This window comes from Kogia breviceps, chromosome 2, assembly GCF_026419965.1.
Source record: "Kogia breviceps isolate mKogBre1 chromosome 2, mKogBre1 haplotype 1, whole genome shotgun sequence".
NCBI classification, from domain to species: Eukaryota; Metazoa; Chordata; class Mammalia; order Artiodactyla; family Physeteridae; genus Kogia; species Kogia breviceps.
This window is the reverse complement of record NC_081311.1, coordinates 84427782-84701035: the sequence shown is the minus strand read 5'-3', so window position 1 is coordinate 84701035 and position 273254 is coordinate 84427782. Positions and strand designations below refer to the sequence as shown.

The 273254-nt window shown below is 46.4% G+C and overlaps 5 protein-coding genes and 3 long non-coding RNA genes across 22 annotated transcripts; 3 read left to right on the top strand and 5 right to left on the bottom strand.

The window, feature by feature from the left end:
- Positions 1-12611: 12611 nt before the first annotated feature.
- On the bottom strand, positions 12612-42556 carry LOC131750871 (uncharacterized). Its single transcript, XR_010839039.1, has 4 exons — positions 41243-42556; positions 24495-24683; positions 23192-23297; positions 12612-13955 (listed from the first exon to the last, which is right to left on the bottom strand). It is a non-coding gene; the product is annotated as an uncharacterized lncRNA (long non-coding RNA).
- On the top strand, positions 40639-48974 carry LOC131750870 (uncharacterized). The gene is made up of 3 exons (XR_010839038.1): positions 40639-42564; positions 42883-43102; positions 48610-48974. It is a non-coding gene; the product is annotated as an uncharacterized lncRNA (long non-coding RNA).
- An 8290-nt stretch (positions 48975-57264) lies between these two features.
- On the bottom strand, positions 57265-60243 carry ACTA1 (actin alpha 1, skeletal muscle). 2 transcript variants are annotated; one of them, XM_059053896.2, is made up of 7 exons: positions 59895-60243; positions 58972-59112; positions 58542-58866; positions 58300-58461; positions 58019-58210; positions 57757-57938; positions 57265-57660 (listed from the first exon to the last, which is right to left on the bottom strand). In XM_059053896.2, exons 2-7 carry the CDS (start codon positions 59098-59100, stop codon positions 57517-57519), a joined length of 1134 nt encoding a protein of 377 aa, XP_058909879.1. In that variant the 5' UTR covers positions 59101-59112; positions 59895-60243; the 3' UTR covers positions 57265-57516. The 2 variants fall into 2 exon arrangements, with proteins under 2 accessions (XP_058909879.1, XP_066881851.1); XM_067025750.1 differs by having other exon boundaries at positions 59401-59944.
- A 6399-nt stretch (positions 60244-66642) lies between these two features.
- On the bottom strand, positions 66643-123129 carry NUP133 (nucleoporin 133). 2 transcript variants are annotated; one of them, XM_067025749.1, is made up of 27 exons: positions 122792-122975; positions 122422-122519; positions 121007-121125; positions 118573-118676; positions 117332-117439; positions 115263-115397; positions 114471-114641; positions 112726-112881; positions 112343-112413; positions 108743-108890; positions 104429-104576; positions 103181-103338; positions 101690-101781; positions 96930-97093; positions 95699-95793; positions 92836-93060; positions 89554-89676; positions 88687-88786; positions 87868-88119; positions 87093-87226; positions 84569-84727; positions 76977-77112; positions 75277-75395; positions 73646-73726; positions 72830-72894; positions 71449-71537; positions 66643-67385 (listed from the first exon to the last, which is right to left on the bottom strand). In XM_067025749.1, the coding sequence occupies exons 3-27, from the start codon at positions 121029-121031 to the stop codon at positions 67249-67251; spliced, it is 3195 nt and encodes a 1064-aa protein (XP_066881850.1). In that variant the 5' UTR covers positions 121032-121125; positions 122422-122519; positions 122792-122975; the 3' UTR covers positions 66643-67248. The 2 variants fall into 2 exon arrangements, with proteins under 2 accessions (XP_066881850.1, XP_058909870.1); XM_059053887.2 differs by lacking the exon at positions 122422-122519 and having other exon boundaries at positions 122792-123129.
- A 5322-nt stretch (positions 123130-128451) lies between these two features.
- On the bottom strand, positions 128452-164331 carry ABCB10 (ATP binding cassette subfamily B member 10). The gene is made up of 13 exons (XM_059053890.2): positions 163744-164331; positions 155863-156063; positions 154889-155091; positions 151042-151176; positions 150143-150289; positions 148774-148909; positions 141320-141415; positions 139902-140111; positions 137709-137788; positions 136379-136559; positions 133819-133862; positions 132011-132045; positions 128452-131543 (listed from the first exon to the last, which is right to left on the bottom strand). Exons 1-13 carry the CDS (start codon positions 164237-164239, stop codon positions 131312-131314), a joined length of 2196 nt encoding a protein of 731 aa, XP_058909873.1. The 5' UTR covers positions 164240-164331; the 3' UTR covers positions 128452-131311.
- Positions 164332-164498: 167 nt separating this feature from the next.
- Positions 164499-203676, top strand: LOC131750872 (uncharacterized). 8 transcript variants are annotated; one of them, XR_010839035.1, is made up of 7 exons: positions 164499-164695; positions 165781-166059; positions 166833-166973; positions 193976-194169; positions 201940-202171; positions 202272-202513; positions 203335-203676. It is a non-coding gene; the product is annotated as an uncharacterized lncRNA (long non-coding RNA). The 8 variants fall into 8 exon arrangements; XR_010839037.1 differs by having other exon boundaries at positions 203332-203676; XR_010839032.1 differs by lacking the exons at positions 201940-202171; positions 202272-202513; positions 203335-203676 and adding exons at positions 166313-166363; positions 182620-182708 and having other exon boundaries at positions 193976-194712.
- Positions 203677-203742: 66 nt separating this feature from the next.
- On the bottom strand, positions 203743-231923 carry TAF5L (TATA-box binding protein associated factor 5 like). Of its 4 annotated transcripts, XM_067025748.1 has the most exons (6): positions 231801-231923; positions 221759-221903; positions 218728-218832; positions 211287-212011; positions 207992-208073; positions 207039-207055 (listed from the first exon to the last, which is right to left on the bottom strand). In XM_067025748.1, exons 2-5 carry the CDS (start codon positions 221898-221900, stop codon positions 208008-208010), a joined length of 1038 nt encoding a protein of 345 aa, XP_066881849.1. In that variant the 5' UTR covers positions 221901-221903; positions 231801-231923; the 3' UTR covers positions 207039-207055; positions 207992-208007. The 4 variants fall into 4 exon arrangements, with proteins under 4 accessions (XP_058909876.1, XP_058909875.1, XP_066881848.1 ...); XM_059053893.2 differs by lacking the exons at positions 207992-208073; positions 231801-231923 and adding an exon at positions 217358-217436 and having other exon boundaries at positions 203743-207055; positions 221759-221849; XM_059053892.2 differs by lacking the exon at positions 207992-208073 and having other exon boundaries at positions 203745-207055.
- Positions 231924-232093: 170 nt separating this feature from the next.
- URB2 (URB2 ribosome biogenesis homolog) lies at positions 232094-256243 on the top strand. 3 transcript variants are annotated; one of them, XM_067025746.1, is made up of 10 exons: positions 232094-232406; positions 233873-234011; positions 235404-235580; positions 237305-240623; positions 243547-243707; positions 245288-245398; positions 247147-247389; positions 249979-250066; positions 251575-251714; positions 255788-256243. In XM_067025746.1, the coding sequence occupies exons 2-10, from the start codon at positions 233886-233888 to the stop codon at positions 255983-255985; spliced, it is 4563 nt and encodes a 1520-aa protein (XP_066881847.1). In that variant the 5' UTR covers positions 232094-232406; positions 233873-233885; the 3' UTR covers positions 255986-256243. The 3 variants fall into 3 exon arrangements, with proteins under 3 accessions (XP_066881847.1, XP_058909866.1, XP_066881846.1); XM_059053883.2 differs by having other exon boundaries at positions 232104-232339; XM_067025745.1 differs by lacking the exon at positions 232094-232406 and adding an exon at positions 232798-232879.
- Positions 256244-273254: the final 17011 nt, after the last annotated feature.

The following is a 273254-nucleotide window of genomic DNA, read 5'->3' as shown; positions in this document are numbered from 1 at the left end:
CCATGACCTGCTGATAGAGAAGACATGGCTGAGATATGGCAAGGTAAAATATGTCAGCCATTAACACAGGATTCTCCAAGCACAATAGCAGGTGTTCAAAGTGCATTTACTGTGGATGAAGCCGTTGACTGTTTTGTCTGAAATAGAAAAGAAGATTTAAAAAAAAAAAAAAAGACTGGTGTTTGCAAGCTTATCTAAATGAAAACATTTCTGCATATGTAGTTAAGAATTTTAACATTGACCAATAGGAGGGCTGACCTTTGTCCTCACCCCCTGGTGGGTAATTTCTAAGTCTTTGGAATGCCCTACCAACGAGTGGGGCATTTGTTGACCTGGGGTTTTGGACTGCACCGAGTGTCTAGCAATGTGTGGTTGGTGGGGGGCTTCTGAGTCATGCATTAACAGCTCAGCCTCCAGAAGGTTTAGAGACTGAGGTCAGCCACGTGGACAGTTGACCCTGGAGCTCCAGTAAAGGCTCTGGACACCAAGGCTTGGGTGAACTTCCCTGCCTGGCAATATTCCCCACGTACTGTCACACATAATTGCTGGGAGGAGTTAGCACTGCTCATGGCTCCATGGGGGAGAGGAGACTGGAAGGCCCGAGTCAGGAGCCCTCCCTCCTGGACTCTGCCCATGTGCTTCTCCACTTATCTGATTTGAATCTACATCCTTTTGCTGTTATAACCATGAGTATATCAGCTTTCAATGAGTTCTGTGAATCCTTCTAGAGAATTAGCAAACTCCAGTGTCCAAAGGGAAGGTGGTCTTGTGAACTGTGCTCCCTAACTTCTCACTACTAGAGATTAAACACACGGACGGACGCAGGTCATCAGGAAATCTTGATTAAAAACCATAGATAGTAGAGGGAAAGTATCCGAGCCTTCTGATCAAGACTGCAAAGTTAAATTAGAATCCCTGTTGGTGGGGTTTAGGAGCGGTGGAGATGGGATTAAATATAAAAAAATATTCCCTCGTGGGTCCTCTGAAATTCAGCGGCTGCTCAGATCTTCCTTACTCCACATCCCATTAGTCTTGAAAGCTGAGAGCACATTTACAAGGCCCTAGCGAAGCTAAGTGAGTGTCCCAAGATCACACCTTTACTGACAGAGCTGCAGAATCCACTGCTTCATCTGACTCATTCGCGTGGAAGAAGATAGATTACATTCTGTGAGAGCCACCTGCTCTAAACCCCAAAGAAGATCCCGAAGAATACTATTGTCTATGGTTCATGATAAAGATGTTTCGAAAAATAATTTCGATGTACAGGATGTTCAAATAGCAACAAAAGCACAGCACAAGATCCTGAGACCAATGGCGAACATCACCCTTCGTCCCTCACCATGACTTTGAAATGCACTACATAATACTCATCAGTTCTGTTGTGTGAAGCCTCTCTCTGCAATGGATGGCTGGTTGGAAACTCTCCTCTAGCTGTTTCCTTTTCCTGTGCAGATTCTTGGTCTTCTTAAAATGGAAAGGTGCATACAGAATATAGTGTAGAAGGACAACGATGACTCATGAATGCTTCATGATTCACTTATTGGAGGTCTGGGACTCAGATTGCACCTCAGGATAAAGAACTTTGTGGCAAATTAAAATGGACCAGAAGTGTGTTTGAGGGCTCTACCAGAGAGACTACAGAAGACGCCTGTTGGGGACTCAAGCATTAGTGGAGGATAAATGAGATCAGCGGAGTCAGCCGTTAGGAGAGAGGGCTCTGCAGGCAGATGGACTCGGGCTGAGAACCTGGCTCCCCACCTACCTCCACTGTGCCCAGGGGAGCCACCTGCCTCTGTCACCTCAGCTTCTGAACCTGAAAAATGGGGTTGGTAACAGCACCTGTGTCATAGGTTTGCTGGGAGGATGAAGCAAGATGCACACTGGGGGCCTCACAAGCCCTCCGTAAATGCTAGAACATTTCATTTATTTTATGCCTTTTGAAAAAGACAGCAGAAGCCTTTTATTAAAGACAACCTGACCAAAGGAGCTTGAATAAGTAAAGCAGACAGACAAAACCAAGGTGACAATCCTCACCCTCTAGAGAAGTAGGGAAATCTGAGCAGGCTGCCTTTCATCACATCTGGATAAGATAATAGCCCCTGTAAACACTTCCTACTTGGTCAGTGTATTAGACAGAACAAGGAACCACCAGCTTCTGTAGTAGACAAATTCAAACGTCTCAGTATTTATTACTCAGCCATAAAAAAGAATGAAATCATGCCACCTGCAGCAACATGGATGGACCTAGAGATGATCATACTAAGTGAAGTAAGTCAAACAGAGAAAGACAAATACCATATGCTATCACTTACATGTGGAATCTAAAGAAATGATACGCATGAACTTATTTACAAAACAGAAACAGACTCACAGACATAGAGAACAGATTTGTGGTTGCCAAGGGGGGAGGGGGCTGGGGGAGGGACGGAGTGGGAGGTTGGGGTCAGCAGATGCAAACTATTACATACAGGATGGATAAACAACAAGGTCCTACTGTACAGCACAGGGAATCATATTCAATATTCTATGATAAACCATAATGGAAAAGAATATGAAAAAAGAATGTATATATATGTATAACGGAGTCACTTTGCTGTACAAGAGAAATTAACACAACATTGTAAATCAACTCTACTTCAATTTTAAAAGTCTCAGTATTAAAAACAATAGAAGTCTATTTCTCACTCAGACAAAGAAGGACTGTCCTCCCAGCATGAGTCAGAGATACCAGATCCCTTCATCTTGTGACCATGGCCATCGTGACACATAGCTTCCAGCACACAAGGAGAAGGGAAGGGAGGGTTTCCTTGGAGAAAATCATTCCCTGCGTGTTTCACCTTCACTCTCAAGGTACCACGCACTCACAACACCCCCGACCCCGGAAATGTAGGTTTTCCACACATCAAGAAAACCTGGGACTCCAGCTGGGGGACCAGCAATTCAGTTCTCACCCTGTCTACCTGAAGTTGAGCATCAGACCCCACAGGTTAAGGGCTCAGTCCCACAAGACTGCCTCCACTTCAGATGCCAATAACCCGTAGTTGGTGCCCAGGTGACCCACACCTTCTGTCCGACTTGGCTGCAAGTCAGAGGTTCCCATGAGTCCCTCCTTGGATTTGATCATTTGCTAGAATGGCTCACAGAACTCAGGGAAACAGTTACATTTGCTGGCCTGTTAAAAAGGAGATAGTAGGAGATATGAATGAACGGCTAGATGGAGAGACACAGAAGGCAAGGTCCAGAGGACCCCAAGCACAGGAGTTGCTGTCCCTGTGGAGTCGGGGGCACCATCTTCTTGCACGTAGATGTGTTCATCAGCCCGGAAGCTCTTAGAACCCCACACTCTGGGAGTCTTTATACAGGCTTTATCATATAGGCAAGATCAATCATTAACTCCACCTCCAGCTCTCTGTCCTTCCCGGAGGACGTAGGGGCAGGGCTGAACGTTCTAAGCATGATTAGAATGGCTTGACCTTCCTCGTGACCAGCCCGCATCTGGAAGCCACCCAGGAACCCACCAAAAGTCGCCTCGTTAGAACAGCAGACATGCCTATCGCCCAAGAAATTCCACAGGATTTAAGAGATCTGCGTCAGGAACCGATGTCAGAGACCAAATATTAGAAGAAAGGATGCGCCAAGTGTTCTTACCACGTGGGAAGTTACCTGGATTTTAGGTGTTCTGTGACTGGAACCAGGAACAGAGACTATATATGTGTGTGTGTGTATATATATATATTCTATAATTTCATAGGGATGGAGGAGACACACCAGCTCGTCACATCCGTGGCCGTGAGGTGACACATCCTTTTTAGATCTGGTCACATGAACTCAACCGACCACAGAGGAAAATGTAGAGAAGCCCGTGGATGCTCGCTGAGCACTGTGTCTGCCAAGGCCAGCCACCTGGACCTGCACACGGGCCCCTCTGCACGGCTGCACCTGGAGCGCCTCTGACGGCTGTCACCTGCGCGAGCACTGACTTGTCCCTAAACTCAGTGCAGGACTTCAGTCCTCCAGCTGCTGCACTGTCTCTCACAGGGGACACCGAGTGTCTCTCCTCCCAGCTTTGGGGACCCACCTTGGGGTCAGGTCTGTCCCTCTCCGTCCAGCCCACGAGGGCTGAGGCAGGAGCCGCCAGAAACGGCTGAGCCCCCAGCGTGTGACTGGCGCTGGTGTAGGAACAGATGTGACAGTGTGAACAGAACCCACTCTCAAGGAGGACATAGCTGCTCAGGCAGGCAGGGCAGGTGTAGGTGTGCTTTTTTTTTTTTTTTTTTTTTTTTTTTTTTTTTTGCGGTACGCGGGCCTCTCACTGCCGTGGCCTCTCCCGTTGCGGAGCACAGGCTCCGGACGCGCAGGCGCAATGGTCATGGCTCACGGGCCCAGCCGCTCCGCGGCATGTGGGATCCTCCCGAACCGGGGCACGAACCCGCGTCCCCTGCATCGGCAGGCAGATTCTCAACCACTGCGCCACCAGGGAAGCCCCTATGTGTGCTTTTTAATCACACCACACTGTGGTTTATTTAACAACTCCCCAATTATTTTTCCCATGAATTGCCAATATGTTTCTCCCATATTTAAAATTTTTGTTTTGTTTTGTTTTTAATTTTTATAGGAATATAGTTGATTTACAATCTTGTGTTAGTTTCAGGTGTACAGCAAAGCGAATCAGTTATACATATATCCACTCTTTTTTTCATATTTAAAATTTGAAAACCAAACTTGACATTCATCTTGGTTGGTATTTTATTCATTGATCTGATCTACTTCATACTTTATATTTCATATTTTATGAAATAAGAAAAATAATCTCTATGTGCTCCAGCTGAGGTATTAACTGGGCAGCGGGACCTGAACGAGGAGGGGTTCCAGGCTGGCAGGACCTGCACTTTCTGAGCTAGCGCAGACCCCCGGCCATCTCTGTGTCCTTTTCATGATAGTCACAAACCATATGTTCAACAATCAATCCCAGGAGTTTTCTGGGAAGCAATGCCAAGCAGACATACAGTTTCTTAGGATCTATTATATTTTCCTTAAAAAAAATGCTTGTCTGATTCTAATCTTTTTGTCATTTCTATTATTCTCAATGATGCCTTAAAAATCGCCGAAAAAAAAACGGTTCCAAATTACATCCAGGAGCATCTTCAGAAGGCCCAGCTGTAGATTATCTGGGTCTGGGGTCTGGGTGGTTAAAGCGTCTTGCTCTGCCCTGGGTTGTGCTGTTGCCTAAAAGGACAAGGCAGAGGATGGTGCGGCAGAGGGAAACTGATTTCCGTTAAAACGCGTGAGAACTTATCTGGGGGCATAAATTGACAAAATAGAGTGCTGGAGCCTTCCCACCCCAGCACCTGTTACAGGTCCAGACGTTTCCCAACCTACCAGCGGGGGTCCTCAGGGACCAAAATTTCCCACAGGGCCCTGGTTCCCTCAAGGGCTCAGATGGCTTCCCCGGGCAGCAGGCCACCTGGAATTAGAAGGCAAATGACATCATGGCCAGATTCAGACTGGGGTATCTGTTCCGACCTCCCCAAACTTCAAGTTCTGTATGACCCTCTTGCCAAGGCTGGCATCACTGTGTGTCACATTTATAAATAGCTCCAAACGTCTCTGGAGGGGCCAGGGGCCCCTGGCACAAAGGAAATGGCTATCCTTCAGCGGTTGCTTTGCATGAAATAAAAGCATTGAGCCAAGCCCATACAGAACCGAGGTGTTCAGATCAACTCCCTTTTGAAGTTAGATTTGGAGGGTTTGCAACGGTGGCCAGCGCCGGACCAGAAGTTTTCCCAGAGGTTAGGGAACTAAATCTGGGGGTGTGTGTGATAACTGAGATGTTGAAAAGGAGACTTAGCTCCCGAAGAGGCTGACAGCCTGATTTTTTTGAGAAGCTGGAACCCGGTTCTCTGCTTTCTGATCTGACGCTATGTTCAGCCTGGTCCTCTCCGGCATCTCGGCCAGGAGGGCAGACTCAGCACCTTCTCCCTGACGGGGGCTCAAGATCCAGATCCGGTTTCTCTGGAGGAACAAAGGTGGATCTGACTGGGGAATTTATCTGAAGAGTGGCCAGCAGAATCGATGGATCCTAACTGCCAAAATCCTTGCCCGGGAGTGTTCTACGCAAACCTAGGCAGCTCGTAGAGGACCCAGGACCGCGGTCTGAAACAGAAACACATCACCCGTGGAGGAGGTCTAAGGCCTCAGAGATGCTGACTGACTGTCCACTGAGCAACTGCATGGCCGGCTTGTTTGCTTGGCAGGAGGCTGCTTTCAGCGTGGACCCCAACCCGGAGAACCTCCACCCTGGGTCAGCATCACTGTTTATCGCTGACCACAGCCCCACAGGTGTGGACCAGAGTGTGGGATGCACCAAGGCCCAACTGCAGTGGGCAGCAGAGCAGGTTCTAGCCTGTCCCTTGGTCCTGCGAGAAGCAAGGCACACCTGAGCTGGAGCAGGGTGGGGAGGGGCCGGGACTGTCCCCTGTAGGCCCCCAGGGAGGGCACGGCCACCCTGCCGAGGGGTGATGCAGGAGCCGGGCTGGGGGAGTGCAAGGTCTGCAGTCCCCAGAGAACGGTACCCATCCGGTGGGGACTTTCAGGCCCACCTCCCTCATGGGGGTCAGAGGAAGAGTGTTGATTTCTAAATGAGTGCCTGAGATTGCTTTCCTGCCAGCAGGCCAGAGACAACTGGGCACACTGGGCCGGCGGATACCAGCCAAACTGCATGGGTGAAAGCAAACTGCATGGCTTTCCTCTCTTGGAGCCCCCCGACCCCTGGCCCCTCTGCTCCCACTACACTTAAATCATGATGGTCACCGGCTTAACGACCTTTGTTCCCAAACCCACCGCAGAGGTCCATGAAAATACCTTCCCCGGGTCTGTCCATCATAACCTGAGGGCCCCACAGGGCTCTGGTTTCCACTCAGAGTTCAGAAACCTGAGCCTTCAGACTTCAGCAGGTCCTTTGAGCAAACATGCACTGACGTTCTCCCTAACTAAGGCCCTGACACTACTACCAGCTCAGGCCCTGACACTGTCCCTAACTAAGGCCCTGACACCACTCCTAACTCAGGCCCTGACACCGTCCCTAACTAAGGCCCTGACACTACTCCTAACTCAGGCCCTGACACTGTCCCTAACTCAGGCCCTGACACCACTCCTAACTCAGGCCCTGACACTCTCCCTAACTAAGGCCCTGATACTGTCCCTAACTCAGGCCCTGACACCACTCCTAACTCAGGCCCTGACACTGTCCCTAACTAAGGCCCTGACACCACTCCTAACTCAGGCCCTGACACTGTCCCTAACTAAGGCACGGACACTCTCCCTAACTAAGGTCCCCGCATTCCCCCTCCTGACCACCACACGGGTTGGAGAAGCAGGAAGAGCATCCCCCAGCCTCAAAGGCTGAGTTCCCAGATGTAAGTGTGAGGACCTGCCCTGGAGCAAGACTCAAGGCAACGAGGGACCCCAAGTACCTCTGTGAACAGCGTTCCACGTCCGAGTGCCCCAGGCCTGTGATGGCTTTGAGGTCAGCTCCAGGGTCCCTGCTGCCCAGGTGATACCCAGGAAGACTCAGGAGTCCAACATGGACCAGATGTTCTGGGTCTCAGCGCTGGAACCAGAGCTCCTCCAAGGCCAGGTGCAGGTCTGACGATTCTAGTACCGAGTCCAGCGTGCGGGGAGCTTTTCCTTACGCTGCCAACAAGCAGCGGTCTGACGGCAGCTGGGGGTCCTACAATTCAACGCGGTTCTGCTACTCTCCACCCGGAGACGGCATCAGGTCCCGCAGGCTGAGGACTCAGCCCCACAAGACTGCCGCCACTTCCGACGCCAGCTGCAAGTCCGCCTGTGCTTCTGACCAGCTGCCTATAATTTGGAGGTTCCAAGGATACCCTCCTGGGTTTGATTAATTTGCTAGAGCAGCTTACAGAAGTGAGAGAAACCCTTTACTTACTAGATCACTGGTTTTTTATAAAAGGATATAACCCAGGAATAGCCAGGTGGAGGAGATGCAGAGGGTGAGGCATGGGGAAAAGGTGTGGAGCTTTCCAACACCTCCATGCGTTCCCCAGCCCAGAAGCTCTTTGAACCAGCCTTTTGGGTTTTTACGGAGGCTTCACTCCATAGGCATGATTGATTAAGTCATAGGCCATTGGTGATTGACTCAACCTCCAGCCTCTCTCCTCCAGGAAATCAGGGGGCGGGACTGAAATTTGCACCCCTCTGTTTACGGTTGGTTCCCCTGGCAACCAGCTCCCATACACAGGTGCTTCCAAAAACCTCATTGACATAAACCCAGTAGCGGTGGAAAGGGGCTTATGAATAACAAGACACCTGTGTCACCTTTATGGCTCAGAGGACAAGAGACCAAGTAGAACAAAAGAGCCTCTTGTGGCTCTTACAGTTCAGGAAATTCCAAGGGTTTTGGGAGCTGCGAGCCAGAACCAGGGACAAAGACCAAATGAGTATTCTTATTATAAATCACAGTATCACAGTGTCCTTTACTCAAGGCAACACGTATTTACTAAGCACAGAAGTGGTCTTTCGCTTCGGGGAACCCCCCGCTTGAACTGGTCCCTATTGGGACCAGCTCTGGGAGGGACTCTAGTGGCACTTTTAGAAAGTCATAGATCTTGATGAAATTTGCAAAAGTGAGACATTTAACCACAACTTTCCCTCCAGTGCATTTCGCTTCATATGGGATGGGGATGGCTGCTGGTAATTTGGGACCTGGCTGGTGGGATGTTGAGATGGGGAGGCTTGAGTTTGAGTTGGAGGGGGTGCTTATGTACGTGGTCACCTCCATCATTGCTAGACATCTCGGGGTGGCTCTGGGACCCTGCCCCCTACTGACCCACCGGGGCCCTGAGGCTACCACACAGCACGGGGACAAAGTGGGCCTTACTGAGCCCAGCCCTGGAAGACGTGGAGCCACAGCCTCAAAACTAGGTGACAAGCTGGTCTGTGTGAACATATTAGAGATGAGTCAGTCAGCTAGTTAATACGCTTCTACTATTTTCCTGTATCTTGTGGCCTTTGTAGGCTTTTAAAATCTTAGAATGTGCTATGTTTTCTCATGCTAAATAAATTATTTATTTTGAACCATTTCTTTAAAAAATTTTTGAATTCTTTGTTTTAAAGAGGCCCTCCCAAATCATGCAAGCTTCAGGCCCAGGGACCCCGGCCCTGGCGCTGACCATGGGCTTGCTCTGGCAGATATTCTTCCAGGCACTGGGGGTACAGCTGTGAGCAAAACAGACAAGCCCCCTGCCCCATGGGTTTGCCAGGACTCAGCAAACACCTAATAAACATTACCTAGACCCAACTGCACCCTAGAAGGAGTCAGCTCCTTAGGGGGCCCAGGGCTGACCCCAACTGCACCCAGGGTCACCGGGGCAGGTTTTCATTACCAGCCCTAACTGTTCAGGGTCATGTATCCAGGATGGCCTCAGGAAACACAGGCTGGGGAATGCCTCCCCGCAGGCATGAGCTGGTGGACCGTGGCCTGCACTCCCCTTTGGCCTGTCCCATGGCCTGAGACACTTCCTCATAGATGACTTTTTATGTTTCTTGGTTTTGTTTTGTTTGTCAAACATTCAACTTCTATGTTCCAAGGTTCACCACTTAACACTGCAATGTCCTAGAGAATACATCTGCTGCCTCATTTATTATTCTCTTAAGAGAAATTCCTGAAAGTAAACTCACAGAACAAGAAATTGTCATGGCTTTTGGGTTTAATTTCCCCAATTGCTTTCAGAAAAGTTTCCAATTTCCATGCCCCAAGTGTTGGGGAGGGCATACCTCAGCACCCTTCTCAGTACTGAATTGGGTATTTGCTTCTTAAATATGCCCAAATTGATATACAAAAAGTGGCAACTCTCTGATTAAATGGTCATGACTTTGGTCACTAATGGTATTAAATATTTTTCATGTGTATTGTTTATTTTATGTATTTATTTATGTTCTTTGTGCTTCTATATATGATCTTAAATTATTTGTTTACACATGTCCTTTGTTTGTTTTTCTGTTGGATTTTTTTAAAGTCAATTTTCCATTTTAAGTAGGACTATATTAACCATTTCTCTAATTGTGCCAAGTATTTTCCTCACCAATTGTTTGAAAATGAACCTGATGGCTGTGTTCCCTCACTCCTGCCGCCACCATCGCAGACATATGGCGAACTCTAGATCCATTCAGGGCACCAACCGGGGCGTGAAGGGTAGTGGGGGAACTGACCTATGAAGAGCCAAGCACCAAAGTCTGCAAGGATCTCTCCGCCCGCGCAAGCGCAGAGCTGATGCAGGCCAAGACCATCCTCTCCAGGCGGGCAGCCACGCGCTGCTGGCTCCTGTCTCCACCAGGACGCACTGCTAAAGGTTCCTCTGCGTGAGGCCTTACAGGGGCTCCTGCGCGGCGGGGGGGTGGGGGGGGCGGGCGGCAAAACCTTAGGCAGGACATAGGAAGCTTTTCCCGCTCTGGCCCCTGCCTGCCTTTCTCTCCTCACCTCCCCCAGCCCGTGCTCATCTTCAGCGCCAGCAGTGCTGGCTGCTTCCGGTTCCCTGAATGGGAGAGACCTTCCAGCCTGGGTGTGTTTCCCTATAAAACTCCTGCTTGGTCTCCAGGACTCAGCCCAGGCGTGGAGGCTTCTAGAAGCTGCCCTCCTGCTGCGCCCTCCTCATCGCACTCATCACAGGGGGTCTAACTGGCTGTCTGTCTCTGCACTTCTCCTCGCCTGCACCTGGCAGGCACCCGGCGTATTCGGAGGAAGGGGGTAGGAAGGCAGCTCGGTGTCTCCGGGGATCTGGCGCTGGGGATCTTGCTTTCAAAGTGCAAGTCCTTTCACACACGAGGGACACCATCATTGATTGCTATGGGAGGTGGTGGTAACATTAGGGTCGTTATTACGTCTACGTTAAAATGAAAGTGGAATGGGCTTTCCTGGTGGCACAGTGGTTGAGAGTCCGCCTGCCGATGCAGGGGACGCGGGTTCGTGCCCCGGTCCGGGAGGATCCCACGTGCCGCGGAGCGGCTGGGCCCGTGAGCCGTGGCCGCTGCGCCTGCGCGTCCGGAGCCTGTGCTCCGCAACGGGAGAGGCCACGACAGTGAGAGGCCCGCGTACCGCAAAAAAAAAAAAAAAAGAAAGTGGAAATCATCCGTAGGTCCTCGCCGGGCCGGCAGACAGCCTTCAGGGAAGATAAAACCATTGGTTAAGGGTGAGACTTCTCACTTGACAAGGGAAATGAATGTATGAAGCAAGCATGGTGTAATTACGCTCTAATTACACTCTCTTTCTAGGGTTTCAGCAGCCACCAGGTATGAGTGCCAAGGGGACCACACCATCTACTCATGTGATCAGATTTGTACATGGTTTGCCACCTGCGTTTTTCAGGCGTGGGGTCCAGTGCAGGCTCTGCTGGGGGCTGGGGCAGGGCAGGGTCTACTGGGCTAAATGCCTGTCTCTGCCCCGCGGGAAGGCGCATCTCCTGGGAGGTTCTGCGTCCACCATGGAGGGTGCCGGTGCTGCCCAGAGGCGGCATCCTGGCTTGGCAGCCAGGGTCCTGCTGAGCAGCTCTGCCTGGCTCAGCACCCTCAGGGCCTCAGCGCTGGCTCAGGGGGGTCCCCCGTGCTGAGGGCTGCTCCACACAACAAAGTCGGGGGAGGGTCCTTCCCCACCCTGCCCCGCTCTAGTGCTTTCCTGGGTGCGTTTTCTTTTATGTGGTAGTCCCCTCGAGGAGGGCTCCTTCATGCCAAGATCTGAAGTGCTACTTATTGGAGCCATCCCACGAAGACCACCTCCTATTTCCAGGACTTGGGAGGCCAAAACCTGGGGTCCCAGGTGGAGGAGGCTGTGCACGTCGCAGCAGCACAAGCCCATGGGTCATTGTGACCGCGGCTCTGCCTGGGGAGGGGCCAGGCTGTGAGTCTTTCTTCTCCTAGAGCAGCTGCTCACCAACGTCTGTCTGCACAAGTGTCATCTGGGACTTTATTAGACTGTGGGTGACAGGTGTCCTCCCTAGATTCTGTTTGGAGCCCAGTCCCTCCTGCCCACCCGACCGCCCCGGGACTCTGATGCCGACGGCTTGAGGACCACACTGGGCTGAGAAATTCAACTGGGATCTAGAGGGTCAGCACTGAAACTGTGGTCCACAAACCAGCATCCTGCCTCACCTGGAGTGTGTTAAAAATACAGTCTCAGACCACCCAGATCGACTGAATTCGAACCTGCATTTTAATAGGACCCCTGGGCAATAGTCTGCACCAAAAACTTGAGACACACTGACCCAACTGTGGGAGAGGGAGAATTGAGACAAAGGTGGAAAGGGGTCCTGCAAGATTCAAAAGGAAACCCAAGTCACCACGGGAAAAGCTGGAGGCATTTGGAGGCACAGAGTCGCTCCCTGGGTGTGAATTCTCACTCAAGGAGGCAGGTTGAGAATCATACCCTGCCTGCCATGGACAGGGATGCATGTGTCACGTGATCCACATGGGTGAGCCGGGATGTGGGACACTCATTGATTGTCAAGCACAAACACACTCAAAGACCAAAGCCTGCCCCTTGGAAATGGGTGACATTCTCAAGTAGCATAAAAAGGAAAGTGCAGCTTGATTTTGCTTTTCATTCCAAACTCACTTGTTTATTTGTGATGGAACACACATGTCCACTGGCATCCCCTTACACCCTAAGGTCGAAGTTTGTTTGGCTGAGACCCATCTCCAACCCAACTATCAATCTTGGGGTCCATCAGAATAGAAGCCCCCAGTGTCTGTGACCCCATTACCCTCCCCCGCCCAGCCTCTGAGCACTTGGTGAGCTCATCAGTAAAGTGTATTTTCTGAAGATTGGGGATAATGCAGAGGGCTCATTTTTTTCACTGGCCCCTTTCCCTCTATCTCTCCCTAGCCATCTGAATTCCGCCACCAAGCAAAGCAAGTACCTCTGGTCTTGTATCAGTTTGGGAATCACCTTCTGTGGTTTCATTACACCCTTGGGATTTCATTCTGTGGACACATGCCTCCAAATGAATATCTAAGAGAACTTTCCCTAAGATAACTTTCCATGAATTACATCTCCTCCACCTGTAGCATTGGATCACCTGTCCTGTTAAGTCTAAAGCTAGAATAAGATGACCCAAAATAGATCTTCACTTATTTCTCAGACTAAAAAGAAGGTTCACTGACCAAGTCTAATTCCTCCTCACCAGCTCTGTCCTCCCACCTTAAACACTAGGTTTCTGATAGGGAATCAGGACTAGAGGAAGAAAAAGTGCAAGTACAGGCTCCAGTGGGACCCCAGCTGAGGCTGTTCTGTGGCCTTAAGGACAGATCCCAAGGTAGCCAAATGACGTCTGGCCCTAGGGCCTTCCCGGACTCTGGCTACTGCTACCTGGGGCCATTTTTGTGGACATAGGTGTCTCTCGAAGTCACATCCAAAATGCACTAGACCGGGACCTTTGTGTTGAGGAGGAGGGCCTAGGAACACACTTCACCCCTCCTTCATCTGTGCCCTAAAAGAGTGGTAGAGCCTGGAAACGGAGGCCGCCCTCCCCCACCCCAGCCTGCCAGCAACATTGAGCATCAAGTAGATGCAAGCCTGCTCAGGGACACACGAGGGTGTGGAAGCCAAGGCTAGGGGGCCAGGAATTCTCGGGCGGTGTTTGGCCTTCTCTAAAATAATATGGTGTATTCTTCCCCTGCAGGGAAACTCTGGAAGCAATTTTTTGCAAATGGATTCGAGGAAAAGAGCTTGACGGAGCACAGTGAGGCCTTCCACTTAGGATGACTTGCAAGGAAATAGGCCACCCACAATCTGTATCCATTAATAGCCCTCCGTTTTCTTGGCCACAGAAGGAAGGCATTCCCACGCCATGCGATGCCATCATAAGTTCCGGGAAGCATCTTTCTTTTTCAGCCCGGATTATTTGTTTTTTCCATTCTGGTTCGATTCTCTGCGGGGAATTCTGAAATGCACAAGACACACACAGAGAGAACAACAAAGCATGTGGAAGAAAGGAGTTTCTGCGTCTCAGGCAACACTTTCTCAACCTCCTTGTGGAGAATAGACACAACCCTTCCCCCAACACTTATCAACGTTTATGCCCCATCGCACACCCCCGCCCCAGTGCTTTAAAGGACGGCTCCGAAGCAGAGTGTTGATAGCCCCGAGCGACCCCTGCCCTGTGGCAAGCAGTTGGGACCGTGAGTCAGATGAATCCGCATCAGGGAGACATCTGACGACCAGTCCGCCGAGGGTGGCACTGGAAGGGGACTCATCTTGCATCCGTTGGAGTGAGATGCTCCCACCGTCTTTTTCTATCCCGACCTGTCGCGCTGCCCTGACTGCACCTCTGGGTTACTCACGCACAGGAGGGGCAGGAGGGGAGGACGCTGACCACCCTGGCTCTCGCGCGCGCCGGAAAGCTCGAGGGAAGCCTAGATGGTGCCCGCTAGGGGCCAAGGAGAGGAGGGGCTCCGCTCCGAGGACGGAAACCGCGGGGAAGGGGCGGCACGGAGCGCCGGCCGGCCGGGGGGGCGGGGACACGATCGAAGGCGGGAGGCTGTGTGACCAGGGCGGGGCTGGGGGAGATGCCAGGAGCATCTCTGATTCAGCCTCCAGGTGTGCCAGGACCAGGCTAATCCCCAGCCCTCCTGGCTGTAACTTCAGCCCAAGTAAGAATGACCTTGGTAACTTTAACTCTTTATACACCCACTCCATCACTTACCACCAGATTTTTTTTTTTACTATTAGGACAACAGATGACACGCAACCCGCCTACTCAGGACATGCTGCCCGGGCCGGGTGCGGGGAAGTTCTGCCCCCTCCCCCTGCACCCAGGGTTGGGTAGAAAGGCAGGTGGACAAGTGCTGAGGAGGGTGGACGGTGGCGTGGGTGGTTGGAAGGCTCAGATGAGGAGAGGGGAGGAGGATGGAGAAGGGTGCCAAGGAGCAAGCTCTGCCTCCAGCAGGGCTCAGAAATGTGTATCTGCAGAATTGGGGCAAGCCACCTGAGGATGAAAGGGCAGGATGAAGCATCAGTTACAGCCTCCCTTTGCACTGCCTGCCGACATGTGACGGAGGCCGGGGACTGTACTGCGCACTGGCCTCCAGCAGGACGCTGCTGCTCCCACTGCGGAGGGCTAGGCAGAGGGCCTGGAGAGGACCAGCAAGCCCGGGCACCCGCTGGCGCTGGCCAGCCTCTGCATCTCTTCCCGGGTATAGGAAGATAGGGGTGGGCTCAGTGTTCTCTGAGACCCTTCTAGCTTTAAAATTCTGTGATTCTGGGTCTAAGAGATTTAGTATCAATTGATGATTTACACGCAAAGCCTAGAGGTAATTGCAGGCTAGGTGATTCCTCATAAAGAATCAAAGTGGCAGGTGAGTACAACAATTCTTTCCCCTCAAAGTTCAGCATGAGGCAACACTGCTAGCGGAAAATATTTTTTAAAGAAATCTGTCTCTGCAAAGCCAACTCAGATCAGAAGGAAATGAGAAGACAGTTGCCTCATCAGAGGGAGAGCAGCAGGATGGGCTGAAGGCCAGCCGAGGAGGACCCCGCCAGCACCCGTCTTGCCGGTTTCTGGCTTGTGATAAATGCTCCATCAGTGTTTGTTGAATTAAACTGACATAAATGAAACGTGCCAGGAGATTTTGTTAGTGCTTGTTAGAGATTGTTAGCTACCCCCTTAAATCATTCCCCTTTCTTATATCTTTATAGAACTGCCACTTTTTTGAGTACATGGCCTCTCCAGAATAAAAATTACTTTGCTGTGTCACTCTTAAAGCAATGCGTTTTGACCAAGAATCGGCCAAGGAAATGTAAATCGCAGCATCACATGGCAGCCTCCAGGAGCTTTCCATAGAAGACAGCTAGGCACATCCTTTGTTTTCCCCCTTCCCACTAGCCAGAATATGGGTGTGGTGACTGGACCTGGGCAGCCATGTTAGACCAGGAAGTGACTATGTGAAATGAGACCGTACACGGCAAGAGAAGAGTCCTGAGCGCATGAGGACCTTGTGGAGTCGTGGAGCCACAACTCCAGTCCCGGACTGTCTATTCCTGGAGTTTTATAAGAAAGAGAAATACTTTTCTCTCTCATTCAAGTCACCGATATTTTGTCTCTCATGCCAGACTGATGCATGATGCCCTTGGCGCCTAGAAGTCCCCAGTAGTGTTTACTGAATGAATAAATGCCACAGCAATAATGCTCACTAGAGAAAATTAATTAAAATGAGGAAATAGAGGCAAACTATTTTCTTATAAGGATAAAAGAGAAAATTTAAGACTCATTTGAGTCCTGCCTACAGCTAATAACCAATAATTAGGTATTAGCTGGACTGAAACAACTATTTTACTAAACACCAAAATACCTTACACCGAGCTTCCCTAGGATCTGTGAGCTCAACCATGAGAAAACGAAACAGTATTTTTCCATGATCATGTTTACTTTTGTCTTGAGCCCCTATTTTCTCCCAAGAGCAAAAATAATCTTGGTATTTCCAGACAAACTCTATTAATGACTATGGAGCCATTTCAGGATTTAAGTTCAGATGTTTCTCCCCTGCTCTGCCCTAGGGATGGGTCAAGGCTCTGGGGGACCCAGGTAAGTGCTGCAGTTGTGAGGAGGACAAGGTGCTGGCCTCAGTCCGTCTCTGCCCACCTAGCCCCTCTGGGTCTCCATCCCCTGCAGCCTTGCTATGGTCCTGGATGCCAGATCCCCAGTTCTGTAAGTAGCTACACCCCCTCACCAGAACCACGAGGCTCCCCCAGCTCTCTCAGCACCTCTGAGACCTCCTGGAGTCTCAGGACCTTTCCCTGATCTACCCTGAGAACCATAGCCTTGGTCACGCACAGACCCTGCTTAGATGATGCTCTGAGCCCTGGTCCACGCTGGCCATTTCTTAGGGCACAGATCCCAGTACTCGGGGGTCCTACCAACTTATCATGGGGTCATTATCATGGCTCAGTCAGCCTGGGCGTGCCTGACACAGAGTTCCTTCTCGGAGACTCTCAGCATCAGTAGCCTTTCCTACTATCCTACCCTCTGAAATTTGGAGAAGCTCTCCTCCCTGTAGCCCAGAAAGGGCCTCCCTCCCCTGGCTCTGTGGTGGAGAGAATGGGCTGGTAGGTGTTCTTCCAGTTGTCATTTCCAGGTAAACATCATGCACTCAGCTCTTCACTGTAATCTTTTTGATCCTCCCCCAAAGGCCAGGTTCTTGTCAGTCAAAATCCTGAGTTTTCAAGACATTACCTCTGCTATGGTTTTCACAAGCCTATTTTATTTAGAGTCAAGGCTAAGATTTTAACTCCATTTTTTTTTTTTGTCTCTGGACTTAGCCTCTAATGTTAAAAAGAAAGGCCACAGGGTAGACAGGAATACCAAAAGTAAACATGATCAGTTAATATGTCAAAATATTTTCTTACTACATTAAGATAAACAGATCTACTGTGTCTCAGAAAGTGTTCAGTGGGGAAGCAAAAAAAAAAAAAAAAAAAAACAACCAAAAAAACCCCCAAAGAATCACAAAGAAACCAAGCTCTCCTGGAGCTGTAAATTATGTGGAACCGCCCTACCTCTGAACTTTTCTTTGAGTCAGTTCTCTATCACTTGCTGCTGAAAGTGTCCTAACTGATACCAAGGCATTCTGTTGCGATTTGCCTTTGAGGCCTTCTTTACACCATGGCACATGGTAATTATCTTTAAGATAATTACCTCGGGTCTCACTTTTATGAATAATTGTGCTTCTGAGCAACTGGCTTGTTTTTCTCCTTGGATGTCATGAAGCACTATTGGAGAATGTGCCAGGGATTTGTTTTACTCAGGTATGGTAGGACACACAGACATGGAACTATCTGTCATGAAGGAAGAATTTTTGTATATACCCACAAGTCCCTAGAAAGAAGAGGCACCAAGGTCAGCCAGAAAACAGAGGGAGTGGGGAAAATTCAGCCAGGAGCCTTTATTGTGGTTTCTGCAAGCAAGGCAAGAAGAGGCAGGGGAAGCAGGTGTAATATTGGCTAATTTGATTTTGAGTAATTGAGTGTGAATAATCTCAGTGGGCTTTGGGGCATAGGCGCTGTCCCTAGGTGTCTGCTACCTGGCCCTGGGTGATTAGGGTAGGGGGATGTGGCCCAGAGGAGGTAGTTGGGGTGTAGCATTGGTTGCTTTGCATTCGGAAGGTGCTTGAAGGCCAGTTGTTTACTAACTCCAGGAATTAGCCAGCCCTTGTGTGTGTGGGGGGGTGTCTTCACAAGGTCATGAAGACCCCAAGATGTCAAAGCATCTGAATAAAAAGGTATGATTACATCGTAAAGCAATTATACTCCAATACAGATGTTAAAAAAGGCATGATTAACACAAACATATACCCGCTTGTATTTCCCTCTCTGTGAAACTGCTACTAAGATCAGAATTAAATTTATAGTTTATTTATACCTGCCTATAAATCTTACTCCTAGATTTATCTTGGCTTTCCACCCTCTGTGGTCCAATTTCTTCGCTTATTTGTTTTTATTTTATCTTTTATAATCTTGTATAAATTATCATAAACCTTTTCTAGAACAAGAAAGTGTACAAAAACAAACAAAAAAAAACAATAAAAAAGCAAACAAACAGCATTTCAGCCTCCCGCAAGGATTTGCATACAAATCACTATGTGAATGAAAGCCTACAGCAATTTCACAAAAAGCAATCAGAACTCTACAAAACCATGCCCTGCAGCTCTTAAAAAAGGCTCTGCAGCTAGGTGAGGAACATGACCTACTTACTGTCCTGGCCACCATAGGTATTTATCACACACTTAATTAAAACACCTCTGCCTTGGAATTTAGCAGAAAGTTTGGGGTAAAGCAGGATTACCTTTCTTGAAGAGCTCTCTGGAGAAATGGGAATGTGTTCCTTTCCTCTGGATACATTTCCCTATAATAAGCAAGTAGAGGTCTTTGGGTTAATCCAGTTACACTTAAAACTGCCTCAAAAATAAGAACATTCTTTCCCAAGGAAAGCTCTTCTTTGGAGCACCTAACAGTTGGAGGCCTTGAAAGGACCCAGTCATAATGACTGGCAGGTGTTGGAAGCTTTCTTACCCGTTATCACCTGGGCGTCACCAACAGGCTCTTTAACAGCGACAGGGGCCACCTCGCACCTGAGGAAACAGGCTGGGGCGTCAGAGTCCTGCACTTGGAGAGGTGGAGCCAGGATCAGAACCCGGGCATCTGTGCCTTTAACCACTAGGTAGCTGCCTGGGTACAAGGGACAGCTAGGAGGACTGTTTTCGTTGAAAATGACAGAAACCCAAATCAAACTAGCTGAAGCCAAACAAAGGTGGGAAGGAAGTAAGTTCCCATTACTCAAGCAATGGGAATGGAGGCGGGCACGACTGGGTCCTCAGACCTGATCCGAGCGCCTCCACCTGTCTCTCTGTCTCCCAGCTCCCTCCCCGGGCGGGGTCCTCGCCGCACAGCACCACCACCCCTATGTGGCACGCCCCGGCCCCGCAGGAGCAGCCCCCATGTCTGCACCCCACAGACCAATCTGGGAGACGACCGGACCATTTGGATCACGGGCTCATCCAGGACCAAATGCTGCTTCCAGCTGATCCCGGGTCAGGTGCCCGGTTCCGATTTGGCGCGCGGGGGGGGGGGGTGCACCACAATGTGATTGACAGTGCAGGGCAGCATCGAGGGCCAGTCCCCAGGAGCACCAGAAAGCACCCGCCAGTCTCAGCAGCCGTCCTGCGCCTGCGCGGCGCGCGCAGCACTTCCGCCAGGTCTGCGCGCAGCAGTTCTCCTTCTCCCCACAGAAGGGTCCATGCGGGGGATGTCAGCGCTCAGGTCCTCTCACTGAGGCCGAACATCAGGGACGGGACAGGTGCTCTGCTAGCGACCCCCTGCTGTGGCAAGAAGGCTTCAGTTACCGTGTAACGCAGGTGTGATACAGGCAGCTGCCCCAGGACCATGGGGACGCTTAGAACCCCGGAGCTTTGACGTTGAACTAGAGACACACTGATGGGATGGCCCTCCCTCCGTCAGAGCTGAGATGCCGCCTGCAGAGCTTCCTCTAGTGAGGGTAACCTCCTGGGTCCAGGAGCCCCGATGGAGAGCAGACACACAGTTGGGGCGAGCACAGCCCTGGATTTGCAGGGCAGAGGTGGTTTCAGACACGTTGTGGCTGGTCCAGGGGTCAGGCCATGCATCTCCATGTTTCTTTCCAAACACATGGATGCCTACAAATGGCCCTAGGTGATGGGGACTTGGTTCAAAGGTCACCAAACTCCTCCAGCAACATCTTGCCCACCTGCAGTCCCAGGGCTAACACTCTTGCAAGGAGATGAAGCTCAGCGCTGTCAAGGCAGCCCCGTGGCGTTTCCAGGCTTCCAATGAGGCTGTTGCTGTCCCTTGAGCCTTGATGCCAGTCTCACCGTGAAGGAAGGTGCCAGCCCTGGGATGGAGCCATGGGAAAGCGGGCCCTGGGGCTCTGGGGCCCCTTAGATGTTCCACATGGCTCTACAAAGAGCGACATGTATGGCTTTTCAAAACTGTGAGATCAAATTCATTGAGTCTGTCAAGGCAAGGTTCAGAGGCAAAAAGTATTTCAGGATGAAAAAGATTTTTTTATTTGCAAAAAGGGCAAGGGAACCAGACTTCAGTAAGACCAGCTCATCCAATAAAAAATCATCCAATAAAAAAATTAGATAACAAGTATCTAATGTAACAAAACCCCACAAGATTGCACGTTTACATACGTCTGTTCATGGTGGGAAAGGATCAGCTCCTCACGCCCTGATGTAGTGTTACTGTCTCAGGCGTTAACCCCAAAGCCAGGATGACATGGTCCCTACTGAGAGTCCAGGCTTACAGGAAATGCTCTAGATTTTGTTCTTTGGTGAGACCAAAACTAGACAGAGTGGCTGTATTATTTTTATTTTGTATGAAGGTACAAAGTGTTTTTTCTCCCTGACTGTGGGAAACGCGCTGCACACACAGTGGTAACAGGGCTGGATCAATTGCTGGTTTCCACACAATGAATCATTTGTTTACATCTTGATGCGTCTTTCTCCTTATTACGGTATCATCAGATGTAATCAAAATTACAAAGATGTAATCAAAGGTGTAATCTTCAAAGATGTAATCAAAATCAGTATCACTCTTAAGAGTGATCAAGAAGTTCCTAGCGCCGTGAGGAAAAGCGTCCTAAACAAACATGACAAGTGTCATGTCACATTGAAGAAGTTAGGAGACAAAGTAGGGCCAAGCTTGCTTAATTCTATTTCTTTCCTCTTTTTGCTTATTCCCTGAACATGCTCTGAGATACATGAATCATTACATCTGTTGATCTTGATGAAGCAGAATATCTTGAAATGTCATTATTCTCTGTACTTCCTCTGTATCCTGTGACTCTTTATCATTAAAGAGGCTGCCGTTTGTTGCATCAGGAGAGGCCGAGTATCCTTGGCTTTGACTTCTAAGCTCAGATTTTTGGTTTTCTGTTTTTGTTTTTTTTGCATATATTTTTTTTTAAATTAATTTTTACTGGAGTATGGTTGATCTACAATGTTGTGTTAGTTTCTGCTGTATAGCAAAGGGAATCAGTTATACATACACATATATGCACTCTTTTTTAGGTTCTTTTCCCATATAGTCATTACAGAATATTGAGTAGAGTTCCCTGTGCTGTACGGTAGGTCCTTATTAGTTATCAATTTTATATATAGTAGTGTGTATGTGTCAATCCCAATCTCCCAATTTATCCCTTCCCCCCTTTCCCTCTTGCTAATCACAAGATTGTTTTATACATCTGTAACTCTATTTCTGTTTTGTAAATAAGTTCATTTGTACCACTTTTTTTTAGATTCCACATATAAGTGATATCCTACACAATATTTGTCCCTCTCTGTCTGACTTACTTCACTCAATATGACAATCTCTAGGTCCATCCATGTTGCTGCAAATGGCATTATTTCATTCTTTTTTATGGCTGAGTAATATTCCATTGTATATATGTACCACATCTTCTGTATCCATTCATCCGTCGATGTACATCTAGGTTGCTTCCATGCCCTGGCTATTGTAAATAGTGCTGCAATGTACATTGGGATGCATGTATCTTTTTGAGTCATAGTTTTCTCCGGATATATGCCCATGAGTGGGATTGCTGGATCATATGGTAACACTATTTTTAGTTTTTTAAGGAACCTCCATGCTGTTTTTCACAGTGGCTGCACAAATTTACATTCCTGCCAACAGTGTAGGAGGGTTTCCTTTTCTCCACACCCTCTCCAGCAGAAATTCCAGCTCTTGCCAAGATCTCACTGCAAGTCAGGAGGCTTCTGTCCCACCGTCTAAAGTCCGCGTCATCATTCTCCCTGTCACGCCTTGATTGTCTGCCATTCCTCTCCCCTCACCCAAGAGTAAGGGTGTCACAGACCTCTCCGGGCCCACAGAGCACTCACTCTCAGCCCCGCTCTACCAGACTCTAGAGGGAAGGAAATTTATCATCCCCAGTGACATGAGTTTTTCTCGTGCATGAAATTCAAAACCAGACTCCAGCCATAGACGTGTGACACACGCTGAGAATGTGTAAATACCTGCAAATCCACCACAGCTTCTCAAATTGAGGAGCCGCAAAATATGCTCACAACTTGTAAACCTGCCCAGAAGCTGGAGTGTAGAGTCCTCACAAACTAATCAGAAAATCGGATGTGCTTTTCAACAGAGGACGCAACAGGCCCATCACAAAAGGCCAAGTTTGCCCAGCGAGCATATGCCACACACGCTTCACAAAAAAACAAACTTCAGGGCTTCCCTGGTGGCGCAGTGGTTGGGAGTCCGCCTGCCAATGCAGGGGACACGGGTTCGTGCCCCGGTCCGGGAAGATCCCACGTGCCGCGAAGCTGCTGGGCCCGTGAGCCACGGCCGCTGAGCCTGCGCGTCCAGAGCCTGCGTTCCGCAGCGGGAGAGGCCACAGCAGTGAGAGGCCCGCGAAAAAAAAAAAAAAAAACTTCAATTCACTAGTGAAGAAAGAAAAGCAAATGAAGTGTCAACAACCAAGGTCTTTTCTTTCCCATCAAATTTCTAAAGGAAAAATTGATGATCCTTAGGGTCTGCTGTCCCCACACATCTCCCCTCCCCTTCCCTTCACTTTTTTATTCATTTCTTCTCCCCCCTGCCCCCCCCCCGCAGCTTGCACTTGGTACCTACCTATTTTGAGTCCTCATTTTCTTCCAGTCACAGAAATCACTTACTGGACTCCACAGCCAAGGGGAATCCGTCCATGTTTGGGAAACGCCAGCTACACATTAGGCCACTGGGGAGGGTTATGTGGTCAGGAGTTAATTCTGCAGGAATTAGCACAAGCATCACTTCCCAGCAGAGACCTGGTCTAGAAAACAAGTCAGCTGGAGACAACATATCCTTTTAGCCAAAGTGCAACCTTCCCACTCTCTTGATACTTTCAAAGCAAAAAAATGCAAAAAAAAAGGGGGGGGGAGTTGGTAAGAAAATAGGACATGGGCTCCAGGTGTGCCCACCTGCCTCCTTCATCTCCCAGTTTCCTCTCCAGGCGACACTTTATCACTAAGTTGTGGGTGGGAACATTTGTCAGAACATTTGGGAGATGTGACAGCAGGGTAAGAACCGTCTCTGTTTCAGGACTGTCAGCTACTGAGACCAGTATGTCCCACTTAAAAAAAAAAATTACACGCGCGCACAATTAGGGCCTTAGTTAAGTAGAACTTAAAATTTCAGAGTTTGCCAAAGCAAACATGATTTCATCCACTTATTCATTGATTCACTAACTAATGGGCATCTGCAATTTGCTAGATACTAGGAATACAGGGGTGAAAATGACAGACACGGCCCCTTCCCAGAGCTGGCATCTGGAGGAGGAAACCGGTAGAAAATACAATAGACACTGTGTGACTGAATCTCTTCGCTGTACACCTGAAACTAACACAACGTCATAAATCAACTATACTCCAATAAAATTAAAAGAAGGAAAGAACGCACAATAGGCGTTGTTGCCCTGGGAAGGCTTCTGTGGTAACCACGGGTCCTATTTTCTGTATTCTGAGGCTCTAGCATCTGGAGGGACTGCCTATTCCCAGAGAGAGGAACAACTGGCCCCAGGAGTGAACTTTTCAAATGCAAACTAGCCAACCCAGAGCCTGCCCCACGGACCAGCTCCTCTACCACACGCAGGATCCCCATCACCTGCTCTAATTGTTCCTGACCACACAGCTAGGGACAGCCCCACACCCAGAGTCCCCTGAAGGATCCAGCCCAGCACTCGGGGAGCCTGCAGACCCAGGCTTGCCCTCTGCTTCCCACGGAAACCATGATGAAGGCCCTTGCCCACGGTCCCCCCCGTTCCCCCCACCTCCTGATCAAACTGGTGCTTCCCCGTGTGGCCCTGCAGAGCTCGTCCTGCCTCTTGTTTCTAGGGAACTTCGGTATAAAAAACATCCTTCTTCGTGACACTCATTTCCGTGTCTGAGTGTCTTACCTGATTAAAGCAGATCCGGGGCCCTCTGCAGTGTGGAGCTTCAGCTGCTCTCCGAAGAATGGAAGAACCAACAGGTCAGAGGTCAGGGGCTGGGCCACAGACCGTGGGGCCAGCACGAGCAAAGGCCTTAAGGCAGGAGAGAGAGACTGGCGTATTTGAGGGCCTGGAGCAGACCTCAGGGGCCAGAACCTGGTGAGCAAGGGCAGGGGCCCCGTCAGCAGGGTGCATCCTCTGTGTGTGCCCTCTGTACTGAGACCTAGGGGACTCAAGGCTCCTTCCTGGGGCCCTTGATGTGAGGGGCTGTGGTGCGAACACGAACAGAATGTCCTCCTAGGGCTCTACGGGACCACGGTGATGGGAGGGCTCCCGAGTCTCCCCCCTGGACAGGACGTTTGCGGTCACAAACAACCAACAGGAGAAAGCACGTTTAGAACTGCCATACAAAGGATTTAAGAGGATATTGGACGGGTTAGCATAGCATTTAATGAACAAGGCAGAAAGAATCTTTCAAAAGGCTCAAGCCCATTTTCCATGGGTTTTCTCATAAAATCCCCCCTCACTGCATCACCTGGTTCATCTTTATGAGGCCTCAGCCACTGAGTCGTCTTTAAGGACTGAGCTGTGGGCTGTGAGGTCTCCAGGGTGGGCAATGGAAGCCTCTTAAGATCAGATCAGCTACTGGTGCGAAGATGGGGCTACACCCGCCTCCCTCCCCAAACTGTGCCTCTGAGAGCAGCAAGGCAGGTAGGCAGGCCCGGGAGGTCGGTGTCGGGGTGTTGACCTCTTTGATGCCCCAGGCATTGTCTGGGGCTTTTTTTTTTTTTCATTTTGGCTTTTTATATTTAAAAAAAATAAATAAATAAATTTATTTATTTATTTTTGGCTGTGTTGGGTCTTCGTTTCTGTGCGAGGGCTTCCTCTAGTTGCAGCGAGCGGGGGGCCACTCTTCATCGCGGTGCGCGGGCCTCTCACTGTCGCGGCCTCTCTTGTTGCGGAGCACAGGCTCCAGACGCACAGGCTCAGTAGTTGTGTCTCACGGGCCCAGTTGCTCCGCGGCACGTGGGATCTTCCCGGACCAGGGCTCGAACCCATGTCCCCTGCATCGGCAGGCAGATTCTCGACCACTGCGCCACCAGGGAAGCCACATTTTGGCTTTTTATAGATGTATAATATATATCCAGCAAAGTGTCAGATTTTAAGTATACAGCTCAACGAATTTTCACATTCTGAATTCACTTGTGTGTTCCACACCCTGACTAAGGAACAGCATTACCAGCAACTCAGAAGCCCCTCAGAGGCCCACTTCAGTCACTATGCCCCCCATGGGTAATCACTATCCTAAGTTTTCCTACTGAGATGAAATGGACATGACATCAAATTAACCATCTGAAAGCGAACAGTTCAGTGGCGTTTAGTACATGCACAATGGTGTGCAACCACCGTCTCTGTTTCGCTCCAAAACCTTGTCATCACCCCAAAATAAAACCCCTCACCCAGGAAGCAGCTCCTCCTCCATTACCCACTCCCAGCTCAGCTCCTGGAAACCACCTATCTGCTTTCTGTTTCTACAGATTTATCTATTCTGGATGTTTCATATAAATGGAATCATACAATATGTGACCTTTGTGTTTGGATTCTTTCACTTAATGTAAGGTTTTCAAGATTCATCTACATTATAGCATGTGTCAGTGCTTCATTCTTTTCTATGGATGAATAGTATTTCACCGTATGGATAGACTACATTTTCTTTATGCATTCATGTGTTGATGGGTTATTGTCACTTTGGGGCTATTATGAAAGGTGTTGCTATGAACATTTATGTACAAGTATTTGTCTGAGTACCTGTTTTCAGATCTTTTGAGTATTTACCAGGGAGTGGAATTTCTGAGCCATATTTATAATTCTATATTTTTTTTGAGGAGATGCGCAGGCTCAGTAGCTGTGGCTCACGGGTTTGGTTGCTCCGCCACATGTGGGATCTTCCCGGACTGGGGCACGAACCCGCGTCCCCTGCATTGGCAGGCAGATTCTCAACCACTGTGCCACCAGGGAAGCCCTGTTTTTTATTATTGAATTTTAGGAATTACTTCTCTATTCTGGATACAAGTTTCCTATCAAATATATGATTTGCAAATATTTTCTCCCATTCTGTGGGTTGTCTTTTCACTTTTCTTGTTTTTATTTTTTTTTTTTTGGTACGCGGGCCTCTCACTGTTGTGGCTTCTCCCGTTGCGGAGCACAGGCTCCGGACGCGCAGGCTCAGTGGCCATGGCTCACGGGCCCAGCCGCTCTGCAGCACGTGGGATCCTCCCGGACCGGGGCACGAACCTGCGTCCCCTGCATCAGCAGGTGGATTCTCAACCACTGCACCATCAGGGAAGCCCTCTTTTCACTTTCTTAATGGTGTCTTTTGAAGAACAAAAGTTTTTAATTTTGAAGTTACAGTTCAAGATGGCCACATAGGAGGACCCTGAACTCACCTCCTCGGGTGAACACATGAAATTGCCAGCTGCATATGGTTTCCTCTGGGAAAACCCCATAACTAGCTAAATAACTGCTATACATTGGGTGAGTGAGAAAAAACCCACATCAAAGCGGGTAGGAGAGGCTGAGACACAGTCTCACCATACACCCCACACCCAGCACGCTGACCCACAATCAGGAGGGAACTCCCATCCCCAAGCTGCTCCCTGAAGAGCAAACGGTCTGAACCCCACACCTGGCACCCCTACTTTCAAGACTTGCACCTGGGAGATGAGCCCCCAGAATATCTAGTTTTGAAAATCGATGGGGCTGGCCTCTATAAGACCCATGAGGCTACAGTGACCTGAGAAACCATTCCTGAAGGGGCAGCATGAACTTACCCTCTCCAGGGCCTGACACAGACACAGTGACTTAAAATGGCCCAGACTTTCTGTGAAAGAGGTTTGTTTATTTTAAAGCATCGGCCTGAGGGGCAGGCTTCTAATTTAATCCACATCTGGGGGCTTGGAGGCTGGCGGGGCCATCTTTGCTCTCTCTCTGCCTCACTCCAGGCTGCCAGTATCTGCCAGAGGGGAGCTTGTACCCTCATCTGACACCCCAATTTTTGCAGCTGCCACCCAGGGGACATCTCTTGATTGCTTGTCTCTGCTGACCAGTGGGGCTGACACTCGTGGGTCCCACAGGACTGTAACAAATGGAGAAGGGGTTTTAAACGGCCACCACCCCAGGCACAGCAGAGGCAGCAGACTGAGGGCCCAGTCTCTCCAGGAAGGAGACCTATCAGTTCATCTTCATAGCTGCAGCCTGAGGGGCAGGCTCCTAATAACACACATCTGAGGAGACTGTAATCCTTTCCAGAGACCTGAAGAGCAGGCACTGTCCGCACACTGCCCTCTGCCATGCTCCAGAGTGCATGTACCTCCCAGAGAGGAGCTGTAACATCTGGTGCCCCAGTTTTCACATCTGGTTTCCTGGTTTTTACATCTGGTGCCCTGGGTTTTGTGGCTGCTGCCCCGGGATGCCCCTCGACCCCCTGGCTCCATAGGCCAGGGGGGTTTGTGTTCATAGGTCCCATGGGATGGAACAGAGAGACAGTTCTTAGCCAGCTGCCTCCAGGGCACAGAGCAGATTGAAACTCACCCCCAGTCTTTCTGTGAAAGGGGCCTTTTAGCTGATCTCCACAGCTCTAGCCTGAAGGGCAGACTTCTAATTAAACTTGTGTCTAGGGGCTGATTGCAATCCTCTCCAGAGACCAGGGAGGCTGGTCAGTGCCACCTTCAAGCTTGCCCTCTGCCCTGCCCTAGGTCATCGGTGTCTCCAAGAAAGGAGACTGTGTACATGCCTGGGCCCAGCTTTTGTGTACGCTGTCCAGAGGACATATTCCTTGACAGCCTGGCTCTGGTAGCCAGTAGGGCTTGTGCTCACAGCTTCAACAGGATTGTAGCAAACAAAGAAACACTTCTTCACTGGCTGCTACCCAAGGCTCAGTGCAGAGGGAGCAGAGAAAGATGCCCATCTCCCAGCCTTCCCTTGAAGAGATATATTTACATACTTTAAAACCTGCTGCCTGGGGGTCCAGCTTCCAATCAGCCTGTTGACATAGGTCCTCTCATTTGGGACACTGACAGGGCTCAACTGCTGGGAGCCACTAAGAATAAAGTAGATAGTCTGGACAATCACAAAGGTTTGAGACACAACCAAGAGCTAGGGCAGGGTTCAGCAACAAAGTTCATCTCCTACATGAGGCCACTCCTTCAAGACTGGGAGAGGTGGGCGTTTTATCTAATACATAGAAACCAACACAGAGAGTCAAGGAAAATGAAGAAACAGAGGACTATGTCCCAGAAGAAAAACAAGATAAAACCTCAGAAAAAGACCTTAAGGACATGAAGATAAGTGATTTACCTGATAAGACTTCAAAATTATGGTCATAAAGATGCTCACTGTGCTTAGGAGAAGAATGAATGAACAAAGTGAGAATTTCAACAGGGATGGAAAATATAAGAAAGTACCAAAAGAAATCATAGAACTGAAGAATACAATAACTGTACTGAAAATACACTTGAGGGGTTCAACAGCAGGCTACATGAAGCAGAAGAAAGGATCAGTGAACTCCAATACAGGGCAGTTGGAACTCACCCAATCAGAGTAGCAAAAAGAAAACAAGAATGAAGAAGGTTGAAGATGACAAAAGGGACTGATGGGACAATATCAAGCGGACCAACAGTCAGATTTTAGGGCTCCCAGAGGAGAAGTGAGAAAGAAAAGGGCAGAAGACTTCACTGAAGAAATAATGGCTGAAACCTTCCCTAACGTGGGGAAGGAAACAGACATCCAGATCAAGGAAGCCAAGAGAGTCCCAAAGATAAGCCCCAAAAGACCCACACCAGGATACATAATAATTAAATTGTCAAGAGTTTAAGACAAGGAGAGAATCTTAAAAGCAGCAAGAGAAAAAAACAGCTTGTTATGTCCACAGTAACCCACATAAGACTATCAGTAGATTTTTCAGCAGAAACTTTGCAGGCCAGAAGGGAGTGGCACCATATATTCAAAGGACTGAAAGAAAAAAAAACTGCAACCAAGAATACTCTCCATAACAAAGTTGTCCTTCAGAATTAAAGGAGAGATAAAGAGTTTTCTAGACAAGGAAAAGCTCAAGGAGATCATCACCACTAAACCTGTCTTACAAGAAATGTTAACAGGACTTCTTTAAGCTGAAATAAAATGGCACTAATTAGTAGCAGGAAAACATATGAAAGTATAAATCTCACTGGTAAAAATCAATATATAGTAAAATTCAGAATAATCTAACACTATAAATGCTGTGGGTCAATCACTTATAGAGCTAGTATGAAGGTTAAAAGATAAAAGTAGTACAAATAACTATAATTACAATGATTTGTTAATGGATACACAAGATGAAAAGATGTAAACTTTGATATCAAAAATATAAACTGTGGTGAGAAAGTAAAAATGTAGATCTTTAGAATGCATTCAAACTTAAATTATTATCAACTTAAACTGTTATGAATATAAATTGTTTTATGTAAGCGTCATGGTAACCACAAAGCAAAAACCTATAGTAGATATAGCCAAAAGGTAAAGGAATCTAAGCACACTGCTTCAGAAAATCCTCAAATCACAAATGAAGAGAGCAAGAGAAGGAACAAAGGAAATACAAAATAGCCAGAAAACAATTAACAAAATGGCAACAACTACATACATATCATAACTACTTTAAATGTTAATTGACCAAATTCTCCAATCAAAAGACATAGATTGGCTGAATATAAGAAAAAAAATTTATATGCTACCTGCAAGAGACTCACTTCAGATGTAAGGACACATGCAAACTGAATGTGAAAAGATGGAAAAAGATAACCCATGGAAAAGGAAATCAAAAGAAAGCTGGGATAGCTATACTTTTATCAGACAAAATAGAGTTTAAAACAAAAACTGTAATAAGAAACAAAGAAGGGGATTATATAAAGGGTTCAATCCAACAGGAGGATATAACATTTGTAAATATTTATGTACCCAACATAGGAGCACCAAAATACATAAAGCAAATGCTAAAAGACCTAAGGGAGAAATAGATTGCTATACAATAATGCAATACAATATTGCAATACAATAATGGGGGACTTTAATATTCCACTTTCATCAATGGCTAGATCATCCAGACATAAAATCAATAAGGAAACTTTAGCCTTAAATTAGACCAGATGGACTTAGCAGACATTTACAAAACATTCCATCCAAAAGTAACAGAAGTAACAGAATACAGATTATTCTCAACAGCACATGGAACATTCTCCATGATAGATCATATATTAGGGCATAAAACAAGTCTTAATAAGATTAAGGATTGAAAGAAATAATTATTTAAAAATAAATGTAGGGCTTCCCTGGTGGCGCAGTGGTTGAGAATCCACCTGCCGATGCAGGGGACACGGGTTCGTGCCCCAGTCCAGGAAGATCCCACATGCCGCAGAGCGGCTGGGCCCGTGAGCCATGGCCGCTGAGCCTGCACGTCCGGAGCCTGTGCTCCGCAATGGGAGAGGCCACAACAGTGAGAGGCCCGCCTAGCACACAAAAAAATAAAAAATAAAAATAAAAAAATAAATGTAGACCCACCAAAAAAAAAAAAAGTTTAAGGAGATTGAAATCATATCAAGCATCTTTTTAGACCACAATGATATAAAACTACAATGATGGTATAAAACTGTGTGTAACTATAATTACAATTTAAAAAACTGAAAAATTCACAAATATGTGGAGATTAAATGGATGCTACTGAACAATCAATGGGTGAAAGAAGAACTCAAAAAAGAAATTTAAAAATTATTCAAGACAAATGAAAATACAACATACTAAAATTTATAGGATGCAACAAAAGCAGTTATAAGAGGGAAGTTCATAGCAAGAAATGACTACATCAAGCAACAAGAAAAATCTCAAACACTGACCTAATTTTACAACTTGAGGAACTAGAAAAAGAAGAAAAAATGAAGCCCAAAGTTAATAGAAGGAAGGAAATAACAAAGGTCAGAGTGGAAATAAGTAAAATAAATACTAAAAAGACAATAGAAAAGATCAATGAAACTAAGAGCTGTTTTTTTTAAAGATAACCAAATTTGAAAAACCTTTAACTTGACTCACAAAGAAAAAAGAGAGAAGATTAAAATAAAATCAGAAAGGAAAGAGAGACATTACAACTGATACCACAAAGGATCATTGTAGATCATAAGAGACTACTTATGAACAATTATACGCCAACAAACTAGACAACTTAGAAGAAATGGATAAATTCCTAGAAACATACAACCTGCCAAGACTGAATCATGAAGTAGTAGAAATCTAAACAGACAGATCAATTGTAAGAAGAGATTGAATCAGTAATCAAAAACCTCCCCCAAAACAAAAGTCCAGAACCAGATGGCTTCACTGGTGAATTCTACCAAATATTCAAAGAAGAATTAATATCAATCCTTCTCAAACTCTTCCAAAAATTAGAAGAGGAGGGAATTCTTCCAAACTCATTTTGTAAGACCAGTATTACCCTGCTACCAAAACCAGACAAGGGTCCTACAAGAAAAGAAAACTACAGGCCAATATCCCTGATGAATATAAATGCAAAAATCCTCAACAAAATATTAGCAAACCAAAGTCAACAATACATTAAAAGGACCATAAACTGTTAATAAGTAGAAGTTATTCCAGGGATGCAAGGATGGTTCAACATCCACAAATCAATCAGTGTGGTACACCACACTAGCAAAATGAAGGATTAAAACCATATGACCATCGCAATACATGCAGAAAAAGCACTTGACAAAATTCAACATCTATTTATGATTAAAAAAAACTTCCAACAAAGTGGATATAGAAGGAATGTACCTCAACATAATAAAGGCCATATATGACATACCCACAGCTAACGTCATACTTGTTCCTCTAAGATCAGGAACAAGACAAGGATGCCCACTCTCACCACTTTTATTCAACACAGTATTGGAAGTCCTAGCACAGTAATCAGACAAGGAAAAGAAATAAAAAGCATTTAAATCACAAAGAAGTAAAACTCTCACTATATATAGATGACATGACATTATTTATAGAAAACCCTAAAGACTCCACCAAAAATAAAACTGTTAGATCTATAAATGAATTCAGTAAAATTCCAGGATGTAAAATGAATATACAAAAATCTGTTGCATTTCTATACATATGAAATAACAAGAAATATATATATTGGTCTCTGTCCCAAGTTTCCAGCACAGAGCTCCTAAAACCCTTATAAATTCCTAAGTGATAATGGTGCTAGGATCATCTCTTGTTCCAATATTTCTCTTTGACTTCATCCCTGACACTGGGCTCCAAAACCCCTATAAATTCCTAAGTGGTAAGAGCCCCAGAAGCATCTTTTGTTCTATTGAGATAACTCAGGAGCCTGCATGGCTCCTGGATGGGGGCTCTTCACCACAGAAGAACCAAACAATGATTAGAAGCTTGCAACTTCCAGCACTACCCTCATTTTCCAGAGAAGGGAGAAGGTATGGAAACCAAGCTGATAATTGATCATGCCTATGTGAGGAAGCTTCCATCAAATCCCAACAGTATGGGGTTTGGAAAGCTTCCAGGTTGGCAACACATTCACAACAGGAGAATTATGCACCCCAACTTCATACGGACAGAAGTTCCTGCACTTGAGACTTTGAAGGGGTAATATTCAAAATATGTAAAGAACTCATAAAACTCAATCGTTAAAAAACAAACAATCCAATTTGAAAAATGGGCAGAGGATCTGAACAGACATTTTTCCAAAGAAGACATGTAGGTACATGAAAAGGTGTTCAACATCACTAATCATCGGGGAAATGAAAATCAAAACCACAATGAGATATCGCCTCACACCTGTTAGAACGGTTATTATCAAAAAGAAAAGAAATAACAAGTGTTGGTGAGGATTTGGAGAAAAGGGAACACTTGTGCACTGTTGGTGGGAGTGTAAATCAGTGCAGCCACCCTGGAACACAGTATGGAAGTTCCTCAGAAAATTACAAATAGAATTGCCATATGATCCGTTCCTATTCCTATTCTGGGTATTTATCCACAACGAAATGAAAACAATAACTCAAAAAGATATATGAACCCCCACATTCATTGCAGCAGTATTTACAGTAGGCAAGACATGAAATCAACCTGAGTCCATCAATGAATAAATGGATAAAGAAAATGTGAGATATATAAACAAAATGGAATATTATTCAGCCATAAGAAAGAAGACAATCTTGCCATTTATAACAACATAGATGGGGGCTTCCCTGGTGGCGCAGTGGTTGAGAGTCCGCCTGCCGATGCAGAGGGCGCGGGTTCATGCCCCGGTCCGGGAGGATCCCACATTCCATGGAGCGGCTGGGCCCGTGAGTCATGGCCGCTGAGCCTGCGTGTCCGGAGCCTGTGCTCCACAATGGGAGAGGCCACAATAGTGAGAGGCCCGTGTACTGCAATAAATAAATAAATAAATAAATAAATAAATATAACAACATAGATGAACTTTTGAGGGCATTGTGCTAAATAAAATAAGTCAGACAGAGAAAGACACATACCAAATGATCTCACTTATATGTGGAATCTAAAAAAGAGAAACAAAATCATAGACACAGAGAACAGATGAGTGGTTGCCAGAGGTGGAGGGTGAGGGGTGGGCGTGAAATGGGTAAGGGGATTAAAAGGTACCAACTTCCATTTGTAAAATAAGTAAGTCCTGGGGTTGTAATGTATAGCATGGTGACTATAGTTAATAAGACTCTATTGCATGATTGCTAAGAGAGTAGATCTTAGAAGGTCTCATTACAAGAAAAAAATTATAAATGTGTGTGGTGATGGATGTTAACTAGACTTTTGTGGTGATCATTCTGTAATATATTCAAAACAGTACGTTGTACACCTGAAACGAATATAATGTTATATGTGAACGATATCTCAATTTTTTAAAAAAAGAAGACACAGAACTTGGAAAAAAGTTTTTAATTTTGATGAAGTCTAATTTACCTATTTCTTTTATGACTTGTGCCTTTGGTATCATATCTAAGAAACTATCACCTATTCCAAGGACACAAAGATCGATTGCCGTGTTTCTTCTAAGATTTTTATAATTTTGACTTTTGCATTTAGATTTATGATTGATTTGGGGTTAATTTTGTGTTGGTATAAGGTAGGGGTCCAACTTCATTCTCTTGCCTGTGGATATCCAGGAGTCTTGGCACTTCTGTTGAAAATCCCTTGAGCATCCATCAATCAAGAAGTATACACGACGCAAGCTAATCCAGGTTGAGTCATAGGCTCCAGGGAGAGGCAAGTGATGCGTCGACAAACACCCGCCTCACCACCACACTAGGCAAGGAGCCCAGCACCTACACAGCCCAGACTTGCCATATTTCAAGTCTCAGAGACAAAGAAGCAGCTCTCAATTGTGAAATGAGAACAGGTTTAAGATGCTCTACAACGTGCAGGTGCTGCTTTCTGAGCGCCGTCGTGAATGGCAGGGCGTGGGACGCGAGCCCTGCTGGTTTCCGTGTGGCGCGTCTGTGACATGACCGGGGACCTCCATTTATGGAGGGTTCTGCCGGCAGGGAGCCCTGCCCAAAGGGACATATTTCTGGTTCAGCCTTAAACCAGCTACAATGCACAGAGACTAGAGTGGGGTTGTTGCTTTAAGGCTTCCTCAGTCTCATGGAAGCTTTAGTTCGTCTATTTCTGGAGACGTTTAGAGAACATGGCACCCACATCCTCACAGACACATGTGCACAGAAATGTCACCCACCGTTCTGTGCACCCGGCTCCGCGAAGCTGCCTTTCCCTTGAGACACTTTGTCACGTAGAAGGGAAAAGCAACGTGTGGAAATAAATCCTCGGGTGGCAGAGGGTCTGTCTGCGGGGTATTGTTGTTATATCCTGATATCCAGAAAATGCAGAGGCTCTAAACAGCAAAGGCACATAATTACTGCCTTCCAAAGAGAAGTCAGCAAGAACTTCAGAGAACGGAAAGCAAGTTTGCTGCCATCCGAGTAAGGTGGATGCATATAATAAATGTGCTTTTGATGTGGAGGTGGTGGGAACCCAACATAAACGTCAATGTCAAGTACCTAATACAGACCCCAAAGAAATCATCCCCCTTTACAACATGGCCTCCATCGCTTCTGTACAACCTGTGGTCCAGGCCAAGAGGGAAGTTAGCCCTAGAAAGGGCCATTTTTCATAAGACGGTTAGCTGTACGAGTTTCCTACCACTGCTGTAACAAATAACCCAAACCTAGTCGTTTAAACAGCACAAACTTACTGTTTCACACTTCTGGAGGCCAGAAGTCTGAAATGGGTGTCAGCAGGGCTGCATTCCTTCTGGAGGCCCTGGGGAGAGGGCGTTTCCTTGGAGGCTGCCTGTATTCCTTGGCTCCTGGTCCCCTTCTGCAACTGCATCACTGCCCCCAGCACTTCTCCTTCCCTAACTCTGAATCCTTGCCTCCCTCCTATAAGGACTCCTGTGATTCCACTGGGCCCAGCCACATAATCCAGGATAAGCTTCCCGTCTCTAGGTCCTTATCTTAGTCACATCTGTGATCTCTTTGGACAGATGAGGTACCAGGGTCACAGGCTCTGGAGATTAGCACATGGGCATCTCTGGGGGCTACTTATCCTCTGTACCACACCACTGTAGCCTTTTCTGCTTCCAAGGGACCTGGTAAGAGGGCCAGTTTGCCTGGCCTGCTCCTTTATGAGGCAGGAGCAGCAGGGCACAGGGTCACGCTCAGGTTCTTACTGGAGGGAACGCCTGTCTGACATGGGCAGGGCAGTGCTTTGGGGCATGCGCCCTCCCCTCCGTGCCTGGCCACGCCTCTTTGCAGATGCCCTGAGAGCTTGCAGAGAGAGCAGCCTTGGACTTGGTCTGCGGGAAGCCTGGCCGTAACTGGCAGCATCACAGAGGTGTCGCCGGCCAGCATCCCTATTAACAGGGCGGTTTCCTGTGCATCTTACTTTTTCTTGAGGAGACAGGAGAGATGCTCTTCGGGCAGAGAGATGTCTCCTCTTCCCTGCTGTCTCTCCCAGTGGCCAGCACAGTGCTCGGTACACGGTGGGTGCCCAGTAAATGCCTGTTACCTTGCCTTACGTGCCTCAGACTTAAATCCTGCTTCTCTCCCCAGAGAGCACACAGTTCCCTGTGCGAGCAGCACTGATGAGACCCCAGGCCTGGCGAGCCCTCCGCAGGGCGGCCCCCGCACGAGGTCTGAAGCAGAAGGCAGAGTTACGATACTTCTCTGTTTTACTACACTCACGTCTCTTAAGATGCTTGGTGCTTCCAGCCAAGATTCCTTTCCCTTTAATTTGGAAGCTTCCGAGATCTCCGAGCTCCACGTGTCCCTCAGATGTGCCCTCTGCCCCGGACTTAAAGAGCGAGACCTCAGGCCCAAGCTGCGCGAACATTTTGTGCCCACACAGAGGAGGGGGCTGGGGACAAACCGGTCGTGTGGCCGGTCACTGCCGACGTCCCCAAAGGTGAAGGCAGAGCTCAGCCGTGATGGCAAAGCCAGCCACCTTCAGACAGGCAGGATTGTGTTGGGCAGGGGCCTGGCTGGGCTTCTCCTGCAGGAGTGAAGGCCATGTTTCTCAGGATGCTGTGGCCAAGGCAGCACCTTGTGGGCCCCTCCTCTTGGGCTCTAAAGACCCAGCCTATTGGGATGCATGGAGGTTCACGTGATCCATCATTAACTCCGCTTTCAGTCCTTCTCCTTCCCCAAACAATGGGAGGTGGAGCTGAAAATTCCAAGCTTCTCATCCTGCTGGGTCTTGCTGGTGACCAGCCCTCACTCAGGAGCCACGCAGGGTCACCTCATTAGAACAGAAGACCCTCCTATCACCCAGGAAATCACAAGGGTTTGGGGAGCTCTGTGTCAGGAACCAGGGGCAGAGACCAATATATATATTTTCTACTATCTTACACAACCCGTAAGAGCTTCTAGGGCCAAAGTCTGAAGGATATGAGCAACAAAATAAATAATATAGCACTGGATTATAAGCCCAAGTATAAAATAACTGTATTTATAAACCCATACTGATGAAAATTATGATTGAATAAGTAAATAAATGGGTGAGAGGTGGCAGCTCCTCCTTACAAAGGATTCCAGACAATATACGAGATACTCCCTACTCCAGGGGGCAAGGCTTAATCCCCCTCCTTTAAGCTCTAAGCCTGGGCTCCAAAGAATATTGTAGGGAAAGTTAAATAGTCACTCAGATTGGAGAAACCTGGCAGACACCCCCTCAGCCACGTGCCCTCACATCAGCAGGGGTGTCATGCGGGTCCTCTCATGTGATATGAGGAGACGGGCACTTTGCCTCTTAGTATTCTTTCCAAAAACCCAGAATCCCAGTCTGATCATGAGGAAAACAGCAGGAAAACCCAAATTGAGAGACCTTCTACCAAATACCGGACCGGAACTCCTCAAAACTGTCAAAGTCACGAAAAACAAGATAAGACTGAGAAACTCTCACAGACCAGAGAGGCGAACATGATAACCTAGTGCAACGTGGTGTCCCTGGGGTCCTGGAGCAGAAAGAGGGCAGCAACGGGAGAACAGGAGAAACCCAAAGAAAGCCCGGAGCGTAGCTGATAGCATTGCTCCAAGGCTGGTTCCCAAGAGTAACAGCTCTCCCGGTTAACAGAAGGTGTAACAGTGGGGCAACTGGGGGTGTGATGCATGGGGTTCTACGTTCTCCCATGGCAACTTTTCTGCAAATCTAAACATTTTCCAAAATAAAAGTTTATTTCTGAAAAAAATCTCTGATTGAGGTTTTAAATAATATATCCTTAATGCATTCAACAAACACATATATTGCACTTACCCCATTCAGGACACTGTTCTCAGGGCAGCAGAAATATCAACTCCTCCCCCCTCTGACAGAGTGGTGACCATGGTGGCCCCAGCCGGCAGGCAGAGGGCAGAGGACACAAGAAGGTCCGCGGCCTGGGTGCTGCAAGCCGGGGGACCAGAGCTCCTCCCCGAGGGTGCAAGTTCCACCAGCACTGCCACAGCCAAGAGGGCCTTCAGGAGCCCATGTCCTGATCTTGGAATGGAAGGGCAGGCAGGACACCAGGGCTGGGGCAGAGAGAGCCCCTTGTTTACAGAGAGAGCCCCTTGTTTACAGAGAGAGCCCCTTGTTTACAGATGCAGAAGATAAGGCCCCAGAGGCACTGAGTCATGAAGGACTGTCCCCAGGGAGCGAGTGGGGAGAGCTCAGATGCCCTGGGGGCTATGTCCACCTCTGCAGAGGAGGGTACCCAGTGCGAGGTAGGACCTCTGTCCCCAGGAAGTGGGGCACCCAGCGCTGTGAGAGCACAGGTGAGATGGGCCTGCCAGGCTGCCCGCCTGGGAGGAGCTCCCTGTGAGGAAAGGCTGCAGCCCTTACGCCGAGTCGCCCACTGGGAAGGGGGTCTGGACGAGCGGTCAGGCAAGGGGTCAGGGTGTGGCGCCCTCCGCTTGGCCTGGCTTCTCCTGCAGCCCCTGCCTCAGGCCCGGCCTCTTGCATCAGCCCCTCACCTGTGCACTCAGACCAGGGTCAGGAGTGACGGTGAGGCCCCAGAGCCCACGGAGAATTCTGATAAGGCTTCTACGAGCCAGGCAAACGGAACTGAGTCAACGTCTGAAGACGTTACTAGGAGCTGCCAGTCTATGTTATGGCTGCTTTTAAACATTTTGTTCGTGGATGTGATAAAATCAGATCTCTGAGAGTTTTAAGCCCAAGCCCCCCGCACGCTGCATCTCTCTTCAGCCTTTGCTTAAACAATTCATTCTCTGCAGTTCAGTAAGCTGAAGAAGCCTGGGAGTAACGTTTGAAACAAAGGTTAATGAAGTTCTTTACCTGGAAAAAATTAATTAATAATAATACTAGTCCAATCAAACCAGACCTGCTCACTAGTCCCGGCCTTGGCTCTGAGCCTCCGAGGTGGAGGGCAGGCGCCGAAGGCAGAGAGCGAGGGGCCTGTCACTCCCGTCCCCTCGGTGACAAAGCTGCACAGCTTCTCCCCTTTCAGTCATTGTCAAATAGTGTCTGGGCATTCCTCCTCCCTGGGGGGTCGGGGGGCTCTGTGCCCTGGACCGGGACCCCCCCCCACCTCCAGGGCAGTGTGGACCCAATTCCCAAAATTAACCCTCCCTGTAGAATCGTGGCGTTAATCGCGAAGCTCCCTAGTTCAGCCATGAACTAGGTTATAGAACAGAAAGGAGCCCCAGGGCTCGGGGGTGAGGGAAGGTGCAGGAGGGGACTTGCAGGCATCGTGGGCCCAAGGGCAGCTGGAAGGGCGGCAAGGAAAGGCAGTGAGGCGGCACCTTTCCACTTTGCCCGCGGGAGCTGGTGGGCCTGCCATCTCCAGCAGGCCAGAGGACCCCCAAACATAGTTCAAGTTCAGGAGCAAGTTCCCTTCACAGACTGGCTTGGGGCCCACCCTCTGAGGCTCACCCAGGGCCGCAGGACTCCTGGGACCTAATAATACAAACAAATCAGAATGCAGGCTGTGGGCCCTGACCATGCAAGGACAGGGGGAAAGCTGACGTCCCAGCCCGGCCCGCTGGCCTTGCCCTAAAGCAGCAGCGTGTCCAGCCCCGGAGCCAGGGCCCTGGCTGTGCCAGCAGCCCCTATATCCAGAGAATGAGCGTGCTGGGGGGAATGGCAGGCATGCGGCCCAGCTGTCACTGTGAGCCCGGCCCAGGAAGGCTGCTCTCCCCCCACACTCCCTTCTTTCTGTCCCCAGGCTGCAGTCCAGACCCAGCGCTGGGAGCTCAGTCTGGATGATAATGAACCCGTGAGACGGCAAACCAGGTGCATAGCGCCAGGGGAGGCCACTTAGAAGAGAGAAAAATAAAACACCTGCGAAGGGAGGTGGCGGGCTTTGTCCTCAATGCAGATTCTGACCGAGGGGACAGGGGAGGGTCGTATCCCCTTGGTCTTTCCCCAGGAAGGTGCCTGACTCCGTGTTTCCAGGGCTGCCAAGGGCTCGCCCACCATCCCCACCCCCCTGCCATGTCATTGCCCCGGGCATGCCGGGATGCGGGGGCGGGGAGGGGGGGGAAATAACCAGCTTCCTGACGCAACAGCAGCCTGGGACTTTGTAATCACATCTCAGCCTTATCTTTCCAATCTGCAAAACGGGAAAACTTCTAGCTTCCTCTGGGGCCAGCTGCTCCTTAGCACGGGGCACGGGGGCGGGGAGACCCCCGACCCCAGGTCACAACAGGCAGAGAGTCGCTGCTGGACCAGCGGCCCCACGAAGCCCCCGTGGGAGGAACGACGTGGCTTTGGTGGCCACTTTATTGGGGAGCTTGGCCACCGCCCTCAAGGAGCACCTGAGATTAACGAGACCCAGGCCTGACACCTGAAGCCCTGGGAGAGGGTCCCAGCAGCTCAAGGCCCGGCTGCCTTTCCCCTGGGGCCACGCCTTGCCCACTGCCCAGGTCCACAGACAGGCCAAGCATTCCAGATACCCGCCAGGAAGACGGGACACACAGTGTGAGGGGCGCTGGGCGCCTGGTGCTCAGAGACGTGGGGAAAGGGGGGTGCGGGGCAGGGCGGAGAGGACGCCTGTGCATCAGACTGGGCCGCCCCGTGTGCGTCCCTCACGGGGTCTGGACGCCCTTGTCTCCCCCTCGGGGCCCACCACGCGGCTCTTGACTTTGAAGTTTGAGTGTAAAGCTGAGCTTACTCACCCAGGGAGAAAGGGGAAAAAACCCACTGGCCACTTGTCGCTGTCCCTCTGCTTCCTTCTAGGGTCAGATGGAGTGAGTGAAGGGGAAGACAGCTGCCTGCTCCGGAGTCCCCAAAAGGAGAGGCTGTGCCAGTGGTGGGGTGCCTGCTCCGTGGGGCTCTGAGCCGCATGGGGTCAGGCTCAGCCTGCCCGCCCCAGCCTGCGAGCACAGGCAGGTCAGGGCCCTGGGCCACCAGGCTCTCGCTCGGAATGTCAGAGGACAGACCGGAGAGACCCATGGCTTTCCTCCACCAGGCCCGGGAGCCGGGGGTCCGCGGTGGGGGAGGGGAGGGCAGCACCCAGCCCTCAGCGCACGCTGCTCCCAGCCCATCCCCTTGCTCCCAGCAAGGAAGGTCAGGGTCAACCCCGACTCCCTCCTCTGCGAATCTAAATCCCCCGGATGGACACAGTTAACATTCACCCTGCGAGGCAAACAAGGTGAATTCGGGAGCGGGGACCCAACATCGGCCTCTGATTCCATGCGCCAAACAACCAAGTGGTCGAAGGTACAGCAGCAGCTCAGAGCAGCAAGGTTCTCTTGGAGATGATCTTGTTCTACATGCGGGCTGAGACCCAGAGGAGCCAAAGGCACGTGGCAGAGCACCTCTGGCCCTTGACCCCTGCCGGTGACCTCAGGGAGGCTCCGGCACCCTTCACAGACCAAGGGAGGGGGTGTATGCCGAGCTCTGTTCAAGACACAGCGAGAGGAAGAAGCAGCCCCGCTCTCGGCACTGCGGACACGAGTACCGAGCGCCTGAGCTCCTCCAGCCCCGCAGGGCTGGGCTCGCTACCCGCTCGCACAGGCGGGAGTTCGGCGCAGGGACGCCGAGGGTCTGCAGGACGCGGCACCGCGGGAAGCAGGCGGCTCCTCCGGCACCTGACTGCCCCGCCCAGGCTCCGGCCCCGGGCTCTGAACCTCTGCTACCCGCCCGGTCGCGCGTCGCCGGGCCCATCGCGCCGCGGGGTGGCGCGTTTCACTGCCTATTGGCACAGCTTCCAGCCCCCCCGCAGCCACCCACGCCTTGCGCTCGCTGCCGAAGCCAGGATGTTGTCCTGGTGACTCCCGGCTCCGTCCCCAGAGCCCTGACAGCCTGGCAGCTGTCACGCCCCGGGCACAGCAGCCCAGGGGAAAGGCGAAGATCTCCTCGCAAGAGAGACGGTGCGCTTCATAATTCCTGCTGAGACGACACGCTTCCCCCGCCCTCGCCTGCCGTCCGAGTCCCTCCGCCACTGGGAGGCCGATTCAAGCAGCCAGCTGACAGCCGCGCTGATGTAAAAATAGAGGTAGGCGGTGGGGGCTGGCACCCGGCTCCCCGTGTGACCGGAAGGCCGGCAGACAGCTGCGCCTCCTCCCCTCCCCCTCCCTTCCCCTCTCCCTCCCCCTCCTCCTCTTCCCAGCCCTTTCCCTCCTCCCCTCCCCCTCCCCCTCCTCCTCTCCCCAGCCCTCCCCTCCCCCTCCTCCCCTCTCCATCCCATCCCTTCCCCTACCCCTACCCCTCTTCCCCTCCCCTCCCCTCCTCCTCCTCCCCAGCCCTTCCCCTCAGATGGGAGGGAAATAGCACAAACATTCATTCTCCTGTGGTTTTTCTGGATTTTCTATAGAGAACATTCCAGTACCCAGCCAGGTCCAAGGTGGGAATGGAATGAGAGAAAGTGAGAAGCTGCAGCCCATGTCACACTCCCGCCTCAGAGCCCAGGCTGCACCCCATCAGGGCCAGGACTGCCCTGCCCCCCTCCTGCCTGGGACCACCAATCTGCCTGGTTGCCACACCAGCCGCAGCAGCTCCCAAGCTCCGGTGCCCATTTCACTGAGCATCTGCAGGTGAGTCAGAGACCCGAGAGGCGTCCTGGAACCCCCTCCTGCCCCAGCAAGGCAGCTTCACTCTCTGTCTCTCTGCTTAGAACAGTTCCATGGCTTTACGCCGCTCTTAAAATAAAAAATGTATATACACTCAGCGGTGGAGGGTCTTCAGGCTGGGTCTGCCTCGCCCTGCATCCTCTCTGCCCACCACCCTCCCCCACCCCCACCACACCACACCCACCTTTCTGCAGGCCATGAACCTCTAGCCTCCCCACTTCACCTGCTGCTGCCTACTCACCTTCAAAGTACCTCGACCACCCTGGCTCAGGAGGCCAACCCCCTTAGCTTCTTCTGTACTGTCACACCCCACGCCTCTCTTGCAGCCCATGCTAAATGGACAGGCTTGCATTGTTGTTTGATGAATTCTGTTTCCCATTCTGCACTGAGGGCTCCCTGAGGCTGAGACCTGGACTCTTCAGCTGGCCTCTTTGTCTCCCAGCACGGTGCCTGCACATAGTAGGTGCCCAGTAAAAGTTTGAGTAGATCAGCAAACTTATAGCTGCAGGTGTGCCAACGAGCAGGGTAAGAGTGGAGTGACAGAGTTCTGGGTGCTTTTGGAAAATGAGCTAAAGGATAATCAAGACTAGGGACTTCCCTGGTGGTGCAGTGCTTAAGAAGCCACCTGCCAGTGCAGGAGACACGGCCTCGATCCCTGGTCCAAGAAGATCCCACATGCCGCAGAGCAACTAAGCCTGTGTGCCACAACTACTGAGCCAGTGCTCTGGAGTCCACGAGCCACAACTACTGAAGCCCGCGCCCTAGAGCCCGTGCTCCGCAACAAGAGAAGCCACAGCAACGAGAAGCCGGCGCACCGCAACGAAGAGTAGCCCCGCTCGCCACAACTGGAGAAAGCCGGTGTGCAGCAACGAAGACTCAATGCGGCCAAAAAAACCCTACACACTCCCAACACAAGGGGTCCAGGTTCGATCCCTGGTCAGGGAATTAGATCCCACATGCATGCCGCAACTGACTTCGCATGCCGTGACTAAGGAGGTCCGCGAGCCTCAACTAAGACCCGGTGCAACCAGGTAAATAAATAAATATTTTTTTAAAAATAATAATAATCAAGACTAGATGTTGGATGTCTTGGCTTCTCCAGCTGAGGGAAGGTCGGCCCCACACCTGCGTCCTTGGATAACCAGGAAGACGCTGGAGAAGAAGGACACCTCCCTGGCTGTGAACCACAGCCCTGTGTTCTCCTGCGGCTGAGAACAAGTCCGTTTGCTTCAAATAGCCCGGATTGCCCTTTGGGAAAAATATGACCACCCAGTGCACGGCTGGGACTGGGGTGCAGCAAGGGAAGTGCCCAGGGGCGCAGAGACTTGAGCAAGGGCTGTTTGTGAGGGCTCCACCCTGTCCAGGCCGGACCACTGCGCTAGCTCTCATGTTAGTAAGAGGCGCCGTGTCATTTCAGAGGTGCTGAGATCCCCAGCTTTCAGATTCCTGGCCTCCACCGCCGGGGCAGCGTAGGAAGAAATCACTACACAGCCTCTCCCAGGGGAGGCTCTGGGCGTCCCTGGTGAGCCCAGCGCGCGGGCCTCCAGGAGCCTGGTTCTCCACCGGCCTGCCCTGCACCGGCACCAGAGGCCGGAGACGAAACTCAGAGGAAAACCTAGATTCCAGAGACCGTTCCAAAGACAGAGGGTTAGCAGAGTAGGCTTCCTTTGTAAGCATTTGCTGGAGAAGTTCCGGTGCGGTCTAGTTATTCCGGCGTAGCTGGGTAAATGTGCGCTGATGAATGGGCCGGCGGGAGGGGGAGGGGAGGCGGAACTGGGCACTCTGGCTTAGGAAGCGCAAAGTGTAAACAGAGCCTCTCAGAGCTCCCAAGGGAACCTGCGTGTGGAGAAACTCTTTATAGCCCTGGAGTCTCCCCTTCTCTTTGCTCATCCCCTTGTCCTGCATCTGAGGGGCTTTCCAACAGCCTCCCCTTCCTCTCCCAGGGGTCCTGAGCGGGAGGAGGGGGGGATCACAGACTGTCAGAGGAACGGGCACCCCCTAGAGCAGGGCTTCCCCCTCCTGTTAGCGATGGAAACCAACGTCCTCCGCTGAGCCACGGCGGGAACCCAGAGATGCTCTGCCCGGTGCCAGCTGCCGAGCCCACTCAGGATGCCTGTGGGACTCAGACGGGAGGAATGAAAGGAGCAGTTGAGTCCTTTCAGCGGGGGCCACCTCGGGATCGTGCTTGACACAGCCTTTCTCCGACCCCTGTCTCCACGTCTCCACCTCCCACCCCCCACGTGGCTGCAAATGGATCTGCCCAAACGGCTGCTGGAAATACCATTCAGGGCTGAGGGCCTAGAGGGGCCTTTTCTTCTCTGTTTATTTATTTTTTTCATTTTTCACTTAAGTATTTTTAATATTAGCAGAACACTTATATCTTGAAAATAATAAAGTTGAAAAGAATAGTGAAGTATAAAAAAGGCAGAAAACATCACCTATCATCCCCCCATAAAGAAACCATCGTGGTGATTTATCACTTTGACTGAGTTGCTTTGTTCTTTTGCCCTTCATTTTTTCCCTGGTCCAATGGGTGCCTGCTGACAACAGGGCACATTAACATTGGGCTGAAGGGCTCCAGGCAGCTCTGTCTCCCAGCTGGTGCCCTGTTATCCTGGGGAATTTTCAGACCCAGTGTATTTTTAGGCCCAGGGAAAATATAACAGCTTTAAAATAAGGCAACAGAATTTGGGGCAAAATTCCTTAAGCCCATGTGTGAGACTTGAGCTATGTTTCAAGGGTGGCTAAAGCCAGGCCTGCCCCGTGAAAGATGTTGAGTTCTATTTTTAGGGAATATGACAGGCTGAGTTCTTGGAACAATATTCCTGTGGAAAACAACTAAAAAGCCAGATCAAGTATTTTGAACATCTTACAAGCACCGAAGAGTTGACAAGATAGTAAAGAATTACCAGGCCAAAATCTGAGGGGAACCAGCAGGACAGTGATTCTAGAAACAGCTCTTGCCCTGAGAATGTTTGTTTATCTCTCTTACCTTGCACTTGGGGTTTAACAGCTTTGCAAAGCTTGATGCCTCCCTCGTGAAGCTGGAACACTGAGGGTTACACCACGGGAAAGCATGAAGGAGTGAGCCAGGGGTAAGCCCTGCCCCACACCGACACTCGAGGATCAGACAGGCCAGTGGCCCTGGTACCAAGTGCATGGTAGTGGCGTGGGGTGCAGATTCCTGGGAAATTGTAAACTCAGGCTGAGTTCTCACAAGTATTTGCAGCCCACCTCATCTGGGAGGACCAAGAGACCTCAGGCTGTGGATTTAGTTTACCATCATCTCAGATTAGTGGTATCCGAGGAGATCCCTGGCAGAAGCAAATACAAGTCATTTCCTGAGAGAGTCACCTTTATTCTGGGTTTCCAAGTGTCCCAGAAATAATTCTTCAAAGACAGTGAACGTGACACTGTCAATACACATGGAAAAAGGTAGTGTGAGTATGAACCAGAACAATAGGTAATAGAAAGAAACTCCAAGACTTCAGCCACTAGGATTATTAGATTCATATTATTAAAAAAACTGTGCTTGCTCTATTAAAGAAGAGACAAGCTAACGAATATCCACAGGAAGCAGAAAACTATAAAAATATGATCTAGTTTGGGCTTCCCTGGTGGCGCAGTGGTTGAGGGTCCGCCTGCCGATGCGGGGGACGCGGGTTCGTGCCCCGGTCCGGGAGGATCCCACGTGCCGCGGAGCGGCTGGGCCCGTGAGCCATGGCTGCTGGGCCTGCGCGTCCGGAGCCCGTGCTCCGCAATGGGAGAGGCCGCAGCGGTGAGAGGCCCGCGTACCGCAAAAAAAAAAAAAAAAAAAATATGATCTAGTTAATCTGAAAATAAAATAATTTCTAAAATTTTCTAAAAGTTAAAAATTCAATACCAGAAATTTAAAACTGAGCAGAAGGATTAAGTAAGTTGAAGGGAGAATTAGTAAATTGGAAGATCAATTGGAGGAAATTACCCACAATGCAATTCAGATAAAGCCCCTAAAATGAAAAATACAAAAAAAAATTTTTTTAATTTAAAAATTAAAAAAAAACTTTTTAAATGTAGAGGGTATCAGAAGTTCTGACATCTTATTTTTTGCCTGCAATTTTTTCTTTTGATTAAAATGTATACAAAATGAAATGCACAACTCTTTTTTTTTTTTTTACGGTTATGGTGAAGGTTTAATGAAGTGACATTACAAGAGTCACCAATGAATAGTGGCTAATATGACTAATCCTTGCCAAATATCATCCCTTCTAGATCTGAAACTCTCTCCACTCTTAGTCACTGTCCTGTGTCAGGTCTTATGGGCACAGAGCCCCGAACTATTGACAGTCCCTTCCCTGCCATGTTACCACCATCTGCCCACTGGGATGGCATTTTTCAGTAGCACTTCTGCCCACATCCCTCCCCTGCTTTCTGACACTCTCTGCTGGCTCCCTACTGCCCTCAGAAGCTACTTATATTGGCATTCAGGGCCCTTCACGGAATCGATCCTAACTTTGCCTCCTCATCATGTCCCTCGACTCACTCTGTTCCAACCAGATGAACTGATCCCGGGCCTTCAATGGTTTGCACTGTCCCACCTCCCTGTCTCTGCCTGTTCAGAGGCCCTTTCCTCCCTGAAGGCCAACTTCTGAACACCTGATTGGGAAGCCCAGGACACGGAGCCCGCCTCTCCTCTGGGCTCCCCAGCCAGTGTGGGTACTGTGTGTTCATTTCGCTCACTGGCTGTGTATCTTTGGTCAAGAGAATTAACCTCTCTGTGTTCCGATTCACGGAGACAACACATATCCAACTATAAAAAGTCCTTAAAAACAGTGCCTGGCCCTCCCTAAATTGTAGAAAATGTTAGACATTATTTTTATAAAAGAAAATAAAATCCTTGTCGGAGCCTCCCACCCTGCCTAAATTCAACTCCTTCGGCCGGTGGTTGATGCCCTGACCCGAGCTGGGCCTCGCCACTTCACCTTCCCTCCTTTTCGGTGCTTTCCTGCCTGAACTCTGCTGTTCGCTGACTGGGCCAGGCCCCGTCACCATTCTACCCTTTGCACCTGCTGGGCCCTCTGTCTGGAATTGCCTCCTACCACACTTCTCCATGTGGGAAATCTCACATCCCCAGCTCTGGCCCTGCAGAGCTCCCTAAGGCTACCTCCTGCCCCTGCTTCTCAGGATGGTGCTCCAGGACTGCTGGGCCACCTCTGGGTCCCCATGTGCTCCACCACGGCTCTGATCCTACTCTCCTACACTTGGGAGTTGGTGTCCGGAGAGAAGGGACTGGTCTTACTGGATATGAAGCTTCCAAACTAGCCTGGAGCCCATGAAGGAGGCCCAGCTCCTCCCAAGGCCTCTCTCTGGAGCACCAGCACGCAGAAGGCAGGGGCGCACTGCCCTCCACTCCTCCCCCACCAAGGTGCCAACAGGCCTTGGTATTATGAGCATAAACGCAAGTCTCGTCTTTTCTCTCCTCTTCTGTCTAGAACGTCAAAAAAGAAAGACCTCCAGGGATCTTCTAGCCCAAATGCTTCATTTTACAGATGGGGAAACTGAAGCCAAGGACTTGCTGGAAGTCACAACCAGAGATGGCACCAGGAGGGATCGCCACGTCTCTGGCAGGCCTCTCTTAGGGCACCCGAGCTCAGGTCAGCCTTCCCTACCTGAAGCAGTCTGCGTGCCAGTCAGCATTCAGGGCCTGGAGGTACTGGCCATCATAGATCCTCTGGCCACAGCTTGCACACACGGGCAACTCGCTTCCTTCCTCTCCCTTACGTTCTTCCCTCCAGGTGCAACAAAGTAGCGTCAACCTCATGCACTCGGCGGGGGGCGGGGCCCGGCGGGGCTGGGGCTGGGGCTGGGGGCGGCCGGGGCCCCGCATGCTCGCCCGCAGTCGCCGCCGCCGCCGCCGCCGGCGGCCCGGGAGGCGGGGGCGGAGAGCGCGGGCCGGGCCGGGATGGGCTCGGGGCTCGCGGCGCCGCCGCCGCCTCTCAAACACCGGCTCCGGCTCCGGCACCGGCTCCGCGCTGCGGCAGGCCTGGGGAGCAAGCGGAGGGGCGGGCCCTGCACAACTCTTAATTGTACAGTCACTGAATCTGACCTTTGTAACCCAATCCTTTATCAAGATACAGAACATTTCCATAATTCCAAAAAGTTCCCTCATGCCACTTCTCAACATCCATCCCACTCCCAGAGACAACCATTGTTCTGATTTTTTTCTATACCATAGACTAGTTTTGCCTGTTCTAGAATATCATATAAATAGAATCTTACTGTATACACGTGTAAATTTTCTTTCACTCTGGGTATTCTTGAGATCCATTATGCTGTATGTGCATTTGCAGACGTTCCTCTTTATTGCTGAATTGTATTCCATTATACAGCTGTACACAGTTTGTTTATCCATTTTTCTGTTGATGGACATCTGACCTGTTTCCAGTTTTTACTATTGTCAACAAAGCTGCTATCAGAATTCTTGTATAAGTCCTTTTGTGACTATGTCTTTAATCTTAGTGGGTGAATTCCTAGGAATAAAATTAGCAGGTATGAGGGCTTCCCTGGTGGCGCAGTGGTTGAGAGTCCGCCTGCCGATGCAGGGGACACGGGTTCGTGCCCTGGTCCGGGAGGATCCCACGTGCCGCGGAGCAGCTGGGCCCGTGAGCCATGGCCGCTGTGCCTGCGCATCCGGAGCCTGTGCTCCGCAACGGGAGAGGCCACAGCAGTGAGAGGCCCGCGTACCGCTAAAAAAAAAAAAAATTATCAGGTATTAGAGCAGGTGTATGTTTAGTTTCATAGGAAACTGCCAAATGTTTTCCAAAGTGGTTGTACCATTTTACATTCCCACTCAGAGTATGAAAGTTCCAGTTGTTCCACATACTTGCCAATATTTGGTGTCAATCTTTTTAATTTTAGCCATAATAGTGGGTATATAATAGTATAAGATTGTTCTTTTATTTTGCATCTATCTGATGACTAAAAACATTGAGCACTTTTTCATGTGCTTATCGTTTTTTTCGATTGTGGTTAAAAAATACATAACATTAAATTTAGCATTTTAAACATCTGTAAGTTCTATTGCATTATGTATATTTACATTGTTGTGCAACCATCACCACCATCCATCCACAGAAACTTTTCATCTCCCCAAACTGAAATTCAGTTCCCATTAAAAGCTAATTCCCCATTCCCACCTCCCCCCAAGCCCCTGACAATCACCCTTCTACTTTTTCACTATGAATTTGACTCCTCTGAGTACTTCATATATGTGGAATCATACAGTATTTGTCCTTTTGTGACTGGCTTATTTCACTTAATATAATGTCTTCAGACTCATCCATGTTGTAGCATGGGTCAGAATCTCCTTCCTTTTTAAGAGTGAATAATATTCCATTGTACATATACACCATATTTTATCTATTCCTCCATTAATGGACACTTGGGCTGCTTCCACCTTTTCCCTATTGGGATAATCCTGCTATGAACATGGGTGTGCAAATACCTCTCTGAGTCCCTGCTTTTATTTCTTTGGGTATATACTCAGAAGTAGAATTGCCACATCATATGATAATTCTATTTTTTAGGAATTGCTATAACATTTTTCCATAGCGGCTATACCACTTTACATTCTCACCAGCAATGCACAAGCGTTCCAGTTTCTCCATACTCTTGCCAATACTTGTTATCTTGTTCTGTTTTTTTGTTTGTTTGTTCTTGACAACAGCCATTGATTACATTGAGTATGATTGTATGCTTATTTTATTGGCCATTTATATATTCTTTTGTGAAGTGTCTGTTCAAAATATTTTGCCCATTTTATTGCATTTTTGTCTGTTATTGAATTGTATAGGTTATTTTCATACAGTCTGGATACCAACCCTTTGTCAGATACATGTTTTGCAAATATTTTCTCTCAGTATGTGGCCTGATTATTCATTTTATTAGTGCTGTTCTTTGATGAGCAACTATTTTAAACTTGGTGAAGCCCAATTTGTCAATTCCTCAGAATGAGAGGAGAGAAAAAATAGGATTGAAGGCAACGTTTGAAGAAACAAGGGCTGATAATTTCCCAAACCTGTTGAAAGACAGTAATCCACATATTCAAAAGCTTGTAAATCCCAAATGAGATAAGTAAAAAGAAACCTACAATTCGGTATGACATAGAGAAACTGCAGAATATCAAAGACAAAGAGAAAAAAAAATTTTAAGCTGAAATGTGGGGAAATGGAAATGCAGATTTCCTCAAAGGAGGACTAGACTGACTGCTGACTTTTCAACAGCAACAATAGCACTTAGAGGGCAGAGAAATGCCATCTTCAATATGCCAAAAGAGGGGCTTCCCTGGTGGTGCAGTGGTTGAGAGTCTGCCTGCCGATGCAGGGGACACGGGTTTGTGCCCCAGTCTGGGAAGATCCCACATGCTGTGGAGTGGCTGGTCCCGTGAGCCATGGCCACTGAGCCTGCATGCCCGGAGCCTGTGCTCCGCAACGGGAGAGACCACAGTGGTGAGAAGCCCGCGTACCGCAAAAAAAAAAAAAAAAGAAAAAAAGAAAATGCCAAAAGAAATAACTGTTATCCAGGAATTCTTTATGAGAAAAAAGTGTCTTTCAAGAATGAGGGAGAAATAAGTACATAAGCAAACAAAAATGAAAAGATTTTGCAATCAACACACTATCACGAAAGGAAATTCTAAAGACTGTGCTTCAGGCATAAGGGAATAATCTCCCTTGGAAGGGACCCATAGGGAAGAAGAAATGAACAGAAAAAATTATTAATATACAAGAAAATCTAAGCTCTATAAGACAATTACAGTATTTTGAGGAGGTTAAAACCATGACTGATGTATGATAAATAATAATATGTAAAGGTTTATAAAGATAGAATGAAAATATGTGATGAGTCAGAGGAAAATAAATGGATGAATTAGCAGTCCTCAAGGGTCTTGTGTTGTCCAAGGAAAGTAGAAATATTGATTAATTTTAGACTTTGAATAGGCTGGACTAATAGTACAAAATGAAATGATAGATTTAAACCCAAATATGCGAGTAATCACATTGAATATAAACGGACAAAGTGTCTCAATTAAAAGACAAAATTGTCAGGCTGGGAAAACTATTCAGTCTTGTGCTGTTTACAAGAAATGTATATAAAATATAAGGGTACATCAAAATTGAAAATAAAAGAATAGAGTCAAGAGTTACAAGTTAAAGTCTTTTCTCTGCCATTTCTACTAATTTATAAACTAAGTTTATAAACTTAGGCAAGTCACTCAGTCTTGAGGCCTCACTGTTATCATTTATGAAAGTAGAGTAATAATCCCTATCCTAGCTACCTTATAAGATAAAATGAGCTAATGTATGTGAAAGTTCTTCATATAACATAAGACACAATATTAAGATAAGAGATGCATGGACTATTAAAATGAATTTTACTAGTGGCCTCTTAGTTACTATAGTGGGTTAAATTGTTGTCCCTATTGTGGGCTGAATTGTGTCACCACCAACCCAAATTCATAGGTTGAAATCCTAACCACCAGGACCTCAGAATGTGACTGTATTTGGAGACAGGAGTAATTAGAACAAAATCTTTAGGGTGGGCCTTAATTCAACATGACTGTTGTCCGGTAAGGAGGAATGTGGGCACAGACATGAAGAGAGGGAAGAGGACGTGCAGACACAAGGACAAGATGGCATCTGCAAGCCAAGGAGAGAGGCCTCAAGTGACAACATCCCTGCCTTGATTTTGGAGTTCTAGCCCCCAGAATTGTGAAAAAAAATAATTCCTATTGTTTTAAGCCACCCAGTCTGTGGTAATTTGTTACAGGAATTTAATACAGGTCCCATGAAGGAAAATAGGAAAGTTGGGGTGAACAAGGATCTAGGGGTGCTACGGCCACCCTTGGCCCATGATGTAGAGAGACTTCTACTCCCGAGTCCATCTCCAGTGACCAGAACTCTCCACGTGGTGATAAGGTTTAGGAAACCCCAGTGATTGTCACAGGAAAGGCAATCCTGATTCTACAGACAGCTCTGAGAACCACCAACATCACCTTTGCACATTTCAGTCTTTCACTCAATCACCACCCCCAGAAACTGTTCAGCATCAGTGCTACTGAACTCAGGTCTGGCAGCTCATCACTCAAAAGCTAATATCTGAGACGCATGTGTTGGTAGAAAGGAAAGTTTGCTTTATTCTGGAGGCTGGCTACCTGGGGAGAAGGTGGACTCATGTCCAAAGGCCAATTCTCCCTGCCGATCAGAGGGCAAGAGCTTTTAAAGGGGAGTTTCAGGGGTGAATAGGCAGTAGGAGGGGGCTACATGTAACAACAGCACAGGCAGCTCTGACCATCATCTTGAAATTGGTCATGCAGTGGTTTGATCAGTGTCAGCTTGATTGTTTTCAGTACAGTGAGCCTTCAGTTCCAGGGGCGGTTTGTTCCCCTTTCTTTGAGGCCAGTTCTGGGAATTGTGGCAGCTTATGTCATGGCTACACTCTGGTCATCATGTAGTTAACTTCTTCCACCTGGTGGGAGTTTCAATATCTACAAGGTAGCTCACAGGATATGGCCCAGAATATTATCTATAACCCTTGAGGAGGAACTAAAATCCTTGACTTTGTTTAATGACTAAATTATTATTATTATTGTTTGACTGCTTTTCTTTCTTCTGCATTTTCTCACTTCTCTGAATAAATTTATTCTTTGGCTAAAGTTTTTCTACAGACAAGAGGCAAGCAGAGGACACAGAGGGGGGTGTTTCTGTTCTATGAAGACCCCTTAGGGTCCTGCTCCGTTCCATCAGGATAAGCCATGAAGAAAATGACAAGCAGGGGCAGGGTCAGTCAGAAGGCTCAGGGCTCCTGCACCCAGTGAAAGGGCCACCCTTAATGAGGGGCCCCCATTCCTCATTCATGTCAGCTAACCTCCAGCTGCCTTTGCTGTCTGTGCCCCTTCCGGAAGGTGCAGCCCATGGCCTGCCGCGGGGAGTGGCTATGGCTGTGGGTGACAAGGACGCAGGTGGACCCGGAGCCCTGGGACCTGCCATGCTGCCCACCTCACCGGCGTGCCATCACACCAGGTCTTCTCGGCTTCTCTCTGAGCTGAGGTCAGACATGGCACATCAGCTTGTGGGAACTCCCCCAAAGGACTGTGACATAGCGACAGTGCAAAAGGGGGTGACTTCCAAGGACAGTGTAGGGCAGAGAGGAAATGTAAGAGACAGAAACGAGGCAAGAAGGAAAGGGAGGAAGGCAGGCAGGTGGGCTGGCCACGTGAGTGCCCTCAGGGGCAGGGCTGGTCTGTGGCCTGCGCCCATTCTGACTCCTGTTCTCAGGGCAGAGGCACTGCCAGGTGAGAGGCAGCAGTAGTCTGTGTCCCCAAGGCCAGGGGCGGGCAGGCGTTCTCCAGCACAATGATGGATGTTTCCCTGTAAGAATCTATTTCTGGAACCATCCAGCCTCGTCAGAAAACAATGCTGTGTGGGAGGGAAGCCGGCCTGGTGGTGGCGAGTGCAAAGCAGCCAGATACCCACAGCATCCGATATCCCAGCCAGCTCCTCCAACAGGCTTTGCGGTGATCGGTGATCGGAGTCGAGGCATAGTGCCTGGTGATGGCGGGGGTCATGACAGTGAACTCCCAGGATGGGACCACATCCTAGCCTTCTCCGCACCCCTGGCACATAATAGATGGGCAATAAAATATTTCATTAACCCCTTAGGGTTCTGCCACATCTGGGGTGACAGTTCAGGGGACTAAACAGCTGGGAGGTACTCTGATATTCCGTGGTCTAATTCTAACTCCCAAAGGTTTAAATTATAAAGCCTAGGCTGTACCCCAATCCCAGATCCTTTTATTTTTCCCACTCAGCCTAATCCTTCTTTTTAATCCTGACACACCCTCTCTTCCCATTTTCTTCTTTGTCCCTTCTTCCTTCAACTGGGCACTAGAAATATACATTTGGTGCGAAAAAAAATTACGGCTATTTAATGAGCTTTTGAGAGAATGAAATAACTGCAGTTAGATCCCTGATAAGACCTACCAGGTCTAAGGAAACACACCATAAGTGATTGGTGGGGAAATTTTTTTTGTTGCTTTCAATTCTCTCACAGCTCCAAAAATTGATTCTCTGAGATGGTTTTTCAGTGGGAAATTAGCCATAACATTATTCCCTCTAGTGTCAAGTACACTGCTGTCACACAGGAGCTTCTCGCTTCTTCATACTGCAAACACACTTAGAGCTGCTGGGTGCGCTCCTCATCCAGCACAAGCATGTGTATATCTCTATACACACTATATACACTCTATATACAGTGTGTGTGTGTTTATATATATTTTATATATACATGTAAAATTATATATAATTATATAAAAATGTATATAATTATATATACATATAATTATACATTAATTATATATGCATATAATTATACATACATAATATATTTTATATATATATAAAATTCTTTACTACAGCACACCAAAAATCTTCTTTCAGGCCTAATATAGGTAACACAATTTACCAAATACCTATAATCACAACGTACTAGGAGAGCAGGAAAGATACGGAACACCAATGAAGTGTGTGATGCTTGTTTCTTTTTAGAGAAGAACCAGAAAAGAAAAAGTCATCTGGCACACTTCCAGTGAAACCACACAATTCCTAATTTTTGCACATGTTTTCAGTAGAAGAACAACGTCAAAGGTGGGGCAATGCTACAGATTATATTGAAAACTTCTCTCAGGCATTTGATGATTATGATCACAGGAGAAATGGGTCATGACCTTCTTAAATATCTTACTTAAATCCTATTTAAGAGATCTGGGGTTTTGGTTAAAAAAGATTTAACATGCTGGTTAGCTGACTCGTGTAATTCTGACGTTTTTTTACCAGCTGTTGGCTACACGGATTATTCAGGCTGTGTGTGTGTTGTTTGCTCAGATATGCCTGTGTAAATGTACTATTATCCATAAAAGCCGGGTACCTCTGAAAGGCTAGAATTTAGCCCATTTTTAACCTTTACCCATCCTGGGTGGATAAGTGCATGGTTTTCAGTGGATTTGGTATCGTATACTTGTTTTATTAACATCTTAAGTTATACTGAGTGATGATTCTCTTGATATCTGAATTTGGCAGTATTCCTACCTTGGAGGCTTCAGTGATTTCAGAAGCTTCTCAATAGGCCATAACAGGAGGGAATAAACATATGGCAAAGTGGCAATGTAACACAGCTATGTTGTTAATTCTACTTCTAAACTTATTTCTGAATGAGTGTATTACCTTCTTTGAGTCAGAATCTATTTCATTTAGGGACCACTTTTCCCGTAAGTCTTGACTGGGAAACACTAGGCTACTTTAAAATATGTAGATGCAGTGTTCGCTTATAGAAATGCAAACTGTTACTAAGCTTTGTGCCTTTCAGACACCGCGGGAGTGGGGCTGGGTTGCTCCTTCTCTCTTGCTTACCTCCTCTTCTTCAGCACCACCTGGGCGCCCTTCCCTGCAGGCATTTCCTTGCTGGCCGGCCCCCAGCGCCCTTCCCCGCCTAGGAGGCGCTGTCCTTCTTTTGGAGCGTTCACTTGCTCCTTGCTCGCCCTTCTCCCACCTCTGAGCGCCGCTCCTGCCCCGCCCCACCCTGGAAAGGACGCTTCTTTATGCCACCGTCACCTGGTACGAAGCAAAGGACTTCCCAATCGGGAAGATAAGTGGTGATCTCCCCTTACAAATGAACACAGCCCTGTCAGTTAGATCGTACATTCCGGAGGGAACCCGGATTCTGTAAGGCCACGCCCACCGAGGGCGGAGCGGAAGTGCGCGCCGCGGGGCGGCCCCTGGGCCCAGCACCACGGTCAGCGCCCTGCCCGCGGCGTCCCCTGGCCACCCGCGCGCGGCCCCGGCGCCGCCGCCGACCCGAGCGCGGGGCAGAGCCGGACACGCCCGAAGGTTAAGTCGGGCCCCGGCGCGCCTGCCAGTCTGGGCAACGGATCTGAGCCAGAGGGGAGAGCCGTGAGCAGGGTAAGACTTAAGTTACGGTCTTGAAAGGCGTGCACTCATTCGGAGTATTGTGCAAAGTGATGGAGGAAGATGGGGCCCCTCCTCCTCCCCGACCCCGGCCGCTCCCCGCCCCCGCAAATAAACACAACAGACAACTTTACGCAGCATAACAGAACGGCTGAGTTTAATGCTTCAAGTTTTCCATTTCCTTCCACAGGTCTTCGTTTTACAAATAACAAAATGAGGTAAATAAGTTAATGTATGTACACGTTATAAACAGTGTCGGTTTGCGGCGGCAGCAGCGCAGGTGGTTGGAGAGCAGTTGCCGCGCGGTGGCTCGAGGTCAGCCGCCTGCGCCGCGAGCGGATTCGTCGTCCTGGGGAGAAGTCGCGGCTGTCGGAGAGGCGTCTAGAAGCATTTGCGGTGGACGATGGAGGGCCCGGCCTCGTCGTACTCCTGCTTGGTGATCCACATCTGCTGGAAGGTGGACAGCGAGGCCAGGATGGAGCCGCCGATCCACACGGAGTACTTGCGCTCGGGCGGGGCGATGATCTGCAAGACAGTGACAGTGACAGTCCGTCAGGGCCGCGGCCGCGGCCCGGAGCCCCGCGCGGGCCGGGGAAGCGGGGCGGGGGGCGGGGCGCCCACCTTGATCTTCATGGTGCTGGGGGCCAGCGCGGTGATCTCCTTCTGCATGCGGTCGGCGATGCCCGGGTACATGGTGGTGCCGCCCGACATGACGTTGTTGGCGTACAGGTCCTTCCTGATGTCGATGTCGCACTTCATGATGCTGTTGTAGGTGGTCTCGTGGATGCCCGCCGACTCCATGCCTGGGGGCCACGGGGAGGCGCGTGAGCGGGCGGACGGGAGGGCGGGCGGGGGGTCCGAGGGGCGGGCGCTCGGGGCTCACCAATGAACGAGGGCTGGAAGAGCGTCTCCGGGCAGCGGAAGCGCTCGTTGCCGATGGTGATGACCTGGCCGTCGGGCAGCTCGTAGCTCTTCTCCAGGGAGGAGGAGGAGGCGGCCGTGGCCATCTCGTTCTCGAAGTCCAGGGCCACGTAGCACAACTTCTCCTTGATGTCGCGCACGATCTCGCGCTCGGCTGCGGGGGGCGGGGCGGGAGAGGAGCCCTCAGCGCGGGGCCCGGGGACCCGCCCGGCCGCCCGCCCGGGAGCCCGGGGCGCAGCGCACCTGTGGTCACGAAGGAGTAGCCGCGCTCGGTGAGGATCTTCATCAGGTAGTCGGTGAGGTCGCGGCCGGCCAGGTCCAGGCGCATGATGGCGTGCGGCAGCGCATAGCCCTCATAGATGGGCACGTTGTGGGTGACGCCGTCTCCCGAGTCCAGCACGATGCCTGCGCGGGGGCGGGGCCGGGGGTGAGCGGCGGCTCAGGGCCCGGCGCTCGGGAGGGCGGGGCGGCTCCCGGGCACTCACCGGTGGTACGGCCGGAGGCGTAGAGGGACAGCACGGCCTGGATGGCCACGTACATGGCCGGCACGTTGAAGGTCTCAAACATGATCTGGGTCATCTTCTCGCGGTTGGCCTTGGGGTTGAGGGGGGCCTCGGTGAGCAGGGTGGGGTGCTCCTCGGGGGCCACGCGGAGCTCGTTGTAGAAGGTGTGGTGCCAGATCTTCTCCATGTCGTCCCAGTTGGTGATGATGCCGTGCTCGATGGGGTACTTGAGGGTCAGGATGCCCCTCTTGCTCTGCGCTTCGTCGCCCACGTAGGAGTCTTTCTGCCCCATGCCCACCATGACGCCCTGCGGAGCGCAGACACCACGCGCTCGTTACCGCGGCTCCGAGCGGCGCGGGGCTGAGCTGCGCGGGGACCCGGCCCGGCTCCCTCCGCGGACTGGCGGCCTGACCTGGTGGCGAGGGCGGCCCACGATGGACGGGAACACGGCCCTAGGGGCGTCGTCGCCGGCGAAGCCGGCTTTCACCAGGCCGGAGCCATTGTCGCACACGAGGGCGGTGGTCTCGTCTTCGTCACACATGGTGTCTGGTTTCTGCAAGGTCGGGAAGGCCGTGGAGACGCTCGCCGTGTCAGGCGGAAGGCCCCGCCATCCCGAGCGCCCTCCCTCCCCGGGGGCCTATGGACACCCCCCAGCCCCCAGCCCGGCGCCGTCCGAAGGGGAAGCAATCAGTGCCACCCGGGCCGAGCTCCCCTGCCGGGCCCTGCGCTGGGGGGAGACCACACCGAGCGTTTCTCCATCCGGGAACCCAGGGCACACTGTCCCCGAGGGTTCTCTTCCTTGGCTGCAGGCACTGCCCTCTCCGCACCCCCGGGGTCTCACCTAGGGGGTCAAGGTCCGCGAACCCTGCCCGCTGGGCGACTGTGGGGGTGAAAGGAGACGCCGTGGGAAGGGCTTGGGCGCTCCACCGGGGGACGAAGGGCCTCTTCCGGACCCCCACGACACACCAGACTCACGACCGAGGCGCCCTTGGGCCTGATGGCGAAGCCGGGGAGTAGTGGCCCCTGCTGTCCTTTGGCTTGGTTGGGAGGGAACTGCCCTGGGGACGACTAGAGCAAAACCTTTCATCTACTTGGGCACAAACTAAGTGTCAGGGAGAGCAGCCCGAAGGGGCTGGGCATAAATTTGGAGAAGTTTCCAAAGGACGAAGGTTTCCTGTCTCTTCTTCGGAGCGCACGTGGCTCTGGGGCCGGAGGCGCAGCACTGAGGACGCAGGGCCGGGCCTGATACAGTGAGTCGGCCGGGCCCTACCCGGAGTTCTCTGGACTCCCTTCGGCGGTGCCCCGTCCCCCTGTCCCCACCCCGACCCCGCCTACCTCGGCGGGTGGCTACACCTGCTGCTCTCCGGCTCGGGCGCTGCGGTGGCCGCTCGTCCCCCAGCTCAGGTTTTATATAGCCCTCGGGCGCTCCCCCTGCGCCACCCCGCAGGAATGTCGCTTCCCTTCTCGAGCCATATTTGGGTGTCGGGCACTAGAGCCCCATCCCCCGCCGGTTCGCGGCCTGGGTCCCCGCCCGGGTCCCCCGCGCTGACCAAAGAAGGAGCGGCCTGGCCCGAGCCCAGGTAACGCGGGCCGGGCCGTATATGGAGCGTCTCCCTGCCGGTCGGGCCCTCCCGACCCCGCCCAGCTGCCCGGCGGAGGGCCTGGGGGGCGGCGAGGGTCACCTAGTGCGCGGCGTGCGCCAGTGCGCCTGCGCCCCGCACTGCACCTGTCCGCCGCCGCCGCCCTGCCCCACCCCCGGCCGCCGGGCGCGCCCTGGGCCTCGGGGAGGTGCGCCCCGCATTTCACCCCTCCTTAGGGTGCTGTGCTCAGACTCCCGAGCCTCCAGTGCGGCTCCAGGGAGGAGGGAGCCGTGTTCAAGTGGTGGGCCCGAGAGGACCGGGGAGCGGTCACACCCGCGTCCCGGGCAGGGGAGGCAGGCGACCCCTCCGCCAGCTCCCCAGCGAACCTGGTCTCTCCCCCCACCCCGAGCTCCCCGAATCCAGAGGGCTGACCCGTCGGCCCCCACCCCCACCGCAGAGGGTCACCAGCGGCGGGCGGGCGCGCAGCTGTCGTGGGGCAGACAGGGGCGTAGCGCCGGGAAGGAGGCGCGGGCCTCCCGGGGACAGGCCCGGGCGGCGGCGGTGGCAGCGCCGGGCGCGAAGCCAGGGCCCCTGGACCTGCCCGCCTCGGGGACGCGCGGCGCGCTCAGGGGCTTGTGAAGGCAGTGAATTTCAGGGCGTGACCGGCGCGCTCCGGGGTGCGGCGGGCCGAGCGGAGCGCCCTCCCCTCCGCATCCTTGGCGGAGCTCCCTGAGGGCCCCGCTCCTGGGCCCGAAAGGCAAAGGTCACAGCCCACGACCTGGAGGTGGGAACGGTGAGGTGTTCCTACTAGGTGAAGCCGCGCCCGCCCCTCGTCCCGGTAAAGAGGACAAGGACGTCGCGCTCTAGGATGGGCAAAACGTTTTCCTTCTGCAAAGGCTGAACAAACTCATCGTTATATTTAGAGGGTGATGCCCAGCCAAGGCCGGCCGCTTCCCAATCCACCTTGTAGAGTCACCGGTCCACCAGAGCCCGCTGAAGCGGTGCTATTTATACCGCTGATATATGGGGATATGCCTTTCTACTTTTCTAGAAGGATCTGGATCTATCTACTTATGGTAAGGTGGAGTGGGGGTCAGAGGAGGTTACCCAGTTGGCGCTTCTCACTGCCCCCACCCCCTGCTCCCGGATGAGAACAGTTCTAACCTTGCTGTGGAAGGCACAAGGAGAAACAATTTTCTGTGATGAACTCAGTGACAAGCCTTAAGGGGTACATCAGTGATGCGGTGTGAGCCAGAATGGAACCACTCATCTTTCTGATGTGCTGAAGTGTTCCCGAAATAGCTACCATTCACATTTGGTGGTGGGACTCAGCAACTGGGGCAGGTGTGGGTCCTCTTGAGGAGGGATATAGAAGTATATGAAACCCTTCTCCGCAGCCCACGTCATGGCAGCCCTTCCCCAAAATGGCCAAAGTCAATTACAAAATAAGGAGTTTGGTTGGTACGGGGCCTCGGTAGTGAGTTTAATGCCACTGTGGCTTCATATTCAGTTTCTGAAATTAGAGAATGAATGACAGACAGAGCTACATTTCATTTTCAATACCTTGTGTCCTGCTGGGGCAGTGTGAAGTGGCACCACTAGAAAAAGAAAACAAAAACCTGGCAAATGCACTCTATGTACAGTGTAAGGGGAATAGCTTAAATTTTGGTCTTGAAGGCAAGAAGTAGTATGCTGTCATATACTGAATACCTAAGAATTTGGTTGACATCTTAAAGGGGAAGGAGGTTGTATTTGCCAGAACTGCTGCTCAGTGCAACTCCTCTCCTATAGCGAGCTTTCCTAAGCTCAGGGTCTATTAGATTCGGACACACGAGAAGCTATGAATCAAGCACTCTCACAAGCTAGCGGAGATCTGCTGGTACAGCAAACCTTGGGGAGGGGGGCTTGAGAACGCCAGCTGGGACGCCTGGGCAGGTTGAAATAGTACCCGAGGGTTACCACGGGGCGGCTGCAGGCCCACGCTGGTCCTGCTGAATTCTCATTGGCTCATAAATGGCCTTCAGGAGCAGGTGGAAGGCCGTCTCCATACATGTACACTCTGGGGATCACCCCAGCACCCCACGCCTGAGTAAGTGGGTCACTGCCTGCACAGCCTTTTGAGAGACACCCTGAGGAAAGGTCAGCCATGCAGGGTATGCTCAACATAGAGCTCCTGCGTCTAAGTTTTCGGGGGCAGCCGTAGCTCCATCCTCTGACGGGCCCTTCTGCTAGGGCCCAGCCTCTGTGCTCACACCCCATCCAGCCGCACCCCCTCAGCTCCTCATGTACCTGTGGTCCCCAATCTCAAGCAGCCTAAGCCTTCTACTGTGTTTCCTACCTATTTAGACATGAATCTGTAAAGTGCTTCACATGTTTTTGTGTTGTTCTATTAATCCTGTCACTATCCGAAAGTACAAGAGACAGGTGCTATTTGCACTAGCTTTAAAAATAAACAAACCGGGCTTCCCTGGTGGCGCAGTGGTTGAGAGTCCGCCTGCCGATGTGGGGGACACGGGTTCGTGCCCCGGTCCGGGAAGATCCCGGAGTGGCTGGGCCCGTGAGCCATGACCGCTGAGCCTGCGCGTCCAGAGCCTGTGCTCCGCGACGGGAGAGGCCACAGCGGTGAGAGGCCCGGGTACGGCAAAAAAAAAAAAAAAAAAAAAAAAAAAAAAAAAAAGCAAACCAAGGCTGCATGAGCCAGACAGCACGTCCTGGGACACACAGGGAGCTTGGGAGACCCACCTTTCCCTAGGAGTGCTCGAGGTTGCTTTTTATCTCCCTTTAACCTTCTCCAACACTTGGTATGTTCTGGGACATAACAGATCCTCGAGGGATCTCTTCCAGTGAAGGGCCAAAGACATCTTAAATGAAGCCATGGCTCCATGTGCAGCCATCCTCTGTCATCTCAAGAACAGGGAGGGGGGCTGCCTGGCAAGGCACAGAGTCAGAAGCGTTCCAGTGAGCAGGCGGGTAAAGGAAAAAACCAACTCACTGCCCTCCCAAGCCACATATCCAAAAATGTCCAGCTGACCGTGGCAGGCAGGAAGAGAGGACTTCGATCTTCTACTGGTTTTCTCAGACTGGGACTCGCTCTGCTTTGGCATGTCTAAGGGGCTAATGATTCCACCCGAGGCTTCCTTTGGCCTCCTCCCCCTCTCCTCCCCCTCCGCTCCCCTCCTCCCCACCCCAGCCCACCAGGCCAGCTATAATGAACTAGTTAAAAAAGCCTGCACTTCGGTAAAGCACATGTGGGTGTACCCGCCCCTCTGACGGGCTATGTGGCCTGGGGCCGGTGGCTTCCAGAGACACTCAGCTGAGGATACCACCTACTCCTTAAGGCTGATTTGAAGGTTGAAACTAGGTAAGTGCCTGGAACACAAGAAATGATAAATGGTACAGTATCTTTCTTCTAAGTGTTTGGAGGAGGTCAGAGGGGGGAGGTGAGCAAAAGACACTAAAAATCATTAGAATGGTTCACTGACCACTTATCAACGTCATCACTAACTGAACAAGAAGAGTCAGTGTCATTTGAAATGTATCTGGAATGAACAAAGATTTTTGTACAAAGATTTATTCCAGTATTACGGTAAGAAAAAAAACAAAGACAAAACCCCAACCCAACCCAACCCCTAACCATTAACCCAAGTGTTTTTAAGACCGTTAAGAAGAGAGAGACCTGTTAAATTATGATACAGCCATACGGTAAAGTGTCAGGCAGTCAATAAAAAAAAGTGTACCTTGAAGAATACTGAAGACATGCATTCTTGAAGGGGGAAAAGTTGGTTCTTAGGGGGTTAAAAAAAAATCTTAGTTATTATAATGATGCGTGGCTCCAAAGGCTGTGGTACATAAAAAGATATACAATATATTTGTGGTATTAAACTTTCAGAGTGATTAAAGAAGACTGTCTTAAGAAGTCTCCTTAGGAGGAGTGATAATGAAAAGGAAGGTTGACAGATGAATGGATAAAGAAGATGTGGCACATATATACAATGGAATATTACTCAGCCATAAAAAGAAACAAAACTGAGTTATTTGTAGTGAGGTGGATAGACCTAGAGTCTGTCATACAGAGTGAAGTAAGTCAAAGAGAAAAACAAATACCATATGCTAACACATATATATGGAATCTAAAAAAAAAGAAAAAAGGTTATAAAGAACCCAGGGGCAGGATGGGAATAAAGATGCAGACCTACTAGAGAATGGACTTGAGGATATGGGGAGGGGAAAAGGTAAGCTGGGACGAAGTGAGAGAGTGGCATGGACATATATACACTACCAAACGTAAAACAGATAGCTAGTGGGAAGCAGCTGCATAGCACAGGGAGATCAGCTCAGTGCCTTGCGACCACCTGGAGGGGTGGGATAGGGAGGGTGGGAGGGAGATGCAGGAGGGAGGGGATATGGGGATATATGTCTACATACAGCTGATTCACTTTGTTATAAAGCTGAAACTAACACACCACTGTAAAGCAATTATACTCCAATAAAGATGTTAAAATAAAAAGGAAGGTTGAGAAATACCAGATTAAAGATACATAGAAATGCTCACAATACCTCCCATCAAAATAAGCAGGTTACAAAATGTAACACATGCACAGTCCAAATACTGACACATGCACAATCTAGGATATATTTCAAAATGGTAACTGAAGTTATTTCCGGCTGGTAGGATTACAGGGGTTTATTTTCCTCCACCCACTTTTTTTTTCCTTAATAGGTTTCACATTTTCTACAGTACTTTTTAAATTTTAGAATTATACAAGATTATATCTAAAACATATACCTTGGTATTTAATGAGTGAGTGAATTTTACGTAGGAATACAGCAAGCTGTTTTCTTTAGAAGCGTTCCTTGAATAAAGTCTCCAGGAACAGGTAGGCGGGCTACACTAATACTTTCGTAGTGATTAGCCTCAAAACGCACACGTGCGTGGGGAGCGAGGCTGCGGTCACCTCGGCATGGCCCTCCTTCAGGCCCAGTCACCTCGAGGAGTGTGCTTCACGGCGATTCCCGACAGCCCCCTAGAGCTGGAGGGTGAAGCTGTGAGAGAAACATGATTCAGAGCCCAAAGTAAAGGAAGCAGCACAACCCGATTTCTAGAAAGTTTTCTTCAGAAACGAAATCCCTAAAACAGAGGGCATCAGTCTCGCCTCCCACCTCACTGAGAATTCCAGCACTGTCTCTTGCTGTGACTCTCGAACTCTGTCTTAATCCTCGACCCGTTCACCAGTTCCTAAAACACAGCCACACACAAAGCCTGTTCCTCCCGATCAAGCCCCCATCTTCCTGTTTGATTTAATGGGGGCCACAGGCTGTGACTTTTCAAGCAGCGTTCGAAGACAGGAGTGAAGAAAACCTTTTCCAAGTCAGTACACTTCCCCTTTCCTAGTAAACACGCTCACCTTTACACTGTCATCGTCAGCTACTCAGTTTACATAAAAATCAGCGATTCTTTAATGAAAGCTATGTTGTGCGACAAATGTTTAAAAGAAAAAATCACTCAGAGAGAGAGAGAGAGAGAGAGAGAGAGAGAGAGAGAGAGAGAGAGAGAGAGAGAGAGAGAGAGAGAGAGAGAGAGAGAGAGAGAGAGAGAGAGAGAGAGGAGAGAGAGAGAGAGAGAGAGAGAGAGAGAGAGAGGAGAGAGAGAGAGAGAGAGAGAGAGCCGTTTTCTCCCTCAAAATGAGACAACTGCCAATCCTGCTGTGAGAGCGGCAGCTTTACGTCCTCGTGGTGCGAGGACCGGGGTCGTCGTCCCACTGGCTTTCGTCACCCGCGGATAACTGGGCTTGTGGCAGCGCACGAAGGTGGCAGGGTCCTGGGTCCCAGTCGCAGTATCACCTGACAGGCTCTCACAGGTGAGAACCGTAAGACCCCATAAAACCAAAGTCTTCTAACACAAGAATTCAACCACTTCTTATGCCGCCTGTCAAGTTCCTCTCCCTAACTTCCCCCGGTGCCCCTCAGGATGTCCCAACACCCCCAACACCCACGCTGCAGACAGAGGCGGGGCTGCCCAGAGCAGCCCCTCCACGAACCCATCCTTCCACGCGGGCTCAGAGGCGGCACCTGAAGCCTGCCGGGGAGAGGGTGCGAGGGCCGCGCTTCGGGAAGCCGGGAACCGGACGCCCTTCACCATATTTAACTCCCGACCTTTTCAGCTGTTGGAGCAAGTTGTTTAGCGAGGATTCAACCGGGCCAAAGCCCGAATATGCCAGCAACTCCGTCTTTATTTAAAGCCTGATAAAAACTGAGTGAGAACATTGTTCAGGACAAACCTTTGAGAACAACTACTTTTCAGTTAAATCAGTCGCCATACGAAGAAAACCTATAAAGGTTTCTAGCGTAACACACCCCTTAGATTAGCTAGACAGACTGTGGTAAAAATGCAATTCATTGTAAATCATCCTGAAAATGCATAAACCTGACTGAATCCCCAAACTGACAGGTTATAACCTATTATACGGTAACTTACAGATAGTTTAGAAAACCACATAAATATGTTTTATTCACCAAAATACTTTTATTAATACTCTTATTTATGTAGAAACGTCTGACATTTTTCCCAATGAAGTAATCAGTTATCAAGCTCACAATGAATTCGGCCCACTTTGTCTTTCAGTTTCAGAATAGGTTAGCAAATTTTGACATTTATCCCACTAGATATTTTCCCCCAGACCTAACCAAAATAGATACCAAATATTCCAGACACACTGCCCGGTACATAACATCCAGAGTCACAGCAATTTCAGAGACAACTTAGTGCACTCTTGCCATTTTTAGAGTTACAGACACTGAAGCCTAGAAGTGATCTGTGCATACACGTAGCCAGAACCAGGACCCTGGATGGAGTGAGATAGAAAGGAAGGGTAGCAAGTATGAAAGCCACAGATAAACTTCAGATGGAAAAGAGGAAGAAAAAATTATCATGTAACCGAAAACTAAAACCACAGTCATAAAACTGTTTTGTAGTAGCTTCCAGATAAAGTATAAAAAATTCAGAAATACATGTTATAAAACTGTACAAACTTCTAGATGTTTAAGGTCTAAAATTTTGATAAGGACACACTCATACAAATTTTCAGGACCAATGACCATGTTTAGCAAAATCACATTTGTCCCTGGACATAGTATTCGTAATTAGCTTTCAAAACAAACTCAAAGTAAGGGTTGGACTTCAAACTTCCCAGCTGGTCTGCTTGCAGCAGGTCCTTCACCTCTGGCAGGTACTCACGGAGCTGAATGCCTATGAACACAAACACAGAACGGTTTTGTTTTGTTTTTCTCCACATAACTCTCAAATGAATTGCGATGACTGATGATAAAAACACCTGTGCTTCTATTTAAACTGTAGCGCCCCGCTGCTCTCTGGGAGATACTCTGTTCTACATTCCTCTCCATCTGCCAAGCACACCCGCAGGCCTGAGAACATGACATTCTTCGCTCAGCAGGGGCTGCGTGACTGTCCTTCCCCCTAGTGGTCAAAACAGCCACCCTATTTACAGTCTTTAATACAACCCAAAATACTCTCATTTTTCTCCACAGCTTAAGCCATTCCTTCCTTGAGTGTGGAAGTTTTAAACTAACAATCACTTGAAAATAAGTATTTCAAGCCCAAGCAAACAGCTTTCTAAGCAGCTATATAGTGAGAGGTAGAAGGTATCAGTGAAGGATTGCTTATAATCCAGCTGTAAAATTTGAAAGACAGGAATCTGAATTATCAAGGAGAACAAGTTATACCATATCTACTTAAAAGTCTTTCAGACATTTATCTGTCCCCCAGATCAAAGATCCACTGTTTTGCTTGGATGGGTGGTCTTCCCACACTCTAGAAATGCTTCACTGCAGAGGTGCTTATTTGAGAACCGGTTTTTAATGTTTTTTTCCTAGGGTGATTGGTCTGCTTAATTTTTTTTTTTTTTTTTTTGTGGTACGTGGGCCTCTCACTGTTGTGGCCTCTCCCATTGCGGAGCGCAGCCTCCGGACGCGCAGGCTCAGTGGCCATGGCTCACGGGCCCAGCCGCTCCGCGGCATGTGGGATCTTCCCGGACCGGGGCACGAACCCGTGTCCCCTGCATCGGCAGGCGGATTCTCAACCACTGCGCCACCAGGGAAGCCCGAGTCTGCTTAATTTTAAAAAAATTATTTTCTAGAGCCAACTTTGGTATATGTATTTTCCTTGAAGTTGATCAACTTCATTTTGTATTTCAAGTTTATTTAATTGTTTAAAAAATTTTTTAAAAGAGAAGAAAACAAGTATTTCAAACAATATTCTCCTGTTCAGGAAAATAATTTAGTAGAAACACTGCTGTGAAAGCTATCTACAGTGTCGCCAAACATATTACAGTTTCTCTCTATGACTGGTGAGGGGAAGAATCATGTCTTCATCAGTCAGTCCTCCATTGAGCTGGAAAGCCAACGAGCATCTGTGTAGTCACAAAACAGTATGGACGATTTTTCTCATTTGATAAAGAGAACTGGATGAAAAATTTTAGATTAATAAGGCAATATTTTATAGTTTGTTACGTTATCGTAAGTGCCTAGCACCATTTTTGATAATTATTATACAATAAAAAATCTCATAGTAAGTGTTATGAGACTAAATCTGCAATATTTATATATCATTTATTACAATTAACACTTTCAATAGAGACTTTTTCTCTGTAAAACAGCATTACACTTGTGAAAATATCACATTAATTTCCTAAAGATTAATTCTCTTAAAAAAACCCATCTTATCTAACTTCTCTTTTTATAATGCCTGCCTTCTGTTAGACATAGTATTTGATGGTTTATTTTTCTTTAGAGCAGGAGTCAAAAAACCTCAAAGGCCTGCAAAGCCCTGGCAGGTACCATGAGGATGACGGCCTAGGGGTTTTGGTAAACTTAGGACCAGCGCCCCATTCAAAGTGGGCAGTGCTCATCAGCTCCAGCTGCCAGCTGCCAGGTAAATATTTCAGTCTGGTGTAGACAAATCTTTTGATTTTTAAGACAAGTCAGAAAACAAGACTTCTGTAAGAACTCTTCTCAACTATTAAATGCCAGCGACTAATTAGGAAAAATGTTAAACTCCATGCAATGACAAGCATTTTTTTTTCTGTTATGTATAATGTACTTTAATAACATGTAAAAACTGAAAAGCTCCAGGTGGGTAATTTAAATATATCTGCAGGCTGAATTCATTCCACAGGCTGAAGTAATTGTTGGGCTGCCCAAGTCTATGAAATAGAATGTGAAGCTATCTATAACTACTTTCAGAATCTGCCCTTTAAAAATATTTACTCTTGTACATGGAAGCCATATTATTAAAAAGGTTCCAAAAATAAATGTCTTTGGCTTGGTTTTATAATATATATATAATACTATAAATGTATGTTATTAATATATATTATATGTATTATATATATCATTACATATTATAATTTATATATAATAGTTTCCACTTGTTTTTGTCCTTTGGTCAAAATTTAGTAATTCTTTTTGTAAAATTATAGGTTTCTATTTCTGTTTTCCATCTATGATTTATAATCTAAAAATAGCAAACACTGAAAAGTGAACTTTAAATAGCACCAAATACTTAATTAGCCACAATTCGGTTCAGTGGCACCTTTACAAGAGCTATAACTTCATGGAAAGCATCAGATTTGGGTCTGAATGAATCTCTCCAACAGCACAGAGAAATCAACCATATCCAGTTATTTCTTCAATTCCAAATCTACAAAAGAGAAAGCCTAGTATATATATTTTAACTGTCTGAATTTCAAGTATTTTAAAGCAAAAGATATTTTCTTCTGCTATACCCCTTCATTATTTAATTTTTTATTTTTATTTTTTAGACAATGAAAAGGCTTAATTGCCTTTGTGTTATTTATTCATCTTTGAAAATAAAAGCATTCAGTAAATCTGTCAATGTGGGGTAGTCAAGTATTCATTTTTCATAAGTCAACATCCAGGTCAGTGCTGAGGTCGACAGCTCTATCCAGAGTGAATTCCGGCATGTAAACGCCGAGAGTTCGCTGCTCTTTCACCTCAGCATATCAGTTGGTATGGTGAGCTCCACAGTGCTTCTCTGAGGCCCCCGTCATTTTGGTTAAGCCAGTGATTCTCAAGCAGAGGACTGCAGAGTGGAATCTATTACAGAAGAACTGGGGCTATGAATCTGTAAAATAATTCTAGGCATTCAAAGAACAAATGTTTGTTGGGTGACTACTATGTACCAGGCACTGGGCCGGGCATGTATTATGTAGATTAAATAATGTGTCTTGCAGATATATGTACAGAAATTTCCAAATGTGTGTAAATGTCAGCATCATGAAAAAAATCCACATCCATTTAGAAGGGCTGCTGAATTTACTGTAGTTTTTTGTCACTGTGTACTTTCTTCCAGCTGGTATTAAAGAGAGTGTCCTTACATCTGAAAAGACTGGTAAACACTAGGTTAGCCTATTTTGCACACTGCCTGGATTATCATCATATATTTTGATTTAATAATTCTACAACAAATGAGTCGCACTTGTCTTTATGTATAAAATGTGGAAAATCTCTCACCTCTAGTCTTTCTCCATATATTAAGCTCCAGTTATACGAAAGTAAAAGTTAAGTACCCTCTAATTCATCTTCTCCCTTCATAATAAACATTTAACCATTAATGCTTCTTTACTTACTTGCACCTCGATCAGCAAATGGAATTTTGCTCACTGTCTTAGGTACAAAACATATACAAAACATACTCCCTTCCTGTCTCCTTTTATTTTGTTCTTTTTTTTTTTGACATGGACCATTTTTAAAGTCTTTATTGAATTTGTTACAAAATTGCTTCATTTTATGTTTTGGTTTCTTGGCCCTGAAGCATGTGGGATATTAGCTCCCCAACCAGGGATCGAACCCGCACCCCCTGCTTGGGAAGGCGAAGTCTTAACCACTGGACCACCAGGGAAGCCCCTTATTTTGTTCTTAAAACTAATTTTATAGTATTAATGTCCAAAATGGATTGATAAAACATTTTGTAGTTTGCTCTTAGGCATGGTATGGCCAGTTCAGTACAGGATATACCAAAAAGCCACATTTTAGGTTTTCAACCTTCACAAGAGTTAAGTGGCCAAGCAGACAGCAACTCCACCATGACACAGCTCCCCAACGTGCAGGGGAGGAAACAGCCCTCCCTTTATTTTAAACAAATTTCTCTAATTCTAAGTATGATACCGTTTAATTTTAACCCCCTGGCATTTGACACCTAGGCAAATCCCCATTATTCTAAGATTCTAAAACTGAGGAGTGACACTAATTTCCAACATGAACAAACCACTTACCATCTTTTAAAAGTTTCTGTAAGATTTTCACAAATATACTGTCCTTAGATACTTCAATTGGATCATCTTTACCATCTGAACTGGACCAGCTAGAAAACAAAATCACTGTGAGGAGAAAATGAAACTGTGGCCATAATCTGAAACAAATGACTTGTTTGCTATTGTGGATTTGTTTTAGTGTTTGTAGGGGGTGAAGAATCTTGAGTTTTGTGATACTGTTGAAAACTATTTAAATAAAGGCGCTTTAAATGTTGGATATACCCAGAGTCTCTCTATTAGATATGAGATGCTATACTCAGGTAGCTATTTGCCCAATATAACCAGCATGTATTTGATGTCAAAAGCAAGTAGTGAGGTATCTTTCCCAAGAAAATTCTGTATGTAACAACCTAGTAACGACCCCAAAGTATGACCCTTTAGAGCACAGGCGATAGATTAAAAATGTTATATTCTGTTTCTCATAAAAGTAAAATGGCAACCAGTGCCTGGTGTAACCTATAAAGTTTTCTTTATCTATTTTAGATTATCTACTACTGAAATACAAATCCACAGAAGCACTGCTTTGTAGTAATCAATGGCTATATCCCTCATGATTCCTTGAAGTGTTTAATCAGGAAGCCAAGACAAGGAATTCCAGTCAAATGACATAATACATTTTTTATGATGGGGAAGGAGAATCCAACAGGCAGAGCTAGATGCTTCGGAGGATGACCTCCAAGACCAAATTTGACAACAATTTGAACTATCTGGGAGTGATTACAGGAAGAAATGCTTTAGTAAAAATAGTTCCACTGCAATTTCTCAAAGCCACAGGAAAAAGGAAAACTGAGTAGAGAAGGCTTTTATCACTCAAGTCATGCTCTCTTTAAAATTCCTTCCCTGGGAATAATCCATCTCTACAGCTGATTATTCTGTCTCTCTTTGCCACTGAATCTTAATACCACCATTCCAGTGGACAGAAATCCTCCTATGCAGGGAGATTACAGTGCAAAAGACGTCGCAATAACTTAGAAGAGGGTACTGATTCTCAAACTGTACTAACTTCTTATTTAAAAAAAAAAAAATGTAGTTCCAAGTCTTTCTTGGCAGAACTGGCCCAACTTCTGTGAAAATAAGGAACATACACATTTCTGTGCAAACTGACAGTGTAAAATTTTAAATCAAAAGTAGAGAATTATTATACCAGTGGTCCCAAGTCCTTAAGCTATTCCTTAATTATTGAATAAAAAAAATTAGGATTGCTAATGAAACCATTAACATTTTTATAATATACGTTACAATACAATTAGGTTACAAAACGATTTGATGTGTATGGTATCATAATCTTCCTAAATAGTCCTCTTCCAAAACCATGTCTTACATTCACACTATGGGAACTTACTTATCTCTCTGAAGAGCTTTGCAAAGGATTTCCAGTTTTAGATCATTTATATTTATATCTTCCTCCTTCACAGCAAAACAAAAAAATCCTCATTAAGTCCTGATTTTAAAAAATACATGCTTAAATTTGAGTTATGTTAACTCCTAATTCTGCATAAATATTATTATGCTTTAATTTATAATTTAAAAAAATTTCCCTTTCTTTGAGACATTAATACTACTCAGAAGAGTAAAACTATTAAAAACTTTGTGTGAATTTGTTTCCGATTATTCTGAGACAATCTGATTTTATCAAGAAGCTTGAGAGAGTCAAGATTTTAAACAGAGTAACATAAAAGCCAACATATTATTGTCTTTATAATCTACCAAACTACTTTCAATTGTAGGGCCAACTACTTACCCTACAGAATTAGCATTATAACCGTTTTTTTCAAAGAAGGCTGAGAAACAGCTTCTCTTAAGGTGACTACTATGGAGAATAAATTGACAAGCAGCGTATCAGTTTGAGAAACTAACAACGACTCAATAAATGAAAGAGAAAAAATACGTCAGGACCTGGAAAAGCAACATTTTTTATGTGTGCAGGGAAAAAGACACCTGGAAATGCGTGAGAATTATCAAGAGGTGAGATCTCTTGACAGCTCTTCTAAAGAACTATATGTATTCCAAGAGTTACGGGTAGCTGAACCAGAAAGCTTTTATTTTATTTTTTTGAGAGTCTTTTAAAATTAAGACATTTTCAAGATGTACTCAGTTCTACAGAAAACCATACACAAATTGTGATCTTTGCCTGAGATCATCAAGTGATTTTACTCACCTCATCAATATATTCAAGCAAGTCCAAAGCTTTCTTGAAATCATACTCATTAGCTCTTCTGTTTTCTTCACAGATATACAGCTATGGCAAGTTAAAATAAGGTAGAGAATTATTTTAACTCATCATATAACCAAGACTGGAGAGATTTATGGAGAAGTCATCACGTCTATAGGTATATCTCTATAGCAAAGAACAGCAACACGTTTGGAAATTATACTCCCATCTACCTCACAGCAAACTGTCTTTTAAAACACACCTATGTTCATTCACAGTAACTAACTTGTATAACTTGGTATATATACTTTTAAAATGCCAGTAAATTTATATTCATAAGTTCAAGATAGTCTACATTTCAGTACTCTTTCGAGCATACTCTGTAATAAACAGCTGCCCTTGCATTTCTAAAGCTGGCTATAATGCTTTTAAAATGTTGCCCTTTCAATAGTTTTAAAAATTGAGGCCTATGAGAAAGCATGCAGTTGGTCTACAGTTTACTTAAGAGATAACAAAACACACCAATATGTTACCTACGGTTATCCCTGGTTGGTTAGAGCACAGCTGACTATATGATCATAAATGTCCCGTAATTTTATAATCAGAAAAATGCTTGCCTTATTAACAATATCAATTTGAATTTTTCCTATCTTTTTTCCAAAAACTATTTATAACATAACAAATTTCATTTTAAAATACTGCACATAATCCTTTAACAGCAAAGACAAGACTCAAACCATTTCAGAAGAAAAGCTATCTACTTGTTGTCAGTGTCTTACAACACTTGAAAACAGTATTTTACTTCACTGTTTCTGAACCTTTTGTCCCCACGATGTTAACATCCCTGAAACTGGAATGTATGTAGCATTAAAATTGATTCAGTATCAAGGTAAAGTTGGACAACTTTTTCCTTCTTACCAATACATAAAATAATGGTGAGTCTTAGAGGCAACAGCCGCTTAGATTTTTAAATTAAATGTGCTCTATCAGGAGAGGCTGCTGCGAGCTCAATGACAGGAAATCTGTTCCTAATGATGACTAAAATACTGAAGTTTTTGAATTGTCTGCTTTCTTAGTAACATAATTAGGGCAATTCAAGGTGATCCTATGACACCGCTTTTGCATTTGAAATGCTTTCTTGAAAGGAAAAGAGAGAAGCAGAATTAAGGTTATTAAGTGTGCACAGCAACAAAATTACCTTATCTGGGTTGCAGGCCCTAATCTAGCTATGTCCTCAGGAATGTGCTATGTTGCAGAGGAAAATGGTGACGATGGCACTTAGAGGCTATGCAAATCCAGTTCCTAAAACCATTTTTTTTGAAGAGCCTGACCTATGTCTCATGGTACATATCTGCCCTGCACTAGAAAAGCACAATGGAAGTAATTTCTTCTGGTTGCCTGGATAAGCGTCTTGCGGAACAGGCAGAGAGTTACGGGGGGCAGAGGCTGACCCACTGCTTTCTGCTAACTGGCACCCGGCTCCTAAGCAGCTTCTGACACCACCGTACTCCAGGGGCAAGTGACCAGGAAGATAAGCAATGGAAAGGTGACTACTCCGAGGGACCGGACTGCATGGCCCAGGAAACAGAGGTTGCCCTGAGACTAAGCAGCGGTGCAGGGATTTGAAGAGCACATACGCCAATGAGCTGCGGTGCAGTCAGCGCCGGCATCGCGCTGAGACTCAGCTGCCTCTCGCTCAGCAGCCGCTCCGGCAGGGTCTCCTGGTGCAGCAGGAAGCGCTCCTGCTCAGCCATTTCTAGGAGGCAACACACGAGGAGGGGTGAGCACTCACGCTTGCTCTGTCATAAACAACTCTGAAGTTAAAAAGAAAAGGAACAGCTCTAAAGGTAATCCCATCACTATTCAGTGATCCTAGAATGTTATCAATTCTGCTTATTCTTGATTCTCAATTATGTTACAAATATTCAGGGTTTGATCCAAGTCATATGGATTATCACAGCAACCAGAAACATTAGGAGGGGAGAGAAGAGCTAAGAAAACAAACCTACTGATTGAAGCAACTGTAGAGCAGATGGATTTCAGAAGCACGAGTCCCCCAAATCTGAGGTCTCTCAGTCCATTTTAAGGTTACTCTGTAAAGTACTACGTTTTACTTTACCAGAGTTTCTAGTATAATTTCATTCACTAAGGGAAATGATCTACTTAAAAGCCACCATGAGTACATGCCAGGAAAAACACAAGCCAGAGGACTGTGCACCAGACCTATTACCCAGCAATGGTTATTTATTGCCATATGATAGGGTGACAGGGGCTTTTGATTTACATAAACTATCATTACCTGGCTTCACCCACGAGAATGAGCTGGGCTGCAGGAAAAAAGGACAGAGAACTGTTTGCTAACAGCAGTTACAGCAAAATGGAGTGACTAAATCACAGATATGCTCATTCAAATACTGGCATCATTCCACATGATCCCAAGCTTGTAAAATTAAACAAAACTGTTTTGTATAATTTCCATACCTAGGAAAACAGACTGGGAGGGTTACAAAGTAACAGTAATTCTCTCTAGGGCACTGGGATTATAGGCAATTTATTTTTTTGTTGTTTTTTTTCTATACTTTACTAATTCCCATAATTAAATTTGTATAACCAATAGAAAGTTATCTCTTAAAAATCTACTTCCTTCAATTAGATACACTGTGATAATAGTCTGCAGGAAATTACTGAGACCTGAAAATATTCTCATTGTGCTAAGAAAGCAAAAGCTAAGAAGAAGTGATCAAAATGCAAAATGATGACCAGAAGTTTGGGGGGGGAACCAGAAATAATAGAGCCTTGTGTTAAGATACTTTGATTAACATGATCTAACTCTGGTGGCCAGGTTAAAATACAGCTCCCCTTTCAGACTACCAGCCAGCCTTCCAGAACACATACACACTTCTCTAGAACAAAAGGCACTATTAGCGTTTAAAAATAAAAGAATGAGGAAGAATCTCCCAAACCACCACCTACAGCAGACCACCACTACAGAATTACCACCACCTACAGCAAACCCAGTGAGTAAACATCAAGTTTCTTTGCAGTTTGTTCTTAGCATATGAGTCACTAGAGGTGTAATCAGAGTACTCTATTCAAATCATTTGAATTTACTCTTTAGGAATTCTTACTTAAGGCACAAATTATTTTTCCATAAAAAGAGAATCTTAATTATGTAACTGAGTAATTGCCTAAGGACACTGAACAGAAAGCACTCCTCTCAAAGGAGAGGGCTCCTGTTTCTAATGGACCCCATTAAATGATAACAAGAGCACATTCTAAGAATACATTGACAGTATGACTGATTTGTATGTCTTCTTGTTCAAATACTGTATTTTACCTTCAATTTTTCCTTGCAGTGTATCTTCTGAAAAGCCTGAAGCTAATGCAGCCAATTTACTCAAGCCAAGAAGGGTTTTTTTCTTTGCAAAGTAACGAGTTTCCATATTTGCCAAACCTAGAAGTGTTGCATGAGCCTACAATAAACAAAATATGAAAACTATGATAAAATCCTGGATACTAATTCAAGTTGCAATAAAGATTAAGTAAAACCCAAACTTGGTTTTCCTCCCAAGCTATATCAATGAAAGATCAAGTCACTGTTAGCAAGCCTAAAAACAGATCAGTACCATACTTTGACAGTAATTACACACAAAATATCAGCCACCCACACTAATTACTGGGAAAAGAGACACCTATAAAACATGTGCTCTCAGAAGCAAGAAGAACTACAATTCTGCAGCTCGCAGAATGAAAACCACATTCACAGAAAGAGAGACAAAATGAAAAGGCAGAGGACTATGTCCCAGATGAAGCAACAAGATAAAACCCCAGAAAAACAACTAAATGAAGTGGAGATAGCCAACCTTCCAGAAAAAGAATTCAGAATGATGATAGTGAAGATGATCCAGGAGCTTGGAAAAAGAATGGAGGCAAGGATCGAGAAGATGCAAGAAATGTTTAACAAAGATCTAGAAGAGTTAAAGAACAAAATACAGAGATAACTACTTCAATAACTGAAATGAAACATACACTAGAGGGAATCAATAGCAGAGTAACTGAGGCAGAAGAGCGGATAAGTGACCTGGAAGACAGAACAGTGGGAACCATCGCCATGGAACAGAATAAAGAAAAAAGAATGAAAAGAAATGAACACAGCCTAACAGACCTCTGGGACATTAAACACACAAACATTCGCATTATAGGGGTCCCAGAAGGAGAAGAGAGAAAGGACCAGAGAAAATATTTGAAGAGATTACAGTTGAAAACTTCCCTAACAGGGGAAAGGAAATAGCCACCCAAGTCCAAGAAGTGCAGAGAGTCCCAGGCAGGATAAATCCAAGGAGAAACACACCAAGACACAGTAATCAAACTGACAAAAACTAAAGACAAAGTAAAATTATTAAAAGCAACAATGGAAAAATGACAAATAACATACAAGGGAACTCTCATAAGGCTAACAGCTGACTACTCAGCAGAAACTCTGCAAGCCAGAAAGGAGTGGTATGATATATTTAAAGTGATGAAAAGGAAGAACCTACAACCAAGATTACTCTACCCAGCAAGGACCTCATTCAGATTTGATGGAGAGAAATCACAAGCTTTACAGACAAGCAGAAGGTAAGAGAATTCAGCACCACCAGACCAGCACTACAACAAATGCTAAAGGAACTTCTCTAAGCAGAAAACACAAGAGAAGAAAAGGACCTACAAAAACAAACCCAAAACAATTCAGAAAATGGTAATAGGAACATATATATCGATAATTACCTTAAACGTGAATGGACTAAATGCTCCAACCAAAAGACACAGGCTTGCTGAATGGATACAAAAGCAAGACCCATATATATGCTGTCTACAAAAGACCCACTTCAGACCCAGGGACACATACAGACTGAAAGTGAGGGGATGGAAAGATATTCCATGCAAATGGAAATCAAAAGAAAGCTGGAATAGCAATACTCATATCAGATAAAATAGACTTTAAAATAAAGAATGTTACAAGAGACAAGAAAGGACAGACAGACACTACATAATGATCAAGGGATCAATCCAAGAAGATATAACAATTATAAATATATATGCACCCAACATAGGAGCAACTCAATACATAAGGCAACTGCTAACAGCTATAAAAGAGGAAATCGACAGTAACACAATAATAGTGGGGGACTTTAACACCTCACTTACACCAATGGACAGATCATCCAAAATGAAAATAAATAAGGAAACAGAAGCTTTAAATGACACAATAGATCAGACAGATTTAATTGATATTTACAGGACATTCCATCCAAACACAGCAGATTACACTTTCTTCTCAAGTGCACACGGAACATTCTCCAAGATAGATCACATCTTGGGTCACAAATCAAGCCTTGGTAAATTTACAGAAATTGAAATCATCAAACATCTTTCCCAACCACAATGCTAAGAGATTAGAAATCGATTACAGGGAAAAAAAAGTAAAACACACAAACACATGGAGGCTACATTACTAAATAACCAAGAGATTACTGAAGAAATCAAAGAGGAAATCAAAAAATACGTAGAGACAAATGACAATGAAAACACAACGACCCAAAACCTATAGGACACAGTGAAAACAGTTCTAAGAGGGAAGTTTATAGCAATACAATCCTACCTCAAGAAGCAAGAAAAATCTCAAATGAACAATCTAATCTTACACCTAAAGAAACTAGAGAAAGAAGAAAAAAAAAGTTAGTAGAAGGAAAGAAATCATAAAGATCAGAGCAGAAATAAATGAAATAGAAACAAAGAAAAGAATATCAAAGATCAATAAAACTAAAAGCTGGTTCTTTGAGAAGATAAACAAAATTGATAAACAATTAGCCAGACTCATCAAGAAAAAGAGAGGACTCAAATCAATAAAATTAGAAATGAAAAAGGAGAAGTTACAACAGACACTGCAGAAATACAAAGCATCCTAAGAGACTACTACAAGCAATGCTATGCCAATAAAAACGACAACCTGGAAGAAAGAGAAAAATGTTTAGAAAGGTATAAGCTTCCAAGACTGAACCAGGAAGAAACAGAAAATATGAACAGACCAATCACAAGTAATGAAATTGAAAGTATGATTTAAAATCTTCCAACAAACAAAAGTCCAGGACCAGATGGCTTCACAGGTGAATTCTATCAAAAATTTAGAGATGAGCTAACGCCCATCCTTCTCAAACTCTTCCCAAAAATTGCAGAGGAAGGAACACTCCCAAACTCATTCTACAAAGCCACTATCACTTTGATACCGAAACCAGACAAAGATATTACAAAAAAAGACAATTACAAAGCAATATAACTGGTGAATATAGATGAAAAAATCCTCAGAAAATAGTAGCAAACAGTCCAATGACACATTAACAGGATCATACACCACGGTCAAGTGGGATTTATCCCAGGGAGGCAAGGATCCTTCAATATACTCAGATCAATTGATGTGATACCATATTAACAAATCAAAGAATAAAAACCATATGATCATCTCAGTAGATGTAGAAAAAGCTTTTGACAAAATTCAACATCCATTTATGATTAAAAACTCTCCAGAAAGTGGGCATAGAGGGAATCTACCTAAACATAATAAAGGCCATATATTAAACCCACACACATATGGTCACCTTATCTTTGACAAAGGAGGGAAGGATATACAGTGGAGAAAAGACAGCCTCTTCAATAAGTGGTGCTGGGAAAACTGGACAGCTACATGTAAAAGTATGAAATTAGAACAATCCCTAACACCACACACAAAAATAAACTCAAAATGGGTTAAAGACCTAAATGTAAGGCCAGACACTATCAAACTCTTAGAGGAAAACATAGGCAGAACACTATACGACATAAATCACAGCAAGATCCTTTTTGACCCATCTCCTAGAGAAATGGAAATAAAAACACAAATAAACAAATGGGACCTAATGAAACTTAAAAGCTTTTGCACAGCAAAGGATACCATAAACAAGACCAAAAGACAACCCTCAGAATGGGAGAAAATATTTGCAAATGAAGCAACTGACAAAGGATTAATTTCCAAAATTTATAAGCAACTCATGCAGCTCAATAACAAAAAAACAAACAACCCAATCCAAAAATGGGCAGAAGAACTAAATAGACATTTCTCCAAAGAAGATATACAGATTGCTAACAAACACATGAAAGAATGCTCAACCTCATTAATCATTAGAGAAATGCAAATCAAAACTACAATGAGATATCATCTCACACCGGTCAGATTGGCCATCATCAAAAACTCTAGAAACAATAAATGCTGGAGAGGGTGTGGAGAAAAGGGAACCCTCTTGCACTGCTGGTGGGAATGTAAATTGATACAGCCGCTACGGAGAACAGTATGGAGGTTCCTTAAAAAACTACAAATAGAACTACCATATGACCCAGCAATCCCACTACTGGGAATATACCCTGAGAAAACTATAATTCAGAAAGACTCATGTACCAAAATGTTCATTGCAGCTCTATTTACAACAGCCAGGACATGGAAGCAACCTAAGTGTCCATCAACAGATGAATGGATAAAGAAGATGTGGCACATATACACAATGGAATATTACTCAGCCATAAAAAGAAATGAAACTGAGTTATTTATAATGAGGTGGATGGACCTGGAGTCTGTCATACAGAGTGAAGTAAGTCAGAAGGAGAAAAACAAATACCGTATGCTAACACATATATATGGACTCTAAGGGAAAAAATGTCATGAAGAGGTTAGTGGTAGGACGGGAATAAAACACAGACTTACTCGAGCATGGACTTGAGGATATGGGGAGGGGGAGGGGTGGGCTGTGACGAAGTGGGGGAGTGGCAGGGACATATATACACTATCAAATGTAAATTAGATAGCTGGTGGGAAGCTGCTGCATAGCACAGGGAGATCACTTCTGTGCTTTGTGACCGCCTGGGGGGGTGGGATAGGGAGGGTGGGAGAGAGGGTGATGCAAGAGGGAGGAGATGTGGGAGCATGTGTGTATGTATAACTGATTTAGTTTGTTGTAGAGGGAAAACTAACACACTATTGTAAAACAATTATACTCCAATAAAGATGTTAAAAAAAATAAATAAATAAATAAAAAATAAAGGCCATATATGACAAACCCACAGCAAACATCATTCTCAATGTGAAAAACTGAAAGCATTTCCTCTAAGATCAGGAACAAGACAAGGATGTCCACTCTCGCCACTACTACTCAACATAGTTTTGAAAGTCCTAGCCACGGCAGTCAGAGAAAAAAATAAATAAAAGAAATACAAATTGGAAGAGAAGAAGTAAAGCTGTCACTGTTTGCAGATGTCATGATACTATAAATAGAAAATCTTAAAGATGCCACCAGAAAACCTACTAGAGCTCATCAATGAATTTGGTAAAGTTGCAGAATACAAAATTAATGCACAGAAATCTCTTGCATTCCTATACGCTAAGTATGAAAGATCAGAAAGAGAAATTAAGGAAACAATCCCACTGCAGCAAAAAGAATAAAACACCTAGGAATAAACCTACCTAGGGGGTAAAAGATCTATACTAAGAAAACTATAAGACACTGATGAAAGAAATCGAAGATGACACAAACAGATGGAGAGATATACATGTTCTTGGATTGGAAGAATCAACATTGTGAAAATGACTATACTACCCAAAGCAATCTACAGATTCAGTGCAATCCCTATCAAATTACTAATGGCATTTTCGACAGAATTAGAACTAAAAATCATAAAATCTGTATGGAGACACAGAAGAGCCCGAATAGCTAAAGCATTCTTGAGGGAAAAAAATGGATCTGGAGGAATCAGACTCCCTGACTTCAGACTATACTACAGAGCTACAGTGATCAAGACAGTATGGTACTGGCACAAAAACAGTAATATAGATCCATGGAACAGGAAGAAAGCCCAGAGATAAACCCTTGCTCCTGTGGTCAACTAATCTATGACAAAGGAGGCAAGGATATACAATGGAGAAAACACAGTCTCTTCAATAAGTGGTGCTGGGAAAACTGGATAGCTACATGCAAAGGAATGAAATTAGAACACTCCCTAACACCATACACAAAAATAAACTCAAAATGGGTTGAAGGGGCTCCCCTGGTGGCACAGTGGTTGAGAGTCTGCCTGCTGATGCAGGGGACACGGGTTCGTGTCCCGGTCCGGGAAGATCCCACATGCTGCAGAGCGGCTAGGCCCATGAGCCATGGCTGCTGAGCCTGCGTGTCCAGAAGCTGCACTCCGCAACGGGAGAGGCCACAACAGTGAGGGTCCGCATACCGCAAGAAAAAAAAAAATGGACTGAAGACCTAAATGTAAGACCAGACACTATAAAACTCTTAGAGGAAAACATAGGAAGCACACTCTTTGACATAAATCACAGTAAGATCTTTTTTGACCCACCTCCTAGAGTCATGGAAATAAAAACAAAAATAAACAAATGGGACCTAATGAAACTTAAAAGCTTTTGCACAGCAAAGGAAACCATAAACAAGACAAAAAGACAAGTGTCAGAATGGGAGAAAATATTTGCAAACAAATCAACAGACAAAGGATTAACCTCCAAAATATATAAACAGCCCGTGCAGCTCAATATCAAAAAAACAAACAACCTAATCAAAAAATGGGCAGAAGACCTAAATAGACATTTCTCCGAAGGAGACATACAGATGGCCAAGAGGCACATGAAAAGCTGCTCAACATCGTTAACTAGAGAAATGCAAATCAAAACTACAATGAGGTATCACCTCACACCGGTTAGAATGGGCATCATCAGAAAATTTACATATAATAAATGCTGGAGAGGGTGTGGAGAAAAGGCAACCCTCTTGCACTGTTGATGGGAATGTAAATTGATACAGCCACTATGGAGAACAGTATGGAGGTTCCTTAAAAACCTAAAAATAGAACTACCATATGACCCAGCAATCCCACTACTGGGCATATACCCAGAGAAAACCATAATTCAAAAAGACATATGCACCTATTGTTCACTGCAGCACTATTTACAATAGCCAGGTCATGGAAGCAACCTAAATGCCCATCGACAGACGAATGGAAAAAAAAGATATGGTACATATACGCAATGGAATATTACTCAGCCATAAAAAGGAACGAAATTAGGTCTTTTGTAGAGACGTGGATGGACCTAGATATGGTCACACAGAGTGAAGTCAGAAAGAGAAAAACAAATATCGTATATTAACGCATATATGTGGAATCTAGAAAAATGGTACACGTGAACCGGTGTGCAAGGCAGAGACAGAGAAACAGATGTACAGAACAGACACATATGGACAACAAGGGGGGAAAGCGGGGGGTAGGGAGTGGGGGGTGGGATGAACTGGGAGATTGGGGTTGACATGGATACTCTAACATGTAGAACATAGAGAACTAGTTAAGAACCCGCTGTGTAGCACAGGAAACTCCACGTCGCTGTACGGTAGAAACTAACAGAATGCTGTAAAACAGCTCTGCCCCAGTGAAAGAAAGAAAGGGCTGTAACAGGAGCCTAGCCAAAGAAAAGCAAAACAAACCAACATCTGCCTCACTCCAACACCCTGTCAGGGACAAACTTTAACTCATGTACTCTTTTCACTGATAATTTGAACATTTTTATTACAAGAAAATACTCATTACAAAAAAAGGCCAATAACTGCTGATTATGTGTTGAAGTATTTGTGCTTTATTTTACTGTAATAACAGTCAAATCACAATAGTCTTCATTTTTTTTTACTGAGATATAACAAGTAATGGCAATACCATCATAAATGAAAAATACTTTTATCAAGTTATGTGACAGAATAGGAGATACACATTTTTAAAAAATCCATAAGTAGTATTTAACTACAAAAAACTAAACTAGATAAAACTAAACAAAAAATTGCCTAAATCTGCTCCATATAACTGAATCCTTCTTACCTTTTCTAATTCTTGGCTGTTAATTTCATGTAACCAGCTGAGATGTTCATGAGCTTGCAAAAAATTGGCCAACTGTCCGTGCTGAGAAATAGGCTGAGATAATAATTTGCCTCTCTTTCCTTTCTCCAGATACCAACGGAAGAGAAAGTCTGAAAAATTCTATAAAGGACAAAGCCAAGAATTCAATAATATATAGTAATACAATTTAAAAAAATACATTTCTGATAATAAAGTATTAAATTTTTCCCAAAGGTCTTAGACTCCAGAATACAAATCCAGTTGTAAACACTCATTTCCTTCATTGTAGGGTCCTCAAATCACCTCATTTAACAAATGAGGACATTCAGATTCAGAAAGGGCATCTTGCTCAGGGTCACACAGATGTGCGCTGTCCAATAATATGGCAGTCACTGGTCACATGTAGCTGTTTTAACTTAATCTAAAATGTAAAATTCAGTTCCTCAGAGACACCAGTCACATTTCAAGTACTTGAAGGCCATCTGTGGTCAGACTCCATTTGGGACAGCATATATGAGCAAGATCTCCATTACCACAGAAAGTTCTACTGGACAGTACTGAGACACTATCCTTCCAGAATGAAAGATTCACAGGGGCAGAACTGGGTGCCACGTGTCCATGTGGGCTGGCACAATAAATCAGAATCTAGAGAGGTACATCCAGTTTCCCCACAGGACGGATGCTGGATGCTGGATGCTGGGGTGGTGGGAGAGGCTGGGCTAGAAAGGAAGACAGAAGTGTCCTGCAGTCTCACAGTACTTAAGAGATATTTCCACTAAAGGGGGAATTCTGGAAGGAACACACCAGCCCCATAAGACATCTGAAACCAGAAATGAATGAATTTAACGGAAGCTGCAGTCAAGCCCTGACCCACCTCTATTCTTGATGAATTGAGTGATCTGCCTCTCACCTTACCTGTCTCCCAGGGGAAAGAACAGCATTGATTTCCGCCTTTATGGTTCTTTTATACACAATGTCCAAAATACAATTTAAAAAATTGCAAGGGACCTCCCTGGTGGTCCAGTGGGTAAGACTCCATGCTCCCAACGCAGGGGGCCCAGGTTCAATCCCTGGTTGGGGAACTAGTTCCCACATGCATGCCACAACTAAGAGTCTGCATGCCGCAACTAAAAATAAAAGATCCTGCATACTGCACCAAAGATCCCATGTGCCTCAACTAAGACCTGGCACAGCCAAAATAAAAATAAATAAATACTTTTTAAAAAAATTGTAAGACAGGGGCTTTCCTGGTGGCGCAGTGGTTGGGAGTCCGCCTGCTGATGCAGGGGACGCAGGTTCGTGCCCCGGTTCGGGAAGAGCCCATGTGCCGTGGACCGGCTGGGCCCGTGAGCCATGGCTGCTGAGCCTGCGCTCCGCAACGGGAGAGGCCACAACAGTGAGAGGCCCGCGACCACAAAAAAAATAATAAATTTTTAAAAAATGATTTAAAAAAATTGTAAGACATAAGCAGCAGAATAATATGAATATGCAGGCAGCAGAAGCAGACCTAAGAATGATCATTTTGGAATTAGCACAAAAGGACTTAAAATAACTAGTAAACATATTAAAGAAAATAAAAGGAACAAAGCACAAAAGGATGGAAAATGTCAACAGAGAATAAGAATCCTTAAAAAGAATGAAAATTATGATGGGCACAAAGTACTTACTTCAGCACTATTGTGAAATACGAGATAAGCCATGTCCAGCAATCAGGTACTGATTGAATAAGTTACATCCAGTCCATGAAATACCATAACAACATTAAAAATGTGGTTGTGTAATATTTAATGATATGGACAAATGTCTGTTATGTATTAAGTGAAATAAGCAGTTAACAAAACATGTTTGGTAGAGTAAAAAGACTAGAACAATACAAACCAAATGTTAAAAAGGGTTCTCTCTGGGTGGTAGAATTATGAATGATTTTTTATCTTCTTTTTTGTTTACAGTGGTTTCCTGAATTTTATACAATGTTACCTTTACAGTAAGAAAAAAAATCAGTTTGTACATAAAGATCAACTGACTGAACAGACTGGCTTTAAGGAACAACTTAAATGTACCTGAATAGTGTCACAATGCGAACCTAAAAAAAAAATAGTAAGTGTAAAAAATCAAAAACAAAAACAGGAAGCATGTCAAAGAAGGAAAACAAGAATCTTAGGTGTACGGAAATCTGAACTCTCTAAAAGTAGCATCCCATGCTCCCGAGATCTTCTACTCTAACTTTAGAACTCTAGCAATATCCGTATCCCTAAGTACTTTTAATTATAACTGAAAATATAAGAATAGAAATAAAAGTCTTAACATATTTTTCAAAGGTCAAAGAATCCATCAGTAATATTTATATATAAAGAATTGTCTACCTATTTACAAAGAAACATAATGTACAAATTAGTATCTGGTAATCTGCAAAAAGACTGTATCATCTTCCAAAAACCCCAAGTAAGATTTGAAATGGTAAAGGCTTCTTAGAGGATCCCCTGCCTGCACCCCCAGGGTTCGTCACCTGATCAGCAAACTGTGTCATGTAGCGCTGCAGTCTGGTCTGGTTGTCAGTCTGCTCACACATTTGTACTAAGATATCAAAGTCACAGTATTTTTCTGCTAATGAAGCAGCCCATGGGTACTGGCCTAGTGTGACTATGGAAATGAGAACAGATGGAAAAAAATCCTGTTAGCGAAAACTTAATATGTAATAAAAAATATATTCCTTGAAATTTTACCTTTATTCACATTATATACTAAAAATAATTAACAGAAACCTTTCCAGTTACTGGCATTTCGTTTCATAATCCATATAAACTCATTAAAGATGTAAAATCGGTCCCTTGCTTCATCACTTTCCACCTAAGATGCTATTCCCTTCCTTCATGTAGCAAGACAAGCTACTTCTCTGAATCCTGGCTGTGACCGTCTCGTGTCCTCCGCTGAAGAGCCATACCACCTCTCCCCACCCTGGAACGACCTTTGTCTGCTCTACCCTGTGGTCTAAGCTGTTCCTGTGAAGGTCTGAGATAGTAAGCAGTCTCCAACATGCTGTTAATTTATTCATTTTAAAATCATCTTTAACACCATCTAGGACACTTGTTACCTGGTAAGTAATGACAACGAGGCTGAATAAATGAACACAGAGAGCTGTACACAGGAAAGCTCTGCTCTAAGCTCTGAGCTACAGCTGGGTTAATGACATTACGCTGCCTAACATACCGTGAATGATTTGGCTCCTACATCCGTTCTGCAGACTCAAGGCCCACAGCCCTCACTAAATATCAGGCACTTACGAAGCGGAGATAAGAGATCTGATCTTTTCTGCAGATATTCCATTTCCAGACTGTTATATCTTTCTTGATCACTGGATCTGTCCACAGACTTGAGCTGAGAAACATAACCATCCAGGAAGCAATCAATCAGTGCTACCAGCTGCTCTGTCAGAATGTTTCGGAGGTTGCTGTCTGCCTGAGGATAAACCATTTTCAGGATAATCCCATGCTGGCGCACTATCACTGCCCGGATGCCAGCAGGACCGCTCGTTGCTGTAAAATCACACAAAATAATATGACAAGTAAGGATTCTATAATGGCTACAGGAAAGACCAACTGACTAAAAATTATATCCCGTCAGCCTTGATGGATGCCAAAAGAAATCAAACAGGAGGTCAGCTGATACTTCTCTATGTCCTGTTCAAACCCATCTTCTCTATGAGGATGGCCTCAGCAAAGCCAGGTAAACATGTTTCTTCTTCCTTCTAAATTCCTTTAATGCTACTCCCCTTACTTCCTTGTAGTAAATCAACAAAAAATACAGTCAGTACATCCAGGGCCTGCTGCTATGAATAACTATACGTACGAAAACCTAGTAGATGCATGAGTACCTGTTTAAAAAACTGAGTTACAGAGAGATCTACAAATTATTCCAAGACAAGAAAGTGATTTTCATAAGAACTACTCATTTTGGAGACGGCACTTATGTTATTTTTCATTTCACTTACAAACTTGCACTAGGAGAACAATATGGCTTCCGAAAATAGCAGACCATTAGAAATATATTTTGAACAACTGCTAATGAATCAGTATATTTGGGCTCAGTGCTTGCAGTCTCACCTGTCCATGGAATATACTCAGGTTCTTTTTCTGCTGGCTCTTCTCTTCTATACAAGGAGTTTCTGTTTTGTCGGTAATGACTAGCAGCTTGCAGCATGTCCTGGAAAATGAAATGTGTTACCACATGCAGGAAGCACGGGACCCCAGGATCTCTAAGACAATCCAAAACATCAAGTTTATTATTACAAAAACTTACTCGGCACAGACCTGTACGACTACTTTCTGATTCTTTCTGCATTTGAAATTTGTTTTACTCTAGAGTTTACCTTCAGTTTTAGAAAACTATGGTAACCGAACTAGGAAAACCATTACTATAAAGTCCATGAGCTAAAATCAAATGAAACATTTTAATCAATAATATAAGTAGTGTGTTTTGTGTAATTAAAAAGCAGACAGGGGCTTCCCTGGGGGCGCAGTGGTTGAGAGTCCACCTGCTGATGCAGGGGACGTGGGTTCGTGCCCCGGTCTGGGAAGATCCCACATGCCGCGGAGCGGCTGGGCCCGTGAGCCATGGCCGCTGGGCCTGCGCGTCCAGAGCCTGTGCTCCGCAACGGGAGAGGCCACGGCAGTGAGAGGCCCTCATACCAAAAAAAAAAAAAAAAGCAGACATTTGCAATGATATACATGTCCTTCTCCAAATAAAAGGTTTATTCTACCAAATAGAAACTTTTAACATGCACAAGGCAAACACTCAAATGTATATTAACTGACTGATAAAATGACTGAGGTTTTCCTAACTTTTTGGAATTAACAAATGGCTAAACCATTATGGATTACTGGTGATGCAAAGTAGGAATATGGAGACCACTTCTCCTCTATCCACAGTCTGGGCTTTGATTTGCTGGTATCTTCACCATACGTTTGTACCTTGAGAATACTGTTCACACTGATCACCACCTCCGCCCATTCAACTGATTCCAAGGACGTGTCCTTCAAGACTTGCTCCTCGTGCTCCAGTAAACACTCACAGATGGTATCTACCTGGGACACCTGAGGGAGGACAGAGATGGCACCTACTAGTAACAGAAACCATGCTGATGGGTGACAATTATAACTGCCTGGAATTGACTCAGCAGGCTTTCCTAAGTCACACCCTCTACTCAGTAGTCAAAGGGACAGTGATGAAAACAAATTTAAAAACCAAGAAAAGTTAGAATCTCCTAACTTTTAAAAGGTAGGGAGCCCAAATAACTGAGTCTGATAAATAAGCAAATTCTGGATTGGTAGCCGGTAGATATTTTAATTTAAATATCAAGTAACTGAAATATTTGTTTATTATAGCTATGAGGGCTCAATGCCACCTTTAAATAGTAGTAGGCTACAAATGATGTCACATAACAATGCGAGACCCCAAAGTAATGAATTAAACGAATGAACTAATGGATTAAAATAGTTATCCAACCAATGAACTTGCTAATTTCTTTCTTTGAAGAACTGCTTTTCTTTAGACATAATAGAAATGTTTGTAGAACAGCAGTAGCTAAACAGAAACTAACTACATACATAACTTGTAACTGTTCTATTTTTTGTCATTAATTAACACATGAAGGTAACTGTGCAAAAATGTTAAGCACTGAAACACTTGTTTCCAGTTTCAGCCCACAGTTAAGCTTTTCCCCCTTTATTTATCAAGTGGATATTTACTTGGCATTTAGAGTTTGCATAGCATTGGACGCTCAGAGATAAGAAGAAATGGAAATTAGATTCGCTGCCCTCAAGGAGCTTACAAACTAGTTGAAGGAACAATTCATAAGCACATGCACGATGGAGCCCAAACAAAATCACTCTTCTTCCTTTAGTATTTCTGATGTCAGTCAAAGGCATCCTAACAGCCCTAGCAAGAAACCTCTGGCACGTTGAATTTTAAAGAATTTTTTTACATTGTTAATGTGAAAAAGATAATGAAAGCATATGTGATATAAAGGGCAGGAAATAATATAAAAGCAAATAAAATGCCAAGACACTTGCTAGACAGCCTTACCACGTGAGTTACGTGTTCAGTGGTTTCAAACATTGCTCATAAGCTGTACCAACACTGTTGAGGGCTTGTTCTGAAGCAGTTAACTCGCTTTATGGAGCCCCAGGAGGTGCGGGGGCTCCTTCCACACTGGCGACAGGTGGAGGGTGAACCCTCAAGCAGAGTCTATCCAGGGCTGTGAGATCACATCTCCCCTACACAGCCCACCAATCAGAGCCTGACTTGGGTTAACCAGCTCTTCTCGTAAAATGTACACCTGTTTGTAATGTAATTTACCACTCCCAAGTGGATGGACAGGTAAAAAGAAAAAAAAAATTGATACATATTTTTTCGCTAAACACATGCATACCCTCTTCAGCTCTCTTTTTACTATGGTTATGCCATGTGGGAGGACCTTTAGAACTTCACCCAAAGGAAGATTAAGACCAGTAAATGTAAAGAGAAATTAAGATAAATGGTGATGTAAACAGTCTTAAACATGACTATATTCCATATGGAGCATTCTTTTGAGGAACCAGTCACATTTTTAGTTGTTTTTTTTTTTTCTATCATATTCCTACAGTGCTACTCATGAATTATGTATTCATCCAGTCGATAACTTCCAGACTCTTTTTTTTCCAGTTAACTGGAAAAATGTACTTATACTTAATTAACTAGTATGCTTTGCGCTTTGATCCAAAAGCAGAAAAAGCAACCAGGCTCTTGCTCAATTCGTCATTAATAATTTAAAAAGGAAAACAAAACTTTATCAAGTAAAATTATGTATGAATAAAAACAAAAAAGGACACAAAAATGACAACAGTTTGGTTAGATCATGAAATTTGAGGTGAATTTTCTTTTTTTTTCATTCAGATTTCAGGTGTACTTGATTAAAAAAATAAAACAGAAAAGTGCTTTGACTTACATTCCCTAGAAAAAAAGCCCAAATGTATACAAATGAGGCCTTCTTCAAACTAAATACATTTATGGAGTCAACAGAACTGAACATAGGTCAGGGTCTTATTTTTGGTTGCACTACGTCAAATATTCAGAGTAGAAGAGACACTTGGCACAGGCTGTTAGACGCTAGATGACAGCCAGACTGCACGAGGAAGAAGATAAAATTAGAGGCACCAAACAGAAAAGCTTTCCAAATGCAAAAAAACAATTCCAAATTCCACAGAGCTGGGGGAAGAGCTAGCACTGTTGCTAAACTCAGATAACGCCACAAAAGGGAGAAGCAGCAGCCCTCGTGAAGGACTCTGAACTCCTGAAGCAACTGACTAGCACACCCAAAACAGCCTGCTGAACGGCGGCTCAGAGCCAGGGCCTGTGGGCTCAGCTGAGTCAACGGGTCCCTGGGTCTTGGCGTCCACACCTGTAAAGGGAGACGGGAAAGTCAGCCCTGCCTTTCACGGGGCTGTGAGGTGTCACTCAGGGGCCAGAGCTGTGTGCTCTGGCCAGTGTCCAGCTGCCGCCAGCTGGCCAGCACCTTCATCTTTCCTCCCTCCCGAGTTTACAGCAGGTTCTCCTTTTCCTCTGAAGATAAACCTGAGTTTAAAAGTGAGGTGTAGAGCAGGATCCCAGCAGGCAGCTGAGGAGAGTTTAGTGAAGGGACTGTTTACAGAGATGTGGGCGGGAGTCAGGGGGCCAAGGCGGGATGGTGCAGCCATGGGCTAGCAAGACGGGGAGCCACGATTAGGTCCAGGCCTCAAGGAGCACTGGAACAGGGCAGTGGCTGGAGGGGCGGCGAGGGCGGCCTGAGAGGAGCCTGGTCTGACAGCAGGCACAGCAAACAGGTGCAGCAGCAAGGAAGGAAGCTGGGGACGACAGCTCCAAGCTCTGACCTGATGGTGCTGCACCTTCATCAAAACAACAGAAGCCGGGGGATGGGGGAGCCCACCATGGAGATGCCCTCCGGGGCAGAGTCAAGACGTGGTGTGGAGAAACACAGGAAAACATAGAGACGTGACAGGGAAGGCTCTGCAGTCATCTTTACGAGCCCTAACTTACAGGGAAAGCGATAAACGAGTGATCCTTCTGAGGGATAATTTACCCAGAAAACATGGAGTCCAATTTAAAACTTCCAGGAGATCTTCGGTCCTCAATCCTTTCCTCGCCGGGGGCCCATCCTGTAAATGGCAGAGCGCTCCTCCAGAGCGGCACTAAGGGGAGGACGGGTCTCATCTCACCTCTCTGAAGAAGACGTCTGCGGGGGTCAGGTTGCACGGGATGTCGCAGTCCCTCTTGTTCAAAGCCATCAGTATCGCTGTGTTCACAAGGTCGGAAAGCCTCGAGTGGTGGTTCTTGAGGACGATGGCGGCGGCCAGCTTCTCGGCGTGCTCACAGAGCAGCAGCCGTGTGGCCATCGGCAGCCCTCTCACTGGAAAAGTGCCAAGACGTCCAAACAAGCCGACCTTGTGACGAGACGAACACGTATTCTTAGAAAGCATTTACAGTAACATACAGGAGAACGCAGTCACATTTCCACCAGCAGCTCACTGGGTACAGAGATGCTGGCCCCATCCTCCCCGAGAAAGACCTCCGTCTATTGGTCTTTGGGGCTGTTCCTAACACAAACACACACACACACACACACACACACACACACACACACACACACACACACACACACACACACACACACACTCTGTCTCTCTCTGTCTCTCTCTGTCTCTCTCTCTCTTCAGCCAGGGCCATTTACACCTGTAAGAAAGTACAGACACTCCTTTTCTAAGATTAGGGTCAACTACTGTTGTCTCTACCTATCTTATTCCTCAAATTATTGTTTATGGTTATCAAAATCATAAAATTGTTCTTTTCTAGCTACATTGATCAACTCTCCTAGACTCCGGACCTTCAGAGCTAGAAACCCAGCAGCGTCCATCTTCCAGAACCCTACAGCCATGTGGAGGGGAGGGCGGGGGGGGGTCTCTGACCCTTTGCATCAGCTGCCTCTGACTTGCTTAATGCCCATTTCTGGCTTGAGGAGGAGAGTTTTATATTCAGAATTATTTCCTCAGATACAAGTATCCAGTTGTACATTTTTCCTGATTATTAACATAAATCTTTCAATGAAATAAGCTCTAAATATTAAAGGAAATATAAAGGCACAGGCAGACTGGGATTTTTAGATCTGGCTAGACATTCCCTTGCCATGGACACTGCTTCCAACAGCTGTGTGACTCCACGAGGGTCTGAGGCCCAGGGAGGCTGTACCAAGAGATGCCACAACGGCTCCAGCTCCATGGCTTCCCCCCTTCGCCCCCCTCACCCATAACTTAGCTTCCCCGCAGTGTGGCACGTGAGGGCCGCAGACTCCCCCTACCACAGCACACACACCCTTCTGCCACGTGACCTTGCCATTCCTCCCATCAAGAGGCACAATCAATTTCCCAATCCCTTTTGTCTGGCCTGGGCTTGTGACTTGCTTCAACCAACATCGCTTTGGTGGAAGTGATAATATGTGACGTCTGAAGCCTACAGCTTTTAAGTTCATCCCCTTGAAGCGCCGCCCGGAGACCACAGGAGGCCGGTCCAGCCCAGAGGAGGATATGAGACTAAGTGCGGGGAGAACCAAGAGGCCCCAGCAGACGGCGGCACCGACTGCCAGTCAGACGAGAGACGCCTGAGGACCTGCCGGCTCAGCCCTGAACCGCCCTGCTAACCCCAAACGCAGAGAACCGCCCTGCTAACCCCAAACGCAGAACCGCCCTGCTAACCCCAAACGCAGAGAACTGCCCTGCTAACCCCAAATGCAGAGAACCGCCCTGCTGACCCCAAATGCAGAGAACCGCCCTGCTAACCCCAAATGCAGTTCCAGGAGAGGGCCCGGGGGGGGCATCAGCAGAGAACCGCCCTGCTAACCCCAAACGCAGTTCCAGGAGAGGGCCCGGAGGGAATCAGCAGAGAACCGCCCTGCTAACCCACCACATCCTGGGGTATTTGTTATGTATTAAGAGTTAAGTGATAACACTTGACAATAACATCAGGAGAAAACATGTTTTTTCCCCATTGATCTGCAGCCCACCTAAAACACTAAGAAAAGACTCAATGAACAAATAAAGTTCTCTTGCCCTGACAGTAAGAGAAGACTGGAGCCAGACTGTGCATTAAAACTGAAGCAGAATGAGGTATTAGAAACAACCAAGGTATTTCTGGAATCCTCTAGAACCACACTGTCCCATAAGGTAGCCACCATCCAGCAAAGTGGTGACTTTAAGTTAATTAAATTTAAATTTAGAAAACTTCAGCTCCTCAGCTGTAGCAGCAATTTCAAGTGTTCAGCAGCCACACAGGACTGAGGCTGCCATGCTGGGTGCCACAGCCACAGGCCAGTCCCATCACCACAGAAGGTTCTATTACGAGGCCCTGACTTCAGTCTCTTTAACAGGGAGGCATACTGATTCTGGGAAAAAATATGCAAAAATGGATTTAAATGAATTCTTTTGGATTATACCTGGGAGCCACAATTGATCAACAAGGTAAGGATGGGTGATTTTGTGTAACAACTCCGTCTAGCAGCAAAAACATTTTCTATTATTAGGCTCAATATAAATGGGAATTCCCTTACCCCTTAAAAGACAAAGAATACTTTAAATGAGTATTTGATGCTAATGGCACCTCGAAATTAAATATCCACATAGAAAAACCTGTCACCGCCTTCAGATTCTTCACTGTCTTTCTAATGATACAAAATCAACTTGGAAAACCTAGGTTTTATATAAAAGCACACAGGGAATCCGAATGAAAAGCAGGGTATCATAGGATGTAACAAGAAAAGCTGAAATAACATTTCTGCTGAAATACACTACTTTTTTTCTTTTTATCCTATTTTCATTGCAGCTTTGATTCTTGTAGTAACAGGCCTCCACACAGCCCTGGAATTATTTACTTAAGTCAGCAAAGAAAATAGACAACACTAGTCATGCCCCACCCAATGAAACACCTCAGAATTAGTGAGAAAGGGTCTCCCACTGCCCTGGAGAGAGCCACAAAAGGCACACTAAAGCCAGGTGTCCGGCCATCCCTGTGCACAGGGACTGGGATACTTACTTGGTGAATGAAGTCCATAAGGAAAGAATGGGCCTTCATCTTGTCTTCGAGCTGGTGGAGAATAATCAACGATGTATTGCTGAACCCAGGTGCTTCTGGTGAAACACAATAACAAGACAAAAACATAATACACTGGCTTGACAGAAAGTACTGCTATTACAAGTTAAGAAAAATCTATACAAAAGTAAAGTACTAACCTTTCAATGCAATTATTAATTACATTACCCAAGAGGTTAAAAGTTTAGACGAAACTTTTGGGGGTTTGATACAATTCATACCGTATTTATTCAAAACACAAATATGTTATTATTAGTTTAATCACTCGTATCATTCTAAGCTTGACAGCTCAAAACAAAGAAAGAAGGTGAGCACTGATGTTTTCTTCCTAAGACTCTAATGAGAATTACTTGCTAGGCAGGAAATTAGGGAGAGAAAGGATGTTTGTGACAGTTCCATGGTCCCTGGGAACCCCCGAGTGCCCCGATGCTGCATGGAGGGTAAGAGGGACAGTCACCCAGGGCGAACAGGAGGACACATGCCCACTTCTACAGGCTGAGATCTGACCACTGCTGCTCTTAGAGAGGCACATAATTTCCATTAGTCAAATTCAGTAGTTATGCTAAAATTATCATTTAATTTGGGGCAAGTGTCAAATGCCTACCTATGCCACCAATTTCCTTTTAGAAATAAAATGCTGAGAAAGCTAAGTAGGGCTGATTAATCTGTTCAGACAGAACATGTAGGATTTGTTCCAATGTTTCCTCAGTTTCTATTTTACTATGTAGACCTGTTCTGAGCCCTTTATGTATGTATCCATGTATGTATGTAAAATAGATGAGGTGGTTTTTATTTCTTATTTTGGCCATGATGCACGGCTTGCGGGATCTCAGTTCCCCGACCAGGGACTAAACCCAGGCCATGGCAGTGAAAGCTCCGAATCCTAACCACTAAGACTGTCCAGGAGCTCCCTGTTCTGAGCCCTTTTAAAAATCTACTATAAGGAAAGTTACAACTTTTATAAAATACTGAATTAATATTAAATTGTTTCAGAAAATAAAAAATATGCACTGAGAAGCGCTTGAACAAAAGAATCAGAATATTCTTCTCCATAACATTAACATTAGGGCGCTCTTACCCTCCGGGACAGATTCCGCCCACCTTTGGTCAGAAGCGCTTGAACAAAAGAACCAGAATGGTCTTCTCCATACCATTAACATTAGGGCGCTCTTACCCTCAGGGACAGACTCCGCCCACCGTGGGTCGGAAGCGGGGAAGTCGTCCACCAGGTCCACACTGATCTGGGCAACAGCTCTGTCTAGTTCACAATTGGAATCCACATCAGAGTGAGAGGAAAACAGCTCATCAACTATCATTTGAGCATGGCCTACATCTTTTCTGAAATAAAATCAACAAACAAAAGTATCAAAAGTAAAAGTATTAGGAGATATGGGGACATATGTATAAGCACAGCTGATACACTTTGTTACAAAGCAGAAACTAACACACCATTGTAAAGCAATTATACCCCAATAAAAATTTTTTTAAAAAGTAAAAGTATTAAACTCATCATGAAAAAGTTAATTGTGAAATTAAAAGTCCCATATGTTAGCCCAAAGTTTATTACTTCTAATAACATTTATTTAAAAGGGAGACAATTATGCATTCATTAATTCAACAAATATATGTTGAACACTGATAATATGCAGGTTCCAGAGACAGAACAATAAACAAAACATCAGAACACAGTCCTAAGACTTCACAAAGCATACAGTGACATGAGGAGTCAGATGATTAAAGCAGCAGTTACACACACACACTAGACAGGTAAAGAACAGAGGCCCCATAGCCCACAGAGGGAAAACCAAAACCCCCGAGGGGCAGGGAACACTTCCTGGAGGAAGGGGTGCAGGGAGGTTGGGGTGAGTGTGGGAGGGGCACACAGCGGCGGCAAAGGCACACCTTTAAGAAGTACGCTTGCATCCCAGCAGAGAACGGAAGCCCTGGGGGAGAGAAGATCACCCAGTGAGGAGAGAGGGAAGAAGGGTCCAAGGAAGACCTCTTAGAAACAAAGGGCAGAGCACAGAAGGTCGTAAAGCATGTGACGGAGTTTGAGCTTAGAAGGAAATGTCGCAATCTGTTCTATTTTTAAAAGATCATTCTAACTACGCTATGGAGATGAAGGATCAGACAGGAGGGAGAAAAATCCAGTGAGGAAGTTACTGCAGAAATCTATCCAGGCAAGAGAGGACGGGAGTTTCCACCAGCAGCAGCTGCAGCAGCGAAGGAGGCAGGCAGACAGCTTTGAGAAAGAGACACAGGAGGGAAATTCTGGCCATCGGTTGGGTCTGATGTGTAAAGATGACTGAACAACTGACCGTGGCTGCTGGGACCTGCCACTGGAACAGGGCTAGGAGAGAAAGGCTAAGCTCTGGAGAAGACAGCACAGTTTCACGTGTGTTACATCTAGGTTCCTGTGGAACACACAACTGCTCCTGAACATTCTTCATTTGTATGTAATGGCCCAGAGCAAGGTGGGGCTGTGCTTCTTCAGCAATTGAAGCCAAGGAAGGAGGAAAGATGGCGCAGGGAGCAGAAAGAGAAAAATATGGAAGACAATAACAACTGGAGACAACGTTTCCGGCAGTTTAGCTATAAACAGGAACAAACAGAGAGGTGCTAGCTCAAAGGGGGACAACAAATCAAAGACTGGTCTTTTTTAAAAATGGCAGATTAAATATGATTAACAGCTGATGAGAAGAAGCCAGCTCAAGGCCGAAGATGTAGAAGGGGAGTCACAGAGAGAGTATAGTCTCAAGGGAAACAGGACACGGTGGCACTCAGAACAGAGAGACTGGCCTTAGGAAGAAGAACACCTCTTCCTACTCCCCAGGGAGGGAAAACGGAAGAGGAGTCGGAATGCCGTTAAGTCTGTGGGCGCTAAGCACAGGGAGTTGTCCTCTGATGGCTTCTACTATCTCTGTGCAACGGGAGCCCGGGTCAGCTGCTTGGGGGGGAAAGGGGCAGAGAAATGGGAAGGTAGCGAGGCGAGGAAAGGGTTGAAATGGTCTCTGCAGAACAGGAGACAGAGCTGACCAGAGAAACACAGAAAAGCTGCCACAAAGTGTTAAAGGCAAGGTTGAAGCCGGAAACCTAGTTATGCTGGAGGTCATGGGAATACAAAGTGGACTATAGCACGATCACTCAATAATGAACTATTTTAATCAAAAGACTAAGTTTCTTAAAACTCTCATGAACAAAAGATTTTATATTTATATTAAGTAAAATGAAAATCAAAATAACATAATAATTAATTTCAAAGAAACCATGCTATAAAAATAGTAATATTACCTTAGCAAAAAACTGAATGGATAACAGTTTAGAGTTCTATCCACCAGCTTTGACCCCCTGAAAATAATTCTGCTTGTTATGGGTTGGGGGGAAGGATGCCACTGGCATCAAATGGGAAGAGGCCAGAGATGCGGCTAAACACCCTACAGTGCACAGGACAGCCCCACAACAAAGACCATCTGGCCTCAAATGTCAGTAGTGACAAGGCTGAGAAATGCTGCTTTAAAGGTTCCATGATCCCATTTGTGAAGAGGCTAATTTTTTTAGACTATTGGCTGACACCCCCCCAGAAATGACTGCTTGTTAACCTCATGGTACTTTATGCTAAACAGGATAAGTGGAAGGCACAGTTGTGTTAGAAGCCCAGTAACACCGGTCCTAAGGTTACTATGCTCTGAGCACTTGAGGTCAGGGACCCCTTTTCGTACTTAATCATCTTCCCCAGTAAAACATTTAGAAATGACTATACTGGGTTGAACAGTATTCCCCCAAATCCAAGTCCACCCAGAACCTCAGCACGTGACCTTATTTGGACATAAGGTTTTTGAAGATACGATCAGCTAAGTTTATGATGAGGTCATACTGGATTACGGGGCCCTAAACCCAATGACTGATGTCATCATCAGGACACGTGGAGACAGACGCACAGGGAAGAAGGCCACATGCCAGTAGAGACAGCTGGAGGGATGCGTACGTGGCCGAGGAAAGCCAACAACTGCCCGCAGTCACCAGGAGCTAAGGGAGAGGCTAGTGAAGACCCTTCCCCAGAGCCCTCAAAGAGTACACAGCCCTGCCACCACCGTTCTTTTGGATGTCTGGCCTCCAGAACTGTGACAGAATAACTTTCTATTGTTTTAAGCCACCCAGTTTGTGGCAATTCACTACAGCAGGCACAGGAAACTAGTTCAGTGACTCCATTACCATTTAAAAGTTGAGATGCCACAAGTCTGACAGAACTGTTCATTAAAGGATAAATTTATACAAGATAAAATCAGAGTATTAATCCAAATCTTGGCAGTCAGACTGAACACCATGCAACAGAACAAGATTAAAAGAATACTATTTAGGGCTTCCCTGGTGGCACAGTGGTTGAGAATCTGCCTGCTGATGCAGGGGACACGGGTTCGAGCCCTGGTCTGGGAAGATCCCACATGCCGCGGAGCGGCTGGGCCCGTGAGCCATGGCCGCTGAGCCTGCGCGTCCGGAGCCTGTGCTCCGCAACGGGAGAGGCCGCGATAGTGAGAGGCCCGCGCACAGCGATGAAGAGTGGCCCCCGCCTGCCAACTAGAGAAAGCCCTCGCCCAGAAACGAAGACCCAACACAGCCAAAAATAAATAACTAAACAAATGTGGGGTTAAAAACAAAAAAAAGAAACAGCTTTAAAAAAAAAAAGACATTAAAAAAAAAAGAATACTATTTAAAAACAGAAACAAAAAACTGGTGCCCTCTTCTGGACAGGAAATTAAACTCAGTAGACCATCACTGACGGCACAGAATTTTCAAACCGTAAATGCACTGCAAAGTCTCAACTGTGTCCCTTCTGTGAGAGGGAGCCTCCACGCACCAGACACCACTAGGAGTGGAATTACGGGACCATGAGCTGAGAGCGGGGAAAATGGAGGCAGTAAAGTCTGAATATTTCTTCAAAACAAAGATCTGCTAAACTCCAATTCCAGAAACATTAAGCAATCTGTCCAAAGTCTCACACAGCTAATCAGGGACAGAGCAAGGGCTGGATCACAATTTTCCTGAGTATTCATTCCAATATAAATGGAAGGTGCCAGATACAGAACATGCAGAATGTGTGGGTAGGACAAACTGAAATGACTGTATAAGGTCACAGAGCAAGTGCAGTTGTTTCCTCCACCCCGTGCACACCCTCCTGCGAGCATCCTTCCACGGGGCCTCACCCCAGGACTCACTGGGGCCAACGGGATATTAGCAAATGGGACCAAGCAGAAACTCGAAGAGCACTTGTGCAGCGAGGCTTCCTCTCTTCTACTTCCAGAACCCTGAGGTTTGAGAGCAGGCCAGGGTAGCCTGCTAGAGGAAGAGATGCCACATGAGGCAGACAGAGCTGACCAGCCAGGGTCCCCAGATGGGAGCAAGTGTAACCAGATAGCTGGCTGCTGACCACAGACAATGCGTGAGCCCAGGCAGGACCAGGAAAACTGCCACCCCAGTACAGACCCAAACAGCCGGACCGAGGGCCAGAAGCTGTATTAAATAAGCCACTGAGTTCTATGGTGATTTCTACACAGCAGAACTCAACCAACAGGCCAAGACTAATTCCTTTACAACAGCGATGATAAATAACCCTTTGCATGCAACTTCACTGCCTTGACATTTTACATAAAGCATGCTTGAAAGCTGTCTTCATGACCACCATTTCTAGTGGGACACTGCTTCCATCAAGAGGAGAGGCTGTGTTCCACCAGGTTTTTCCCAGCCTAGCTGGAACCCTCCCGTGGCTACGAAGTTCAGAACAAGAGTTTGTTAAAGTGCTAAAGCTCAGAAAAGCATCTTCTCCTGGATGGTGTTTCTCCTCCAACTCACTCTCGCTAGCCCACAAATAAGCAGCATATGTCAGTAACATGTATCCTTGGACATCAAAAGAGCAGTAATTTAAAAAACTTGTTATACCTGCAGTATTGCAGAAAAGCAGCTTTTAGTGATTTGGTTTTATCTTCCCGGGCAATAGTTTCATTCTTGGTAGAGGTGTCAAAAACCACACTCTGTAAAATAATAAACTATAGTTTAGAGGTGAAGGTATAAGAATATTCTTAGTTATTGGACTAAACATTGGACCCACTTATGTGAGCAACAGTACAGACACACAGCTGTTTGCCATACTCTCTATACCAATGGTTTATATATTGATACTTAAAGACATTTATTGAAACAAGATAAAACACACCAAATGATCAACTGAAGTCCTATAGAAAATGTATATATAATTCAGGAATTATATTGTGAGTAAAATCATTTGCAGATTTCATCACAACACAACCTTCTTATAGGCTTACCCTTATACAACTCATCACAAAGTATATTTCTAAGCATAATGGTTGATTTCAATCTTAACATACAGCAGTATTATGAAAACCACATGATTACAAAAGAATAAAAGTAAAAAAAAAAAGTTACTTTCTGTTGAACCTGTATCAAATCATTTTCATTTTGAATTACACAGTCTATATATTTTCATACTATTCAAATGGAAATTACCCCAAACAGTGTTACTTTTTAGCCTCCTGTAAAAGAATGATAAAAATCTTTTTTACAGATCAGGGTATTTCAGAATTCAAGATGACAGGGGAAAAAAAAAATGATGGTTTTTTTCCCCACTCTCCCCTCAAAAATCATCCCAGAATAAAAAGAAGAAAAAGAAACACAACCACCACACGTCTGCACCACACAAAGATGGAAACCAGAAGGAGGGGCTGCAAGTGACAGAGCAGGGAGGAGGCCAGGCAAAGCTGTGCAGCGCAGGGACAGGTCCTGAGGACAAGAAATAGGGCAGTTCCAGGCAGACAGCAGGCAACGGGCTCCTCTAGAGACAGGACCCTGGACATAGCTTTATGGAAAGGTGCCTGTGGAGCTGCTGGAGGGTGTGGGAAGATTAAGCCAGATATCAAAGAAAAATAAGCAAATATGAAATTAGTCCACTCCAAGAATCCCACAAAGTTGTACACTAAAGGAAATGTAATCAGCACACTGCTTCACTCTGGACTGTAAACAACATTCACATTGCCATTGAATACTGGGTTGCTAAACGCAGAGAGAGAAATGCAGGTTACCCCGAGTCCTCATCTTGCATAACAGGAGATCTACAGACGACGAGAATTAGTGAATGAGAGACAGCAAGACACGCATATTACTTAGAAATGTGGAGGAAAACACCAAAAGAAACAGCTAAAGGACTTACAAGTAGTCGCTTCTGAATAAGAGGACAAAAGAAGAGGTGAGAGAGATAAAAGAACTAATGTCTTCATCACAACTCTTTTAAAAGTGTCTGACTTTTAAACATTTGTGGGAAACACCCTGATAAAAATCGTTAAATCCTTTGCAAATCAGCTACACTTTAAATCAACTATACTTAAAAAAAAAAAAAATCTTATGGAACCACGTTACCTCATTGCCTGGTCCAGCAGCTGAAGATGCCAGGGAATCTTCAAGGTCTTCTGCCAATACAGATACATTTTCCCTTGAAGTAATCGACACCAATCCACTGTTTCTAGAAAAAAGGATAGGAACATCCCCACAGGAACCAGCTCCTAAAATACTATCTCCTAAGAGAAAGAAAAATACACGATCAGATAGACATAACCAAAAAGTACTTTCCTAAATCCACCTCCCAGCAGAAAATCTTGGTGATATACTTTGCCGTGTTACTCCTACTCTGTAATCTTGCGTCAAAAGTCAAGGCTCCCCGCTACCTGGAGTGGTAGGCTGTGTCCTTCACTGTGCCTTGCAAGAGTAGTGGGTACAGAGCACCAAACAAGAAAATCATCCCTTCTGCGAGACTCAGAGTACAGCTTGCCAACCTCACCTTGACTTACTGAGTAAGCCACTGCGGAAGGAAAAGGTTTAAGCTCTCTTGGAGTCTTAACAGCATCCCACTCACCCAGTCAAGGCTCTTGTGCTGCGACTAGAGAACTGAGGTTCCATCCTGCTGCCTCACATGGATTTTGCCCTTTGCCCCTTAAGATAAACACCCTGATGAGACTGTCTGCTGGGTGTTTTTCACTCCTGGCTGGCTCCCCCCCATCACCCACACCTCCCCCCCAATTCCAGCCCCCTTGCATGAGTCTAGCACCTGGGATTCTTCTTACCCAGGGGTCTGGACAAACATTTAAAGAACATCAACTCAGAATAAGTCACTCTTACTGACCAGGAACAAGCAATTACTTCTGTTAGCATCAGTTCTTTTCTTCTTGGCCTCTTCTGGGAAAAACGTTACTATTTTTTGCCCATAAAATATATCAGTTTGGGCTTCCCTGGTGGCGCAGTGGTTGAGAGTCTGCTTGCCGAGGCAGGAGACACGGGTTCGTGCCCCGGTCCGGGAAGATCCCATGTGCCGCGGAGCGGCTGGGCCCGTGAGCCATGGCCGCTGAGCCTGCGCGTCCGGAGCCTGTGCTCCGCAACGGGAGAGGCCACAACAGTGAGAGGCCCGCGTACCGAAAAAAAAAAAAAAAAAAAAAAAAAAAAAAATATATCAGTTTGGGAACTATACCACCCTTCCAGTTTTTCAGCTACTGTAGGTGTGGTATCGAATGTCACGGGCATCATGCTTGAAGCAAAGTTTATGGAAAGAGAACAAAAACTGCGCAGAATGACTAATGAATTCCCTAATCCTGGTTTCTAAAACCACTACCATACCTTGTGTATTGAAGACGATTTTCTCCCGAGGAAGAGAAAACTTCCCAGTTCCTGTGGAGCACACGTAGACAGCACTTTCAGTATACAGATAGGCAGTCTGGTTTGAAAAGTTTGGGACCATCAACTGACATATAATCAAGTCTTCAGACTGAAAATTAAATTTAAGATTACATTTAATCAGAATTGAAACAAAAATACTTGCTTGTATGATTTTATAATTCACACTTTTGTACATTCATAAAAATGATAAAATAATCTGCTGATTATCCATGTGAAAACCTAAACACTACCCCCATCAGATGATTTACAAAACATGACAGAATAAGTTTATAAACATCAATTAGAGAGACCATTTGCTGAGTTGCAAATAATTAGCAGAGTTTGAAAACGTTTCCATGGTGATAAGATTTTAACTAAATGCCTGAAACAAATGTGAGGAAGAAAATAAAAGGATTAGTTCATTATTTATTTTAGAACTGACAAATTTATTTTATAAACGACCCCTGATAAATATTGTCTTTTTCTTCACTGTCCAGATATCAAGCACAAGAAAACTAAGTTAATCTGTTCATATATGAAATTAAAAATAGAAATAAGACCTAATTAAGTCATAAAATTAGCAAAAGCTAAAAAGTATATTCCGTTTATTAAAAGAATTTTACAAACATAACACAAAAATGGAATTTTTAAATTCTCAAATTGTCTTCTTTATACCCTTTCCCACTGTCTGAAAAATTTCAACACTGAGCATATTTTCCTAGTATAATCAGAACACATAAGGTTTATTTCTGTTTGAAATAAAAGACCAAATTAAAAGATTTCCTTACAGCACTCAGCTACACAAATCATAGTAAGAGTAAGAGTTCAACAGAATTAGATACTATACAAGATTAAATGAAATGAATTTACAGCAGTTAAGGCATTTCCTCAAAAACATCATACTTATTCAACAATGTTCAATTGCTATTAAGAAGCTTAAAATTAGAGAGCTTGCCTTTTAATCATTCACATGAACCTTGACAAGTTTATAATGTGGCTACCTACAAATATAATCCTACTTTGAGCAAAAACGGGATTTTTCTGTAGTAAATAGGGCTCAAAATGAAGCCCATCTATGGCCTTTATTATGTTGAGGAAAGTTCCCTGTATGCCTACTTTCTGGAGGGTTTTTATCATAAATGGGTGTTGAATTTTGTCAAAAGCTTTCTCTGCATCTATTGAGATGATCATATGGTTTTTCTCCTTCAGTTTGTTAATATGGTGTATCACGTTGATTGATTTGCATATATTGAAGAATCCTTGCATTCCTGGAATAAACCCCACTTAATCATGGTGTATGATCCTTTTAATGTGCTGTTGGATTCTGTTTGCTAGTATTTTGTTGATGATTTTTGCATCTATGTTCATCAGTGATATTGGCCTGTAGTTCTTTCTTTGTGACATTTTTGTCTGGTTTTGGTATCAGAGTGATGGTGGCCTCGTAGAATGAGTTTGGGAGTGTTCCTCATTCAATGGTGAAAAACTGAAACCATTTCCACTAACATCAGGAACAAGACAAGGCTGCCCACTCTCACCACTCTTATTCAACATAGTTTTGGAAGTTTTAGCCACAGCAATCAGAGAAGAAAAAGAAAAAAGGAATCCAAATCAGAAAAGAAGTAAAGCTGTCACTGTTTGCAGATGACATGATACTATACATAGAGAATCCAAAAAATGCTACCAGAAAACTACTAGAGCTAATCAATGAATTTGGTAAAGTAACAGGATACAAAATTAATGCACAGAAATCTCTGGCATTCCTATACACTAATGATGAAAAATCTGAAAATGAAATTAAGAAAACACTCCCATTTACCACTGCAACAAAAGAATTAAATATCTAGGAATAAACCTACCTAAGGAACAAAAGACCTGTATGCAGAAAATTATAAGAAACTGATGAAAGAAATGAAAGATGATACAAATAGATGGAGAGATATACCATGTTCTTGGATTGGAAGAATCAACATTGTGAAAATGACTCTACTACCCAAAGCAATCTACAGATTCAATGCAATCCCTATCAAACTACCACTGGCATTTTTCACAGAACTAGAACAAAAAATTTCACAATTTGTGTGGAAACACAAAAGACTCCGAATAGCCAAAGAAATCTTGAGAACGAAAAATGGAGCTGGAGGAATCAGGCTCCCTGACTTCAGACTATATACTACAAAGCTACAGTAATCAAGACAGTATGGTACTGGCACAAAAACAGAAATATAGATCAATGGAACAGGATAGAAAGCCCAGAGATAAACCCACGCACATATGGTCACCTTATCTTTGATAAAGGAGGCAAGAATATACAGTGGAGAAAAGACAGCCTCTTCAATAAGTGGTGCTGGGAAAACTGGACAGCTGTATGTAAAAGAATGAGATTAGAACACTCCCTAACACCATACACAAAAATAAGCTCAAAATGGATTAAAGATCTAAATGTAAGGCTAGAAACTATCAAACTCTTAGAGGAAAACATAGGCAGAACACTCTATGACATACATCACAGCAAGATCCTTTTTGACCCACCTCCTAGAGAAATGGAAATAAAAACAAAAAGAAACAAATGGGACCTAATGAAACTTAAAAGCTTTTGCACAGCAAAGGAAACCATAAACAAGACCAAAAGACAACCCTCAGAATGGGAGAAAATAGTTGCAAATGAAGCAACTGACAAAGGATTAATCTCCAAAATTTATAAGCAGCTCATGCAGCTCAATAACAAAAAAACAAACAACTCAATCCAAAAATGGGCAGAAGAACTAAACAGACATTTCTCCAAAGAAGATATACAGATTGCCAACAAACACATGAAAGAATGCTCAACATCATTAATCATTAGAGAAATGCAAATCAAAACTACAATGAGATATCATCTCACACCGGTCAGATTGGCCATCATCAAAAACTCTACAAACAATAAATGCTGGAGAGGGTGTGGAGAAAAGGGAACACTCTTGCACTGCTGGTGGGAATGTAAATTGATACAGCTACTATGGATAACAGTATGGAGGTTCCTTAAAAAAGTACAAATAGAACTACCATATGACCCAGCAATCCCACTACTGGGCATATACCCTGAGAAAACCATAATTCAAAAAGAGTCATGTACCAAAATGTTCATTGCAGCTCTATTTACGATAGCCAGGACATGGAAGCAACCTAAGTGTCCATCAACAGATAAATGGATAAAGAAGATGTGCCACATATATACAATGGAATATTACTCAGCCATTAAAAGAAATGAAACTGAGTTATTTGTAGTGAGGTGGATGGACCTAGAGTCTGTCATACAGAGTGAACTAAGTCAGAAAGAGAAAAACAAATACCATATGCTAACACATATATATGGAATCTAAGGAAAAAAAAAAAGGTCATGAAGAACCTAGGAGTAAGACGGGAATAAAGACACAGACCTACTAGAGCATGGACTTGAGGACACGGGGAGGGGGAAGGGTAAGCTGGGACAAAGTGAGAGAGAGGCATGGACATATACGCACTACCAAACGTAAAACAGAGAGCTAGTGGGAAGCAGCCGCATAGCACAGGGAGATCAGCTTGGTGCTTTGCGACCACCTAGAGGGGTGGGATAGGGAGGGTGGGAGGGAGGGAGATGCAAGAGGGAAGAGATATGGGAACATATGTATACGTATAACCGATTCACTTTGTTGTAAAGCAGGAACTAACACACCGTTGTAAAACAGTTACACTCCAATAAAGATGTTAAAAAAACAAACAAACAAAACCAACAACAACAAAAACGGAGCCCAAATTCACATAAGGTTTCTTCCTTATTTTTCACTCTGCAGCTCATCATCAGTGTTTTCTTTCTTCTCAGTGATGCCGAGATGAAGACCCCTTCACAGAGCTACAGTAGGAGAGACATGCTGCTCACCGTCAGGGGCTCCCACTCTCGCTTCTCTTTAGCTAAGGCTGAACAAAGGACTGAGTACGAGATGGCAAACAGAATGCAATGCCTGAACACTAGCTATTTGAAATGTATTTCCAGGAACTCCCTGGCAGTCCAGTGGTTAGGACTCTGCACTTTCTCTGCTGAGGGCCCAAGTTCAATCTCTGGCAGGGAACTAAAATCCCACAAGCTGCCAAAACTAATGATAACAATAAATCAATAAAGAGATTTTAAAAAAATAAAATAAAATGTACTTCCAAGCTATGCAGATGAATTTCTCAAAGAATCTGAACCTGCAATGGTTAGGAAAAAAACTCAGCATGTTACTGTCACTTTGTACTTTAACTTACAGATGGAAACCTTACCTGAAAAGGTGGGTTATACTGAGTGACTTCCACAGTCACTGCATCTGACATTTGGTAGGCGTTATCTTCTACTGTTACCAGCGAGTAATAGACGAGACAGGGCTTGTCCGCCAGGTGCCACGCCGCTGACAAAATCAGGAGCCCATCGCTAATCAGTGAGAAAGAAAGATCTATTGCCTCTTGGGAAAACAGTCCAGCAATGTCTTGAAGAGTTAAACACACATTTCCCGTATGACCTAGCAAGCCCAGTCCTAGATATTTACCCAAGAGAAATAAAAACCTATCTTCACACAAAAACCTGTGTCTAAGTGTTTATAGTGGCTTTACTCATGATTGCCTAAAGCTGGAAACAACCCACCATCCTTCAACTGCTGGATAGATAAACAAATCCCGGTAAATCTATACAATGAACTACTACTCAGCAGTAAAAAGGAAGAAACCACTGCATGACTATCAAATGCATTATGCTAAGTGAAAGAAGCCAGACTCAAAAGGCTTTATATCCTATGATTCCATTTATACTAGAGGGACAGAAAATACATCAATGGTTGCCAGGAGCTGCAAGGGGAGAGAGGGGTTGACAAAAGAGTACCAAGGAATTTTTGGAGTGATAGAACTGTTCTGTATCTTGATTGTGGTTCTAGTTAAATGACTACGTGTCTGTCAAAACTCACCAAATGATACGTTAAAAAGGGTGCAAGGTATTTTCTATATGTAAAATATAACTCAATAAATCTGACTTAAAAAGACCAACAAATCATCAATTACAGGGATTGGCAAAGTGCAGCTCTCAGACTAAACTAAGCCCAGGCGGAGGTTTTGTAAATGAAGCTTTCTTGCCATGCAGCTACGCCACTTGTTATGTGCTGTCTATGGATGCTTTAATGCTACCACTGATAGAGTAAAAGAGCTGCAGTGAAGACCACATGGTCCCCAAAGCCCGAAAATATAAGTTTTGGACCCTTCACAGGAAAGGTTGCCAAGCCCTGATCTAATCTGTTCTTTAAAGCTTACATTTGTACAGAGGAAAAACATTTTGTTTTTAATTCTAATAACCAATCACAGAACTGCTGCTGTATATGTGAAAAACAAACCTTTTTCCATCTTAAAGTGATTATGGTCCTCTCAAGTCTATCAAAGCTGTTGCCCCCAACCAATTAACTGGCCTCTAATCTCAACCCTTCTAAAACATTTAGTAGCATTTTTAGCAACTCTCCTTCAAGTCTCAGAAATATTAACAGGGTGGCAAGCACCCTCTACTGACAACTAAAAATAATAAACCGAGCTAGTGGCTGGACAACATGCACTTCAAACCAAGCAGTCCTAACGCGGCTCTCATTTCCCTTCTCCACTGTTCACTTCCTCCAGCTGCCCAGCCCTTATCACTTCTACCTGAATTCCTGGGAAGAATTCAAGGACACTGGCTCACATCCGAACATACTGGCAGAGACCTAAAGAGCTCCTGATGACATGTAAGAAGGAAGCGAGTGAGGCTGCAGAGAATGCAGTCCTGAAAGCCGCCCTCCGCACCAGGTAGGGAGGGAGAGACAGCCACGCCCAGATGAGGCTCGACACTGAAGTCACTCCAAAGACTGGACCGCCATGGGGTAAGGGGTGCCCCCTGAGGCCCAGAGACACAGCTAACAGAGGATTCCTCAGGGAGTGGTGCTTGCACCAGTTTCATTTGACATCTTTATAAAACAAACTTCCTGATTAAAAAAACATGAAGCTGTTTTAGGTAATAAAGATGATAGGAAGATAACCAGTTCTGCAAATCAGTAAAAATTTGACAGGGACTTCACTGGTGGCCCAGTGGTAAAAGAATCACCTTCCAATGCAGGGGACATGGTTCGATCCCTGGTCGGGGAACTAAGATCCCACGCGCCACAACTACTGAGCTCACGCAACTCAGCTAGAGAGCCTGCATGCCACAAACTACAGAGCCCACACACCCTGGAGCCTGCACGCCACAACTAGAGAAGAGAAAACCCCCGTGCTACAACTAGAGAGAAGCACATGTGCCGCAACAGAAGATCCGCATGCCTCAATGAAGAGCCCACGTGCCACAACCAAGACCCGGTGCAGCCAAAATAAACAATTTTTTTTAATTGACAAATTTTTATGCAAGTATACACAGGGCAATACATTTGTGATTTCAAAAAATCCAGAATGAAGCTACCTGAGCTTTGCGTCAGTAATAATCTGGTAAAAGAACTCATAAGGCTGTTCACTGCAAATAGGAGCCAAGGTTGCAGCTCTGGCCCAAAGGAGCAATCGATCAAGGAGGAGCAATAAGCATCAGGGAGACACACACGCTTCTTAAACAGAAGAGACCCACCCAGACGTGGAACAGTCTGCACGGATCACTGGAACAAGAGTATTCAAAAGAGCGATAACCGCATCATTTGGAGCTATGGTGGGGAGGGGGGCCCAGAAGGAGGGTGAGAGCTGCATCTTACAGGCCCCACAAGAATCGAGTTGTGTTAGCATGACAGCACCGGGGGTAGGCGCCCAGGGTCTGCCTCGGCACAGCCAGTCCTAAGCATGTTTCTCTGCTCTCAACCCATGTCTCCATTCTGAAAACTACACATGAAAAAATGTCCGCATCCCCGCATCCTACACCCACAGTGGGCTGTGTCCTGGCAGCAGTTCTAAATTTATGAAGGTCTGGTAAAGCTAAATGAAAACAAGATACACTGTATTTAATGAAACTGTTTTGGGAAATTAAATATATACTATTATTTTTACTTCTTTGATAGTTTACATATGAGGTTTTCAGAAACTATAAAGAAGGGTCCTGATAGTCTCAATAGCCCAAGAGAGAAAAATTAAACAGAACAACTTCAAGCCAAGAAACAAGAAGAATTTGTTCTACTAAACTAAATTACTCTAGAACGCATAAAAATAGTCCTTAACTTCTAGTAAGTTGTGTTTTGAAAAATTACAAGTCATGTATTTGCACTCATTATGAGCTCTGCCACAGAAGCCATATTACAAATGGTTTTTAAGTTCCATATGGCCTCTGGTATTAAAGCTAAACAATAACATGGGATTAAGTAGCTTTATCAGACTAACCTGGGATCTTAAGCACCATTTAGAGCACCATTTCTAAGAGGAAATTCACTCTGAGTATAAACCATGACTGAGTTCTAACTTGTATCGCCACGACAAAACCTCACCCCATCCTTCCTTTAATCAATACCGCCACAAACACAGGCTAAAGCTCCTTCAGCAACAGAAAAAGGGCTGGAGAAGAGCGCCTGGCATCTCCAGAGTCGGGAGAAATAACAGCATGGAGCACCCCCAGCAGCGGGGCAGGCAGCTCTTAGAGGTTCCGGCTGTGACAGCAGAACAGACAGATTGCTACCGAGGGCAGACCGCTAATGGAACACACAGTGGAAGGCTGACAACTGCCTATATTTCTCAAATGAATTAGCATCGCTAGACAACACAAAACGATTTAGTTAAGACATAATAGTATAAGATTAGCATTAGAGGCATTCAAAAAACAGATAGCAAGACAGCTCACCATTTTATAACAAACATCAGTTTGAGTTCCCAAACAACTCCTATGTTCTTCATGACAAATTAACTGCTTACCAGTTTTGCTTCAAATCCAAATACCGAATGTTGACCCCTTCTTTAATAGCTTCATAGTTACTTTCAGATCCCTACATGAAAATATCAATAATGTAAGCTCCTTGAATTTAGGAATCATTTCTTTTCACCTTTACATCCCCAGCACCTACTAAAGTGCCTCAGCCACGGTAAGTCAAACAGTTACTGAATGAATGTATGCATTTAAAAAGTTAAGTAAATCAGTGAGTTCCAATACTTCTAAAGATTGACTACTCCATTTCAGCTTATATGATGGCTAAAACTTTGTGTATTACACTGAATGTGTTCTAATAAATACAACAACTAAAGGAACTCGCAATCTCACAAAAATGAAAATTATAGAGATGAATGTTACTGTTCCTTACCCAGATAGCATCAATAATGTTTTCCTTCAGGACTCTATTTATATCCCAACTATGTGCTTGTTTTTCTGAAGAATCATCTAATTCCCATTTACTGATGTTTGAACTTGTCAAGCTATAAAAACTTGATCGCTCTCTATCCCAAAGGACACTGGAAAGCTATATGGAGAGGAGATAAAAGTTTATAGATTATTAAGTTCTAATGTTAATGAACTATTTTTCTGAAATTCAAAATTAGTACATTTTATAACTATTTGATTAGTAATCCTAGCAGAATTCTTCATTTAGGATTCAAAGGAAGGAGTGATCCTGAAACAGACCTTGAGTAAGGAGGATTTCCACAGGCAGAAATATAAAGGCAGAAGGCTCCAGAAGAGCAGAGTTGGGAGGTGGGAAAGTCACAAGATCTTCAGAGAACAAGACACAGTCCTGCTAAATTGGAATGTGGATTATAACCAGGAAAGAAGTAAAACTAAGGTTCACACACAGCACAGTCTTAAATGTGAGTGTGTAAACCTAATAAGCAACGGAGATAGTCTCAATGGCTTGTGAACACAAGAGCTGTGTTACAGGAGAAGGAATCTGGTAGGGCTGTGTGTAGTTCCACGTGGGTATGTTACCTCGTCTTTCTTGCTTCTGAAGAACAGATGTGTTTTTTAAGTCGAGTATACAGGACTGTCGAGTGAAAACCCTAATTGTCTCCACTCCTCCTGTCACCATGACTCTAGCCACTAATGGGACCGGAGGGGCCAACAGTGAGTAAAGCGGACTGGCACCAAGAATTAGGGGAAATTTACTAAGAGTGCATATTAGGGCCTTACAATGGAAGCAGGAAGATGGGGATGGCAGCGAGACATGAAAGAAGCCAAACCTACAGAACCTGGTAAGTAGACACACACACACACACACACACACACACACACACACACACACACACATCAGGGTTTTATACCTGGGTCTCTGAAAAAAGTGACAGTGACATTAGAAATAGGTCAAAAGAGAAATGAGTTTTGTAAGTCAACAGGAGAGAAGAGAATATGAGCAATTTGTTTCCAGACATGTAAAGTTTTAGGTTCAAAGACCAGTTAAGGAAGCAGATAATAATAGCAACCTGAAATTGGAGGGAACATCATAGTTTTAAAAAAAGGTGTGCTCTCAATTCAAACAGACGTGGGCATGAATCTGCTGCTGAGTGGTTCTGTAACCTTGGGCAATTTAGCCTCACTGAGGCCCGTTCCTCATCTACACATTGGAGATGAAGCTCTGTACGTTATACGTCATCTAATAATTACAGGAGGTAACAAACATGGAGCACCTAGCAGAGAGCAGATGCCCCCCACACGTTAGTTCCCAGCAGCCTCCCTTCACTATTCCAGACTGAGGCAGAAGCCCAGCAGACATAGACTTCAGTCATCTGCACAGACAGCTGGAGTCATGGTGGTGGAGAACACACTTTCGGTTATGTCTAGAAAGCAAAATTAATCCTTAAACATATTTATAATTTTATATCATAGTTTTAGTTCAAAGAATGTACTTATAAGATAATCTGTGTGACTTAAGAATATTAACGTTACAGGGTATGAACTCATTTGACCATCATAATAAAAATGCTTCAATGAAAGATCAAAGCTTTCATCTCATGTACACCACCGTTCACAGAGAGGCAATACCAACTTCATAGGAAACTGACAACTTATTGATTTCACTAAGAAAGAAGCTTGTAAAACAAAGTTATTTTATCAACTTACTATGAGATCACTACTAGGAGATAAAATTCCCAAAAGAGAAGAAACCTTCCGACCAATTCCTGAAAGCACACCTTGCCCTTGAGGCAGGATATGCTGATGAATTTTTCCTACACTTTCGGGTATCAGGCGAATCAGCTGGCCTCCCGATGAGGATAAAATAAAACTTCCTCCCTGTGAACAAACATAGCAAAATTAGTTAAGCATTTTTAAGACTAAGAAAAGAAAATTAACACAAATCACTTTGATACAGAAGGAAATAATCTGTACCTTAAAACAAATCTAAAAGAATAAAAAAGAACAGTGCTATTTTATTAAAATCACTTATGAATCCATTCACTTAATATTAATTCTACACAGAATAACTTTGTCGCAAATTTTTTAACTGCATGTACTTTTAAATTCTGATTTTTAAGTTATAGGTTTACCATCATGCAGGTTCAACAAATCAAGTATCAGATTTTATTTCTTCAGTAAACCTGCAGAGTATATATTAGCAAACCATTCCTCCTCCTGTCTAAGAGTTTCTAAGTCATTTTATGAAGATCTTTCTGACAGAGATGAATAACGTCAGCTACTATGCACTACTGATATTTCAGAGTTCTATGAGAAGGGCTTCCCTCTGTCTAAGTGTTCAAATCCTAGATCTTGACATTCTTTTCTTGCCTCTTTTTGATTCCTCCCACCCCCTGCCTGTACGATCTGCTCAAAACCCCGAATTTTTAGTCATTTAAATCCCACTTCCAAGCCACATCACAGCTTTCCAATGTACATAAAAGAATATCTATCATATACCTGCACTGTTGTTAGGAAACTGTAAGTCTTATCACCGCCCACATCTACGGACGTCTCTGTGTAGGTGTCTTCACTTGCAAGGCTTGGCCAATAGCGGATGGATCCTTCTCTGGTGGCAACCATGACAGCAACAGCCTCAAAACAAGACCACAACACTCAGCAACCACAATAAAAGAAGGAGCCCAAATTGGGAGTTTGCTGACACTGATATAAAGAAACTGGGGCAATGTACTTTTTTTTTTTTTTTTTGGGGGGGGGCAATGTACTATTAACATAAATCAGAAATAAAAATTCCATTTTTCATATTTAAAAAATTATCATACAGTAAAATTGACATTTTCCTCCTTATGTTTTACAGTTCTATGAATTTTTATACTCTGGTTTCTCTTCAGACCACATAAAATCTTTTGCTTTTTACAGTTCTGTGAATTTTAAAACACGGTGGACTCATGTAACTACCACCACGATAAGGATACAGGACAGTTCCATCTGCACCCAAAACTCCCTAACACTCTCCCTTTACTGTCACACCCTTCCTTATCCTAACCCCTGGCAATCACCATTTCCATCATTATAGTTCTGTCTTTCCGAGAATGCCAAACGAATGAAATCATATAGAATATAACCTTTTGAGACTGGCATATTTGACACTGAGTATAACCTTTATCTCACTTAGAATAATGTCTTCGAGATTCATCCAGGTTGCTGCCGCATGTATCAGTAGCCCATACCTTTCTACCGCTGAGCAGTATTCCATCCTATGGATGACTCCGTTTCTTTATCCATCCACTTGTTAAAGAACATTCGGATCGTTTCTGCCGTTGGCTATCACAAATAAAGCTGCTATGACATTAGCGTACTGTTTTTTGTGTGAACATAAGCGTTTCTTTCTCTAAAGTAAACAGCCCGGAATGAAATGGTTGGGTCATATGGAAAGGGTACTTGAACTTTGTAAGAAGTGAAAATCAAGTGGCTGTTCCACCAGCAACGTATGAGGTTCCGGTTGCTCCACGTCCTCGTCAGCACTTGGTAGTGTCAGTGCTTTTCATTTCAGCCACTGTAATAGGGGCGTAGTGGTATCTCACTTGTTTTATTTGCATTTTCCTAATGGCTAATGATGTGAACACCTCTTCATGTGCTTATCTGACATCCTTATATCCTCTTTGGTAAAGTGTTCAAGTCCTATTTTTAAATTGGGTTGTGTTTTCTTACTAAGCTTTGAGGGTTCATTTTATGTTCTACATACAAGTCCTTTGTTGGATATATGATTTATAATATTTCCTACCAGTCTGTAGTTCTCTCTTCATTTTCTTTTCAGTGCCTCTGGCAGAGCCAAGTTTTAAATTTTGATTAAGTCCAATCTATCTTTTTTTTTTTTTTTTATGAATCATGTTTTTGGTAATTTCTAAGAACTCTTCACCTAATCCCAGGTCATGATAATTTTTTTTCCTGTTTTCTCCCAAAAGTTTTTAGTTTTACATTTTACATTTAGATCTATGATCCATTTTGGGTTCATCCTTACATAAAGAATGAGGTTTAGGAGGAATGCTTCTTTTTTCCATAAAGACAGCCAATGATTCCAACACCAGTTACTGAAAAGACCATCCTTGATCCACTGAACTTCTTTTGTGCCTCTGTCAAAGATCAAAGGGCCATCCTCAAGTGAGTCTATATCTCTACTCTCTATTCTGTTCCACTGCCCTGTGTGTCCATCTCTTTGCCGTTACCTCTCTGTCTTGATTCCTGTAGCTTTATAGCTACGTTTCAGAACTGGGCTGGATGATTCCTCCAACTTTAGAACTCCCTTATTTATTTATTTTTTTTGCGCTACGCGGGCCTCTCACTGTTGTGGCCTCTCCCGTTGCGGAGCACAGGCTCTGGACGCGCAGGCTCAGCGGCCATGGCTCATGGGCTCAGCCGCTCTGCAGCATGTGGGAGCTTCCCGGACCGGGGCACGAACCCGTGTCCCCTGCATCGGCAGGCGGACTCTCAACCACTGCGCCACCAGGGAAGCCCTAGAATTCCCTTATTTTAAAAAATGTACTTCAATAAGCATTTAAGTCACCTACCTGAGTAGAATATGCTTCACCTGAGGTAGCAGAGTAAGAGAGAGCCACCAAGTTGGCACTCCAGTGGAAATCAGTAGGTGGTAGCTGAAGTTCTTTGCAAACAGATAACTACAGAACAAATCCAAACAAAAAAATCTTTCATGTCAAATCCAATTTTTTGAATATACATCTGGCTTCACTATTTCCTTTCTCTGCATATTTTAGATTCTAATTCATTGCTGCAAATACCATTCTACAAATACTCTTTCTTCTCAAATCTTTTTGATCAGGCTTTCATCATCATTTTCAGTAATTTTAAAACAAAATATTTTAAGAGATATAGAATCAGAAAAACTTAGCAGCTAGACCAGACCCCTAATATAAACTACTCCAATCTCTTCCCAGACCAAAAAGTCTATTGATTGAAAGAAATGTGTAGGCTTCCCATGGAATTTTCCCAGTCTAATCTTGATTTGTTTAGTTGACATTTAAAATCAGCATGACCACAGAATTAGTATTCCAAGTCACCTAGAAAACATTTCTTAGACTCAGCCAAGTATCAGGGTTCCTCTGCTAACTCAGGATGCCCACCCCAGGCCCTCTCCCTCACCTATGCTCCTAAAACTACAAACACGGTTTTCTAGGCAGCAGCAGTACAGAGGCCAGCAGATATGACCAGTTTAGGTAAGTGGGAGCCCAAGTCCCAGTGGAACAATGGCCCAGTGAACACAAGTGGTACAGGAGAGTATGCCTGATCTGGAGCAGAAAGAAAAAGAGGCTGCTGAGGGTATGATAGTGGATGTACAAAATGAAAACCCCCTTGTGAGAAGTTGACAACTGAAAGTTAAATTACGTTATAAAAACTGGTATCATTTTTTCCTATTTTATTATGCATCATTCATTAGGTTCAGTGAAATACATTCCTATCTTCTAAGAAACTCAGTTCATCAGCTTATGTGGATGGCTTTCAGTCTTAGACTTCATTAGACAGAGTGACTAGCACGACATTCATTAAAAATTTCCATGTGTCTAATTTTATTAAATGTAAATAAGATGGATCTTGCTTAAAATCATGATAAGGGGAGACACATTTTTGAAATGATATGCTCAGTATTTCATATTGCTATGAAAATGCAAATCTATAATGCTTGAGTAGATTCAAATGATGGTCCTCCAGCAACTCTAAAAATTTAGGGTAAAAATTCAGAGCCAGTTAGGAATCCTCTCCTCTCTCTCCTTCCAGCTCTCTAAAGAACCATTACCTTGGTGATAGGTGACAGAGCAATCTTCCAAATAATGAGTTTCTCTTTGCAGACCAGACAAGCCCATCCACCTTCATCTATGTGAACAGTCAGCTGATCGTCAACTGAAGAAAAAAAATGAGGTATGTAATTAATCTTAAAGTATGAATAAGAAAAACTTAAAATTTCCTCACACCAAAATCTTCTTCATTGCCACCATCTTCACCTAAAAAAGTAATCACCACACACACACGAGGTTAACTCACAACAAAAAATACTCTCGAATAATTCAAGAGTTATTAATATCCAAAACAAGAGATCCATTTAACTTTGACAACTACTTTTAGAAATATAACTAAAGGCAAAAAGTATATTTTGGGCCTAGGTTTAATATTTCTTAATTTTTGTCATAGATAGATATCTTACTTTTTATAATATTATATTTAGTAACATAATTTTGATAAAGTAAACACAAATAATAAACCTTCTCATTAAATATATAAAATATTTCAAGGAAAAATCACGTTCCTTCAAAAGAACAAGATTTTCAAATAAGAGCTCTTTGAAAGTATGATAAACTAGTTCATTATATGGTGATCTAAAGGGTTACATTCCGTATTAAGTGACAAAACTAAATTAGTATACAGTAGTCACTCCTTATCCTCGGTTTCCGTGATATCAGTTACCCGTGGTCAACTGCAGTCCAAAATATTAAATGGAAAATTCCAGAAACAACACTTCTTAAGTGTGTGATGAAATCTTACACTGTCCCGATGTCCTGATGGGGAGGTGAATCATTCCTTTGCCACCCGCCCAGTAGCCACTTAGTAGTAGTGCAGGTTATGAGATTCACTGTTGCGGTATCGATGGTCCCTGTGTTGAAGTAACCCTATTTTACTTAAACATGACCAAAAGCACAGAGAAGTGACGCTGGCAACTTGGACATTCTCTTACTGTGCCTAGTTTATAAATTACGCTTTATCACACGTATGTACTTCCAGGAAAAAACACAGTACACACAGGGTCTGGTGCATCCCCTGGGGGTCTTGGAACATGCGCCTGTGGATAAGGGGGACTGCTCTGTTGCTGTTGTACATGTCGGTGGTAAACCTAAGTAAGTGTATTAGCGGCCCTAGAAATTTAATTAATGTGAGCTTTGCTCTTCGTTTAAAGTCAGGGTAGAGGGCAAAATAAAAGGCATCAATAACGTACAAGCTAAAATATCATATCATACCTAGGTTAAGGGTGGGCTTTTTGCTGAACTGGAGTATCTGCTCCGTATTTTCTTTTCCTGAAAGCACTAGAGCAGCTCCAAATCCTCCACTGCTGAACCCTTGAGGACGCTAACACAGCACACCAACTGACTAGCACTTGGAAGTTTCCACGTGAGGACGAGTTTCTCTCAAGTTTACACACTCTTCAATTTACACATCCTGATTTCTAGAGACTCTCTCCTCTGAGGCTGTGTACTATTTGTTATTAACATGATCTGGTGGCAGGAACCAGGAGTGTGTCAAAAGGTTTAAATGGCTGAAATTTTTAGACGGGAAAAGAAAATACATATTTAAAACAGGAACAATGCATGACAGAGGTTCATGGAAGTTTAGCTGCCTGAAAATAATTGTACCTGAAGCTCCCATGGACTTACTGGCAAGATGTGCTGGTTCAAGTTGATGAGAAATATTCCTTCTTGTGGAACAGAGTACTTTAAACTTTTGTGACTGTCATTCACAGTATGAAATACATTTTACATCATGATGCATTCATACACAATTTTAATAAAACAAAATGAGAAGCACTCTGATACTTTGCAATCTATTTTACTTCACTTTTTAAAAAAATGCTGGTCATGAACCACTAAACTGATTTCAGTCACTACGTGCAGTTTCAAAAACACTGTTCCAGGAAATCACAGGATGCTCTGAACTTTGTTCTTCTAGTCACCCCAACTCCTCATCCTTAACGGTGTCTTTCTAAAGCTTGTGTTGACTGCACCGTCCACACTTCCACTCTAATTGTCTGCCAGGAGAATCTTCTAATGGTGCACCAAATTGATAACATAAATTTGTGCATACAGCCTCCAGAGTACTACATAGGATCCAGAAATGGAGGTAAGACTTGATTCTACTGCATTATTAAACCCAATAATGTGAGGCAATAGTTTTTTGGATTTTCTTTAAAAAGCTAAACTTCATATACTCAATCAACTTTTGAAATTGGACTAAGTTTTGCATATACAGTACGTACAGCCATAAACACTTATTTTGATTGTGCTAAAATGAACTCATTCTGCTTCCCAAATTTATCATATTTCTCAATTACAGTGAAAAACCAAATAAGCCACCTATTTCTCTCCACTGAAGTGAAGGTATACCAGAGAAAGCACAAATTTCAATCTCCATGCCAGACCTAGGCTTCATTTTGCTAACAGAGACAAATGGAAAATGATACCCACCCTCAGCCAATGTTAAGGCTTCCATCACTTTAACAGGGAGAGAAGATCCAAATGTTTTCACATCATAGTTCACAGACTCAGTTATGGAGTGGTGCGGGAATATTCGTGTAGGTGTTCCTCTAAAGAAACGAGACCATATTATTTCACTCACAACTTAAAATTTTCCATTATTCAATATAATTTTTATGTATATATTTTCACAATAAAGAGAAAATCTCTCATAAGCAAGAAGAAAGATGAAGTATAACAGTGAAAAAACTCTGGCTCATATATACTGTGTTATTAAATTTATTTTTCATTAAAAAAACAAGACTGACAGGATTTAGGAAAACTTGGCTTCAGACTTTCATGCTCTAGTAATTAGATGATCTATTCACTTAAACTCTTTATAACTCTGCTTCCTTAGCTGTGAAATAAGAAGGCTGGACTAGATCAGTGTTTTTCAAATTATGGGTCATTTTGAGGGTCTCAATCAACATTTTTAAAAAGTGAAATAGAATACAGAGTAGAGTTTATCATACTCTGTGGTCAAAAAAGTTTTACAAACGTTGGGTTAGATTATCTTTAAGCTCTCATCAGATACAGAATTATAAGAATCTACCAGATTTATACAATCAAAATCAAGAAATTAAATAGGGTCGTGAATATCTGCTGCTACCTGGTCTTCGATAACAGATACGGCAGTAAAATTATATTTCCTTCTCCTCTTCTTCTTAACATTCAGAAAACCAGCGTAAATTTATTAGTATAAAAGTTATTCTACCTCTTATCACAGGATTAAATGAGGAGATGCACAGAGTGATTGAGAGCATTGTTTCTGACAAAGTATTATAACAAAGGTTTTTTCTTTCAATGATTACCGAAAGGTAAGAAGAAATTTTTAAAAAAAACAACGTATGACTTTTATTCACTGACTTTTCTCAAAAGGAGTAGAAAACAATCACAAGATCACCATTTGAAGAGCACTTGACAAAACGCAAAAGGATACAAGGTATTCTTTTAAAATCATTTCTCCTTTAAAGTACTGCAAACTTCTATAGATAAATTTTAACTGTAAGTTCAAGATCCAGCATTACCGTCTTCTTGCAGGGGAAAATTCATTTTTGATAGACGAATTCAAAAGAAACCACTCAAGACACATGTTAGCTTCTTCTAAAATTCTAGTTTAATTATGAAAGGGGAGATGCAGACCACGGTTTCACGAGTGACGTGAACTGGTGTGCCACGCTTTTATTTGGTAACAAAACTACTCGTCTTATCTCATTGCTTATGGAAAGCCTTTTCCCTATTAATTTAGCTACAAAGCTAACTTCTGTAGCTAACATCCCTTTAATTATCCACCAGCGGATATTAAGGGCAGTTAGTACGTTAAGCACATATAATGATTTTCCAGGGTTTGAGGTCCTCACTCTCACCATCACTTTACATCTGCATCGTGGCATTTCATATTGATTCCTCGCAGGCTCAGGTCAGGTATCATCGCCATTTCGCAGATGAAGAGATCATGAATGACCTACACCAGATCACAGGGGTACTAAGAGTGAGGCGGGTAACCACTGATTCTAATCCAATGTGTTCTTCACCTCTACACAAAGGTAATTCCATGCAAAGTGCATGATGCGAAGACTCAACTGATGAATTAATCAAAGCGAGGATGAAAATAACAACACACAAGGATGCCTATTCTCCCAATACTCTGGCGTCCCGCGCCGTCCCCGGTTCCGGTGGCTTCTAGAGGCCCGTGAGCCTGTGAGTCGCCAAACCCAACCCGGGACGATCACTCACCGCGAGCTTAGCGAGCTACGACGGCCGGCCGGCGAGAAGAGCCCTGGGGAGCTGACCGAAGACCCCAGGGCCTGACTCTTCCTGCTGGTCGCCCGGGGCGTGGAGCCCGGCCCGACTCCGCCCAACGGGCCCCTTCGGGCCCCGGGCCCCGGGGTCCGCGGAGAGGAGACGGCCGGGAACATGACGCAAGGGAGAGGCTACAGAAAGCGCACGTTCCAACCGTGCGGCTGAAGCTCGGCCAGCGCGCGAAGCTTGAACACCTGAGAGGAGGGAGGGAGCGCGGTGAAGACGTCAAAGAGCAGCGACAGACCGCGGGCGCGGTGTGATGACGTCAAAGCGCCGCGCAGAGGCGCGGGGCGTGGTCGGGAAGGAAGGAGAAACCGGGAAGGAGGGGGCAAGGTGATGACGTACAGGGTAGCGTCGAGCCACGGGGCGTGGTCAAGGCGGCGGCCGTTAGATGGGGAGAGCGGCTGTGTGTGCGCGTGGACCCGTCCTGGAGCGGCGAGAATCCGGAGTTTCCAGGGAAGTGAAGCAGGAAAAGCCGGTGCCCTTCTCCAGTCCAGCGGGTGGGGGTAGCCCTCCAGCAACTGGAACGCAAAGCTTCTGCACGCTGGTCCTTCCTGAGCCTCTTGGGAAATGAGTTCTTCCCTGGTCCAAGCTGAGAAGGGAGGAAAAGTCTTAAATCTGACGCTGGTTTCACACTCAGTGTTTTAGATGTTATTCTTTAGGTTTGTCATTTCCCATTCACGTTGGTGACGTCACAAATCCGTATCGCTAACCAGATCCTGCTTAAAAACCACAGGCTTCTGACAGGCGCCTAGTGGACGCTTTCACCTGGAAGTCCTACAGACCCTTCACAATCCAATCATTAAAAGCTGGTTTCACGCTTTCATTAGGACCCCTATCTTACTACCACCTCTGCCCCATTTGGTAAAACTGGGCAGTTGGCCAAGGCAAAAGGAAGAGCTCTGTCCTAGGGTCATTCTTCCCACTCTCCTCCACTGTGACACCTGGGACATTGTACTGTGAGCATCTCTAGTAGAAACTACATCTTCACTGCCTCTGCCCTGGTTCACGTGTTCACCTTTTCCCTCTTGTAGACTCTCGCCTCTTTTTTGAGTCTCCGTGCCTCTGTGTAGTCTTACGACACTGTCCTCCCACGCTGCCCGCTGATAAATGGAATACTGCTTGCCGTATCAGTAAACAGATGATGTCAGTCATCAGCGATTGCAGCCGCAGCTGATAGTGAGCTGGTGAGCCTTGAGAAAACTCAGGATATTAAAACACAGGACGCTGGCCCCACATAGCTTAGGTGCATATCAAAGGAATGATTTTGGTGAGCCCAGACTCTTGCATCTTCCCATACATAGAAAAGTACTAAATTCCATAACTTGACATACCTGGTTTTCTTTAACAGTAATATTTTGACATTCAGACTACCTGCTCTTTGTTGCAAAACCTCTATATATCCTGGCTCCCTCCCTCACCTCCTTGGAGCAGTTCTCTCAGGGTTAGTTGAGATGCTGCCTCCTGGGCTTGAAGTCCTAAAAATTCCCGCCAAATAAAACACAACTCTCAACTTTTAGGTTGTGAATATATTTTTTTAATCGACACCGCTTAACAAACTAAGGAAAACCAGAAGCTGCTCTTGGGCTTCTAAATGCTCTGGTTGATAGTTGCCCAAAGGTAATTTGCTAAGCTCCCTTGCAAGGTCCTTTGTGATTTAACTCTGGCTGGCTTTTCTCTCCCTAACCCACACCCCCCTCCATTGCAATTGCACATGTTTCTTTTGCCTGGAATGCCTTCTCTCCTCCTTTGCCCACAAGCGTCTGCCTCTTACATCAAGTCTTACTTCAGTGCTGCCTTCTCGGTGCAGCCTTCCACAGGATTAGGCATCCCTTTATCCTTTGCCCCCTGTGCTCCTACATAGAGGCTATTTATAATATTTTTACCCTGCATGATAGTTGTTTACATAACCGTCTCTCACTTAGCTCCTTTTGAATGCCTTAACAGCTGTTCCCTTTGTGCACACCATAACAGGTACATAGACTTTCATTAAATATTTGTTGAAATAAGGGAATGGTTAAGTAAACACTGGCATATGCACATGTGGGAGACCAGAATGTGGATGTCAGGTGTTGGCATTTTTCCTGGGAAGCCATTCTTTTGTGCACGTTATAGCATCAGGACAGTCATCTCAAAGGTTATATAGGCAAACTGCTTTGCTCTTTCTTCCCCTTAGGTTTATAACCCAACTTTGCACCTCATCTTTGAGTCTTATAGCTTTTATAGCCCCGTGCATTCCCTCATTGTTTCATTCTTACCAGGGGGATAAGAGAAGTCGTGGCTGAGTGGGTATTTGTGGGATAAATCTGTTCTTGGGCTTTGTGGGTCTGGTTAGTGGTCTGTCCACCAGCCAGTTATAAAAGTTGCTATTTGTTGGGGCTAGAACGACTCACCAGCACCTTTGTGCTCAAAGGAACTTCCCTGGAGTCCAGATGTATGACTAAGGAAGGATGGCGAATAGACAGTCACTCATTCATTCTGGATTTATTGAGTACCCACCGCGTGCCGGACTATGTGCTAAGTGCGGAGGTTTATAACTGTAAACAAAGCAGCCGTGGGCCCTGCCCTCATGGAGTCACAGGCCAGTGAGAAGGACGGATACTGAACAAATGGACACAAATTTATTTATGCAACTACAAGTTGATATGTGTACTATGAAAGAAAAGAGCAGGGTGTCTGACAGAGAATGACTTGGGTACCTGATTTTGGAAGAAGATCTACAAGGCCTCTGAGAGAAATGGCCGTCTATGCTGAGACATGCAATCAGCCAGGCAAAGAAGAAGAGGAAGAGTGTTTGAAGCAGTGGATCCTCGGGCAAAGGTCCTGAAGCAGCAAAGAGCTTGGTGCATTCCAGGGACTTTAGACAAACCAACTGACGAGTGAGTAAAAGTAGAGGAGACTGGAGAAATGAGGGCCCAGGAAGGGCCTTGTAAACTCTATCAAACAAGATCCCAGAGGAAACAGATAGCACCCTCAAGCTGGGTAGAGAGTTTAATAAAGGACTATTAGGGGGACTTCCCTGGTGGCGCAGTGGTTAAGAATACGCCTGCCAATTCATGCGATGTGGGTTTGAGCCCTGGTCTGGGAAGATCCCACATGCTGCGGAGAAGCTAAGCCCGTGCGCCACAGCTACCGAGCCCTCATGCCACAACTACTGAAGCCTGAGTGCCTAGAGCCCATACTCCACAAAAAGAGAAGCCACCACAGTGAGAAGCCCATGCACTGCAATGAGAAGTAGCCCCCACTTGCCACAACTAGAGAAAGCCCGTGCACAGCAACAAAGACCCAACGCAGCCAAAAATAAAATAAATTAATAAATTTTTTTAAAAGGACTGTTAGGGATTGTGTAAAGCCCTGAGGCTCCTAACAGCAGATGGGCCAAGAAAGGAAGTGGTCACCAGAACCTGAGAAATATGGCCACCTGCCAGAGCCGTGGCCTTGGGTCAGGAGATGCAGCCAACTCATGGCAACCCAGAAGGAAGGGGACTGGGAGTGTTCGTATTGTGACCTCAGTGCAGGGAGGCCAGGGTGTGGGGGAGGAGGACATTAGAACAGTCTGTGGAGGCCGGCCTCCTGGAGGATAGAGTGGAGAAGGCATGTGAAATGGAAGATAGCATGTACGCCTTGGGGCAGCCGAGGGCTTCTTTATCCCTCCCCAGTGCTGCCATTTCCTGTTTATCTTTCTACCTCATTTAATCTAGTGCAGCCACTTACTCTAGAAATCCAGAAGGAAAGGTAGTGTAGTGCAGTGGCTCTCCAGCTTAAGTGGGCACCAGCACCGCCTGGGGGGCTGGCTAAGCGACAGGGCTGAGCCCTCCCTCGGTATCTGAGGTGTCTGACTTGTCGGGCTGAGGCTTGAGAATCTGCATTTCTAACATTTGCATTCCCAACTGTTACTGAGACAGCTGTCTTGGGACACTTGGGTAACTACTGTGTAGTAACTGCCAAGAGTGTATAGACTCTGGAATTAAATGGGACTTGTTTCAAATCCCACCTCTGCTATCTACTATCTGTGTCACCTTTTTGAGCCTCTGATAAACTGCTAATAGTGCCCACTTGTGAGAATTAGAGAATAGAGACACCATTACATTTGTGGATGTCAAAAACCACAAAAAATCTGAAGAAAAAATATTTATAATAAAATAGTAAACGTTAAAGAAAATCAGTAAGTATGCTACCCCAATAGAAAACAATGGAAATGTATGAAGGGCATGAAGTAGCACTAAATCAAAGACTAAAAATGACAAAAAACACATGAAAAGGTCTTAAACTTCACTAGTAATTGAAGAAATGAAAGTTAAACCACCCATCAGCATTGTTTGCCTGTGGAACTAGCAGGAATGTTTTAAAAAATGAAAATAGCTCATGTTGAAAAGGCTGTGGAGAAAGAGGCCCTACTGTATAGCCTCCTGGTGGGATTGTGAATTAGTAGTCTTTTATGAGGACAATCTATCAAAAAGCCTTATAATTTGTATATGCTCTTTAAACTTGGCCATTTCACTTTTAGAAATTTGTCTGAAAAATATCAAAGAAATCAAAACAAAGATACATAGGTCATGTTGTTTATGACAGCAAAGAATACAGCAAGTAAGATAAATGTCCAACAATAGATTTCTAGTATATTCACATTATAGAATGCTATATGGTTAAAAAAGAATACATGTGGATGTGTGTAATGAATACTTGCAGATGTAGGAAGATATTATCAAATAAAAAAAGCAGGTTGGTTAAAAATTAGTGTGTCCAATATAAGCCCATTTTTGTTTCATTAAGATAAAAAGAAAAATATCCCACAAGTGCAGCATGTGTGTGTGTGTGTGTGTGTGTGTGTGTGTGTAAGATTCTCAGCCTAGGTGTGCCTCCCTCTGGCCAGCCTTCCTAAAACTCAGCCCATTCTCTTAAGACCAAACCGACTGATGTGGGACTCATGCATGCAGTCAACAACAGGAAAGCAGCCAGGATTATTTCCTACAGATGTGGTAGAACTATCAGAATTCCATTCTCAGCAACACAGTAATTATGATCCTCTTCAAATGGCAAGGCAGGGGTACAATGAAGAACTCATCATGGAAATTATCCAGGCCCAGTCATTTCCAAGGCCCCCATCTACTGGCAATGGAACTTCTTGAGATAACTCTAAATTTCAGCATAGTTTAAATGTCCTTCAAGCAGTGAAGAATGTGTGTTGTTTTCCCCAGTGCTGGAGGCTGCAAACTTTTTCTGTCAAGGGCCAGAGAGGAAGAATCTCCAGCTTGCTGTCTGTTGCCCTGAGTATGGCTGTGTTCCAATAAAATTCTACTTATGGACACTGAAATTTGAATTTCATATACCCTTCATGTATTATGAATTTTTTTAAAACCATTTAAAACTGTAAAAACCATCCTTAGCTTGGCAGGCCATACAAAACAGGTAGCAGGTCACAGCTTGTGGACCCCTGTGCCAGCTTCATGAGGGAGACGCAGCCAGCACAGGACCTAACAAAAGAGAAGATGCTCCATAAATGTTTATTGAATGAGTTGAATGGAGATTACCAGCTAAGCTCCATGATGCCTCAGATGTAAAAATGTAGAAAAACCAACACCCTCAAACGAACATTTACAATGCAGTTTCCATATACTTCTTTAATTAATATATTTAATGTTTCACAACATTTACATTTGTTTTCATTTATTTTCTAACAGCTTTGGCACTTTTATGGAATAAAATGGATTTCCCTAAGTGGAACCCTACTTTATAAAAGTACACATACAGGGTACGGCCTATAATGGTTTAATTTGTGATTATTTCCTGGGAGAGCAAACAACAAAACACTAAGCTCACTGATGTGACATTTTATCTTCACGTGGAGGCTTTCACGTGATTTAAATTTCTTTTCGCTTATCTTCTAGATCAGGGGTCCCCAACCCCGGGCCATGGACCACTACCAGTCTGTGGCCTGTTAGGAACCAGGTCGCACAGCAGGAGGTGAGTGGTGGGTGAGCGAGCAAAGCTTCATCTGTATTCACAGCCGCTCCCCATCGCTCGCATTACCGCCTGAGCTCCACCTCCTGTCAGATCAGCGGCAGCATTAGATTCTCACAGGAGTGCGAACCCGACTGTGAACTGCGCATGTGCGGGATCTAGGTGGCGCACTCCTTATGAGAATCTAATGCCTGATGATCTGAGGTGGAGCTGAGGCGGGCATGCCAGCGCTGGGGAGCAGCTGCAGATACAGATTATCGTTAGCAGAGAGGTTTGACTGCATAAAAAATCAACTGCTTGCAGACTCATATCAAAACCCTATCCGTGGGCTTCCCTGGTGGCGCAGTGGTTGAGAGTCCGCCTGCCGATGCAGGGGACACGGGTTCGTGCCCCGGTCCGGGAAGATCCCACATGCCGCGGAGCGACTGGGCCTGTGAGCCACGGCCGCTGAGCCTGCGCGGCCAGAGCCTGTGCTCCACAACGGGACAGGCCACTGCAGTGAGAGGCCCGCATACCATAAAAACAAAAAAAACAAACAAAAAAACAAAAACCTATCAGTGAGTGGCAAATGACAATTAAGCTGCATCTGTAATAATAATAGAAATAAAGTGCACAATAAATGTAATGTGCCTGAATTTTAATCCATGATACCAAATGTTACCCAAGACACAATTAAACACCTTGTATAAGAAAATAAAATAGAATGATCAAATTCAATTTTGTAAATATTTCTATGGCACAAAGAGAATTCCCTCAGATCCAACCTTGTGATTGTATTTGTTTGCTTTCTGAGAACTGTACCATCGTAGTAAACCCTGAAGAAAACATGTAAAGCTTGTTAGGATGACTGTCACAGATGTACTGTTTACTAATTCAAAGAACACTGAGTTCATTCATTCACTGAATTCATTTTATTCATTAATAAATTCCCTTACGTAGAATGAAATGTAATACTCCATGCTTATGAAATAGTGGTTTCTTCCAGTATAATCAGGAAACTAATCAATACTTAGGACACGAGGAAACTTCCATTTTAATCACATCAACATTGTTACTTCTTAAGTTCTGGCATTATCAATGTAGAAAAGTACTTTTTCTTGAGGCAACACCAAATTAATGGTGCTGATATGAAATACGACAAATCTAATGGCGTCAGCATTGCTTGAGGAATTTTCAGAAATTTAGGTGAATAAAATTATAACCACAAATAAAAGAAAGATGGTTAGTTATGTCCTCTTTTCAGAAGAGTGACAAGCTCTTAAGGTTTCTCGATCTCCTGCAGAATAGCAAGAACATATAAGCTTCCTTCAAATGTTTTAAGGTTGGGCTTCCCTGGTGGCGCAGTGGTTGGGAGTCCGCCTGCTGATGCGGGGGACGCGGGTTCGTGTCCTGGTCTGGGGGGATCCCGCATGCCGCGGAGCGGCTGGGCCCGTGGGCCCCTGTGCAAAATGTTTTAAGGTTGAACATTACAGTTATATTAATAATTTTGGAATTTAGCCTCATTGAATGAAATTTCAAAACTAAGTAACTGATGAAAAGCTGTAAAATTTGGCTAGGAATTATAAACTCTTAAAAGATAATTTTCAAGATACATGCCTCAGACAACATAAGTGTAAAATTCATTTTTACATCCTTCTTGATAATACCTGGCTTCCCAAATTCACAGAAACAAATATGTAAATAATGAAATCAGAAGTTCTCACAGTCAAAGGATGGGGCCTTTTCCCTTCTCACAACTCATCAGGTTCTCATGTGCCCAAAATGTTGAAAATGCACACATCCAAACACAGTCTCAGCCCAGAGGAAAACATGTCCCTGAACTTTCACACCTCTGGAGACAGAGGAGATGGGAAATATACATGATCCCTCCTCGCCATGTGACGTTAACTATTTCTGTGTGTGTGTATATACAGATACATATATAGATACATATATATATATAGACGCACACACACACACATATATATATATGTCAGGTTTGCTTTATGAGATTATCAGGATAAAATAAAGGGTTAGATTTTCACCTTCTATTATGCTACCTGGTAAAATGATACCCAAAGTAGGTAGAGTACTCCCAAGAGATTACACAGTGATTGGTAAAGTGGCCTAAAATAATTAGGCTCTTTATTTATAATTCCCTTTTAAAAGTTGTCATTTGACAATAGCTTCAATTTATAACAGCAGATAAAAGAAAGTGAGGTGCCAGGCTATATTAATCAAAATATTCCAAGATAAAAGTACAAAACCTGAAAATAACTTCAGTGAGCTAGACATTTAGAAAGTTACAATTATTAAAACTCTGAATAAAAAGGTCTTGAGAACAGGTCGGTCTCAAAACAATATTTTACAATCTTTGGAAAAAATAGGCAGATTTCAAATAACTTGAAGTATGATTTACAGATTTCATACAGCCTGGGATTTTAAAAATTTTCTTTCCTGCAGTGCTGCTTTGCTTTAAAGTGTCTCATATTAAGTTTACCAATAATTGCTTCTTTACGCTGAAATAAAACTCTGTTTATTCATTAATTTCCTGTATATCCCATCTGGTTTCGAAAGCAGTTCTTCGTGTTTCCCACACTCGGTGACCTTCCCCCGGTCAAGGACAGCTACCATATTGGCATTCTTAATGGTGGACAGACGATGGGCGATGATGAACACTGTCCTTCCTTCCATCAGTCGATCCAGAGCTTGCTGAACGAGGTACTCATTTTCAGCATCCAGTGCGCTAAATAGGAGAGCCCACAGGAAAGCAAAGACATCAAGGGCCACGCACACTGTTCACGCGTGTATTTCCTGGTACATGTACACTGGCCCCTTATTAGCAGCCAATTTTCACTATGATCAAAATTGCAACTTCTTGGATCAACTATCTATATTTTATATTATAAAGTTACTATAAAAAAGAGAAGCTTTGGACCCTTGATCTCCAGAGAACTACCACCATGTAAGTTAAAAGCATTTTGCACAGTTGCTGACTGGTGATCAGGGATTCATCACAAATGTCTGACTTGGAACTAGAACCCTCAACTCATGACTTGGCCTGCTTACTGCCTCCCAACTGTCGTGATTAATTCAGACCCCGTGACTTTAAAGTGTAAGGCATTCTCAGCCGTATCACTTGAAGTACAGAATAAAAGTTTGTGATAGAGGAAGAATTTGGTTTAATCCAATTACACATTCAGATAGCCTCACCTGGTTGCTTCATCTAGGAGAAGAATTCTGGGATTCTGAAGAAGGAAAAACATTAAAAGGAAAAGAAAACATAATTTTATTAGAAAATTACCGACTCTCAGTAATAAAACGAAATAAAGCACTGATACATGATACAGCATGGATGACCCTTGAAAACACTCTGCTGGACGAGAGAAGCCAGACACAGAAGTCCACCTCGTGTGCGATTCCACTTAGAGGGAGTGTCCACAGCAGGCAGCTCTGCAGGGGCAGAGCTGTTATCCGGGACTGGGGTCAATGGGGAAATAGGCAGGGTGGTGTGTGGATGCTACTGTGGGGGTGATGAAAATGTTCTAAAATTGATTATGGTGATGGATGCACAATTCTGAATATGCTAACACTGAACTGTACGCTTTCCATGGGTGAACTGTAGAGTGTGTGAATTCTATCAATAAAGCTGCTACAAAAGAAGAAAAACAAGCTCATAAGTATCTGAGATAAGCTCATAAATGGAAGATTTAGAGATGATTTTAAACCATGGTCACAGTGATCAATGCACCAGATATTCTTCATAGTGCACTTTTAACCTGCTGGTGAATCAACTAACAGTATGAAGTGGGGCTCTAAAGTGAGTCGGATGGAGTCTAGACTCTCAAGGTCCTGCTTGTAGTTTAGCTAGGCGTAGTACACACAGAACTCAGAAACACATAAATTCTAGCTTTGTCTAGGAATCTATCCGTAAGAAATGAAAACATGCCCACACAAAAGCTTGTACGCTATCTATTCGGAGCAGTGCTATTCACAACAGCCCTAAACCGGAAACAACCTAAAAGTTCATTAACATGTGTGTGATAAACAAATTGTGGTCTGTCCATACAAAGGAATGGAAAGGAATAAAGTACTGATACAGGCTACAACATGAAGGAAACTCAAAAACTATACTAGTGAAAGAGACTAGAAGCAGAAGGCCGTATCTTGTCTGATTCCGTTTATCTGAAACGTCCAGAAAGGCAAATCTAGACAAACAGAAAGTAGATTAGTGGCAGGCTGGGGCTGGCAGAAAGGTTGCAAAAGGGTATCAGGGTGATAGAAATGTTCTAAAATTGGATTGTGTGATGGGTGCACAACTCTGTAAATTTACTAAAAGTCACTGAAAAGTACATTTAAAACTGGCCAACCTTATGATATGTAAATCATGCTTCAATAGAGCTGTTTTTTTAAAAAAATCACTATAAATCTGAGAATAGTTATATAACAAAGGAGAAGGCCATCATTTCCTAAAAAATACAATGTCTATGACTTTCAGCTTTTCCCTCTCCTCTCAAGAGTCTTGTATAAGTATTTCAGGTCTTTACTATTCAGTTTAGCAGGTGATTACAGATTATACAAGTAAGCATACTTGTATCATTTTGGTATTTTGATATAATCACTACTCCACCAGTTAGACTGTATGCTTCTTTAATTTTATTATTTTTTTGTACTGAAGTGTAGTTGATATACCATGCTGTGCCAATCTCTGCTGCACAGCAAAGTGACTCAGTTACAAACATAGAGACGTTCTTTTTAAAAAATATTCTGTATGCTTCTTGATGGAAGATCTGTGTGTTAAACTGTTCTCCCTCTGGCTCCTAATACTCAGGAAACACTTGCTAAATTTGGACCACAGGTACTCAGTGGAATTCCCAACTCATCTTTCACCAGAACTGTCAACCATATACCCACCTGCCCCTTCCCAAGAAAAAGGAAGACGAAGAAAAGTTGCACACTACAAATTACAAGGTCCCTGATTAAGAACAATGTCAACCCCCGCCGAGAGGCTTCGGGCTTACCTTAAGCAGAGCACGGGCAATCGCAATTCGCTGTTTCTGCCCACCTGACAATGACAATATATACATTTTTAAATTGAAGGCCTTAACAAAAATTCTTGGTAATAGGCTTTTCTGATGAGCCAGTGGCAATTTGAAGGTAGTTTCTCCCAGTCATAGCTGAGATAGATGTGAGAACAGAAACCTATGTTTTAAATATTATAATGTTTCCTCATCTATCTCAAGATTAATAGTAACAACAATTATCATAGCTAACATTGAGGAATTCCTACATCCCAGGCATTTCCTAAATGCATTACATGTATTATTTCATTTCATCTCAAAAACAAGCCTTTGAAGTAGATCCTATAATGATTGTCTTTTTACAGGTGAAAAGCTGAGGCACAAATATCCTGTGCAAGGCCTCACAGCTGGACAGTGGCAGAGCCGAGGTCTGAACAGTGGGGTGCGCTTTGAACCACACACGTGCCGCGCCCCCCAAGAGAGCACATCTTGTAGCAGGAAACAAACGGGAAACTCGAGAAAGTTAGAGGTTTCAGAGCAGTGCATGAGATGGACAGGAGCAAAAGGAGCAGGGGCTGGTAACTCCGCTGTCTGCCCAAAACACTACTCCATACTTCCACTCTCACGCTGTTTTCTTTTTCCTGCCCCAGGGAACAACCGACACACGCGGTACTTTGTGCGTGTATGAAACTGGGGGCAACAGATAGACTATGCCATTCTAGCCAGCCCCCTGTGTAAAACTCAAATTCTACTAAACACAAGGGGGCGGTGTGGGGGGAAGGGACAGACAAATGATACTTCCCCTCCTCACCCCTGTTCCACCCTACCCTCTCCTTCCCCCCAGGGACGCTCTCCTAAGTTATAACTGGTGAAGTCTCAGAGCAGGACTCAACTCACTCCTCCCAACTTAGTTCATGTCAGGAAACTCAATTCCACTTTTGGTGACAAAAACATTCCTTTTTGGTTTGATGTTACTGGCTGAACCTACTTATTATTTCATCTAAGACAAGTTAATCATTTAAATTGAAATGGGTGGTGGTGCTAAAAGCTGTCCTCAACCAGGCAACCCCACCCTCCCGATGAGTGAAGGAGGAAAAACCCTTCCTTTCCCAATTCTCTGGTTGGTGGGGGTCTGAGTGCTCGGTGTGGGTCAGCAGAGCAGCCAGCAAGGACTTTGGTCAGCTCTGAAAACCCCAGTGCCAATGAGCACATGGGGGGCCTACTGCTAGATGACCACCCTTCCTCCAGGGTAGACTGAAACCTTTGGTTATTTCACTGGGAGATGGAGCTTGAGAATCCTGGTCAAAGGGAAGGACATGCAGCACCTGTTCCAAGGGAGCAGGTGCTGTGTTCATGGGACAGAGCACAGGGAGCTCCCAACCTGACTCCTCCATCTCGGTAATTTCACCACCAGCAGCTTACACTGGCATCCTGCCCAAGGACACGTCTGTTCCAGGGACGCAGTAGCGGTTCTACTCCCGGAACTTCCCCAATCTATCAGAAACCCCGGAACTTCCCCAATCTATCAAAAATCATTTTTTCATCTACTGCCTATCGTTTAAACAAATCATACACAACAAACTTAAAACGTTTTTGTGTTAAATTATCTGTAGTCTAAGTTCAAGCAAAAAGTTTAGCACTGGAAAGGACTCCTGCTCCAGTCCAACCTGGCAGCCTTCACTCTGACATGGACGCCTCCATCCCCTGCTCAGATGCATCCAGTGACAGAGCTCGTCGTGAAGAGAAGTACAGTTGAGTATTTGTAATAAAAAAAAAAAAATCTGTGTTTAACAGAAGATTTACTCGTCTATTCATTGGTCCCACTTTTGCACTCGAAAGCAACAGAACTGTTTTCTCTTTCCCTCCTGGAAACACCGCCCCCGAAGGCGATCTGACCTGCAGGGCGAGCCGATACCATGGGCCAGAGGGTGCCACAGCCCTGCGAGCCCCCATTCGTCCAGGACGGGGCAGAGCGGACGCCACCTGGGCCACATCTGGACCAGGGCCTGTCTGTGCACAGCCTCAAGCTGAGAATGGTTTTTATGTGTTAAAAGAGTTGTTAAAAAATAATAATAAGACTGTGACAGAGACCACGAGTGACACACAAACCTAAATCATCTACTCTCTGGTCCTTTACAGAAAAGTTTGTAAGTCCTGGGTCTACACGTAACCTACGAAGTGGGGAAGAAGGAGCTCCTTCAGCTGCACGTCTGCCCTGATTCCGTCTCTGCCTCCCTGGACAAATCATCCTGCCATCCGCACTATCTGTCTTATGTTATACAACTTTCAAGGATCTCGAGTTGCAAAATGTATCTTTTCTGGGATGAGAGAAAGCTGCTGTGGCTGAGTACTACTACCCAGTGGGACACCAGTGGGAATCTGGAAACACCTCTGGGGTAGAAAATGAAAGGAACTGGGGAGTTGTCCACATACAAAAGAGATGTGAGAAAATGAAAAAGGTTAATTTCATAAACTCTAAGGACAAGAGCCTAATTAGAAAATAACACTGAGACAGGAAGTGTTAGAGAGCGTTTGTTGCAAAGGGGTAACAAAAAGGTACCTGAGAGGAGAACGCCCTTTTCTCCGACCACAGTGTTGAACCCTTGAGGGAAATGTCGGATGAAAGCAGCTGCATTGGCTACACCAGCCACTTTCTCTACCTGCTCGGCCGTCACCGAGGAAGGGTCATCTGCACCATAGGCAATGTTCTCCGCAATTGAGCAAGAAAACAAAATTGGTTCCTACACATTGGAAATAAAACGTATTTACTGCAAATCGCAACAGTCTAGTAAATACAGTGGAGCTTAGTACAATACTTACAGCTAAGACACTAAACGGTTCCCAGAGAATATATACTGTTTTTCTGGTTCATTCTCCATAAATATACCCCGTGGGCGATTAAAAAATTCATGCATTAGCACGAGCAGGACTGCCTTTATCACCTGTAGGTCCCCCACTGCAGGACACGGGGTCCCACAGTAGCCACCTGCGAGCGTCCGGCACACAGCAGGCGCTCTGTAAATGCAAGTCCCCTCCCCGAGGAGGGCCCCGAGCCTGTCTGCATTCTCCAGCTGCCTGCCTTCCAAGGGCAATGGGAGAATCCATTTCTATCTATCACTTTTTGAAATACATAGAGCAGACGGGCACGTGACATTTGGACAGAGCTACTCTGTGGAATAGTCCTAAAAAGCAAATGAACTCCCAGCTTCTTTCTCGCTCCCTAATAAGGCTGGGGCACTGCGAGCCAAGCCCACCCCCACCCCACCCCCGTCACCGCCCCACCACCAGTGGAGTGGTGCCGAGGGAAGGCTCATTAGAGGAAGAGGCTCAGGAGTCTGGGGTGCTTGGGTTTGCCTGCTGTGCACGAAGCTTGGTGATAAAAATACCAATAGCTGTGTCAAAGTTCCCCTGCACCGAGAGGTCTTGTGAAAACAGCCTCATCAAAGAGGCCGCATTACATCAAGGTTCTTGAAATCTGCAGCCTCTTTGCAAGGAGACCCTGGCTCTGGTCACAACCTTTGCTTGCTTGTCTCTGAAACCCATTATGCAAAACAGTAGACTGGCTAGTAATGAAAATGAGAATTGAGGAAGAGCCAGAAGCAGCTAAAACGTTGTATCTTTTCCTCCCCAATCTTCTAGACTATCTGCATTACCAAGTAATGCCAGTCCCCAGCTTCTGATAAAGTCAATGCTTCGAATGGTTAAAATGTTTAAGGTTTTCAGGAAACTGCACTATTTACAAACCTAAACCACCTGCCCTGGAGACTGGTTTAATACATCTAGAAAACTTCCATTCCTTTTCTTTTGAAAGGTTCAAGACCAAGAAAAAAGCCAATGACAAAAGCAACTTTAACAGGAAATGTAATAAAAATGGAGCTCTCTCCTCCTACCTGACTCACTGTCCCAATCCTGGATCTTAGCCAGACTGGATTTAGCTGACGGATATCACGGCCATCAAGACTGATTGTTCCTTGCAGAGAAGAAGGAAAGAGTTACTGGGTGTCATGGGGCCAATGACTTATGTAAACACAGAAAGGCTCTGGTGTGAAAATTCCAGACTCAGTATTTTAAAGATTAGATACTCAAAATCTCCAAACAGCATCTAAAACCAACGTATTTTAGGGAGTTTCAGAGCTAGAAGGGACTTTTCTGGGCTTCCCTGGTGGCGCAGTGGTTGAGAGTCTGCCTGCCGATGCAGGGGACACGGGTTCGTGCCCCGGTCTGGGAAGATCCCACGTGCCGCGGAGCGGCTGGGCCTGTGAGCCATGGCTGCTGAGCCTGCGCGTCCGGAGCCTGTGCTCCGCAGCGGGAGAGGCCACAGCAGTGAGAGGCCTGCGTACCGCAAAAAAAAAATAATAATAATAATTAAAATGGACTTTTCTGGATCGTCCACGCCTACTATCTCCCTGCAGTGGTTAGATGACTAAGCCCACCTAGCTCGTCCATCCAGCCCACCTTCCCGAGCAAGCACAGCTGGAGAGTCTGCAACTAACACTCTTGTTTGACAAGGTGGCAGAGTGTTTCAACAGTCAGATGTAGCTCTGTGACCTCAGCTGACAGAATTACCTCTACACCTTGAAGGAACGCAATCACGCTTCCCGACTCCAATGACAGTGACCAACGCAAGAAACCCCGCTCCTTCTCAGTTAGGCGTGTGGCATGTTATACAAGCCAGCTGTAAACTTTCACGAACCTACAAAAACCTGAGGTCTTGACTTAAAAAGTGTTAAGTGTTCTATAGGCTCTACAAGGCAGGAATGTAAGTGTAGTTGCTTTGCTCCTTGATTTACTCACTGTGATGAAGAAACTAGAGACTTCGTATTTTGACTTGATTTGCATTCCCCTCACTAGGATTTTTCTAAACTCAGAATTTTACAGCAAGTAGAGGGTAAACCAAGGCAGTGATTCCAGAGGCAAACAGTGTAGAATTACCCATTTTAATGCACTTGGTGGTTCTGTGGGTCAGGATCTGTAAGTCAGATAATTACCTGGCACATAACCAGCTCTCACACTGTTGTAACCAAAAAGACCATAAGACATACTCTTTAAATTCATGGTTTTATTTTATACTGACAATTAGTTTCTTGCTGAGAGATAACACTTTTTAAAAAAATATATATATTTATTCATTTAATTTTATTTTGGCTGCATTGGGTCTCAGTTGCGGCACGCGGACTCTCAGCTGCGGCGTGCATGTGGAATCTAGTTCCCCGACCAGGGATCGAACCTGGGCCCCATGCATCGGGAGCGCAGAGTCTTAGCCGCCAGACCACCTGGGAAGGCCCCGTCATTGTTTTCTTAATCCAAAACCAGACTGCCTCCTCTGAGCTCTGATACAAAGAAGGGTATCAACCCTGTAGCTGTGTGTGGCGATGGGTGCTGACTTGACATGCTGTGGTGATCATTTCACAGCATATACGTATACTGAGGCGTTATGCTGTACACCTGAAACTAATACGTTGTATGTCAACTGTACATTTTAAAAAGATATAAAGAAGTGAAATAATGTGTTCTTTGTTCTGAAAGCTGCTATAATCCAGTTAAAAATTTAAAAAATAACCTGAATGAGAAAAATCCATAAGAAAATCTCTACTACGGCAAGAAAGCTTCAACGGAGCAGCGGCCCAGAAGTGAATCAGTGACGGTGCGTGCCCTGTCTGCACACCAGCCCCAGGCAGGAGGACCGGAGGGCTTCAGGGAGAGCCCGGGCTCCTGCACAAGCTCAGGGCCGGCGCAGACTGGCACTTACTCATGGCGCTGCCGTGGCCGGCGGTGCTCAGCAGCCCTGAGGCACCTTCTTGGAGCCCCTCTCCCGGTGGAGGAAGCACCACACGGGAGACGAGGAGGTGGGGTTCAGGACGTCACTCTGGACCTGAGTGGCGAACATAAGATATACAATGTGCCCGACGGGCCCTCTGTACGAGCTGCCATAGCCCGAAAAGTAAATCCTCTGTTTGGGATTTCCTTCCTGGGAACAAACCCTCTGCGTTCAGAACTCGCGCACTGCACGGCCCCTGCGTACTCTGACCCTCTCTGGGGGCTCAGGAGAGGCCTCCCGTCCTACAATGTGCTCAGCCACTCACCAGCGCTGGGGTCGTACAACCTCAGCAGGAGAGAAATCACTGTTGATTTGCCAGAACCACTTGGGCCAACCAGCGCTGTGATGGATCCTGCTGGGATAGAAAGGCTGAAATCCTGGAATATGGGCACCTCTGGGCGAGCTGGATAGGCGAAATGCACGTTCTTGAACTCCAAAGCGCCCTGGAAGCTCTTCTCGTTTAAAATGGCCCCCTCTGCAAGGGAAGATGGAGCTCCAATCACTCAGGGCAAAGCTCAGGCTCACAGCGGAGCCCAGTGCCCGCCTGTCGGACTGCAGACGCGGCCTAGCATGGCGAATTCTGGAGTCTGGGCTCTTCCCAGGCAAGTCAGGAGGCCTCCGACCAGAGCTTCCCTGAACCCGCTCTGCACCGGCAGTATGACCATACGCCCACCACGTTGCTGGAGCCTCGCAGCCCTGAGAGGTAGAAGTCCCCCTCCCAGTCTTACTGACGGGACGCCGAGGTGAAGAGGAGCCAGCCTGCCTGTGCCAACCGAGCGGTGGATGGAGCTTCCAGCCCGGGCGCCAGCCGGGCGAGCCCAGTGGCCTTCTCCCTGTATGCTGCCTCTGTGGTTCCCCTGTCTAGGGTTTCCCTCACCTTCTCTAAATCAGTGTTTTGAGAGGATGATGAACAGGTGGGCGCTGCACAACAGCCCCAGAGCTCGAGGTGGGTCGGAGGTCTGCTCTGTCCTGTGTAACCTTGCTCCCGACTTGGGATAAGGGGCTCAATCTCTCCCAGCCTGTCACAGTGGTTCACTACTGACCTGGGGCCAGCCACCAGTCCCTAGGGATCAGCGAGCAGCTGGCAGTGGCTGCTGCTCACAGCCCCACCCCCCAGCCCTGGGCTGGCTGGCTCAGGCCACACAGCTGCCCCAGTGAGCAGAGCTCCGACTTCCCTTCCCGGGAAGCAGCTGAGGAAGGAGACAGCTCCAGCCAATTAGCACCAGCACCCTCCACCCCACCCCCGAAGCCAGGCAACTCAGAGGCTTTTCTACGTGTGAACCCTGCTCCTGTCCCCCCTCCCCCTGCCCCCCCACACGTCAAAAGCACCAAGGAAGACAAGTCTGGGGCACTGGCCGGGCCCTTCCTATCTGCACCCGGGGGCTTCACTCACTTCTACCCTACTGTCTGTGGTAGCGAATCGCCTGCAGGGAGGTAAACAGTGGCTGCACACTTTGTTGGTCAGTCCCCATGCCTCCAGGGACGCCCTGGGGCCCCATGACAGCGCCCAGCAGCTGTCCTTCCTCACCGCCCACCCCACCGATGGCCCCGTCCCTGCCACATGCAAGGGACAGCGTCCCGCTCAAGTTTGTCCATCCCAAGTGGGGCAGGAAGCTGGTGTCACGGTCCGAAACCACCTTTGTTTAATCCCAGCAAAGAGGAGCAAACCCATTTCAGACCCACCATTGAAAGGAAGCCCCGGCTCTCTCTCGAGGAGCTCCCAGAGGCGGCCCCCGGCACCCAGGCTCTTCATCAACTCTGAGTAGAAGGAGCTCAGACCTGAGGGCGAGAAACAAAGGCACACATCTATCGCTGGTGCCAGGAAACGGCCCTCGCTACTCCCGCCTGTCTGGGAGCAGTAACCACAGCTTGCTTTTAATATAAAATCTGACTTGAAGCAGCTAACTAGGTATCCGTCAGAATTCCCTCCGTCTCACACCCTTGTGTTCCTTCAGTTTCTCCTCCTCCAATTTCATTATTTCTAATAAGGATTTAATGTTTGGTCAGATCAGGGAATTTATAAATACATATAGTCATACTAATCAACCACTGAATTAAAGTCACAATGTTACATAAAAGTCTACCTAGTCAAAAACATAGCAATATAAATAAAATATAATGCTTATCCCATATTTATAAGGAATTTAAGGTACCCCAATATTCATTTTAAAGACATATCCACATAATCAAACCCTCCTTTCAGACACTCAACAAATACAACTTTTACCAGGCTAAAAACGGAAAAGAAATTTGGCAATGTTAAATACTCCACCTCTTCTTAAAGCCACATTTGAACTATGGTTTAATAACTTAAACTCCAAGTACACTCCATGTCAACTGCCAGAACATATACTTGTAACACTTTCCCTCAGTAAGGATGCTGAAAAAATGCAATTCAAATATTCTGTCTAGGGCTTCCCTGGTGGCGCCATGGTAGAGAGTCCGCCTGCCGATGCAGGGGACGCGGGTTCGTGCCCTGGTCCAGGAAGATCCCACGTGCCGCGGGGCGGCTGGGCCCGTGAGCCATGGCCGCTGAGCCTGCACGTCCGGAGCCTGTGCTCCGCGACGGGAGGGGCCACAGCAGTGAGAGGCCTGCGTACCGCGAAAAAAAGAAAAATTCTGTCTAAGGTATACAGTTATTTATAGAAGATATGGTGGATTAAACCCTTCATGTTAAATTAAGAATGCATTGGTCAGAAACAGAGCCACATACATATCGTCAGTTGATCTTTGACAAATGAGCAAATGCAATTCAATGACAAAAGGGTAGACTTTTCAACAAATGGTGCTGGAACAACCAGACATCCACGTGCAAAAAATGATTCAGGACACAGACCTTACACTTTTCACAAAAATTAACTTAAAGTGGTCTAAACGTAAAATGCCAAACTATAAAACTCTGAGAAGATAACATAAGAGAAAAACATATATGACCTTGTGTTCAGCAATGACTTTTTAAGTGTCATATCAAAAGCACAATCCACAAAAGAAAAAATTAAGGAAGATAGAGTTCATTAAAATTAAAAACTTCTGCTCTGTGAAAGACACCATCAAGAGAATGAGAAGATGGGCCACAGTCTCGGAGAAATTATTTGCAAAAGACACAACTGACAAAGGACTGGTATCCAAAATACAGTAGTCCCCCCTTATCTGCGGGGGATACGTTCCAAAACCCCCGTGGATGCCTGAAACCGTGGTGCCCCATATATATATACTACAGCTGACCCTTGAGCAACACAGGGGTTAGAGGCACCAACCCTAACCCCTTTGCATGTGAAAATCCACATGCAAAGGGGGCCACAGCAGTGAGAGGCTCGCGTACCGCAAAAAAAAAAAAAAGAAACTACAGAAAGTGAAACCGAGGATAAGGGGAGATTATTGTATACAAAGAATTCTTAAAACTCAACAATAAGAAAACAAACAGCCAATTATAAAATGGACAAACAGACATCTCACCAAAGAAGATACAAAGAAGATACACCCATGGCAAATAAATATATAAAAGGATACTCTGCATCACGTCACCAGGGAAAAAAGCAAATTATGACAACAATGAACCTATCAGAACAGCAAAAACCCAAAATTCTACCACCACCAAATGCTGGCAAGGACGTAGAGCAACAGGAACGCTCACTCACTGCTGGTGGGAACACAACACGGTGCCGCAGCTTTGGAAGAATGTCTGGCGATTTCTGACAACACTAAACATACCATTACATATGCAATCTAGCAATTGCGCTCCTTTGTGTTTACCCAAAGGAGATGAAAACTTATATCCACACAAAAACCTGCACACAAATGTTTACAGCAGCTTTATTCATAACTGCCCAAACTTGGAAGCCACCAAGACGTCCTTTTAATGGATAAACTGTGGTCTATCCAGACAACATTAAAAAGAAAAGGGCTACTGAGCCATGAGAAGACATGGAGGGCCCTTCAATGCCTACTACTAAGTGAAGGAAGCTAAGGTGAAAATGCTCCACACTGCATGATTTCAACAATACGACATCTGGAAAAGGCAAAACTGTGGAGACAGTGAAAAAAATCAGTGGTTGCCAGGGGTTGGCGGGAAGGAAGGATGAATATAGACAGAGCACAGAGGATTTTTAGGGTAGTGACACTACCCTGGATACATGCCATTATACATTTGTCCAGGCCCACAGAATGTACAACTCTACGAGTGACCCCCTAAGGTAGACTTTGGACTTAGGTGATAACGTGTCGGTGTATGTTCATCGATTATAACAAATGTACCATCTGGTGGGGGATGCTGATAAATGGGGGAGTCTATGCATGGGGGGGCGGGGAGTCTATGGGACTCTCTGTACTTTCTGCTTAACTTTGCTATGAACCTAAAACTGCTCCTTTTTTTGGCTGCGTTGGGTCTTTGTTGCTGCATGCGGGGTTTCTCTAGTTGTGGTGCGCGGGCTTCTCATTGCGGTGGCTTCTCTCATGGCGGAAAATGGGCTCTAGAGCTCAGGCTCAGTAGTTGTGGCTCACGGGCTCAGTAGTTGTGGCTCACGGGCTCTAGAGCGCAGGCTCAGGAGTTGTGGCATACAGGCATAGCTGCTCCGCGACATGTGGGATCTTCACGGACCAGGGCTTGAACCAGTGTCTCCTGCATTGGCAGGCGGATTCTTAACCACTGTGCCATCAGGGAAGCCCCTAAAACTGCTCTTTTAAGAAGTCTATTAATTGGAAGGAAGGAAGGAAGGAAGGAAAAGTCAAGGGAAAAAGTCAGAAGTAGTTCACAACATAGTAAAGAGTTTAGACTCTGGAAAACAAAAACAAAGACAAAATGGCCCCGGATAAACAAAATGTGGTCTATCCATACAATCGAATATTATTCAACCACAAAAAGGAATGAAGTACATGCTACAATGTGGGTGAACTTTGAAAACATGCAAAGGGGGCTTCCCTGGTGGCGCAGTGGTTGAGAGTCTGCCTGCCGATGCAGGGGACAAGGGTTCGTGCCCCGGTCCAGGAAGATCCCACATGTCGTGGAGTGGCTGGGCCCGTAAGGCATGGCCGCTGAGCCTGCGTGTCCGGAGCCTGTGCTCTGCAACTGGAGAGGCCACAACAGTGAGAGGCCCACGTACCGCAAAAAAAAAAAAAAAAAATGCAAAGGGAAAGAAGTGAAACACACAAGGCCATAAACTATATAATTCCATTCATGTGAAATATCCGGAATAAGTAAATACATACAGATAGAAAGCAAACTGGTTGCTAGGGGCTGGGGAGGGGGGTATAGACTGCTTGATGAGTATGGGCTTTTCTTCGAGGTGAGGAAAATATTTTGGAACTAAACAGAGGTAGTGGTTGCACAACACTGTGAATGTACTAAATGCCACTGAGCTGTATATTTAAAAATGATTAAGTTTGTGTTACGTGAATTTCCCCTCAATAAAAATGTAAGAAAAAAAGATAAAGAAAAAAAGATATTGGGTTCGATAGGAAGATGTAAGAGCCTTCTCTGGTATAAAATAAACAAGCTTGTTTTCCTTCAAGTAGCACCTCTGACCCTCTCACAACAGAAAATAAATGTAGAATTTATTGTGGGTTTTTTTTTTTCCAGTAACATCTATTCTAAGCAGGAACCAACATATAAAAATTCTGATTTATTTAATAAATAACACAGGATTTCTTGATCGCAGATTCATTACAGAATCACTCTAAACAGTGAGCTTCACAAAAACATTTAAAACCCAACTCACTATAAGACACTGATGAAAGAAATTAAAGATGATACAAATAGGTGGAGAAATATACCATGTTCTTGGATTGGAAGAATCAACATTGTGAAAATGACTCTATTACCCAAAGCAATCTACAGATTCAATGCAATCCCTATCAAATTACCACTGGCATTTTTTACAGAACTAGAACAAAGAATTTCACAATTTGTATGGAAACACAAAAGACCCCGAATAGCCAAAGCAATCTTGAGAACGAAAAATGGAGCTGGAGGAATCAGGCTCCCTGACTTCAGACTATACTACAAGGCCACAGTAATCAAGACAGTATGGTACTGGCACAAAAACAGAAATATAGATCAATGGAACAGGATAGAAAGCCCAGAGATAAACCCACACACATATGGTCACCTTATCTTTGATAAAGGAGGAAAGGAAACACAGTGGAGAAAAGACAGCCTCTTCAATAAGTGGTGCTGGGAAAACTGGACAGCTACCTGTAGAAGTATGAAATTAGAACACTCCCTAACACCATACACAAAAATAAACTCAAAATGGGTTAAAGACCTAAATGTAAGGCCAGACACTATCAAACTCTTAGAGGAAAACATAGGCAGAACACTCTATGACATACATCACAGCAAGATCCTTTTTGACCCATCTCCTAGAGAAATGGAAATAAAAACAAAAAGAAACAAATGGGACCTAATGAAACTTAAAAGCTTTTGCACAGCAAAGGATACCATAAACAAGACCAAAAGACAACCCTCAGAATGGGAGAAAATAGTTGCAAATGAAGCAACTGACAAAGGATTAATATCCAAAATTTATAAGCAACTCAAGCAGCTCAATAACAAAAAAACAAACAACCCAATCCAAAAATGGGCAGAAGAACTAAATAGACATTTCTCCAAAGAAGATATACAGATTGCCAACAAACACATGAAAGAATGCTCAACATCATTAATCATTAGAGAAATGCAAATCAAAACTACAATGAGATATCATCTCACACCGGTCAGATTGGCCATCATCAAAAACTCTAGAAACAATAAATGCTGGAGAGGGTGTGGAGAAAAGGGAACACTCTTGCACTGTTGGTGGGAATGTAAAATGATACAGCCACTATGGAGAACAGTATGGAGGTTCCTTAAAAAAGTACAAATAGAACTACCATATGACCCAGCAATCCCACTACTGGGCATATACCCTGAGAAAACCATAATTCAAAAAGAGTCATGTACCAAAATGTTCATTGCAGCTCTATTTACGATAGCCAGGACATGGAAGCAACCTAAGTGTCCATCAACAGATAAATGGATAAAGAAGATGTGCCACATATATACAATGGAATATTACTCAGCCATAAAAAGAAACGAAACTGAGTTATTTGTAGTGAGGTGGATGGACCTAGAGTCTGTCATACAGAGTGAACTAAGTCAGAAAGAGAAAAACAAATACCATATGCTAACACATATATATGGAATCTAAGGAAAAAAAAAAAAGGTCATGAAGAACCTAGGAGTAAGACGGGAATAAAGACACAGACCTACTAGAGCATGGACTTGAGGACACGGGGAGGGGGAAGGGTAAGCTGGGACAAAGTGAGAGAGAGGCATGGACATATACACACTACCAAACGTAAAACAGAGCGCTAGTGGGAAGCAGCCGCATAGCACAGGGAGATCAGCTTGGTGCTTTGCGACCACCTAGAGGGGTGGGATAGGGAGGGTGGGAGGGAGGGTGACATAGAGGGAAGAGTTATGGGAACATATGTATATGTATAACTGATTCACTTTGTTGTAAAGGAGAAACTAACACACTATTGTAAAACAGTTATTATACTCAAATAAAGATGTTAAAAAAATAAATAAAAATAAAAATTAAAAACAAACAAACAAAAAAACAAAAAAACACAACTCAACCTGTAACAGGCCCCTACAGTCCTGCCCACACTTCACTCTTCTCTCCACCGCCAGATGGCAGGAACCATCGACCAGAGCCAGGGGGTGGCCTGTGGCTCAGGAGGCCGAGCCCCCCAAAATCTCAAGCACAGACAAAGCCTCAGCAGCACACCTGTGACCAGGGGAGGTAACTGACTCCCAGGGGACGGGAACTGTGTTTCCAACCAATTTCTGTGCAAGACACAGCTATGAACTTGGGACTAAAGGTAGGGCAGCAGAACACCCCAAAACAGAGGTAGCGTCTATCAGGTCAAGTACTATGGAAAAAAGGAGGTGTCAGCAGAGGGACTAAGAAAGATCAAGACAAATGTGGCAGAAAACGCAAGATTGGGGGGAGGCAGGAGGAAAGCTGACAGCGGTCAAGCGTGGACTGTGCACAGGAAGGCCACAGAGAGGGAAGGTGGCGGCAGACAAGTTCGCTCTGAGGTGGGACAGAAGGCTGAAAGGAAACCACCCACATGGCTGTGCGAGCCTACAGCCCGACAGGCCCAACCCAAGAGACGGAGAGAAAACAGCAACACCGTCATTGCTCTGTCCTCCTGAACCCGCCCTCTCGCTTCCCAAGTCACTCAGCACCTGGAAGTGTCTTGATCAGGTTTGTCTTCAAGACCAGCCAGAGGAACTAAAATGCTATTTTTAAAGTGGTCTCTGGAAATCTCAGTCCAGAAAATATCCTCACTTGCCTGCAGATGTCTAAGGAAAAGCCTATACCTCTAACCAGTAGAAAACCCTGAAACCCTGAAAACAACAGGAGTGTCAGGTTGAGGTGACCCTCATGGGATACCTGAGCTCCTTGAACCAGACTTCAATGTTTATCTAACCTTTCCATCTCTTTTCAAAGAGAAGAAGGAAAACAAAAAGCAGGAAATCATCTGCTCCCAGTTGGCTGGGGCCTCAGGAAAGCTATGGAAAAGAAAACCTCGCAGTCTCCATGGATCTTGCTTCCCTTCACTCAGAAGTAGACAATGAAATCTCATCTCTGATCCTTGGCAAAAGCAAGCAACTGTGCTTCATGTACTTTACCATTTATATCTGTGATTGTTCACTAGTTTTGAACACGGCTGACTCTGTACAGAAGGAACTTTCCTCCCCACCAGAGACCTGCCCGTCACGGAAGCAGCACCATCAGAGGATGGGGGCCCTGTACATGCCTGTTCACACCACTCTTCCTCCCCAGCGTCTACCCTACGGGGAAAGGGAGCAGGCTGCCCTGCATGCAGCTGGAGAGAGCTCCAGTGAGACCCGGAGCTCCACCAACTACGGGGGGCCTGCAACACCCTGGAAATTCCCAACCCCAGGGAGGATCCCACTTGTATCTTTGCTCTTTCTTTCAAAGTCAAGTTGGAGTAACATTCTAGGAGAGGTTTTTGCAGTTAGTTATTTGATGAGAGGTGGAGTAACGGGAGAGTTAAGTTTTCATTTCAGAAACGATAACCCTGTTTTTGATTTGTAATTCCCCAAGCCTATTTAAATTATATACCTCCAATGCTTAATCCAACCCAGAAAGCATACATTAGGAAGGAAGAGAGTTCACCCACTGTCATGTGGGCACTGCCCATCAGCAGTCCTCCTTTGTACAGGACAGAAAGCACGATCAGGTTCCCAGAGAGCCCAGTCTGTCAAGGGAAGAAAACACAGAAGTCAGGTGGGAACCAAAGTCGCCAAATGCAAAAAGCATTCACATGGCCTACACTTCCCTTTATGCATTTCACCATCAAGCAAGATTTTTCCAAAATACTAAATCAGTTTTAATCTGAATTTCAAAATACTTTTGAAATATCACAATATTGAAGGAAATAATCTCATTAACACAGAAACCTGAACACTAAGTCACTCAATAGATTCCTATTTTACTCAATCTAATCAATTTGCAAAGGAGAAAAATGATAGTAAGGAGGCCTTCCCTAACTGGAGGAAATCAGTACACTGTACCGTGATGGGCCGGGCAGGCTGCACCGAGAAGCTAGAGCACTGCATCACGCCCACCTGCCCTGACCTGCGTTAGGTGCATGGTCTCTCTAAGCACTGCCTCCTTGGGCCTTCCTATCCATTAAGTCATGGCTGTTACTGAATCACCTCTAACGTTCTTTCCAGTTTGAACATATTATGAATTTGCCATCATGGTGATTTTCTAGTTTGGTGTCCTACCCGAGTTCATTGTGATCAATGTGATCAATTTTCTTATACTTCCTTCTTGAAATACACTGAGATTATTTTCGTTAATCCTCAGCGGGTCTCAAACTGCCTGCATCAGAATGACCTGGGACTAAAACATAGATTGCCAGCCCCATCCCAAGAGTTTCCGATTCAGGACATCCAGAGTGGAGCTGAGAATCTGCGTGCCTAACCAGTTCCCAGGTGAAGCTGACATGCCTGGTCTGGACCACACTCTGAGAATCAGTGCCCAATCCCACACTGTCTTGGTCTCACCACCTTTCCTTTAATTACATTTACTTGTTTTCCTCCTCCTTCACAAAAATATTTTAAGGATGGTAATTTTTACTCAAATTTTTTTTCTTTTTTTTTTTTTTTTTGGTGGTACGCGGGCCTCTCACTGTTGTGGCCTCTCCCATCGCGGAGCACAGGGTCCGGACGCACAGGCTCAGTGGCCATAGCTCACAGGCCCCGCCACTCCGCGGCATGTGGGAACTTCCCAGACCGGGGCACAAACCCGTGTCCCCTGCATCGGCAGGCGGATTCTCAACCACTGCACCACCAGGGAAGCCCGATAATTCTTACTCTTGAGGGAGAAGAGAAGTATTTTCTATGTATGGCAAGATTCACAGAATAAAAACCCCTCCCAATCATAACGTCTACCCTTTTCACTCTTTCCAAAATGATCTACTTACTGCTCCAAAGAAACCAGCCCGAGCAAATGCCTCTTTCCTTGCTAACTGCATCACATGGTCCACTTTGCTGGTGTATTTCTCTATTTCAGTCATTTCTTTCCCAAAAGCTCGAACAGTTCTTATATTTCCAATACGTTCCTCAGCTAGCTGGGAGAAATAAAACATATATTTCGAGGGAGGCAAAATTAAAATGTGGTTCTCATTTATAAGATACTATCAATAGAAAGCTGCTCATGATATGCAACTAAGTAAAAAACAGATTACAAAGCAGAGTATATGAACAATCCTGTTTTTGTAAACAAATATATATCTATACATAGACACATCATATATATAGGTAAAGAGATAAATGGGAAGGTAGGTAGATAGATAAAGAAATATACTTTACGTAGTGAAAAAGATAGATGCAAAGGATAGACTCCAAAATGTTAATAACATTCATTCTGAGAGCTAGAATTATGCATGTTATTTTTTCTCTTTATATTCTCAAAATTTTAGTTTCATAAATAGGCATGGTTTTGTAACATGAAAATATAAGTTATTTTTAATTTTTAAAAAAGACAATAGTGGATAGCATTACAAAGCTACCTTTGTTAAGTAATGAAGGACAGAGTATCATCCAGAAACTATTTTCAGAATATAATTAGCTTTTTTGTCCTATAAGAAATAGTGACAGTAAGAAGTTCATACAATGTATAGTCAAGTGGGCTCAACGCTGACGTGTGGGTAGTAATCTAGTCTAGAAGGCAGAGTACTTTGTGTTGCTAAGATCCGGGGGGCTAATGTAAGGAAAAGGAAGTGTTTTTTGAAAAGCTTAAGCACGTCCCTTAGGGTCTGCCCACCAATACCCTGGCTCTGAGTTCATTCAAGTGGAGACCACACCAGGGAGGGGCCTTTACCTGAGTGGCTTGTGCCAGGGAGTCCTGAGTGACTTTGGTCAGCTTCCGTAGGTATCGGCCATAAAGCACAGCAAGGACGGATATTGGAGGCACCACACTCAAAACAAAAGTGGCCAGATTAGGGGAGACAAAAAACTGTCAAAAACAAAAGCCAAAAGGTATTGTGTTACACAGAGTAGCAAGACATTCTCACTGGCCGCTCTTAAGTGTGTGTGTGTTGAAATTAACAGGCAGGCTTAAAGGTGCTGTCTCAAGACCGTACACCCAGTTTTGGTAGAACTTTTCAAGCATTTTCAGTCTTCACAAAGCCCCATGAATACTCAGCCTGCCGCACAGGAGTGACGTGACAGAGAGCCGCGGAAGCAAGGGTGGGGCTCTTTTACCCCCCACCACTGCACCATTACTGGCACAACGCAGGACCAGTGCTGTGTAAATCAGGCCACACTGTTCAGCGACGGAGAAGGGGGGCAGGATGCGCACGGAGGAAGGAGGCTGCCCTCTGCTCCACGCGGGCCGGCCGCCCCAGGAGTTCTGCACTCAGGTCCAGATCAAGGGCTCTGAATGACCCGAGCAGTATCTCACTGAAATGACGCAGGTGGCAGCAAGACCAAAAATCCCCACATCATACGACAAAGCAGAAAGAGGCCTTGGCACGAGCTGTAACAACCAAGTTAGAGCTGTTTCCGCGGCTCAGAGGACTGGAATCTCAGTCGGGTGGATCTAGACTCAACAAAAGGAGGAGTCTCCTAACAACTGGAGTTGCTCGAAGGGGAAGTAACACGGTGGGGTTTTCCTGTAGCCAACCCTGCAATTAGGTGATTGTATTTTAAATGGTACTAGCATCTCTTCAACAAATTATTAATTATAAAATAGTATCATCAGTACAAGGCTCTCCTAAAATGCTGAGGAAAAGCTGCAGACTGAAATGTACAGTCAAGGATGAAGCACGCGATCATTCACTTATTTACTCATCGGTTGCCTAACGCCTTCATGCGGCAAACACTATTCTAGGCACCTGGAGATAACGGACCCACGTGGAGCTTCATCCAAGGGGACAGCAAAGGTGAGAGTCGGAGAGCAAACAGGTGAGAGAGAGAGAGAGAAACCACAGGGTCATGTGGTCTTGGAAGAGCAAGTACACAGAGGCCCTGAGGCAGCAATGAGCTCAGCACCTTGATCTATGGGACGACCCACTCTGAGCAGACAAGCAGACACTGGGATGGCAGTGGCCACAGGACACATGCAGGGGCAGCAAGACACCCAGGCAGGTCTCAACACAACACAGCCCAAACCAGCCCTCTGCACGGGGGGCAGGAGCATCCCTCAGTGCCCCCCAGGCCCCGGGGATGGGCTCAGAACCCTCCCTCTCTGTGCTCTGGTTCCATGCTTAGAAATAACCTTCTGAAGAATATCGCAGGGTGCTGTCATGCAAGGAGTGCTGGAGTATCAGGAACACACATCTTAATGGTGGGAGGAAGACCCCCCAAACGTAAATTACCAAACTGGCAGTATGGTACAAACACCATTAGGTTCTTGGGAGCACGCTTACCATAGTCAGGTCCAGGGAGCCCATGAGAAACAAAGTACACCTCTGTTCCTCCAGAGCTAAAGGCCAGGTCCCAGGGGATGCCCCCTTATGAGGCCTTGATATGAGCTGAATGTTTGTGTCCCCCCAGAATTCATATGCCTTAAGCCCCCATGGGGCTGGACTTGGAGATGGAGCCTCTAAGGAAGGAGTTAAGGTAAAATGAGGTTATAAAGGTGGGGGCCCTGATCTGATAGCATTTGGGTCCTTAAGAGAGGAGACACCAGCGAGTCAGCTCTCTCCCCACAAGCACGGAGGAAGGGCCTTGTGAGCAGAGCACACAGCGAGAGCATGGCTGCCCACAAGCCAAAGGAAGAGGCCTCAGAATGAACCTACGTTGTCAGCACCTTGATCTGGGACTCCCAGACTCCAGAACCACGGGAAATAAACTTCTGTTGTTCGAGCCCCCAGATGTGGTACTTTGCTATGCAGCTCAAGGTACTAAGGCTCCCTCCCTCTGATGAGCCACCTGCCCTACAATGGGACTCTCTTCAACTGCTACAAAAAGAGGTTCCCAGCTCTTCCTGAGCCCGAGACTATTACTATCTGGAAATGGTGCTTTAGCTCAGGAGGGCCCTTCTCCCAGAGTTTTGCTTCTCTCTTGGCTGGGCATACATAAGATTTCAAAGCTGTCTTCCGTTCTGTACGTCAGATCTTACAGGCTCAACATATCCTTCTGCTCTGGACTGAACGCCCTGTGGGACACAGGACAGAAATCCAAGCTTTTCCGCCTGTGAGAAAAGATCAGTCACCGTCCTCATTCAAGGGGTCTAGAACTGCGCTAAGATGACAGCCTCTCACAGCTACTGAGCACCTGAAATGTGGCCAGTGTGCTGGGGAACTAAATCTCACATTTTATTTAGTTTTAATTAAAATTTAACTTTAAAAACTGATACTCCATTTCTCTTCAATTATTGGTAAAGTTTTAAGTCCGTCTGGGAATTTGGGTATGTTAATATACTATTTCAACTGCTAATTTTATGAAATCTAAATACAGATCAGGTATTCCCAATGAAAATTTAGCATCCAGATTTAAATGTTCCGTAAGTATAAAATACACACCATATTTTGGGGGCTTCCCTGGTGGCGCAGTGGTTAAGAATCCACCTGCCAATGCAGGGGACAAGGGTCCGAGCCCTGGTCCGGGAAGATCCCACATGCCGCAGAGCAGCTAAGCCCACGTGCCACAACTACTGAGCCTGCGCTCTAGAGCCCACGAGCCACAACTGCTGAGCCCGCGAGCCACAACTACTGAAGCCCGCGTGCCTAGAGCCACTGCTCAGCAGCAAGAGAAGCCACCGCCATGAGAAGCCCGTGTACCGCAACGAAGAGTAGCCCCGGCTCGCCGCAACTACCTGTGCTAAGCAACTAAGACCCCAAATAAATAAATAAATAAATTTATTTTTAAAACACACTATATTTTGAAATCATAATATGAAAAATAATTTGAAATATCTAACAATTTTTATAGTAAACATATGTTGAATTGATAATATTTTTTTATATTAAGTAAAGTTATTAAGATTAATCTCATCTCACCTTTCCTTTCGCTTTTTTTGTTTTCTTAAAATTTTGTTTGGCCACGCCATGCAGCTTGTGAGATCTTAGTTCCAGTTCCCCGACCAGGGATTGAACCCGGGCCCACAGCACTGAAAGCGCCGAGTCTTAACCGCTGGACGCCAGGTAATTCCCTCTTTTTGCTTTTTAAAACGTGGCTACTAGAAAATGTACATTGGCACACGTGGCGGGCGCCACGCTCCTGCTGTCCAGCCGCGCAGGTCCGAAGAGACCCCTGGTGTGAAGAAGGGAGCTGGCTCAAGCCCCCAGCTAAGGAAGGGACACGGGCCTGGGTGGAGCGCGCTCCCCTAAGGGAGGGCAGAGCTGCCTGCGTGTAGGACGGGACCTGCTCCTGACAGGCGGAGGAGAGGAAACGAGGCCTCGGTCCCATCCAGACGGCAGTGGGGACGGAACTGACACCCCTCCTCTGACCCACGCTCAGGCCCCGAGGGCCCTCCCACCACCTTCACACGTTCTCGGAAAACCCAGACAACAAGGTAATTTCTTCTAAATGCAACGGTCCGTTCTCCAGACAGGAATTCATTGCAGGGAAGTGAAGGCGCAGGTGCCACCAAGGAAGCAGCTGCTCCGGGTCCCCGCGGCCTGTGACAGCGACGAGAACAGCTCACTGGAGCGCACCCCACGCCTGAGAGGGCGCGGGCCGAGCCCCGGCCGCGGGGCGCCGCGGCAGCCGTGCCGACATACCATCATGCCAACGCCAATGGAAGCCTGGGCTCCAGCCCTGAGCCCGTCCGAGAGGTTCTCGGTCACCGACCGCCCCAGCAGGGCCGCGTCCGAGGACAGGCGGTTGATCAGCTCTCCGGTGCGCGTCTTGTCAAAGAAAGCGACCTCCTGCCTGAGAACCGAGGCAAAGAGCGAAGCTCTCAACCTATTCACGATGCGCTGACCTGCAAGGCAAAGAGCACTGGCGTCGGCTTGGGCTCAGCTGCTAACACGCAGCCACGCGGCCCGAGGTCGGCGCCCCTTCTGGGCCGCAGCCCCGGAGGCCTGTCTGCGCCGGCTCGGGTGTGGCGGGAGCCCGGGCGCACTGACCGGCACGTGCTGGTGACCAGCACCGAGCTCCTCTCGGGGCCCACAGCCCCAGGGTGCCGAGCACAGGATACAGCAGTAAACGGAATGTGACCAAGAGACTTTTGTAAAGTATAACTTACAGAGAAGTTTTACGACGTTAACTTCTCAAAAGCTAATTTTGCTTCTCCTTCGCAATCCTTTCCTGGATTGAACTTCAAATGGCAAGAACTGGTTAATTATCTACAGAGTATTTCATCAGCTAAATGGCCAGCAACCGACTCGGAGTCGGGTGTCCCGGGCTCCGGCGTCACTGTGGTGTCACCGCCTATTAACAAGCAGGCCTCACAGTGACACTGGCCACTGTCGCCCGGCTCCGCCTGCAGGGGCGGCACAGCGCGGGGCACGTCCCGGCTTCAGCAGCCGCCTCACTCAAACCTCCCGAAGGCACACAGGCAACTGCGCTCCAATTCACGGGAGAGGCCGGTTGAGCACAGGGCACGTGATCTACAACAATCCCCAGCCCGGTGTTGGCCCTGTCCCCCGCGCAGTGGAGGAAGAGAGGACAACATGCGGACCGGAGCACAGGGAGCCCACGAGACCCGCCCCCCACCCCCACCCCACGTGGCCCAGGAGGCGGGTCGTGGCACCTGCCGTCTGCATGAGGTAGACGCGGATGGCGTTGGCTGCGGCGCCGCACAGGAACACGCCGCCGAGCGCCAGGCAGAGGCGGGTCAGGCTGGAGCTGTAGTCCGCAGAAGGGTTTGTGTAAATGACGTCGATTATCTTCCCCAGGAAGAAGGGGGCGGACATGGTGATGACACTGGACACCGTCAGAAACCCAACTGCAGCTGGAAAACACAAGCAACTCTCCGGTTCATCGGTGCTTTGGCCAAGGGGCAGGGTGCTGAGCTCATCACGCTTCTTTCCTGCACAAACTTTTCAGAGCATGCGATGCTCTCAGGTGCTGGGAGTCTCCTCCCTTTAACTCCTGGACCTCTGACTAAAGGGAGTAGGTTCTGGGGCCAGACCAGGCAGGATGGCTGTAAGGGCCCTGATCATCCGCAAGTATCCAGACAAGACGGCTCTTGCTTTACCCTGGTCTGCTGTTCTCTTCTTCCCCAGGAGCAACTGACAGCTAACCACAAAAATCCGTTCTGGCTTCCCTCCCGAGATGATATTTTTTCTACATTTGTGCTATACATGGTTATTCCCTGGCATCTAACTGTATCTTAGCTTGAAGATCAAACTATGCAGATAAAGCTCTTGATTATGTCTAGTATTTCAAAACACTTGAACCTTTGGAAAGCAGTTATGGGCAGCCATTACACATGTGATACATTCCTTCTTAATATTATTGCTCTGGGATATAAAGTACCAGAATATGAGCATGATAATAAATTACGTAAGAACACAACTGTTCACACTCCTTTAAAAAAAAAAAAAAAAGACACAGGGCACAGTATCTTTTCAGAAAAGAAAATATCGAGAAAATCCAATTAGGAACAACATGTATCAGATAACAACATTCCTAATAAGAGGAATGCAAATTTACGCGAAAAAGATGTATCAGTTTTCATCTAATGATTGGCAAAGATCAAAGAGTTTGACAGCACGGTGTCAGTAAAGCTGCGGGAAAAGCAGCATTTACACTGTTAGTGGGTGTGCAAACTGGTACAGCTGCAATGGCAGAGCAATGTGATCTTATCCGTCAAAACATAAATGCATTCCCTTTCATCCACCAATTCTCTAAGATTCTAACTTACAGATACGTTCCCATATGTATATGCAAAAAATGTACACTCAAAGGGTGTTCATTATGACATTGCTTATACCAGCAAAAGATTCAAAATATCCTAAACGTTCATTAATGGAGCAAAGTTAAATCAATTATGGAGCATTTATTTTATAAATATTATGCAGTTGTTAAAAAGAACGAGGTGAGTCTATAGGAAATGACATTAAGCCATCCACCAAGATACACTGTTAGTGAAAAAGCCCAGGACACAGATGTTAACATCTGTGGGACTTTTTTGCTTGTTGGTTTTCAAGTTCATGAATGCAAAGAGTATCTCCAGGAGAGTAACAAGAAACAAGTGACAGAGATTCCTTCTCAAGAGTGGCATCGAGTGACTGGGGCAGGGCGCGTGCCACTGTGCACCTTCCGAGTTTGGTCCCGCTTGGGGCCCAGCTAGCGCCATCGCTGGAGAATCAATGGTGAGAACCCCAAGTGGACACAAGGTGGGTTGAGCCCTGGGGAACGGGCGCTCCCAACACCCTGAAAACAGCTTCTCTATCTGTGTCTCGCCTAATGCTCTTCAGTGAAAGGCTTTACTTTCACGAAACCTTAATAAAAAGAGTAGAGAGCGAACTCAGTGTGAACCGGTTGTTCAGTTGGCAAACAGAGCTCTAGGAGGAATGTGAGCCTGACTTATGTCGGGAACATTGCACACACCCTCTTCCCTCCTGAGGGTCTTCTAATGGCCTCCCCTCAAGGAGGCCTGCTCTGCAATCCTATCTGTTAATGCAGACCCAAACACAGCAGCCTCGCCCTTCATTCTCCTCCCAGCACTTCCCAACGCTTCACTTGTCTACCATCTCTCTCCAGTAGGATAAAAGATTTCTGTCTGTTTTGTTCACTGTTATATCCCCACTGCCTACAGGGACAGGTATATAGGAAAAGCTCAATAAATATCTGTTGGATGGATGAACAAATAAACTGAACTTTGGCAAAGGAGGCATGAAAGCGTATCAGAGTTCGACAATAGCCTAAAGAGAATCGTAAGATCTGGTGGCTCAGGAAGTCCGTGTGGCAATGACTCCTTTACCGGATCCAGCAAGCCCATGTGACTGGATGAAAACCCCTTTATCACAACCGAACTGCATAATGTGAACCTGGCCAAGGGCCATTTCCTTCTGTTTTAAGACCTGGGGTCTTGTTTCAAAAGGCCATGTTTCTGACGACCATGCTCAGAGGGACTGGAAGCCCGCAGGGTGTAGGAGGCAAGTGTAGCTCGGGTTCTGCAGGGCACGGTCACGGCGAATGGGCTGCTCCAGAAAGCAGTGGTCTGGCGAGCTGGGGATTAATCCTAAAGGCCTGTTTCATCTGTCACCAGCAGCCAGCTTCTCTGGTCTGTTTCTTCCCTTCGGCAAATACTTCCGTAAGTGTAATGTATGCAGACTGCCATCAAGGTCCACCTCTCCCTCCCGCCTCTAGTTTTCAAACTCAATGTTACAACTCCAAAATAAGAACCTGTATATCATGAACACACACTAATTCTTACACAGTAATGATAATGATTACAAAGAGAAAGGAATCTGGCTGAATCAAAATTCATTCCAGGATCTCCCCTCTCTTTCCTTTTAATTAAAACAACAAAAACAAAGAACGATTGACAGCTTGTCTTATTGCCATTTGCCTCTTTCTTCTACAAGTTGAATGTATACAAAAGTTAAAATTTTTTTCAGCGTTGGGTTAGCTGGATTCCTGTTAATTAAGGTTTTACTACAGAGCACCATCTCGGACATTCACGAATCATGTAGATTTGCGCCACAACTATCACCTCTGATTCTTCCCCAAACCTGACAAGCCAAGTATACCATAATCCTTCTAGAAACTCTTCTCCACCTTTTATCCATGGTTAAGCAACTTGCTTGCTCCTATCCTTGCTTGACGGGACCCAAGCAACTGTTATCTGTCTCTTGACAGGTATCTTCAAGTACCTTTCTGTTACCCTCATTCTACTGCATCACAGCTTTCAAAGAATGAGAGAAATCTCCTCCAAAAGAAAGGGGTTGGAAAACCTGAAATGGAGGCTGTTGGGAGAAGGGCTGTGGCCAGTAGACAGCTCCTGGACAGACAGGTCTGGGGGGCGGAGGAGGCTCTAAAGCATGTCTATCACCACTGGATACCGGACAGATCTTTTAATGACTGTCTGCTCACTGTGCTGGACAGGTGCAGCTACCCCCATGTCACTCAAGTACTAAGGCACCACCCACCCACCACTCTCTGAAGCATTTGATATGCACTCTCTCCAACAACGCTTTTATCACCCTCATTTTTTTTCCAGAGAGGAAACTCAAGCACAGAGAGGTGGGGGAGCTTGCACAAGGTCCCCCAGTTCATACACAGCAGAACCACATTCCGAGACAAAGCTTGTCTTCTTCGTCTTCCCACATTCCAAGCCAAGAACACAGCAGGGGCCTCGCCTGGGGGTGAGGGCAGCCAGGGAGCAGAAAGGCTGCAGGATAAATCTGGAACAGGGACTCTGGTGCAGAGAAGTACTGAGAAATAAAGTGGAGGCATACTAGGCTCCGGGTTCTAAAGCAGAACAGGGACTGCAGCAAGGCAGGCCTAAAAGGGCCTGGGGCTGGGGAGTGAGACAGTCAGATTTGCATTTTACATGATCCACTCTGGCAGCAGAGTGAAAAGAAAGGACCTGAGGCTCCCCTGATCCAGGCGAGAGGGGAAATGGGGTGAACCGGGGAGGGGCAGAGGGGATATGGACAGTGACAAGGACTGCAAGTATTTTTAAGAACTAGATTCTACAGGACCTGAGAATTTCAGATTTGGGAAGCATGTTGGGAAGGTCAGTTCTGAAGTTGGGACTGACAGGGTCAGTGCCCTAGCTCTGCCATCTAGCTGTTTGACCTTGAGTGGGTCACTCAAACTCTCTGTGCCTCAGTTTCTTCATCTGTCAAATAGCAATAAAAAGAACCCCTCCCTCACAGAAATGTTGTGAGGAGAAATTACACACACACACACACACACACACACACACACACACACACGTAAAGCCTCTGGCCCAGTGCCCAGTATCTAGTAAACAGTAAGTATCCGCTATTATCTATATTACAGCCGTCACCGCAAGGCATCAGGAATGACCTGTGTCCCTGCCAGCAGCTCCACTCTCTGACAAGGGACAGAGGATGAAAGGAGTTTTCTGTGTCTACAGGGAACAAGAGAGTAGAGGCCCGGTGCGGGTTCGAGGCTGAGGTGAAGGAGCCTGGCATCTAGCTAAGCTGGCCAGGGCAGGAGGTGAAGGGGGCTGACAGCCAGCAGGAAGCGGAGGTTGAGGAAGCCTTGCAGGCTTGTGGAGTGACCTGGAGAACAAAGGTCTGGGCAAGGCCAGAGCATCGGAGCTGCCTGTGACCCGGGGCTCCTGTCTAGCAGACACGCGATGGGTGCTGCCCACAGAACTTAAAATCTTCCAGCTGCCATATTTAAAAGAAACAGGTAAAATTAATTTTAATACTATATTTTATTTGATCCAATATATCCCAAATATTAATCAACATGCGACATTAAAAAGTAAAGAAAGTTCACATCTTTTTTTCCATACTAAGTCCTTTCAAAATCTGGTGTGTATTTCCATCTTGAATCAACTCCGACTAGCACGTTTCGCAGCACAGATACAGAATGTTCAGGTTTTCTCTGCAACGTGGTATTTCCGTAGGGCTTTCTGGAGCGGTCTCCATTGCGGAGGCTCAGCCGCACTGTCCCACCAGTGCTGTCCTTGTCAGACCCTCTGTCCCAACTTGGGCTGCAGGAAACATGCTTCGCCCTCTCCTTGCTTACCGCACCCACTGGTTTCACCACTGTGTTCATTTTGGTCACGTCACAGTTTATCTCCATAAAAGGTAACTACAGATGCAGCAAAAGCTCCTGGCAGGCATCAGGTTCTGAGAATTGTCCTCTTCTCAAACCACACAAGCCCTTATCAGTGTTTAAGTGAACACCCTGGGGGTGGAGGGCTGGACATGCACCTGCCACATCTGACCAGGGACCTGCCTGCAAAGCGTGAGCAAGACAAGCTCCTCTGCACCGGGCCCACCGCACAGAGACCCTCCATCGGCGTCTCACGGCCCCCTCCTAACTCCCAAGTCCACGCACGGCGCTACCCGCCTCTAACTCCCTGGGAGCCCCAGCAGCCGCTTCTATCTGCCAGGCCCAGCAGGACGGCTCTGACCAGTTACCTCTTATCCCATCAGCCCACAGGGGCTCCTCCATCTTTTAAGACTCCTGTGACCAAGGTGATAAGACGAAGAATTATCAGTGAAAAAAGACTGCAGAGCAACCCTGTAGGCCACAGCTGTTGGCAGATATCTGCAAATTCCTACACAAAGTGAGACCCAGGGAGGAGGGGCTGCAGAGAGCACCGCGTCCAGGAGGACTGCGGTTCCTTTAGAAGAGAAATGGAAATGACTGTTCTCAGCAGATACCTATAAACATTTCAAATGGCAGACCCTGTTTTTAAAGTTTCTGACACAAATCACTTAAGATCAAAGTTTTCTGGTCACCCAGTTCAGGCAGCATGCTCACCAAACTACTGAACACAGATGAAAACACTGCTATTCAAACGTACAGCTGAATTTTTGAAAAAGAATTTTTGTATTCCTTCTCCTAAAAATTAACACTGCAATTCCTTCTCTTCAACTCAGTTTTGGCCTCTTGATTTAAAAGTACACACACACACACACACACACACACACACACACACACACACACACCCCGTTGCTCTTTATTTCCAGTTGCAAAGAGGTGTGCCGACTTCTGAGGCTGCTCTTACAACGACAAGTTACAAATTAATGGTGACTCCCTGAATGTTCTCTCAATCTTTCAAATGCCAACATCCCGAGGGGCTGCAATATATTATATATAATAACTTCTGAGGAAACCGTACGTCCTAATAAGGAGCTTTCATCATATTAAATACAATAGGTATTTATTACCTGTTTAAAAGGTGGGAAAAAATTAACGTACCAACCCCAGACTTATTTCCTCAAATTATACATTCACAATGATTCAATGCAGCAGATCTAAATAGCTCCCCTTCTTAAAATAAAAGTATATACAGCTCTTCTCCCGTTTAAGGCCGTTTTCTCAGCATGCCAGCAGGCAGGACATGTGGGACCTGGCAGGAGGGTACAGGGATGGTGATCACAGGAGAGGCAGGGCTGGGCCACCCACTGTGGCCAGCATGTGTGGGTGCCACAGGGCCCAACACCTAAAAACCTTCTTGACATCTAAAATTTCAGAAACAAAACTGGATTTCCTTATGCTTACCTTTAGTTACGTACGGGAATGATGGACACACCCCTCAGTGCTCAGGGTTTCTAAACTCAGGCCTCCCTCTGGGCCTGGTCGGACTAATCACTTATTCCTTCTCTGAAGGCCCCCTGAGCTCTACTCTGCACCACACACATAGGCTAAGGACTAGACACAGAAAGATGAGGCAAACACAGCCCTGTTCCCAAGCAGCTCTCAGTCCAGAGAGAGCTCCTAGCCTCATAATTTTCTTTTAAAAGAGGAAAAAGGAAAAAAAAATATTTCCCTCAAAATGCACACACAACCAGAGCGATGAGATAGTTCTCTTTATACCTCAGTAATACCAAGAACCCCCCTAAACTGTAACAGTCAGTGAGAGGTATAAATGTTCCCACTCTACTGCCCTCCTCCATGGCACCAACCTGCCCTACATCACAAATAGCTCTGTAGGACTATCCTTCCTAAAGCAATGGATTTGTAACAAAAAAAGGTGGGATTCTCACCTCTTTCAAGCCTAAGAACCTCACAAGCCCTCTTCGCAAGGCCTCATCACATGTGCAGTTTTATCTCCAGTCACATACCTTTTCATCAATGTTTCTCCCCCACTAAGCTGCAAGCCCCAGCAGGAGCGGGAAGCATGCTTCTAACCGCTCATCAGTGGAACCCAAGGGCCTAGCACACAATGAGACTCAATATTTATTAAAGAAACGAAGACTTGGAGAAGTCTCAAAACCTTTGAGATCTTACAAGGCCCTTGCAGTTAAACATTTCTCCATTTATGGCTAAAATGACAAGCTATACAAAAATCTGTTTATCTGGATTTTGTTTCTAAAAATATTCATTTTGATTTCTTCTTAAAAATTACTTAATTATGATTTAGTTGGGTTATGATTTACAGTTTCTCAACACTTCTGGAGTTTACAGATCACTGATCATGGCCAGTGTCGACTCTCCTGAAAAGAACTTAGTAACTTCCTGCCTACCACCCAGGAGACAAAAGCAGGGGACAAACCTGAAAAGTTTACACTGTTTTGCTTCACAGAGTAAAAATATTGTTGGCTGGTTAATATACTTGTCTGAAGCACGCACATATGACAACATAGGTTTATTTGGGGCTAGGATTAATTTTACAAAGATAGGGAGAAAAAAAACAGGTCATTCTGAGAACTCCAGCAAAGTAAAAACGGAACAGACCCGAAGACTGCAACACTGAGATGCCGCCCCACTTGTATAATACGTATCAAGATAAGAAAACAAACATTAGCTCTGGGAGTAGACTCCCGGCGGGCCTGCCGGCTCCACAGCGATACAGCAGGCGCGCTCGGTCCAAACTCCAGGTGGGGACGCCCAGGTCGAGGCACCCCGTCCTCTTCACCGTTTCCAGTGGCCCCGGGTCCCCCTGCCGCCCCCGCAGTGCCCCTCTCGGCGGCCCCGGACCTCGCGTAAGGTCGCGGTGACCGAGGGGAGGGGACGGGGACCCTACCTGCCAGCCTCCGGCGCTCGGGCTGCGCCAGCCTTAGGAGCTTCTGGGCCTCCGAACGCCCGGCAGTCATGGGCCGCTGCAGCGGGTCGTGTCCGGGGGTCGCCGCGGCCGCAGGCAAGGCCGGCTCGCGCAGCCAAGCCTCGCCCCCGGCCCGCGCGACCGCCGCTGGGCCGCCGGGGAGCGCGGCGCGCGGGAGCCGGGGGACGCCGGGCCCGGCGAGCACTCCGCACCTGGAGGGCCCGGAGGGCCGCGCCCACAGCGCCAGGAGCCGCGCCATGCCCGCGCCGCCCGCGGGGCTGCTGGGACCCCCGCCCGGGCAGCGGCCCGCCCGACACCGCGGGCCTCGTGCGGCTTCGCCACCCTCGAGGAGCGGCGGCCCCGCGTCCCCAAGCCGCGCCGGCGCCAGGCGCGTCGGCGGCGGCCGGGTCCCGGGGGCGCGGGCGGCTGGGCCCCGCCTCAGGAGCAGCCGCAGCGGCCAGGTCAGGGGGCCGCGCATGGCGCCGCGTTCGAACCTTGCGCCTCGGTCCGCAGCCTCTTCTATGCTCGCCGCCGCTGCTCGCCGGCTTGGACCACCGCCCCGGCGCCCGCCCCATCCCGGCCCGCGCGGCCCCGCCCCGGGGCGGCGAGCCCGGCCCCGACCACCCCCGGGCGCCCCGGGCCGCAGCGCCCCCAACCGGGCGGCCCAGCGACGGGCGCGCCACCGGAGCCGCGGGGACTGAGGCGGAAGAAAGCGCCGCGCGCCGCTGCGCCTGCGCACTGCCACTCGGGGAGGAGTTTCGCCCTCCTCTGCCCCTCCGGAAGAACCTGGGGGCGGCGCGGACCCTTTTTCACGCCCTCGCACGGCGGAGCGCGCAGGCGTGATTACACGGGCCTGGCGCCTGAAAGAGGCAGACGGACAGCGCGCTGCGGCGGTTCGCGGGCCTGGTGAACGCTGTGCGGGACGGGCTTGGCGGTGAGTGAAACTTGGGTCTCTGAGAGGGAAGGGGTCATCTCATGACGGGGACAGACGAGCGGGAGCGGGCGTGGCCCGGGCGCGCCGGCCGCTCCGAGTAAGGCCAGGCAGAACGCGCAGTGTTTTAATACCCGAGCGCGGAAAGGTGGAGGGGAGGGGACTAAACCCATCGGGACACGGAGACTTCACGGCAGGGCGCCTATACCCCGGAGCCTGGTGCTTATCTAAGAGTCGTGGTTCGGGAAGGTGGATAGCTTTTTGTTGACTCGTCAGTATTTTAAAGGCCGGGACTCGGGTGAGGCCAGTGAGAGGCAATTGCCTCAGTTGCAGTGTTTATGGATTCGAAAAAAAGAGTCAATAATCAAGAGAAGTATTTTAGTTAAAAATTTTTAAAGGTCCAAATTAATGCTAAAAACTCCATAATGAACAATATATCAAAATTTCAAATGCAGGATCTGCCCCCGCACTTGTACGAGCCTACCCCTCTCTCCTCACCTTGATCCCAGCCCTGGAAGCTTAATTTCCAAAATCAAGCAGTTAGCAGCTTTGTTTGCCAATTTGTTTGTTTAATTTTTTTGCGTTAAAATACCGTTTATCTTGATTACTGGGGCTATTTAGGGTTCCCCTAAATTTTGCCCCTAGGAGAGTGCCTCACTTACCTCCCCGTACTTGGGGGCCTGATAGATGAGGAATGTAGGACTTTTTGAGAAGAAGTACCCATAATGGAAAGATAATGCGGGATTAAATCTCACCCTAAATGCCCCTGAGAAGACAGCAGGAAGCATGCCATCCTCTAAATTCCAACCTCTGAGAGCCAGGGGGTCATGCAGTCCCCCCAGGTTACCTTAGGTCAGCCTCTCCCTGGTGTCTACATTCTAGAATGCAAGCTGTGATTGAAGCTGACGCTGCTGATTTATGAGTAGGTATGTCCTGCTGGGAAAGATTTTGTTAGGTGACTTCTGCAAACAAGGGAGATACAGTGCCTCGTACCCCACATCATGTCAGAGAATGACCTCCCAGTTGGAGAGAAAGTGACAATTTTAACTCAAATCTAATCTTCCTCTTTTCTGTTTCCTGCTTTCCAGAAAACTGCTGCTGCTGCTTGCTGGGGAAAGCAGGACTGGCCTTTGCTTTCTGCCTTCCCTGGAATGAAGTCCGCCAGGCCTTTTCAGCCAGCAGTCTCTGGGGCCTGGAGTCAAAAGAAAAATACCTGAAGTGTAGCTGATGAAAACACCAAAACTCTCTGTGTTGCTTGCATTTCTGACAATCAGTCAGTTGATAATCTGAAAATTATCCCTGACAAAACTGTCATGCTTAAAAAAAAAAACAAAAAAAACCCACCCAGCTATCATATGATATTGAAGGCAAGAATTTTTTTATTTACCAGCAAAGAATCTAAAGAAAACATCCATGGCTTTTTAAAAAAAATACAATGGGGGAATGGAGCAGGGAATGAGAATTGGCTGAAGGCTCATCTGAACTTATATAGTCATCACACCAAAAAAAGAAAAAAGCATGGCCTGCTCTAAATATATATATTCTGTACATATTGGCAATTATATATATGTATATATATTCCCATTTTAAAATAAGAATAACTTCTCACTGCCTTTTTAGAAGTTAGGATAAAATTCCTTGGCCACTGAAAAGGGCAAGAAATGCTCTAAGGTGAGTTTGGGAAAGAAGGAAAAAAATTACTTAGATGTGAGTGGATTAGTAGTACAAAATTCCTCAGGAAAGCAAGGAAAGGCTGCACATTAATTCTGAGACAACAAGCAGAAGTTCAGATGATAACCACAGTGAGACAGAAAGGGCTCTCGGCAGGGGTGACTGAACCAAGTAGTAAAATCTGGCCCTTGGTGAATAGATGCTGAATAGGTTAGGCGGCCAATAGGTGTCGAATTCAAAAAGGATGTCTTTGGGCTGAAACTTGAGATCAGTTGAGACTACTTCAGGAACAGCTCCACGTGTGGGTCCTTGTCGCTCTCAAAGGGCGCCAAGGTGGACAGCAGGAGGGGGGCCCCCCCTCGGAGCACAATAGCGCGGGAAGCAGACAGGTCTCCCCAGCCTGCAGTCTGATCTGTGATCTTTTGGGGGATCATTTGACCCTTCTTAGTTCATTTCTTTTTCTCTGCAGCTTGCAGCTCCTCCTGTCAGGGACAGGGTGGCAGGGTGATGGCTGAAGGTGGAGCATGCAGTTCAGTGAACCACAAACGAAAGGACTAAGATCCACGTGGGGCAGAAGTGCATTGTAAGTTCCTCTGAAATTAAGCTTTTGGTAAGTCATCCACACTGTGTACTTACAGCAAATGCCAATATGGCTCAGGCAGCCTGAATGCTACGTATGTAGAAGGTGTTAGCCTCTTTGGCTTTTACCTTGTCTCTCTCACCTTCTCCCAAAAGATTCGAGAGAAAGGTTGTTATGGGTTAAATTGTGTCCCTCCAAAAAAAAGTATGTTGAAATCCTAAACCCCAGTACTTCAGAATGGGATCTTACTTGGAAATAGAGTTATTGCAGATATAGTTCAGATGAGGTCATTTTGGAGATGGAGTAGGGTGTCCTTATAAGAAGGTGGCCATGGGAAGACAGAGACACGGGGAAAAGGCCACGTGATGACAAAGGCAGAGATGGCAGGTATACAGCTGCAAGTCAAGGAACACCAAAGATGGCCAACAAATCACCAGAAACTGCCAATAGGCAAGGAGGGATTCTCCTACAAGTTGCAAGGGGAGCATGGCCCTCCAAAACCTTGATTTCAGAATTCTACCCCCTAGAACCATGAGACAATAAATTTGTTTTAAGCCATCCAGTTTGTTTTTGTTTTATTAAGGTAGCTCTAGGAAAGTAGTACAAAGGTCAGTATCTCATCTGATACTGCAGCACATGTTCACTATTTGTCCGTTCACTCATGTTTGGCCAAAAAAGCAACTGAGTTATTCAGGCTACTTTATTTATTTTTTAAAAATATTTATCTATTTATTTATTTGGTTGCACTGGGTCTTAGTTGTGGCACGTGGGCTCCTTAGTTGTGGCATGCAAACTCTTAGTTGCGGCATGCATGTGGGAACTAGTTCCCTGACAATGGATGGAACCCAGACCCCCCCACATTGGGAGAACAGAGTCCTAACCACTGCGCCACCAGGGAAGTCCCTATTCAGGCTACTTTAAATAGGCAGTTTGCAGATCACGTCTGGTACTATGCTTAACTTTATTTTACCAAAAAGTATGTTCAGCAGCTGTCCGGATTTCAGGCTACACAAAGAACCTTGCATGATCTAATGAAATGTAGCTCAGGACTGTTCCACAAAAGACAGCATAAATGAAACTAGACAGTGCACCTGATTCTGTGCTCTTTATAACATTTAGGTATGGTATTTTTTCTTATGTTAAGAGGCTGAGGTTGTACCCAGATATATAGAAAAAGTACCCATACCCTATTACTTTTCTCATTCAGTTCTAGTTTCACCTCATGCTTAAAGAAGCAAGGTTGACTGCAGGGTATATGATAACTATATTTTTCAATCCAAAATATAAGATCTTAACACCATCATTCCCATTCCAATTTGTAGATTTCTAATTATAAAATTAGGTGCAGACCTAGTAGAAAAATGGGCAAAGAAAATGAACAGGCACTTCACCCAAAAGGAAATTCAAATGGCTCAGACATATTAAAAAAAAAGACGTTCTATCTAATTGATAATGAGACACAAAAATTAAAATGACAAGCAGATACCCTATTCCTTTAACAATTTAGTGATGATCAAAAAGTTCAACTATATTGTATTGATGAGAGTGAGGTATAAAAATAGGCAAGGCTGATGTAAATTGCCGCAGTAGTTCTGGAAAGCTCTTACATCTATTAAAAATTTAAATGCATATATCCTTTGATCCTATTTTAAAAAATAGACTTTATTTTCCTAGAGCAGTTATATGTTCACAGCAAAATTGAGTGGAAAGTACAGAGAGTTCCCATGGACCCCGTTTTCCCACACACAGCACAGCCCCCTAACCACCACACCCCCACCAGATGGGACATCTGTTACAGTGGATGAACCTCCATTGATGCATCCTCATCACCCAGAGTCCATAGCATACATTAGGGTTCGCTCTTGCTGCTGTACATGCTATGGATTTTAACAAGTGTATAATGACATGTATCCACCGTAATAGTATCATAGAGAGTATTTTCAGTGCTCTGAAAATCCCCTGTGCTTTGCCTGTTCATCCCTCCCTCCCTCCAACCCCCTACAACCACTGATCTTTTTACTGTCTCCATAGTTTTGCCTTTTCCAGAATTCCATATAATATAGTTGGAATCATACAGCATGTAGCATTTCAGATTATCTTCTTTCACTTATAATATACATTTAAGTTTCCTCCATGAGTTTTCATGTCTTGATAGTTCATTTCTTTTTATTATTGACTAATATTCCATTGCCTGGATGTACCACAGTTTATTCATCTGTTCACCTAGTGAAGGACATCTTGGTTGCTTCCCAATTTTGACAGTTATGAATAAAGCTGCTATAAACATCTGTGGGCAGTTTTTTGTGTGGATGTAAGTTTTCAACTCCTTTGGGTAAACACAAAGGAGCACCACTGTTGGATCATACCATTAGAGTATGTTTAGTTTTGTAAGAAACCGCCAAACTTCCTTCCAAAGTGTCTGTATATTTTGCATTCCCACCAACAATGAATGGGAGTTCCTGTTGCTCCACATCCTTGTCAGCATTTGGTGTTGTCAGTGTTTTGGATTTTAGCCATTCTAATAGGTGTGTCACTTCTAGGAATTTAGGCTATATATATACTCCCACATGTGTGGAATGATAAATATGTACCAAATGTTTATTACAGTATTGTTTATAATAGCAAGACTGTAAATTACAGTCTAGCATTAGGGCATTAGTTAAATAAATTGAGGTACATTCATGGAATGGAAGACCATGCAATCTTCAAAAAAATGAGGCAGCTCTACATGCACCAATTTGGAACCATACCCTAGATGTACAATGAAAACAGCAAGATGCAGGGCTGCATGTATAACATAATGTATTTGTGTAAAAAATAAAAAATATAAATACACTGACAGGCACTAATCATATATTCATAGAATATATTTGGAAGGATACACAAGGAACCGTGGTTGCCTCTGGGGAGAAGTGAATGGGGTATAAGGGTAGGTGTTCTTCTGTAACTTTTGGATTTTTCACCATTATTCAACAGTTAAAACCATTGACTAACAACTAAGAAAACAAAGATAAGAAAAAAAAGGAAGAAGAAATTTTTTAAGATAGCAAAAGATTACCTAAAAGCAAATATGGGGGAGTTCCCTGGTGCTCTAGCGGTTAGGATTTGGTGCTTTCATTGCCGTGGCCAGGGTTCAGTCCCTGGTTGAGGAACTGAGATCCCGCAAGCCATGCGGTGTGGCCATAAATAACTAAATAAATAAAAATAAAAAACCAATCTCCATCATTGTCTATAAAGATAGATAAAGAACCCGCAGCCACTTGAGAAAATTAACAGAGAATGGTCAATTCTGAGACACTGTGATAGATTAGACCTTAAAGATACAGAAAAAATTCTCAAAGCCTCCAGGCAAAAGGGTTAAATAACTTGCAAGGGCAGGAGAACTAGACAGCCTTCAGACTTCAGACTTCTCCAAAGTAACACACAAAGTAAGGCAACCATGGAGCAGCACTGAAAAGAAAACTATGAACTAAAGATTTTAGTCTGTGTTTGTTGCCTAGGGCTATCATAACAAATTACCAAACTTGGTGGCTTAAAACAATGGACATTTATTCTCTCAGAGTTCTGGAGGCCAGAAGTCTGAAATCAAGGTGTTGGCAGAATTGGTTTCCTCTGGTGTCTCTGAGGGACAATCTGTTGTTCCATGCCTCACTCCTAGCTGCCAGTGGGTGCCAGCAACTCTCAACATTCTTGGTTTGTAGCTGCATAACTGCAATCTCTGTCTCTGTCTTCACATGGTCTTCCCCTCTGTGTCTCTGTTTAAAATCTCACCCTTTTTTCTCTAGAAGGACACCAGTCATTGCATTTCAAGTCCATCCTAAATCAAGGATACTCTCATCCCAAGATTTGCAGATAATTATATCTGCAAAAACCCAATTTCCAAATAAGTTGATGCACAGGTACCAGGGGTTAGGACTTGAATCTCTCTCTCTCTCTTTTTTAAAATGTTAATTTATTTATTTGGCTGTACCGGGTCTTAGTTGCAGCACTCAGGATCTTTAGTTGTGGCATGTGAACTCTTAGTTGCTGCATGTGGGATCTCGTTCCCTGGCCAGGGATCAAACCTGGGCCCCCTGCATTGGGATGGTGGAGTCTTCGTCACTGGACCACCAGGGAAGTCCCTTGAACATCTCTCTTTGTGGGACACTATGCAACCCACTATATGCTCCTTCAAGTATCAAGACTATAGAGAAATTGATTTGAACATGCAAAAGCTTGGGAAAAACAGTTTATGAGCCCCACTTGAAGAATCTATTAGAGGATGAACTTCAACTAAGTGATGTTGGGGAAAACTTTTATATAAAAGCCAGTATAATATTGATACTGATTCCTGTTTAAAATAATACAGAAACAATCACAGACTGATGTTACTTATGATTATCAAGGCTAAGATACTTTATTATTTGTTAGGTCTGCCTGAACAAAATATTACAGACTGGGTGGCTTAAACAGCAGAAATTTATTTTCTCACAGTCCTGGAGGCTGAAAGTCCAAGATAAGGTGACAGCAGGTTTTGTTTCTTCTGAGGCCTCTCTCCTTGGCTTGCAGATGGCCACCTTCTCCTTGAGTCTGCACACGGCCTTTCTTTTGTATGCATGCCTGTCTTGGTCCAAATGTCTTCTTCTTATAAGAAAACCAGTCACATTGGATTAAGACCCACCCTAAAGACCCACCTCTTTAAAGACCTTATCTCCAAACACAGTCACATTCTGAGGTACTGTAGCTTAGGACTTCAACATTTTAGGTAGACACAATTCAGCAGACAGATACTAAACAAAATATTAGTAAACAGAATATACCACCACATTAAGGAAATAATGCATCATGTCCAAATACAATTTAATCCTAAAATACAAGGTTGGTTCAATATTTGGAAATTCATTAATATAGTACAATTGACCCTTGAATAACATGCAGGTTAGGGGCACCGACCCTCTGTGCAGTTAAAAAATCCAAGAATAATTTATAGTTGGCCCTTGGTATACACAGTTTCTCCGTTACCTGAAGATCCTCTGTATCCCCAGCTCCACATTTGAGGATTCAACCAGTCGTGGATTGTGCAGTACTATAGTATTTACTATTGAAAAAAATTTGAGTATAAGTGAACCCACACAGTTCAAACCCATGTTGTTCAAGGGTCAACTGTATATACCATATTAACAGATTTAAGGAGAAAAATAATATCATCTCCCTAGATTTTGAAAAATCATTGACAAAATTCAACTCTTATTCCTATTCATATATATATCATATATCTTAGCTCTAAACCACCATCTACTTAGAGGGGAAATACTAGAGGCATTTCTATTAAGATCAGTAACAGGAAAAGGATGCCCATTATGTACATTACTACTTAACATTGTATTGATACTAGAGGTATTAACCAATGCTAATTATAAAAGGAGACAGGAGACTTGGTAAAAAAAAAAAATGCAGATGATATGATAGTAACCCTAAATAGCCTCAGAGAATCAAAATTAAAGCTGACTCAACAAAAAGTTTAATTAAGATAGCAAAATATTGTACAATATCAGCATACAAAAAATAAGAGGGAATTCCCTGGTGGCACAGTGGTTAAGAATCTGCCTGCCAATGCAGGGAACACGGGATCAAGCCCTGGTCCGGGAAGATCCCACGTGCCGCGGAACAACTAAGCCCGTGTGCCACAACTACTAAGCCTGCACTCTAAAGCCTGCAAGCCACAACTACTTAGCCCTTGTGTCACTACTGAAGCCTGCGTGCCTAGAGCCCGTGCTCTGCAACAAGAGAAGCCACCACAATGAGAAGCACATGCATGCAACGAAGAGTAGCCCCCGCTCGCCGCAACTGGAGAAAGCCCGCACACAGCAACGAAGACCCAATGCAGCCAAAAATAAATAAATAAAAGAAATAAATTTCTTAAAAGAAAAAGAGGCTTCAGATACACAGTTGCCATTTAGACAGTATAATATAGAAAATGTATTTAGGAATAAACATAAAAACAAATGTGCAAAATTTATATGAGGATACTTTGAAACACTTCTAAAAGATACAACAGTGAAAAAAAAAAAAGATACAACAGTGAATTTTAAACAAATGGAAAAACATCCAGTGTTCTTACATAGAACATCTCAGTATCACAAACACATTAGTTCTGTATAAGTTAATTTATGAATTTAACATGACCTCAATAAAAATACCAATAAATCTTTTCTAGGACCCAATCAATTTCATACTGAAGTTCATGTAGAAAAATAAACATACAACTAGGAAAACATGGCCAAAATATATGAAAAAGTATTGACCTTACCTAGTAATTAGTGCTAATTAAAGCCATGAGGTACCAGTCTCTCCCTACTAAATTAACCAGTTGCATTAACCAATATATTAAATGAACCAAGATATTTAAAACAACAAGTATTTACTGTATAGCACAGGGAGCTATATTCAGTATCTTGTAATAGCCTATAATGGAAAAGAATCTGAAAAAGAAAATTTATATATATAATGTTTTAATGTTTTAATTATTATTATTATTTTTTTTTTGTGGCACATGGGCCTCTCACTGTTGTGGCCTCTCCTGTTGCGGAGCCCAGGCTCCGGATGCACAGGCTCCGGACGCACAGGCTCAGTGGCCATGGCTCACAGGCCCAGCTACTGCGCAGCATGTGGCATCTTCCTGGACCGGGGCACGAACCTGTGTCCCCTGCATAGGCAGGTGGATTCTCAACCAGTGCGCCACCAGGGAAGCCCTAATGTTTTAAATTTTTAATGTTTTAAATTTTAGAATTAAAAAAATTTTTTTAATTAAAATTTTTTTCTTTTTTTTAAACATCTTTATTGGAGTATAATTGCTTTACAATGGTGTGTTAGTTCCTGCTTTATAACAAAGTGAATCAGTTATACATATACACATGTCCCCATATCTCTTCCCTCTTGCATCTCCCTCCCTCCCACCCTCCCTGTCCCACACCTCTAGGTGGTCACAAAGCACTGAGCTGATCTCCCTGTGCTATGTGGCTGCTTCCCACTAGCTAGCTATTTTACATTTGGTAGTGTATATATGTCCATGCCACTCTCACTTTCTCCTAGCTTACCCTTCCCCCTCCCCGTATCCTCAAGTCCATTCTCTAGTAGGTCTGCATCTTTATTCCCATCTTGCCCCTAGGTTCTTCGTGACCATGTTTTTTAGATTCCGTGTACATCTGTTAGCATAAGGTATTTGTTGTTCTCTTTCTGACTTACTTCACTCTGTATGACAGTCTCTAGGTCCATCTACTTCACTATAAATAACTCAGTTTTGTTCTTTTTCATGGCTGAGAAATATTCCATTATATATATGTGCCACATCTTCCTTATCCATTCATCTGTTGATGGACACTTCAGTTGCTTCCATGTCCTGGCTATTGTAAATAGAGCTGCAATGAACATTTTGGTAGATGACTCCTTTTGTTTTTTTTTTTTTGTGTGTGGTATGCGGGCCTCTCACTGTTGTGGTCTCTCTCCTTGCGGAGCACAGGCTCTGGATGTGCAGGCTCAGTGGCCACGGCTCACGGTCCCAGCCGCTCCGCGGCATGTGGGATCTTCCCGGACCGGGGCACGAACCTGTGTCTCCTGCATCGGCAGGCGGATTCTCAACCACTGCGCCACCAGGGAAGCCCCGATGACTCGTTTTGAATTACGGTTTTCTCAGGGTATATGCCCAGTAGTGGGATTGCTGGGTCATATGGTAGTTCTCTTTTTAGTTTTTAAAGGAACCTCCATACTGTTCTCTATAGTGGCTGTATCAATTTGCATTCCCACCAACAGTGCAAGAGGGTTCCCTTTCCTCCACACCCTCTCCAGCATTTATTGTTTGTAGATTTTTTGATGATGTCCATTCTGACCAGTGTGAGATGATATCTCATTGTAGGTTTTGTTTTGTTTTGTTTTGTTTGTGGTACATGGGCCTCTCACTGTTGTGGCTTCTCTCATTGCAGAGCACAGGCTCTGGACACACAGGCTCAGCGGCCATGGCTCACGGGCCCAGCCGCTCTGCGGCATGTGGGATCCTCCTGGACCAGGGCACGAACCCATGTCCCCTGCATCAGCAGGCAGACTCTCAACCACTGTGCCACCAGGGAAGCCCTCATTGTAGTTTTGATTTGCATTTCTCTAATGATTAACGACGTTGAGCATTCTTTCATGGGTCTGTTGGCAATCTGTATATCTTCTTTGGAGAAATGTCTGTTTAGGTCTTCTGCCCATTTTTGGATTGTTTGTTTTTTTAATATTCAGCTGCATGAGCTGCTTGTAAATATTGGAGATTAATCCTTTCTCAGTTGCTTCATTTGAAAATATTTTCTCTCATTCTGAGGGTTGTCTTTTCATCTTGTTTATGGTTTCCTTTGCTGTGCAAAAGCTTTTAAGTTTCATTAGGTCCCATTTGTTTATTTTTGTTTTTATTTCCATTTCTCTAGGAGGTGGGTCAAAAAGGATCTTGCTGTGATTTATGTCTTAGAGTGTTCTGCCTTTGTTTTCCTCTAAGAGTTTGATGGTGGCTGGCCTTATATTTAGGTCTTTAATCCATTTTGCGTTTATTTTTGTGAATGATGTTAGGGAGTGTTCTAATTTCATTCTTTTACATGTAGCTGTCCAGTTTTCCCAGCACCACTTATTGAAGAGGTTGTCTTTTCTCCACTGTATATTCTTGCCTCCTTTATCAAAGATAAGGTGACCATATGTGCGTGGGTTTATCTCTCAGCTTTCTATCCTGTTCCATTGATATATATTTCTGTTTCTGTGCCAGTTCTGTACTGTCTTGATTACTGTAGCTTTGTAGTATAGTCTGAAGTCAGGGAGTCTGATTTCTTCAGCTCCGTTTTTCTTTCTCAAGGTTGCTTTGGCTATTTGGGGTCTTTTCTGTTTCCATACACATGGTGAAATTTTTTATTCTAGTTCTGTGAAAAATGCCAGTGGTAGTATGATAGGGATTGCATTGAATCTGTAGATTACTTTGGGTAGTAGAGTCATTTTCACAATGTTGATTCTTCCAATCCAAGAACATGGTATATCTCTCTATCTATTTGTATCATCTTTAGTTTCTTTCTTCAGTTTCTTATAATTTTCTGCATACTGGTCTTTTGTCTCCTTAGGTAGGTTTATTCCTAGATATTTTATTCTTTTTGTTGCAATGGTAAATGGGAGTGTTTTCCTAATTTCACTTTCAGATTTTTCATCATTAGTTTATAGGAATGCAAGAGATTTCTGTGCATTAATTTTGTATTCTGCTACTTTACCAAATTCATTGATTAGCTCTAGTAGTTTTCTGGTAGCATCTTTAGGATTCTCTATGTATAGTATCATGTCATCTGCAAACAGTGACAGCTTTACTTCTTCTTTTCCAATTTGGATTCCTTTTATTTCTTTTTCTTCTCTGATTGCTGTGGCTAAAACTTCCAAAACTATGTTGAATAAGAGTGGTGAGAGTGGGCAACCTTGTCTTGTTCCTGATCTTAGTGGAAGTGGTTTCACTTTTTCACCATTGAGGACGATGTTGGCTGTGGGTTTGTCATATATGGCCTTTATTATGTTGAGGAAAGTTCCCTCTATGCCTACTTTCTGGAGGGTTTTTATCATAAATGGGTGTTGAATTTTGTCAAAAGCTTTCTCCGCATCTATTGAGATGATCGTATGGTTTTTTTCCTTCAATTTGTTAATATGGTGGATCACGCTGATTGATTTGCGTATATTGAAGAAGCCTTGCATTCCTGGAATAAACCCCACTTCATCATGGTGTATGATCCTTTTAATGTGCTGTTGGATTCTGTTTGCTAGTATTTTGTTGATAATTTTTGCATCTATGTTCATCAGTGATATTAGCCTGTAGTTTTCTTTCTTTGTGACATCTTTGTCTGGTTTTGGTATCAGAGTGATGGTGGCCTCGTAGAATGAGTTTGGGTGTGTTCCTCCCTCTGCTATATTTTGGAAGGGTTTGAGAAAGATAGGTGTTAGCTCTTCTCTAAATGTTTGATAGAATTCACCTGTGAAGCCATCTGGTCCTGGGCTTTTGTTTGTTGGAAGATTTTTAATCAGTTTCAATTTCAATGCTTGTTATTGGTCTGTTCATAATTTTTATTTCTTCCTGGTTCAGTCTCGGAAGGTTGTGCATTTGTAAGAATTTGTCCATTTCTTCCAGGTTGTCCATTTTATTAGCATATAGTTGCTTGTAGTAGTCTCTCATGATCCTTTGTATTTCTGCAATGTCAGTTGTTACTTCTCCTTTTTCATTTCTAATTCTACTGATTTGAGTCTTCCCCCTTTTTTTCTTGATAAGTCTGGCTAATGGTTTATCAATTTTATTTATCTTCTCAAAGAACCAGCTTTTTTTTTTTTTTTTTTTTTTTTGCGTTACGTGGGCCTCTCGCTGCTGTGGCCTCTCCCATTGCAGAGCACAGGCTCTGGATGCGCAGGCTCAGTGGCCATGGCTCACGGGCCCAGCCACTCCACAGCATGTGGGATCTTCCTGGACCGGGGCACGAGCACGTGTCCCCTGCATTGGCAGGCGGACTCCCAACCACTGCACCACCAGGGAAGCCCAGAACCAGCTTTTAGTTTTATTGATCTTTGCTATCGTTTCCTTCATTTCTTTTTCATTTATTTCTGTTCTGATCTTTATGATTTCTTTCCTTCTGCTAACTTTGGGGGTTTTTTGGTTCTTCTTTCTCTAATTGCTTTAGGTGTTAGGTTAGGTTGTTTATTTAAGATGTTTCTTATTTTTTAAGGTAGGATTGTATTGCTATAAACTTCCCTCTTAGAACTGCTTTTGCTGCATCCCATAGGTTTTGGGTTGCCGTGTTTTGTTATTTGTTTCTAGGTAGTTTTTGATTTCCTCTTTGATTTCTTCAGTGATTCTTGGTTATTAAGTAGTGTGTTCCTTAGCCTCCATGTGTTTGTATTTCTTACAGATTTTTTTCCTGTAATTGATATCTAGTCTCATAGCGTTGTGGTCAGAAAAGATACTTGATACGATTTCAGTTTTCTTAAATTTACCAAGGCTTGACTTGTGACCCAAGATATGATCTACCCTGGAGAATGTTCCATGTGCACTTGAGAAGAATGTGTATTCTGTTGTTTTTGGATGGAATGTCCTATAAATATCAGTTAAGCCCATCTTGTTTAATGTATCCTTTAAAGCTTGTGTTTCCTTATTTATTTTCATTTTGGCTGATCTGTCCGTTGGTGAAAGTGGGGTGTTAAAAGTCCCCTACTATGATTGCATTACTGTCGATTTCCCCTTTTATGGCTGTTAGTGTTTGCCTTACGTATTGAGGTGCTCCTATGTTGGGTGCATAAATATTTACAATTGTTACATCTTCTTCTTGGATTGATCCCTTGATCATTATGTAGTGTTCTTCTTTGTCTTTTGTAATAGTCTTTGTTTTAAAGTCTATTTTGTCTGATAGGAGAATTGCTACTCCAGCTTTCTTTTGATTTCCATTTGCATGGAATATCTTTTTTCATCCCCTCACTTTCAGTCTGTATGTGTCCCTCAGTATGAAGTGGGTCTCTCGTAGACAGCATATATATGGGTCTTGTTCTTGTGTCCATTCAGCCAGTCTATGTCTTTTGGTTGGAGCATTTAATCCATATACATTTAAGGTAATTATTGATATGTATGTTCCTATTACCATTTTCTTAATTGTTTTGGGTTTATTATTGTAGATCTTTTCCTTCTCTTGTGTTTCATGCCTAGAGAAGTTCCTTTAGCATTTGTTGTAAAGTTGGTTTGGTTGTGCCGAATTCTCTTAGCTTTTTCTTGTCTGTAAAGGTTATTTTTTTTTTGCCGTACGCGGGCCTTTCACTGTTGTGGCCTCTGCTGTTGTGGAGCACAGGCTCAGGATGTGCAGGCTCAGTGGCCATGGCTCACGGGCCCAGCCGCTCCACAGCATGTGGGATCCTCCCGGACCGGGGCGCGAACCCATGTCCCCTGCATCGGCAGGCGGACTCTCAACCACTGTGCCACCAGGGAAGCCCGTCTGTAAAGGTTTTAATTTCTCTGTCAAATCTGAATGAGATCCTTGCTGGGTAGAGTAATCTTGGTGGTGGCAGCAGCAACCTTAGCACTTCATGCCTGTCTCTGGGGTCCGCCACTCTGTCACCAGTGGCTGAGGTTGGTTCAGTGGTTTGTATAGGCTTCTGGTGGAGGGGACTAGTGCCTGTGTTCTGGTGGATGAGGCTGGATCTTGTCTTTCTGGTGGGAAGGTCCACGTCTGGTGGTGTGTTTTGGGCTGTCTGTGGCCTTACTATGATTTTAGGTAGCCTCTGTGCTAATGGATGGGGTTGTGTTCCTGTGTTGCTAGTTGTTTGGAATAGGGTGTCCAGCACTGTAGCTTGCTGGTCAATGAGTTGAGCTGGGTCTTGGCGTTGAGATGGGTCTTGGCGTTGAGATGGAGATCTCTGGGAGATTTTTGGTGTTTGATATTACGTGGAGCTAGGAGGTCTCTTTGGACCAGTGTCCTGAACTTGGCTCTCCCACCTCAGTGGCACAGCCCTGACGCCTGGCTGGAGCACCAAGAGCCTGTCCTCCACACGGCTCAGAATAAAAGGGAGGAAAAAAAGAAAGAAGGAAAGAAGAAGATAAAATAAAGTTATTAAAATAAAAAATTTTAAGTAAAAAAAAAGGATGGACAGAACCCTAGGATAAATGGTGAAAGCAAAGCTATACAGACAAAATCACACACAGAAGCATACACATACACACTCACAAAAAGAGAAAAAGGGAAAAAAAAAATATATCGTTGCTCCCAACGTCCACCTCCTCAATTTGGGAGGATTCGTTGTCTACTCAGGTATTCCTCAGATGCAGGTACATCAAGTTGATGGTGGAGCTTTAATCCGCTGCTCCTGAGGCTGCTGGGAGAGATTTCCCTTTCTCTTGTTTGTTCGCACAGCTCCCGGGGTTCAGCTTTGGATTTGGCCCCTCCTCTGTGTGTAGGTAGCCTGAGGGCGTCTCCCCTTCGCTCAGATAGGACGGGGTTAAAGGAGCCGCTTATTCGGGGGCTCTGGCTCACTCGGGCCAGGGAGAGGGATGGGCACGGAGGCGCGGCGAGTCCGGCTGCACCGGCCCAAGGCGCGCCGTGCGTTCTCCCGGGGAAGCTGTCCCTGGATCCCGGGACCCCGGCAGTGGCGGGCTGCACAGGCTCCCGGGAGGGGCCGTGTGGAGAGTGACCTGTGCTCGCACACAGGCCTCTTGGTGGCGGCAGCAGCAGCAGCCTTAGCGTCTCATACCCATCTCTGGAGATCCTTTAAGCAGCACTTTTAATCCCCTCTCCTCGCGCACCAGGACACAAAGAGGCAAGAAGAAGTCTCTTGCCTCTTGAGCAGCTGCAGACTTCTCCCGGACTCCCTCCCGGCCAGCCAGCCGTGGTGCACTAACCCCTTCAGGCTGTGTTCACGCCGCCAACCCCAGTCCTCTCCCCGCTTCCGACCGAAGCCCAGCCTCAGCTCCGAGCCCTGCCCGCCCCAGCGGGTGAGCAGACAAGCCTCTCGGGCTGGTGAGTGCTGGGCGGCACCGATCCTCTGTGCAGGAATCTCTCCGCTTTGCCCTCCGCACCCTGTTACTGCGCTCTTCTCCATGGCTCCGAAGTTCCCCTCGTCCGCCACCCGCAGTCTCTGCCCACGAAGGGGCTTCTAGAGTTGTGGAAACCTTTCCTCCTTCACGGCTCCCTCCCACTGGTGCAGGTCCTGTCCCTATTCTTTGTCTCTGTTTATTCTTTTTTCTTTTGCCCTACCCAGGTACGTGGGGAGTTTCTTGCCTTTTGGGAGGTCTGAGGTCTTCTGCCAGCGTTCAGTGGGTGTTCTGTAGCAGTTGCTCCACATGTAGATGTATTTCTGATGTATTTGTGGGGAGGAAGGTGATCTCCACGTCTTACTCTTCCGCTATCTTGAAGCTCCTCCCCCTAAAATGTTTAAGATTTAAAATTTTTTTAATGAAAAAAATTTTTTAATTTAAAAAATTTTGAATATTTTTTTAAATTTTAGATTATAATTTAAAAAAATTTTAATTATAATTTTAGGATTTTTAAAATTTTATAACTTTAAAATAACATTTATATATATATATAATGTTATATATATATATAACTGAATCACTTTGTTGTACACTGAAAACCAGCATAATATCGTCAGTCAACTATAATTCAGTTTTTAAAATTCAGCAAAATATTTAAAAGTACCATACCCAGTATTGTGGAGAATGTAAGGAAACAGAACACTCATACACCTATTGGTGGAATTCTTAATTGTACAATCTTTTGGGAGGACTATTTGGCAACATCTTAAAAAAAAACTCGACAAATACACTTCATTTTAATGTTCCACTTCTAGGAACTTAACCTAAAGAAATCATTAGGAATTTGTAGCAACCTGAATGGTCCACAGTTCAAGATTCATAAAATAAATTTTGGTACCTCCCTACAATGGACGACTTTGAGGCCATTAAACATTATGCAGAACAATATTTAATGACAATATTTATGACATTGTTAAATGAAGAAAGGAGGTGACATTAATAGCATCTTAGGTTTCATCCTGATTCTGCAAATGAAAACAATTGATTAAACAGCGGAACATGGCTCAATTCTCTCTGAAGCTGTAGTTACCTGTAATTCTAATATTTACTCTTGTGATTAATGGTCTTTTCCAAGTAGCCTCCAATAAAGAACTGTCTTTTAATTAAAAAACAACCTCATATGTTCCTACATGTATCTGTGTATCTTTACCAAAGTTCAAATACCTAATTAAATATTTGACATAAGGATGTTTATGTTAGTTGCATTTTCCTAAACAGCAGTACCTCACTTTACTCTCAGGGATGATTAGGGGATGAGAGGAGTGTGTGAATTGGGATGCTGTCTAGATTTTGTCTTTTTTGGACGGCCTGAAATCTTCTTTGGCTTAATCAGTAAGGGTCATCATGGCTATTTACAAACCAGGCACTTCCTTTGTTCTCCTGGCTAACAGACTGCCTTGGTGGCAATTTCCAAAGCAGATTCCTTGAGATATGGTCCCCAGGGATGTCAATGGGCTTAATGAGATTAGGAAAAAAAGCTAGTAGTGTTTTGGCAGCTAAGTAAATTTGGGAAACAGTTGTAATTAATTTTCAAAAAGTTACAAAGCATGAATATATCATACAAATATAAAATCAAAATGTGTCAAGGACTGATTAAGTCATTAATGAGAGGACCAGCAGGATGGTAAAGGCTCAAGGAGCATTTGAGGAACAAGAGTCCATTTGTTAATCAGGAAAGACTTTTTTTTTTTAATGTAGAATGAGATTACTGCATTACTACAAACATGGCTAATTTCCCACAGAGCAATAAATGATACTTTGGGGGGTTAGCTCTATTCTAAGACAAATATCAGTTGCTGTGCTATCAGTTTTCTTCAAGTTAATTTCCTTTAGAATTTTAAAACATCCTAACCAATACTAAGTAGCAAGTCAGAGGAAGGTTTTTCTAGCAAGCTTGTTACAAACTTTGAGCTGTACACTGAAACAACAACTCATAATCCCTTTTTCCTCTTTCCAAAATTTGGATAAGTTTTCTTAATAAACACATTAAAGCCAAAGCTAAACAGGTTTCCTTCCTACTGGGTGTTAATATGCATATAGCTGGTATGTGAAACAAGCAGTATTTGTAACATACTGGAAACTCAGTTTCATACAGAGGTTATTGAGCAGAGGTCATCTTCCCTTGTTCCTGGCAGCAAATTCAGGCAGGCACAAGGATTTCCTGCTATTCTGAGGTAACAGTGAGTTCTAATTCTGCACCAAATCTCCTTCTCTTCCCCAGTGTGGGTCAGGGCAGGTGGCTGGCTTCTTCGCTGTTTCCCTGTCTTGCCCTTAGCCTCTTCTTCTCTTCCAGTCTTCCTGCTCCTGCATCCCATCCCGTTTCTTGGAGGCACTCCAGTGTTGGAAAAGGGTCGGGGGAGAGAGGCATATAGAGTAGGAAAGCCCCTCTTTGAACTGGCACGGTCCAGGATGCTCTCCGGGCAGGGCAGATGTTTAAAACTGACTAATGAGTCAGTTGCCTTCTGCAGGTGGTACCACAGGATCCCAGGAGAGTCCTACTGTTGGGGACCCTTGTTCCCTGATCCAGGCTGATGCATCATTATTCGGGATGCTCATTTGGTCCTCCTTCCTCAGCTCCTAAGAATTTAGCCTTGGCCTCCAGCATCTTGCTATTGGGTCCCCTCTGGCTTTGCAGAGTATCTGTAGGGCACAAGACGGCCACACGATGGCGCTCTCTGGCATGACCCACATCTGGTCTTCAGGAAGCGTTCGTGTAACCCATCCTGACAAATGGTGGGAGTGGAGGCTGGTCCCAGTGCAGCCAGCCTCGTCCTGTGCACACAGCCCACTTGCGCACCTTAGGTTGAATCAAGCACTGGTCTTCTGTGTCTCCAGTTTCAGGGTATGCTTTCCAGGCTTGATAACTGCCACACTACACACTCACAGACTGAGAAGGTGTCAGGGGAATATGTTACCCTTGTGTTAGAGAAACATGATTCAAATGTAAGACTGTATACTATAAAACTCCTAGAGGAAAACATAGGCACAACACTCTTCCACATAAATCACAACATCTTTTTGGATCCATCTCCTAGAGAAATGAAAATAAAAACAAAAATAAGCAAATGGGACCTAATTAAACTTAAAAGTTTTACAGAGCAAAGGAAACCATTAAAAAAAAAGACAGCCCACAGAATGGGAGAAAATATTTGCATGTGATGCGACTGACAAGGGATTAATTCCCAAAATATATGAACAGCTCATACAACTCAATAACATAAAAAAACAAACAACCCAATCAAAAAATGGGCAGAAGATCTAAAGAGACATTTCTCCAAAGACATACAGACGGCCAACAGGCACATGAAAGGGTGCTCCACATCGCTAATGATTAGAGAAATGCAAACCCAAACTGCAGTGAGGTATCACCTCACTCTCTTCAGAGTGGCCATCATGGAACAGTCTACAAATAATTAATGCTGGAGAGGGTATGGAGAAAAAGGGAACCCTCCTACACTGTTGGTGGGAATGTAAATTGGTGCAGCCACTATGGAGAACAGTATGGAGGCTCCTTAAAAAAACTAAAAATGGAGTTACTATATAATCCTGCATTCCCACTCCTGGGCATATATCTGGAGAAAATGAATTTTAAAAGATACACGCACCCCAGCATTCATAGCAGCACTATTTACAATAGCCAAGACATGGAAGCAACCTAAATGTACATCGAGAGATGAATAGATAAGGAAGATGTGGTATATATATATATATATATATACAATTTAATATTACTCAGCCATAAAAAAGAATGAAATAATGCCATTTGCAGCAACATGGATGGACCTAGAGATGATCATATTAAGTGAAGTAAGTAACACAGAGAAAAGTAAGTATATGATATCACTTACATATGGAATCTTAAAAAAATGATGAACTTATTTACAAAACAAATAGACTCACAGAAAAGTAATTTATGGTTACCGAAGGGGAAAGGGGGTGGGGGAGGTTGGGATTAACATATACACACTACTGTATATAAAATAGATAATCAGCAAGGATCTACTGTACAGCACAGGGAACTCTACTCGATATTTTGTAATAACCTAAAAGGGAAAAGAATCTGAAAAAGAATACATATATGTATACACACACACACACACACACACACACACACACACACTGTGCTATATATCTGAAACTAACATGACATTGTAAATCAAGTATACTTCAATTAAAAAAAGAAAAAAGAAACATGATTCACTTTAGAGTTTGGACTCACTTTTGAGTTTGTAATGATTTATATTGTGCTAAGGTACAGAGAAATGGTGATATTTACTTTAGGAATTCCTGGTAGATGTCCCATTATTTTCTGTGTATGCATAATTAATAGATTCACACGTATTTAGGTAAAACACATGTGATGTAACTTTTAGGAAGAGAACCCTCTTCAGTTTAGACGTGAGGAAGGCTGGTGCAGAGGCTGGAAATGTGGACTGGACTTCCTGCAGTGCCAGTTGGTAGCCTGAGACGGACGGATTGCTTACATTCCTTTGAGACTCAATTTTCTCATCTGTAAAAATGTGTGTAATATCGCTCATAGTGAGGTCTGAATCAGGTAGCAGAGCCCTATCAAGCTGTCGGCAGTGCGTTATTCTAGCATGCAAAATCTGAATTTGAACAACTCTGTAAATGGCCTTCAATTTCCTATTAGTCACCAACTTCATAGATTTATCAGGTGATAAAACGCAATGAAAATTTGTCACCTTCGAGCATTAAGCATTTATGGTGTCAAGATTATGGGCTCGTGGTTTTTCTGCAAGGCTGGCCCACAGAAATTTCTTCTCTCAGGGTGGGTTGCCCAGGGCTCCCAGGAGGAGGGATGCAGGGGGAGTTCATGGTCACAGGGAGGTCCAAAGTGCTGTTAAATTACAATGTCAGCAAGTTTGCAATGTGACTCTCAAATATGCACAAAAGGAACACCTGTCAAAGATTTTATTCAACTCCTAATTAATGGAGGAACCAGTAAGATGACAAGTCTGGTTCAAAAGGGAATTTGAGGAACAGAGATTTGTAGTCAGTCCCGGGAACACTGAAATGAATTGGCTAATAGAGACAAAATGGGTTAATGTCCTACAGGGCAATAACCTCTGGGCTGACCTTTTGTATCTGATAGAAATCTACATATCACAGTAGGCTTCACAGTATCTGGGCTTCAAGGAAATGATAAGTATAGTCAAACTTGGTGCATTCTGCTAGATGACTGAATAATTAATTCTCTATGTAAACTGAATTGACATGTCAACCACCTTTTTACCTTTTGTGTCAGTTGGGGCCTCCGGAATTAGACAGTGAATGCGAGTGGGCTGGTGGGGGCATGTGGGTTGAATCGGATCCTGCCCCCAAGAAAAAAAGATATGTTGGAAGCCTAACCCCTGGTAGCCGTGAACGTGACTTTATTTAGAAAGAGGATCTTTGCAGATGTGATTAACATGTAAGCTGGGAGGCGGCCACCCTGAAGCAGGGTGGGCCTTTAGTCCGACATGACCGGTGTCCTCAGGAGAAGAGAAGCAGACACACAGGACAGAGTGCCATATTCAGGACGGAGGTGGAGACGGGTGACATGGCTACGAGCCAAGGGGCACTCCAAGGGCTAGAGGCCCCCGGAAGCTGGGACCAATTCCTCCCTCGGTCCTCAGGGGGAGCGCAGCTCTACTGGCACCTCGATTTCGGACTTCTAACCCCTAGAACTGTGAGACCACAAACTGCTGTTGTGTGCAGCCACCCAGTTTGTGGTAACATGTTCTGGCAGTGATAGGAGATGCATGGGGCGGGGAAAAGCTTGCGAAAGACCCAAGGAGAGGCAGCAAAACGGAGCAGGAAAAGCTCGCAGGTCACCATGTGGACCTGATGCACGCGTGCGGAGGAGACAGAGGAAAGCTGCAGGGCCGGGCAGGGAGGGCCCTCGCCTAGGCTGGCCATCTGGCGAAGCCCTGGTCAGCTCAACGGGAGGGCCAGCGTCAAGGCTGTCCCTTAAAGGAGTCCCACTTTGGGCAAACACGGTCCTGGCCAGTCCTTGGCTGGGGGATGCCTGCTAGGGCGTGGCCGCGGATTGTAGGCTGGATGGAGCCCTGAGACGCTGTGGCTACAGTGTCACTGGCAGTGGGCTGTGTCTTGGAGGGGGTTCAAGCGCACCCACCCTGGCAGCCCCGTCCCCCGCCTGCCCCAGGGCTCCGCCGCCTGCCCAGGGTCCCCGGATAGTGGGACGAGCTACGGTCTGCTGCTCGAGGGCTCAGGGCCGTGACGATGCGCGCTGCACCTCCCCCACCGCCTTTTCACTTCCTCCTGCCCTCCTCTGCCTGTCCTGCTGGTCCTGGCGGCTGGCTTGGTGGTGTGACCCCAGCCCTCATTTCTGAGGACCCGATCTTCTCGGGTTGGTGTTGCTGCACTTGACCGTTCATGGTCACAGGGGTCCCAAGTGGATCACCGCAGTGACCGCTGCCCTTGCTGTGGGGCGGCAGGTTACCCCTCGTGGTGCTCAGAGCCAATTACCCCTGCCAAGGTGGGGCTTGTCCCCTTACCTCTGGGTCTCTGGACACACGGGCACAAAGCAGCCGTATCCTGTAGCTCGGTGGTAACTTCGTTGTGTCCCCTCGCTTTCCAGAGTGCAGAGGGGGAGGGACGGCCAGCAGGAAGGCCCCCACTGGGCCCTGGAGAAGGATGCTAAGCAGATGCTCCCACTTCTGCCCTTCGGTTCTCGGACCCTCACATCCTCTCTACTGGAGACGCCGCTGCAGAGGCCTCAGACTCGGGGCATACGACCTGGAAGGTGGCATCTCACCCTGGCAGCAGAGGGCTGTTTCCAAACGGGCCCCTCCACTGTGCTGGGGGCAGGGCGTCCCAGTGCTGGGTCCCGCTGCGGCTGGGGTGTGCAGGATGCCGAAGTGGGTCTCTAGGGTGAACGCTAGGTGGGTCACACTTCACAGCCCCCACGTGTGGTGCTGGCTGAGGTTCTGTGGACAGGAAGGGCAGTCTGGCCTGGCGGAAGGGCTTATTCCTGCAGGACATGTTGTGCACCTTCCCAGGATGCTGTAGTCTTGCCACTAAGTGGCTGGTTGGTTCTATCAGGAAATGGTGCCACTGCGGGGGCTCTGGGATGGTTTCAGTCGCTGGGAGGTTGGACGTTCAGAGGCAGAGGTAGCTAGACCAGCCTTGGCAAGTAGGAGTCCATGCCATGGGGCTCATGTCAGCTGTCCATCTCTGGCACTATGGCCACTCCATTTCCGTGGCCTTCTTTCCAGTGCTGGGGTGGCTGCTGACAAAGGCTGGCTGCTGTCCACAGGCCGCGTCCGTCTGTCGATGTAGCTGGCGGGCGGGCGCCCCTTCTGTGGTGGACGCTTTCTGCTGAGCGCGGTGTGCACTCTCCAGGTCTTCCCACCCTGAGCCCACACCCTGATGTGCGTGCACACAGGGGTCCTCCATCCCAGACCTCCTCCTCCGTGGTCTTGCAGGTGCCCAAAACAGCCCGCCAGGTCCTTCACCCCTGCCCGTGTGTTCACATATATTTTTATCCTGGGCTGCTTTTCCTTTCACTCAGCACATACGACCAGGCACCCTGCCCATCGGGAAGATGTCCCCATGCCACTGTCTCTCAAGGTAACTCCTGAGTGTGGCTACAGTGAAGCTGCCATCCATTTTCTGGCTTGAATTCTCTCACTGAGCCAACCCCTCATAATCAAGTGTGGACACTTGCTTCCTGCTTCATCTGGTTTTATGGGACCCCCCCACCACCGTGTAGCTATGCATGTCAGCTGAGGTGGGGAGAGGTGTGACAAGCGTAGCCGTGGTGGGGGCAGGGGTCTGGCCACTGTTCCCATGGCTCACGTGTGCCCCTTGTCCTGCTTGGGCTCAGCCTGGATGCACCACCTTGTTATGGATTGTCTCTGGGCTCCCCTGGCCCTATGAGTCTGACAGAACCCAGGCCGTGACGGGCAGTGCTGCTGTGTGGCCGCTTGGTGTCCATGGTCAGACATTCAATCCCTTCCAGAGCCCTGTAGCATAACCAGGAGCTATTTTCCAAGGAGCAGAGCTGGGCCTGCACGTGCCTCTCCCTCGAGCTGGCCGATGGCTCCTCACAGCGTCACCTCCACTAGCTTCAGGCCCTTTGGATCATGTGGCCCGAGCAGAACTGCTCTGTCTGTAGCCTGGGCCCAGTGAAGACTTCCTTCCTGCTCCAGGCCCCGTGCGAAGGGGTGCCTTTGGGTCTCCGGGTATATGGACTGGAGGGGCTGTCTTGAGGGTGGGATGCATCACCAGGATCCAGAGAGGCTTCTTTCTCTGTGGTGAGGGGTGCCAGGAGTTGCAGTCGGTCTTTCACTTAGCACGTGTGTAGCACACCCCTGACCGTCATACCCCGAGGCACCAGGCTGGGGTGGGGGGGCAGCCTTTGAATCTTTGTGAGGATTATCTCTGTGTCTTACCAAGCCTCTGGCGTGCTTGCTTGTCCAGCTGGACCAGCTTGATGCCAGCACTGTATGTTGTACGTACCTGGAAAGTTCGGCTACTTTCTCATGGGTTGGGTCAGGCACATAAATTGGTAAAAAAACATGACACACATCTCCATTATAAAAATGTGTGGTCCTAAAGCAGTACAAGAATGATTAAGGAGGAATTCCCTGGTGGTCCAGTGGTTAGGATTCTGCGCTTCCACTTGCCGGGGAAACTGGTTCAATCCCTGGTTGGGGAACTAAGATCCCGCATGCCACAAGGCCAGGAAAAAAAAAAAAAAGAGAGAGAATGATTCAGGCAAATAGTTTGCCAATTTTCTGCTTTTGGGGGGACCAAATCATCAGGTCAGATAACATGTAACGTGATAAAAATGAGTTAAGTTTTACAGTGTTGCAATTTGCCATCAAACCTGATTTTGAGCACTGCTTTAAATCAATTGGCTTTAAGAAAGAAGAAATTTGTTTTTCCTTAATAGGCTAGATCTAGGGCATTCATGTTCATAGGAATTTCTTGAACGGTTGGGTACACTTATCAACAAAAAAACCCCAACTTACTGGGCAGGCTTAGCAAACGTTGTTAGTGTTCAACCTACATGCAAACATTTCAGGTGTCTGAGTAGGTCTGCTAGTCACAAGGCTGACCTCTCTGTTAACTGAAAAATGGAGATACCAGTTGAGCAAATCTGGAAGCGCGAAATATTCACCCTACATCACACAGTCTTGATAACTTTGTCTAGAAGTGGGTGCGAATATTTAAAGGGCTTAGTTGACGTAGTTCCAAGTGTAGTAAATTTCTTACATAATCTTCAAATTCCCAGACACACTTAGCATTATTCTCTTTGAACTCTCACGATACCGCATCAGTAGACAGAGCCCTGTGCTGCATTACCCCCACTGACCAGCTGGAAGTTTTTAGGTGTTTGTTTTTATTAATAGGCCAGATCCACGGTATCACTGCTCACAGGAATTTCTTGAACTGTTGCGCACACTTACAAGAAGCAGATAGATCTTAAGATGCTGACCCTCAAACATTTCAGTTCAGCGATGTCAGAGTAGCTGCGGAGACAAGGCCTCTCTGGTAACTGGAAGGTGGAGGTGCCATCTGATTTATCACAGAGTCTCTGGCATCTAGCACGATGCCTGGCACACAGCGTATAGTCTATAAGTGGTAGTTGTTTTTTTACATTTATTTACTTATTCATTTATTTATTTCTGGCTGCGTTGGGTCTTCCTTGCCGCGCGCGGGCTTTCTCTAGTTGCGGCGAGCGGGGGCTACTCTTCGTTGCGGTGCGCAGGCTTCTCAATGTGGTGGCTTCTCTTGTTGGGGAGCACGGGCTCTAGCCACATGGGCTTCAGTAGTTGCAGTTGTTGTGGCTCACAGGCTCTAGAGCGCGGGCTCAGTAGCTGTGGCTCACGGGCTTAGTTGCTCTGCGGCATGTGGGATCCTCCCAGACCAGGGCTCGAACCCATGTCCCCTGCATTGGTGGCAGATTCTTAACCACTGCGCCACCAGGGGAGTCCTCTAAGTGGTAGTTTTTATTACGATCCCCTGCTCCTTTTAAAAAATCTACTTCCCTCCCTCTTCCCCTCACAAATGTCCCATCCCAGTTACGAAAAGACATTGCCCCAGAGTCTCTTTTTACCATAGCTTTGTTTTGGCTTAACATTGATTACAACCTAAGTGCCAGTCCTGCTGCTTCACTGGGGGACCCCGCAGAGAAGAACCGCCTTCCACTTCCTCAAGGGGTTCACCCCTCTTATCTCACCAAGAAGGTGAAAGGATGGGGGGAGTGAGGGAAGCTCTCCAGGACCTTCAAAAAGGAACGTGCTAACCACTGGCTCTAAGAACTATGTTATCAGAACATAAGGCCCTGGGAGAATAAGTCCAAAAACAGAGAAGCTGTTTTTGAACTGTTTTTGTTGTTGTTGTTAGTGCTGGGTGACTAAATCACAGTCTCTTTCTTCCCCACTTGATGTGCTGGGAATGGGCCAATGATTTCTTAAACTGACAACTGTTTTCTAGAGCAGGGGGCTCTAAAATCTCGAGTAGCAGAAGACTATGGTCCAAACCAGGCCAAAAGAAACAGGCTGGGGCAGGGAAGTATGGTTAACTGCCTAGCAGAAAAGGCAAACTCGGCCCCAAGAGGAAAAGGGCATTCTTTGCACCTCAGAGACATTGCTGAACCAGTGTAACACTAAGTGATGTTGTTAAAAGGGGAAAAAACAAAACCCTGGAAGAACCTTTCAATTGCGCTCAATTTGGATTAGAGGTCAGTCCACCCTTATAGAGGTGGGAAACATCTAGCCCCAGAGCAGCACTGAGTCAGGCCCTCCCACGTCCTTCTCCCCAGCTCCTTTTGGCAGCTGGGCCAGGTTTCGGCTGAGGCCATACAGACCCCAGAAAGACCAGAGAAGTCTCTCTGGATGAAGGACACTTCTCAGAATACAAATACTTGTACTGTGGAAGGAGCCAGGACGGTTCTGGGGGCATCTGCATGCCCACATCTTCCCCACTTCCTCCCCAGCTCAGGACCTTGGCTCATAGAGACTTGGCAAGTGCAGTCTCTACACCGGACCGTCCACCCCGAAAAGGAAATCTGGAAGTGTGCCTTCTTGCCCACAGGGCTTCTCCTCAGGGCCTCCTGCAGGGGTGGTTCCGTGGCAGGGCCTAGGCAGGGCCTGGTCTCAGCCGGCTCCCGCCCGAGGCCGTGAGCTCTTCTGAAGCCCTGCCCTTGTTGTTGTTGTGTAACAGCAGAGCTTCCCCAGTATCTTTGCGTTCGAAGCCACCTGGCCGGCTTCCAGTTAATCCCAGAGCTGCTTGGAGCACAGCAGGGCAGGGGAAGGCCAACGGGGACGCGCTGCGGCTGCCCAGGCATCTCAGGCCTCCTCCCAAAGGCGCTGCTTTGGACCACGACTCGGATGGACTCTGACACAACAGAAGGCTGCTTCGAGCTCCCCAGCTGCTGGAGGGAAGCTGCGGCAGCGCTGTCCTCTCCGGTGGGGGCCCATGGGGCCCATGGGGCCCGCGGTGGAAGAGCTGCCTCAGGAGCCCAGGCCCCAGTGCTCTATGTGCAGGCGAGCGGATCCCACCCATCGCACAGTCACAGGTGCTAAGCTCCATCAGGGTTTGAACTCTTAGCAAGGAGAGAAAAGGCAGGAGGCTCGAAAACAATGCAGGAACTGGCTGAGAAAAGCACCAGAAGATAAGAAATGAAGAGAGCTCTCCAAAGAGAGGGCTAAACTTTGGGGGTGACAGATTCTCAATAGCAGTGGAATCTAGGGATCTCACTCTTTTTAAAAAAAATTTGTTTAACTTTATTCTATAAATTTATTTATTTATGGCTGCGTTGGGTCTTCGTTGCTGTGCACAGGCTTTCTCTAGTTGTGGTGAATGGGGGCTACTCTTTGCTGCAGTGCGTGGGCTTCTCATTGCAGTGGCTTCTCTTGCTGTGGAGCACAGGCTCTAGGCACAGGGGCTTCAGTAGTTGTGGCACACAGGCTCAGTAGTTGTGGTGCACGGGCTTAGTTGCTCCACGGCGTGTGGGATGTTCCCGGACCAGCGCTCGAACCCTTGTCCCCTGCATCGGCAGGTGGATTCTTAACCACTGCGCCACCAGGGAAGTCCTGGGATCTCACTCTTATTTGAGGATTTAAAAGTTTAAAGTTAAAGAGAAGTATTTCTAATTAAGGAGACATTCATTTTCTCTCCTTTAAGAGGTAGGATTTTGACTTCTCAGTTTTTTATAACTAGCTCTTAACAGAGATGACAGTTGTGAAAGAGGTTAATCCAAGGGCTCACCGTGGTGCCTTCCTGGGCCTTGACGTATAGCTTGATGGCGCCCGGATTGCTGTGTTTTTATTCTTCTTCACTTCTGGTCCCTTGTTGGACATACCTGTGGTTTCATTCTGAGAGGCCAAAGGATTTTACCAACAAACTCAATGAGCCATCAGATCAACTTGTGGGTTAAGTCAAGTTTGAACTTTATCTATAAATAGAGGGAAACTTAGAAACATTGGTAAACCCAGGAATGTTGGCTTGAACAAGAAATGCATTTTTAAAAAAATTGAGAGACACTGTTAGGAAGCATAAATCCCATTTTAAAAAAATAGCAGAAGAGGGACTTCCCGGGTGGTCCAGTGGTTAAGACTCTGTGCTTCCAATGCAGGGGGCGCGGGTTCGATCCCTAGTCAGGGAACTAAGATCCCACATGCTCCGTGGTGTTGCCGAAAGACTGAAAAAAGATATAGCAGAAGAAACTAGAATGATTCACCACACAAAACTCGAGGCCTTGAGTTAATCTTTCCAGCGGAGAGGTCAGCCCTTGGTGTTCTGCAGGAAGGGGAGCTGAAATCTTCTCCAAGTCAAGGGCCTGCCTGCTGTCTCCCCGGACTGTGCAGCTGTCCTTGCCGTGAGGCATCCTCTCCTGCTTCAGGAAACCTTTGTGTACGGGTTACAGGGCACTTAAATCATTTGGAGGCAGGATCTTCCTTCTGAATTTTTGGGCAACGGTTTTATTGAGATTTCATTCACCCCTTTAAAGTGTACAACCCGATATGGTGTTTAGTATATTCAGAGCAGCACACCACAATTTTCATCATCTCACATTACCTTCTGAGTTGAACTTTGATTTCTCTAGGCACGCTTGTTGGCTTCTCCATACATTGGTAAGAGATATGCTAGATTTTTCACTCAATATTTCTGGGTACATATTATGGCATCCTTTGACTGTTAAAATTTGTGTCTTCACTGCTACTTCAATTCCTTTTTTCTGCATTCAGAGATGAGTCAACAGGCTCACAGAAGCCAAGTGACAGCCCCAGGGCCATAGCACAGCTCACTGGCTCTGGGGTTCAGCAGCACACTTATCTTCTCAGGCCTCAGCGTTCCTTCTGCAAAGAGACCCCAGGCCCCACCCCTGCACCAGCTCAAACCAAGCAAACTGATTAAATTCCCTTCTCCCTATAACCCCCCTAAAGCCCAGATTTCCTTCTTACAGGTACATGCATTTCAAAGCATCTGAATTTGGGTCTGCACTGTCACAGGGGGTAGACTGTACATCCTGCCACTTCTCCTGGAAACCAGAGGAAAGCAGTGTGACGGGGCTACGGGAGGCTCAAGTCCAGGCTGAAGGCGCCACCGTCACTGGGACTGTACCCAGACAAGACCACCAGCATTATGGCAACTCTCTAGGTTTTTTTGTTTGTTTTTTTCCTTTGTGTTTTGAAAAACAACCTCAAGTTCAGAGACGCTAAGCTGCTTGCTCCGGGCAGTGTATCTGTCGTCAAAGCTGAGTGATGTGAACAAAACCTAATGCAGAAATAATCCCAGTGATCCAACATATGTGGGTTCAGAAGCTCATTCTTTTATTTACAATGCCCCTCCCTCTCCCCTTCCTTTCCTTCTCCCTCCTGTGCGCCCCGACCCCAGCCCTCCAACCTTCTCCTCTCCTGCCCGCCCCTCCCTACCCTGGACTCCTCTTGCCAGCTTTTGGGGAGTCCAGGGCAGCACCCTCCCAATCTGCCTGTGATGGCCTGGCTTGTAGGTCATGAACTTTTTTCTTTTTGGCTACGCTGCACAGCAGGCGGGATTTTAGTTCTCCGATCAGGGATCCAACCCGTGTCACCTGCAGTGGAAGCTCGGAGTCCCAACCACTGGACCGCCAGGGATGTCCCTCATGGGCCATGAACTTAATGTGTGGGTTGTAACCAGTATTAAATGTTGTATCTCATAGTACATCACACATGGCAATGGTTTTCTATGTGTTGTACTCTGTGGAGTCCAAGACACACTTTTGAACACTTCTGGACTCAGGAGAGAATGGGCCTCACAACTGGATGGCACCTTACCTACCCTCGGCCAGGTGATGGTTTTGACACGTAGAGTGGGTGGTTAGTCCAGCTGCCAAGCCCACATCGCTGCAGCCACTCATTTCTGTCAGCAAAATGTTTAAGGATGATTTAGGAAGGAATAAGAAGCCTGGCTGTTTTCTGAAAGCTTCTGTTGACACCAGGATAACGAAGGTGCTGACATCAAGCCTTTCAGGATGGGTGTCAATGGCCTGGAATGAAATCCTGGGGGCCACAGGCTGCCTTCTCCTAAGATGCCCCAACCATGGTGTATTTGAGGGCACAGAGGGGAAAACTTAGATACTGAGGACTCACTCAAAAAATTGGACTCTGGGTGAGGAAGTTTTAGGAACACCCATACCAATGTATTTCACTTATGTTATAAGACTATGTAAGTCTGAAAGTGCTTTAAATAAACATAAAATGAGGACTTCCTGGTGGCACAGTGGTTAAGAATCTGCCTGCCAATGCAGGGGACATGGGTTTGAGCCCTGGTCCGGGAAGATCCCACATGCCGCAGAGCAGATAAGCCTGTGCGCTGCAGCTACTGAGCCTGTGCTCTAGAGCCCGCGAGCCACAGCTACTGAGCCCGCGTGCCGCAACTACTGAGCCCACGCACCTAGAGCCTGTGCTCCACGAGCAAAGCCACCACCATGAGAAGTCCGTGCATTACAACGAAGAGTAGCCCCTGCTCACCGCAACTAGAGAAAGCCCGTGTGCAGCAAGAAAAACCCAACGCAGCCAAAAATAAAGTTTAAAAAACCTCATTTCTTTAAAAAAAAAGAAAAAAAAAACCTATGAAATGAAACAAAACTTATAAGCAATAAGAAAGCGTTGTTCATTTGATGACAGCTTAAAAAATACCTCTTATAATCAATGGAGTCTTAAGTTCAATGAAACCCTGTATACATGTGCACTAGGTCACAGTGTAAAATATGTTTTTTCCTGTAGGTTGAGGTCTAAAAGTTTGAAAGCCCCTGCTTTAGGAATTTTCATTAAAACCATCGAAAACAAACAAGCAGGCAAACAAAACCATTCTTTCTGCTTCCACGCGGCTCGGTCTGGGCCCCCTTTAAGGAGCCGCTTGCACCAGCTCCGCCTGCCACTCCCTCAACTTTTTACTCTTTTGGAAACATTTTAAACATAATGAAATAAAACTTCCCTGCACCACACGTAATGGATAGTTCTCAAGTGTCCACTGGGGACTCCATGACCTAAGTTGTCCCTGCCACGCTAGCAGCCCCTCCCGATCAGGACCCTGGCCCCCTTACAGTTTGGCTGTCTTTTTTTTTTTTTTTTAATAACTTTATTTTTGGCCGCGTTGGGCCTTCGTTGCTGCGCGCGGGCTTTTCTCTAATTGCGGCGAGCGGGGGCTACTCTTCGTTGCGGTGCACGGGCTTCTCATTGTGGTGGCTTCTCTTGCTGTGGAGCACGGGCTCTACGTGCACAGGCTTCAGTAGTTGTGGCACATGGGCTCAGTAGTTGTGGCTCGCGGGCTCTAGAGCGCAGGCTCGGTAGTTGTGGCGCATGGGTTTAGTTGCTCCGCGGCATGTGCGATCTTCCCGGACCAGGGCTCGAACCCGCGTCCCCTGCATCGGCGGGCGGACTCTCGACCACTGTGCCACCGGGGAAGCCCAGTTTAGTTGTCTTTGAACACATACTACAAAATACACAGTTTTGTAGGACTTGAACCCTGTGTAAATGGAGTCATTCTGCGGAAGTAATCTGTCTTTCTTCCTCTTCACTTAACACTGTGATCTACAAACATTGTTGCTTGTAGCTCTGCTCTGTCCGTTTTTCTTGTTGTATTTTGTCACCATGTGACTACTCACTAATGTATATATCCTTTCATCTCACAGCCGTTAGTTTGTTTCCAGCTTTGGGAAATGGTGAACACTGTTGCCATGGTCTCTTTCGTGTCTCTTCCTGAGCAGTGTAAGCGTGCATCCAGACAGCGGGTGGGATGTCTGGGATGACAGAGTCTGCCTTTCTTCAGCTTCCCTGTGTAATTCCAGACTGTGTCTCAAAGACATAAGGCACCCCCGTTCCCAGCTGTGTTACAAGGATCCCAACAAACCAAACTTAGCACTGACAGGCTTTTACAAAGTTCTTAGCCTGATGGGTCTATGCTGGAATCTAATGTTTTAAATTTGCATTTCCCTGAGTAGTACAAGGGTGAGTAATTTTGAATTTCTTCTTGGCCATTTGAGTTTCTTTTGTGAAGTGTTTCCTGTGAAGACTTTTGCTTTTCTTCCCCAATTATTATAGGCTTTTTTTTCTCACTAATATGTAGGATTTCTTCATAATATAGAACTCTGCAGACTCATATGGTAGTCAGTAGGCTCATGTGGTTAAAGTCATTAAATTTAAAAAAATCAGTTCCTCAGTTATACTATCCATATTTCAACTGCTCAATAGCTACATGTGGCTTCCAGCTACCTTAATGGAAAGCAGAGAACTAGAGAACATTCCTGCGCTCACAGAACATTCCAGAGGACAAAACCTGAGAACATCCCCCTCCTCACAGAATATTCCACAGGACAAAACCTGAGAATATCCCCCTCCTCACAGAACGTTCCATAGGACAGGACAGGACTAGAGAGCATTCACCCAATCACAGAACGTTCCACAGGACAGAACTAGAGAACATTCCCCTCCTCACAGAATACTGCACAGGACAGAGTAGAGAACATTCCCCTCCACATAGAATGTTCCACTCACAGGTCTAGAGGACATTCCCCTCCTCAGAGAACGTTCCACAGGACAGAACAAGAGAACATTCCCATCCCAAAAGAACATTCCACAGGATAGAACAGGACTAGAGAACAGTCCCCTCCTCACAGGACATTCCACAGGACAACACCAGAGAACATTCCCATCCTCATAGAACGTTCCACAGGACAGGACTACAGGACATTCTCCTCTTTACCGTCCACTCCACAGGACAGGAATAGAGAACATTCCCTTCTCACAGGTGTTCCACAGGATGGGACAGGACTAGAGAACATTAGTCTCCAACAGAACGTTCCATAGGACAGGACAAGACTAGAGAACACTCTCCGCCTCATAGAATGTTCCACACACACTACTAGAGGACATTCCAATCCTCTCAGAACGTTCTACAGGACAGAAAAGGACTAGAGAACATTCCTCTCTTCATAGAACATTCCGCAGGACAAGACAGGACTAGAGAACATTCCCTTCCTCATAGAATGTTCCACACATAGGACTAGGGGACATTCCCCTCCTCACAGAACGTTCCAGAGGACAGAACCAGAGAACATTCCCCTCCTCACACAATGTTCACAGGACAGAATGACAGTATATTCCCCTCCTCACAGAAAGTTCCACAGGACAGAACCTGAGAACATTCCCCTCCTCACGGAACGTTCACAGGACAGGACTAGAGAACATTCCCTCCTCACAGAGCGTTCCACAGGACAGAACTAGAGGACATCGCCTCCTTACAGTCTGTCTATTCCACAGGACAGGACTAGAGAACATTCCCCTACTCACAGATGGTCCACAGGACAGGACAGGACTAGAGAACATTCGTCTCACAGAATGTTCCATAGCAGAGGACAGGACTAGAGAACACTCTCCTCATAGAATGTTCTACACAGAGCACTAGAGGATATTCACCTCCTGTCAGAACATTCCCCTCCTCCCAGAACATTCTACAGGACAGGACTAGAGAACATTCCCTTCCTCATAGAATGTTCCACACACAGGACTAGTGAACATTCCCCTCCTCACAGAATACTGCACAGGACAGAACCAGAGAACATACCCCTCCTCACAGAATATTCACAGGACAGGACTAGAGAACATTCACCCCCTTCACAGAACGTTCCACAGGACAGAACCAGAGAACATTCCCCTCCTCTCAGAACGTTCTACAGGACAGGACTAGAGAACATTCCCCTCCTACAGAACATTCCACAGGACAGAACCTGAGAACATTCCCATCCTCAGAAAACATTCCACAGGAGAGAACCAGAGCACATCCCCTCTTCACAGAGCGTTCCACAGGACAGGACTAGAGGACATTCACCTCCTCACAGAACATTCCACAAGACAGGACTAGAGAACTTTCCCCTCCTCACAGAACATTCCACAGGAAAGAACCTGAGAACATTCCCCTTCTCACAGAACATTCACAGGACAGGATGAGACAACATTCCTCTCCTCACAGAACGTTCCAGAGGACAGAACCTGAGGACATTCCCCTCCTCTCAAAACATTCTACAGGACAGAACAGGAATAGAGAACATTTCGCTCCTCACAGAACGTTCCAGGACAGAAGCAGAGAGCATTCCCCTCCTCACAGAACGTTCCACAGGAGAGAAGTAGAGAACAATCTCCTCCTCTCAGAGTGTGCTACTGGACAGGGCTAGAGAACATTCCCCTCTTCACAAACGTTCCTTATGACAGAACCTGATAATATTCCCCTGCTCTCACAACGTTCTACATGACAGGACAGGACTAAAGAATCTCCCGCTCCTCACAAACCGTTCCACAGGACAGAACCTAAGAACATTCCCTTCCTCTCAGAACGTTCTACCGGACAGGACAGGACTACCGAACATTAAACTCCTCACAGAACATTCCACAGGACAGGCCTAGAGAACATTCCGCTCCTCACAAAATGTTCTACAGGACAAAACCTGAGAACAGTCCCCTCCTCACAGAACGTTCTAGAGGAAAGGACAAAACTAGAGATCATTCCCCTCCTCACAGAACATTCCATAGGACAGGACTATGGAACATTTCCCTCCTCACTGAACGTTCTACAGGAAAGGACAGGACAGGATTAGAGAACATTCCCGTCCTAACAGAACGTTCCACAAGACAGAACCAGATAACATTCCCCTCCTCTCAGAATGTTCTACAGGACACAGGAAAAGGGAACATACCCTTCCTCATAGAATGTTCCACACACAGAACCAGAGGACATTCCCCTCATGAAAAATGTTACATAGGACAGAACTAGAGATCACACCCCTCCTCTCAGAACGTTCTACAGGACAGGAGAGGACTAGAGAACATTCCCCTCCTCAGAGAATGTTCCACAGGACAGAACATGAGAACATTGTCATCCTCTCAGAACGTTCTACAGGACAGGTCCAGAGAACATTCTCCTCCTCACAGAATGTTCCATAGGAAAGAACCTGAGAACATCCCCCTTCTCTCAGAACATTCTACAAGACAGGCCAGGACTAGAGACTTTCCCTCCTAACAGAACTTTCCACAGGATAGCAGCAGAGAACACTCCCCTCCTCACAGAACATTCCACAGGGCAGGACTGGAGAACATTCCCCTCCTCACAGAAAGTCCCACAGGACAGAACCTGAGACAATTCCCCTCCTCTCAGATAGTTCTACTGGACAGGCCAGGACTAGAGAATATTCCCCTTCTCACAGAACGTTCCACAGGACAGAACCAGAGGACACTGCCCTCCTCACAGAACATTTCACATGACAGGACAGGCCTAGAGAACATTCCCCTCTTCACAGCTGATTCTACTGTCCAGTGCAGTTCCAGATGTTTGTCTATGTCCGTCACATGTTACTAGTCCGTCCTTCTATTAACAACCTGTTCACTTTTTCTTTTTTGGTTCTTTTGAGGAATGGATGTTTTTGAATTTAATCAATCTTTTCTTTTTTTATTGAGGGCCTTTTTGTGTCTTTAGAAATTTCTCCCTATTTCTAGGTCATGAGGATATTCTTTTAAATGCTTTAGATTTCTGCCTTTCACATTTAGGCTTTAATTTACTTGGAGTTGATTTTCATGCATAGGGAGTTATGGGTCTAATTTTATTTTGTTCCCTGTCGATTGCCAGTTGTCTTAGCCTTGTAGTACAAAATCTCTCCTTCCTCCCTTGCTGTGTGTGTCACCTTCACAGTTTCATATTTGTTTCCTATTACCTTTCCTCTTTTCAATCAGTTTCAACGCGCTTTCAATGTCCATTACTCAACCATAACTTCTAGTGCTCAGATTGTCAGTCCCCACCACCCCTCCCCACCATATCTAATGGATAATTTTGAATCCTTATCTTTTGTGAATTCTCAGTAGCACAGCTGACCATTCCGATTTTGAAGCATTTTCTCTCCTAGGCTTCTGGAACGGTACCCTCTCCTGTTTTTCTTCCTTTGTTGGCTGTAACTCCTTCCGGACCTTTAAATGTCAGGAACATCAAGACATAGTCCTAACCCCTGATCTCCTCCTGATAATCCTTGGTCATCTCATCTATTTGCAAGGTTTCCAATTCCAACTACATGCCAAGGATTCTTGCCCTGTCAGGGACTGATTCAGTGATTAGCAGGCCTAATCCAGTTCGGAGAGGTTTGATGGTGCTTCCAGAAATTTTTTTCTGTGCTTCCAGAAATTATTTTCCGTGTTCTAAAGAGCAATGAGTGGAAAGTAAGGTCACATTCCCACTGGACATGAATGTCTGGCCCTCGTTGCTGCTGGTAGCACGCTGCACAGGAGACCCACCTGACCTTTAGACTTTGTCATGTGAACCAATAAGATTCGTTATTTTTAAAGCCACTTGGAGTCCTATTTCTGTCCCGCATGGCAGAAAGCACTGTAATGAAGACAACTCCCGAATTAGCAGGTCGAGGCCCGATGTCTCCTGAGCGCCAGGTGTCTGTCCCTCTCTAAAGGCCAGTCTGACGTCTTCACTTGGTTCTCTCATAATCATCTCAAACTTAAGAGGCCCCAAAGTGAACTCTTTATCTCTTCCCCAAACCTCCTCTTCCTCTAGTACTTTCATCACAGTAAGTGGCAACACCAGCTATGAAACTGCTCTTGCCAGAAACACTGGGGTCATCCATTATTCCTTTCTTCTTTTCTCCCATCCAACCCAGGGCAAAGTCCAGCCAAATCCAGCTCTGAAACACTCACTGGATTTGTCCCCTTCTCTCCTTGCCCACTGTAGCCACTCTGGCCCATGCCGCCCACCTCTCTCCCCTGCACGACTGCAATGACCCTAACTGCCCCCCACCCTGCGTTCCTTACAGCTGCCAGTGATTTCTTTTTAAATCAGTTAATTCTTTCACCCCAGTGTGAGCTGGGGATCTGGGCACTTACTGAATGCCTCTGCTTCCAGGTTGGTCAGGAGCGGTCTTATCTGAGGCTCAGACAGGCAGGATCTGCACCCACGCTCACCCGTGTGGCCTCTGGCAGAATTAGGTCCTCACCGGCTCTGGGTTGGAGGCTGCTCTAAGTTCACTGCCCCGGGAGCCACTCGGCAGGGCAGCTGGCTTCCACCACTCAGCTGTGCCCCGCAGCACCTGGCAGCCTGGGTTCAGTAATCGATGCCTAGTTATCCTGACGTTGAGGTGAGTTCCCATTGTAAACATGTGTCTGTACGCCTTCCTGTTGCCAGCAATATTAAGGTGGAAACTGGGCTGCATCCTTTCCCTGTTCTACACCCTTCAGTGGCTTCCATCCCAAACTCCTGTCAGTGCCTGACCGCCGTGCCAGTTACCCAAGCTCATGTCACGCTGTGGCATTCCTTACCTGCCCCACTGGACTTCCCTGAGTGCGCCCGGTTCTCTCCTGACTCTGCCTGGATAACTCTCACCTACCCGACAGGCCTCGGCTTAATTACTACTTCTTCGGATCCCTGGGTTTCTTCTTCCACCGCAGCCAGTACAGCACACGCTACAGACCAAAATCATGTATGTATATATTTATGGCATCATTTGATCGGTATCTGCCTCCCTCTCTGAAGTCAAGCCAGGGGCTGTATCCGTTTTGCTTACCACTGTATTTCCACCCACTAACATGATATCTGATTGTAACGGACACTCACATATTAACACAAAAAAATTTTTTTTTGAATTTCAGTCAATCATAGGAGAGTATTTAAGTGTCCTTCAACGCGTGAGATTGACAGGGAACATTTGCGTTCCTTAAGCTCCTCAGTGAAGATTTTCTGTTCCCCACAAAGCAGTTTGAGTCACTCGGCTACTATGCAGGTGGCAATAATATGAATTTCTGGTGTGGGCCAGGCATAGATATAATGGACGCTCCTCTAAAACATGCAAATGAAAAGACAAGTTGAAATACAGACTAATCTTTTAATCCAGGTACTTAATGCCAGTCTGGGCAACAGCAAAATCAGAAGCCTACATATGCAACAGATTTTTTTTTTTTTTTAAATACAACCAAGACATTTTAAATACAGGAATAAAATGAAAAACTAGGAATCATGGATACCCTTAGAAGCTGGATCTTGAACATAAAAGCTTTAAATTGTTTCCTGTTTTATGTCTTTCATTACTTTCCTTTATCCGAATTTTCTCTCTTTTGGCTAGTCTATATTGCTAAATTACAGTCAGATTTTCTGAGCCTGTCAGTCTAAGAAATTTCAGCTGTTTCCTCCCCCCTCCCTGTCCCCCACCTTAAACACATTGCAGCGATTTATCATTGTGCTTCAAAATAAGTGAATATTCTGCGGTTTCTTTTAGCTACATATTAAGTTTGTTCTTACTAGCAGTTCCTGATCCTGCTGGCTTCTACTGATTTATCCGGCAAAGGGAAGCGTGAGTCTTGTAATTACTGCGAGGAACACGGCTACTACAGACCTCACGTCACACTCTACCTGGTCCTGTGGGAATGAAGGGAGACGACCGCATGCGTGAAGCGCGTGGGCCCTGGGCCAGGCCGCCCACTTCACACTCGGGCTTCATCCGCCGCTACTAGCTGTAATTGATGACGCCACTGGCTGTAATTGATGACGCTACTGGCTGTAATTGATGACGCTTGGCAAGCGACTCAATCCACCAGTGCCTCAGGCTCCTCGCCTCTAAAATGGGGATTAAAAACAGCACTTAACTCACAGCGTTGTTATGGAGATAAAATAAGTTACTTTTCATAAAACTCTTGGAGCAGTTTCTGGTAGAGAGTAAGCGCTATATACATATGCTTGTTAAATAACTTATTTATACTCATACTTCCTTTTTGGAGAGTTTTTTTTTTGAAAAAGTTCTTCTATCTTCAGGACTATACCCTCTAGCTAGAACTTGAGGATTTGGAATATAGATCGTCTACGTAACACACCTGAGACATGCTGACTATTCCATGTTGGGTACAGAGAGATAATACAGCTTTTCGGAGTATTTCAGGTATTTCACCTGCAAGATGGAAATATCTCTAGTCCTGTCTGCCTCACAGGATTGCTCTGAAGATAAAATAAAGCAGTACGAGAAAGCGACCTGAAGACTGTGACCATGTCCTCACGCACCGTTGTGGACATAAGGACACATACACACTCTTAATATTTCTAAGGTTTTGGGGAAGTAATGTGGGGTAATTTAACTATATCCCACGTTACATTTAGCTCACAAAAGAAAGAGGCCAGATATGCAGATCATTGAGAGCTGGAACTGAAATCACAAAGTGTGTATGTGATTGGCAGTGTGATGGCCGACCAACCTAGTGCCTGTTTGTGTTTAATCAGAGAAATTCTGCACTAAAACGCAAACGTGAAACCGAAAATCGGCAGTACTTTCACTTCTGAGAATGACTCAGCCCAATTTAGGGATTTCACTGTTTCTAGCAATACACCCCACAATCTAACTTAAGAGTTCACTTACTACAGATAAGAACATGCTTGAGTTCTAGGCTCTACCAGCAGACCACGTGGAAGGTGATGCTGCCTGGGTAAGCTGCCAAATATTCTTGCTTACAGTATCTCAGATATATGGATTTTTATGAGTAAGAGACATTTCCTGTTAATTAGGATCTTAGGCTCAAGTAAAAAAAAATGTTTGGCCTAGAATTCTAGCCTTCCCATTTAATTTCATGATACATCTTGGTGTCCTTGCCAGAAAATTATGTTTTAAAGTACATTTTAAAAATTCTTGCATCATTTAAACCTTTTAATCTTTGAGTCCTTTATCTGGAATGGTTCAATAAATGGTCTGAGTTAATTAAATGACACCATCCTTATGCCCCTTAGAGATTTTACAATGGGGTCTTTAAAGAAAACTGAAGTAGGATCTCACCAAAAAACTCGAGAGAGAAAAATGTATGTTGTCTCTGGCGAGCAACTGGCAAGTTTGGATGTATAAAAAGTACTGTACGCTATCAATAATCCACATGAATGCCGAAAGGAATGATTTGAAACAAGCTGGACAGAATACAAGAGACGGGGAGAGCGGCTGCCCAGGGGGTCCGGGCTACGTAACTGGCTGCCACCTTGCAGAAAGCTGAGCTGTGTCCCCAGAACAGCCCACACCCCCACCTGTCCTCAGTTTAAAAGAGATGCCAACGCTTTTTGTTTTTTGAAACTAAATACATTTTAATAGAAAACAAAATACAAAATAACTCTTTTCAGAAAACAGAAATATTTAATCCTTTTTCCACAAATTAGAAGCTGCTTTATCTTCAGAGCGTAGTTTTCGACGTGTGTGTTCGTTCTTAAGATTTGTTTCACAGACTGTTCATTAAACTGCTATTGCAAAGCAGGAGGTGGGAGGGACGATCTCGGGGGAAAAGACGCTGGAAAAGCCACACCTCAGAATCATTTGGAAATTCAGCATTTCCTAATTCTGTCTTTTGACTTCTCACTTCCAATTATTTTCATTTCTTTACCACAATCTGTCCTTTCAGGGGAGAGAACTGTTAATAGAAGTGCAGCCACGAAAAGAATCTATCCCACCATCGCTGCAAGAGCCCAAGACGTTCTCAGTCAAACCCACCCACCCACTTCTAGAAACATGTCAGCCGGAGTGATCAATCTGTCACCCAGAAATTTTCCCCTTCTCCCAATACACTGTGTGACCAAATTCTCTGAATTCCCTGAACCTCAAAATTCCAAGTATCACAGCCAGTGCCAGGAGTAAAACCTGAAAGATGAGAGCAGAGAAGGCCCCTCTGCCAGTGCTAGGTTTCCTCTTCTCATTAATAATAATAATTATAATTATAATAATAATAAAAAAATCCTGGTTCTCTGTAATCACGAAAAAGGAAATAATTTGCCAGGATGACCCCGCCCCCTTTCCTAGTTCCCGCCCCTGAATTCTACCCAGAGAGAGTCCCTTCCACCCAGTGACCCTGCAGCACTGCTCCCGGAGAGGGCGCCCAGCAAACCTCTGGCCAAGTGCAGCCCCGGCGAGGTGAGGGCACCTTGGCTCCAGAGACAGGAAGGGGCCGGCGCGAGGACACGGCGGGATCTCCGTGATTCTCGATCTCACATTCGTTCCCCGTCACTGCCCTTCCTTCCCCCGTCCTTCCACACTCGGGGGCTGAGCGAAGGGTGGCGGGCTCGGGATGTCCGCGGGACGAGGGGGCACGAGGGGGGATGCGTGGGGACGCGGGGAGTCCTTCACAGTCAGTCAGTGATTCCATCCGTCTGTCCTAAGACTTGCCGTCTGGAGCCCTTCGCGCGCCCCAGTCCATCACATCGAAGATCGAAGTCAATGTTCCTGACTCTCTTGTGTGATCCCGGTCACCAGCAGGAGGTTGCAGGCCATGAACTGCACGCTCAGCACGCTGCTCATCCGGCCGGCGTAGACGCCCACGAGCTCGCCGGACGAGCCGTCGGCGGGCGCGCTGCAGTGCGCGCTCCTGACGTCCCAGATGCGCACGGAGTTGTCCATGGACGCCGACGCGATCAGGCTGCTGTCCGGGCTGAAGGTGAGGCTGGTGATGTTGTCCGTGTGGCCCCGAAGCTCTTTGTAGAGGGTCCCGGACGCCAAGTCCCACAGCTTCAGCCGCTGGTCCTCGCCTGCTGACGCCAAGTACTTACCGTTGGGGGAAAAGGCCAGAGAGAGCACGGGGCCGCGGTGGCCCGTGAAGAGCCTCACCGAGTTCCCCTGCTGGGTGCTCCACAGCCGGACCGTCTTGTCGGTCGAGCCCGTGGCTAAGTAGTTTGAATTGGGGTGGAACTTGACGCAGTCCACGTCCGCCAGGTGCCCGGCATAGATGCGCAGCGGGTACGTCCGATCAAACGACCACAGCCTGGCCGTGCGGTCGTGGGACCCGCTGGCAAAGTAGAGGCTGTGCGGGCTGATGTCCAGGTCCCACACGGGGTAGGCGTGGCCCTGGTACAGCACGGTGTTGGTGAAGCTGCCGAGGTCCCAGTACCTGATGGACATGTCCTCAGAGCAGGAGAGCAGCCCTGAGCTGTCCGCAAGGAACCTGGCGCTGTACACGGGCCCGCAGTGGCCCCGCAGGACCTTCATCTCCGTGCCTGCGTTATCGTCCTCGTCGTCCTGCGGGGACGCACGCACACACACACACACACACACACACACACACAAGAAAAGAGTGTTTAGTGGTCTGTCACGGAAAACAAACGTCTAGAAACAGCGCTGCTTGGGAAACAGCATCTACTCAGTAAATGACCCTGCTCTTTAGGGTGACTCCAGGAGAAGAACTCTTAATTGCATACCTGAGTAAAAAGTCTCCTACCACTTACAAATTGCCTTCCTTACATTCACCTCGCGGCTAAGACTACAGCAAGGCTACTAGTGCAGAGCGATGACTGTGGGCCTTACTCTTAGGTTGAGGAGAACCGACTTCAAGAGCCCATCACTCGAAAAGATGTACTTTTGAACTTATGTTCTTAGATGCTTGTATCCTGCTGGCATGTCTTCGCCCGTCAGTCTCAGCTGCTCTGTAGGCCATGCTGCTCCCTGTCTCTAGTCCATTTAGAAAAATCCCCACATGCCTGTTACGGCCATGCCTGGGGCCAGTGATGGAGGCAGGCGTGGTTTCACTTCGAGGTTTTTATACAGAACCGCTGTGGGAGTTCAGCCAAAAATAAAACCTGGACATACCACAGAAATGACAGTAGGCCAGGAAGGTGCAGCCATCAGTAAATTATGCTCACACCCTGTGACCAGGCATGAATGGCTGGTGTCCAAAAGGAAAGAACAGTTTTGAAACCGTGACTTTCTGGAGGGTCTCAAATATTTTCCCAAAGTAACAAACGAGGCGTGGAGTCAGAATTGCTCTAAATAAAGCCAAGTGACTCGTGTGAGTCTTGGAAGTGAATCCCTACGTGTGGCGACAGAAAAGACGACTCGTGGTGTGGGGGGAGAGCCCCTCTCCTCATCCTCTTCCCCACAAGCACACTCTCTGTGTTCAAACCCACTCTCCGTTCATTCTCTCGCGGACAAGCTCCTTATAACTGCAGCCGTCCTCACCCTGGAATTCATAAAGTCAAGTGACCTCACTGGAAGAGCAGGGGGTAGGATGGAGCTTCTGGAACCAGGTTGCCTCGTGAGCCTTTGGACAGAAAAAGGGCATCCTTTTAATCTGAAAACTATTAAATTCAAAATAGAATGAATGCCTCCAATGTTTATGTATTGGAGAAAAGTTAAGAGAAATAAACATTGATGTCCATGAATATTCAAAATGGCTCTTCCAGATACTCAACATTAAAGGCACATAAGCGTTTGAGAGCTTAAGGTTCTACTGAGCGTTACCAAGAATATTAGTAATTTTCGTTTCCGAAGAGATTACAACAACACTTTAAAGTTACAAGAAGGACTCACTGCTCTGCACCGGAGAGTTTGTGTAAGAGCCGCGGGGGCAAGAAACAACCCTGAGTGAGTTACACAGAGGGCGTCTGAAAGCTAGCGGCCGACCAGGGCGCACATTACTGTCTCGGAGGCTTAAGAGGTCTTCATTTGGAGCAGGCAGTCATGGAAGTGGGTCTCCCCTCTGCGTGCTCACAGGCAGAGAGGAGGACACACCGGAGTCAAGCTGGACTCCCCAGGGGCCCAACCATTGTCCTAAGCCTGTGGAAAAGTGCCTGGTTGACTCTACACACCAAGAAATGGGGAGGCCAGACTGGGCCTGCTGGCTATCTGTATCAGCTCGCTGCCAGGACCACAGCTTAAAATAGTCCGGCCACATTTTTTTCTGTGGCTCAACCCATCCCCCTGAGGGCCTCAGCACTGTCGAGCTGAAACCCTGAACAGGCAGTGGGTCACACGTGCCTGGCCTCACGGAGCCTCCCATGCTGACAGAACAGCACCCCAAATGCCTGGCCACTGTCTAAACCCTCGCAGGACCAGATGCATCCCAAATAGGAGTTTCTAATTTGTAAAGTACTTTCATGTAATAATAGACTATATTATGTACATAAGACATGCTTAAACTAGAAATTTTCGAAGAATAAGGAAACTGACAGATCTGGTCTTCAAATACTATAGTCTCTGCTGACCCTGCTTGAGGCCACAGGTTCCCTCCGTCTGCTTCCGGGCCAGGACGTTCCAAGTGGCCCAGCTCACAGTGCGGTCATTCCTAGATCAGGGTACCTTGGGGTCTGAAAGTCAGCCCCTGGCTCTTCTCCAATTAGCTACCGATGGAGCTGAAAGAAATTAAATATGGCTGGGCTTGGGAGTGGGTAAGACTTGGAAGCAAGTGAGACACTGCTATCTGTGTGAGAGATGATAGCAGCCTGATCTAGGAGAGAAAAGGTGGCTGTGGGCTAGTGTGAATGGATGTGTGCTGTACGTGTAAATACACAACACACTTCTAAGGCTTAGGACAAAAAGGGAGAATATAACAGACTTCATTAATATTTTAAAAATACTGCTTATGTGTAGAAATGACAATATTTTGGCCATACTGGATTGAAAATACATTACTAAAATTAATTCTGACCACTTCTTTTTGCTTTCGTAATGCGACTACTAGCACAATTTTAAGTTACACACATGGCTCACATTATATTCCTACCGGCCAGACCTAAATGAGTTATATACACAAGTTACAGAACTGAGTATTACTGACAACACTGACTTTTTCAAACCTAAAGATGACCAGATTGGGGGCAGAATGACCAGACGTTAAATGAACTGAACACAGGTGCTGCACTGCCGGGCTGAGGGCGGGGAGGCTGGTGGTGACGAGGGTGGTCCTGTCCTGTCCACATAACTGGAAAGAAGGGCAAGTCCTCCATTGGGGACCTGTGGTTTGGCCATGCTGTGCAAATAGGAAAAACACACAGCTGCCAATCGACAAGCTACCTCCCTCCGGTGTGCAGCGAAGTGGGGGAGGGAGGGCAGGCCCGCTCCCCATTCCAAGGCTGCCGGTACCGGGTGACGGGAACAGCACTGCGGGTCCGGCGAACACACTTCCGAGGCTAATCTAGGTTCTCTTCACGTGCAGGCAACAGAAGCAGGAGGGCAGGGCTGTAAATCCAGTTGTATTGGGGATAATTTTATGCTTACACAGGAGCTTTTGGTTACTGGTTTTGTTTCTTTTAGAAAAATGAGATATAATTCACATGTTACAAAATTCAGCGGTAGCCATGGTAGAATCTTAAAAATTTTTATTTTAGGCTAATGTTCTTTCCATCTTTGCATCTAACTTTCTACCTTTGCCATCTTCCTTTATGTTATTTTTTAATGCCTAGAATAATCCCCAAACTCAGTATCATCAAAGCTAATAAGGTCAGTAGGAATAATTTTTTTAAGTAAAAAATTGAGAGTAAATGAGGGCAGTATCCCTCACTGTATGTGAAGAACCCCCAAGAAGCTAGAGCTGTCTCCAAGGAAGATAAACTTGTGCACTGAAAAATATTCTGGAGGGCACTACAGAATTCTAGAAATCAAAGTTTGTGCATCGGAATTTAGACTCTTTACTCATCATAACAAACTCCTCTAATTATATTGTCTTAACTGCAAGAAGCAAAGACTTAAAGGCCATACTAACCAGAAGGTGACTAAGAAAACAGGAACAGGTAGAAAAGGGGCTTAATTTGTACACCCAATATTCTTGATACCCTCATCAGTAACTGGAAATTAACTCGAGTGATTTTTTTTTTTTTTACTCATTAACTTTTCAACCTGGTGCAAAGGTTTTCCATCCAAAGTAACTTGAGGCCGAGCTACCTGAATTTCAGTGGTGATACGACAGAGCTATCCTACCCACAACTTCTGTGGCGCCACTTTCAGGGAAGGTGAACTCTGTGAAGTTCAATTTCTATCTCCCTTTGCCCACGCTTCTTCTGAGGCAGTGGTTCTCGGTGACCTGAAACTCAGGCCACTGGGCCTGCCCTCTGCAACTACCACCCGCAAACAGAGCGAACCAGCTCATCACATCGACCGCTGCACGAAGTGGGGGCACCCTGGGTGAAGCCAGAGGACTTGCACTGCCCTGGAAAGGCCGAGAGCAGCCAGGGTGGGCGAGGGTGGAGAGAAACCAGTGTCCTCGTTTACTGCTGATGGCATTGGGAAACGGCAATATCACACTTTGAAACGCAGACCCTCTGACCCAGTGATCCTACGTCTAATTGCTTATTGTCTCCACCAAGGCTGGGCATTAGCAGGGAGTCACTGGCTACAGGTTACGAGGCATGAGTCTGGCGTTAGCTATACGATGCGGGAAATAAGGAAGTGCGTTTGCCATAAGATCTGTCATGTTTGGTAGGAATATTCCAAGCTGATCAGTAAGGCAGACGCAGAGAAGAAAGACCGACATTCCTACCTCCTTCTCCAGGATATCACAAGCCAGGTGGATGCGGGACACGTCTACTTGGTGGGGTTCAGATTTTAACTTCTTGGAACGCAGGCTCCACAGTTTTATACAGGAGTTGTCAAAGCCAGCGGCGAGCAGCTTGCTGTCCGGAGAGACCTCCGCCGTGTTCAGCAGCTGCTCCGTGTTGTAGAAGGCGTAGAAGCAGATGGTGGTGAGAGAAGGGGGGCCGTCCTTGACACGCTTAATGCTCTCCTGCAGGACCTCCAGCGCGGCCTCGTTCTGCAGGATGGGCGCGGGCACGTCGGTGGGCTCCAGGCCGCCGCCCTCGCCCCGGGAGGGGCCGCCGCCGGCGTAGAGCTGGTAGTCCGTCCTCTTGGCGGGCTGCACGTCCAGGTGGATGTGCCAGGCGAGGACCCTGCACAGCGCCGCGTTATTGCCGCTCTGGAGGTAGCGGAGAAGGTAGTTGTAGCTGTCCTCCTGCAGGCGGACCACGTACTTGTTGTCCAGGAAGGCCCGCAGCCGGAAGTTAGACAGGACGTCTTGGATGGTCTGGGTGGTCTGCAGCTGCTCGATGACGTCCTTCTGGCTGGCATTCTGCAGAAACATTCCATGGAAGCGGCTGTAAAAGCTTTCCGCTGTGCTCTTGGGACTGTTCTGGACCAGGCTGAGGTGGAGGTAGACAAAGAGAGGGTAGAGGAGAGGCATCACTTCGTGGCTGTGCTGGGATTCAGAATCTGTAATGAAAGAGAAGCAGGGCCTTTACAGTCAGCAGAGTCTCCCGGGAAGCCTGCCGTCACATGGCCTCTTCTGGCCAGGACCCTACTTTCTGAGGCTATGGATTGAAGTTTAAGCCCAACACAGAATTCTGGACACTCAAAGTCCAAGCCGGGACTGAGGAAGGAAGAGCATGGACCCCGCAGGCCAGCAAACGCGGCCCGAGGTCAGCCGTAAGCCCGGAACTCGGCGCCCAGAGGTTGAGCGATGTGCCCGTTCTCACACGCGCTCAGTAGCCGTGCCAGGTCTTCAAGGGTTAGCATTTTCCCCAGCGCATTAGTGTTGCTCCAACTGGGACCTGAGACCTTGGAGAGACCTTAGACGCATTCTCGGGAGACTGAGTTCTTCACAGAAACTTTAACTTGATGATTTAAAAAACAAGGAACACAGGTAAATTCAGAATTATCTGCATGGCCTTTAGCAAGTAAGTACTAACATACAGTTTTAGTGCTCTATTTTGTTCTGTGATTCCTTTTGGCCCCATCACCTGCAGTAACTTATTGTAGTGGGTTCATTAACATGTCTAGCCCCCCTGGCTGGCATGTCTCAACACCAACATGTGATTGTCCCACATCTGCCAGTGTACTCATTTTGATTTTGTTGGTTAAAAAGAACAACTTCTCTTTTGCAACGATAATTTACAAGTGGAACACTTTCATGTCATTAAGACCAAATCATTTACTAAACTGAGACTTTAACACCATGAAAGTACATGACAAAGAGTGTTCAAAAAAGTGTACAGCTTTGTCACAGGCTAATGAGAAAAGCACAGAAGCGTGTGTGACACCTAAGTGAGGGAGGGCAGAGAGAGCTGTGACGGAGCGAAGGTTCCACAGCCATCTGGACGGACGCGAGTGGCCAGCGAGCAGGGCCATCGCAGGCATGGGCACCTCAGGGAAGCTGGGTGACACCAGCCCTAGGCCCATTAGAATAGCGAGTTATGACTGGCAAAATCCATCTGTTACTTTCACTTGCTATTAATTTGAAGTTTATTTTTGTGGTTTTGCTTGTACTTTATATGTAAATGAGTTTAGCTTTTATACAAAATAAAGCATAAAGGTTTCATGTGTAATGTCTGTACATACCTAAGTAATTAATATAAAAATGCTTTAAGTCAGCTCTTAGCACTTCTGCTAGCATTTTCTTTCTTTCATTTTTATTTTATTTTTTTCCTGAAAAGGCATCCACACCTGGCTCAAGATTCAGGAAAACAGATTCATTAGGGAAACTTATCTCCCTAATTGGAAGGGAGATGATCCCTGCACACTACCTCTGCTTGATGCTCTATGTCACCTCATCACAGGTGGATTAATTGCATAGTAGGTGCATTTGAGGACCAACACGCCCCCACTCAATTGCACTCTTAGAAGATGAACTTCAATTGCAGTGATCCCGCTGCACTGAAGTTAGGGCTCCTGCCTCTGTACCAACAGGCGCAGGGAGCTCTGGTGCTGGCTGCGGTGAGTGACCCTAAATGCTGAGGGGAAACTATGCTCCACAGGGAGCCGAGGAGAGTGTGTCTGGGACACAAGAGGTCACTTAGGGCATCTCTTAGTATTACTGCCCCTGAGGTTAAGGTGAGTGGAAGTATGCAACAATCCAATCCAGGCAGGACTAGTAGTGGCCCAGGCCCTTCAGGAACGAAGGTTTGCATCATCTCACCAGGTAAAGAACCAGGACCAGCTGAGGCGCTAACTGAAGGCAAAGGGAATACAGAATAGGCGGCAGAGGAAGGTAAAGACCAGCTATGACCACGTGACCAGTGACAGAACCCAGGACTGTACCTGTCATGAGTATTCCTCCTTATTTCGTTATGAACATGTTTGTGTGTGTGTATATTTATACATAAGCAAATATCTTTGTTTTCTTTCCTTTCTTATCCCCTTACCATGGAACACAGTCAGCTATACTGACTCTCTATCATAGTATTTATTCTTTTTTTTTTGGCCGTGCCGTGTAGCACGTGGGATTTTAGTTCCCTGACCAGTGATCAAACCCCGGCCCCCTGCAGTGGAAACATGGAATCCTAACCACTGGACCACCAGGGAATTCCCTATATCATAGTGTTTAAGTATCGTTAACTTTACGTCACAGTATTTAAATTATGAGATGTCAAGGAGAAGAGTAAACATCACCTGTGGACTTTGCTTCCTCTTCCGAGGAAGGCATTAGGGCATTCTTGGTTGTACTTGGGATAGCTGTACCATGGTAAGTAGAATTATGACCTTGTTATTCACCTTTATTTGCAGGTTAATTATGGTTTAAGGAGATGGGTATGGGTGCCATCACAAGTCCACAGGTGGTAGACTTGTGATGGTTAATTTTATGTGTCAACTTGGCTGGGCCACAGTGCCCAGAAACTTGTTCACACATTATTCTAGATATTTCTGTGAAGGCATTTTTGTAGATGAGATGAACATTTAAATCAGTAGACTAAGTACAGTAGATTACCCTCCACACGTGGGTGGGCCTCGTCTAATCAGTTGAAGGCACCAGGAGAACAAAGACTGACCTCCCTGGGGGGGAGAAGGAATCGGCCGGCAGGCGGCCCGTGGACATGAACCGCGGCTCTTCTGGGTCCCAGGCTGCGGGTCTGCCCCACAGACTTTGGACTCGTCAGTCTCCACAATCAGGTGAGCCAATTCCTTAAGAGAAATCTCTCCATACATATACATTTTGTTGGTTCTGTTTCTCTGGAGAACCCTAATACAGATTTCAATATTTCTTTAAATACTGTAATTCTTTAGAAGACCTCTGGAATATTTCTCTCCCAAAACACTAATTAAAACAAACAAAAAGATTCAACCCTTACCAATTAGACTTCCAATATAGTCTATTGGGAAGAAGGGCTGTTTTCAACTCCTTACAATCTTAGCTTCAGGCTTATTTTCGAAAATGAGAGGCATTTTAATTTACTAAGTTCAGGATTAAAAAAAACTAGCCATCTAGAAATAGGGATGCAGTACTTTAAAACTTACTGAAATTCACTGTTGTTTCAGCCCATAGTTTCAAAGCTGCTTAATTGTTCTTTCTTGTCTGAAGAGAAGAGTATATTAGGTATAAAAGTTCCAATCAACATATCCTATATGTGGAACAAGGTGAGACTAACATTAAGTCTTAACTCAATATTAACCTTGCTCCCTTGAAATCATACCATACACCTTATATTCTACTGAAAGGACACTCAGTTAAACCAACACCGAGCTTGTTGGTCCTCATTCCCTGGCCCTTCTCCGCAGGCCTGGGCCCACCAGCCGCACACCGTCCTTAGCTCTGAAACAGCACCAGCTGGCCTGCCCTTTCATGTCCCTGCCTGGGGGCTCCTCTTCCTCCCTTGTTCCTCAAAGGCTCACCTCACTTTGAGGAACTAACACTGCATGTGTGCCTCCCACGAGCCAGGCACTTACACCCACATTCTGTCTAGGAGTCACAGCTGTCCCCAGATTCAGATCGAGAGTGACTGACCCCATAGTCTATGTTCTTCCCACTGCATGTCCTGTAGGAAGGGCCCTGGAGCAACAGGCGAGCTCACGGGAGCTCTCAGCCCCACAGCTTCTGGAGGAGAAATACTGGAGGGAGCTACAGCCTTAGAACCTCTTACCTTTCTCTGTTATCTCCTTTGAGAGTTACCATCTCCTAGACTTTACTTTGTACCTCTCCGGGGCTAAGGCTGAGTTCTGTATCACAGTCTGTATCTTCTGTGTTACTTAGTAGGATGCTATCATCATAACAACGTAAAAAATAAAACCTGGCTTATTTCTGTTCAATATAACCCCCCCAAGAGCCTGAGGCACCCTTAGCTCTTCTCCTTCCTTTACTCCTTAGCCCTGGAGATCCTGCCTTGACAATGTAACTATGAACTGAAGACCCCACTCTCGGCATCTGCAGCCCTGTCTCACGCCTCAGGGACCACGGTGGACTCAGGCTGGCCTCCCACCGCCCCTCCCACAAACACTCTCGTCCACTGCTTCCACACCCACATTCACACCCGGGCTTGCCTCCATCACACAGGATGAGGGTCACACTTCTACCCCTGTGGTCAGATCTTGCCTCCATTTTGTCTGTCTTTATCTCCAATCTGGAAGCCCATTTTCTTTTTCTTTTCTCTTAAAAAAAAAATTTTTTTTATTGGAGTCTAGTTGACTTACCATGTTGTGGAAGTTTCTGCTGTACGGCAAAGTGAGTCAGCTACACACATACATCTATCCACTCTTTTTTAGATTCTTTTCCCATATAGGTCATTACAGAGTACTGAGTAGATTTCCCTGTGCTGTACAGTAGGTCCTTATTAGTTATCTATTTTGCATGTAGTAGTGTGTATATGTCAATCCCAATCTCCCAATTTATCCCTCCCTGAAAGCCCATTTTCAACAAAGCCGGCTCCTTTGCTGTTCCTGAAGAAATAGTTTCCGTCTCTGTCCCTTTGCTCATGCCTTCGCACGGAGGCCGGGTCCTCCTACTCTGGCACAGACGGCCGACATGCAAGTGCTAGCGTCGACCCTACCCTCCTCAGGAAGGCTGCCTCTGACCACCCCACACCAGCTCCTCCCTTCACTCCAAATGCAGCTCCCACGAACACCCAGCCACCGGCTCCGTCTTGGCCTATGAAAACACTCCCCCAGTCACATCTCATGCAAAACTGTGACTTTTAGCCCTTACTTATGTTAGGGTTAACGTTCAGTTCAGATTAATGACTACGTGTTATATTTCATCTTGGTGCTCAAGAAATAACTATTCATTTGGTTTGGTTGACTGCTCTTCAGAGCCCTGAAGGTGGAGAAAAATGTTCCAGGAAAAGCAGTCTGTGAGGAAAAACACATACACTTACCCCCTCAATATAACCTGTGACCAAGGATTGAAGAATTAAATTACAGACAAAGTAACAGACAGCCTTCTCAGTTTTGAAACAAGACGAGAAATTGCGTAGGAAAAGGCTGACGGAGACTATTACGGTGACAGATTCGGAGCTTCCGCTTTGCCTGGCACCCTCCTCAGAGGGCGGGCCCCCATCAACACACTCTCCTGCAATACCTAGCCCAGGACAGTCGGAGCATCACGTAAGTACAGGCTGAGTGAATGAAAGAGAAGGGCTGAAAGACGCCAGGCACTTCTTTCTAAACCAGCTTCCTCACCACCAGGTTGATGAGAGAAGTCTCTCAGGGAGAAATCATAACCGTATTTAAAAAAACAAGTAAAATAACTTTCTAAAAACTGATTTTAAAAAATTTAAAAATTGCTCAAAGCCTCATAAAACAATGCCAACCAACAATGAAATATAATGTGATTATCTCCAAGTTCTTGCTTACCTCTGAATGAAATCCTTCTTATAAATCCAATTTTTCTTTTTTTATCTTTAGTGGACATGGAAAGCAGCTGATCACTGTTCTGAGACATTTAACATTTATATGATATGAGGATCTTAATGGAGTTTCTTTCTTTCCAGTTTAAACATAATAGACTCTTTTTATTAGACCCTTAATCTTCGCAATTTTTTCATTTTTGTAACAATTGAACAGAATGAACCCCATCACTCAACAACTGGAGACTGACAAGATGACCCTCTTTAGGGTTCTGTTTTGTAATCTTTATTTCCTGTAACATTTTGGTCATTTTGCCCAACTACAGAACACAGGAAATGTGGATTCTTTCCTTTAAAATACTAACCATTATAAGGGTGAAGTAAAATTAGGACAACTCTAAGTGTGCAAAATTAGGTATATTATTTTGGTTTATATATTGATCACTTACTATGCCTCTTTACCATTAAAAATTATTAATCTGAGGGTTGTTCAAATAAGGAAAAAAAAATAAAACAACTTCAAAGTATTTTAACTATAATTTTTTGCTAACCAATACATGCTAATTACTCTCCATCCTTTGAGGACAGAAAGTTTTGTATTTCTTGTACCTCAAGGTGTTTTGTATTAAGTACTCAACAAAAGACTTTGATTAATAACCAGAATCAACATGGTCTCACTTACTGTAATCATCTTTTCAACATTAAAATTATAATCAGTCATCTTAGGACTAGACGAAATCACTTGGTTTTGCCTTTTGACTAGCCTTCTTCACTTTGCATATGAGGAACTAAAGGCCCCAGAAAGGCTATATGACTACATCTTTTAGAGTGATTAATTTAAAAAGTCATATAGTGAATTAGAAAAACTCATTAGAACTCATATCTACTGATTCAGTGTGTCTGTGGTTATCACAGCACCCACAAACTGGACTAAATTACAATTTCTAATTTTTTGGTGTTGCTGATTCATGAGGATTACTGTCTTGCATTTTTGGAAATAGGGGGAAAAAACCATTTTGAGATGTACTGTATCACTGGTAGTGATATCAACGTCCATTTCACACCTGCTATATTTAAGGAGGTTTCCCTACACGGCTGACTGAGCTTCTACTTATGCAACACAAGTCACAAGTCACTGTGTTGAAGGCCACGGACAAAACAGTGAGTAAAGCACCCACAGCCCTACCCTTGCACACTTAAATCTCCTGATTTGACTCTCTTGGGAGTTCCAATAGACCATAAGTGTGAATGCAAGTCCTGCATTCAACCACCTTTGAATCCCTGGTACCTAACACCAGAGCTGGAACATAGATGGTTCTGAGGGAGATTGGCAGCGCCCTTTTTTAACAAGAGAAGGGGGTCGTGCGGAGTACTTACCGGTGAGGAAATTCCGCAGCCGTCCGAACTGCACTTCATATTGCTGGGGCTCTGCCTGGCAAGGGGCCGCAGACACTATGTTGGCACAGCCAGATTCTGATTGGACTAAGGAGGAAAAGACACATATGATGGGGACGGCAAAGACAATCGCCAGCCCAAAACGTGGCAGGATGGATGGAAGGAGGCACAGCAGTGGCATCTGACATCTCAGCCCATTTTCCAAGTACGTGGGGCTCCTGGTTAAATATGACCGACACGTCTACCCCACCCCCTCCTGACACCCAGTGACGTGACAGCAGAGGAACGAAAGGTATAAAGCACAGGGTACACGAGCTGGACGAGAGAGGAGAGGCGCACAGGCTCACAAGAGACTCCTCTGGACGCATCTGACCCCAGGACCTGACACTGTACCATCGTGTGCCTTGGGATGGGTCCACCTCCAACCCCCGTGCTGCACATTCAGTGGGCCCTTTCAATCTGGAAATTCACGTCTTGCAGTTCTGAGAAATTTTCTTGAATCATTTTGTTGCTTTCTCTCCTGTGTTCTCTTTCTGAGATGCCTACAATTTCGAGGTAGGTCTACTGAACTGATGTTTTAATGTCAACCAGATTCCTTTTTTTGTCTTTCTGCTTTACTTTCTGGGAGGCTTTCTCAACTTTCAACCCTTCAAATGATTTTTCAGTTTCACTGTCATGTACTTATCTGAATGTTTTCTTCTCTTAAAATAGCAGTCTCTTCTTGTTTCAAGGCTATCAATGATGGTATTTGTGTGTGTGTATGTGTGTGGTACGCGGGCCTCTCACTGCTGTGGCCTCTCCCGTCGCGGAGCACAGGCTCCAGACGCACAGGCCCAGAGGCCATGGCTCATGGGCCCAGCCGCTCCGCGGCACGCGGGATCCTCCCGGACCGGGGCACGAACCCGCGTCCCCTGCATCGGTAGGTGGACTCTCAACCACTGCGCCACCAGGGAAGCCCAATGATGGTATTTTTGAAGTATTTTTTTTCTCTCTGCTGTTTGCTTCCACATCAGCACCACAGAGCTGATGAGAACTCTGGGCGTGCGCTCATCACCCAAGAGGACCGGGATGGGCAAGTTCCCCCTGGCGACGTCTTTAGGTCCATTCTGTTGGGCAGGGCAGGTTCACCAAAGGGCGAGGCTTTTAATCACCTTCCTGGACGGCAGGTGCCCGGATGCCAGTGTTCTTGGCAGCGAGAGGGGGAAGAAGGCTGGGGTCTCAATGCTCAGGAGGTAAACATGCGCTTCATTGCCATTCCGTGAGCTCATGCTTTCTAACACGAAAAGCAAAACTCTCCGGCCCTTTCTGCTGGGGGTGGGGTGGGGGGCCTCACAACTGGGGAGAGGCGGCGGGGGACCGACGAGCCACCTTCAACGACAATCAGGACAAAGACGGACGCACGTGAGGAGGAGGAAGCAGGAATGTAATGCACGCAGCAGGGCTGGGGAGCCACGACGGAGCGTCGAGAGATGGGGAGACAGATGCGAAGAGAGTCAGCGCCCCTCTGAGCACTCGGAGACACGCTGCAAGGCTGCACGCGCACGAACAGGCCTTCCCCCTGCTGCCCGCCGTGAGGGAGCCAGTCTCGAGTCCTGCGGTCACAGGCATCCTCCCCTTGCCGTTCCCATGACCGCCCTTCAGCTCAGGCTGCCCTCACCTCTCCCCGGATCACACCACGGCCTTCTGACTAGCTCCCCCGGCACCAATCCGGGCCTTCCCACGCCAACACAGCCACCACAGCCATCCCCCTAAGATCCACATCTGATCACTTGGATACCCTCCTCCAGCTTGTCCCCTGATAAGCTCCTAATGGTTCTTTGGAAACTCAGCTCATTCCTTCTACAATTTACTGACCCCTGACTATATGCTGGGAACCATGAGACCCTCTGGGAAGCCCTTCTTGACCTGCCGGCCTACCTGAGAGCACCATCTTCTTTGTTCGTATGGAGGCTGAGCACCCCTCACAGCACTCACTATGTCATGCCCGCCCACGTGCGCCCATCTGCCTGCCTCACCTCCTGACTGAAACAGAGCTCCTCAGGAGCCAGGATCAAGTCTTAGCTCTCTCGAGAACTTCTCAGCACCTGGTCACCAGCAGACCTTCACGACCATCTGCTGAATGCAGACAGAAGTATTCAGATTACTCGATCAACAGAAAAACCTAGGACAAAATCTTACAACCATCACATTGTAAAAGCTTCTCGCTTTTCCTGGTGGTTTTCCAGGAACACTGACTCTCCTCATACTCCATCGTATCTGAAAGAAGACAACTGAGAACCCAAATTTAATAGTGCTTGCCCTACTGTCTATCAGCAACAGCACAGGTTCCAATGAACACAGGGCAGCAGGAGCTTATCAAAGGCTGTGACGGCGCGTTTAGAAGGAATTACTCTGCTCCTGTACACTGGCCATCCTACTAGAAACATTAAGGCTTTCATGAATCGATTCCAAGTTCATTGCCTGGCCCTGTCCTTGTCAGGGGAGCCCAGCAGAGTCTGAAGGCGAGGGAGAGTGAGTGGGTCTGATGCTGAAGGGAAGGAGGCTTCCCCTGAGAAGCCGGGCTGAGCTGGTGCAGGCACTGCAACCTTAAGTTCCCCACATCCGGCCATTTAAAGACACTCATAACCACCCTGAAAGCACAGCAGGAAAAATTTCTCCGAAGTTTTTCTAAAAAAGAATCCAAATCCAATTTCAAAACAAACGGCAAAAGCAAAAAGAAATATTAAAAGTCTCAGGAACACGTATGTGATGCCAACACTTCCACCCACTGATCTCAAAGGACTCATCCATCTAGAGAACGTGCCTTCCACGGGTGAGGCCCAGGCGAGAGGGGAGGGGACACATGCAAGAGGGAGACAGAGACCCTGGCCCTAGCTCACGGAAGGAGAAAGTCGCACACGACATCAGGTACAGCTCAAAGCCCCCGGGATCCTGCGGGAGGACGTGTTGGGCGGGGGGTTCTCAGAGAGGCACTTGGGCTGGACGCTGCCTCTGGGACGGGAGTGGGTGGTACCTGCGAGGCTGGTGGCCATCTCCTCTGCGCTCTGCGACAGCCGCAGGCCTTGCTTCAGCGGGCCGTCCGCGTCCCCATACTGCCGGCGTTTGAGGTAGCAGGACACGGCCATCTGAATCTGCTCGGTGCGCACCCGTTTCATGACCTGCAGGGGAACCATAGCGACAGCCGGACGTCACGCGTGGGTATAGGCCACGTGGCCAGTCTCCTGGCTGACTTGAGAGCCTTAAGACCAACCTCACCCTCTCTTCCACTTTATGTATTGTCCCAATGAAAACACGGCCAACTTCAATGATGGAAAACGGGAAGAGCCTAGATAATAAAGCCCCACAGGACTTCCCTGGTAGTCCAGTGTTAACACTCGCGCTTCCACCGTAGGGGACATGGGGTCGATCCCTGGTTGGGGAACTAAGATCTCACGTGACTACGTGTTGCAAGGTGCGCCCCCCCACCGCCCCAAAAAAAGCTCCACAGATCCCCGGCAAACTCCATTTAGGACCATGATTTCAATCCACCCCGAGAATTCCAGGGCCCCGTGGTCCCGGCTGCTCCTCGGCAGGAGGCAGCACGAGATCAGCGCCCCCAGACATTCAGAAACCAGGTAAAGAGATGTTAGAAAGTGAGAAGCTAATAACGGGGAAAAGGAGAGCTGTGTTTTTTCTTAGCAGTCAGGAAAAGGCTGCTGGCGCTGAGTCAAAGATGTAAGCAGTGTGTTTTCATGTCAATCATACTGTTTATCTCCTTCACGCTTTATCTGTAACGCCAGGTACAGAAAAGCATCAAAACTGTAAGACAGCAGGTATATGTGTTACAAAATGTCTCATGAATTCTTATACGGAAGGAAATGCACTCAACAGGGGTAAATAACTTCTAGTAATTCAAGCTAAGTTGGGGGTTCCCCCTCCAAAAAGACTATTTTCCTTGACTGCTAAATTTATTATCAAGAATGACAGGAACCCCTGATACTGCCATGGGCCTCAAACACACCTCTGCCTGGAGTAAAGAATATCGCAGTCCAGATGACCAGTGACAGCTGAGTGAATTTTCTAGGTTCATCTCTGTGATGTAAAAAATATTTTCTTCTCCAGGGTCAAACTATCGTGTCCATTTTGGAATGCGTGCAACATTATCCACACACATGTGACGGTCCCCACCAGGGTAACTTTCTCTAAATCAAGGACTTCTAATGTTTTTGTGTGTGGAAGATGTGTTATTGATAATTTATTTGGATGTGTTTAAATTTTCAGTTTCAATTACATGCACTGACTTTCTCCTTTGTGATTTCCTCCATTCGTTTTTAAGATTTAAAATTCCCCCATTCCAAAAACCTGTTATTTATTTTTTCTTTAAATATTAAAAAAAGTTTATCTGTATCTAATTTTTATCCATTGCAATTTCTTTCAGTGTACAATATGCGGTGAATAACCAAACAACTATTTTACCCAGATACTGCAGCAAACAAGTTGTTCCAAAATCATCTGCAAATAAATAATCCTTCCAAACTGATTCATGGTAACTCTTTTAAAACACAATCTGAAGACCGACTTTTCAATTGCCTAAAAGTCACACAACAGAGCAAACAGTGAAGGCTGGAGACATACACACACACAAACACATGTATTTCTATACAAATATAAAATGTTAAGACACCATGAATATATTATTTTAAACCAGGTGTGAAGAATGATTATATTACCTATGCAATTCACTTCTGGATTACCAAAGACAGTATCAAATATTTGTTAGAAAGGAGGGGCACTGGGTCTGAAACGACTGAGACTCAGTGATACAATGAAACACAGTAATAAATTTCCTCATACCGAACCACCTTTCACTATGGAATTTGCCTCACTTAGTTAGGCTGTGTCAGTCTTTCACTGTATGACAACTCAGATTTTTGTTTGTTTGTTTTTGGCTGTGTTGGGTCTTCATTGCTGCGCGCGGGCTTTCTCTAGTTGTGGCAAGTGGGGGCTACTCTTCGTTGAGGCAGGCGGGCTTTTCATTGCGGTGGCTTCTCTTGTTGCAGAGCACGGGCTCTAGGCGCACGGGCTTCAGTAGTTGTGACATGTGGGCTTAGTTGCTCCGCAGCATGTGGGATCTTCCCGGACCGGGGCTCAAACCCGTGTCCCCTGCACTGGCAGGTGGATTCTTAGCCACTGCACCATCAGAGAAGTCCCCAGATTATATTTTAATTAAGATTTTTTTTCTATTGCTCATACAAGAATTCAGAGACTTTGACAGTGGGGATCTCACTGCTCTAAGTATTCATCTGTCCATTGGTGAAGACAGGTAGTTGTTTCTCTGTGGTCACTAATAAGCATTCCTGTACCAGTTTGACCATTTCAGTGATTCTCTATGGTTTCTAACCCGGTTACACATAAGAATCTTCTCCTGCGAGTGTGTGTATAAATAATTTCAGCCTTGGAGATTCTGATTCAATGTTATATTTAGAGAAAAAAAATTGAAGTGCACACAGAGACTGTGAGAGTACTACCCTTTGCCAGTTTGGACCCAAGTCAGAAGCAGTCAACCCACCAGGCTCCCACCCCTGGCCCCGCCACCACACGACCCTACGCCGCTTGCTAAAGATGCTTTCAATCTAACCTCAAGAGTTCTTAGTCTCCAAACTCTTCCAAAGTAGCCGGATGCCTTGTATTCTGGCTGGAACTAAAACTTTTCCAGACCTCCTACTGCCCATGTCTTGTTGCCATGGGAGTGCGTGCTCGTATCAATGTGTGTCCCTTAGTGTTTCAGGTAAGATGGGAGTAAGAGGTCATCTCTCTAACAGGAAAAAAATACGTGCGTAGGAAAAGACATGGGAAAACTGACACAGCAGAACCTGCAACGACAAGTGTCCCTAAAGTGGGACAATGTATATGCATGTCTGAAGACGAGGGGAAAACAGATAGCGGACAGAAAGCAGTGAGAATGAACAATAGTAAAAAACTGGCCATATTGGGGTTTACTAGAAACTAGCTGGTAAACACTGATTCTAATGAATTTGCCCAAATTAGCTGTCTGGAACAGCAGTTTCTGGCTCCAAACCACCATGCAGGACAAGGATCTTCCCTGAGGGTGGGCTGTGAGCCAGCTGCAGGGCCAAGAGTCTGAGGGGGAGGAACACCGGCATTAGTCTCTTTTACAGCCACACTCAACTGAAATACCGGAGACATTATCCAACTGACTGCCCTGGACTTGATTCCAGGGCACACATATTTCAAGTGAAATAAATAATAAAAGAAAAGAGTTCTGCAGAGAAATCAGTCCCCCTCCCTTGACTGATTTCCACAGTACTAATACCCATAAATGGACACATGAATGGGAAAAAAAACCCACAAACCTCCTTAAAAACAGACCTGTCTTTTGAGAGACTCAGACATGAGACTAACACTGCAATTCCAAGTTACCTGTTTATCTTTTCCCATAATTATAAAATCTTTTAAATTTAAACTGAGTTTCAATCTAATTACATCTTTGTTAAAAGTTTCAGGTTTTCCCTTAATTTTCAATTGACATAAAATATTTTAACTTTAAAGTTAAAAACAGATGATCACATACCTTTCATGTCACACTATTAGTATTTCTGGAAATTAACATGAGGATTCCGACACAATATGTATCTATTTCTCATGCATTAACAGTTGCCTACTGTTTAATACTTTACCAAAGTTGCTACAGAAGATCAGGACATGATCACCTTCTTGCCTTAAAGTAACAACTGTGCAGGAAGAACCACTCTCAATACTCTTCCCTGCAGCCTAACCCCACCCACTTATGTTCAAATGCGAATGGTTGGTGGACGGGTGCTCGGAGACACCCCCAGCCCAGCGCCTCATGGGCTAGGTGCTACCCAATTCCATGAGAGGCCAATAGTACGATGTGAACAGTGTGTCTCCCCTGCCCCTCAGATCTGTAAGGTGTCAGCTTTGAGGATGAATGAGTTCAAAACAAATCCAGGCAAATTCACCACCACTGTCCTCAAATCAGTTCCCCAACTGAGTATAATGACAGTAGCTAGGTGTTTCTGTTGTTGTTTTTTAAAGGAAGTGTATTTTTTCCAATTACAAATTTATGCTTAAAAAGATAAAAATTTTGTATTTTTTCTTAACTGAGAGGTCATGTAAAGTGCCTACTAGGTGCTCATATATCAGCTCTCTTCTCTTTCCTTGCAGTATTCTAAGTGCTTGTAAAATCCATCAAAAGGTCATGCTAAGTAGCACCTACAAACCTAATAAGCTTTTGCATTAATCATTGTGATAAAATGCTTGTGAAAATAAAAATCATAGCTGAAAAATAAATGAACTCGGTTTCAGTCATACATGATATAATTTTAAAATTAGGTTGGCCTTTCATATTCAGGCTTTGCTGAGACACAGACTTAACATGAATACACTTGAACTAAAACCTGTGCTCTTTCCCATGGTGTCCTAAGAAGTAAATGGCACACGAACAAGGCGCACAGCTGGGGGCTCAGGATGCAGTGTAGAATCTGGGGGTTTAATTTGGGTAGGAGGGTTGGAGGTAGAGCAGAAATCATACAGCCAGGCAGACAGATGCCCCTAGAACTTGATTAACATCAGCTGGGACCTCCATAAAGTCCCAGAAGTCTTTTCTTGTCAACTACTTCCTTTCCCTGCAGCTTCCTACCTGCAGCCACCCCAAAATCTGCTCCAGTCTCCTTACTCAGCCAGCCGACCCTGCTGCCTATGTCAGCGGGCTATTTACTAAGACTTGAGATTCCTCAACTCTTGTCAAAGCTAAGTCACTTTTCCCCACTATCCTACATGGCTTCTAGGCTGCTGAACATGCCGCCTCCCCTGCAAGCGGGTCTCTGGCTCTCCCCTTTTCCATCCTTCACATTCCCTACTGACACAAGACTCGCGCCGTCTCCGGTCAGATCACCTTCCTGAGCTCAAGTCTAAAAGACTTCTCTACCTGGACGCTGCAAACATCTGAAACTCGATGCGCTCAAATTCTCTTCCTTCCTTACTTCTTCCTTCTCCTAGTTTTCCCAGCCAGCTGAACGGTGCCACCATCCACCAACAGAGAAAAACACAACAAAAACCACAAACAAAACCAACCAATCAAATGAAAACTAGTCATTTGAAGCCGCTTTTCTCTATCTCCCTCCCCCTCACTTCTAAATGGCCATCAACTCTATTCTAAACAGGACTCTCTTGGAGCCACTGTGCTACCATATCCTTCACTGCTGCGATCTGACAGCACAAATCACTTCTCACCTCGACTATTCCAATGTCCTCCTACTACTCTAGGCCAACCTCAAACACCCTTTCGAATGCAGCCAGACAAAAAGACTGACTATGCTACTCCCATGCTTAAAATCATCCTCTGCACCCCATGCAGACTGCCCACTCCTGCCATCACTGTTCTTTAGTTACCCCCAGATGGAGAGCTCCCTAGAACAGGGCTTTTATCTTTGAAATTCACATTAAAAGTAAAGTGAATGTGTCTAGCTTCTGCTTGGAATTCTTGACCGTTTACTTCAGGCACAGGATTTCTCTGGATTTTTATGAACCAAGAAAGCCATAAATATTTGATTCTTACTTCAAAACTATTTCAGGGCTCAGAAAAATTATTTCTATACAAAACCTTGTTAACATGGAAGAGTATGGCACAATTTATAGGACGGCTACCTACATTTACCGTGTCTTACATCATAAAGAACACCTTTCATGTGTGCTCCATTTACAGCCACTGTAGACAGAAGAAACAGGATGTTGTGCTCTCAGAATAAGGGGCATATGGTTTCCTATGTTTATCATTCTCCCTGAAATGGAATTCAAATGCAGCAAGTGAGGTTTTGGAGATGCTTTAATGACACTGAATCCTTTGTGTGTGTGTGTCTCACAGAGCAGCCGGATCACTTTTTATTCTAGAGTAGTACTGCCCATAGGACTTCCTGCAATGACGGAAATGTTCTAGGTCTGCACTGTTCAGTGTGGTAGCCACCAGCCACAAAGGGCTATCTAGCAATTAAAATGTGGCTAATGCAGCTGAAGAACTGAATTTTTAATTTTCATTAAGTTAAATGTAAGCAACCACACATGGCCCATGATTTCTGTATTGGACAACACAGTTCCAGAGCACGGCATTATTTTGTGAAGCTAAAGCAGCAGCACCTTGACTTAAAAATGGCAATGAAGGGGCTTCCCTGGTGGCGCAGTGGTTGTGAGTCCACCTGCTGATGCAGGGGCCACGGGTTTGTGTCCCGGTCAGGAAAGATCCCACATGCCGCGGAGCGGCTGGGCCCATGAGCCATGGCCGCCGAGCCTGCGCATCCGGAGCCTGTGCCCCGCAACGGGAGAGGCCACAACAGTGAGAGGCCCGCGTACTGCAAAAAAAAAAAAAAAAAAAAAAAAAAAAAGGCAATGCACAAAGTCTTGAAAACCACTTTTGATTCCTAAATTGCCAAATCTCCAAAAATTAGTATTTTGTTAGTAAAAATGGAGCTACCTTTTATTACTATCAAATACTGTAAGGTTACTAAGATACATATACATTTACATACATCTTACCAGAAAGATATCTTATTTGACTGCTAAACAAAGATTTATGATGAATGGGAGTTTTCTATAGTGTTTTCTAAAACTTGCCAGTACACAACATTCTTGAAACATTTTTTTTTTTTTTTTTTGCTGTACGCAGGCCTCTCACTGCTGTGGCCTCTGCCATTGCGGGGCACAAGCTCCGGACGCGCAGGCTCAGCGGCCATGGCTCACGGGCCCAGCTGCTCCGCGGCACGTGGGATCTTCCCTGGACCGGGGCACGAACCCGTGTCCCCTGCATCGGCAGGCGGACTCTCAATCACTGCGCCACCAGGGAAGCCCTTGAAACCTTCTTAAAGTTAAAAAATGAGACGGGAAAAAGGAAATTGTTTCAGTAGACAAACAGAGCAGCAGTTACTTTCTGTAAAACGTTCACATAAAAGACAAGCTCGAACCTAAGACAACTTTACCCCTGCAATGAGAAAATTAAAAAAGAAAAATTTGTGGTTAATTTAAACTAGAAAAAAACCCTTTAGGACTGTAGATCAATTAGTCAAATGTCTGCTTATAATCTTTACTAACTTCCATGTATTTTAAAATATGTAAGGCAACACATTAATTCATGAAACAATTTTACACCAACTATTCACTTACATCTTCAACATCAGCGTCTCTGTGGTCACCTAAGCCATTCTGAATCATCAAATTCCATCTTCCAGAACACACCACCTTCACACCTACCAAATCATCTATGATACAGCACTTGATGCTCTTGCTGGAAATCTCAACGCAAGCCATCAATACCCATTCAGGTGGGCAGAACTTTTTAAATTTATCACTTACTGTTGATACATTGGTCGTATAAATATCCCAAACTAGCAATGACTGAGATTGTTTCAGTCCAATATTTATTTCCCAAATGGCATCTTGTTGTTGGAAAGAGTAATTACAGTGCCTGTAATAGGAGAGACTTAAACATGTGGTATCACCCTCTTTTCAGAGGGATACTTTGGGGGGAGTCCTGCCTTGTAGTCAGGCATATACAGTACATCCTTGAAGATGCTTTTTAAGAGAGAAGGTTGCCTGGAATGATCTGGTTTCTTCATGCCTTCTCAACGTGCTCTTTAGGCTTCCAGATTTGGATTAAAATGCCTGCCTCTGGGCTTCCCTGGTGGTGCAGTGGTTAAAAGTCCGCCTGCCGATGCAGGGGACGCAGGTTCGTGCCCCGGTCCGGGAAGATCCCACGTGCCGCGGAGCGGCTGAGCCTGCGCGTCCGGAGCCTGTGCTCCATAGCGGGAGAGGCCACAACAGTGAGAGGCCCGCGTACTGCAAAAAAAAAAAAGGAAAATGCCTGCCTCTGTTAAGCAGTCATTTTCCTTTTGGAGTCACAGGCAGACACAAAGCTGCCAGGACAAGTGGCTGGGCCTTCCCTACTTTTAATCCCACATCACTACCGGCACAACCTTTCCAAACAGCTAATCTGATGCCATCTGTGCTTAGCTTAAAAACTTTCTCCTTCCTTCACCAGTGTGGAGGATAAAAAAATCCAGTCTCCACTGTGTCACCTTGAGGTTACTCCTATCTGCCTTTCTTTACAAAACAGGTGGGTACCACAAGGCCTTCTCACCTTAGGGGCTTTGGTCAAGGCTCCTCCATTAACTGTAGGAACACCCCAAATGGCACTCCTAGCTGGTTTAGCTAACTCCCACTCATGCCTCACAGCCTAACTTGGCCACTTCCTCCTCCCCAATGCTTCCTTGAGCCTGATTCCTTCCACCCACCAAACCCAGGAACAAACCTCTATCACAGGAATCACCATACTATTTGTTTCCTACATCACCGCTACTAATACCTGGCACTTACTGAGTGTACATCACAGGTAAGACACTATTTTAAGTGCTTTACGTAGATTATCTCGTTTATGCCTCCCGAGAACCCTATAAGCTAGGGAACATTCTTCAGATAAGAAAGCTGAGGCTCAAAGAAGTCAGACAGGTGCCCAAGGGTCCACAGTGCCAGGAGGGGAGCTTAGGCCACATGGCTGCATGGTCTGAGCTCTTACCCTTTACAGTATCTTGCTGCTCAAAGGCTTCTCTTGGGAAACACAACAGTGAAAGCTTACCAAATGCTTGCTGAGAGAGTGATCACAACAGTTACTACCTGAGAAGCTGTCTGTCTGTCACATGGAGAGGCTAGAAACGGCTTCTAGCACTGTCCACTGGGTAATGCTGGTTTAACAGAGTGCCCCGGGGGCTCCCTTCCAGCTAAAACGAATCATCAAATAAACAAAACAAACAAACAACAACCCTTTCTCCAGAGCTGTCCTTCATAGGTATTTATGAAGGACATCTGTTTGTGGAAGTAAAACCAAAAAACCAGTGACTGAATAGTTAAGACGGGCCTTTATCTAGTCCCACAGTGATAGAACCAAACAAATTTCACACATTCAGAGGGAGAAGCAACAAAACTATTCCAAAACACACGAATCTGCTTTACTGTTGATGCCAAAAAGCAAACCAAAAAATGGTCAAGGCAAGCCCACTTTTTGGTTTGCCAATTTAACACTGATTTTTAAGGCAGGAATGATTTATAATTGACAAAAATCAAAATTACATTTAACGCAAAATATTTAGGCCTACGAGGAACCTAGAAAGTATTCTCTGCCAAAAAAAGAAAATGTAATAGCTGATAACTAGTATTTGCAGAACACTTCCCATTTGTCAGGCATTTTCACATTCATTAATCCTTTTTTGGGTATCCTTTAAAAGGCCCAGTTTAAGTTATCAGTCATTACCCCATTTTACAGAAGAGGAAAGAAGGTTCCGAGAGATTACAGATAGTTACATGGTTTCGACCTGAGGCCGATGTAGTCACCAAGCTCCCTCCGCTGTATGAAGCTTCTCCGAGTGTAAAGCTATGGCCCCAAACTCCTCTTCCTACTCTCACCCTCAAGCAGAGCTGGGACCCAGACCTGGGCGGCCACCGTGTCCGCCCTATCCCGCAGCGCTAGGTCACCTAAGCGTAGACGGCCCCCGCCCGCGCGCCCCTCCCAACGCAGCCCCGATTCCTAGCCGGGTCTCCCTTGCAAGATCTCCACCTGCAAGGTCAGAGGTCAGCGCTTCCAGCCTGCCGCCGCGGGGCACGGGCCCAGGGCGCTCACACCGCTCTCGGGAGGGCAGCACTTCCGCTGAGCCTCCGAGGACACCCGGTCCCTCACCCTCGGCTCCGCGCCCACGTCGCGCCCGGGCGCTCAGGGCCTCGGGGCTCCGCGGCGCGCACCCCGTACGCGGCTGTCAGGGGCGCGGCCGCCTCGCGGGCGCCCTTGCAGGTGGGCATCGCCGCGCTCGCCCGCGTCCTCCCCACCACCATGTGCCAAGTTTCATCCCGACTTCGGCCCACAGACACTTCCCTCGCCCGTAAATGAAGGAGAGGCCGGGCCCGCGCTCCGGGCCTCCAGGCGGTGCCGCCCGCTCGCCCCGCCCCCACCGCCCAGGCCGCAATGCCGCCCGCGCCCTCGGCCCGCCGCCCGCACTCACTGAACATCCCAGGCGGCTCCCGCTCCCCCCGCCGCCGCCGGGGTCGCCCCGCGTCCGCCTCCGTCGCCTCCGCGGCAGGCTCGCGCTCCGCGGCCGGCTCAGCCGGGCCCCCGCGCCCAGTGCCCCGCCGCCCCCGCGGCGGCTCTGGGCTGCAGCCCCATGACTGATTGACGCGGAGCCGCCGCGGGCTGGGCCGGGCCGCTCCGGCCTCGACGCGCGACCGTCTCCGCCAATGGGCGCGGCGCCTCGGCGCTCGGCTGGCGATGCCTGGCGTGCGAGCCGCCCCGCCCCACGTTCCTTCCGCCCGGTCCAGCACCGCCCCGCAGCTCCCAGCGTAGTCGGGAGTCCGGAGGAAGGAGCGCGAACCTCCACGTGGTGGACCCGGAGTCGGTCCCGACGCCGCTGTGGCCGTTCGTCCCCGCGCGGTCCCCATCTGGGGCTCGCCGCTGGGAGAGCCCACCCGGTGACTGCCCTCCGCCCCGCCCGCCGCCCCTCACGGCGGGGTCTGCGTGAGTTCCTCACCTGGGGGCAGCCTGCAGGTGAGCCCCCTCCCAGCCGGCCCTCCGCCCCGCCCGCGGTCCCTCCCAGGTGACCAGCTCCCTCCAGGTGAGCTCCTTATCTGGGCACGGCCCGCCCACGCTGGCTTGCTCCTCCGGCGGCATCTCGCCTCGCTCCTGGCTGCTCGCTTCCTTCTGTTCCGCAGGGTTTAGCGTGGCCGCGCGAGGACGGATGCGGCTTTGCGGTCCGCACCGGGCTTTTCACGCCGGCCCGCAGGGATCGCTGCGGGCACCGAGGGCCCAAGGTTGATACATCCGGGTGTATGGGGCATCTTTGTAGCCAGTTCTGCAGATACTTTTAAAGTACTTTGTAGCTGTCGCGATGGCTGTATAACATTGCATTTAGAAGTTAAATTAGTAGCTATTGAATGGATATTGGACGTTTTGACAAAGGAAGACTGACAGCATTTGACTGTTCTGGCCTCTGAAATAGAATGAAGGGTACCGTGCTGAGCCTAACTGTCTTTCATCCGATGTTCTCTCATTCCCTGTAAAGATCCCTATTGAGAATTAGCTCTGAAGGTAGGTCTGTAGGATTTCAGACCCCTTAGATTTTAAAAATCCAGCGATCCAGTTCTCAGGATAGCAAATTGTTTTGGTTTGACGGTATTTAAACTGGAATCACGGGGCTGCGATCTTTTCTCGGTATTTCATTGGTCCTATTTTGTTGTTATTTACGATAATTTATTTCAGTATTAAGTATCATGAAAAACTTTCTCCCTTGAGGAACTGATTTGTTTACTTTTATGTAATGGAAATGACTTAATCTGATATGTTCTCTCCTTTTTACTATGGCTTTTAGGAAACTCAAAGCTACATTTGCCTCAGTTTTATAGCATTATATAGGTGGTTGGTATGTTTGTGTTCCTTCTTTATTCATAATTGTATTTTTCCAGCGTTAACTGTAACTATATTCTGTAGAGTCTTAGAAGCAGTGTCTGTTGGTAAGTTTATGAAGTTACTGTTGCAGCTGAAGATACATTCTTTCGGTTGGGACTGGGTTTATACTATATATTTCTTTTGTACTTGGAGAAATGTTACTATTTCCAAATACTGCTTATTTATCTTTTTAAACTGTTCAGTGGGGTGGGTCCTAATATATACTCTATAGTATGTGTTAGAATATTTTTTCAGACACAACTCTTTTAATCTAAAACCATGTGTGAACGAATCTTTTCACAAGTAATTTGAACACTTGGGTTTTTTTCCACTGAACTCCTGCACACTGACCTCTGAGGATGTGATGTTTGATCACAGCAGGAATACTTGTACGTGTGTGTGTAATCCATCTTATGTTTGAATTTCCTCCAAAAAACTCATGGACTCAAGCATCTTATGTATAAACTTCTGCCTAACAGTGTTTAATTCATTAGAAAAATATCTTTAAAGGAGTATAAGTTATGTAGACAATAAGGTACATAGTGTTCATTTTCTGATGCTATTAAGTTTGACCTTAATATTCTGGTCCTTTATATTTAAAAAAATATAAATTTTTTCCATTGCTTTAAATTGTAGGTAAAGCGCAGCAATGGCTGCTGTTTATTCTGGCATTTCTCTAAAACTTAAAAGCAAGACAACTTCCTGGGAAGATAAACTAAAACTAGCTCACTTTGCTTGGATTTCCCATCAGTGTGTTCTTCCAAATAAAGAACAAGTAAGTTGAATGTGAAAGTTACATTTCTGCAGCCTAAACTAATGATCAGTTATGTAAATTGCATATTGACATTTAGTTAAAATTTAAAAAGGTTAGAGAAAAGATTGGGGAAGGAAACATGGTTAGAAAGTTAAAAGTCCTATCAGTGAGAAAAAGTAAGTAGTTAGGTATTACATTAACAAAGTTTTTCTGTTACAAAACCTCAGCATTTCTTTATGTTTGGAAACATCTCTTATATTCCGAATTAAGTATGTGCATCCAGGAGCAAATTAGGATTTAGGTTACAGAAGTTAAGTTCTGAGTCTGTTGGCAGCTTCATTTGTTTGTAAATTCTAAGTGATGCTCCTGTAAGCAATTCTTGTTGTTGCTTTTCTTAAACGTCTTTGGAACTTGATGAATAGAAGGCAAGAAGTAGAGAAGCTTTAGCATTTGTAATAAACTGAGGGGAAATAGATTAGAAACAGATTAGGAACCAAGAAAGAGGTAGCTCTTTGTTAACATTTCTCAAGCTTATCTGACTAAGAAAAACAGTTAATACAATGGAGACACCAGGATGATGAGCTCATGCAGTTAGATACTCATTTGCTAGTATTAAGCAGCACAAAATGTGTCAGGTGGATTACAGCCATTGAAATGATGAGGTCCAGTATGTAGAGTACTAGCAGAGCTAGTAGTTTCTAAATCTGGCTGCACCTGAGAATCATTTTGGCTGCTTGACCTGGCAACTGTGGCAGGCAATTTCATCAAGGTTTCCACTACCCTTCTCCAGAGAGAGTTTTTTCCGTTTAGCATTTGTCACTGTTCATGCTGTTATTGACAGTTCTGGTGTCCTGAGCTGAAGCCTCACCACCTTTCCTTGTGTTTATGAATAAGGAATCATGTCACAATAATGGAAACTGTTTATGTCCAGCCCTCCTTTTAATACAGCACTTGTGAATCATTTCATAGAAGACTCTCTGTCTTCTGAACAGGGTAAATAGGTTTAGGGATGAAGCCGCAGTTAACTTGGGAAGCCAGGACACAAACCCTGGTCTTCTGACTCTGCATTTTTGCTTTTGTGTGTCATTCCTTTTGTGGCCATTCTGAGCAACTGTTGTTGTGCTTTTAACTTTTAAAACTTAGAAGCAATTAGTTAGAAGAAAATTGTTTCTCTTGAAACTTTTTATTGGCCCCAGATGAGGGCACACTTAGTTTTTTTGATTGATTCTTTAATAATAAATATTTTAAGACACCAAAATGTAATATAATGTTATCAAAGGTAAGTTTTAAAGGAGAGTTTTTCCCCCCCTGGCAATTGTATTTGCTTATGCGTGTGATGTCCCTATAAATGTCCAGTGTCTTTCTTCCTTGGTAAAGAAATTCGTTTATTTTTAAAGTATATTCCAAATTCAGGTATTACTTGATTGGGCACGACAGTCATTGGTTGCATTTTATAAGAAAAAACTTGAACTGGAGGAAGACATTGTTGAAAGGCTTTGGATCTATATGGATAACATTCTACATAGCAGAAAATTGCAGAATCTCCTCAAGAATGGAAAGACAATTAATCTTCAGATTTCCCTCATCAAGGTAATTAACAGTTTCCTGTGTTATCCTATAAGTGTTGCATGTATCTCTATTGATTTCCTGTTAATGCTGGAGGCTTATTTGTCTTACGGTTAATTATATGAAGATACAGAAAATATCAAAGTAGAGGAGGAGAAAGAAATAATATTTTTAGAGTTATAATAATGACTGCTATTTATTGAATGCACATCGTATGCTCTGCACCATGCTAAGCACTCTATATTATGAAAAGCTTAGAACTTTTTCGTAAAGTGGTTAATTACCTTTTTAGTTGGAAAAGGTAGCCGGCAAATGATGCCACTTTATGACTTTTTTTTTTCACCTTTCTGCTGGACTGGAGGGAGGTCAAAGGCCAAAATCTGGATGAGAATTTCCTCAAAGGTTTTTGACGCAGTGACTTTGAAGTCTCAGGTCGGGATTATGAACTTCCCTGTCAATACTGAGTATTTTGAAATACTGTGAGAATAGCTGGTGACAATAAAAAGCACGAATAATGAGCACTGAGCATGGGCCAGGTAACCTGACGAAAGTCAGACAGCAAGCAAGTGGCAGAGCTGGGGTTTGACCTCCATCTGTCTGATGGCAAAGCCTGTGCTCTGCGCTGCAGCCTCACCCACACGAGCGTGTGGGCAGGAGGAGAAAGGCAGTAGAGGCTGGGACTGAAGAATTAAATGGTTGATGCCTGGTGGTTCGTAGGCTTTAGTGGTTCTTGAACTTATGCTCTAAATTGTGTCACTTTTTAAAATGATAGACCAGTGCTCATCAAAGTGGGTTATTCTGAATGGTTCTTTGGGAATGTGGGAAGATAGTGTTCCATCTCTATATGTTTTTTAAAAAGTCACTTTAATTCCTATGTATGCTTTATAATTATATAAAATACTAGTACTATAGTGCATACATTTAATTTATAACCTTATCAGGTATAAGTTTGGAAAAAGTTGTATAATCAGAAAAATTTGGAGATCACTATAGTAAGTGTGCTGGCATTTAAATATGTGTTATCTTTGTTTCGGCTTTTCCAGAGCCAGCAGTTACTCGGATGGAGATAAACACACCTGTGTCCTTGGGCTACTGCTAACTTAACACCTAGGATAAATTTGATTCTCAGATGCCGTAAGGCTGGGAGCAAGTCACTTAGCCTATAAGTGAACTTTGGAACCTGTCTGGCCCTCATAATTTCTGGTGTTTGTGAATTTCAGAATTTTGGAAGCAATAGACTGTGGGTTTGCTGTATATTAAGTAGCAACTGGCAGCATTTACTTTCCTCTTTTAAGAATGCCTTTTGCTTTGCCTTTTAAAATACAAACAGTGTGACTGATTATAAAAATGTGTTTTGGACCACAGGATCATAACCCAAGACCACTGTCCATCTACCTGTAGTATCTAAGTTGAATTACAGGTTTAGGATCTAAGAAAAAGTGAAATCTTTGGAGTTTAAGCCTTATAATACTCTGGTCTTTAAAAAGGGACAGCAAATTTACAAAGGCACTGAGCCCCTTCCCAGGTTTATACTGGTAGGAGATGGATGTGTGTAGGAGTTAAGACAGGTCCTCTGCCTTCCTTTGGTGCGCTAAGGAGATGCCAAGTTCATTTAGATGTGCGAATCTGGGCATTTCTTTCTCATTCAGATAAGGGCAAGGAGTGAGTTCACTGATTGTGTTGTATTTTTTGTGTGTACGTGTGGGTTTAGGGTCAGTGATGAGTTTTCTTTCTTTCTTAATGCTCAGATCATCAATGAGAGAATGGCCGAGTTCGCTCTCTTGGGACCTCAGAGGAGCATGTGTGTTGTGCTGAGCTGCTGCCAGGGTATCCTCTCGACACCCGCCCTTGCTGTCATCTACACGGCCAGGCAGGAGCTGACGGTCGACCTGCTGAGCCAGCTGTGCTGGTTGGCCTGTAGGCAGCCGGGAGCCGTGATGCCCCAGTTGTTCGGGGTTCTTCACCTGACCCTAGGCCTTTACCTCTCGATTCAGCGGCAGCAGGTCAACCCAAGACGCGCCTTTGGGGAGGTGACCACACACTTGCTCCAGCCCTGCCTGGTCCTGAGACACTTACTCTTGGCAGGCACGTGGACCCAGGCCGGCCAGGGCCAGCTGCGGCCGGCGCTAGGCCGGGACATCAGGAGTCAGATTGAGGCCGTGCTTCGAGGTGGAGCTTTTCAGGCCGAGCTGCTCCCTTCCTACAAAGAGGAGCTCTTGGACCAGCAGCAAGGTGACACGAAGATGGGGGCCATGAAGAATCTCCTAGCACCCCTGGGCACTGTGATGGCCAGGCTGGTGGATGCCAGCTACTGTGAACCGTCCCTTCAGGCTGCTGTGGTGGCCAACTCTGTGGCCTTGCTGTACAAGCTCTTTGTAGATTCTTACCTCAAGGAGGAGACCCGGCTGCTCTGCTTCAAGGTGCTCCCTCGGCTGTTTGGTTGCTTAAGGATTTCCCGCCTGCAGGAGGAGCAAGCCCTGTCTGCGTCTGATTGGACCATGGAACTCCTGGCCTTGGAACAGCTGCTAAATTCAGTGGCCAGTAGTACTATCTACAATATTGCCGCTGACCGGATTCGGCACGGGGAGACTCAGTTCCACTTCTACCGCCGTCTGGCCGAGATGCTGCTGAACCATCCGCAGGCCTCCGTGCCAGCCTGGTTCCGCTGCCTCAAGGTTTTGCTGTCTCTGAATCATTTGATTCTGGAGCCAGACCTGGATGACCTGTTGGCTTCAGCTTGGATCGATGCAGAAGTCACAGAGTTGCGGACCCAGAAAGCCCAGGAGGCGCTGATCCACACGCTCTTCCAGACGTTCGCCAAGCTCCGGCAGGTACCCCAGCTGTTCAGGGAGGTGCTGGGGGTGATCTGTCGCCCCGCGGCCGAGGCGCTCAGGCTGCCCGTGCTGTCTGCAGGCCCCGCTGCTGTGCTTCGCGAGTGCCTCCTGGATCTGCCCCCGGGCCAGGTCCTGGATGCCTGGGCCCTCATGCTGGACAGTTTCCAGTCTCTGGTCCTGCCTGATTTGTGGGATGACATGGACATGGCCCTGAAGTCCCTGTCACTGAGCTCACTGCTGCACTGCATCATGGTCCACGCGCGGAGCCTGGATGGCGACTCGCCCCTGCCCGTGGTCAGGCGCACACGGCGCACCATGGACGAGATGCTGCGGGGCCTCGTGAAGCCCCTGCTGGACCTCCTCTGCAAACCCCGGCCCTCGGTGCCCGAGCCCTGGCGACAGAGGGTCGGTGACTCTGCGCTCCTGCTCGCCCACGCCTGGGCCCAGGTGGACACTGTGCTGGGCTTGAGCTGCGATGCGTATCGCTCTGAGCCCGGGGCCCTCGCAGGCACCGTCCCGGAGCCCTCAAGCCTCCCCCCGCTGCTCCCAGGCGTGGAGGCCAAACGCTGGAAGGAGATAGAGGAGTTTACGGCTCAGTCCAACTCCCTCGGCAGGTACTGCTTGGAGCAGCTCCACCTGCAGAGAATGAAAAACACCTTGCTGCAAACTAGTGTCCAGTCTGAAGAAGCCCTCCTTGCCCTGAGGCGTGATGCCGCCTACATCCTGGGCTCCGGGAGAGCGAGCCTGACCCAGGGGACGATGGCTTCCTGGGACGGCCAGGTGGGGACAGTGAGTGCGCTCACCTACCCCGTCGCCCACTGGCACTTGCTCGTGTCCAATCTCACAATTTTAACAGCCTATCTTTGTCCAGACGACCTGCGGTACCTGGCCGGTGTCCTGCTGAGAACTTTGCCAACGAGCAAAGCCCAGGAAGGCTCAGCGGAGGAGGAGCCAGACATCACACTTGAAAAACTATCGAAGGCCGTCCTTCACAGCCCTCTCCTCCCCGAAATGCAGTCCCTCCACTCTGCGTTTTTAGTGTGTGTGACCGCGAGCTGCGCCGGCATCCTGGGTGCTGGCACCCACAGGGGCCCTGCTCTTCTCCGCCAGCAGCTGCCCTGGCTCTTTGAAGGGGATTATGTGGCCGTGGCTCACTGGGAAAGCAGATTTCCAAAGGTCGGATCTGAAGGTGCAGAGCCAAGAGGAGAAATTGCCCAGAACTTACTCTCCTTGGCCAGGGGTGACTTCTCCGTTCAGCTGGAGGGAGAGCAGCTAGACAGCATTCTTCAGCTTTTGGAGGTTCTTTCTGCTCTGCAGCTGGACAGCCTCCTGCCCCCCTATCACATGCATTGTTTTCTCCTGTTGCTGTCCGTGGCCATCACCATGCTGGGCAGCTCTTGCCCCTCTTCACTGACCCTCAGGTTTTTGATGACGTGCTACCGGCTTCTTGGTTACCTGCAGAGAGGGCAGAGCGCCCAGTCGGTGCTCAGGGTCATGTACGTTAGCGACATCTTTGAGATCACGCTGACCTCCTTGTTCAAAGGCAGTAGGAGGTTTCTTGTGGATGCGGATGACCCCTCTTGGCTGGAATTCCTCCAGGTGGTGGGGACGTTCTTAGAACAGCCGCTGCAGATGCTCCTCCAGAGGAAGCTCAGCCCGGGGCTCAATTTTGGGAAAATCCTCGCATTCCTCTCAAGGTCCCAGCTGCACCCTGAAGCAACTTCAGGCAGCCGGTCGGAAGACCAGACGCCTCTGGGCCAGCAGCTCCTTCTGGTGTCTTTAACCAAGCTGTACCAAGCGCTGGGGCCTTTAGTCAAGGAGCAAAAGCAGCACGAGGTCTTGGAAGTACCGCGCGAGCTGCTGCAGGCGGCTGTGCTGCAAGCAGGGGCCGTGCTGCAGCTCTGCGCCGCCCGCGGGGCCCCGCGCTGCTATCTCCTGCCCCCCGTCCTCTCGTCGGTTGCCTCACTCTTGGAGGCTGATGTGACCCTGTGCTCCGGGCACAGCAGGACAGAGGTTCCCGGAGGGACGGACCATGTGCTGCTGCCCCGTGCAGCCCTCTACCAGGCTGTCTACTCTCAGATCGTGTCGGAGCTGCCGGCTCTAGCAGGAGACACCCCCTCTCTCCAGGCAGCTGTTCAGTTTCTGACTCTGTTCTTTTTAGCCCCAGAACTGCACCCCCAGGAGGAGTCTGTGTTCACCTCGGTGTTTGAATCTGTGAGAAAAGTCCTTGCAGGTGAGATGTTTTCTCTTGAGCTAGTTCTGTACTGTAGAGCTTTTTTTTTTTTTTTTTTTTGCGGTACACTGGCCTCTCACTGTCGTGGCCTCTCCCCTTGCGGAGCACAGGCTCAGCGGCCATGGCTCACGGGCCCAGCCACTCCGCGGCATGTGGGATCCTCCCGGACTGGGGCACGAACCCGTGTCCCCTGCATCGGCAGGCGGACTCTCAACCGCTGCGCCACCGGGGAAGCCCCCTGTACTGTAGAGCTTTTGGTGAGAGGTCGCTAAGCGGCAGCCAGGTGAGTTGCTGCCCCTCTCCTTTTTGGACCAGGTCTGCATTTCCGAAGGTACCATGCGATGACCTGGGAGAAACTCTCCCTCCCCGGAGTTCGTTTCTGGCATCTTCCTTCTCTGCACCTGTAAGCAGTTACCTTCACAGTTGTTTTCCTGCTTTTTAGACAAACAGTAGCCTTCTAGGTATATTGTTTTGCACTTTAGTTTTTCACATATTTTGGAGATTGATCCAATTTATAGTTTTGAACCACTCTTCTCTGTTTTAGCCTTTTTCTGTCCTGGCCCCAGAGGTCAACATAGATAGTTTCATCTTTATTCGTAGGCCCTTCAGTATCAGATCTTCAGTGCCATCAGTGGACTTCAGAAAGATAAAATCTGCCAGCTTTTCAAAACTCCAAGTGACTTAATTTATAGGGAACCTCATAAAATTCCTCGAGGGCGGGACATCGTCCTGCAGGTCTCAGAGTAGTACCGGGACTTGTGGGGCTGTGGGTGCTGATTGGACAGAGAATCAGCCTGTGATTCATCGCAGTGTTGTAGTTGGATGTCACCCTTGCAGGCCAGCTCATCAGGACTGAAAACTCAGCCGGTGTCTTCATTCACTCCAGTGGGACGGTCACTACCTGCTGTCCCCGAGGTCAGAGGTTAGCAGGCCAGGGTCCGTCCCTGACTTGAGCTCATTAAGGTGGCACTGTTCCCAGTTGGTGTGGGTCCGTTTTCTTCTTGTTGGCCTGGTACTGAGGTCAAGGCTGGTTAGGGCAGTCCTCTGAGCTGGGGCTGGGGAGTCTGCCAGCCTAACCCAGCCATCACTGCACACCCAGGTGTTCACTGGGCCCCTGTAGGAAGCAAGGCCGCCTGGGCCGAGGCCAGGGCTGGGGTGCCATAGCCTGAAGGATGCTGTGCTTCCCCCCTTTCTGATCTGCCCCGGTTGTGGATTGACTGGAAGGCTTCGGTCTCACCTGTTCTGTCTCACCCTGTCAGCTACTGTCTTAGGGAATGGTGTCACCTTCTTAATGGGGGCTGAAATTCAGTCCTCTGTTAACACTGGTTAGAGCATTCTAAACGAACGTCCTAAGATATGGCCCCCAGTGGTCCGAAGCTCTGACCCCCCGCCCCTTCGTTAGACGGACTGCAGTGTCCCCCTCTATCCCTGCAACCCCCTGCAGAATGCAGTGTCCGCCTTTCTCCCTGCAATGGAGGTGGCCCCTAAGTCCTAACTGTGTGTCCTCGGACTGGTGTTACCTTTGACTTTGGGGGCAGAGCCGCAGTCGGGGGTGAGGCCAGCCACCCCACTGCTCCCCCAGACCGCAGGCCTGAGCGCTGGCCCAGGGCCCAGGCCTCAGGCACCTGAGCTGCTGGACTGGGCCTAGAGAAGGGACCAGGGTGGTGGGAGGTCTGGAGCAAAGATCAAGCGGGGAGTGGCCCAAGGCTTTGGGCTGGGAGAGGGAAGGTTGAGGTGGCCACCTGGGTCCTCGGGGGTGATTCAGGTAGGTTTCAGCTCAGAAAAAATGAGCATTTGTAAGAAATGCTCTCTGACAGGAGAATCAGCTGCCTCAGTTCAATTACAAGAACCCATCAGTTTTAGAAACGCTTCATGTATGCGTGGAGCTGTGTTCTTTGGAGATGAATGAGCTGTTGATCTTGACTTGTCTAATTTAGTAAACAGACATTCACACAAGTTACCTGAGTCACAGGGTGAGGAAGGGCTCTGAAATGACCAGAACGGTGGATTGTGCAGGAAGGCGAGGCCTCCGCCGCGGGAGGTGGGTGAAGGGAGGGCGGGTAAGGTGCAGTGCTGACACTCAGCTTTCCAGGGATGGGAGTCTGCGGTGCCCTTTCTTTGATTTGCCAACCGCAGGAGTTGGTGCTGCTCTACCCGTTTCACGGATGAGGGAGTTGAGGCCCAGAGTGGTCCTGCATCCAGGATCTTGCAGTTTGTGGAACACTTGGACCGAGATGTTCGCTCTTGAAGCCTTGGTCCCGCCCACCCCCCGTAAGCAAAGACTGGGGCGCAGGAGCGTCTTCTGCAGTGTGGGGTAGTCTGCTGGCTCAAACGGGGCTGGAAAGTTCCTCCGGAGTCAGACTGTAAAGGGCCTTAAACTCCCTAACCGCGGGCTCTCTGATGAAACCTGGGGACACTGGGTTTACTTCACAAGGCTGTCCTGCATTAAGTGGGAACAACTGGGTGGCCGCAGCGGCCAGTCCCCACAAGCTTGGGCCTCTTTCCATCTCTTCAGCATCCCTGTCTGTGCAAGAGCGCCACCCCCCCCCCCCCCGTGCCCCTATTGATTTTATAGAAGAATATAAACAAAGTAGAAAAAGAGTATAAAGAAAGTGCCAGTCACCTTTCTTGCATGGTGCAGAGATAAGCCCTGCTAAACATCGTCCTCCTCCTCCTCACTCTCTCAGGCTTTTCTGCGGGCTGGGGGCGGGACACAGGTGCCGCGGGCGGGGCACAGGTGGCACAGGTGCCGCGGGCGGGGCACAGGTGCTGGGTGTGAGAGGGTGGTGTCATGCTGTGAATGTGCCCTGCAGTTTTGACCTGCACCATGACCGTTTCTGCGTCCCTGAGACGCTGACCTTTAGCAGCCGTACACCATTTCACCTGCCCCTTGTCTATCACAGCAGTTTTGTTTTCCTCGCAGATCCTGCAATTCCGGTTCAGGTAGTTGAGGAGATAGAGCCTCATTTGGGGGCCTTGTTCACCCAAATGTTAGAGGTTGCGACAACAGAGAACTTCCGGATGGCGCTGCAGAGTATCCTCCAGGGACTGGACGTCAGTAACATGTGGAGAGCAGATCTGCAGGTGGGTTGCTCCTTTCTCTCTTGCACGGCAGCATGTAAGCGATATGGGGCTTCAGTGGGAAAAGTTACTTGCAATGTGGTGTCAGCGCTGAAACTAAACAAACGTGCAAAATCAATTCGTACTCGTATACTGACACGTAAAAAGTTGCATTCACATCCATTGTGCGAGACCTCTCACGTCGTACTTCTGATTTTACTTGGTTTGGTCACGTAGCCCAGGTCCCACTTGAGGCTCTTGCAGGGTGGCGAGCAGCCCTTTGGTCCTTAGCCCCCTAGTCTGTTTGGTAGTTGCTGACGAAGCCCCTCACCCTCACTCGGCCGGCGTGTCTGGGAACCTCTGCGCGGAGCTGATGTACTCGAGTTTGGTCCCCTGAACGGCCCTGAATGCCGGACCGGCCAGAGGCTTTCCCTGCTCGCACAGGCTGGGAGCTCACTGTCTGGGCCCAGGGTGGCAGCCCAGGCCTTCTGGTTCCGAGCTTTCTCTGCCGTATGAGTGGCTTCTTGATTGCTGGTAATAATCGGCACCCGGGAGCTGGGTTTTGCTTTGGGTGGGAGGAGAGCTGGAGAGGGCAGATGGGGGGCAGCAGGGAGGACTCACATCTCCTCTGTGTGACCACGAGGCCCGTCTCTGCTGCCACCCTCCTCCCTCTGGAAGTTTTCACTGTGCGTGTGCAGCTTGATGAGCTCAGCTTTGAGAAGGCCTCTGGGCTTCCCTTCAGCAAGCCAGGGGAGACAAACCATAAACTTCTACGTAAGCCCGTCAGATGGTCAGAGGAGAGTCGAGGAGGAGCTGAGGTCAGAGGTGGAGAGGCTTTGGGTGGGGCTGGGGGGCGTTGCTATGGAGACAGGGAGGGGGTAGTGCATGCACAGCGCAGTGAGCGCGGGGGAGTGCTAGGAGATGGGGGGTTGGGGGCGCCAGCCAGCGGACCCGCAGTGGGGAGACACACCCTGCAGCGGGGCAGGAGAGGGGAGCAGAGCTTGGACTGGGGGCGGTTGTGGTCCAAGGGAGCCAAGGGCAGAAGCCAGGGTTGCATGGTGTGGGCTCTGCAGCGTTAGGGGCAGGAGGAAGGGGCCAATGGATGAAATGGATGCTGAGAGATGCCCAGCACTGGTCACTGAGTCCCTTCCCATGGTCGAAAACCGTCACCTGTCAGCCCGGCACCTGGTCTAATTGTCGCACGTTGTCCGTGTTTCCTTTCACCCTTGCGCACGTGTGGTTCTCACGGGAGAGTTACAGCGGCCTCCTCTTCCGATGCCACCTTGACGAGACGGGCCTCTGATTAGATCGCCGTGGCCTCTTGTGTTTCATTGTCCTGGCACATCTACGTGTTCGGTTTAGCGAGACGCCACAGAGAAGGCCCTTCCTTTGCCTCAGTCTGCTCACCTTGTTCATTTCTTCCGCAGGTGACGTGAAGGGCCCCACCCTCAGGACTTGACCCCAGCTGGGTCTCGTCCCTGCCCCAGCACGGGGTTCTAACGGGCTCCGCTTTGTCGCAGCGCCAGTGACCAGCCTGCCTCCCGAGATGGGCACCTGGGAGGGCTGGCTCCTCCCACTGTTGACGGTTTTCCCTTGTCCCCTAGGCTGTCTTGTCGGCTGTGGCATTGGTCAAGTTGCTCTTGAACTGCCCATTTGGTGACGAGAAGGCCAGTTTGTTCTGGCGCGCGTGCCCACAGATGGTCATGGCCCTAATGGTGAGTACCTCTGGGGTGTGCGCGCCCCTGCCCCTGCCTTTCACATGCTGACGGGGCGGCACTTCTGCTTCTCTCACGCTCTGGTTTTATTATGCAGAGTGTGTTTCCAGGGGCGTGTCCTGAAGACGGCTGTAAGCACATTGCTTTTCTGTCTGGGTGTCCAGGCAGCACCTCTGTCTGCACACATAGTGTCATCAGTAGATGTGATGTGAAGGTCCTTGGGTGTCAGAAAGCATTCGTGGTCCGTAATGGAAGGAACATGGTGCCCACAGGAGGCTTCCATTTAAATTAGGTGACAGGAGAAGGAGTCCTGGGCCTCTCTGTGTCCACACAAAATTCTGTAGTCAGTTTAGTGCATTCATTCATGTGTAGGGATATGTGTGTTTAAGTGACGATTCAGTGAGAAAAATAATGGGTCTAGACTAGGATAGTAACGTTGTGGATAGATGGTTGTTAATCCCATGCAGACGTTAAATTTTGGTACCTGTGAACATACACAGTAGTCACATGACTTTGTTTCATTAGAACAAAAGCCTGATTCCAGTGGGCGCTGTCTGAGTTCCTGCCCTCCAGAGTCTGGTGTCAGTATTCCCAGACGTGGGTTCGGAAGAGCGATGCCTATTTGACCATCACATGAGAGCACTGCCCTGCGTTAGCATATTCTCAGGGCAAAAGGGTCTAGAGAACAGACATTGCTTTCTTCTCTGATCTTTTGTTTTGTTGCTTTGTTGTTTCCCTGGGAATCTGCATTAGTGGACGAAGCCCATTTGTACTTAGGTGTGTGTAGGGGGAACATCAGGAGGAAGAGGGTGGGGCAGGGGGAATAGGGCCCAGGGCAGGGCCTGGTCGGTGTTGGCCGAGCGCACAGTAGGGCCATGTGGATATAAACACCACGCTAGGCATTTAGGTCACTTAGAATGACCACTTAGGTCACTCTAAAGGGGATAGCACAGCGTCAGCACAGCCAGGGTACCCAGAAAAGGTGATCACTGTGAGAGGCCCCAGACGGCCTCAGCTGGGGTGCTGTTTACAGCTGGACATGTGAGGAGGGCTGTCACAGGTGGGCTCGCCCAGGGTAAGGCTTCGGGCCACCCCTCAACTTCAGTCTCTTCTCTCTCTCTCTTTTTTTTTTTTTTGCCGTACGCGGGCCTCTCACTGCTGTGGCGTCTCCCGTTGCGGAGCACAGGCTCCGGACGCGCAGGCTCAGCGGCCACGGCTCATGGGCCCAGCCACTCCGCGGCACGTGGGATCTTCCCAGACCAGGGTACGAACCCGTGTGCCCTGCATCGGCAGGCGGACTCTCAACCACTGCGCCACCAGGGAAGCCCTTCTCTGTATACTTTAGAACAATAATTGAACGTCTTGAACTAGAGCTATTCTTTGTGAAATGTAACAAATGGAGTTTAATTATAGCCATTTTAGAGCTAAACATCTTTTTGGGAGAATATTGTTATGTGTGTGATGTGAAGTTTTTTTATTCTGAGAAAGTAGATTAATCAACTCTTTTAGGAGAAATTACTTCTCTTCATGGTAGGCGCATCCATCAGAGGGTGTGGACCGAGACGGCCAAGTCCCTAGTAGGTGCCCCCCCAGGGGTTTGAACGCTGGTCTCCTTGTCCCTTTGAACTTCCCAGTGACCATTCAGGTCATTTTGAAGTCTGGACATTCTTCCCTCTATCATTTTGGGTTTGGGGCTGTTTCTCCAGAGAATCGCCTTCATCTTCTGTCCCTTGTTTCTCCCCCTGTAGCTGCAGACCCGAGAGGCTTGTCGGGAACAGCCCGTGGCGCTGGCACTGGTCGGGCCCGTCCTGGACGTCCTGGCTGCGCTGCTGAGGCGGGGGGAGGGGACCATCAGCAACCCGCACCACGTTGGCCTGGCCTTCGGCGTCCTGCTGGCCGTGCCCTTAGACGCCCTGAGGCCCCCCGAGTATGGGCACATCTTCCCGCGGGTCCACAACGTGCTCTTCTCAATCCTGCAGTGTCACCCGAAGGTGAGGAGGGCAGGGCACCCGCCGCGCAGGGAAACCTATCCTTCAGAAGAGCAGCAGCGTGGGAAAAACAATGATTTGTGAAACAGACTTCTGGCTTTGAGTAATTTCTAGGGCCCAGGTGGTTTCTCAAGCACAGAACTGTGTGACCTTCACATCAGGCTGTGTTGGATCTGATGCTTTGAACATACCTGTGTACCGGGTGTTTCTGGAAGCCCATTAGAAATTATTCTGTTTCTGCAGATCATATATTTAAATGCCACTCACTGGCTTAGATCTCTTCTCGGGTTTATAATTCAGTTGGATATAGGGAGTGAGCCATCCTGAGTTCGGTTTTACAGTGTGCTGCTTTTTTTTTTTTTTTTTTTTTTTTTTTTTTTTTTTTTTTTTTTTTTTTTTTTTTTTTTTTTTTTTTGCAGTATGCGGGCCTCTCACTGTTGTGGCCTCTCCCATTGCGGAGCACAGGCTCCGGAAGCGCAGGCTCAGCGGCCATGGCTCACGGGCCCAGCCGCTCCGCGGCACGTCGGATCCTCCCAGACCGGGGCACGAACCCGTGTCCCCTGCATCGGCAGCGTGCTGCTTTTTAAATAAAATAAGACCAGGAGCAAATGCCCCGTAGAAAAGATTCCAGTTTCGCCACCATTTATTGAACGTTTGCTGTGTGTCTCCTTTCACCCCCACAGCAAGTCTGTGTAGTCGGTGGCAATCCCATTTCATTGGTGGAGAAACTGATGCTCAGAGCTGCTGCATATTTGACCAGTGTCACCCAGCTGAGTCTGCATTTTAGCTACGAGACTGGATTTCCTTGGCGGGTGTTCATTTGTGCCTCTGCTGTACGTGTGAAGCGTGGGAAATTATAAATAGGACAGATACACATATACATAGGCACGTTCAAATATTTTTAAGTGTTTTAATATTCTAAGGCTGGAGACCTGCCAGCAGTGCAGTTTTAAAAAAATTTATTCTCTGGTAAACTAAGCATTCCATCCAATGTCCTCCCCACTTAAGAATCGCCTCCGGCCCTGCCTATCTTGTGAGGCTCTTTGTTGTTAGATGTCTGCTGATTCTTAGATTTTTGTGTGACCGTAGAATGTAAATGCAATACCAATCAATTGCAGATCTTGCAAAAGATTCAGGATTTCATGCAGTTGATGAAAGTGATGTTGGAAAACTGTGTGCATCTCCTGCAAAACCAGTGAGGAATGACCGTTGAGCAGAATTAGACCATTTAATGAAAGGAGAGAATTGACAAGGATAATGACACGGTATTGCAGTCAAGAAGGATGTGACTCACGACGGCAGCTCACACTCACTGCCGGCAGGGCAGACTCGGGAGCGGGGCCCACGCGTTGGGCCGTGTGGGTGGTGGGCGGGGGTTGATACGGGCCCCCGGCTAGAATCGGCTTGGGTAAATGTGAAGGGAGCAGCACAGAGTGAACCCAGCCAGGTTCCCCAGCAGGGCCATCGCGGCTGGTGGCATTCCGAGCTCTGGACATGTTTTAACTTATTTAACCCTCACAACAACCTGTTATTACCCTCACTTTGCAAATGAGGAAACAGGCACAGAAAGGTTCCATGTTCTGTCCGGGATTGCAGATTAAGCCAGGCTGTGAACTCAGATGGGCTGGCCCTGGATTTGTGTGCATTTAATCACTATGATAGCAGAGGAGGAAGACTGGGCCTCTGGAAATGTGATGACGCCCTGGAGTACTTTGGCAAAAATGACCTCTTTCTGAACATGTTGCTGAAGCTGATAACTTGACATAAAGAATGTGGTGTCATGCTCTCCACACTTTGCTTGGATAAACCGTACCAAAGAAAAGAGTCCCAACACTTGATTCACTTCTTGTTCACCCTGAGCCTTAGAGCAGTGCCACCCAGTAGGACTTCTCCCGGGCTGGGCGTGTTCTGTATCCGCACCACCCAGCCCAGGAACCGTTGGCCACACGTGTCTTGACTACGTAAAATGTGGAATTGTATGACTAGGAACTGAATTTTAACTGTAATTAATTAACATTTCAGTGGCCACACGTGGCTCGTGGCTGCCTTACTGGACAGTGCATTGCTTTGGTCATGATCTCAGGACGGCTGAGTGTGAAAGAAGCCTGTTTTGTAACTTTCATATCATTTTTCAAGATAAAGTCCCAGCCAGACCTTTTCATTGCTAAAAAATGAGAAGTTTTGTTGCTCATTTTAAATGGATTTGCTTTATGTAATCCTCTTCTCTGGTGGCAATCATACTTGAATACACCGGCTACTGTATGTTTTGTTATTTATTTCTACCCATTTCCAGAGTGTACCACTAACAGAGTAAAAGACAGATTCAGCAAATTCTAAACTAGGATTGCTTCATTACATTCCTAAAGTTATGCAGCATGGAATCCCCACCCCGAACCACGAAAACGGACGTAAAAGAGTTAAGTAAGTAGGGTGAGCTTTCCCTAGAAAATCCTGGCAAAAAGGAGTTGCCACACTGTTTTGAGTGTCCTGGTAGATAAGGTTAAGAAGGAAATAAATATGAACTCCTTTAAAGTAGATCTTGAAGTAAACAGTTGCCTGCGTATTTTCATATTCTTTTGTCTATCATTGCAGGTAATGCTGAAAGCCATCCCTTCTTTCTTGAACTGTTTTCATAGATTGGTGTGTTCAGTTATACGCAAAGGGCGGCAGAAAGACGAAGGTAATTCAGAGTCACGGTATCATACAGATTTCAAATGTGTGTATTTTACAGGTGTCTCTGGCCACATATGTTACAGAAGATAAAACCACACAGTGGAGTTTACGTTAAGAGAAATACTCAGATCATCAAGTGAACACATAAAACAATTTTTAAAATTTCAGACTGTGACATTTTTTAACTGTATCCACAGCAGTGAATGCATTTGACATCCCCTAATTGAAATAGTTCATTTCTGGAGAAAAAAAGTATCTAGATTCAGGAAATATTTACTCTCATTTACTGGGGATATAAAAACGTCTACAATTCCATTCTTGCCCTTACAGAGCTCATAGTTTAAATGGGGAGATTGAGGAGGAACGGGGCAGTGGTAGAGCCAGCTTATTGCTCATCTTGTAAGGGGGCAGATTTCCTGCAGCTCACTGTTCCTGCTGCATCTCAGCAAGGTTGTGTTTGTTTACCAATGAAGCAAGCTTCCATATGACAATCGCATAAATTATGTGTACAGCTTGTTTTCCAGCCTTGAGATTTGTTGATTCTTGCTAAATTTCTAATTCGGGGGAGAGTCTCATTATTTAAAAATTTGCATATTATACTGTGTATTCCAAAAGTCAAGTTCACTGATGCCTAACATATGTGTAACAAACTGCACCTGTTTAAAGTATATATACTTCAATGAGTTTTGATGGGTAAGTTCGTGCGGGGAAGCACCACCGACAGTCAAAACACAGAGCATTTGCATCACCCCCAAAAGAGCCCTCTTGGGGTCCAGCCCCAGCCCCAGGGAGCCACTGATGTGTTTTTTGGTCACCGTAGGCTTGTTTGCATTTTCTAGAATTTTATAAAAACAGTGTATTACTATGCTGAGTGAAAACCGGGGAGGTTGCTCTGCTGATTTGGGGTCCCCCCCACACTGCTGTGACGGCCTGGCTGGCGGGGGGCGGGGCTCATGTAACCTGGGTCGCGGGGGCACTGCAGGCTGTTAGAATCCCTGGGAGAGGAGTGTGTTAAGGCCTGGATGATCCTGGCACTTCAGGGTGGAAGAACTAGGAGTCAGAAATAAACCTGGGAAGCCAGCAAGAGATCCAGTAATGATAGTTGAGTCTCATATCTGTCTATAAAGGAGAAATCCTAGATGATTTCTGAAACTTAACGAGGCAAAGACATAATTAGGCCATCTTATCTTTAGAATCATATTTTCCTTTCTATATACAATAGCAATCCTAGATTTCACCCTAAAATCGTGGTTATTCTAGTCCGACCCTTAAAAAACCCATGGACTGTTGGGGATTGTAAGTGCCCTTCCTTTTGTAATATAGATCAATGTTTGGACACATCCTGTCTCCCTAATGCTGTCTTCAAATTGAGCCAATGAAAGAGTCTGGGAAAAAAAAAACAAAAACAAAAACGGAAGGTTTGAATAATTGGGGCTATGTTGAAAGTGTAAAATTGGAAGAGTTAAAACTCACGGCTTTTGAGCTAATCGGTTTGGAAACTTTTTGCTTCTGTAGGAAGCGCAGAGGACCTGCCAGTGGTGCTGGAGTGCGCCCGCCTCGTGGAGAGGATGTACAGCCACATGGCGCTGCGGGCCGAGGAGTTCAGGGTGTTTTCCCCCTTCATGGTGGCCCAGTATGTGATGGAGGTGCAGAAGGTAAGCCAAGCCGCCAGCCTCCCCAGGCGCCTCCGCCCACAGTCCTTGGTCGCAGGGTCCCCCAGCTGTGCGGCCAGCAGCCCGTGGGGTCTGGCGGTCCTGTGCGGTGGCGGCTGTCCTGCGTGTACAGCAGCCCCTGCAGGGTCCCCACAAGGGCTGCACGAAGACGCAGGGCACTGGCGGTGCCTGGGTCGCGGGGGCTCTCAGCCACCGGTAGGTCTCTTCTTGCTCTGGCACAAACCCGGGGCCTGTTTTGCTCAGTCTCTGGGGTCATGAGGGAGGTGAAATGTTACCCAGGTCCAAGCGCAGGAGGCGGAAAGAGGGGTCCTGGGGTCCCTCAGCAGCAGGGGCTCATGGGGCCGCTCTCCGACGCTCAGGTAGATGGCCTCGGGGAGATCCCGGTAGACTTGTTCAACTGGATTAAACGCTCTGGTCACAATTAGTCTGACTTTTGGCCTTAGTATTCTGGAAATTAATTCATTCTTCAACAGTGATCTCACTTTGGAGTGTCAGTGTGCTATTTTCACAATTCCACAAGACTCCACGTGACCTGTGTAGTAAGTTAGTTACAAGACTTCATGTCTTACTTGTTTAAATGGAATGTCACACTCTTATTTAAAGTAGTGTGTTCAGGTGTATTATCTGCCTCCTCGTGCAGGTATAGATATACAGTTACCTCGTTTATCTTGCTCTCAATAGAATACCCCCCTTTGTAAATCTCATAAGAATGGTGGTGAGCCACTGGTTAAATGTGTTCCATTAGAGGTGTTGGCATTTCTCAAGGGAGGGTCGTCTGAACGGGCTTCCTTAGGAATCCTGGTGTGGCCTCAGCTTCCATCCTGACCCCGCTTAAGGGTGTTTCCACAGCCCCAGCCCCAATCCCTCAGCCAGTGGAGATGCCTGTCACGTGGGTGGACGGTTGGCCGGGTCAGTCGGGGGGGCGTGTGTATATGAGCTGGGGCCGCAGACAAGGGCCCCTGCAGGTCATCCTTTGAATGAGATATGGGCTTGGGGTTTGGTTTCCTTGCAATTATTTAACATTTTATAGAATCTTGTTGTTTCCCAAGCAGTTAAGTCATTAACGTGTGAGCTTTTGCTGGAATATGAGCTGGCATGATTTTTTTTTAATAAATTTATTTTATTTATTTATGGCTGCGTTGGCTCTTCGTTGCTGTGTGCAGGCTTTCTCTAGTTGTGGTGAGTGGGGGCTTCTCTTGTTGCAGAGCATGGGCTTCTCATTGTGGTGGCTTCTCTTGCGGTGGAGCACAGGCTCTAGGCACAGGGGCTTCAGTAGTTGTGGCACACAGGCTCAGTAGTTGTGGTGCACGGGCTTAGTTGCTCCGCGGCATGTGGGATCTTCCCGGACCAGGGCTCAAACCCATGTCCCCTGCATTGGCAGGTGGATTCTTAACCACTGCGCCACCAGGGAAGTCTGAGCTGGCATGATTTTTTGTTTCACTGAAGAACAGAATGAGACACAGCAATATCACTTACCCAGGGGCTAAGAGTGGAGGCTGTGATTTGAACCCTGAAGTCTCTGATTATTATTCTGAGATTTACTTTATGAAAAGTCTCTGGTTTGCCAGCCTCATTATTCGTGTCTAATTTATACTTATCTGTTATTTTTAAATTTTAATCTTGAAGGCCAAAGGCATTGGGAATTATCTGAGGCTGTTGCGTCCCAGAATCCACTGGCAGGACAGTCTACGTTTTAACTCTTATTTGTTTTTAAAATCGGTAATGAAGAAAGTATTCCATATGTATTAGAGGCTTCTACTGAGAGAGCCATAAATCTTTCTAGACCAGGAAGACATGTTGAAGTTTAATTACAGGCTAGATGGCAAGTGTTTCAGCAGTGGGCAGCGTAGGTAAAGGTCTTTCAGTGGTTGGGGCCGATGACGGTGAGACAGCCTCAGGCAGGAGGGGCAGCCGCTCCTACAGACCTTGCTCCTTCCACACAGAGATGTGTCACCCTGGAGACGTGTCAGGGAAGTTACGGTCACTCTTATCTTCCCTTTTACCCGTAGATCAGATTTACAAGTGTCCCTCTATATCAATAGCTTAGAGTAAGTAGTTTGCACTACTCCCCTGGCCTAAGGTCCTTTTAGGTTAACTTAGAGATGTTTCCATTTGTTGGCCAGTGACTGTGACGTTGTAGAAATTGACTTTTTTCCCCTGTTTTCCAAATAAGCTGTCTAACGTAAAGATGCGAAGTGGTTGTGTTGTCCTGATACTACCGGCCTTGCTGTCCCATTCCCCCTCCCTGTGCTCCGGGCTGTACTTCACAAGGAGACACACCAGCTAAAGGGCTGTGACATCTGGACTCAAGATGCCCAGTTCAGGTCTCAGTGCTGCCACTGGGGAAATTACTGCGCCTCTTTTTGCCTTTGGAAATGGAATTATTTGTTTAGTGAGTGGTGATTCAGTGAATGAATGAGCAAGCCCTCACCCAGCTAGTGAGGTTAAGGACTTCTTCTGTTTTCAGTTTGCCCGTTTTATTTTTTCTTTCCCTCCCTAATACCTTAGTATGGAATTACAGACAAGCCATTCCTCCTGTGGTCCTTGAATGTTCTTATCGTCTATAAAACAGTAAAATTTAATTAAGATGATCATCTGTCAAATGTTTTTTGAGCTATTGTGTGAAAATAACCATATCTGTGAAGAACAGCATCCTCTTAGGGGAAGAAACAAATCGCCTCTTTAGGACTCTGTCTCCTGGAGGTTGCCTTGGTGAATCATGCTTCTTCTAGTTAATGAAATGTATCCTCTCTAGAAGCTGCATGTCTGCAGAGAGGCATGAACTCCTAGGTCATCAGGACACTAAAGATGAACTGACCACACCCCAGGCCTGTCAGGCAGAACCTTGCTGCTGCTTTCTGGCTGCAGTTGCTGCGTGGTCCGACTCTGCCCCCGCCCAGGTCCGGCTGAAGCCTGGGCGGCTCTGGCAGGGCAAGTAGTGCCTGCTGTCCTGGCCTCTTTGTCCACATACCAGCCTGAATCTCTGATCTGCAAAGTCTGTGCCAGTAGCCGACGTAGCCACGCCAGAGCTGGGCTGCCGCTCCTGCTGGGGCCCAGATTTTGGTTAACCCAGATTTTTAGGAAGGCTTGCATCTTTGGACACAGGGACCGATTAAACCATTCTGGAGCAGTTAGGGATTTAGGGCCCATTGTGTTATTGTTGAAAGAAGTAAAAATATCTATGAAGTGGTAATTATAAGTCATGTCTGACACTGAGCCACATGACGGGATCTATCAGGGATCCGATTGGAGAGCGTCAGAGCCACTGCCTACCTGCCCTGCTCTGGGGGGAGGTGGCAACATTGCAGCCCTCATCCCATAGTTAGTAGCCCTTCCAATGTGATTGGCCACAAGGAAGAATATGACGCAGTGTTCAGGTGGCTCTTACCATAAGATTTTTTTTTTCCATAAATTTATTTATTTATTTATTTATTTAGGCTGTGTTGGGTCTTTGTTGCTGCGCAGGGGCTTTCTCTAGTTGTGGCGAGCGGGGGCTACTCTTCGTTGCGGTGCACGGGCTTCTCATTGCAGTGGCTTCTCTTGTTACGGAGCACAGGCTCTAGGCATGCGGGCTTCAGTAGTTGTGACTCATGGGCTCAGTAGTTGTGGTGCACGGGGTTAGTTGCTCTGCAGCATGTGGAATCTTCCTGGATTCCAGGGCTCGAACTTGTGTCCCCTGCGTTGGCATGCGGGTTCTAAACCACTGTGCCACCAGGGAAGTCCTACCATAAGATTTTTTTAATCTAAAGATTCAAGTTTTTAAATGCCCCTGGTAAGTGCGGAGGCATCGTTCACTGAATAGCAAAGCTACCCCTGTGATTTTGTGATGTTTTACTCCATCTCAGGTTTTTGCTTGCTTGAGTTGGCTCTGTTTCCCCCAAATACAAACTTAAAAGTTTATGAATAGTCAGTTGTTTAACTTACATGCAAAATGGCATTTTAAAAGGAGCGTCTTTTCTCAAGTTGGTGGCAGAAGCCGGAATCCCTCGTCAGAGCCTCAAGGGTCTGGCACCTGCCTGTTTGCGCTCACAGAGAAGTGTGCCCCCCTCTCCCAGGTCACCTTGTATCCGGCGGTGAAAGGCCTCCTGCAGGAGGGCATTTACCTCATCCTGGACCTGTGCATCGAGCCCGACATCCAGTTCCTGCGGGCCTCGCTGCAGCCGGGGGTGCGAGACGTCTTTAGGGAGCTGCACAGTGATTACGTGAAGTACCACAAGGCAAAGCACGAGGGAGAGAGAAGATACGCCGTCTAAGCTGCGTACGGACGTGCAGCCATGGCCCCAGGTCCAGGAGAGCTGGAGGATATGCAGGACTAAAGATGCTTGAATTCGCGGCATTGAAACGTGTGGAAAATCCTTTGGAGTTTATATAATATGTATTACATTTTACAGTTGTTTTTTCACACTACTTCTTAACATTTTTTTATGCAGTAAGTACTGCAATAGAATCCTGAAAATAGATCCTGAATTCAATAAAATTTGCCGGATCTCCCTTGTGGCCATTCCAAACGTGGTTCTTGTCTCGGTCCAGTAGTTTGGGGTTCCCCTCTCCCCACTAGGAACTGCGTAGAACTTGTTTTTTTCACTTCAGGTGCATGGGTGTGTAATGAATCTCAGTTTAAATATTTTTGCCTTTTACGTTCTTCAAGAAACATGGGACATATTCTGAAACACCGCTTTTCTGCCCTCCCTCTGAGCGCATCTTCTGATGGAGCTGGGCAAGTCAGAACATGGGGACTCTGTGTCGGCTGGCCGGCCGCTCCAGGCAGGGATGGTGGCCCCTGCTGTGCGGGTGGATGCTCGGCGGGACGGTGCTGGGCCTGGGGCTCCGTGTCCTGCCTGCTCTCCCTGCCTGCTTCCCCTCTCGGGAGTTTATTTTGGAATTTTATTTTCCTCTTTTTAAAAATTTAATTTAATATTAAGAAATACTCTTGTTTTTTCGTATTGCCTAAGCAATATATTTCATTGTAGCAACCTCAGAAAATAAAAGGGAAAAAATTTAAAAATACCCCAAGTCTCAGCTGTCCAGACAGCCGCCGTCATCCGGGAGGGCCTTGTTTCTGTCCCTTTGCATATATATATGTAGATGAGTATTTAAATAAGTGTATATATAGTTGCCAAATTGGATCATAAATGCATTTTTTTGTTTGTTTTAGTTACCCAACTTTTTTTTTTTTTTTGCGGTTCACGGGCCTCTCACTGTTGTGGCCTCTCCCGTTGTGGAGCACAGGCTCCGGACGCGCAGGTTCAGCGGCCACGGTTCACGGGCCTAGCCGCTCCGCGGCATGTGGTATCCTCCCGGACCGGGGCACGAACCCGTGTTCCCTGCATCTGCAGGAAGACTCTCAACCACTGCGTCACCAGGGAAGCCCACCATTTTTATTTCTTATAAAAATTATGTTTATACAGTTATGTTTCTTACGTAATATTAGCCTGTTTCTCAATTGGGATATTTGCTTTTTTTCTTACTCATTATCTTTATGGAATTTATGTTGGAATCTCTTTATACCCATTTTTAGTCAGTCAAAATATAGACAAATTATTTGAAGGATCATCCCTAAGCAAAAGGTGTTTTTTTTTTTTTTTTTAATCCTAACTTTTCAAGTACGTCTTATTGTCGCAGACAGTATAAAATGGATTTTTTGGCAGCCTAAGAGAAATACCCCATTTTTCACGCCTCAAGATTTGCTTGTATTTCTTGCATTGGCTGACCGAGTCTGGGAGATAGTTCTTTCTGCTTTGCATTCTTCATGTTTTATCCGTTTCCTACCCTCTTGTCTAGACATTGGTGTATAGAAGCTTTCTAAACTCTGGTAACCGGAAGTTGATCCGGGGGTCTGACGTCTTTTGCCTAAAGCTCTGCATTGGCGGGATCCTGCCCCTGTGCCCAGTTCCCTCCTCCGGGGGATTGACTGACTTTGTTCCTTTTTCACACCTGGAGACGCTGTGCTGGAGCCTTCAGGGGACCTTACAGATGCAGATTGTAAACAAAGCTGGAATGAAAACCGTGTTCTTGGCTTTACCCTCTTGGTCAAGTGCCCCGACAGGAGGGTCACTGGTCTCCGAGGGCCTCACAGATTTGCGCCTGTTTTTGTCTCTGCCAGAAGTTCAGGAATCCCCCTGCTTTGGGGACCCTTCCCGGGGTGCAGGCGCGGAGCAGTTCCTCGGGCGTCCTGGTGGCGGCACTGCAGGGCTGCGCTACTCGCTCAGGACTCAGAGGTGCCTGCAGCCTGGGAGGGAGGGGACGAGGGGCCTGTGGATCCGGGCCATCCCTGCAGACATTTTTGCTTGAAGGCTAAACCTTCCTAGGGGAGAATAATTTTCCACTGTGTTTTGGTGGTTAATAGGGAAGAGGAAACCATTTTCTTAGTGGTAATCATGGGAGCTCGGCAGTAGTCATTTTTAATACTTTTACCAGACTAGAGCTTGCGGGCAGAGAGGTGGCCCCGGCCGCTCTCCGCATGGCCGTGGGGCATCCCGGGGTGACGGTGAGACCCCCGTGACGTGTGTGGCCCCAGCCTCTGCACTGGAGGCCTGTGTGGTTCCTGCACCTGACGTGCTGACGTCAGTCCCTCTGTGCAGGGCGGTGCTGGGCCTCGCAGAGCTGGCTTCCTGCCGGGGACACCGGCCGTGACCCGCCGACAGGTAAACAGGATCACGGCAGAGGGCCCAAGTGCAGGCACTGGGCGAGGGCGGGGCCGTCCTGGGGAGGTGATGTCTGAGCTGAGACCTGCCCGGATGACCAGGAGCCCCCAGGGGCCTTCAGGCAGGCTGCACGGACATCACTTGTCACCCTGGTTTTGGCCAAGGACGGGGCACCCGAAGGGCAGGACAGATGCGCTGGCAGTTGGGGGTAACTCTGGCGAGAAGGATTAATGTCGGGCTCTGGGCTGTGCCTGCAGGGTCTGCCCTGGCCATCCTGACCGCCCCCCATGGACCAGAGCAGCCGGGCCTTCGTGGCCTGTCTCCTCCGCAGCTTCCCAGGGTCCGGCCAAGGAGGGCTCGTGCATGCCTGGGAGGGATTCGGGTTGCAAGTTTTCATTTGCCTGGTTTCTCATTTCATCTTCAAAATAATTCGGCTACGCCCCTTCCTCTCTTGTCTAATCAGCTCTCACCTTTATGCTTCAAGTCCCACGAAATCCTCTGCAGAGGCATAGGCCGGGTCACTTTTGATTCTTCGTTCCCTCCCGCGTGTTCCTAATGCTCTCTTTTCTCTTTCTCGTTTCACTTTCCTTTCAGAGGGTCTCAAGCCCCTCTGTCTGTGTCCTCCCCAGCCTGATGGGTGTCACCGGTGTCGTCCTGGGCACTGGGCCGGAGGACTCTCGTCACCTGTGTCGCTGTGGACATCCTGCCCCATGCCTCCCAGCCCCCTCCCGCTTGCTGGTTCTGTGGCTCTGTGTCCACTTCCCTGCCATTTCCTGCCTCCGTTCTTTGTAGCCTTGGCGCCCACACCGAGGAGCTCCCCACCCCGGCCCCCTTCCCGCTGGTCCTCCACAGAATCCTGTTCTCGCTCCTTGGCTGGGTCCACCTATTGGGAGGAGAATCTCTTTCTTCCTCAGAGGAAGAAGCACGGCCGAGGCAGCAAGGCTTTGAGGTGCTGTGAATTCGTGGTGAGTGGATCGTTGTGATGATTTCATGTGAGGTTACAGCTGATGGTAGAACATAAATGTTACGGATGAGAGACAGGTTTGCAAAATGCTCCATCGTGAATGCGACCGGGACGAGTGGGAAAGGGTTCTCGTTACAAAGGAGGTTCGGGGGGGGGGGTGCGACTCAGCGGGGGCGCCTCGACCACGCGGCAGGCAGCAGGACCGGGCTCCACAGGCGTCGGGATGGGAAGCACATCCGGAAAAGCAGAACCATGGAGATCCCAGCAGAGAGCGCCTGGCAGATGCCACAGTGGTGATGAGCCCCAGGGAAAGCAGGGGGGCAACCACACAAGTCAGCGCACAGGACGTGGCCACACTCAACGGACCACCGAGGCCACTTTCAGGACTGAGGTGATTGTCTGTGCACATGTGGGTGCCCATGGCACTTGGTGTCCCGGCTCTCTGGCCAGGTGGCATGTGCTGGTATCTACCGTCTGGGCTTTTGTCACAGATTAAATAAGTCAAATAGCCTTTTCCCAGTCTTCTGACCACATCCTCGGTCTCTCAAATCTCTATCACTTGGGCTTCCCTGGTGGCGCAGTGGTTGAGAATCCGCCTGCCGATGCGGGGGACACGGGTTCGTGCCCCGGTCCGGGAGGATCCCACGTGCCGTGGAGCGGCTGGGCCCGTGAGCCATGGCCACTGAGCCTGCGCGTCCAGAGCCTGTGCTCCGCAACGGGAGAGGCCACAACCGTGAGAGGCCCGCGTACCACAAAAAAAAAAAAAAAAATCTTTATCACTTTCCTTTCTGTTTACTGATGCACACAGAATATCTTTAATCTAAAAAACTTGAATATCAATCCTATAATTCCCCCAAATTGCCCCAGCCCCTTCTCTTGACCGCCGACCAGATATGAGTGGTCTACGTTTGTCATTCCTATTTACCTTGATATCCTCCCCCTTGAAGCTGCCCTCAGAAAGATCCTGGAGCCAGTTTGAAGCACCCAGATTCGGTCGGGGCTGTTGGGTTGGCCCTCCATCTTCCTTGCCTCCAGGCACGTTTGGCTTTTCTGCTTCTTCCCTCTCCAGGGTCCCGGGTGTCCCCGAAGCTTGCTCTCCCTCAGGAGAGCCCTGTGTACCCAGGGCTCAGTCCCTGACAGTCGTCTCTGGACCTGCTTCCTCTCCTCCCCCTCCAACATCACTGGTTACCTCGGAGCAAAGTCCCTCTTAAACTTCCCAATTTCGACTCCTCGAATTGCCCTGTCTCTCAAGTTGACAACCAGAGGAGACAGGGAAGGTTTCTCGGTCGGCCGCCCAGACTGTTATCTAAGCCCCGCCAGGGCTCTGAGCTCCTGCCTCTTGACCTGCGTTGCGCCCCAGCCCCCGTCTTCCGTCCGTCTCCTGCCGCCTCTGGCCATCCATCCCATACATTGTGTCTAAATGGTCCTCATGGTTGTATCTCACCTTTAAAACCTCCAAGGACCCATTTTTTTCCTAAAAACCACCCTCTCATCCTGGCGCTGGAGGCTCTCTGTGATCTGACTACGGTCCATAGACAGCCTTTTCAGCTGTCAAGGATGGACCTTCACCAAAGTGTCTCCCTGGCATCCTCCAACACACCCTGCTTGATAAACCTTCACCTCGTCCCCTCCACCTGCCATGTCCTCCCTAATGAATCACCTCCTGCTGGTCCCTGCAGCTGAAAACAGTGGCTTCTGGAGGTTAAACCTCTAGCTCGGCTGTGGCCTGAGGCTGCCCCTCACTCTGTCCTGTGTGCACTATCTCTCCTTGCTTCCTGGCTGTGGTCCTTGAAGGCGGGTCCCAGCCTGTGTGTCCCTCAAGCCCCGCCTGACCGTGCTAGAGATAGGATCAGGGAAATCGTCCGTTGAGCTCTGGCAAGCTGCAGACTCTGTGGCAAGGGCTCTTTCCCCAAGCCTCCTCGTGCTGGGCGGGCAGAGAGGGAGGGTCAGCTGCAAGTCAGAGCTCCAGGACACTCTGGCCGCACGTGACCGACCTGGGAATCAAACCCAGCATGGCCTTATTCCAAAGCCTTTCACACCACACAGGTGAAAGGGGTTTTCAAACTGTCCCCCAGCCCCCCTTTAGCAGTGAGTGATTTTCCGAAACAAAATCTGATGTAGAGCATCAGTGTTTTTTGAACAGATGAAAATAGGCCTACCATGACTGAAGCATCTGGTCCACCCGGTACAGCCCCCCCTTCCCTCCCTCCCCTTCCTAATCCTGGCTTTTTCCAGGTCAGCCCCCATCCCTCTCCAGCTCTTTCTTCCCCTCCCTCTCCCTCCCTTTGGCTCTTACCTCCCTTACAACGTTCCTGGCTCTACCTCCTTCTCCCCCCACTCCCTCCCTACCCTGATGGACCACCAGGGTCTCCTTTTCTCTCACAGCTTTACTGGAATGTCCCTTTCTCCCGGAAGCCTTCCCTGGGATCCTAAAGCCCCAGCCTCCTGCTTTGGCTGTCCTAACCCCTTCCCTGCTTTATTCCCTTTTCCTCAGTATTTATTGCTCTCAATTTATACGTACTTTGCTTATTAGTTTTGTCTGGTGTCCTCTCTCCATGCGAACAGGGACTGTGCTGTTAGCTGCTGTATTTCAGCACCAGAAAGAGCGCCGGCACATAGTAGGGGCTCGGTTCATACTCGTTGAACAAAAGCCCCTTGGGAGCTCTGGGCTTTTAGCAGACCAGTTTGAAAAGCTGCCCTCCACCCTCCTGCTTCCACACATGTCAATGAATGTGTCTTCGTAGAATAAATATTTGGGAGAACGAGCGAGTGGGCCAGTGCTGTGTGGCCCGAGCCTCTGAGGTCGCTAGTTACCGCAGGGAAGCGTTACTGCAGCCTCCTTCCACTTAACGCCCTCCCACAGCTTACTGGAAATATGATGCTAGCATTGTAATATTTTTTTAGCTTCCTGATCGTCGCAGTTTCCAGATCCATCATCCCTAATCTGGCACGTCAGGAGGGCGCTTTTAGCACCAGAGGCTGATATTTTGGGAACCTGTCTGCCAGGTACCTAGTTTGGGTCGTCTTTCAGATTTGAGACCAGGCAGAAGATAGCTCCACCGGATTTGAATTCCGAGGCTGTCCCTGGCCACGCGTACTGCAGCTGGCGCTGGCTCAGCTCGCAGCGCTGGAGATGCAGGGACTGGTGGCTCCCTTTGCAGTGGGGGTGTGAAAAGAGGAGGAAGTATTCAGAGGAGCTGGAGTGGGTTAAAAGCAGCCAGCCTGTCTGTCTGTCTGCAGCACCTTTGCACAGAGTAGGGGTGCTAGGCAGACCTAAATGCCTACCTGGCTCTCAGGGTTTCTCTGGGTGGCATGTGGATGCCACTGCTGGTTTTCAGGTGGGTTTGACAGGTTGTCAAACCGATTAGCGTGCGTGTCCAAGGCTGGTGCCTTGACTGTGTGTCCAGCGATGGCTAATGGTTTCCTCCAGCCCCTTCAAAGTTCATCCTCACAGATGCAGGCCCGTGGCCAGGGGGCTGCTTCTTCCCTCCTTAGAGGAGATGAGGGAGAACCTTCAGGTCTTTCAAGGTCTCTGGCAAACAGAAACCCACCAAAATTCCAGGTGGTCGGGGTGTCGGGGGGAGCAGTGCAGTGGTTCAGGTGTCTGCACACATGGGGCGGCCACAGCAGCAGGGCTGGAGGAACTGCGGTCTGGGTGGGTAGCCCTTCCCGCCGGTGGGCTTCTGGACCGTGGAAGGTTTTGTAATGAACCTTTTATCTTATTGAACAACATTGATGCTACTTGCTAAGATACAAGGGAGTTTTGGGAAAAGACCATGTGAGCTGAGATTGGTCAAGGGCCAGAGCAGTGTGGCGGAAACACCCTGTCCTGTCTCAGATCCACTTCAAACCCCCATCCAAGTCTCCAGGAGCCTCTGAGAGCTGCCTCACCCCCATCTGGTTTTAGCTTCTGGTGACTGTGTTGAGGCTGCTCTGTGCTATGTTGAGCTCCCCTCCTCACCGCCAACTCTTGAGCTCTCCTGGGGTCAGAAGTGCTGGAGTGTCTTCACAGATAAGAGAAAGAAATGTGCATTTACTTCAAAACCGAAACTCGTACCTAGGTCTTAGCGTGGCCTTCAGAGGAGCCACGAACCATGGAGACTCCATGCCTCAGTCTGTTGGCATGTGCATTTTTCTGGGGAGGGGACTTCCATTTATTCTCTTAGCTATCTATCTCTGCTCCCCAGAAAGCAGAGTGTGAGACACAGGACACGTGTGATCTTATTTTATTTCTGGAACACAATCCAGGGAGAGGAGTGAGGGCAGGGCCATGAAGCAGAGAAGAGAGAGCTCCTAGAAAGGAGGGTATGTCCTACTCCTGCCCAGTGGGCTGCACCTGCACTGTTTAGGCTTCAGATGGGAGATGGGGAGGAGGCCTCTGTCCAGGGAAGCGGAGGCGTAGGACGCTTGGTGAGGCCTGCTTGTGTCGGCAGGAGGTCACAATCCTCACGGAGCTGGACCAGGAGACAGGCGGTATCTGGGGTCCAGAGGTTCTGATACAGATTCTCCAGCTACCTGCCTACCTTCAGGGCTGCCGTGTACAGGTGTACAGTTGGTGCACTGCCCCAGAGTTCCTGATCTGAACTCTGTTTGCTGAGCCTTGTGTCCAGGGACCTGTGCCCGCCCAGAGGCAAATGCCTTTTTCTCTCAGCTCTGAGGGAATACTGCTCACCTGCTTTCCCAAAGTGACCACTTTGGGTAACGAGCTCTCTGGTCATGGGGTCCCCCATGCCACCTGTGCTGCTGTGGCCTGTGCCCCAGCCTGGGCACCCCGAGTATGGCTCAGACACCCCCTTATGAGCAGACTCTGTGCTCACTGCTCATGGGGTCCATCCCCCACCTGCCCTGAGTTTGGCTCCAGACCCTGCTTCCCAGAGGCATTTGGTGTTGCCTTGGGCTTCCTGTGCCTGCTCAGATGTGAGGATTTGGCTCTGGGTCCTTCCCCTCCTTCAGCCGGGCCTTCAGCGTGCCCCGTGTCAGATCTTTAGGCACTGGGCCGTAGTTTTCCTCTGGCAAACAAATACATCTGCTTATGGAATCTGACAGCCTCTGTATTTTTATTTTTAACTTATGGAACTATATATTCTTGCTTTCATTTAGCAAACATTTGTTAACTTTGACTATGTAGCAGGAACCATGTCTTAGTGGTGAGATTCTGGGGAAGTGACTTAATTTTCCAAGTTTCATTTTTCTCATCTGTGACATGGAGATACTTATTTACCCCAGAGGGCTCCTGCCCTTTAAGCAAGGCAATGGATTTGAAAGGGCTTCACCCAGTACCAGCCATAGAAGGAGCTCAACAGGTGTGGATGTTCTCCCCTGCCAACCCTCCCTCTCCTCCCCAGAGGACAATATGATGGCATGGCTGCCACCAAGGTGTTCACGGCCAGCCCAGCCTTTACCCTGTTCCCACGAAATGAGCTCTCCGGGCACAGCACCTCCCTCCCTGCTCTGCAGTGGGAGAAACATGTTCCGGAATGATGCCGCAAGGCTCTACTTACTGCTGTGGCTTCCGTGCCTTGTTTTCCTTCTAGAAAACACCCCACAGAGCTGTTGAAGGATTGACTTAGGTAGCATATGGAGAGCACTTAGAACAGTGACTGGCACATAGCAACTGTTCAATAAACAGTAGCTGTTCTCATCATTATTATTCTATCACCAGTGAGAGAGAAATGAGTTGAAATCTAACCTTGCTGAACAGCCAGTAGTGTTTGAATTAACTTGTGTTGGCCCTTGCCTCTGGGTGGCTGGAGAAGATCATCATAGCTGTTGGAGACGACAGACGGAGCAAGTGCAAAAGCCTGTTGGTGTCAGAGGACACGGCAGGTGTGGTCCTGTGAGCAGGTCTGCCCTTGGCTGCGGTCAATGTCACGGTCCTGAATCAAGTTTCAAGTTTCTCTGAGTTCATATCCCACTGCTGCTGGATCCTTAGAATAAAGATTGAGCTTACAAAGACCTAGGAAAATGACTTTTCTGAACTTTGATTCTCTGTTTTGAATTCTGAGGAGACAATACACTTTTGTGATTCAGAACGTTGACTCCAGGTCAGAGGTACTCAATTCGAATCTTCCTTGTCATTTGTTAAACTATCTGAGTGACTGTGCAAATCACCTAACCTCCCTGTTCCTTGGTTCTCCTGTCAGGAAAAGTGGGAGAATAATAGCACCTACCTTGTCTAGTTGTTTCAGGGATTTAATGGATGAAAGCCTTTTAGGATTGTACATTTTAGCAGAGTCCCTGGAAGAGGATAAGTGCCATTATTATTATTTCAAAAAACACCCCCTCAACTTTTTACTGTAAAAATTTTCAAAATTATAGAATGATTGAAAATGTAGCACAATAAACACCCATATACTCTGCACCTGGATAAAAAACTTGTAAATATTTTGACATATTTGCTTTATCTCTGTAAATATATCAATCAACCAATCTATATATCTACATACATAAAACTTTTGCTAATATAATGTAAAAGGAAGTTGCCAACATCATGTTTCACTCCTAAAACTTTATCCTGCTCCTAATAATAAGGACATCCTCCTGCATAACCACAATCCCCTTATCACACCTAAGAAAAGTCAAAATAATGCCATAAAATCATTTAATGTCAGTCTATATTTAAATTTTCCCAGTCATACCAAGAAGAATATTTGATGATGCCAAAGTGTCACCCCGAGAACTACTTGCTGAGTACAAAGAGAGAGGAAGGGCTCTTTACCAAAGAGAGATCTGGCCATGTTAACATACTGCCACTACACAGTGGTCTGTTTACACCTCATCACCTAAGTACTAAAATGACTACCTGTAATCAGTCAAGCCTGCAGACCTGTACTGTCCCATATGGTAGCCACTAGCCAGCCATATGTGCTTGCGATGTGCTCTAAGTACAAAAGATGTTGCAAATTTTGAAGACTTAGTATGAAGAAATAATATGAAATATTTCATTAGTAATTTTAAAAGTACCGATTAAGTGTTGAAATTGTAAGATTTAGGTATAGTGAGTTACATAAAGTATGTTATTAACACTAACTTCACCTGTTTTAAAAAATGTTTTAATGTGGCTATGAGAAAATTTATTTTTTAAAATTTATTTTTTAAATTAATTAATTAGCTTTTTAATTTTTAAAATTAATTAACTTGTTTATTTTTATCTGCATTGGGTCTTCGTTGCTGTGCATGGGCTTTCTCCAGTTGCGGCGAGCAGGGGCTGGTCTTTGTTGCGGTGCGCGGGCTTCTATGAGAAAATTTAGAATCACATATGTGGCACACATCATACTTCTGTTGGACCTAACTTTCAGAAAGCTGAGGAATGGAGGAACGACATAAATGACACTGTGAGGAAACAATCTGATAAAACAAGAATTTGATACATTCTAGAAAACTCTTCAAAAAAGTCAATGTCATGAAAAAAAGAGAGGCAGGAGGATGTTCTAGATTAGGAAGCTACTGAGATGAAACAAGCACTCCTTGAACCTGGATTGGGTCCCACAACAAAAGCAACCAGACAGCTCTCTGCCCCCATCACCAGACAAAATGTCATAAGAGACAGTCTTAGCAACTGTTATTATTATTATTATTTTTTTTTTTTTTGCGGTACGCGGGCCTCTCACCGCTGTGGCCTCTCCCGTTGCGGGGCACAGGCTCCGGACGCGCAGGCTCAGCGGCCATGGCTCACGGGCCCAGCCGCTCTGCGGCACATGGGATCTTCCCAGACCGGGGCACGAACCCGCGTCCCCTGCATCGGCAGGCGGATTCTCAACCACTGCGCCACCAGGGAAGCCCAGCAACTGTTATTATTAAAGATAAGCAAGAACTAGATGTCAAAGGGCATGCTCTGTATTTGACGAGGACAGCTCAGGGAGCTTAAGAGGGGTTTGTTACTAGATGTGGCACTTGTGGAGAATTCCACTGGAAATTGGGATGCTGACATTTTAAGATATTGAGGTTTGAGAAACTCTAGGTGACCAGACAAGATCCATCCCATCCCTGGGACAGAGAGGCACAGGAAAAGGACTTTTATGTTGAGAGATCACCTTACGTGAAGTTAGGGTTTGGTGGGTTTTCTTTTTGGACACCTAAGCTGCTCTCGGAAGTATCGGAAATTGGGGTTTATAACAGAACCAGAAAAATAAAATACAGAATGAAATTTAAGAAAAGCCTTGACCTTCTTGGCCATTTTTCTCTTTGTGGTCCTTGCGTTTTGAGTCATAGACTTGAATTGATATCCTTAGCTCTGGACAATGAACGATATTTTGACACAGAAAGAGAAAGACGTTTGGGTTCCTAAAGTGGACCCAGTCTACCAGAATCAGAACATCCTCCAAGGTGGCTGGACGCTGTGGGCTTCGCAGGTGTTTCCTTTTTATTTGCTACCTCTTTGGACTCACGCATTTTCTGAGAGCTTTGAGATTGTTTCTGCTGTTTCATTTTAGAAACAGCTAAACACCAACTGGTAGAGATGAATTTTACGCTAGCTCTGGGCTTTTCTCCATCCGAATTACACATTTATTGAGAATAGCTATGCCTATAATTTTCACTGAAAATGAAAAGATCACTTATGCAAATTGATAGGCAGGGCATTATGTATCCTTGATTATATTTACAATGTATTTCTGATTTGGGCTTTTTGTAAAGTTTTGGTATTTTATTTCCATTGAAGCAGTTGGCAAGAGATCTGTCCCTTTTTTCTCTCCGATATATGAATCTCAAGTAAGCCATGTTAAATCAGAAATACTGGAATGGTCTAATTTTTTTAGTGCTGTGAAAAAGGCATTTTGGGATTTCTGTGCTTATTTGCCCTGAGAGTTTCTGTGATTCTTGGTGTCTAGAGTAGCACCTGTGTCTCACATGGGTGGCCGTAGGGACAGGGCTGCCATCCTGTTGCATCTTCTGGATGGCCGGCAGTCATCCTGGTGTAAATATGCATGTTTAAGCCATGACGCCACCTACATGGTGTTGGGCTGTTGCCATGAGTCATGCGCTGATAGAAACGCCGAGGGGGTGCTCACCATGGGCTGGGCCCCTCACCCAGGGTCCCTGTGTTCTGGTGACGTGCATTCACGCACTAGTTTGGGAACATTCACCGTGTCAGTGAGCCCAGCATCAGCTAGGTTCTGAGTTAACTCACAATGTTACGATCCCCGAACTTGAAAGAGGTTTACAGGGGACAAGATCTATTGATGGTGACTGCCATATTTGACCTCTTAACAAAGGCACCAAGCCCTACCCAGTTTCAGAGTCCTTGGGAAGCTGGTTCTCATCGGGGTTTGCTTGGTGAGGATGATGTTTGTGTTAAGGGATCTGTAGGGTTCGAAGCACACTCCACGTGGGTCTTTCCACATCATTCCTCCCGAGCTGCAAATGCTGGCAATGCCGAGCTGCTGCAGGGCTCCCACGTGGCTTTCTAGCCCAGGCTCCTGCACTCTCAGCTCCCTAATTACAGTGTGGTCTGTGCCTTTCTCCCCCACGCCCCGTGACACGCTTGCCTGATGAAGTCTGGGGGCCACCAAAGCCATGCTCACGTACACAGTCATCCCTGACGAAGCTCTATGCCATGCTTTTCACTCAGAGTGGTATTGAAATGAAAGACAGTCAGTGAGAGATATAACTTGCAAACTGCAACAGCTCATTTACAAACATCGATATTTTAACTTTTACTGGTGTCACATTACCCCCAAAATACCTTACAAATGACCCCACCACACCAGCAAAGGACAGACGCTGTCCTTCAGTGTCTGTCCTCCCCTTGACGAGGAAGAGATTCACCAGGGATGTGGCCACGGAGCATAAAGGCTGCGCCTCCCAGCCTGCCTGGTGTGGCCACGTGGCTAGTGTGGCACGAGTGGAAGTCACGTGCGCATCTGCCCCGTCCTTCTCCAGGAGGAGAGGGAATGGGTTCTTTTTCCTGCTGCCTGGAGTGCAGCCACGTAGGCAAGGCAAATACTCTGCGGCCAGCAGGTGAACAGGCAGAAGAGCTAGGTGCTGCACTTGAGTGTCCATCTGTGCTTGCAGAGCCAGGGGTCACAGTTCACCTCACGTCCTCGTGCACCCCTTTCCCTGGCAGCGAGACAGATCTGTGCTCAGCCTTCCAGCCTCTGTGTCTCTCCTCCGGCACAGATGGAGCTGGTGGAGACGCAGGTGTGGGGAACAGATCCACAGGAGGCTTGAGACGCACTGAGTCTAAGACTTACCATTTGGATTAGCACAGACAATTCTTTACTACGTGAATACATGAATGAATGAATCATCTGTCCACCCCTGCATCCACCCATCCATCCACCCATCCATCCATCCACCCATTCATCCATCCCCCCATCCATCCATCCTTCCATCTATCCATCCATCCCTCCTTCCATCCATCCCTCCTTCCATCCATCCCTCCATCCATCCATCCACCCATCCATCCATCCACCCATCCATCCCTCCATCCACCCATCCATCCATCCCTCCATCCACCCATCCACCCATCCCTCCATCCATCCATCCTTGCATCCATCCATCCATCCATCCATCCACCCATCCACCCATCCATCCATCCATCCATCCACCCATCCACCCATCCCTCCCTCCATCCATCCATCCCATCCATCCATCCATCCACCCATCCACCCATCCATCCATCCTTCCATCCATCCCTCCATCCATCCATCCTTCCATCCACCCATCCTTCCATCCCTCCATCCCTCCATCCACCCATCCATCCATCCCTCCATCCACCCATCCACCCATCCATCCACCCATCCATCCCTCCATCCATCCTTCCATCCATCCATCCATCCATCCATCCACCCATCCATCCATCCATCCACCCATCCATCCATCCCTCCATCCACCCATCCACCCATCCATCCACCCATCCTTCCATCCCTCCATCCACCCATCCACCCATCCCTCCATCCATCCATCCTTCCATCCACCCATCCTTCCATCCACCCATCCACCCATCCCTCCATCCATCCATCCACCCATCCTTCCATCCATCTTTCCATCCATCCATCCATCCTTCCATCCATCCATCCATCCATCCATCCATCCACCCATTCATCCCTCCATCCACCTATCCATCCATCAATCCATCCACCCACTCATCCATCCACCCATCCATCCCTCCCTCCATCCTTCCATCCATCCATCCATCCACCCATCCATCCATCCATCCACCCATCCCTCCATCCACCCATCCATCCATCCCTCCATCCACCCATCCACCCATCCATCCACCCATCCTTCCATCCCTCCATCCACCCATCCACCCATCCCTCCATCCATCCATCCTTCCATCCACCCATCCACCCATCCCTCCATCCATCCATCCACCCATCCTTCCATCCATCCATCCTTCCATCCATCCATCCATCCATCCACCCATCCATCCATCCACCTATCCATCCATCCATCCATCCACCCACCCATCCATCCACCCATCCATCCCTCCATCCATCCTTCCATCCATCCATCCATCCATCCATCCACCCATCCATCCATCCATCCACCCATCCTTCCATCCACCCATCCACCCATCCCTCCATCCACCCATCCCTCCATCCCTCCGTCCACCCATCCACCCATCCATCCATCCATCCACCCATCCATCCCTCCACCCATCCATCCCTCCATCCACCCATCCATCCATCCCTCCATCCACCCATCCACCCATCCACCCATCCATCCATCCTTCCATCCATCCTTCCACACACCCATCCTTCCATCCATCCATCCTTCCGTCCACCCATCCGTCCATCCACCCATCCACCCATCCACCCATCCTTCCATCCACCCATCCACCCATCCATCCATCCATCCATCCTTCCATCCACCCATCCTTCCATCCACCCATCCCTCCATACATCCATCCACCCATCCTTCCATCCACCCATCCACCCATCCATCCATCCACCCATCCTTCCATCCACCCATCCACCCATCCCTCCATGCATCCATCCACCCATCCTTCCATCCATCCACCCATCCTTCCATCCCTCCATCCTTCCATCCACCCATCCGTCCATCCACCCATCCACCCATCCACCCACCCTTCCATCCACCCATCCACCCATCCACCCATCCTTCCATCCACCCATCCTCTCATCCCTCCATGCATCCATCCACCCATCCTTCCATCCATCCACCCATCCTTCCATCCACCCATCCGTCCATCCACCCATCCACCCATCCACCCACCCTTCCATCCACTCATCCACCCATCCACCCACCCTTCCATCCACCCATCCACCCATCCACCCATCCTTCCATCCACCCATCCACCCATCCCTCCATGCATCCATCCAACCATCCTTCCATCCATCCACCCATCCTTCCATCCACCCATCCATCCATCCACCCATCCACCCATCCACCCATCCTTCCATCCACCCATCCACCCATCCCTCCATGCATCCATCCACCCATCCTTCCATCCATCCATCCATCCATCCATCCTTCCATCCATCCATCCACCCATCCTTCCATCCATCCATTCACCCATCCTTCCATCCATCCATCCATCCATTCATCCATCCATCCATCCCTCCATCCACCCATCCAAACCAAAAAAAAAAAAAAAAGTCTCTGCCCCCGTGGAGCTTATTTTCTCACTAGTAATGGAGTCAGAGAAATTAAAAATTCTTAATCATTGATCCCTTATTTCCCAGATCCCATTCTGTTACTTAGTTTTTTCCAGCAACATATAAAAAATGTCTTTTATTTTCTTGGTTGTGATCATGTTATATTATAACTCCCTAATACTACACCCCATATCTTGATTATACTTAGGAGTCCCAAATCTCCTCATTCTCACATGTATAGGCAATATTTGGGGTTATTTTTACAGCTATGGTATTTTAGTATATCTTACTATTAATTTCATTCCCAGAAGCAACTTTATTTCCAAGTTTTGGGGGCATTTACTTCTGTGTCTAAATGACATTCATTCATTCATTCAAAAGCATTCATTCTTTTAACAAATACTTTCTGGGCAGTAATCGTGTGCCACACCGTTCTAGGTGCTGCGGGTATAACAGTGAAGCGAACAGACAGGTCTGCCCAGTGATGCAAACGGGCAGCAACGTACCATTCAGCTGTGATCACAAAGGCATATGTGAGTGAGGCTGTAAGAAAGTGTTTTAACCAAATTATTTTCATTCTAGTTAAAACTAAAATTGAGGAATTTGCCTAAAATCTACATCCTAACTTAAACATCAACATATAACTTCTTTACTGTATGTCACAGCAATAAAGATGTTTAAAAAGTTGGTACAGGGCTTCCCTGGTGGTGCAGTGGTTGAGAGTCTGCCTGCCAATGCAGGGGACGTGGGTTCGTGTCCCGGTCCGGGAGGATCCCACGTGCCTCGGAGCGGCTGGGCCCGTGAGCCATGGCCGCTGAGCCTGCGCATCCGGAGCCTGTGCTCCGCAACGGGAGAGGCCGCAGCGGTGAGAGGCCTGCGTACCGCAAAAATTAAAAAAAATTTAAAAAAAAAAAAAAAAAAAAAAAAAGTTGGTACAGGCCCCCATTTTCTTCAGAGCACTTCTTTTGGTTTCTGTAACTGGCGTCATAAAGACCTCGGCCCGTTTTCGCTCATCATCATCCCGTTTGCTTCTCATTAAGATTTCCACTCCATCCATTTTTTGCAGAGGCCCTGGATCTTAGCCACCATTTACTTCAGTCTGTGTTCCGAAAACCACATCATGAGCAAAAACTATCACAGGTGATTCTCAAGTGAATTTAATAGTTTTCTTTTATGTTTAAATCCAAGATTCCTTTTTGATTAGCCAAATGGTGAATTCTTCACTTCATGGTATTAGGCCTATTAGTTTTTCATTTTATTCCTGACTTAAATAGAAACATCAGAATATTTTGTTCCCAGTTTTAACCTGTATGCTGAATACTGCCTGGCTGACATTCCAAGTCATATTTTT

Excerpts from the sequence above, each read along its gene's own strand:
- ACTA1 (XM_059053896.2), bottom strand. The coding sequence starts at position 59,100 with ATGTGTGACGAAGACGAGACCACCGCCCTCGTGTGCGACAATGGCTCC. Across the intron at positions 58,462-58,541 it reads CGCCTCCGGCCGTACCACCG|GCATCGTGCTGGACTCGGGA; the intron begins GTGAGTGCCCGG and ends GCCCCCGCGCAG. Across the intron at positions 58,211-58,299 it reads CTACTCCTTCGTGACCACAG|CCGAGCGCGAGATCGTGCGC; the intron begins GTGCGCTGCGCC and ends CGCCCCCCGCAG.
- NUP133 (XM_059053887.2), bottom strand. The coding sequence starts at position 122,973 with ATGTTCCCGGCCGTCTCCTCTCCGCGGACCCCGGGGCCCGGGGCCCGA. Across the intron at positions 117,440-118,572 it reads CTCTGTCACCTATCACCAAG|TTATCTGTTTGCAAAGAACT; the intron begins GTAATGGTTCTT and ends TTTGTTCTGTAG. Across the intron at positions 101,782-103,180 it reads CTGCTGGACCAGGCAATGAG|AGTGTGGTTTTTGACACCTC; the intron begins GTAACGTGGTTC and ends ATTATTTTACAG.
- ABCB10 (XM_059053890.2), bottom strand. The coding sequence starts at position 164,239 with ATGCGCGGCCCCCTGACCTGGCCGCTGCGGCTGCTCCTGAGGCGGGGC. Across the intron at positions 141,416-148,773 it reads GGTTGGATTAAGCATTGGAG|GTCTGAGCTCCTTCTACTCA; the intron begins GTATATAATTTA and ends TCTCGCCCTCAG. Across the intron at positions 136,560-137,708 it reads GGATTGGGACAGTGAGTCAG|GAACCAATTTTGTTTTCTTG; the intron begins GTAGGAGGAGAG and ends TCCAATGTGTAG.
- TAF5L (XM_059053892.2), bottom strand. The coding sequence starts at position 221,900 with ATGAAACGGGTGCGCACCGAGCAGATTCAGATGGCCGTGTCCTGCTAC. Across the intron at positions 218,833-221,758 it reads GATGGCCACCAGCCTCGCAG|TCCAATCAGAATCTGGCTGT; the intron begins GTACCACCCACT and ends TTTCCTCCTTAG. Across the intron at positions 212,012-218,727 it reads GCTGCGGAATTTCCTCACCG|ATTCTGAATCCCAGCACAGC; the intron begins GTAAGTACTCCG and ends CTTTCATTACAG.
- URB2 (XM_067025746.1), top strand. The coding sequence starts at position 233,886 with ATGGCTGCTGTTTATTCTGGCATTTCTCTAAAACTTAAAAGCAAGACA. Across the intron at positions 235,581-237,304 it reads TTCAGATTTCCCTCATCAAG|ATCATCAATGAGAGAATGGC; the intron begins GTAATTAACAGT and ends CTTAATGCTCAG. Across the intron at positions 247,390-249,978 it reads TCCTGCAGTGTCACCCGAAG|GTAATGCTGAAAGCCATCCC; the intron begins GTGAGGAGGGCA and ends CTATCATTGCAG.